Genomic DNA, 261,797 nt, shown 5'->3' on the forward strand with positions numbered 1-261,797 from the left:
GAGCTGGTGCTGGTTCACTGATTTATAATTTGCACAATTTTGACAGATACTTACACTTTAGACTGGAAAACTTACTCAAGAGCTTCAGCAGCAGTTCTGGAGGTTAACAGTTTGGCCCTTGATTGATCTCAGTCAAATCCTGAAGCTTGTTCATTCCTGTTGCTTCTAAACAGTGTAAATACTGATGCAGGCAATGCTTCCTGTCCTCCAGCAGAGGGCAGGCTGTCCACACTTATAGAAAGCTCTATGAGAAGGAAGGACCTCTTGACCCTCTGGACGGTTCAGACAAACCAGACCGAGCTTTTCCCTTCCAGTATGAAACGTTTTTAATGGGTGACTGTGTTTAAAATGGGATCCGAGTTTGGGTAGTAAGTCCTTGTTGTGGCTAACATCAAAAATGTCTTTGAAATTTAATCTTTCTTTATTACTTTCCAGTTTTCAAAATTATCCCCATAATATTAGAATACAAAGTTTCTATTCAAAAGTAAAATCAAACTTTATTACAACTCGCCGCCACATTTCAAATTGTAAATTTATTGTAAATTTATTAAAAGAACCAAACAAGGAAGAGAGGCCTTTCTGCATTGTCCAGGAGCAGCCTTGCTTAGGGAACCCATTGGAACTTGTCACCAGAGGGATTCACACTGGCCAAGTTGTGCTGTACAGATCGATTATCTTCAGCAGGACTTCCACAATTTCTGCTTCACATTATTCACCAAAATATATACTCGACAATGTCTGTTTGACACCATTCCTGACGATACACACTGTACCCTTCAATCTGAAATGTTGACATATATGTGCATGATAATATGTGAGCATATTTGTATTTATAAGAGCTGCATGTACTTATAGTAATGTATAATAATTGAAATGGGATGTATTTATGATATAGTGAACACACCAGTAGTAATGGGGAAATATTAATCAGCTAGAAAGTCCTTCCTCCTTTATTATTTTCATTTTTATTAAGTAAATACTATTTAAAAAAATCTGCAGTCTGCTTGTTGGAAAATTGATTGTTTTTCTCACAGTTTGAACATTTTAACTCTATGAATTAAAAAGAGTCTAATTCTGAATTTTTTTTGTAAATATCACACTCAGTGGTCAAACACCAGCACTCTGTGGTCTGTCAAAGGAGGAAAAGAGAATATATATCAAGTATTACTAATTTATTTTGAATTGAACCATTCAATGTTTATTTGTATTGTGCTTGAGAATTACTCCAAGTTACCCAGAATGCTTTACATCAATAAAACAAACATAAAAATGCACCATACCAAAAAACAAAAACAAAAAGATGAATGAAAATAGGATTGAAATACAACTGAAAAATGCAAGATAATACAAATATATAAAAATGAAAGGGAAAGTAACTTCAGTACCAAATTACTTGAATAGGAAAGCTGATCTAAATTGAAATTTTAAAGAGTAGTATGAATTTCCAGGCGTGATTTATTTTATTTAAACACATTTTAAATGTATAAAATATCAGCAGTTCTGATCAATTGTTTCTCAGATATACTTAAAGTGGGATAAAATTCTGTCGTTGTTTTTTTAAACCACTCAAGTAAAATAATCATATTCGTGAAACATTTAAACATATAAAGGGTTAAAAAGGGGAACCAGAGCTTTCATTGGCTGGAAGAAGAAATGAAACCATTTGGAGGAAAACGAAAGTTAGACTGACGCACTCCATGAGAGAAGCTTGCTAACACACGGTGCATCCCTGCAGTCAGTGTAAAGGTATGATAATTCTGAATACTGTCACTCTAAAACCACTGGGTTTAATCGGATTTCCAGATCTGTTCTAATCATATCGTCGCTGTTCTTATCATCACCCTTCCTCCTCTGTTCCAGTTGGAGGCATGTTCTGTGGAAAGTGTTGGCTGATGCAGTGCATCCTCGTGCTGCTGCTCACTCTATTAACTCTCTGCCAAAGTCAAAATGAAGGTAAGCCATTTCAAACAAACGTACTGTAACAGATAATTATCTTAATATTCATTGGAACTTCAGTATTTGAGTTTCACCTCTGATGGGTGCACAGCGTTTTCAAGTGTATAAAATCAGACCACTGTCTTTAGAAGCTGGACTTAAATTTGAGAAGTGCACATCAAACCATAAGTGTTATTTCTCTCTGAGAAAAAAAAAAAGTTTCAAGTATATTAATACAGGAAGAATACCAACATTTGGAAAGATTAACCTAAGCTACACACACCTTGGACAGGAATGCAGTCATGTAACTAGTCAGTGTAAACACTGAGCAAAAAGTCAATAGTTACTGGATGTGGAAACATGTTTGTTCCTTTTTTAATCGTGCGGACTGTCTTGATCAAGTGCACATAGCAGCCACATTGTAGTGTTGCAGAGAAACATTATCAGTGCTGTAGCCACTTTCAGCATTATGCTTGGAGTAGTTTTAATGAAAATTAATGTTGATTTTTAGTGTATTTCATTTCCAGCTTTTGAGTTCATACATAGACCTGCATTACTGTTCTTTTCCAAAACTTCCCATACAGTTGCACCCTGATCGATTAAACTTTTATTTATTTCCTCCACATCTCTGCAAGATCTGCGAGTGATTTTGGTGGGAAAGACTGGATCGGGAAAGAGCGCCTCTGGAAACACCATCCTGGGCCATCACGCCTTCAGAGAGGACATTTCACCTGTGTCAGTGACTGACGGCTGCTACCGGCAAGAAGTGGAAGATGACGGAAGGAAAATTGTTGTCATTGACACTCCAGGCCTGTTTGACACAAAGAAATCCCCAGAACAAGTGAAAAAAACCATTGAGAAGTGCATTAAGCTGTCGGTCCCTGGACCTCATGCTTTTCTGCTGGTGATCAGTCTGGCGTCCAGATTCACAAAAGAGGAGCAGGATTCTGTGAAGTGGATCCAGGATAATTTTGGCTTAGATGCTTCAATATATACCATAGTCCTGTTTACGCATGCCGACTCACTGAAGGAGAAATCTCTACAAGCTTATATGTCAGAGAGCAAAGATTTACAAAGACTGATAAACCAGTGTGGAGGAAGATACCATTCATTCATCAATGGACAAGGACAGAGCAAAACCCAGGTCGCAGAGCTAATCAGTATAATAAATGCAATGGTAAAAACAAACGGAGGAAGACATTACACCAGTGAGGACTACGAAGAAGCCCAGAGGAAGATGGAAGAGGAAGAACGAAGGAAGAGAAAAGAAATTGAAGAAATGTTAAGAAAGAAAAGGGAAAGGGAGGAAAAGATCGCTCTTTGTAAAAAGTTAGCTGTTGCCTCTGCAGGGCTTGTCGGTGCAGGATGGTTCTTCCCCCCTTCTGCAGTCGCAGGTGGAGCAGTTGGAGCCCTTGCAAGTATTTACTGCATATCCGATGAAGAGCAGAACCTGAATTTTTGAAGGAAAAGGGAACTTAATGTTGAAACAGACATTGTGAAATAACCTCTGGGCTGGGTCCTAGATCCTTCATGTGGGGGTCTGCAGGAAACCTCAGTGGATCGACTATCTCATTGTATCTGTTTCAATTATTGAAGAGAGATCGTGACACAAGAGAGTAGTAAAAAAATTCAAGTTAAACAAGGAGAATTCATCGTGTAACACACAATAGGGAAGGAAATGAGAAGAAATTGGATTGGGACTTGTAATGTATTATACAGGGGCGCCTTAAAGGTGCATTGAGGAGTTTGCACGTTTTATGCGAAACAGCGCCCCCTGCAGGCCTTGGGCATAATGCAGCTTAGTGAAAAAACTCGTCCCTGTGGCTCGCGTGCACGGAAGAGGGGAACTCCGTCGTCGCTCGTTTAGTAGCGCTCAAGTAAAATTTAAGTTTCTTTTACCTGGTGGAGTCTGTGCTGGAGCTGTGGCAGTGCTAGAAGCTGGTCTCTTCTTACTTTCTGGAAGCTCCTGCTCAGTTGTTGCTCACTGAAGGCCTCAGTATACTTCCCCGTCGCCGCTACGTCGTTCCTACGACGTAGACGTCGTAGCCCTACGACGGGCTACGTCGGGCTACGTCGGGGCTTGACGTGCGCCTCCCGAAAATTGTGACTTCGCGTCGTTTCGACGCGTGGTGACGTGAACGTCGAGGGCTGTGATTGGTCCGCTTTCGCGTTGTTTATAGAATAAAGTAGAACTCACCCGAAATGCTTTTCTGATCCGAACAGTGCTTCGGGAGAAATTGAGATCCAAAATTGAGCGGCGCACATCCCTGTACTGTTAGCAGTGTTAGCAGATGGGGCTACGTGTATAGCCGCTCCGAAAACGGCTTTAATCGTCCAAAAGCTCATTAGTTTCACCAATATTTCATCACGGTCTGCTCAGCCTCTCCTCCACCACAGCCCGGTGTCGCCAGATATGTCATATATGCAGATATATGTTCGGTAAATGCACGCGTGTCTAGATACGTACGTCTAGAAATCTATGTCTATAGATCTATGTCTAGGTAAAGCCGGAGCTACGGAAGCCGCATTGTTGTTGTGACTGCTAGCGGCTTGGCAGAGGAGGGCGTTCCCTTGACGCAGGAGCAAGATATGTTCAGTAGCGGCGTAGGTTTGCCGGCGTAGGAACGCCGTGGCGGCGACGGGGGAGTATACTGAGGCCTTAAGCATCTGGTGGAGTAATGGCGGACAAAGCGAAACCTAACCAGCCGGAGCGCGCATTACGTCGTTCCTTTCAAATTCTCCCCAAAAAAATGCTGGTGCCGGACCGGCACTGCAACTTTCAAGTGACAATTTAGCACTGTTAGAGGTACTTGTAATGAACATGTCAGGGCACATTGTACGCATCATTAAAAATGTGGAACATATTTATGGTGGAAAATAAGTATTTTTAAAGTTGTAAAACTCCTTAATGCACCTTTTAGTAAAGTGTCACCATTTATTCTAAGATGTTGTTCTTTTGGGTCCACTCTCTTTCTCATGAGACTTGTTTATTCTGATTTCAGTTTTTTATCATGGAAATGTGAAAATTTTTTCTAAATGTTCTAAATATTCTGAAAATTTCTAAATGTGAAATCAAATGCTGGATGTTCTTGCTCTTACAATAAAAACAAAGTGTGGAGGTCATTTTTTTTCTCAGATTTTTCTTTTTAGGCCATTTATCAATGTGAAATTGGGTAAAATAATTTTCCCTTCAATTATTCACAAGATTTACATTTGAAAATAGGGCTGGGCACGTTAACGCACTGCTAACGCTGACAAATATTTTTCATCAGGCGTTAACGCCCCCCACCCCTCCCCCCACACACGCATTGCGCTCCAGCTGAGCATCAAAAAAGCGCACCCAGCTGCAGCGCTTTCTGCAGTGAAACACGGTCCATTCTTCATTATTTTCCATAATGAACGCGGCCGAATTATCAGAAAAATCACGCGAAAAAGGCCGGTATAAGGCACAAACTGAAATGGGGAGCGCAAATACGACAAAAACGAAAGTGAAACTTAAATCGCGTCTTTTGCCGGCACACCGTTTCGGCCCGCTCGGCATTCTTCAGGCGCTGAAAACATGCAAAATAAAGTAAATTTACCTTCAACACACAATCTGGCTTAATGAGGCAGAATTCGGCATAACTGAAATTATCCTGCCTTCTATAGCTGAGGGTTAGAGATAGAATGAAGTTTGAGGAAGTGTGCGCTCATAACAAACTTCGTTTTTCATCTGCTCAGCTCTTGTGTGTGTGTGTGTGTGTGTGTGTGTGTGTGTGTGTGTGTGTGTGTGTGTGTGTGTGTGTGTGTGTGTGTGTTGGGGGGTCGGGGGTGGCAATCTTGGTAAAGACTTGGCATTTTAAGTTTTTAAGTTATTATAAATCATATTTGATGAATTGTAAAATTATTATTGTAAAATTATGCTTCTTGCTAAATTCTTGCAAAAAAAAAAACAACCAAGGTCCCTGTCCCCGGCTGTGGGCAGGATGATCATTACAGAGTACTTTTGAATTCATTATTGTATTATGCGCATAATGAGATTAATCGCGATTACAAAATTTAATCGTTGCCCAGCACTAAAATAAAGTGAAGGTGACGTCGGATAAGGTGTGGTTTTATTAGTGGACGATCCGCTCGCCATCCAAAATGAGCCACAGCCACAATCTTCATTCATCTCGCAGCTTTGGAAACAAAATCCTTTTAAAACTGAGAAACACAATCATCACAAGAGGCAAACAATGCAAAAATAGTAGAAAATATCAAAATAGTACTAACATAACTGCCTTTAGTAGCATCAACAGATTTGGAAAGATGTGATAAATTTCCACATGGACACAATAAGGTCATGACCCGGAACTGTTCGTCTGATATTGTAGCAAAACCGACACAGTTCTGTAGCAGGACTCAATGCAAATGGAAGCCAATGAGAAAAAAGATGTTTTAGTGAGTAAGAAGGAGAAAATCTTGAGAGGTTTTGTCAGGTCATGTATTGTTATTAATGAAACTTCATCAGACACTGAGGTCAAAGGTCAAAATGCAGCAGTTTCTTCTCTGTATTTAAAACAGCTTGGTTGTCATGAATGGGGATTTCAACAATAGAAGGATGCGATCGGCTCCTGAGGTTTTCTTCTCTTCTCCCCCATTTTGAAACAAACGCCTCGTTTCATATTCCCAGCGAGCTCACCTGACGCCGTCTGCTCGAGAGCTCGGAAGCTTTTCTTGTGTTGCTCTCACACTTGATAAAACACACTAAACTTGTCTGGTTCTCAAACGCCGCTCAGCAAATTCATGGAATGGACGTGGACGTCCTCTGAGGGGATTCACGTGTAAACTGAAGACAATGAGAGGAAATAGGAAGCCCCCTCTGCAGAGCCCGGGCATCCAGAAGCTTCTCACAAAACTCGTGTGAATGTTGAGCCTCCGATCTCCTCGTCTCACTACACAACTCATTTCTGGATGAACACATTTGGTCACCTGGGACCTGGAAACGGCAGATTTGAAGAAATGGCTGAAGGTAAGACAACCTCTGTGATTCAACATCAAGACCGGAAACAGATGTCAACCATGGTTTTCTGTAGTGAGACGTGCTGAGACTGAAAAGAAGAGAGGAGATAAAATAACATTTCCATCACGATGCCAGTGACTAATAGTCTGTTTTCCATTTGTGTCTCGCTGGGGTGATTACCGTGACACAGCGATACCACTGCGAGAAAAGAAGCAGAGGACTCTCCCTCGCTCTGACGGGTGTGGCCTGAATAACTTTGAAGGTACGTTTGTTTGACTGTCTCTGAAGAAACAAAGACACTAGACAGACAAACCGCCGTCTGATGGGAACTTACATGAATACGTGGCAATTTATGATCTCAGTGTTAATGATCAGTGACAAAATTTTACCTACCTGGTGTTATTTCATTGGGTTATTTTGGGCTTAAATCAACTATTAGAGGCATGATAGCTTTTCTTGAGGCACATAAACTACCTGTAATTACTATTAAATGTATTAAGTTCTTGACATAAAGTACAGGAGACGTCACAGAAACCAAACCATTTTTTTTTTTACGGTATTTCATGAAACTAGTGACTGTATTTGGTCATCCCTACATTTCTTCTTGTTTCTTCTAAACTCACACACAGACAGGAGGAAATGTGTTAAACTGTGAGGTGGAAAGTTCTGGAAGTCTCTGTGAGAGTTCAGTAATGTCTTAAAATATCTTTAAACTGCATCCTGAGATGGGAATGTCGATTATCCAAGTATCTTAAAGAGTGTCCTACAACGTGTGAGCTTAACTGCTGACAGGCATTCATATGAGAGGCAGCAGGACACACTAACAGTTTGATATTTGGAGATGAAATGAAGAAAATATTCAAAATATAACATCTGCACATGTTCAAGGCTTTATTGATGTTCTTAAATATGACACCTCCATCATTCAAAAGTTATTGAAAGAAATAAGTTACACTGTTTGAAACGCTCATCATATATATCTTCTTTGATGAGATCTGAGCTGCTGTCAGGCAGAGGAGCTGCAACTAAACAAGCAACTGTTGGATTTCTTGACAGCTTTGTGTATTCTTGTTTTTCTTAATCGATTTGTATGTTTCTAAGACCTCAACTGAAGCAGCTTTAAATGCTCTTATGTCAGAGACTGACTGTGTAGGAGAGGCCCTTCTAACAGATGCACTCTGCTGCCACAGCTCTGGATCTGTCTGGAGGACTGAGGATCGTCCTGGTGGGAAAGACCGGATCAGGAAAGAGCGCGACAGGAAACACCATCCTGGGCCGAGCGGCCTTCAGGGAGGACCCCAGCCCCGTTTCCATCACCAAGCACTGCGAGACGGAGAGCGGCGAGGTGGAGGGGACGGCGGTGCAGGTGATCGACACGCCGGGCCTGTTCGACACCGGCATCACAGAGGACGAGCTGAAGACCAGGATCGAGGAGTGCGTGAAGATGTCGGTGCCCGGGCCCCACGCCTTCCTGCTGGTGATCCGGCTCGGCGTGAGGTTCACCGAGGAGGAGCGGAACGCCGTCAAGTGGATCCAGGACAACTTTGGGGACGACGCCTCGATGTACACTATCATGCTGTTTACGTGTAAGGATCAGGCGAAAGCCGACAACGCTCTGAAGGAGTGCAAGGAGCTGCGCAGACTCTCCATCACGTTCGGCCGCCGGTACCACGCCTTCAACAACAACGACGCCGACGACCGCCTGCAGGTCGCGGAGCTGATCACCATGATCAAAGAGATGGTACAGGACAACGGAGGGAAGCACTACACCAACGAGATGTACGAGAAGGCCCAGCGGAAGCTGAGGGAGGAGGAGGAGCGAAAGAAGCAGGAGGAGGAGGAGAAGAAAGAGGAGGAGAGGAAGATGTGGGACGCGGAGAGGGAGAAGCAACTGAAGGAGGAGGAGAAGAAGAAGAAGGCCAGGCGGAAGAACATCCGAGTGGCCCTGGCGGCGGCCGTGGCCCTGGTGCTGGCCGGCGTGGTGATCGCGGTGGGGGCGGACACCACGGTGGCCCTGGCGCTCGGCGCCCCGGCGCTCGTCCTGGGAGTTCTGTGCGGCTTAGGCGGCATTTTGATATGGAAGGGCGTGAAATGCAAAGCCAAAGCGAACATCCCCGTATAACACAGAGGACACGTGCTTACTCATCTGCAATAAATCTGCATTTAACTCAGTGTCACAAACTGCCATCGCAGTATCACACACGCTGCTGCACTGCCCCCACTGGTGAACGTGTTCTGGCTCTTTACTGTATGAAGTGCAGCAAAACTACATGTGAATTTAATGCTGACAGTAAACAAACGGTATGAACTGAACGCCTGGTTTTGTCCTTGTTTCAACCCATTTATGGTTTAAGGTTGATATATGAGTATAACTTATACTTGAACTTTTACTTTCATGGCAACAGCTTTGAATCCAGAGATTTGAGGGAAAACATTAATTCTGTAAATATGTGGCTTATGAACTTATGTGATAACTTATGTGATAATTCCTAAAAAAAATAAAACATCTCTGCATGTGAAGCATCAACCCCCACGTAAGCTGTGACGTTCTGTTTTCTTCGCTTTATTATTAGTAACATTACAAGCTCATTTTCCTGGAGGAAATGGGAAACAATGGCGAGCGTGCATGACTGCCCTTATTTGACAAAACAGGGCCACACAGTGTGCCGAGCTCCCATAATGCTCAGCTGAAACACACCAGAGTGGGCTGAAGATTCAAATCAGTTACTTATTCACTAAAAAAACAAACAAACAAACAACTACAGTTTCTGGTTTGATACGGTCAAGATTTTCAGGCTTTGTTTGGCTCTTTTTCAAGTAAAAAAAAAGCATTAATCGATGCAATTTAATTCCCATTCATTAGGTTAGAAGTGAAGGGTATTTGTCAGATTAGTTTAGGTGAATAATCTTTTAAAACTGGAGAAATGTAAATTAAAAAACATTTTCACTTTTTCTACAATATTTAACTCATTCAAATGAAAAAGTGCAGTAGGCAAGATTTCATTTCAGAAATATAACACGCACATGCATGCACACACACACACACACACACACACACACACACACACACACACACACACACACACACACACACACACACACACAGTCTTACTGTATTGTTAAGCTTTGATAAGATGAAAGTAAGGCAGTTAAGGTAGCTGTAATTTAATCTAATTAGATCAATATCAATGTGACTGACACGTTTTAATTTCTTATAAGATAATAAAAAGTAACATAAAGTATAGATAAACAGCCTTTTGAAGTGAACTGGTGACTCTAAATGAACCGTGGGTGTGAATGTATTTTCTGTTTCCCTTATAAAGAGCAGCTGAGCTGCTCCAGTGTCAGCTGGAATGAGCTCCTGGTTGAACAGTGACACTGTGAAGAGTCTGCACCACCATCTAGTGGCTGAACACAGAGAAAACTCATCCTTTAACCTTCAACAAACAAGCACGTTTACTAAGCATGAGCTCTCATTATAGTTCCCCAAAAAAGCTTTTTGCATCAAAACATAAATCTGACCAGAAAATTTAATCTAAAATCAAACAACACTTTAAATGTCTTCTTCTTTTTTAAAATGTCTTATTACGTCATGCATAAACTATGTGACAAACACTGAGTACATCTTACAGTCTTCTCCTTTTTGCTTCTGCCCACTGCAGCTCAAAGTGATGACAACATGACAGCAGACAACAGTGTCCATAACAAAGTGTCCTAGTGTCCCTGTGCTGCTGCTGCTGTGTGTGTGTGTGTGTGTGTGTGTGTGTGTGTGTGTGTGTGTGTGTGTGTGTGTGTGTGTGTGTTCTTGTATTTCTATCCTTGTCGGGGCCAAATGTCCCCACAAGGATAGCAAAACGTGGAACGACGTGCCTTGTGGGGACCTTTTTCCGGTCCTAAGTAGGAGAAACAGTGTTTTCTTGACCATGTTGTTGTTACTGAAAAAAGTAAAAGTGCAAAAACATTTCTTTAGGGTTAGGCTTTGTTGTGGTGTGGGTTAGGGTTAGGGTAAGGGTCAGGGTTAGGGGCTAGACATGAATGGGAGTCAATGGACGGTCCCCACAAGGATAGAAATACAAGACTGAGCGTGTGTGTGTGTGTGTGTGTGTGTGTGTGTGTGTGTGTGTGTGTGTGTGTGTGTGTGTGTGTGTGTGTTTATTATGCAGCATCACAGTGTTTCCCTCCCACAGCAGTGTAAGGGATCCAGACAGACAAGCTGTCCAGTCACATTGGACGAAGGAGACACACGACTCACATCATATGGTTCATTTCCAAGAAACACATCAAGGGTCGTCGAGACGACTGTGGACAAACAGCTGCAGCGTGAGTTCATGAGAATTCCTGAAAACATTATCAATCAAAATCTATGTCTGTAAAGTAAACGTGCTGGTATTTTTTTTCTCCTTTCTCACAGTACATTGATGCAAAGAAAGACCAGAGGAGAAGACTCACTGGACGTCTCTTTAAATGACTGAGAACACGTGAAGACTTCTCTCCCTGTGATCTTCTCCTGAGAAAGAACGATAACGCAGCTGATCGTCGGAAGGCCAATAGGACAGTGAGTGTGTCCTCGGTGACCATGGCGTCCACGGGTCTGCAGGTGCTGGGCCTGGTCTTGGCCGTTATGGGCTGGGTGTGTGGGTCGCTGGTGTGTGCGGCGCCCCTGTGGCGCGTGTCTGCCTTCGTTGGGGGGGAGCTGGTGATCGCTCAGGTGTTATGGGAGGGACTGTGGATGAACTGCTTGTCCCAGACCACGGGTCAGATCCAGTGTAAGACCTACGACTCCACCCTGGCTCTGCCCACGTCGGCGCAGGCTGCCCGGGGCCTCACGGTCCTCTCCCTGCTCCTCTGCCTGCTGGCCCTCATACTCGGCGTTTCGGGAGCCAAGTGCACCCACTGCATGGGCGACGGCAAACAGGCCGACAAGGCCCGGCTGGCCAGGATAGCAGGGGTGCTCTTCATCGTAGCGGGCCTTGCCTACTTGATACCGATCTGCTGGACTGCCTACGCCATCATCCGGGATTTCTACGACCCAAAGGTTGCGGCTCCTTTGAAGAGGGAGCTGGGGCCGGCCCTGTACCTGGGCTGGGGGGCCAGCGTCATGCTCCTAGTGGGGGGAGTTCTGCTGCATATCGGCTCCCCTCCACCGGGGACAAGAGCCACGCCGGTGTTCGGGAGAGGTGCGAAGGACAACCCTCAGGCGGGGGCAGCGGGAGACGCCAAGCAACAGGAGAAATCTTTTGTTTGAATTCATATTGTTTGATCTGTGAGGTGAGAAGAGAACTAAACCTCCTCAGGAACACCTTTGGAACTGACACCCTTTGTTTTGTCTTATTTTATACAAAAAAAAAAAAAGGTGTTTTGTTTGGGCTGGTGAGTGAGCTGCATTCAGGGTGTAAAACGTGGAACAGCTCTGCGGCGAGTGGGAGTCGGGATGAGCTGTGGGAGGACTTCAGATGATTACATGTTTACTAATGCATGTGACTTACATTTCTTGGATTCCAGGCGCCCTCTGCTTGTGTTTGTGAGTGTGTGTGTGTGTGAATGTCTGCATTTGTGAGTGTGCGTGTGTGTGTGGGACGTGAGTGTACAGAAGGCCAGTGTACATAGTAAAAGTGTGTATGCTGATGAGAGTGAGTGTGGGCAGTGGAGGCGCTGCTCGATTAATGACTTTCTACACAAGTTTTGTTGTTGTTGTTGGTTTTGCTCAATAAGAAATATAACGTGTTGTTTTGCTTTGTCTTTATAGAAATATAGAGTTTTGCTCTTGTAAGTTAGATTATCAGTGACAAGTCAATTTTTTGTCACACATTTCCACACTTAGGTTAAACAGTTTCAGGCAGTTTAAAACATCTGGCTGTAGTAAATGGGTGCTTTGGTTCATAGATACTGAATATCTGTAATATCTGTGATTTGAGGTCTAAGCTTCAGAGAGATGTTGGTGTAACATGCAGACTGTAAAAAACCTCCAATAAACATTTTGCCGTTCCACTGCGCTTTGTGCCGCGGACATGAATGACCAGCCAACATGGAGGCTTTTCCACATAAATATTCTTGGTGTATGCAGGACAGCTGACACAACAGTATGTTCACCTCGCATGTCAGTCGTGAATTATCGTCCAGTCAGCTGCTTTAGCTTCTTCATTTTTTTTATGGTCCATTTGGTCCTTGACATTTCCACCAGAACCGTTTTTAGTCTTCTCTTTCTCACACCGTATTTGATCGACAAATTTAACATAACCCGGTTAAGATTTTGTCTTATTCACACATTTCACTTCCCCAAAGACGTGTGTGTTACCCCAGTCGGTTTCGACGTGTTTGGACAAGTGAAATAAACAGCGTTTGCAGGCTCACTTCAAATGCAGCATTCGAACTTTTCAGAGACAGTACTCCTGCTCAGTTCCTTATATTTCTGTGTGGACTTTGCATGTCATCATAATTTATTAATTTATATTTGATCTCACTGAGAAACACTGTTTTGCAACATTTTTTTACCTGTTGGCTCGTTACATTAAAATCTCATCTGTGATTTGCCCGTTTGGAATTTGTTTTTTAAGCTTTTCTGGGTGAGGCTTCAAATTGTGTGATGTAGTTTAATGTCTCCAAGTATTAAACAAGCCTGCACATGTGCATGAATGTGGCTGGGCTGCCATAATTGTGATTTTTACAATGTGTGGGAAATAAAACTGTGTGTAGCTGTCGAAGACACAGAGACGAACCATGCCCTGAGTCAGCAAGCAGTCCGCTGAAGGGCCTGAAACCGTCTCCATAAAATCTTTCAATTATTATGAAAGAAAGTTAGTGCCACTGGAAAAAAAAAAAGTTAAACTCTCACTTTAATCTCAGAATTTTGACTTTTTTCTTAGAATTCTGACTTTAAACTCAAAACTATGGGTATTTGTAGGGGACCTTTTCGGAGGGCTACTGAGGTGCAGGAACGGGTGAACAATCCATCACAGTCGGACAAAAGTGGTCAAGGAGTTCCCGAAGAAGCAATATCCTCAATGCACGAGTAGAAGCTGAGTGACAATGATCGTTTTGTACTTGGCTTTTGTAAAAATATCAAATAGCTGCAGACATAAGGATGCTAACTGCAGATGCTCAATAGCTTGTAGCATGTTTATTAGCTTAAATGAATCAGCTTCCAGACAATAATCACAAAGTCCACCAAGGTTTGTTCATTTTTTGTCACGTTGGCAGCAATGACCGAGTGAGAGATGACACCGTACCACCAGTCTACACCGGTAGTGGTCTTTAAACTGGGTAGTGGTTTTTTAAACCAGGTCGTGGTTCTTTAATCCAGGTCCAAACCGTCCGCAGCATCTGCTCTCACGTAGCTGTGCTAATGTCGCAGCAGGCCGTCCAACCTCATAAGAGCAGGTTGTTTCGCTGCTGTTGCCGCTGTCCTTTGCAGTTTATTATTTAGTTTGTTTTGCGGGGCAAGCAGCATAAGAACAACATGAACATAGCAGTCTTATCACGACACCTTACAACTGTGAGTACCATCTATCATCTCAATACAACACAAAGAATAAATCTTATTCTACTTGTAATAGACCGCTGCGAGAGACTGCATCACTACCAGAATGAAAGAAAATGAAAAGTAAACTCCAATGACAACCAGTCACCTGGCTGCTGGGATGGAAAACACACAGGACGTCGACTCTTCAGGACAGTTTGGATACTGTCCATGACTGGATATGCTGCGAGCTAACGAATGCCTGCAGGTAGCATCCTTTATGTCTGCAGCTATTTCACATTTTTACAAACGCTGAGCAGAAAACAGCGATCATTTTCACTCACCTGCTGCTCTCCCATTGAGGTTATTGCTTCTCTGGGAGCTTCTCCACTAGTAAAAACTCTGCCCAGTCCGAGATCATCGGTACACATGTGGCTGCCCCCCTGTTCCTACACCTTAGTTGTACCCATACTTCTGAGTTTAAAGTCAGAATTCTGACAAAAAAAGTCAGAATTAAAGATTTTTTTTTTCCAGTGGCCCTAATCCTCTTCTGTAGAATATGGTGGGTTGGATTTGATTCTGTTAGACATGTATCCAGCAGGCCAGATGTTTGACAAAATGAAACTTTGAGAGCATTCACTCTTCTTTAGTATTCATTGCTAAGGAGGGTTTAAAATGTGAGGAGATTTATCAGTCCTTATGATGTTTAATCTGCAGCTCAAATGTACTATTTTGTCTACATATCTAATTTTTTCTTTGTAAATTCACAGAAATGTCATTTTTTTGTTAACGGATTATTGAGTGCATATTTAAACTCGCTGGCATTTCACATAAAGCATTTTGCTTGTCTGATGTGCTCACACAGTAATTCATACATTTATGAGACTAATGCTACTTATGTTATTACATTACAAAATTGGTAAAAAAAAAAAAGATAACACTTTACTTAAAGCACTCAGTATAACACATTATAAGTACATTTATAAAGCATTATAATGCTATTATAGCACATGTAGCTATAGTTATAAACACTCAAATGATCACAATGCCAGGACCTAACCCTAACCCTATGCTGTACAGTGGGTTATAAAGCATTGTGATCATTTATGAGTGTTTATAAATACTTATAATGTGTTATACCGGGTGCTTCAAGTAAAGTGTTACCAAAAAAAATCCTGAAGTATTGTTCACAACACCATTAACATTTTTTATTTGTCTCATAAGGCTTGAAAATGTGCTATTATTTACAATTTATAGACAGAAGAAGCATTGTATCTATCAGTATTTCATTGAAGAGATTTTTAAGTTATTTTTGTACCACTGATTGCAGAGGGGAAATTAGTTCAGGTATACCCAAAGCACTTTGAACTGTTACATTCACACACCGATAATCACAAACCATTTAAGTCCACCTTGACCTTGACCTTAAAAAGCCCACAATGCATTACTTATGTACAGCATTCTTTACTTTCTCTTGGATGGAGGAATATTAAATATCATTATCTTCATATTAAATTCTAAGAAGCAGAATTTGGGTCAGGAGTTCAGAGGTTCGATTTAGTCACCACCGTGAAGCCCTCAGCATGACTCTTGACCTCCATCACCCCCTAGAAATAGGATGGAGAAATGTGGGAAAAGGAATATTCCCAAGAGGATTAATAAAATACGATCAGATTTGTTTAAAATATGTAGACATTAGTTTAGTCACTGAGAGCAGGTCAATATAACACAGTTTACATGGCTTACACACACTTTCATTGTTTTTTGGGTGCTTGGAGCCACAGATTATGTAACTTTTTGGAAAAGGCTGTGAAAGGAGGAAACACTGCTACTGCATGCACAACAAATTCAGTCATTCTTCTGCACACATGTGAGCAGATGGATGATAACTACGTTTGCATTCAGTGTCGTGGCTCAGTAGACCTTTTGCTCTTGTTTGAAGCTTTTACAACAGTGAATGATTAAAAGGTTTTTATAATGAGACTGAATTAATCAATTACTGTCATTGATATGAACTGATTCTGTCCCTCTCTAAATAAATAAATCTCCCCCGTGACTTATTTGAAAGAAACTGGGACATTTTCTGAAAACACTCACCGAATGTTGAGAGGAGTCAAAAGTTTTTAAGTTCAAATCGCCTAAAGAGGCTTTTTTTCTGGTCCGACTTGTTCGAAACCAGATCAAGTCGGCGGAAACTCAACCAACCTGGCAACGCCGCCGCCGCTCGCCTGAGAACGTGGACTGTTGTTCTCTTAAAGGGACAGGACCCCGTTCAGTCTGCGCGCCGCTGCACGCGGGCGCCTGTCTCTTTAAGACACTCATGACAATAAGCGGTGGTGGTGAAAGTGGGGTATGCACGTCTATGAGCGCGCGGGGCAGTTTTACCTTTTTTACCCCGACCTTTGGATCTCACCCCTCCTCCGAGGTGGAGGAGGCAGCTCCGCCGTCCTCTCATACAATTGGCTCTTCTCTTCTGGAAACCCGTGGCCTTCGCGCACGCGCGCACACACAGACACACACAGACACACACACTCACACATACGACGCATTCCGTTTCCACGCGTGATGCTGCGGGAGCCCAAAGTCCCCGGCCCGTGGCGCACACACTCTTCGGAATGTTTGAAGATTAACGAGGCCGCGCGCGAGCCGCTGTAGACCGACACGAGCCCTCGGACGCACAGCCGGCCAGGAAGCGGGCAGAGCAGGCGGACCCAGGCGGAGCAAGTCACCGCAGCATCGGACGACGGCCCCGGCGGCGACACGATGACCGAGAAGCGGATGTCACGGTGGTATTTCGGCGGGCTGGCCTCGTGCGGAGCCGCCTGCTGCACGCATCCTCTGGATCTCCTCAAGGTGAGGGGCCGAGGGAGGGGGGCTGCACCGCTCCCTGCAGGCACCATGTCCGGCTGCAGCAGCGGAGCACGGTGCATGGTGGGGCAGCAGGAGCCAGCTGTTTCCAGTGGCAGGGCTGAGACTCAGGCTGGAGCTCTTCTTATCATCTTATTCTGCAGGTTTTGACTTGACTGAGAGCTCACACCTCCTCCAGCAACACCGCTGAAACATCCGGCTCATGTCAGGACAAAAAACCGATCTGTGTCCCAGTAACAGCACTGCCCTGCTTCAGCAGCAGTAGGACCCGGGGGGGTCAAACACTTCGGTTCAGGGGCCACACAGCCCTGTTTCATCTTGAGTCTGCTGGACTGGTCAAATAGTGGCATAATAACCTTTTAAACTTTAAAGTTATTCTATGTAGTGTTTGTATATCTTTTTTATGAGTTTGTGATGAAACATTTACTACAAACTTGACATGAAGCAAATGTACTGGTTTCTTCTGGTGCTAAATACAGTGGAATGTCCTCGGAAATGTTTAATTGTGGATGCTTTTTTACAAACTCACCCTGACAGCATGGGTTTGAGACTAATGATAGATTGAGGTAGCCATCTTTCATGGCAGCATCACTGATATCCCAGTTCTGGTCGCAGTGTTTTGTTGTACCTGATAAGAATTTTGTAAAAAAATAAATAAATAAATAAAAAAATCACGGTTTCCTTTAGGCCGGTTTTGGTGTTCAGGCCTTATGTTTGACACCCCTGAAAGGACTGGAAGTACTCGAAACCTTTATAAGAGAAGTGAACAGATTTAAAAACTTAGTTTTTCTGTCTTTGAAATGAACAATAATGAAACAACCAGTTAAAATGGTTGTGAAGTAGGTTTTATGTAAATATGTTACTAATCTGAAAAAATCCAAATCTATTTTGTTGAGGTTTATGCTCTTCCCACACATTTTATTATCAAGTAACGGCACACGTAGTGTTAATTTGTTACTTCGAAAAGTTTTGCATGACAAAGTAACCTTCAAACACCCTTTAAAAAGTCCTTGAGGTTGAAAAGACAAGTGTGAATCTGCACACTCAGAATATTAAAGTCAGCCACAGAGGCTCCATTCAGACAGAGAAGAGACACTAAAAGATGATTATTGTGTTTTTCAAGTTAGATTTTGCACCAAACTTTATGGGAGATCCAGTGTGAAGTGAATTGCAACAGAGCATCATAGTAGGAATTTCGGAGCACGGGGACGGCGGCACGTGCCCAAGTTTTTTCAGTAAGGAGGATAAAACAATGCTCCTCTGCCAGAAGTCCTCCTCAGTCATCCGTCTCTGTTTGACTGAAAGCTGCAGCACATGACCCTGATCCCAGTAACCTGTGATTAGACTCATGTGCTGTGTAATTTTATAGAGGAGGCTGGTCATCAGCGCGCTGAATGAAGGTCGTTCTCTGGATATCGTCGTCACGTCTGCCTGAAGGAGGCTGTGGGGGTGAAAGGAACAACCGACTGTCACAAACTGAATTTCACAAACTTTGATGAAAGGGGAAATAGGCTGAGCACGGTTAGCGAAAGGGAAGTTGCTTCTTTTGTCTGAGGGAGAGGTCACGGTCACAACTGCTGATGGATTTCCCAAAAACCAGCAGCAGCTCAATAATATCCGACGGTCAGCAGAAAAACAATCAGTAGACAACACAAAAATGAAAAAAATGTTTAAACTAAAGTTTGAGCAGGACAGATTGACGGCAGCGCCTCCAGGCTGTGATCTTCTGACAGGGGGGAGCACATGTTTCATGGTTTCTGTCACTGTGCCCGACTTCGCCTCAGGAAAACTCCTTGAATGATCAGGAAGACACGTGAACACACACGGCTGAATGTCACACACAGGGCGTGCTTTGATTATTTATAGATCGATAATAGGAGTAAATTCAGCTCGCATTAATGTGTAATCTCAGACTGGCTTCTCATTGATTTTTATGACGCACGGTGCCTTAAAGTTATCATAATAATAATAGCCTAACATTTTCACGTGTTTGATGCAGGAGTGTCAAACGCATTTTAATTCAGGGCTGCTTCCATCTCCAGTGGGCCGGGCCGGTGAAATAGTGCCAAAATAACCTTCAAATTCTAACTTTCCTGTGGCGCGTAGTGTACATAATGAAAGTGTGTATAATTTCACCAAACCAAGCAGTTACTCCCTGAAGTTACTAGAATCGAGGCCTGATGATACGGAGCTGGAAACGTGGTGTTTTTGAGGTTTTTAAGCTGAACCAGAAGACACGACTGCGCACGTCTCCTGATAACACAGTGAGGCCTCTGGAGGCCGAGGGGTTGTTTGTTATCTCTCTCTGTTACATATTACTTCTTCTCTCCGTGTCAGGGTCTCATGGAAGATAATCCAGGCCATGGGTGTCAAACATAAGGCCTGTGGGCCAAAAAGGGCCCACAAGAAACTTAAACCAAACAAAGCCTCTGTTTTCCTGGTACGGCCCACTTGAGATTAAATCGGTGTGTGTGTGTGTGTGTTCCCTGAACTAAAAATGTGTTTGACACCCCTGGTCCAGACTATCCTGCCCTTTGACCTTTCACAAAGAATGAAATCCAGGACGTCCTACATTCCGTTTGCCTCAGCTTCAGAAAAATTCAGTCCCAAATGAACATTTTCTCCTCATTTGCACCTGTTTGCCTAATAAAGATTCACCATGAGTAACTCGCACGCTTTCTTAACCCTGGGCCGTCTGGCAGGTGCACCTTCAGACGCAGCAGGAGGTGAAGAAGAGGATGGTGGGGATGGCCATCCACGTGGTGAAGAACGACGGCGTGCTGGCTCTCTACAACGGCCTCTCTGCGTCTCTCTGCAGACAGGTACGTCTGGTCCCGTCCGCTCGCCGTTTCCCTGAAAGTACAGTGTTTCACAGCAGGTTCAGTTCTGCGCAGTGTGTTCACACTCCTCAGGTCGAGTCTGATTAAACCGAACCTGCTGGTCAAATCCAGTCTGACCCAGCTGACTGTGGGCGGGGGGGTCAGGAGTCCATCACGGGACAAACACGGATCGTCTCACACACTCATATTCATGCATACAGGCGGTCACTAGCCACCAAATAGAATGGAATTCAGTTTAGAGCAATGGTGACAAACATAAGGCCCGTGGACCAAAACTGATCCACAGGAAGATCCAATAAATTCAAAGAAAATATTAATTTGTTTATTCGAACAAATTCGATTTGAGTTGTCATCCATTTCACTGATTGTGAATTTTTATTTTTAGTTAAAAAAAAAAAAAAAAAAAAGCGTTTCCATCAAGTTTAAAGTTGTGTTTTACTCGTCCGGCCCACTCCATGTGGCCCTTGAATTAAAATGTGTTTAAAGGGTAACTCCGGTTTTTTGACACCTGGACCTTATTTATAGGTGTGTGCATGCTCGTATACTCACTCAGACAACCGTCGTGCAGCTTGGAGTCAGCTGACCCACCTGAAGACGGTAGACGAGCTGACTTTTATGATAACACTGGCGATGGATGAAAAAATATAGCCCAAATGAGCGATTTTGCAGAGATTATGTCCCGCGCTGAAGATCCCTTGCCGTGGCCCCCGGTAAGTGCGGCTTAATCGGTTGGATCTAAATAACTTCTGAAGGACTCCGACTCCAGGTGTCAAAAAACCGGAGTTGCCCATTAAGAGACTTTTAGAGACTGTGGGCGGAAGTCCATGCACACACAGGAAGAACATGCAAACTCCACACATGAACGCTCAACCCTGATCTCAAACCCGAGATCATTGCTGTGAGGTTAGAACACTAACCACTGCACGGCACTTTGTCCTCCAATGCAACGTACAGTCGAGTGTCATTTATTAAGAATCAAAGACGATCTATAGGTCAGGAGTTGTTTATCAGTGTGTCTTTGTGTCTTTGTGTACATTCTTTTCACGTCAGTAGTGATTTTGACAGTCTTTGGAAGAATGAAGAGGAATTCAAATAAGGTCACTTTCCCAGTAAATGATTTAAAAAAAGCTCGTCGTAACAGCTGAGAGTTTGTTTGTTTTGTTTTCTCCTCATGTAATGTGAAGCCAGGAAGGTTTGATAGCAGGAAGCTTTGGCGCAGCAGGACATGACGGCAGGAACTGACTCAACAAAACAGAAAGGCTCTCTAAGTCTCCTGCCGAAAAGAGTCGATAAGAGGAGCACAGCTCCGTCTGAACTCCTCTCTCCTCCCTCAGATGTCCTACTCCCTCACTCGATTTGCCATCTATGAGACGGTGAGGGACATGCTGGGCAGCAGCAGCCAGGGCCCCATGCCGTTCTACCAGAAGGTCCTGCTGGGGGCGTTCGGAGGTAAAACCAAACGCTTCTCTGACTCGCTCTCAGACGCTCCAATCAAGCTCCGTTTCTCTCGCGGCAGGTTTCACCGGCGGCTTCGTCGGCACGCCGGCCGACCTGGTCAACGTGAGGTACGGAGGCGACGAGCGCACAGCAAGTCATGGGTTGATGTTGGAGAAAAACTAACTCTGTGGTTTTGACCGTAGGATGCAGAATGACATGAAACTGCCACCAGAACAGAGGAGGAAGTGAGTTTTTACTTTTATCAATGACTTTCCACCTTCAGGTACAAGAAAAGTTCCTCCATCAGTTCATTCTCTGAGACTTTCATGTCTTTTAGGCCCCATTTTCAAGTGTCTTCAAGTGAAAATCATAAAACTTTCGCAGCTTTTTGTGTCCATTTCTTCAACTCTTCATTGTTTTCAGTGATTCTGCCTTTTCCGTGTAAATGTGGATAGTTTTCAAAACTTTACTGTGTAAAAATGACACTTTTCTGAAACAAAAACTTTAGAATAATGTTTTCACTTCAAACATTGCCGTGAAAATGGGGCCTTTGTATTATTCCGCATGAAACATTTGACTTTATCAAATGCAAAATAGAGCATCTCAAACTTTTTGATCAGATGTCATGTTAGATGTGATGCTTTTTTTTTCAACCAGAAGCTAAAATACATTTTTTTAAAATGCTGAATATTGTTTGTTTCCTATGTAGGAAAAAAAATGTGGTTTTAAGTTTGTTTAGCTAAATTTGTGCTTTGCCTGCAGTTACAAACACGCCATCGACGGGCTCTTCAGAGTGGCCAGAGAAGGTTCGGTGTACACACACACACACACACACACACACACACACACACACACACACACACACACACACACAGATCATTATCAGGGTCTCTCTGCAGGCTGAGCATGTCTGACAGCTGATCTCCTCTCTGAACCTTGCAGAGGGCGTGAGGAGGCTGTTCTCTGGAGCGTCCATGGCCTCCAGCAGAGGAGCTCTGGTCACGGTGGGACAGGTGAAGCACTCCAGTCTCATCTGGCATCAAGGAAACCTTTTCTTTTCTCTTCTTTTCTATTCATAATCACCATATCTTGCTTGCTTTCTGCTGTTTTCCCTTGCAGTTGGCGTGTTACGACCAGGCCAAGCAGCTGGTGCTGGGAACAGGCATTATGGGAGACAACATAATGACACACTTTGTTTCCAGCTTCATCGCCGTGAGTATCTGTGTGTGTGTTTTGTTCCAGTCGGCGTGGCGTTCGGCGGGATGTTGACTCAGCTTGTGTAAATTGCTGCTCTGCAGGGAGGCTGTGCGACGTTCCTCTGCCAGCCTCTGGATGTGCTGAAGACGCGGCTGATGAACTCGAAGGGGGAGTACGCAGTGAGTGCAGGCCTCGCTGCCGATCCTTCTCCTGTGAATCTCTGGCCGCTCCACGCTGACTTGTGTCTTTATTTTCAGGGGGTGACTCACTGCTTAAGAGAGACCGCCCGGCTGGGTCCGCTGGCTTTTTACAAGGTAACACAAACATTCACGCTCTGTCACAAATTCAACTTTTTCATTTATTTTTTTGTTTTTTGCACTTGAAAAGAATTTGTGTTTTTCGTGGCAGGGTCTCGTTCCCGCAGGGATCCGCTTGATTCCTCACACAGTGCTCACCTTCATCTTCCTGGAGCAGCTCAGGCAAAACTTCGGCGTCCGCATCCTGTCATGAGGCCGAACGAAGACCGGCCGGCTTCGGCTTGCCCCCCCCCCCCCCTCGTCACTCTGCTGCTGCTCAACAAGTGCAAGATTCAAAGGGAAGACGGCGAGACGCGTACGGCGTGCTACTGTGTGGTTTCTCCTTCTGCTCTACCTCTGAGAGCACCAGTGTCTTAAAAGGACCTGATCCTTCCTCCTACTAAAAGTAATAGATGCTCGATGTAAAGTAATGATATGTCAGTGAATAACCCGCCAGCTTCAGAGAAGACTGGGATAGATTAGTTCTAGCAGACCTCCGTTTAGCCTCCGGCTGATCGATACAGATAAAGTTAAATACTAACTTTAATCATTTCCAAACCTTTAATTGCACTTAGGCCAGTGGTGCATGTGCTAACATGCAGATTGTTGCTACGTCATGTCGTGTTTTGACACACCGTCGTCATTATCTTGAGCCAACGCGGGGTTTACTGTAGGTACTAAATGTCCTTGTAAAGCTGTAAGCAAACACACTGCAGCCTCTCCATGAGTGAATAATCTGTGGTATTTTCCTGAATATGAGGCTTAAAACATGATGGACCCAGCTGCCTGCGCCGCGACGCCTCACTCATTCCCATCAGTCTGCTAACTGGAAATCTACGAGCAGCCATTCAAAGCTGGAATTTGTTCCACGGGCGTCGCACTGCTGTCAGTTCTTCTCCAGACAGAGGACCAAGCTTGTTTGATGAATGAAAAGGCCTCAGAGTTTTCCCGGTTCTGTTGCATCTCATCTGTCTTTTCGTGGTCCCCTGCTGCTCAGTGTACATGTTCCCATCTGTGACGTTCCTGCTCGGTCAGTGTCATTAAGTGTCACACTCTGACTCAGGATGCAGCTGATTTAAAAGGCACTTTAGTTAAAAAATAGAAGAAGTAACTGGTAGCGTAGAAAGCAGCGCTGCTCGCTCTCGTTTTCAGACATGCTGGTGTTTCTGTGGCTGGGACGCAGTAAGGCGTCCTCTGCTGTGCCTGCTCTGGTAACAGGGTGCCTTACAGTCTCTGTCCTGCAGGGGGCAGCGTGGGAGCGTGTTAAATATGCTGCATTAACGCCTCTTGATCCCAGGACCTCTGTGCCTGCATGTGGATGTTCCTGAACTCAGCCATACTGTCAGTAACAGCAGCCCGACTGCAATGAAACTGGGGAAATGGTTCTGTGTTAGTGACTGTGTATTGTAGAGTATGATCTCTTAATTTTGAAATTAAAATACTAATTCAACATGTACGTGTGTTTGTTTCTGTGTTACAGACTCGGTGCTTATCAGGGATCGGAACATAACTTGGATATTTGTCCTCATTAAAGCAAGGACAGACATTAGTTGAGCTCTTGCTGCAGATTGGAGATCAGGGGTAATCTTCCAGAGGTGCAGATCAGTGCAATGATGAATGACAACGGTGTGCTCCTGTCTCTTTGCCCTGATGAGCAGGGCTGCTCCGTCCTTTATTAACACTATCCATCACCAGAGTGACTCCACCCATTCACCTCCAGCCACACAGATGTATATGTGTAAGAATACTCCTCTGAGTTCAACTTCATAGTATTCGCACCACTGTTTATGCATCTCCCTGCAGAGTGATAAGACTGCAGTTCTGAGTACTGTTCTTAGCTCAGAAATCTGCGGAGCGGCTGTGGTTCAGTGGGGAGAGCAGTCGTCTTGCAATCGGGAGGTTGTTAGTTCGATTCCTGTCTCCCCCTGTCTGCATGTTGAAGTGTCCTTGGGCAAGACACTGAACCCCGAACTGCCCCCAGGGGATGGACTGAGTGCCTTGCATGGCAGCCGCCTCCACTGGTGTGTGAATGTGTGTGTGAATGGGTGAATGTGTTAATGCAGTGTAAAGCGCTTTGGGCTCTGCCAATGCAGTGTAAAAGCGCTATATAAGTGTAGACCATTTACCAAATCTGCGTTAATGTTGTGGAAAAACTCGCATATTTTAGTTATTTTAACAAAGTATTAGTTGAAGTGAAAAACTCAACTTACACCAAAAATAGTGGTAGTAATCAAACTTTTTTAGTGTTCTTCAACTGACTGAAAGGAGAGACGTTTTCATCCACTCACACGGTGGACCAGTGGTTAGCCTGAGTTTGCATGTTCCTCCTGTGTGAGTGGTTTTCCACCATAAAATAAAAAAAAAAAAGAAGACATCCTTTGTGACCAGTGTCCTGGGGTCAGCATGTGATTTAATGCAGCAAAGTCTGATATGAGCCTCCTTGAGAGAGAAGCGATGGCTGAGACAGAAATTTTATTAACTGAAAGGTCACAGTGGAACTCGGAGCGATCGCAGAATAAATCATGTTTTTTTATTCTGCGCAGCTCGGCAACAGTCTGGGAACATACTGAGAAGAAAAAAAAGAGCAAATCTTTTTCAAAAATGAAGTTCTTTGTAATAATTGTAATTTTCATACAACATGCCGTTTCTCTCAGAACTGAAACTCAGACTCGAGGTTAAGATGCTCCGCAGAGAGAGAACACAGCAATACTCAAATAATACTGAATAAACAAACACATGCCGTTTTTTTCAGTCTATTGCTCCACAAGTGAAACAAAATCTACTCAATAACAACAAAGACCTTCACAATCAGCACTGCTCTTCCCAATCGATCCGCTTATTTAGCTGAAACACAGTGAGGTCCCTCATCAGTTCAGCGTGTCTGACTTCCCACCTCAGTCTATAAAACTCAGTTAATCTGCAGGAACGACTGAGCGAATAAAGCAGAAATCCCTGAAGAGCGCTGAATCCTCCCTCTCAGTTAAATAAAGGTGAATTTGGCTTTTTCATTTGTCACTGAAAACCAGGCGCTGGAGGTTAAACGGATCATCCGGGCTTTAATTCTCTGTTCCGTTGTGAGGTGGGTTTCATTGATTTTAAAGAAATGAGCCGTCCAGTTTTAAGCGGGAGTCAATTTAACCCTTTACCTGCTGAACTGCATCTGGCTTTTTCAATAATAAAGCAAGAACAATTTAGGTTTAAACCAGTGAGAAATATCTTCATCTGCAGCACCGCAGATAACCGCTGTAATAAGGACGCTCATGCAGGTGATTGTAGGAAAATACAAGTGTAAAGCATCTCTGACTAAATGTATTGTACACAGCATGTGAAGGTCAGAATCTTGATCAAATAATTTACATTTGTGGTTCAATGTGACAAAGTGAGGCAAAGTTAAATGTGTGTGAATAGTTTTACAAGCCACTGTTACTATTCACGCAAGGAATATATTGCTCGGAAGCTCACACACAGACACACGCACACACAGACACACGCACACACACACGTGGCTTTGCAGTTTGTAATTCTGTGAGTTGTGCAAATGAAGCACAACAGTTTCTTTCTGATTCATTTGCACATGAGCTGCAGAAGCTTTGAGTTAGGGGGAAATGTATTCTCCGGATTTAAGGTCACACCGACGCCTTTCTCCTGGAACAAGGAGCATCCCGTGCTCTGCTGAGCTCCAGTCAGGGTTGCGTAACAAAGCCACTGAACACTGAATTGTAAAACACGTTGAAGGAGGTTTCTGTGTCTTCCTAACCCTTTGAGAACGCTATATTATTTGCATGTTGATTGATTCTTAGAAAATCCACGGAGTTGTGTGCGATCTGTTCCAGAGCCGAGCTACACTGTGAGAAAATATCGGTTCACAACAGAGCCGGTGAATGAGATGAGATTTGTTGCAAACCTGAGCAGAAAGACGGGGGAATATTTGTCCAGCCATTTATTTAGTTTTTTTTAAATACTGCATTGTTAAATGAGTTTGCAGAAATTTGCAGTAAAGGTGTGTCATCAATCTCTGAGTTCGAAGAAGAGGGTAGAACACTTTATATGACAACATTTTTCTGATAGGAAACTTCGAAAAATTAACAAACTAAATAAAATTACTTCCAAGCACAAATGCATCAAATTTGATCCAAGCATTTCTTAGACCTGCTGCATCACAATGTGGTAATAACTTTACCTAAAACCTTCTCGTGTTCAGTGTGATATCTGTCTCCAGGTCCTCGGTTTAAAACTTTTTCACTACAACAATTCGGACGCGGCACACGGGACAATCCAACATGGCCTCCTTCAAACTGGATGGATCAACACAATGAAAATTGCAAATTTGAAGATTTGGAAGTGAGATTTTCTTAAAATCTTTATCTATATTTCAGCATGAGTACTTAATCTGTTGAAGTAAGTCAGAGTGACTTCATTTTTTGCACTTTACTATGCTTTAAAATCATTTAGAAAACTGTGTTGAAACTTGACGCTGAAAGTGGAACTCGGTGATAAATCCCTCAATGGTCATCTGCTTCTCTCGTTTTGTTGCAAGATGCATCATATTGACCAATGTGTTTCAAAATGTTTTGATGAATCAGTTACTGAAGTGTTATATAGAAATTTCATTTTTTTGAACGGCAGATAAGGAATAAGGAATGATGTAGAGTATGATGAAGAAAACTAATAGTAGCGATGAAGAGGGGAAAAGGAAGAAGAGGGTCAAATAAATCTGAATCTTCTGTCTGTTATTTCTGGGGTCAGGCATGACGGGGAGGAAACTTGTCAGGTAACAGACAATAGAATACATTCTAAATCTTCTAAATGAAGTTGACAGTTTCAGAATTCAGTAGCTCTTTGAGAGATTTGAGCCCGGTGTTCAGCGTGGCTCTCACTACTCCTCCCACAAGGTCTCCACTCATCCTCCACAAAGTCTCTGCAGGAAGATGATCAATGGACGACACGGCAGAGTGGCGCTGCTCCTCGCTCACTCTTTTTTTTTTTGTGATCAATTTTTTATTCATTTTTGCATATTTTTACAATGATACATTGATTTACATTGCTTGTATTTTTATCCCCGTCCCCCCCTCCCTCCTCCCCTTTTCCCAACCAGACACCCTCACACCCACCCCATGGGACATTAGGAGACTGTAAATGATGGCAAAATAATAAAAATAAAACAAGTAATAATAATAATAATAATAAAAAACAAAACTAAAGAGAAAAAAAAACTAAAAAAAATGTAGGGAAAGAAAAAAAAAGAAAAAAGAAAATTAAGAGTTATGGCAGATTATTAACAGAACATTTGAGAGAAAAGGGTAGACCCAGCCCACCCACCCCTGGCTGTCCAGGCATTGGAACAATAACAATAATGTTTTCACATACCGATACAAAAAACCTAATGCTGCTAATTTCCTCCGTCATTGACATCCACAGAAACAGCTCTTCATACATAGAATTAAGTACATCACAATAGGAAACAATAAGATATTATGGCAGTATGTAGTATGTAGCAAATTGCTTGTGGAATGCAGAGGTTACAATAGTGCCTCAACAGCAGAGTTAATTCTAGACACTACATTAGACCAGCATAAAATATTTGAGCTTTTGGCTCCATGAATCCGAGCTGCTGATAGTTCCAGTTGTGCGATTTCTTTGAATGACTGGAGCCACTGCCCCACACTCAGAGGTTGTCTTGTTTTCCAGCGGCATGCAATCATCTTTTTAGCAGCTGTAAGACTAGCTAGAAAATGATGGCGTTGATTAATGGTTAGTTTCAGATTTGTTGTGTCATTAAGTAAGAGAAGCCTCTGTGTGTGGGGTATATCGATTTCCATGATCTTTGATAAAACATTAGCAACATTTCTCCAAAGATCATAAACCTCTGGACATTGCCACACCATGTGGAGGAAAGTGCCAATGGTATTGTCCGTGCAGAAATCACAATAAGGATTGTCTTTCAACTTCATCATGTGTAATCTCCTAGGATATAAATAAGACCTGTGAATAATTTTATAGTGAATCATTTGGTGGTTTGGGTTTCTGGATGACAGAGATATATTAGACCAAATACTTGTCCAGTCCCACTCAGTTTGATCTTTTAGCTCTGATTTCCAGAGTTGCTGAATGGGCAGATGCTTATATGATTCATTAGTTATAGTTTTATATAGATCAGACACAATACCATAGCGTTTTTCTCCACTTAAAATGGTGTGGAGGGGATGGTCTTCAAGAGCACATCCCCATGGGACGCCATGGGCACGTATAGCTGCTCTGAGCTGCAAATAGAAAAAGAAGGATGTAGCAGGTAAATCATAGGCTTTCTGAATATCCTGAAATTCTCTTAATCCACTTTGATCAATTATGTTGTGTAGCGTAAAAACACCTTGGCGTTCCCATGGGGAAAAAGCTATTGGTTTCTTGTCTATTGTTAACAGTTCGTTATGAAAAATTGAAGATTGCATAAAATATTTGTCGTTTTCATAAACCGATTAACTTTGTGCCAAACCATCAAGAGATGGGCAATAATAGGGCCATATTTGCATTTTGCTGCCTTGGTGGGTATATTAGAATACAAGAAATACTGCAAATCATAGGTCTTTAGTAAGGTCTCTTCTATTGGTCTCCATGATACTGGAATAGAGGGTTTGAACCATAGAGTAAATGCACGTAATGTAAAGCACCATGAATACCATTCAAAATTAGGGAGATTGACCCCACCTGATGATTTGAAGCGATGTAATGTTGAAGCTTTAATTCTTGGCTTCTTTTTATTCCAGAGATAAATGCTGACAATAGAGTGTAGTTTCTTCCAGAATCCTTTTGGGGGAGTCAGAGGCAACATAGAGCTTAAGAAGTTTATGCGAGGTAAAATATTTATTTTTATGACTGAAAGGCGAGACTGAAAGGATGTTGGAAGGGAGCACCAACGATTAGAGTCATTTGTAATAGAGTCTAGAGTTTTGTTAAAATTATTCTTTGCCTCTGCGTCTATAGTGGGATATATGGAGATCCCAAGATATTTAAAGCTTTTGACAACTGGGATTTGTGAGGGTGGCAGATTGGCTGCGGTGTCACTCAAGGACATCAGAGCTGACTTCGTCCAATTCACTTTATATCCAGAGATTTTCCCAAATTGTTCAAAAGTTTGGAGTAGATAGGGTATTGACATATCTGGATTACTTGTATATATCAAAATGTCATCAGCATAAAGTGAGATATAGTGAGGCGTATTGTGTACCATGATTCGCGCTACTCTTCCAGATGTTCTAATAAGTTGTGCTATGGGCTCTAGTGAGAGACAAAACAAAAATGGCGAAAGGGGACAACCCTGACAGGATGAGCGTGATACAGTAAATCTGGATGAGCAAGTATTGCCAGTTAATACTACAGCTGTAGGGTTTGCATACAGTGTTTTAACCATAGATATAAAACCTTTGCTAAAGCCCATATGAAAAAGTACAGACCATAGATATTCCCATTCAAGCCGATCAAATGCCTTCTCGGCATCAAGTGAAAGGACAGTATTTGGTTTGGACGATTTGGATGACGTGTCTAGGACATAAAGTAAGCGATATATATTATCAGAAGCGTGGCGTGACTTCATGAACCCTGTCTGATCATGATGAACAAGGTGCAGCATGTGTTCCTCCAGCCTCATAGCTAAAACTTTAGCGTAAATTTTTATTTCAGTATTTAAGAGGCTAAGGGGTCTGTAGGAAGCACACTCAGTAGGTGGTTTATCTTTTTTAAGGAGTAAAGAAATAATAGCTACATTGCAGTTGTCATTAAAAGAACCTTGAGAGATAGAAAAGTTTAACATTTCCAGGAGGAGTGGACCAAGCTGCGGCCAAAATGCAATATATAATTCAGGAGGGATCCCGTCTAAGCCAGGCGATTGGCCTTTATTCATATTGTTTATTGCTTTGGTTAATTCTTCTAATGTAAATTCTTTTTCTAATGTACTTGCTGCATCAGAAGGAATTTGGGGCAAATGAAGTGATTTTAAGAAAGAGCTGCAAGTTTCTTGGTTGTGCATGACTTCTGAAGTATATAGCCGTTGATAGAATTTTTTGAAGGTATTGTTAATACAGGTGGGATCAGAAGTTATAACGCCTTCTTCTGTCCTGATTGCAGGTATACTTGCGAGTTGTTCACTGTTCCTAATTTTGAGGGCTAGAAGACGGCTTGGGCGAGCATCATTTATGTAGTGTTTCTGACATGTCCTGTATATCTGAAATTCGGTCTTCTGCCTCAGTAGTTCACTTAATTGTGATCCTCGCTCACTCTTCATGTCGCATTAGAAACGTCGCTGATGAGGAGCCTCACATGCACGCGCATGCACGTGCATGCACGCGCATGCACGGGACAATGGGTTCGCTCAACTTCAGTCACACTGACATCTTCTGCAGCCAGTTTGAGGCCATCATGGGCCATAATAAACTCCCCCTAATGAAACATGAAAATCTCCTTCCACACACTCAGGCTTCCCGTCACAGTCCAGAAACCTGGATTTGAGGTTATTCGGTGACTGTAAAACGGCCTGTAGGTGTGAAAGTGTGTGGTTGTGTGTTTACTGTGTGATGAACAGGAGACGTGGTCTGGGAGGAACCTGCTCCACGTGCCTCCAGAACAAAGATGACTTCGACTCTTTTTGAAGAAATTCAAAACCTTTGTCATTATAGGATGCAGCCGCAAAATGCAGGCGGAGGATGGAGGCGAGTTTTACAGTCTTTTACAGTCACATTGATCACAGTGCAGTCTGAAGCTGGCTGATTGTGTTGAGAAACCAGACGATTTTTTCTGTCTTCAGGCGGTTTGAAAAATATTTTCCATGCATTCTTTTCTACAAATGATCTTTGTTGTTTTGTGTTTAAAATGTTGTTTCCCATTGTGAGTATCCATTACACACAGAGAACTGTTCCACTTATAGCGGGAGCACATAGGCATGAACATCATCTCCAGCTATCAAGTAGGTTTTCAGAGATGATTTAGTGTGAAGAAAACGTGTGAAAAGATGTGAAGAGGCTGCGGTGACCTCTGAAGAGAGCAGCTGAAAGACCAAGACGAATAGAAGCTTATTAAACAACCGCAATGGAAGAACTTCAGAGCCATTTCTTTATACAATTTAGTCTATAGCTGCATCAGTATCTATGGGTGACCTGTTTCTTTTCCCTGTGCCACACATTAAAACCGCTTTCTCTGTCAGTTAATAAGGCCGATGCTTCTCACGAAGGCTTGTGAATTTTGTCCACAGTGTGAAAAAAAACAAAAACTCTCCCTCCCTGACACACACATTACTTTTCTGCTCCGGGAAACGACGATAAGTCACCGTCTGGGTGAGTGACTGCGGGGGAAACGGCGAACACGCCGACCTGCTGCTGAAGGTTTAAAACTCAGCGTGCAGGATGTGCGTTCACAAACTCAGATCTGGGAGGAATTCTTCTCTGATCAGACGCACAAAGTGACCAATGCGCTCAATGTGACCTGCCGGGTAATTCCTCTTGACCCAGGCTCAAAAAGTACATTTCTCTTCTGTCGCCACAAAAAAAAACAGCTGCCAAGGGCTTCAGACATACTGCCAGTGTGTGGTGTAATTACCTTCTCCTGGGGTGATATTTCACTTTGTGTGTGTGTGTGTGTGTGTGTGTGTGTGTGTGTGTGTGTGTGTGTATACACATCAGACGATAATAATGATCAGGAGAGAAGACAAAAAGAGCTGATTTATCTCTTCCTGAGTGTGTTTATAGTGTGTTTAAGGATGCGCCTACATGTGTGTAGTCATTTAAAGGGACGTTGGACTCTGATTTGTGTGTGTAGCCTGACCGCTCCCTGACTCAGTTGTCACCGATCTGATTTAGGCGTCCATCAACAGCTTCATGATGGCGCTTTTTTTTCTTGTTTTCCCCCTGTGTTGGCTTGCAAAAACCCAACGTTTAGGATTATATGTTTCACTAGCATCACTGTAGAAGTGGACTTGCAGATTATCTCAGTCTTGCAGCATATTCAAGCATCGTAGCACATTTCTTTAGAACAGAGGAGATTTGCAGAAGCTCTCAAAGACACAAGCAGATCATTTGCATATGTGCATATGATGCGTCTCTTAAAATGTTTTAGATTCAATTCTTCTCTTTCATATCCGGGAGCATTGTGTGGAGCCAAGATAAACTGTGCAGCGAAGGCTTGTTACACGTTTAAAAGCATAATTTGAGAACGAGGCCTCTGGTATATCAGGCGCATTTGAAGCTTTACTCAAAAATCCAGGACAGAAAGAGAATCCTGAGAAAAGCCTTGATTTCCCTGCTTGTTGAATATATATATAATCAAATGTATGCTGATAGTTTCATTGAATTTATTTAAAAAAAACGTAATTTGTTTACTTGTGCCCCAAATAATTAGAACTAAATACACTTTAACGGATCACCTCTAGAGGTAATTATAGTAAACACCCCATGGTTAAAGCAGCGGTGGACACCGGATTGGAGGAGTTTTAATTGTGTGTGACTGCAGGCTTTGGGTTTACTGCAGGTGTCGTGCAGTGTGAAGAATCATTTCCTACAAATAATAATCAGCAAACAGTTTAGGTAGAAACCTGCAAGGAGCTCTAAAGCAGAGAGCTGAATCCAGATCTTCTCTGGTTCAGATTCTTCTGTCTCTTCGTGTAAATGAAGACAGATGTCGACATCAGGCTTCTTTTCTTCATTTTCCTCGGGTTTCATGTTACAGTCCAAAAATTTCAAGTCTTTGGACTCTCTGTAAAGAGGAGAGTATGTCAAAAGGTACTCTCTGTTCTCAGTTTAGTTTTTTTTTTGTTGTTGTTGTTTATAAACTCTAGCATATCATTGATATCCTAGCAGGTGGGACTGTTTCAGGAAAATGATGAGGAAATAATGTGATCAAGGGAAAATAAAACTCATCAAAGGATTTCTACACAGAATGTGAGGTTGATTGTTTTGGGAGAATTCATAGTGATTCCCTAAACGGTGCAGGTGGTGGCAAACACTGATCACAGACCGCTGCACGTTGAGAAGCTCCATAAACTTTATAAACCACCATTCTCATAAAATGTCCTGCATGTCGTGGACATGTAAACGGTTCAGTACCAACAGTTCAGCTTAACATGCTGCGGCTTCATTCCTTTGAGTTACTGAGGCCTTGTGATCAGGCCTCAGAAGACAGTTTGCTTAAGTAAGAAAATTTAAATGTGATATCTCCGAAACGTGCTGCGCACAGTAAGAAATGACTCCCAGCTTTATCAGAAACATTGTACAAACAGTTCAAAGATGTGAAACATGGAAATAATAAGTGATCCTGGATCTTTTCATTTGGAGAGGAGGAGATGTGATAATTGAATTTTTAATAGAAAATACTGAAGAACACACAAATTACAAATGTTAGCATCACTCATGGGAAGATTTATTTTAACGACATGGTTTCATGTTAGTCATCCAGCCTTCAGCGCGAAGCCATCTTTAAAATTAAATCCGATAATGAAGCGTAACAGAGTTTCTGACACAGTTTGGAGGGTTATTACTCACAAGTGGCTACAAAAACTGCTGATATGAACATATGTGTGCGTGCATGTGTGTGTGTTGGAAGTAATCCTTTAGATGGTCTGCTTTGTGTTAAGCAGAGATGAAGCAGGGACACCTCAAGGTCAGAGGCTACACAGATATTGAATTGCATTCTCCATAAAGACCATCTGCGGTATGTGGGAGAGGCCGAATGATAATGTCTGGAAGAGCGACCATTCAGCATCCTCCTCCTCGCCCTCAGATTTCACCTGGAAATAGAGCTATACCTCACAATAATGGATCCTCATTTTCATCTCAATGTTAAAGCCACAAAAAAAAGAAAAAAAGGATGCAATGGTCTATATGATGGCATCTGAGAGCTTTTCATTATTCGTCTCCACCGCTGCTATATGCAGAAAAAAAAAAGAAAAAACCTCAGCAGCCTTTATAGGATGATTATGGTATATGCAAAACACTCACGAGGGACTAATTTAATGTTTTTCTGTCTATTTTATTTCAATCATGACCTTCAATATGCAGTTACTTAAAAATCTTCTCCAACATTGTGTTTCTGGGCGCAGAGAGGAGATTGAAATGTTACACCTTTAAATGAAACCACCAACCCAAAGCACTATGATCAGTTTATGAAGAAGAAAACAAAACCTCTGTGGGCACAAAAACTGAGGACGAGATGAAAATGCTGCAAGTGGGGATGTCAGGCCGTATTTTATTCCTTCATGTCCTCTCGCTCCACCTCTTCCATTCATATTTCCCTGCATCCTTTCACTATCGCGCCAGTTTAAAAATAACGGGGAGACCTCGCTCTGGTCAGCGTCACTGACGCCTACACACAGTCACCGCCTTCCCTTTCAGGACCAGAAGCCTCCTGCAGCATCAGAGCGACTGAGCTGCTAATTAAGACACTGTGACCTTGATATAAATCTCTCAGAGCGATTACCGTGAGCTCATCACGAAGAAACACACATTCGGAGGAGAGAAGAACGCTTGGTAATTACTACACCATGAAATAAAAATCAGCTGCCATTTAAACCATGCAAGATTAATACTGAACATACAGAGCGAAGGAGTCTTATATCAGGAGACATGTGTTAAATATTTTGTTGAATTTAATAAATAAACTGTAACACTGTATTTATTTATTTTCCCATGATAGACTTGTAAATAGATTTAACCTATAAAGCTCTTTTCAACCGCTTCAGCAGCTATAAGAGATTTACATTGTTAATCGCATTCACACACCAATGGATTCGGATGCCATGCAAGGCGATGAATCCATCCACTGGGAGCAGTTTTAGGGCTTGGTGCCTCAAGGATCAGGATCGTCAGGCCCCACTTTCACAGTCTATATTGGGAATAAAGGAATTCTGAATTCTGAAGAGTTTATTCACTGAGATGAAGATAAAGAACTTCATCAACTCAGTAATATGAATCTTGCAAACAGAAATCAAACAAGGTGAAAAGTACAAACCTGTCTGTATTGGCTCATCTATTTTCCCACCAGTCAGCTAATCTACATCTTTCACAGTCTCTAGTTAGGTCTTTTATTAATGTCCTCCAAAATATTAGGAGCCATTTAAAACCTTCCATGAAAATTAATGTCAGGCTCTTTGATGAAAGACACGATTTGAATTTCAGATGCGAACAGGATACATAGTAACTGCTCGTTATAATACTTAAAATGTAAAAACTGTTGTAATCCGGAGGGCTTGTACATTTCATCTGAGAGAAAATACAATAAAATCTGTCTCAACCACTTATAAAAATCACTAAAGGACGAATCGAATGTGAACGTGTTGCCTTGCAGCAGCAGGTATTGAGTCAGAATCCAGGGCTTTTTGATGAAAACCCACACATGAAGTGGGAAAAAAACATGCAGATGCTTCATCCTATCGTCTAAACTGCGCTTCATGTTCTTGGCTGATTTTAAACTGACTGCGGCCGTGAGCAGGCATCTGTTAGAAACTCTGCCCTTGACAGAGTGATCACTAGAGTCAGGATTAACTGAGTAAGTAGATGGATTGAAAGATGGATGAGGTCTTGTCTCAGTCGTTTATCAACCCCCACCAGCTGATGCTTTTCAGGTACTTGCTTGCGGCAGCCCACACTGGTAATTTCAGTTTATTCTTAGTCCATTCTATGTGAATGTGTTGTGTTACAGCATGAAATATCTCCTCAGAAGTAGTGTAATATTTTACTGACTGGTCAGATCACGTCATACAGTGATGCTAATCTCTCTCTCTCTCTCTCTCTCTCTCTCTCTCTCTCTCTCTCTCTCTCTCTCTCTCTCTCCCAAGTGACCATTCAACCTTTAATGTGTCTGATTCGTGCACATTAACACAAGACTTTTTCTGTGTCTTATGTGTAATTGACTTCTGAGCATCACTTTTAAAAATACCCACAGTTCATGTTTAACGGTTAAAGGTCTGTGCAGCCCTTTCACTTATTCCAGTTGTCTGTAATTTCCTATGGTGCATATGTTAACATTTGTACTCACAGAGTAGGTGGGGTTGGGGTGGGGGGATGATACATTGGTGTTTTCAAGTCACTTTATTCATGCCTCAAAGACAAAAATTAAAACATGAAGGCAGACATAGAAAACTAGCATATAAGCGGATACGGTGTATAAATAGCTCACTATAGTACAGAAAAAAATTTACTAGAAAACAATCAGTAATAAAAAAAACATCAAAACATTCAAAAAATACTTAAAGTGAAGCAAAGAGACTTGTGAGGGTGATTGAATGTGTCTAAAAATCATAACTGATGATGAAGTGGATCTGGAATCTCAGGTCTTGGGAGCTGGGCTCAGTTCACAGAGAATAGTTTTAATACAGTTTTTCACAATTGCTAAAACACATTTCTTGAAACCTCCATCCATTTTCTCAAAACCTTAAACACAAATCTAAAAATCCGCACTACATTCACAAAAACCTCAGACATTTCTGTCAAAATCGAATTATCGCCTCAAAACCAGTTCTCTTGTGATCAAAACCACACTATGCGCTCAGATCTCACACACAGCAGGTAAAAACATGTTGACCTCAGATCATTCATTAGACACTACATGAAATAACTGAGGACACAGCAAGCAGTCCACACTTTTAAACCTGCTGGGTTATTTTCCCAACCCATTTCCTGGGTAGCCCTAGATTTTGTGCAGATTGGGTCACTTTTACCCAAAATTAGATGAATTGTGTCGACCCAGCAGACTGAGTTGATGATTTGAACAAAATCACCATTTTGAACATTCCTGCAACTCCTTCTCCTTCTTGCATCTGGAGACTTCTGGCAACAAACGCAACAGAAAACTGGAGTCCTGTGTTCTCGCAGAAGATTATTGCAATGGCTAAGAAGGAAAAGACATATGACATCCCTCTCCCTATACTTGTGTGGCTGTGGCTCAGTTGGTAGAGTGGTTGTCTAGCAGTTGTGAGGTTGATAGTTCAAATCTCTTCCTCTACATGTCAATGAACTGCACTGAACCCCAGCTGGCTTCCAGTGGAGGGTTTGACAGCCTTGCATGGCAGAGGGCACATGTTTCTGAATTCTAAGGGTTTACATTTTTACTGTAAAGTAACCTTCCCAGACCCGCTGATAAATCTTGACCCAGCATCAGGGTCAACTCTTCAGCCCAAATGGCTGGGTAGAAATAACCCTGCATTGGCTCGGTCCCTTTTGGACCCAGCGCTGGGTCAGCAATTCCACTCAATGTGGGTTATTTTTACAGAAACCCAGCAGTTTTCAGAGTGTGTAGTGCACAGAAAAGTTTTATTTTACGTATTGGAAATGCATTTAGAAAAAAAAAGCATCTCAGTCGAAGTGATATCTAAATTCACTGTCATAACAAAAAATAAATACAAAACAAACAAAACCAAAGCACACTACTGCATAGTCACGGTCATGGAGATTCAGTCTCCAACATCTTGTCTTTGTGCACACTTGGTCTGATCACATCATTAGAAATATGTGTGCTCAGTTTTGAGCTGTTGTGTGTAAAACATGGCAGTTGTGTTAGAGTTGTGTTCACATTTTGCTGCCAGTGAGTACAATTTTGCAAAAATGTTGTGAAATGTGTTTAGTGACTGAGAATGTGTCTAAGGTTTTGCAAAAAAGAGCAGATGGGTTTTGCAAATTGAGCATAGGACCTGAACAGTGTTTAAGTTTTTGCCAAAAGAGTGTTTGATTCGAAAAATGAGTTTAGGCCCCTGACAATTTGGTTCAGGCAATGGGATTTAGTGTTTTAGCAATTGTGAAAAACTGTAAAGTTGTTTCAGTCTCATTCAGTGATGGAAAGTTTGTAATCTGAGCTTCCATCACATCTGCAGCTGGTGGATTTATGAGCATCTGTTTGTTCTCGGTCTTCATCTTGTCCGTCGTATTGCTTCGAACCTCCAACCAGAGCAGCAGAAAGTCTCCTCCGAGTCTGGTTCTGCAGGTTTACATGCATATGAGGCTAATCTCCAGTAGAGTTTGGGCCAATGTTAGAAGGGGTCTACAGTAAAAAAAGATGGATGGGTGGGATGCTTGAGACAGCAGAACGTGCCATGGTTCCAACCAGAGCAGCTTTAATTCATCTGTCACTGTTCAGAAAACATTACGCGCACATCCATAAAGCTGTATTAATGTCTTGTCATTTGTGTTATTCTGCATATGAAGCTTTTCATTCTCTTCCACCCACTTTAGATACTAATTTTCTGCATTTTAAAGATGTCCTAAAGAAATATCAGCATTTGGAATGTCATGCACTGAATGCTTAAAAAAAAGATTTTGGGTTCTGAGGTCAATAATTTCTGACTTGAGCCAGAGGGGAGAAAAAAATAAAGCTCATAAAGCTGCACACATGAAGACCTGCTCTAACAGGAAGCTCAAGTAAATACTTTCACAATGAAGGCGTGGATCAACTTGAAATATGGAACGTGAAGTTTGTATTTTGGGTTCAACTAAAACCATTTTGCTTTGATTCTGTTATTATTATTATTATTATTATTATTATTATTATTATTATTATTATTATTCCTCAAGGCATGTACTCTTGTTTTGATGGTCATAAGCTTCATTTCATTCAATGAATATATATCACACCATACACAGTCATGGATTTTCATGTGCATGTTCTTGAGTCCAACATTAGATCCAAAATTGCATGATCTATCGTTAGATCCTGTAATTGATCATCCTAATCTGTATATTCTTGTTGTTGCAAAAATGTACACTGCACATTTGCAGATTTTCATGCAATGGTCAAAATCTATCGATCGTGCAGGTTTATATGGTACTTTTTATTAATTTTACAAAGGCCAATATGTGAGTGAGTTAGGATGTTGGAACATTACATGTTTCAGACGCCGCCCTCCTCTGGGATGCTGTGAAGTTGATCCATTACTGGCTGGATTTCCACTGTAAAAACGCGGGCAGGAAGCAGCTCGGTTCATTCTGGTGCGCTTCCTTCATGTCGGACCTCCGCGCGTTACAGCGGCTCTTTGCGCTGCGGCACGAGCGGAATATCATCAGAGAAAAAGTGACTTACAGACCTCTGCATAGAGGAAAACATACTTTAAGAGAAAAGTAACAGTTGGGATTGGACTGCTGACTGCTGCACGGGGACAACTTTCCAGATCGGGGTCTGTCCTCCGCTGGACGCGGTATGCGCCCCGGCTGCGCGCTCCGGACCGGACCTGTGCTGAGATGAGCAGCGGCCAGTGTGGGGCTGCCAGGGGCGCACGAGGAGGTCCGGGCGCACCGGTAAGAAGTGATGTGGTGGAATATTCCCCATTCTTCATCCCTCTGCCTTCAACTCACACAACTTTGATTTAATTGGTGCTCCATGGATCAGAGAACTCATAATCAACTTCTGAAGCGCTGCGTGTCTCTTCCACTCTCTTTATCCTCTGCAGATCCCTGCTTTTGTGTTTCTGTTCAGTTTATTTTACTCTTCTGTATTTTAAGATGAAGACGTGCGCGCGAGTGGGAATCGGATGCAGAACTCGCGCCACTTTAACGCATTGACCGAGAGAGATAAAGTCATTAAATCTGGCTTTTCCACCAACAGTTATTCATACCGTGACCTGTCACGTTGTTTGAGTGCTGTGTTGTTTTTAGTAAAAGTGAATGGAAAGCTCAGGATCACTGCTTGTAATCCATGAAATGCAGCTCTGGATGAGATGAAGATGATGCGATAAGGACATATGCAATAATTCCAAAGAGCCCATTTAGACTCTTTCTTCTTTTGTTGCAGTGTGGGTGGTTTCTTGGTTTAATCACGCGTGGAAGTGGAGCAAACATTTCCCAAGTATAGTATCTCAACGAAGGAGAATCCCTCATTACGACCTTATTTTCATGCCTGTGATCACTGTTAAAAGACACACCAAGAAAACAGTCTTGTGATATTTGATTTGTTAATCTGACATTTTTAATTACAATTTTTCATTTTCAAATAAATATTGCACTGAATTTAGCCACAGGTTAGTTAGTATTGTAGTTACGATAATAGTGGTCTACATGGTCCTCTGTTTGATCATAATACAGATTTACATATTTACGAAGGAAAAACACAGAGAAGCGATCACTGTGGAAATAACCGAACCCACTCACCGATGAAATCAGACAAAGTGACGTCTGTGTTAGAAGCAAGTTAATAATAGGGCGAAATCAATGAAGTTGGAAAACCTTGTGGCAGGTTAATCTATTATTCGGTGGACCTATCGATTGATTCTTCAGTCAGCAGTGCATTGATTGAAATCTGTTTTGATCATTTCTTCAGTCCATTTATTTCCATGCTTTTGTACTCAGTGTAATTCTCATGAACCTGAGGATTTCAGCTTGAACCTGCTGATCCAGAAGAATAAGACATTTACACACCACTGGCAGCAGGTTTCTTCTATTTTTTACATCTAATATAATTCGATTGACTGAGAAAAATGGTTGAAAAGGGAAGCTTTAGCTGCTTTGTTATCTCAAGAAACAGAATCAGCTTGTATAGATTTTTTGCAGATTTGCCTGCTGGAGGAAGGGTTTATGTTTTCTCTCTGCTCTGCATTGACTGAGTTTCCAGCACAATGAGCTCAACTTGAAGTATTTTTCATTCCAAAACAGCTTGACGCTTTTTTTCAAAGGTTATATGATTGGTTTGAATGTGAGTGTTTGGCGCTTGTGATTTCCCTCACTTTCTCCCGGCTGGTGTCCGTTTGCCCCCTTCTGTGTTTTTTCTTTCACTCCGCATGAAGCGAGACGTCAGCCGTTGTGCCAGAGGGCTCGGCGCTCCACCTCAGACATCAGGCCACTCTCTTGCGATGGTATGATGGCTGGAGATTTGATTTGTCTGGTCGGGATGGACCAGCGCACATGCAGGGAACGCTTCCAAAGGACAGATATTGATTCGCTTACAGTGTCCTGCAAACATGAATCAGGGTGAAGTGAGCCAATTTGTGTTTTCCCTTTGACTTCCTCCACCTGACTCAACATTTTCAACCCGTTGAGTCTTTATGCAAACAAAGACAGAAGATTGTTTTGGAGAAACGCTCCAAGATCTACTCTGTAATCTCAAACAGGCTCCAGTTACCCTCAATAAATAACAAATGTATAAAAGATGGATGGATAAAGCTGTCATGTTTCACTGGATGTCATGGAGAGTCATGTTCAGAGGAAGTGACCTTGAGTCGACATAAATCTTCAGCTCACACACGCAGCGCCTCGTCCGAAGTGATTCTACAAACGTCTAAATAGCGTTACATCCTGCTTTACAGCTCTAGCTGTCATAGTTTTTATCTAAACAATGGCTGTGGGGGCTGAAATCTTTCACAGCAAGACAGACTATCAATCGGCCACACACACTTAGTCATACGGCCAATAAAAACCAAAGACACACAACCTGGAGGATCTGTGTGCTGCACAAAGACATTTATCGTGGCCCAAACAGAGAACCTTCTGGCATCGTGTTGTTCAAACCAACTGTTACCCTCCATCCAGCCGTCCATCGTCTCCACTGGTCCCAGCTGACTGGCTTTCCCTTGTTCCTTTGATTTAGTGTCTGAGTGATCTTCAGCGTTTCATCGGACGCGTTCTTCATCAGATTGTTCTCGGGAGTCGCGATTGGCTGCTGGTGTTCTCCCACGTCTGAGCGCCGTGGAAAGATGATGAAAACACACACTGACGCACGCCGCTGCTCACCCGGTTATTGTTCTCTCAAAACGGGAGAAAATCAAGGCTCACGGTGCTGTGTGAATCCCGAGAGGAGGTCCGGGATGAGCTCAATGACGTTCCTCCTGGAATCACACCAAAGTCTGCTCAGCATTTTAACATGCTTCTTTCTATATTTACTGAATTGTGGAGTATGTCATCTTTAATACGTTTGGCAATAGAAGATGAATTACATTTTTTCACAGAAGCACAGGCGTGGGTGACAGGGTGGTGCCGTGTTAGCGGTGTCTCCTCACAGTGGGAAGGTAATTCAATTAGATTTGATTCAAATAGGGTCTGAACCCTTCTGTGTGGAGTTTGCATGTTCTCCCTGTGTGTGTGTGTGTGTGTGTGTGTGTGTGTGTGTGTGTGTGTGTCCTGTCCAGCTCCACCCCGCCTTCACCCAACAACACCTGAACAGGATATAAGTGGTAAAGAAGATGGATGGATGGAAAAACATACTATAACTAGCACGATAACACACACATATGCAAAAGCACTAATATTAGAAGACACTACTTTACACACTAAAGGTCTTATTTTAAAGGTCTTGAGTTTCTTGCTGCAAGTTCAGAGTTTAAGCGCAGCGGCGCCGTCAGAAACACCATGTGAAAAGGCCGTCCTGCATATTTCATGCACGTTCTCTGTTGCAGACGACAACGTTTGATCTGTCAGTGATTTATTCAGCAGAGTGGGTCGAGGATCCGCTCTGACACAGGAGGCCTCGTATTAGTCCGTCTCCTCTGCACTCGTGTGCGCCCGCCGTGAATGTGCACTTAACTTCAAGCTGTATTTAAAAACTCCCTTTCGTGGTCGTCCCTTTGCAACAGGAGTGCATTAAAATTCACACTAAGTGAGGTCCTTGAATGCATCATTTTAAAACGAACTACAGTCTAATTCTATGATTTTTCTAAAAATACCTGCAGAGGAACTTTTTTTTTTTTTTTTTTTTGTCATGTCAAGTACGGGTGTGACAGCATGTTGAAAGGTGTATCGTGTCAGTGTGTGTGTGTATGTTTTATGTGTGTTGAAAGAAGAGCTGCTCTATAAACAGAGCGGTTTATTTAATCAACACTGACCCAGACTGGTTTGTGACGTAGCACAGACACACACGCACACACACACACACACACGCACTAAGAGAACATTAGCATCACACTGCATGTGCCTGTGTTCTCTGTCAGTGTTAACGTCCCATTAATCCATCTTCTCAGCCTCCAACCGACGCCACTGACATGAGAAACTCCTCCAGCCCGGTCTGGGTGTTTACACCACAACGTTTTCAGGCGAAAAGGCCAAAATGTTGCGATTTGGGAGTCGGTTTGCACAGCGGCGCTCAGAGCCACTGAAAAGGCAACATTTTGAAAATGGCTCCCATGGTGGAACTTTTGGAAAACACTCCGACTCCATCGTCACGTAAACAGGAGACTGTCTCTTCATAGGCAGCGGAAACGATGTGCGAGTTGATGGAGAACAGCGGCAATCGTGGCCTCCAGAGCGTCACGACTCCCTGTCCATGTTCTCCTGGGACTTGGTTCTCTGTCCATGTATTGATCTTTTCTAGCATATTGATCGCGGCATACCTGTATATGGCGTCATTTAAAAAAAGGAACAACTGCCCAACATGAAAACTGCATCGTTCTCAGTATTTCATCCGTCCAACAAACATGGTTCTCAAAATGTGACACAGCGAAGACTAAATGATCGCGTGAAGGACGCCTTGAACTCCTGAAAGCTTTCTCTGTTTCACAAACACTGTATGGTCCAAGGCTGTTTGAGCTCTATAACTGAAAAAAGTAGCTGTAGTCAACACAGAAGAGATCACACACACACACACACTCACACACACGAGCATTATTTACACTGAAATCTGTGTGAATGAGAAACTGAGGCAGTTCCATATATAAGTGCCATTGCTTGTCCTGTTTGTGTAATCGTACTTGAACCAGAGGAGATTTATATCTCAACAAAAATGTAAATTTAACTCAGAACAAGCACAAACTGTTGCAGCTTTATGTACAGGAGTAAGATAACAACAGCAAAGTGAACATTTGTATTCAGGGCACTGGCTTGATTTGATTCTGCAGGAACACCCAGAGAACAACATGTTAAAGCTTGTTCCACATAACAATACCAACTCCACCTCTGCTGTCCTCCATCACAAGCTTCATCTTTTCTGTCTTTTCTGCTTTTGTACCGTCTGATAACAAATGGAATTTAAAAAAAAAAGAAATCACAGGCTTTCATAAGCAGTACATGACCTAGCATAATTCAACTTTGTATCTATATGATGTCCTAAAGTTCAAATCATTTGTCCCCTTTGTAGGAGTGAAAGCAGTTCCTGCTATGAGGATAAACCCCGATAAGACCTCATCTTTTTATTAGTGCTTTAATTTTTTTAAGTGAGATTGATATATAATAATTACATTGAATTATGAATCAGTCTGCTGGAGGAAACATGCCCAAATAATCTAAACCAGATCGTCTCCGTCGCCACAGTTTGTCACGAAATACATCAAGTAGGGAAGAAGACATGTGACTATACTGGTCACATCAATGTCCGTTCTGATAAAATATATGTTTTTTAGACTTGAACAGATGAAACCAAGTGACGCCATGAACAACATGCCTTTAAACTAGGAGTCAGAATAAAGTGAAATGTCCAAAAACTTCTACAGCTGCTGCATTATGGGTGTTTTTACAAGCTCACCCTGATGGCGTGACTTTAAGGACAGCAAGGAGGGAGCTGTCTGTCATGGCGGAGTATTGTGTTGTGTCCGTTCTTCTGTTTTCTTTGGAATTTTAACAGTTTTCTTGGCGGCCGGATTGCAGCCTCCTGCGTTCCAGTTTTGGCTCACGGGCTTTATGTTTGACACTCCTGCTTCAGCCATTTATAACCAAATGATACAGTCACCTCCCTTCGCTCCATCCTGTGTGTATTTTAACATATTAAAATGTATGAGTGAGAAAGTTTTTGAGGGATAGAACTACGCAGCTTTAAACGTCCTCCCACTGGTTTCAGCCACGTGAAAACATGTTTTTAATATCAGTAGCTTCTCTTCATTTCTCTTTTTATTTTATTTAATGGAGCAGTTGAACCTGGTGTAGAAAACCGTTTAACTCTCTTCATTCTGCAAAGTGTTTTATTTATTTTTTTCTCACAGTTTCCAGTGTGTGATGTTTGCGCTCGTGTCTGCGGCGGCACGGCGGCTCCTCCCACCAATGCATATCTGGGTGATTGGGGTTTTTTTTTTTATTGTTGCTGCTCAGTCAGTTTCTCTGACTGACACTGAAATTAAAAGTCATGAATCAGAGCATCACATTTATTACATTCTTGCACCGCTCTGTGTTTCTGTCAGGCGCCTTCCTCTTATCTTCATACTTTTGTGGCATTAATCCCTCCTGGATGGGCTAAATACTCCCCCTCTGTTCTGCTGTGTGACTTTTTCCTTCCCTTTATTCAATTATCTCTTCACACTCCACCCTCTCCCACTCCTCCGGCGCTCTCTCACTTTTTCTTGAAGCGTAAAATTGAAACTCTCGCGCCTCTGCCGATCACACTCTGTATTGTACGTGCGCAGATGTAACCTGCTCGCTCTTTTGTCAGCCTTTGGCTGTTATGTGACCCGGCGTTTTCAAATTTCACACTTTGAAAGCATATGTTTAGGAATCATGCGGACAGATTCTTCTTGTTTTGTAACTTAATCTTGATCAACTAGTTCATAAAACACTGCAGGTTTGATATGTTTAATCCATATTCCTTTTGATTCAAGCTGAACACACAACAGTCTCGTGTTTCTGGTGTAATCCTGACTCAGAACAGCTGATTTAGCTGATTCTAGAGCAATAACATAACTCACTTTATGACACCTGGCCAGGACGGGATACTTTTAATTTGGAGATATTAATAGCTCAGACAGAGTGTGTTTTCATCCTTATTGGCACTAAACAGATGCTCCTGGTTTTGCATTTGCAACCTAATTGCTGCATTTAGAACTGAAAAATAAGTTTTACACAAAACAGTTTTTGGATTTTTTTGAGCATAAAATGAAGCCAGATCATGTTTTGGTTCATTAGACTTCAGTTCTGTACTCATTATCCAGTCCCTCACGTGGTCCTCTAACTCAAGATATGACCAGTGGTGAATGTAATCTGTATTCCTGAAAGTTGGCGGCAGCTAGAACGAAGAGTTACCGTCATAAACAAAATCTACCGGGAATCAAAAGACAGCAGAGAAACCAAGAAGCGAGTGAGACAGACTGAGGGCTTAAGTACTCACAGTGGGAGGCAGGATGGATGAGATGCAGGTGGAAACACTCGAGGAGTGATTACAGAGGCGAGCCTCACAACACAAGAGGTCCTAACACACACCACACAAATTAAGAGCAATTAGGGGAGGGAGTCAGAGATGTACGAAACAAGACGGGAGTGAAGGAAATGACAAACAACAACAGAGGAGAACGTGACACCAAGTGAGACGATTGAATTAAAAATATCAAGCTGCTTTTGTTTTAATCTAACGAATCCAAGCACTCTTGTCATTTAAATGGAAACTCAAAACACCATGAAAGTTGTGTGTTTTCACTTGAAAGCATCGTGTAAAAGGACCTAAATGATCTCGACCAGATTTGTAAAGCAGCTAATGATCATACATATCGTCCAAACCGCCGAAGGTTTGCCAAAGTCAATGTGCACGTGCATGTGGAAGCTGCTTTTCTAACAGGATGCACAAAGCAACACACAATAACCATCAAAAAGGTTTGCTTTCAGAAATATGTACGATCAGGCATTTTTTTCTAGGTTGTGCAGAGATCCTGGGTGGAGTTCATGCTAATAGATTAATGTAATGTAATAATTTAATGATAGCAGTGAAAATTTTTTTCTTTGAAGCGTGTCGGCTTGCCGTCGTTTCGTTTTTTTGTTCTACACAGGAATGAAAAATCACGAAACACACAAATATAATCTGTAAAGCAAATAAATAAATGTTACCAGTGTGTGATTATGTATCAACTAATCCTTTGAGGAGAATGTTATGGTTCTAAACATCTGAGCTGAATTCCCAGGAGGCTTTTTAAGGCTTCCATGTTCCACTAAATGCAGCAAATGGGCTAAAGATAGTCTTGAAGCGAGAGGATGTTGACCCAGCATCCACAGAGCGACGGTTTTAATGTGCCATGGCGAAGCCGACGAGGCGGGAGTGAGGAAGGAAAGACAGACGCCGCTTCCAGGAAAAAGGATTTCAGGCAAAAGTGCAAAACTTTTGTTGCGTTTTGTGTCTGTTTACATGACTCCCCAGGTTTGTCAGCACAGACATGTAAGGATTATATCCGCCGAGTGAAGGTCTTCCCGGCTGGGGCCTCTCGCCCGGCCGTGCATTCCTCTGCAGCTGCATGTGCTGCCATGTGGAAGCCATGCTTGTGGAGACAGTATTTAGAATGAGACAGGTGAACGTTCACCCTCCGGGATATCGCTTACTTACCCCTCCGCGTCTCTCGCTCGGCTCTAATGTTTTAGTCATGCCGCATGTCTGTTGTCATGACTGCTGTTGTTGAGACGACCGCGATCCCGGCTTTCCGCGGGACAGCTGGAGTTCATCCAGCCTGGTGCGGACTGCCCATCCATCAGCGAGCAGACGTCGCTAAACAGTGAGCGGACCGTGGAGCAGATGGACGGAAAAGTGTTCGATCAGACGTTTTGTGGTGCGTTTGGACACAGATGGAAACTCTGAATTTCACCTGTTAATATAACTGAGTCGTCTGTCTTATGATCTGCAGGAAAATAACAATAATAGCAAGGTATTCGATTACTTTTTGGGCTATTTTACTGGTTGCTTTAACGCATCTCGGAAAAGTAGATTGATGAATTGAAAGTGCATGTAGTTGTGTTTCAGTGACACATTCGACCCAAGATAAGACCAGATAGTATAAGATCTAATGTTGTATGATAAGTAAAGAACATAAAAAACCCAGATCTTCCAGATCAGAGGGAAATAAAAAACACCCAGACCTCATAAATCAATGGTTATTTGTTAGTAAGTTCAATTCAGCCGGTTTCATCCACCTACGTTAAAGACAACATTGTAGAAATCATCAAACACACAGTGGAAAAAATAATTGCACTGTGGATATTCACGCTAAAATTCCACATTTTGAGTTGTTTTTGTATTTAGAAAAACTATGTTGACTGGACTATTTGAAGAAAAACTGCAGTATTGCTGGGTTCTTTTGGAGAACATCAGTAAAGAAGTGTTAAATTATCAGAGCTCTCTGAAACCAACAGTTTCTCCAGTGTAAAGTTCAGCTTTGACAGCGTGGAGAGTGTGAACCTTTATATGTCTTAGTAGCTCAAGAATGAAACAATCGGTTTGATACAGATTTCAAGGGAATAAGCTTTTCAATGTTTGACGAAACAACTGGAGCGATCTGTCGGTCGGGGCGGGGGGGTGAGGACGTGTTCAGGCGCAATCAAACTGTCAGACAGGCTAAATAATTCCACAAACTCACGCCGTGATTGAAAAACGCGAGGATCATTTGATGCCCCCTGTTTGTGATTTATCCCGCTGACAGCTCGGCGACAACAGACTGAAATTTATGGAGGACGGCCACGGGAATCCACACAGGTGTTCAGAGATATTACAGTGTGCTACACGCTCCCGCTTCCTTCCACGTTTGACGCAGCTGAATTTCAGCTCTAGTCTATTTATATTTCCGATCAATAACACGCGCTGGACCTGTGGATAATGCAGGTTGTACACTGTTGCAGTGGAGTGCCGTGTGTGTAATGTAAGAGGCGGCGTTTGAGATTGTGCTTCATTGATTCTGAGAGTCAAACGAGTGCAGTGAAAAACATTCGGAGTCGTATTTGCTCTTTCAGGAGAGGTTGTGTCTTTCAGTGCTGTTCATTGTCATCGATTGTCAATTCCAAGCTATCTGAACATAATCTAGGTTTATCTCACCGCACTGATGGTTTCTGGGATAAATAATCTGCAGTCAAATAAGAAGTGGGAACTGGGAAAAGGAAGGGTCGATAATAGCAAGAGGAAGTGAGTTCTATTTATATTTGGGGCATCAAAAAAACAGGAATTGAGTTTGTATAATGTCTGCGGATTGCACCGGAAAAAAGAGGATGCTGCACATTTTTTACACCTTTCGGAAGTTGAAGCATCTGTCATATCTTAACGCTCTGGCGTTTCAGTGTGGAACAGATCTGAAGAGATTAGGCTCTCAATATAAAAGAGATGTTTTGAGACCTGAAGTCTTGGTCCACAGGGAATGTCCAAGGACAAGCAGCACGAGGCGGAGCGGCTATCGATCGGGAATGATCGCCACCTCCACCGCACGACGGGTCTGGACTCTTTCGAGCGGATTTGCTGATGAGGTTGCATCTTTAAGCAAAGTCTGACCTGGATCAAGTGAAGGATGGGACTCTGGGGCACCGCTGACCTTCGTCATGATCGTCGGTGTGTAGAGTGCCTGTCCGGCTCACTTCACTGTGCTTTGGATCTTAAGCTGCGGAGATTAAGACGCTGATTATGATCTCCGGGGCCCTGCTGGATGACCTGAACAGATCCAGACGCCCTGCAACCGCAGCACAAAACCTGAAAACACGCGGCAGATCTAGGCCTCAGAAATTAACTTGAATGACTGGAAACGCAAAACATTTCTTCTTATCATTCGTTTTGATAAAACCTGATGGTTAAGATTTGATCTGATAACGTTTTCAAAATAGATTGTATTTATTCAAAGCATCCATGCTGCAAGAAGCAAGTGCTGAAAGGGGCAGAGAGCCTCCTTCAAGCCTGGACCACGTGATCAGCATCAAACAATCCACAGAAAAAAAGAAAAAAAAAAACTCACCCTCTCAGCCCCTCAATCTGTAGGAAAAATCAGCAAACCTTTGATGTTTGTGCTTTCCATGGTATGGCCGTCCTTCAAATGTATTAATGCAATTCCCACAAGCCGGTGTCGTCTTTTGATATGAGAGGAGAATCTGATTGTTTGTTGTCACTGATCAGACTGAAGAACAGCTGAGGTGGCCATGATGTGCAAAAACACTGAAAAACAAGTAAAATTACAAAGAAACTTTGAACCGTTCGCTGATTATTTCAGAATTTGCTCCAGTGTTTACCAGGCAAACATAGTGGAAGCTCTCACTACGAACCATTCTACCAGGAAGGAGCGCTCACGTGACTGAGGAGTGATTATCTGGCGTTTTGCTGCTGTAATATCATCAGGTTCAACTCTTTTTCCAAATGACTCCACTTTTTTTTCTCTCTCTCTCATGTTGCATCTCTGAGCTCGCTTCAGACTCTTTCTGCCGGATTAGATGATTACAGAGGGAGACGATTTCATGCTCTGATTTGGTGGAACAATTGAAAAATTGCTTGCAAATCTAAAAAGGGCTCACAGAAAACTGAATTTTTGTCGAATTTACACAAGCGGCGGTCTGAATGTTGTCGACTGTCGTGTTCAACACAAAAGTCGACAACAGAACAAAACGTCACATGGTGTGTCCTGTTCTGACGCTCCGTGTCTTTCAGGGAATGTCTGCGGTGGAAGAGCTCCTTTGAGGTTAAGTTGTAGTGTGTTATTATGCTGACGTGTTTGTTCTGCTGCTGCAGTCATGTTAATGGTGTGAATATGAAAAGATAAACATCCTCAAAGCGTCACGGAGAGGGATTTTTTTTTTTTTATATCCACATTGGAGGAATGTGATGGGGAAACTGTTCCGTGTCACACACTCATGACTGCTGTTGACTCATGAAAGTTCAACATGAACTTTCCTTCCTTATCTACACAACTCCGCCATCTGATTTGTTGATTGATATTTATCTGTAGTGTGTTTCTTTGACTTGTGGGAAAAAAAGTAGTGAAAGACTCGATAAGACATGATGAGACATGTTAAGACAAGACATAAAAATAATAAGACAAACAGCTAAAAATGAGGAGAAAAATATGACACAGAATGAAACTCTGTGTTTGTCGTGATCACAGCATGTTTTTCATGAAGGAAGGAAATTCACAGCGTTTGACAAAGAAACAAAGGGAATACGATGAAACAAGACCCTCATCTGAAGCAATTAAAATGATCAAGAACCTTTGAAAAAAAAAAAAAGAGAGAATAAATAAAGTAAAAGCATCGTAAATGCAACAGCAAGGAAAGCCTGAGCAAATTTTCAGTCCTGATTTTGAGTGGCCGTACCAGCAGTCCTCAGGTGTTCAGGAAGCTGCTTCACCGCCCAAAGACTCTGAAACACTCAGGGGTCTCCGTGTTTCATAATCTTCTAGTTAATCTGAGATGTGCTTTAACCTGAGACCGTTCAAAGCTTCACCGAGCTGAAGTCAGGTTGTTAAGTGGATTTTTGGACAGTCACTGTTCTCACTGATGTATACGGTAAATCTGTCCATTATTCCCTCTCTCGTCCTCTCCGTGGTTAATCTGATGGAGAACAGCCAGATGGATGAACGGTCGAGGCCAGTCTGAGTCGTGACACTGACGCTTCACAGTCAGGGTGAAAACAAGCTCCTCCAACCACTGGCTTTGTTCTCTTCTTCTGTTTTCTCAAACGGTTTTCAATCAAACCTGTCGGGCCTCATTCAAAGTCAGTAACACTCTCTTTATCAGTGTCTTCCCTCAACCTTTAATTCACTCAAACAAACACCGGAACGCGTTTTCCTGGTAGGTGTCTGTTCTGTTCTTGACCCTCCGAGGTGGTGTTGACAAAGCAATTCACCTGCTGAGCCTGTCTTCACCTATCAATGCTCAGGACACACACACACACGCGCGCACACACACACAGTCCTGCTGTTTTCTCTTCAGGTGCTTGATTCTGCCCTGTGCCGGCTATTCACACACCTTTTACTCTGAGCACACACTCATGCAGACACATCCTCAGACCTGCTGAGTGTAAATATGTGTGTGTGTGTGTGTGTGTGGCGGCTGCCAGCTCTCTGCAGAGCCGTGCACGCTCGGCCACATTAATAATGGATGGTGGGTTGAAGCACGGACGGGACAGAGTGCTGGGGTGGAGGGGTGGGGGGGGGGGTGGGTGGGGGGGGGGGTGGGTTGGGGGGCGGGGGGGGGGGGGGGGGGGGGGGGAGTGGCAGAATTGAGGATACCAGCTGTGACACTCAGGTTGCATAGCCGTGGTTCTGCAGGGATGAAGACTTGCTCGCATTGGAAAGTTATTTTCTCCAAACGACTGAAGTGGAGGTTCAGAAAGAGAGCTGCTGCCGCTGGCGGGTTGCCACTTTAAGTTACTTTTGAATCTTCCAAGCTTTAAATCATGCATGGTTTATGAGTTTACATCAAATCGGTTTTGCTAGGAGCTCTCTAAATAATGCTTTGTCATTTATTTGAATAAAAAACCAGCATTCTTTATGTCCATTTCTTTCTTACTTGCTTCGGAAATACCAGATTTTCTTCGCCACTGTACATGTGGCATGCATGGCTGCATATCTGTCCGCAGCTCTCCTCAACAGGGTCTCGCTGGAAATGGTGTGAAATTGTGTGTGTGGCTTTGGTCTGCGCCGTTATTAATGTCGATTAGGAGTGAAGTGAAAAATTAGACCTGCGTGACGAAATGTGAACAGTTGAACGCTCTCTTCCTCTGACGTGGTATCATTAAACACATCACATAGCAGCCCCTATAGCCTGCGCACGCAGTAGATAAGCTTATCTGGCTCGTGTCTGGCGAGACGATGGCTTGAATTTCTAATTGAATCAGCAGATTCGGCTATTGTGTGTGATGCGATGCCAAAAGAAACACAGCTTGCAACAGTGCATTAAGATGTTTTCAGTCACATGAGCTATAGCGCTGAAAACAGAGAAGTGAAGAAACGCAGGATTTTCATGGCTACTGAGAGAAGGATGCAGCTCAGACAGACTTTAGGCATCATGTTTAAATAGAAAAGGACACTTGGTGTAATCTTCAGCAGACTGAATGGCCATGAGTTCATGAGTCAGTGGTTTGTTTTTTTATATTACTTTCTAGAGTTTTGGAAATTTTTGCATTTGTAGATCATCACTGGTTTTGTCTCACTTTGCAGCCTGGAAAGTTCACGACATCGTGGCTTTAAATTGCCTGTTTATCTTATTCTTGACGATGTGTCTGTCTGTCTGGTTTTTCATTCTTTGACTGAGGTGGGAATGTTCAGACAGGAAGTGAGAAAGAGGGGAAGAAGGAGTGTGTGAGTGTGTGTGTGTGTTAAATCCATTTATCTTCCCGTCACCCTTGTTTTAAATGTTGTCGTGTTATCAGTGTGGAGAGTAAATAACCACAGACCTAAGTTGCTGCTGCAGCTTCCTCCAGCTCTTCTGTTGCCCCCCCCCCCCCCCCCCCTCACATCAGCCCGGGCCCTTTGCTGACTTCTGGACTCTGTCCCAGCTGGACGTGTCTGCTGGTCGACCAAGAGAAGCAAAACAACTCTCTGCCATTAATGAGGAGGAGCGGTTGAGCTCCTCACTCTCTCACAGGGGCGTCAAACTCAGAATTTGATCTTTAATGGCCTGGCACAACAAAACAGGAGAATAATAATTGAGGGGGGGGAAAAAACTAAACGCCACTCTTTGCTTAACTGCAAATAAGTCCAAATACATTATATTACATACATCTTTTTGCAGCTACTGAACAAGTTGGAAAGATTTAGAAGAAAATGAACTTGAAATTAATCAATCAAATGAATTGAATTCCTATGAAGTCAGTGTTAAAGATGTTCAGTCACTCGCCTGTGGGTTTATTTCTCCATGATGTGTGGCAACGTGCACCTCACCGTCACACCATGTACCGTGACATTTCCATTCTCTCTGTGAGGTTTTCAGTGTCCTCCTGATGGAAAATACATAGCTTTGCAATTTATGCTCATTCTTGACCTTTATGCTTTCTGAGCTCATCTTCTGTTGCATAAATGTCCAGAAAGAAAAGCGTGTCTGCCGTTTGTGTTTCCTCTTGCTTCTTAGACCTTATCTCAGAGCTGTGCGGTGTGTGAAATACAGCTCGACGAACTCCACCAAGATACAATCACATGTCTATGAATTAATTTTGCATCCAGCAATCACTGACTGTAAAGTCACTGTAAAAATGTGTGAGACATGGACTGCCACTTTGGTTGTGGAGCATTTGTAGAACTCAGTATTGGACTGTCAGAGCCAGCAAGGTCTTCTCTGCTGATCTAAACACTATTAGAATCACTAAATCTCCTCATTAATATGTAATAAATTCAACCAAGTTGTCTTCATTTCGTGGCTTTTCTCCTGACAGTGCAGCTTCCAGATTCAGAGTTTCCATTTGCATCGTATGTTGATAAATTCAGGCAGGGATTTACACGGTCTCTCGTAGAATTTAAAGAAACAGTGCAGGAGTGAAGACTTCTCTCTTTCCAAGTGATTGCTTGTCAGTTTTTCAAAGAAAAGGAAAATGAATGCAACTCCTAGCTCTCTGAGTTTGGTTTGATCCAAAACCAGGAGGCTTCACTTGAAGATGAGACGCTCCAGATAAGAGCAGCCTGGTGCTGCAACGCGGCCACACATTTAAATTCCACAGGCCGAAGCTAATAATTGCATTTTACTGTGTGTTGGCGGCTCGGGGTCCCCGTTATTGTTCCTGCTACTTTACATGCATCGCTCACACCTGAGCGAATACAATTGGCTTCACCAGTCAAAGCGTCTGCTGGCCCACTCCGTCCTCATCTGACTGATAATCAGTCAGACTCACTGAAAGAACACGAGTGGCTTTTTAATTGTTTTAATCTCCGATTGTTTTGCTCGCCGACCTTGTTTCTGCCGCCGTTGCCCCTCACCCTAACTTCTGAAAGGCACGATGAGAACAAAAAGGACATTTTATTATTATCTATACGTGTTCTCCCGTGGTATCTACACATCCGCCATAGCATTACATCCACTAAAAGGCGGGGTGAATAACTCTTATTATCTCTGTGTAATGGCGCCTGTTAGTCAGGAGGTTATGTTAGGCAGCAGGCGAACATTTTGTCCCCAAAGTTAAAAGCAGGATAATGGTTAAAATGCTTGAGCGAGGGTGATGAAGCCAAATTGTGATGTCTGGACGTCTGAGTCCGTCTGCCTCCAGAGCTGCAGCTCTTTCGGGGTGTTCCTGTTTATCAGTGTCTCATCAAAGGATGTGAACTGTGACAAAGTCACACTGCGGAGGGGGGTCTGCGCTGTGTGCTGCCAAAATAAAAGACTGCTACGGCTACAGTTCATTCTGGTTCTGACAGAAAGGTGTCAAAATATGCTGATTGTTGTGTTATCATCTACACAATATTATTGTGGACCACCACTGAAAACAGCAGATATTTTGAGTAGCTCTATTTTTAAGGTAATTAATTGGGGTGGTAGAACAGCTGAGCTCTGGCCGCAGGTCGTCTTCCCATCATCGGGTTCAGGCTTCCATGTTGTCCTCTGTGTCAAAGTGTCCTCTGACAGGACACTGAATCCCCGTTCCAGATTGTATAAGCCTTTTGCAAGAATGCATGAATGTGTTGTGACGGAATGAAGTGAGAAAAATATGATTCATAAGCAATAAAGTCTTTGATTCAGTTTCATTAATTGGTAGTTGTGATGTGATATTTACGTAACAGTCTGTCAAACACCAACCATTATTATTGATTCATCTTTAATAGACAATAAACATGATTATTGTCACAGGGAACGTTCCAAGTGAAAACACATGGTTTTTACTTTTTCCTTTCGCAAAAGTTTCGCGTTTACATGACAGCATTCTGAAAACTGTGTCTATTTCCACAGAAATGACAGAAAAAATGAAAGTCATGACACTGTGGAGGCCGCCGGTCTTGTTATTGTCCGTGTGTAGAGGCAGTGTGTTATAAAAGTTGTGTTTCACCCTGTTTACACGGAAGCAGAGGCGGAGTTTTACAAAACAGTGGCTCCAAATACTGTGGTCATGTAAACAGACACTCACAACGCAAGTAAAGTTTCCCGTTTTCACTTGGAAACTTTGTCATGTCATCAGGGCCTGTTACTGTAGGGCAGCAGACACCCTGGACATGATCTGCAGCAGAATGATCACAGAGAGGCAATTAATTCTATTAACTAGAGCCCGACATAATGAACCACTTCAGAGCAAGATGGGGCAAAAACAATTGAGACATTACATGTTTGAGCTCATTTGCTTTGCAAAACCTTGCTCGTTATACAGGTTTGATTACTGTCGTCACACCATTTTATTGCAGCAAAGCAAAATATAAGTGAACATGACAGGAAGACCTTTTCTCTTCCATAATGCATCATCCCACATCGAGTCAGCGTCTAATTAAGCAGGAATATTAATGTTGCTCCCGCTCGATGTTGTTGCTGCTACACGCCAAAATGTGCACAAAACTAAAATAGTCTTAATGTTATTCTTCACTTTCTTCATTTATCAAAGAATTCCACCTCACTTAATTCTTAAATGACTATGACAATCTTTCATATCAGTAAACGACTGGAAATGCAAACCAGTATCTTTTTGTTGACTTCAGAGTTTTGTCAAAAGGGCGATAATCAAATTCAGAAATGTTTGACTCCTTTTATGAATGGTTTTAATTTAGGAGACGGCGTGAGGGAGGTTTTGTTCTTTTACTCCTGTGTAATCCTCTGAAGACAGCTTCATAAATCTGATTATGTGTAATGTGATTCAAAGGCAAGCATGCATGTGTGCGCGTACACGTCCACACACACACACTATCTGTGTGTTCCTGTATCACACACAGGGTTACACACAGAAAGATTAAACGTTATGCCTCCAGTGCATTTCAGTCTATTTAGCCGGAGCAAAGTTATCCAATTATGTTTCTTCTCTAAATCTGAAATCTATTTCATTAGGCAGAGAAAACTGAACACGAACCTCCTCTGTCCTGCTCCGTCATCTCATTTTTCATGCTTGTATGAACTCCTTGTTATAGATAGAGGACATAAGTGACAAATAAGACTCAGTAATCTTTTTAATGGATTTAAATTCAGATTCAATAAACAAAATGCACAACTGGATGAACCGCCAGTATTCAAGTGTATGAAATTAGAAGGTGATTCTGGCGTGCGTGGTCACTGTTAACGTAGCAGCATGTAGTTTGTGAGCCACGTTTGCGTCTTTCCCCCGGCTTATTGGTACCGATCGTGTCTACTGAGTGACATTGTTGGTGTCAGCTCCGGCCCGTGGCCGGTGAAGGCGAGGAGGAGGGAGGCACCATGCGGCCACTCCCTCTCCTGCGGACGACTCGAGGCTGCAGGCTGTCATGCGTGCAGTTTTAGAGCATCTTCAGCTGGAGCTGGCACAGCCCTCTCGGTCTGCTCCTGTGAGGGCCTCCCTGAGGTCCCACCATTCCTCACCAACTCCGCGTTCACATCAGTTTTATTCACATCAACGTTATTCACATGTTTACATTATTTGTTTTTTTTTTTTTACTATATCGTACTCTGTCGTCCTGACTGTAAAGAATCTCTTGTCGGAGGATCCCGTCCTTTCATATCAATTATAATGAGACGGCTGACTGCATGCCATACGGGTGATATGCAATAAAAAGACGCAGATATGATAGCGGAGGACTTTCTGCCCATTAGATAGATTCACATCCAGATGTGGTCGTTCACTGTAATGGTGCTGCAGAAATCTGGACTTTCCAGTGTTCAGAACAGACTCCACATTGCCTGATAAGACCATACAATGCAATGTGGTTTAAATAATTTAAATAACACATCTTGATGAAAGTAACAATTCTTTACTACATATTTGAGATACTGCTGCCATGATGAATATATTTAATTTATATCTCATGAATAATTTGATGTTAACAGGTCTGACTCAAATGCACATGATTGTTTCGGTCTTGCTTTTTGGTGTTTGAGTTTATTCGGCCCTTCCTTCAACATTTCTTGGATTTATTGAGTGTCGATCTGCCCAGTGACAAAGGCTCGTGTGGCTGTGAAGGGAGAGCTGTGGATTTTTGAAGGACACTGCTTAAAAAGGCATCCAGCGTTCTGTCAGTAAAGAAAAAAGGCTTTATTTTCCTTAAACTGCATCTTTGTAAAGCATCCGCCTGTTATTGCTTTTTAACGGAATTTCAGTTCGGAAAATTTGATTTCTAGATTATAGGAACTGAAGTCTTTATAGATGGTGATCATCTTTCCAGTATTTTCTGTTTCTGCCACCCACCCGTCATATTGTGTCTGTTTTCATGTTCTGTTGTGCTGATGTGGGTGCCATGAGTACATACATGCAGGCTCACACGTAAACACAGAAAAATGGACCCGTTGCCCGTCATGATGATGATGACAAATCTATAAGTGCATGCTTTGTTTCTTTGTGTTGCCGGCTCATACGGAGACCTTTTGTCCCGATAATCCTCGTTTCCTGCCGAGTGTTGGTGCCATTGTGGACCTCTGTGGAGCTTCTCGGTGTGCGGCGGGGTTTTTGCGTCCCTCATGTTTGCAGCCGTCACAGTGTGACGGTGTGTGACAGGCAAGCTGTAGGGTTAGTTTGGATTTGACACACACTAACACACTCGCTATGGGAACTATGGAACAAACCGAGCTCACCTGTCCTTTTGTCCTTTGGCGTTCCACTTTTTCAGTCTTTGATGTCAAACAGCAGCTACGCGGATCTTTTAACTATTAATGTACAAGACGAAGGGTTTTCATGAAGTTAAGGTACAAGCACACCCTCACAGAGCTGTTTGCCACTGCCCCACTGTGCCACCCTGCCTTCGCACTTTCAAATCTGTATTTTATTCAGTGTTTTCTGTCGTTTAGTTCCAAACTTCTTTGCTGTAACTAAGCTGGAAGGCTGAAAAATCTACATGGAAACAGAACAGTGAATCATTACTGCTTGCTGGGACACCTACACACAAAAATACATCGGTAGGAGAAATAAAGAGGACATGCTGTTTTACAGGTTTTGGAGCTTTATTACCATTTTCTTTAATATGTGCAAATTGAATTCAGGGCAGAGAGTCATGGGATCCCTGGTGAGGAAGCAATTTCATAGATCACCTCCGTCTCTTCCTCTGTGCAACATTTTCTGCACGTGTGTGTACTAGCTGAAGGATGTAGACAGCGGTGTGTTTCCATAGGAAAGATGATGTGCCCGAGAGGAATTTCATTCTCAAGTAGAATATATGGCAAATAGAATATGTGTAGCATTCGTGAATCAGTTTTATGGAGCAACCCAGAGAGCAGGGCTGAGGATTTAGCGTCCGGCCCATAATGTTCTCCATGGGACGCTGAGAATGGTATGTACTGGCCGGGCCTTCATCCCATGTGCTCTTCAGCTCGCACTATCTCTGTCTCTCTCTCACTCACACGGTTTTTACGATGCTCACCACTATTCATCCAAGATCCACTCCTGGATGCCTGCCTACTGGTGCAGAGGAGCCATGTTTTAATCCTGATGAGACAGAAATAGCTTCTCATTCTGAATCTTGCACAGAGTTAAAACTTACTTAGGCCTCCTGCCAGCTGCTGAAAAGCACTGAATTTTCTTTTTCTCCAGCTCAGATATCTCTTAAAAGGACGTGTGATTGAACATTTTGAACACTGTGTGCTGTTTTCTGTATGAAACGAGTAGAAACTGATATTAAAGATCTTGAGCATTTGGCTTCCTTAAAGTAGATTATTTCTGCTTTAATGGCACATTAGGTATGGCACATGGTTCGGAGGAGTTGTACCGGTTCTATCAGTCATGAGTGCATGTTGTAAGGTGGCATCAACCAGCTGGAACACACATTACTATCCTGAGGGGAGATTTGGTTGGCGGTCACATATGCCTGTCAGGAAACTGAGGTGCCCAAGGAAAAATATATGCATCCATGCACAAAGACTACCGAGGCTGATTGTCAATTTGCTGTGCCGTCATGAGGCCCATAATATTAATTCATATAGTTCATGCGCACTGTCTGTACTAACAGATAAAAAGTCATGAAGGAACAAAGAGAAAACATCATCAACCGTTGTAAAGTAACGAATAGTTAATGAAATAAACATCTGATGTGTCGTCGTGTCGTGAAACTGAAACAGTATAAACTATTTAGGAGGAGTTTTGACTTGTGCCAGCACTTTGCTGCATTCTGAAACACAAACACATCTATTTGGATCTCAGTGGGAAAATAAAATTGAGTGTCGAACTAACAGGTAGCTCTTTCCAGCATGTGGCACATGGCTGTCAGTCTTTCTGAACAGACTGTGGAAAAGGTTTTTCAATTCAGCATATGACCGTCTGTTTTGAGAAATCTTTTGTTTTTCACTTTTTGTTTATAATTTTTGGTTTGTTGTTGTTGTTGTTGAGGCTGCACCTCAGTCACTCTGTCAGCTGTCATTGGTTGTACGGTTTGATCGCTCTAACTCGCCTAGATTGATAACTCCCACCGTAAAGGGTGTGCTGACCTAATGACACAGTGTCTACTCACGCCTCGGACACTCCAAAACTGTTCTTTCACCGTATTTATTGAAGAAAAACACAGTTTATCCAGCCAGTGTGGTAGAAATCAACTCAGCGTCACCGGTCAACATCGCCGTCTGATTGAAAGTAGATCCGGCACGTACTATAAGCGCGGATGCATCACAGCGTGCCCTATTTTTCCAGTATAATTATGCAGAAACATAGGAACATAATAAAATTTCTACATAAATACAGGGAGGAAACAGCAGTAAAGATGAATATGAATTAAACAATGATAATAATATAAGAAAATCCACACACCTCCCACTTGGGCTACGTGTCATTGACTAAGTAGGCCACAACAACAACAGGATCACGGAATGAAGCACAGAACATATTAAACCTTTAGGTATTGAAATAAAACAACAGCATACACTGAAACATTCTGGTTTAAGATATTTTCAGAATTCACAGTCTTAAGTTCTGTCCAGGTACTTAGGGTGGAGTATGAAGTCCCTCTTGTTCCTCTACTGGCAGCAATACCACCAGCCTTCTTACATCCCTGTGAAGGATGGTGGAAGGACAAGGCTCCAAGTCTTTTGTTGCCTTGGATGGGCCGATGGGGTGGCTACAACAAGTCTTCACCTTGACATCTCGGACAACACCCTTATCATCAGGGTGCGCCTCCACAACACGACCCAGCCTGAATCGTCCCCGGAGGGCGTTTTGGTCCGCCACCCAGACCAGGTCACCAACAGACACATTCCTGGCTGGGGCATGCCACTTCTGTCGCACAAACAGGTGAGGTCCTGCCAGCTGGCTCCAACGTCTCCAGAATTTGTTCACTTCCACCTGGACTGCGCGCAGACGACTGAAAGGGTAGGCAGGGAATTCAAAACCGTGGTTGTCACCTCTGGGCCCTGCACGCCCCAACAGTAAGGAGTTTGGCGTTACAACATCCACAGTCTCCTCTTGAACCTGAATTCTGGCACCGATCGGCCTCTCATTGGAAAGGTTGGCAGCCAAGTAGAGGAGGGTTTGGAACTCCAAAGTCGTCAGGTTACCATCCACACCAACGCCGCCCAAGGATCTCTTCAACACACGAACAGCTGCTTCCGCTGCCCCATTTCGATGTGGCGAGTCAGCTGGACTAAACTCCCACATCCAGTCAGTTCCAGCCACGGCTGCTCTCCTTTGGACCCCTTCTTTGTCGATTTCTGTCAGGAAGCCATAGAGGTCCTCCAGTACTTGTTTGGCTCCCACGAAATTGGTCCCCTGATCAGACCAAAGCTTCTTTGGGTGACCCCTCAAGGCAGTGAAACGTTGGTACGTCTTGAGAAAACCCTCTGTCGACAAGTCTTCAACCACGTCAGCATGGACTGCTCTTGAGGCCATACAACTGTAGACCACGCCCCAGACTTTTCTCCTTGTTCGGCGCTTCACCGCATCCCTGACTGTGTATGGGCCAAACAGATCCAGTGTTGTGTACTCAAAGGGGGCTGTTGGTCTCGTGCGTACAAGGGGGAGATCACCCATTACTTGAGTGCATAGCTTGGCTCTGCATTTTCTGCAATATATGCACGAGTCTATTACTTTGCGGGCGACTCTAGGACCTTGCACTACCCAGGCTCTTTTTTCTCATCCGAAGGAGGGTGCCGGCAAGACCTTCATGGTTAGCATGGTGAGCTTCGATGGCAAGAAGGGTGCTGATCCACTCATTGCAGGGGATTAGTGGGACCCCAGGGTTTTCCTCATCCATGGACTGGACTCGACCATAGCACAATAGGAGCCCTGTTGCGTTGTCTTTGGTGGGGAAGGTTACACCAGTCTGAGCAGCGAGGCACAAGTCCTGAAATGCTTCATTGCGCTCCTGGACCGTGAGCACCGCCTCCCACTGTTCTTGCTTGCCAGCTTTACTCCTACCACTTAACCAGAAGTGTACAGCTCTGCGGACGTAGCCCACAACCCCACAAAGCCTGGATAGGGAACTGAACCGTGAGAGGTCAACTTGATGTATGAGGGCCAAACCCCAAAATCTTCTCCCATTGTAGGTGTTCAATGCTGTCGGAAGGGACCCTGTGAAGTCATCTGGCGGAGAGCCCTTAGCAGGAGAGAGTCCTGTGTTTGCACCATCTTCAACCGTGGCAACAACACCACCAGCACTGCCAGGACACGTTCCATTCTTCGCCTGGGCCCTTGTCGTAATGGCAGTGAAAGCCTTCCTCTGGAGTCTACTCACAACTTCTCTGGTCCCAGACGCCACCTCCGCAGCAGACTTCATGGGCCACTCCTCCACCGGCTTGGTCAGAAACTCGGGGCCTCTCTGCCACAGGGAGTCACTGTTGAGCTGTTCAGGGGAACAGCCTCTTGTGACCAGATCAGCCACATTGCACTGGCCAGGGATCCACCACCAGTCAGTCACAGGCCCAGTCTTCTGTATCTCTCCCACACGGTTGGCGAAGAAGGTTTGGAACCCATAACTCTCACGCTGGATGGCACCTAACACAGTCTGGCTGTCGACAAAATGGTACCACCTGTCCACTTTCAACCGCCCCTGTTTCAGAACGTACCCCTTCAAGCGGGCAGCAAAAACAGCTCCACAGATCTCTGCTTTCACCGCATCACCCTTCTGGTCAAGTGGAGTCAATTTGGCCTTTGACTCCACGAGCCGGGTAACAACACCTCCTGATGTTGCCCAACGCAGGTACAAAACTGCTCCATAAGAGTCACAGCTTCCATCTGAGAAGGTTATTCCCCAGGGTTTGCCCACCCAACCGGAGGGAGTGATGCTCCTGTGAAAAGTGATGGTGCTCAGCCGAGCATACTCTTTGAAGAGCTCGATTGCTTTTACACGAAGCTCACGAGACAATGGCCTGTCCCACGTGTCTTTGGTCAATGGTCCGGCCTCCTGAAAGGCCCTTCTGACCAGGATGACACCCTTCTGCTTCAGAGGTGTCGCAAGACCGAGAGGGTCGTACAGCCCAGCTACCTGGCTCAAAAGCATACGGCGGGTAAGGGGATCTGGCGTGTTTCTCTCTACCTCCTCCATGGAGAGGTCAAGTCCCGTGCGCATCTTTTTCTTTCTTGTGGAGAAGTTAACGGCCACCATGAGAAAGAGCTTGTCTTCCCCCACATGGTAACCAACTCCAAGCGCCTTGTTGTCCTCATCTCGTAACTGGTTGGGCAGCACGATAGTGTCTGGTTTGGTTGGATCAACGCCTTGCCTCCCACTTTGACCAGATCGCACCCAAGGCTTGAGGTAAAACCCACCAGTTGCGAGAATGGTCTCAACCCCTTCAAGAATTTCACTCAGTCTCTGGGGGTCATTGTGGGATACCAGGATGTCGTCGACATAAGCGTTGTCTACGATGACATGTCTCTCATCCACTTTGTCTGCAAATTGTGGCAGGTGCGCAGTCTCCCTCATAGCTACCTGAGCAATACAACCGGCCGGTTTATCGCCCATGTTCACCCGCACCACGGCATAGTCCTTGATGTCATCTGCTGGAGAGTCTCTCCACAAGAAGCGGTGGACATGGACCTCCTGATCTTCCAACCAGACCGAGTTGTACATTTTGGTCACATCACCAATTGCTGCATGCTCCCCCTCCCGGAAACACAGCAGCACTGCCCGTATGGGGTTCAAGACATCTGGACCCTTCAGCAGAATGCTATTCAGACTGACACCTCTGAATTCTTGGCTACTGTCCCAGACAAGCCGCACAGGCGTGGAGACTGAGTGCGGATTGGGAGCCATCAGATGATTCACCCACCACACAGCCCCGTTCCATTTATCCATCACTGCCTCAGAAAGTCTCACTGCAGCCCCTCTGGTGACCATATCACGTACCTGCCTGGCATAGGCCTCCTTCCACGCTGGATCCCTCTCAAGGCGCTTTTCAGACTTTAGGGACGTCGCTTCAACAGCTTTGCGATTGTTAGGCAGTGTAGCAGGATCCTCCTTCCAGGGATATTTTGCATCCCAGTGGGGTTTGTCACTGTGCTTGTCACTCTGCTTGAACGTCAATCCTCCCCTGATGATCTCTAGCTCCCTTTCATCGGCGATGGACATCTCTTTTCCTCCTGGGGCACATTTTCCACAACGGCACCCACCGCACACAGGGTCACACGCAGCGCCGATGCTGTCCCACTGTAGCCACTTGACGATCTCAGCATTGCTTGCAGCTGTGGTTCTGACTTCCACTTTACTTTTCAGTCCCTGACAGTGGTCGTGGAGGACCTTGACTCTCTTGGACTCCGCCCTCATGGAGCATGCAAAGTGGGTTGATGAGTGGCATGCAGTTACCTCAACATCCTCAAACAGGTCCGGGTGCACACCACTGACAGTTTTACCCAGTGGACCATCCCACAACACCAGGTCACCGCATCTCATCATCCTTTGGGGGGCGAGGCGGCCTTCCCGGGTACTGATGAGTAACTCAATCTTTTTCGGACGTATTAGTTCCCCCGGTTTGACAGAACCCGGGAAGAACTTCTCCAGGCGCTCGGAATCCACTGCTTGGTCCATTCTAGCGATCTCTTCCAGACCGTAGCAGACCATCTCATGAAGTCGCCAAGTTCCTTTCTTCGTGGCCACTTTCAGACTCACAATGTACTTCTTTGTTTCAACCTTCACCTCCATGCCACCTACGCCATAGACGACCAGTGTGATTGGGTCACCGAGTAAGCCAAGTCTCTCAGCCGCTTGGTGGGTAATATAGTTGGTGTCGGAAGCAAGATCAATGAGAGCTCCAACCCAGTCTCCCCTCCTGGTCGTGACATCCACCAACATCATGAGGACTGGATGCTCTTTAATCCCATCGTCATCCACTTGACCTTCGCCGGCACATGCTGTTGCAGATGCTTTATTTGTGCAGGCCTTACGAACAGCCTCCAGCTGTTCTGGGGTCAGACCTAGACTGGCGAACACGGCCTCTTGTTCTTCGGTCGGGCCACGGGGTTCTCTCCTCGTTTCCACTTTTGTCCCCCCTTTAGCTGTGTCCTTTTTGACTGGGGATTTAAGGCATAGGAAGAAATGATGGTCTGAAGATGCACCACCTTTCTTGCATTCATCAGCACGACACAAGAAGTTTGTATTACAAGGACCATCACTTCCATGTAGATCGAGGCATTTAGGGCAAGCCTTCATGCTTTTCACTTGAACCCTCCTCTCTGTTGGGGTGGATTTCTTGAATGTTTTACAGCGATACAGACGTCCTGTATGACCCTCTTCACCACACAAGGTGCAAGGATTTTGTTCTCCTTTAGACTCACTTGCTGTGGCCTTGGTGAAGGAACGTTTCTCTTGCTTTCGATCTCCCAGCTTCTCCCTCGGCTTGCCACGGGAGATCAGTTCACTTTCCCTGATGTAGCTTGGCCGTCGAGTGGACTGTAACTGCTCCAGTTGCACCAGAACTGTCTTCTGATCTTTCAGAAACTGCCACAGTTTGTCAAACCGGTTACGTGGGTTGACATTATTAGCTGCATCACATCGGTACAGAAGCCACCTCTCTTTCATACTCTCTGGTAGCTTGCTCTCAAGTGACCGAATCACCAGCTGATTTTTTATGGCATCTTCACAACCTAAGTCGATGAGGTCCAACAGAGCACTTTCCACAGCTTGGATCAATTGCAGAGCCTCCCTCGGTTGGTTGTTACGCACGGTTGACAATCCCTGCAACTCCAATATGATGTCGTCTGCTATTTGTGACATGTCCCCATAACAATCCTCCAAAACCCGGAAGACTTCAATAGCAGTGCGGCAGTGAGACAACCTGAGCTCGCTTTTCACTGAGTCAGATATACTGTCCAGGAGATGAAAGAGCTTGCACTCGGGGGAGCCAGTGGGTTCTGCTAAGGCTTGCAGTGTCTCCCAATTACTCTTCCAGCGCCAATACCCCCTCCTGTCTCCAGAGAATTTTGGCAGACTCAGAGGTGCAAGAGCAATCCTTGGTCCCATTGATCCCTGAGAAGCGGCAGACCCACTCCGCCCGGCTCCAAAGCTGTCTGGCAGCATGGCGTGCGCTCCTCTCTGCTGCTGCTGTGGTGTGCTGGAGAAGTCAGGTACGAAAGCTGGACTCATGTGCCACTGGGATGGTCGCCCTTGTGGTGATGGTTGGGGGGCACGTGACGGAGCACCTGAATCTTGTGCTTCACTAGGACAGTCCATGTGACCACCCAGTGCACTGTCACTTGTAACAATGGCTTGGTTAGTGGTGGAGCCAGCACCTGCACTTTGTGCACCACCACCTGGAGCAGCGTCGCCGCCACCACCAACAGTAGGCGGATCAACTGGTGTATCAGTAGTAGTTGCTCCTTCTCCATCAGCACCACCCTCATCTTCTCCACCATTTTCGTCCTCCTCATTTTCAACGCAAGGCATGTTACTTGGATTGCTGTGTGCATACCTTTTGCGCTCATGCCTATTTTCAAGTGCAACAAGAGTGATCCTTCTCTTCTCCTTAAAGTCTTTGAGGCAGGTACGCATGACATTCACCTCCTTCTCTGGAACGTAGCGGTCCCAGCACCTTACAAAGTCCTCCATTGCTTCCAGTCTGCTTTCCAGAGCAGTGTGCACTGAATCAAACTGCTCAGAAGTCATGTGACGCCCCTGGGATGTATCAGCCTGACCAATCACGTTCTCCAGATCTGCTTTTAGACTGTCAAACTGTCCTGATACACAGCGGGTCCAAGCAGTCTCTTTTAATTTTTGGTCTGTCTCTTTGTACTTTGCACGGCACTCTTGCAGTTTTTTCTTCACATCAACTATATCAGCTGCAAATCCACTTTCATCTTCTTCTTCCATAACAGCAATATAGTCAAAACTCTTGTAACAGACTTCTTCATAACAGTCTTTAAGTGCCCTCATTTCGGACCTCAGGTCATGCTCATTAAAGAGATCCACATTAAACACAGCAGCATTTAATCTCCGATTGAAGATCCCCTGTGCAGAAGATCGTGCCTTCTTCAGCTCACCACAGTCCGCCATGGTTGTCTGAGGCGCCCTCTGCTGGCCGGAGGTGTGGGGTGACGACTGCACTTCCGGTCCGTGCAGGCAAGATGGCGCCGACTTCCGGTAGCTTAGCTGCTAATGTAGCTGCTAACTTAGCAGCTAACAAACGTTTATTTGCAGCGATCGGCTTATCCTATGCTGTCGCGCTAAACAGTCACTGTCAAAGTCACTCAAAGCACAGTAGTAGACCAACCGATGTCTTGATGATGGCTTTAATTAAGCGCGAAGCGTCGTCGATCGGCCAGGAAGCTCCGCCGGGCTCCGTCTAAACGCTGGCGCGTTGCTTTCGACACTGTCCGACCTCCGCTTCTCCGTCACGGGGCAGGCTTAGTGATTTCTACTGTACGGTTTTATCGCTCTAACTCGCCTAGATTGATAACTCCCACCGTAAAGGGTGTGCTGACCTAATGACACAGTGTCTACTCACGCCTCGGACACTCCAGAACTGTTCTTTCACCCTATTTATTGAAGAAAAACACAGTTTATCCTGCCAGTGTGGTAGAAATCAACTCAGCGTCACCGGTCAACATCGCCGTCTGATTGAAAGTAGATCCGGCACGTACTATAAGCGTGGATGCATCACAGCGTGCCCTATTTTTCCAGTATAATTATGCAGAAACATAGGAACATAATAAAATTTCTACATAAATACAGGGAGGAAACAGCAGTAAAGATGAATATGAATTAAACAATGATAATAATATAAGAAAATCCACACATTGGTGGAGGAAAAAACAAAACACTAAAAAAAGGTACAAGCCAAAAATGCCCAAATAACAGCGAGCTATTTAGTGCTGCATTTCTCACATAATGGGTTATTATACTTATTTTGGTTTTTATTGAGTTGCATCTTAAAAGAAAAACACAGGAGGAGTGAAACTACAGAGCAAAGCAAACACATTGAGCGAGTATAGAAAAGACACACTGAAACCAAAATGAATGGATGGATTAGTGGATAGACAGACAGACAAGTAAGTCAGCAAATAAATGAACAAAAACAAAAATAAACTTACTGATGGACAAACAATCATAAATGTTTGAAATGGATGGACAGGTAGAAAAATAAACGTGTAAGCTTTTTATTGAATGACTGATGTTGTGAACGTGTTGTGAGGGTCTGCTGGGAACGTCTGGTGGAACCCTCTGTCAGCAGGGTTTTCAACTCCCACCTCCGGGAGAGCTTCTCTCATGTCCCGAGGGAGGCTGGGGACATTGAGTCCGGGTGGACCATGTTCTCCCCTTCCACTGTCGAAGCAGCTGCTCGGAGCTGTGGTCGTAAGGTCTCCGGTGCCTGTCGCGGTGGCAACCCCCAAACCCGGTGGTGGACATTGGAAGTAAGGGCTGCCGTCCAGCTGAAGAAGGAGTCCTATCGAGCCTTGTTGGCTCATGGGACTCCAGAAGCAGCTGACAGGTACCGGCAGGCCAAGCGAACTGCAGCCCGAGTGATTGTGGAGGCAAAAACTCGGGTCTGGGAGGAGTTCGGGGAGGCCATGGAGGAAGACTACCGGTCCGCCTCAAAGAAATTCTGGCAAACCGTCCGGCGCCTCAGGAGGGTAAAGCAGGTCTCTACTAACACTGTTTACAGTGGAGGTGGGGAGCTGCTGACCTCAACTGGGGATATCATAGGACGGTGGAAGGAATACTTCGAGGACCTCCTCAATACCATCGCCACATCTTCCGTGGAGGAAGCAGAGGCTGAGGTCTCAGAGGTGGACTCGTCCATCACCCAAGCTGAAGTCACCAAGGTGGTTGGTAAGCTCCTCGGTGGAAAGGCGAGGCGAGGCAAGGGTGGATGAAATTCGCCATGAGTATCTTAAGTCTCTGGATGTGCAGGGACTGTCTTGGTTGACACGTCTCTGCAACATTGCGTGGTGGTCGGGGACAGTGCCTCTGGATTGGCAGACCGGGGTGGTGGTCCCCCTGTTTAAAAAAGGGGACCGGAGGGTGTGCTCCAACTATAGGGGGATCACACTCCTCAGCCTCCCTGGGAAAGTCTATGCCAGGGTACTGGAGAGGAGGATTCAACCGACAGTCGAACCTCGGATTCAGGAGGAACAATGCGGTTTTCGTCCTGGTCGCAGAACAGTAGACCAGCGCTATACCCTCCATAGGGTGCTCGAGGGCTCGTGGGAGTTCGCCCAACAGTCCACATGTGTTTTGTGGACTTGGAGAAGGCATTCAACTGCGTCCCTCGTGGTTCCTTGTGGGGGGTGCTCCGGGGATATGGAGTCCGAGGCCCCTTGTTAAGGGCCGTCTGGTCTCTGTATGACCGGAGTACGAGTCTGGTCCGCATTGCCGGCAGTAAGTCGGACCTGTTCCCGGTGCTTGTTGGACTCCGGCAGGGCTGCCCTTTGTCACCGGTTCTGTTCATAATCTTTATGGACAGAATTTCTAGGTGCAGCCAGGGCCCGGAGGGGGTACGGTTTGGGAACCACAGGATTTCATCTCTGCTTTTTACAGATGATGTGGTCCTGTTGGCTTCATCGAACCCGGACCTACAGCATGCACTGGGGCGGTTCGCAGCCGAGTGTGAAGCGACAGGGATGAGGATCAGCACCTCCAAATCCGAGGCCATGGTCCTCGACCGGAACAAGGTGGCTTGCCCCCTCCAGGTTGGTGGAGAGACTCTTGCCCAAGTGGAGGAGTTTAAGTATCTTGGGGTCTTGTTCACAAGTGGGGACGGATGGAGCGTGAGATTGACAGGCGGATCGGTGCAGCGGCTGCAGTGATGCGGTCGTTGTATCGGGCCGTCGTGGTGAAGAAGGAGCTGAGCCGAAAGGACAAGATCCCGGATACAAGCGGCTGAAATGAGCTTCCTCCGTAGGGTGGCTGGGCGCTCCTTTAGAGATAGGGTGAGGAGCTCAGTCACCAGGGAAGAGCTCGGAGTAGAGCCGCTACTCCTCCACATCCAGAGGAGCCAGCTGAGGTGGCTCGGGCACCTTTTTAGGATGCCTCCTGGACGCCTCCCTGGGGAGGTGTTCCGGGCATGTCCCACCAGGAGGAGATCCCGGGGAAGACCCAGGACACGCTGGAGAGACTATGTCTCTCGGCTGGCCTGGGAACGCCTTGGGATCCTCTCGGAAGAGCTGGAGGAAGTGTCTGGGGACAGGGAAGTCTGGGCATCTCTGCTGAGACTGCTGCCCCCGCAACCCGGTTCCGGATAAGCGGTGGAAGATGGATGGATAGATGGATAGATGGATGGATGGATGGATGGATGGATGGACTGATAAATTTGTGTTTACAGTCTGACAGGTATTTAGATCATTCTTTTCACATCTAAAGTAATCTTCTGTTTCAGAACTTAAATCCACTGAAAAGTGTGGTGGTTTCCTGTTTGTGTTTTGTTATCAGCTCCATGTTTCATGTTCACACTTCCTGACACACTCCCAAAACATGGACAAGTAAAGTCGGTGACTAAATTATATTCATTGGTAACATATGATCTAACAGAGGATAAGCACTCGAGTTAAATCTGGCAAAAGGTGATGCAGAGAAGCGATATTGCTGTTTAGAAGCTGTCAGTCACTTCTGAACACAGAAACAAAGTCATTCCAGCCCTCTGCTCCGTTACTCTGCTCTGTTACCACCTACACACTCCCCATACTCTAATTGCTGCTTCTCGTCGCTCAGGGTAGACGTTATTGATTTAAACAATATAATTACGAGGTGCTCGTAGTGGGTAATGCAGTTATTCAATAATAGAAATGCACAGAGTGACCTAAACTATAATAGGAATCGGTCTGCCTTGATGACCGTGTTCCAAATCGTTTGACCATTCGGGGTTAAAGTCCTCAGTCTGTAGTGGGATTTTCACTTCGATTTTTAACCAAGCTCTCACTTGACTTCATTTAGTCTCGAGTGCTCTTTAATCTTCATGTTTCTTTTTTTTTTTTTTTCTTTCTTGGTAGAAGAATATATGCTGTGCTGCCCACCTAAATGGGAATGTGTGGGATTAGAGGAGAGAGCCGCGGTCGCACTTCTGACACACAATTACAAGCAGGTAGAAAATGAAGAGCAGCCTACATTTGGAGCTCGTGGAATGGAGGAAAAAATAAAAATGCAAGAGGCACAATGAGTTTTCCTCATCCTTTTTAGGAAAATATACTGTATATGTGTGGGCCGGGCTTCAGCTCCATGTAAGTTTGGATACAGCGGCTATCGAAGACGGATGAAAGACTGGGCAAAATAATGACCACTGATTAACGGTCGCTCCGGATAAGAACCTCTCCGAGATAACAAGTAGAACTTAGGCCCGATTTACAGCTTCTCCATAGCAACAATCCGACTTGGTTGTCTATTTATGAGGTGAAAGCGATCATAATTTGTAAAAGTGGAGATCTCACACCTTCTTTCTCCCAGGAGAGCAGAGGAAGACTGAGAGAGGGACGAATCCGCGGTGAATTAATGACTGACACTCCGCGCGTATCTCGTGGGAAATGTGACTATAATAGTGAGCACAGAGGCAAATGCATGCATAGGCTCTCAAACACGCGTAGTGTGTATGATGTCTTGTGTACTGATATGAAGACTGTTGAAGGATAATTCAAAGAAAAGGATACGGCTGTGAGTCCTGCAGGCCGATTCTGCTCATTCAGTTCAGAGAGCATGGTGGTCCAGATGTTTTAGTCTCCAGCTTTAATGTCTCAATAACAAAGATTCAAACACTTGCAGGGTTCTGAATTCATCCAATATTAGTTCAACAGTAGCTGAGCAGTCCCTGATGAATGTGTCCAGTTTGAAGGATTCATGAAATTAAGAAAAAAAAATCTTATTGCAAAAGTTCAGTCCAGAAAAGCACAACTGGAATGACTTTCACAAACGGTTTTCCATTTGTACTTTCACCAAAAAATGCAATAAAATTCCTTAATGCTCCCAGAATTACACCATCATTTATAGAAAGCACATTACACACAGCCACAATATTACAGCTGCGCTGCTTTGCTCCTGCTCTGCTTCCCGTGTTTTGTGATCTCTATCAGAACCAGCACAAAACTTTTATCTCCAGGAGCTCGTCTGATCAATCAGATCACGCAGGTAGCAGCATCGATGCAGTGATACAGTCATCTTGACGTCCTAATTTGTTTTCTTGTCAAAATCGTTCCAAAACTTGCACGCTTGTCCACATGCACTACTACTACAACTACTACGACTCAGTGTGGCACTGAGACATTATTCAAGATATGCGACTATTGCAAAGGTAGTTCTTGGACTGGAGGCTTCACAAAGGCACCTTGAGCTGTGTGTATTTTAATAAAGACAAGATGCCTCAGATGATCAGAGAGACAGTCGTGAATGTACGCTTGATATTCTGGATGCTGGCAGGACATGCAGGCTGCTCAGCAGGCTTCTTGAGCGAAGAGCCCTTCAAAGCGAGCGGGAAACGTTCAACAAGCTCAAATCAACCAACGGCGAAATCTAGCGTAAAAAAAAAAAAACAAAAAACAAAAAAAACAAGTGCAGTGCTTGTGATGTAAATCAACATCCTCATATATCCTTTGTGTTTCAAATGTATGCAACATCCATATGTTACCAGGTTATTGTTCTGGAAGAAAAACTGTCCGGTTGGTTTTGAAATTCTCGGATTCGCTCCGGCCGATGATCTTTTCAGAGGCTGGGATCTGGAGGCTGCAGGTTCGACGTGGTGTGTGTCAGTGCACGTGTGAATGCATGAATGTAATTAACAGCGTGAAGTGCTTCGGGCGGCTTTCAGGCGGTTCCCAATCGATACGGGGCCGAAGAATAATAACAGGCTAATGCTTCGGGTCGAGCATCAGAAAGTCACCTATTGTGGTCAGAGTCAGGTTGGAAACTCGGGACTATTGTTAAATTAGAGAATCATGTGTGCGTGCGTACACGCCTGCCTCTGTGTGTGTGTGTGTAATGTAAAAGCCCCCCCGAGGTCGATTAGACTATCAGTCCTGTGATGAGACGCTCCTCTTGTGGAAACGGACACCAGCACAGACGCTCGCTGGTTCTCGTCCAGTCGCTCGCTGCTCAAAGTCACAGAACATCTGTTTGTGAGTGTGTGTGAGTGGAGGTCAGAATGGGTCAAGGATGAACTGAAGTGCATTGGTTTCATTTAACAGCCATGTTTCATATGCTAATGAAGCAGTTGTTTTGTTATTCTGGTTTTAAGTGAAATCAGTCCTTTCTGTGTGACTGACAGTCGTATTTATCACAGAACAGCCTCGGCATTCATGGAACTTATTCGGTCCTCCTGACAGTAATGTCAGTGATGTGACGTTCAAGGTAACTTTACTGTAACACATAATGAAACTGTTGCATTTGCCAGTGTTACCTCAATAAATGTAAATATTGCAGCATTAAGCATAACCAAAAGTGAAATAAAGCCCAATTATATCATTATGTGCTTTTGAAATATAATCAAACCAATGACATTTTGATTATAACGTAATAAGACGGTGCAACAGTTTAAAACCATAGATGAGCTCCACAGTTTGTATCACTGTGAAAATAACAACTATGGCACTAAAGTAAGCTGCGCAAAAATCTTTTATAATCAGCAAATTTCATCATAATTTTGTATAAACAGTAAATATTGTAATTACTTATGAAAACAACTGACAAAACATACTAATTCTTCATTACATTATTGGCAATTTATTACATTTTTTACTTTATTACAGATAAAATGGGCGTAACGGTGACGTTATTGGCAGTGTATGTGTTGAAGATTGCTACAGGCCTTTACTGCACCTGGATCTGAACAAATTCGAACCCCTAAGACCTCATTCTATATATCTCCACTTCACATGTACTTCATGTAGAATGAGAGAGGAGAGGAGATCATTGCAGGTCTCCCAGCCGAAAGTGAAAATAGACGAATCAAAAAGTACCAAGAGTTTCAACTGGCTCATCCTGAACATCACTGGAAACCTGTCAGGAGATTCAGATTATGTTTCAGAACATAATGTTTCAGACTTTCTTGGACTACTTGAGCCACGCCACCCCCACAGAAGTGCCGCGGCGAAGCGATAGCTGTTCGCCGACGGACCTGAAGCAACTCGAACAAAAACAGACTGGAACAGCGTTACGTCATGCAGACATTTCAATCAGATTAGGATGGATCGGAGGAAGTGGCGTAATCCTGTTAACGATACGATCAGAGTCCAGATATGTTGCTACGAGCTCGGTGCTCATGTCACTCATGACGCTCCTCGGCACACGTGTTCGGAGACGGCGCCGAAAACTGAACATCATGAAAGACTTGAGCTGACCTAACGGAGTGGGTTGTGGGATCATCTCTGCATGAATGGCCGCTGTCTCAATGCAAAGGATTATGGGATTGACCCACTGACTGGAGTGGATAGAGTGCATGTAAACGTCGATTTGATTTTTTCCAGTTTTGGTGTTGTTCTGGGACGAATCCGGCCCCATTGGAGGCGCCTCTTTGTGTCAATTATATCACAAAATGAAAAGTCTGTGAAGAAAAGACTCATTTCTAATGTGTGTCAGCAGCAGGCAGGAGGTTTCTTTTCACTCCAGTAATAAATCAAATATAATTTGCCCAGGGGAGTCCAAACTGTTGCTTCTGAATTAATAATTCTCACTTGATGCTCTGCCACCACAGAAATAAGAACTAAGACAAACAGCGTGATGGATGGCTTACAGGATTAAAAATGCTTGTTTTACTGCCGCTGTCAACAAATCTACAAGGACAGCTAAATCAAAAAGACAGTTTGTCATTAAACAAGATCAGGATTTTACACACACCCGGTAAGTTTGCTCAGCCCAGGGATTTAAACTGAAGGTGTACAAATGTTGAAGATTTTTAAAAAGGACCAATAATTCCACAAAACAGCAGAATCGGTGTTTACTGAAGACCTAATATAAGCTGGATGGAAAACTCGTCATGCTGCTACAGATGGTTTTCACTGGAGGTTGATAAAGGAGTGGAAACTGCAGCTGCTTTTTCATTTAATAGCAAAATACATATTTCTTATCACTTGTGACAGTCTCATTGCTTTTTATGTCGTTGCTTCTGCTCCTCATATACCCACTGTTTTATCATGATATTGTATTTCACACTCTGTCTTGTGTTTTAATGTGTTATATATGTCTGTGAATCCTATATGCCTCAAATGCTGTCTAAACTTATCTCCTTTTGTTTTTTTATTAATAAACTTCAGATTTAGATTAGAAAAGATAACACTGTGTGCAATACATTAAAAACAAATTTAAAAAAAGCAGCAGAGAAGAGCTGAAAGAGTTCCCCAGGGTATGGCGCTGCTTCCATTTGGATGATTCAGGTTCATATTATTGACAGATAGCTTTTAGACCAGTTTTATCTCCACGATTACGACATGTGGTTATGAAGAAGCACATAGTTTCTAAGCCTTTGCAGTTTTGGCTCTCTGTTTCTTTGTAAAAGGTTTACCTCAGCCCCGGAAACGCAACACTTTCGTGTTTTGGGCGTTCATTTGCACAACAGCAGTGGCCACTGATTAGCCGTTTAGTGGCTAAACGGAGAATACGCATCTTTCTGGAAACGCTCGCCTCCGTTTCCATGGCGATGCCTAAAAAAATGCTGCACCGAGGCTGGAGAAGGCGTATTGTTCACTGGGTGGTTTCATTTCAAAATCAATCAACAGCACCCACTAGAGGCTCCACAGGAAAACTGCACCGTTGAGACCTAAACAACTTAAGTAGCTGCACTGTGAGAATTTTATTTTTGTGCTGGAAGTATAACAAAGATATGACCGTTTGCACTCATGAAACTCAGAGAAATGGCTGGAACCAACTTGAAATCCTGACGTCGGGTGTTCCATGAAAGGTTCTGTTGTGACAATAACTTCCTGCCATCAGTTGACTCGGAACACTGATTACAGTCTGAAACGTCCTTCATTCACATGGAGTTTTGATGAGTTTTGTCACATCAAAATATATTTATTGAATGTGTGTGTGTGTGTGTTTTTTTTTTTTTTTTTTTTGCTAAAACTTGAATTGCAAGGAGTTGTTAAATTTGGTGTTTTAATGAAATGTAGATATTTCTTAATCTTCCACACACATACACATGTATGCACACACACACACACACACACACACACACACACACACACACACACACACACACACACATCCTGAAGATGCGCTTCAGCGGAGAGATTGGAACAGAATGGAATTTGAAACGTTTTAGCCAAAAATGTTTCCATGGTCAAGGTGTTTTTTGCAGAAACGTTTCAGATTTCGTTTTGTTCTCCAACTGCGTGGGTCAAGATTGATGCTGACTGTTTTACCCGGCCACAAGATAAAACTGACTGGTAATAATGATCAAATACATACATTCGGATTTATTGATCTAAAAGGTGAATTCAGAGCCCTTCATTTAGCTCTTTGCATTCAATTAAGAGTTCTAGAATTTTTTTTTTTAATTCAAAGAATTGAGTGTCCTGTTTTTAAATATAGTTTGCTGTACTTTTAGGACTTGACCAAGTTTCTCCATACTGTGCATCTCATCAATGATCTCCAGCCAGTTCCTCTGAGTCACAGCCTCCTCTTTGTGTCATTTAGCAGTTTTAGTTCTCATTTATTATGAAGTTGTTTGTTAAAATTTCGTCCTTTTTACAGAGGATGAGTTTTTTGGTGAAACTGATCCATAGTCAGCTGCTAATCTCTGTTGCCTGCTGTCCCTGGTGACATTCAGAGATATTAAGATTCATGATGGGTGGATGGATGATGGACGGATGGATGGAGTAAAAACAACAACCTGAAAACACACAAGTCAACCTTCCTTCTCAGCGCTGTGTGTGTGTGTGTGTGTGTGTGTGTGTGTGTGTGTGTGTGTGCAGGCCACAGGGTGAGACGGGGCCTCATGAGTTGGGCCTCCTCTGTGCTCTCGTCCCCTCCGACCCCCCTCCTCCCAGCATCAGTGGGATGTCCCAGGTGTGTCTCCTCTTGGCCCTGCTCATGTTCTGCAGCTGCACAAAGGTACAGCCTCCAGCCGCTCTTCGCACTGCGACGTTTTCAGTGATGAGTCGCGATTTTAAAAGCTTTAAAACTGACCTGTTTTCCTCACAGGTCTCCTCTGCTAACTCTCTGGAGCTTGTAAAGGAGAAGTGGAGCAGCTACAAGAACCAATGCCTGGACTACCTCAATACTACACCCCCTGCTACAGGTCCGGCCGTCACCTCGCACCAGATCGACGCGCACGCATGCAAATGAACTCACAGATGTGCTCGTCTCTGCAGGGCTGGTGTGTAACAGGACCTTTGATTTATATGCCTGCTGGCCAGATGGACCTCCGGGAACTGTTGTCAATGTCTCCTGCCCGTGGTTCCTGCCTTGGTATCGTAAAGGTGCGTGCACGTGGTCGAAGCTGGCCAAAGCCATTATGAAGGCCTTTTCAACACTGTCACCATTTCTGTTTCATCATTTCAACTGTGCAGCACCTTTTCTGGGGAACAAATGCAGGATTCATCAGGGTGGGAGTGTGCACAAAAAATGGCAGGTTTTTGCACAAAGCAAAGGGCAAAACCCCAAATACGAAAACTGTATTGCATTTTCAAGCAGAAGCAGCGGCACATGTTCCCATCAATCACACTGAAAAGACAAGCAAGGCACTGTTCATATTTGTGGTGTTGCTTGTTGATCTTAAAAAAAAGGAATACTAACACCACTCTTGCTTTCCTCAGGCAGAAATTGGCTTTTAAAATTAGATGAAAAGATGCCGGGAATTCACATGCTAGGGAAAGTACGGCACACCATTTCCATCACCATGTCGGGTTACAGTGCAAACCGTAACATGATGGTACATTTTTATTTGATACTTATGACCACTAAAGATTTGAAGTTATATTGTTGGTTGTGTTTGATATTTTCCATTTTTATTTCATGGCAGCATCACTGATACCTCAGCTTGGGTCTCAGTGTTGTGTTGTGTTCTCTTAAAACCATCTAAACACAGTGCTCTCTTAGTGACTTGGTTCTAAGCTGAATCAGCTCAGCTCCAGACAGAGGCGGAGCGTGGGTCTCAGTACAGAGGGGGCGGAGCATTCTCGACGGGCCCTTGTGATAGTAATCTTATCATTCAAACAATCCCTCATGCTACCATCAAACAACACACTAATGCTCACTTTTATTGAGCCAAGCAAACCTATATGCCTCAGAAAGCAGAATAAAGTCACAAACCAGTTCACAAACTTGTTCTGAAGAACAAATACACATACGCACGCACACACAGACAAATGCAGCATGACAGCTGTCAATCTCAGAGCGTCCGCTGTCCATGGTGCTGAAAGCTCAGATAAGAAGTCACGGGCTAAATCTGTACCATCTTTGATACAGCTTAAATATAAAATGAACACAGCTGGTCTAAAATTACACAATCTATTCAGATAGATATAGACACAGCTATCTATATCTTTTGGAATTCACGTATATTAGAAAAATAAATAGACTCAGCGGTCTCTTATAGTTGAGAGCAACACAAGGCACATTCAAATAGCCAGGTGTTTAAGACCACAGCATTCTGATAAAGATAATATTTCTGAAGGTTTCACTGACTCACCAGTGGCTCCGATGTTAGGTTTTGGGTAGTACCGCTAGCGGCTAGCATAGTGTTTAGCATACTGTTTAACTTCCCTCCAAAGAGTTCAGATCAAGTGCAAAGAAAAAACTTGTTCATGCCGCACAGCCAATCAGCGCTGGCTTACAGCTCTGATGCATTCATGGACAGTCGTAATGTAAGAATTGGCAAATTGCAGCCCACACTCATATGCGTATACCTTCTCACACACACTGCACATTTTATTATAATAATTTATTTCCAATTAAATGTGAACACATCACATGAAACGGGCCCCTATGACCGCCCCCTTGCCCCCACTCTGGCTCCGCTACAGGCTCCAGAACATCTGAAACTGAAGCTTCCGTGTTATTCAGACAGATCCACACAGCAGACGGAAAACTCTAAAAGGGATTCCTTTCATTTTTTAAAAATAAATCATCATCATGATTTCACATTCACAGTAACATGCTTGAAAAACCATTACAAGAAAGTTGAGATCATTTAAACCACAGTACATTCATGTTCCATTTATTTCTCTTTTTAGAGCTCAGGAGCATGAAGAAATTTCTTAAAGTCTAGTTTTACGTGATGACATGAGTTTTTGTGTGTATCTAATGAAGTGGATCGCCATTGAATTTGTCCACTTGCGTGATCGGATTTTATCTGATTAATTGCTAATGACATGCTTGATTATCCTGCCTGGAACTGTGGAGCGCTCGTCTGACGCGGAGCTACCTGAGTGGAAACAGTGCTTTCCCACGCAGCTCGTCAGGCGTCCTCGACATTCAGTCCCACGAAGCAGCCTGAAAGCCGTTACTGAATGAAGCATTGAAAACAGTGTGGGTTCAGAAAGGAATTATTTCAGTATGAAGGCCAAATTTTTCTCTAATCTGTCATATTTATCGACCTGAGGGTGCCGAGTCGACACAGTTTGAGTGAGAGTCAGCTCTTTTCTCTGGAGAATTAGCCTTTACATCACGTTTGGGTCAGAAATATATAATTTGGACTTTGACGACAGTAGATCCAGCAGTGTGCGTCAAATTTAAGGAAATGGTCCAAATTAGCTGTGATGTTTTCACAGTGTGATCATTATGACAGAAGATTTTTCTGTGTTGTAAAATCTGAGCATGTGTACGGAAAGTTCTTTCTGCTAATGCCTGGACTTATTTTGCTTTTGTACCATTAGAAGTGTCAAAAAAAGTTATTAACAAATGTACGGGGTAGGTCATATCAATGCAGACGGAGCAGTGCAGAGTAGAAAAATAGTTTAAAAATGATCTGGAACAATAAAAATCCATTGTATTGAGGTATTAAAGGTTAAAGAAAAATATTTCTTTTTCTTTTTTTTTCCAGTTGAAAATGTTAGTTATTGATTGATTTGTTTTGTTGGTATATTTAGGTAACCCGTGGAAGCACTTGTTAAAAAAAAGCAGAATATAATGTCATGCATGTTTGTGTGTGATCAGTTAAACAGGGTTTGGTCTACAGACTCTGCAGCGAAGATGGGAAATGGGCGAAGAAGAACACCAGTGAATGTGAGGACGACCCCGGGGAGGTGGGTGTGTGCGTCCGTCAACGGTTTCTGCCTTTGATCCATCTGGTCCGCATTTTTTTTTTTTTTTTTTTGGAGTCGTTCTGAAGTTCATGTCGGCGTGTTCGAGTTCCGAAGCGTAACGTTTCCTCTCCCCCTCCCGTGCAGCAGCGGTACGGCCGCCTCCTCAGCCAGCTCCGGATCATGTACACTGTGGGCTACTCGCTCTCTCTGGGAGCGCTGCTGCTGGCCCTCGGGATTCTCATCACTTTCAGGTAAAATATGCAGAGCCGCCGTGGAGGGCGAGGAAAAGAAATGAAAGAAAGAAAGAAAAATATATCTGAAGATAATACGCACCTAAGAGGGAAAAACAAGAATAAGTGGAAAGTTATTGAATACACCCAGGAGGATTGATTCAGGAAAGAAATTGAATGAAACAGAAGAGAAATCGTCCTTTAAAAAAGATTAAAAAGAGACTGAAGAGAAGTACAATGAGTAATGTAGTTTAAAGGCAGAAGGAGAGATGAAGAATATTGTGCAGGTTAGTAAAAGCAGGAAAAATAAAGCAAGCGTGATTTATTAATCCTTTTGGCAAAATCTCTTTTTCACATTTACCCATCCTGGATGTGGTCGATCTCTCCGTTTATTGGTCTTCTTTGTCACTTTGTGCAGCTTTTATCCTTATTTAAACCAATCCGATGAGAGTCCAGTCCAGACACACACCTGTAATAGCCACAGTGGCAAGAAACTGGAGTCCGTGCAGAAAACCTTTGCACAGGGAGAACATGCAAACTCCACAACAATCACCAAGCCTGGGTTGATTGAACAAAACAAATTCCGCAGAATTTTAACAGAGAAAGCTGAAATTGTCAAAGGTGATGTTGTGGTTTAGGCCAGAAAAAGCATTAGTTGAAAAAAGTTTGAACATAGGAGTGTTGAATTTAAGTAAAAACATAAAAACAGGATTATATTTAGAGCTTGATAAAACTTAGAAATGTGATAAATAAATGGAGGGAGATGGATGAAGCACAGGTCTGGCAGGTCGAGTAATGCCAGATGGAAAGAGTGTATAATGAAACAACACAGCGCTGAAATGGATGAAAGGTTACAAAGAGATGTGGGAAATAAACTGAAATAAAGTAAAATATGGCGAATAAAGCAGTGTCGAAAACATGAAAAGCAGAGGGAGTGTAGAAAATAGGCAGCGGAAATCAGAAAGCTCAGAAGTGGAATAAAGAAAAACACGGTAATAACTTCAAATAAAGAATAAATCCTCCAACTTCAGGAAACATTTCCTTTTAATAAATGATTACCTCTGAAGTGTTTACTTTATACTAAAAACCAATTAGAAGGCAATTAAAACCTGAAACAGTGAGAGTGGACTAGCAGATGGACTGTGAGGACTGCATTACTTCTGAAAATGAATGGTTTTCAAACATAACAGGGACAAACGGACGAGGAAATGTAGAGAAATAAATCAACTGTACTGTATCAGTGATGGCCTGATGAAAACCCTCGTAAGAACAGAAAAGTACGCTTTGTGTTGCATTTTCAGCTGAGTGTCTTTTCTTCTTGTAAATATCAAAAATCTTTGATGATTAAATAAAAAAAGGTTAATTAAAGTGTATCTGGAAGGTTCTCCCTTAGATATAAACACACATGTGAAATGTGCCGTGTGTGTGTGTGTGTGTGTGTGTCTGTGTGTCTGTGTGTCTGTGTGTGTGTGTGTGTGTGTGTGTCAGGAAGCTGCACTGCATGAGGAACAACATCCACATGAACCTGTTCGCCTCCTTCATCCTGAGAGCCGTCTCCATCCTGGTGAAAGACGCCCTGCTGACCCTCACCCTGGACCCCCGGAGTGGCGGCGGCGGCGGCGAGGCCGACGCGCAGGCCTGGGTCAACATACCGGTCAGAGCGCACACTGCGCCGCACCGCCAACACCCGCAGCACGCCGCCTCTGTGGCTAATTACAGGTCAAAGGTCAAAACTACAGTCAACCCCATTACTGCTGGTGAAAGAGCGTGGGTCTTCTTATGTAATGTAAATGTCAAATAGTGAATGGGCTTCACCTGGACACACACACACACACACGCACACACTCACACGCACAATGCTACAAGCTGAATTTTCCCTTCGGTCGGTGAGAGCAGCAGCTTCTCTCCATGAAGCCACAGTTCTGCCTGCTTCAGCGTTAATTTCAACAAAATGAAGGACTTGATGACGTCTCCAGGTTGATCTGTGTGGGTCTTCCTGCCTATCGGCTGCTGTGCTCTGTTCGCTGGAGATGTAGATACTTCATCTGGTTCATGATATCGATTCAGGCAACAACATCGGGGCTTATGTTTCAGAGCTGAATCAATAAAACTGAAGGAAATAGAAAATGTTTTTCTTTTAATTCTCAGAAAAGTTAGTTTATTTAATGCACGATCCTGCACGAACTGCTCCAGGTTTAAGTCAAATGTGCCGTTCTATATGAAACAAAAACTTTTTTTTTAAGCGCTCTCCTCTGTTCAAGGAAGCGATTGTCTAAATGGAAACGTGCACGTCTGAAAGGACAGCCTGTTACTTTGTCAGTTCATCCGAGGTAATTGCGATTTCTTTTTCTCAGAATTTTTTATACTGTTTTCAGGAAGGAGGGAAAATTCACTTGTTGAGCGACTTTACGTTGGTTTCCAAGGAGAATCACATAAAGAACTGAATATGTGGCAAACTCTCTGCATCAGTCCACCTTCAGATTCGCATCTTCCAGACATCAGACGAGCTTTTCTCACCAACACTCAGACCTTGTTTGCTGCGGCGTGGAGAACACAGAGAACGCTGCGGGTTTCAAATGCAGGACCTTGTTTTTGGAGTTTGTTGTGCTTCATCGTGACTCAGAATCGCTTCAGCTGAGGAGCAAAAAGCAGATATGACTCCAGTGAAGCTGCTGCTGGAGGTCGGGTGTGAAAGCAGCGGAGACCTTGTGCTCAGTGTGTGTTTTTGTGTGCGTGTGGTTGTGTGTGTCTCGTGTGGCGGTCAGGCCGTGACGTGGTGCCGCGGCGCCATGGTGATGATGCAGTACAGCGTGATGGCCAACAACTACTGGCTGCTGGTGGAGGGCATCTACCTCCACAGCCTGCTCGTCATCACCGTGTTCAGCGAGAGGAAGTACTTCTACATTTACCTGGCCATCGGATGGGGTGAGCGCCGGGACTCTCATTCACACAGGAGTCGATTACATCTCAGTGCAGTTTGGTGTGTTTTGCAGCAGCAGAAAAGATAAAAACATAACAAGAAATACGATGGAATAAATCAGAAAATTCAATTCTTGGTATAAATTACATTTAAAACGGTTAAAAAAGGAAGTCAAAATCTTCTAATGCACAGACTGAAGGGTGTGCTTTCATTAAGGTGAAACTTTGACTCATTTGCAGTAATGACTAAACCTGAAACTGCTCACTGGCAGGTTCGCTTCATTAACATCAGAGTCTCTCTCCGATTATCAATCGATTAATTTTGTCCTGATGAAGGTGTCGCACCTGAGCCGCCGCTCCGTCGTTTCACACGTTCATACGGAGGCTTCATTCATTTATAGAGGCTTCCTCAGAGAGAAGATTGAGAGATCCAATCAAGCTTGTTATAATGATCACATCCAGTGTAATATCACACCTCACACCCCGCGGAAAAACCCTCAGATTAATGGAAAATCATTCGGCCGACTGCAGTTTTTTTCCTTCCAAAACCGCGTTTTGTGTGTGTGTGTGTGTGTGTGTGTTTCTAGCATGTTTAATAAAATAACCCGATTGTGTGAGTTTGCAGTTACGATTTATTTAGAGATTTAAATATGCTAATTCTGTGTGTTTCGTCCGGTCTGCTCGCGGCGTAACGTAGATTACGATCAGCGCACACACCCCTGGCGGAAACCCTGTGTGATGGTATTAATCTCCGACCTGTGTCCTCCTCAGGTGCGCCGCTCATATTCGTCCTGCCGTGGATCACAGTGAAATATCTCTATGAGAACGAGGAGTGAGTTTCAGTGTTTCCCTGCATTTCTTCTGCATCATGCACAGATGGAGCAGCTGCTTTTCTGTGCAGCGCAATAAGTTATAGTGAAACGTGTGTGTGTGTGTGTGTGTGTGTGTGTGTGTGTGTGTGTGTGTGTGTGTGTGTGTGTGTGTGTGTGTGTGTGTGTGTGTGCCTGCAGGTGCTGGGAGAGGAATATTAATATGGGATACTGGTGGATCATCCGTTCCCCTATACTCTTTGCTTATCTGGTAAGACTGTGTGTCATTTTCTCTTATTACCCTCGATTTTCTCAAGTTAATCAGTCAATACAGGAGTGAAATACCTGCGGTCAGCACATGGTTTGGATTTCTTATGTGCTTCATTCAGGTTTAGGTCGGGAATTAAAACGCAAACAGAGATTCTGACATCTTGAGTTTCATTAATTGAACAAAGTTTACTTGCTTTAGTTTAAATTACAATAATTGTGATTTTATCCAGGAAGTACTGTCTGTGGTGTGAAATGCTGCTGCTTTTTACCCCATGTGAAGATTCTGTGTGCTCGATCAGTCTTTTTGTAAAACTGCATATTAACCATTTATTACATAACAATTAATAAATCATTAGGTATTGTACGCCTCATGACTGTGAAATACTTTGAACACCACACTCACACACACTCACACACAGAGGAGGAATCCCCTCCTGTGTGTTTCCTGCTTCTGGTTCCCATTCAGATAAACAGCTTTATGGATGGACACACTTAACTTTACGCTGCACATAGCAACCTTTGTGACCTTGTGCGAAAAATGTGTACGTGTACATATACACACACACGCCCGCACGCATGTGCAGTGAAACGTTCAGAACTTGTCATGTCCATCCCGGATGGTGTGGGCCACTCTGCATTGTGCGCTGTGGAAATATTTTACACGTCGCTGTAATCGCTTCAGCTTTCGCCGCAGAGTTACATAATTCATAAAGAGTCATTTGTTGCTCTACAACGATCGTAACACACTCCCAGGGTGGTTCAGACATACACTCATGCAAACACTCCTGTCAACACACAATACACACTTTACCAAACTTGGAGCTCTAATAACACGAGTGCAGGAATAATTAATGTGTTCTGTCATCAAAGAGGGGCCTGCACTAGATCACAGGGCGTGTGTGTGTGAGCGTGTGTGTGTGTGAGCGTGCGCAATTATGACACTTAACTCTGTTTATCGTGTCTTATTGGGGAACATAAAGCAGACCCTCATAATTTTATTACATCCATTTGGGTCCCAGGTTAGATGTATAAAACTATGGGTCACAATAAGCCTTCAGAAACAGAGTGAAGTCATTCAGATCACCAGAACAACTCCCTCACAGTCAGCGGTTCTCTCTTTATCATGACTGTCATGCTTGCTGACATTCCTCTTTTCATATTTCAGATTAACTTCTTCATATTCATCCGAATCATCAAAATCCTGATGTCTAAACTTAGAGCTCACCAGATGAGATACACCGACTACAAGTTCAGGTGGGAAACATGTCTTTACACGTTTTGCTTCTTATTATCATACATATATGCTGACCTGCAGCTCCGACAGTGCTGGAGTCAAAAACGTTTGTCCTGTTTTCATGGTTTCTTCTGATATTTCTTCGTGTGAAGACTTGCGAAGTCCACTCTGACGCTCATCCCTCTGCTCGGGATCCATGCAATCCTCTTCACCTTTGTCATCGATGAGTCCGTCCCCAAAGGCTCCATGCTGCGCCTTATTCGACTCTTCTGTGACCTCCTCTTCAACTCCTTCCAGGTGTGAGCCCAACTCTCCATCCATCCATCCATCCATCCATCCATGATACCGAATGATTAGAAACACCAAGCAGACCAAAAGAAGGAGCAACTGGATCAACAGACTGATTCATGGCTTTCAGAACATATTAATCAGTCTTTCTTTCGTTCTGTTAAATTAGCCGCTTTCTATGAATTATGTGAAACCTTAAAGGTCTAATACACGATTTTCTCGAAAAGACGAAGCCCCAAGTCTGTTACTCACTTTTTGAACAACGCACATGCGCCAGACCATCCGCCCGGCTCTCCTGCTTCTCCCAGGAAACGCGGAAGTGTACGAGCGCGATCTCCTCTTCTCCGGCGTGCACGGCTCTGTTTACAGTTTCTGCGATCCGCCTTGCTCATAAATAAAGCTTTTTTTCCGAAACAGTTACAGTTTCATTATGTCAGACTCGCCATCGGTAAGTACGAGCTCAGAAGCTCACCGGCTACATAAACACTCTGAAGGCGCATGCGCAAAAGGGAGAAGCTGATTGGGCGCAAGCACGTAGAACCGCCTTACGAAAGCAGCTCGTCAGAATGATTAACAAACAGACCCACCGATTATTTAGGTGATCCACCCAGAAATCAAAATCGTGTATTATACCTTTAAGTAATGAATGACTAAGTTTTGATGCTGTTGTGTTTAATCCGTGTTGCTCTTCCAGGGTCTGCTGGTTGCCATCCTGTACTGCTTCGTCAACAAAGAGGTGAGACACGTCTTTATACAGCTTTATCCGTTTCTTTTGTCCCTTTACTGAGAAGAGATGATTCTGTAACGTTGTATCTCTCTGTTCGCTTTCATATCTCTAAAAGCTCCTTTTTTTTTTTAAGTTTCACTTTATCCTTTTATAGTTCCATCCATCCACGGTCTCAGTTTTTCAAAACAGTCTTTGGCCAAGAGGAGCATCTACCTGATCTGTCTGATCTGATCTTCATCACGGCTCTCTGCTCTCCGTCGTCTCTCAGGTTCAGTCGGAGATGCTGAAAAAGTGGAAGAGGTGGAAGCTGGGCAAGGACATTGACGAGGAGTACCGCCACACCCACAGCCAGACGCCGCACGTGAAGAGCGGCAGCATCGCCACCGGCAACCTGCCCGACCTTCACGACAACAACACCGGGAGCGACCCCAGCGGCGACTCGCCCCGGCCGGGCCGGGCCGCCCGGGGCCCGTCCTGCTCCGCCGCGCCCGAGGAGAACCGCAGGCTGGTGGTCTGCTACAGCAACGGGACGGGGAAAGGCCGGCCCGCCAGGAGCCGACACAACCTGCGCTTCTGTTTCCAGCCGCGCCGCGGCGCCGCCAACGCCGCGAGCGAGGAGTTGCGCCTGGAGGAGCGCGCGCCGTACCGCTCAGGCCCGGCGGAGGGGGAGGAAACGAATGTCTGACTCATATCAGCGTTGATCGTTCGCCAATAGGACGGGTCGGAGTGGGAAGAGGAAGAGGAAGTAACCCACACTGATCTGGATGTTCACTGCCGCACATCATGACAGGAAATCTGGCGTCAGCGGCTCGATGTGCAGATCTGGAAATCAGTATGTACTGCTTTCAAAAACACACTGATTGCAGACATCAGGAACGAACGAATGACAAATGCTTTCCTGAACAAAGTCAGAGCGCTCATGTTTAAATTATTCAAACTTTTAATTAGCAAAGCCACACGAGGGAATGATGATATCTCACGGGACTTACGTGAATTTGCAAATATTAAATCGTTTTTTAAGTTTTTACTCTTATTTCAGTCTGTCTTTAGACATTTTCAGGTCTGTCCGTGGAGGTGAAAGGCATATTTATGTGTATATATGTAATTAGAAATGCATTGGTGGGTTTGTCCAAGATCTGCTTTATTGATTTGCTTTCCTGCAGATTAAAAAGAAAATGACACATGATGCTCAGGCGTTTCATTGGGTGAAAGTTTGACTTGAAAAATGTGAATCTGAATGTTGTATTAAAGTTGAAGTTTCTCCAGTTCTCCACAATTGCACTGTTACAGTCACTGTTGGTGCAACAAATGATTTTTTTTAATTATGTACAGATAAGAAAAAAAATGTAAACTGTCCCATAAAACAGGAAAGTTTTGTATTGAAATAATAATAATATAATGTGTGACTTTTGTGTGGATAGACCACTCGTCTTTCTTCTCCTGAGGATCACGGCTCACGTGAAAGCAGATTGTGCCACTCTGATTTTTTATTTTTATTTTTTTTCATTTTGGAAAAAAAATTCAACCAAAACTGCAAGGATTTTCCAACAAAGTGACGCTCAGTAGATTTTCCGATCAGCAAACAAGCCCTTCTGTTTGAAGTATGCACTGTACCTTGTGAATACCAATAAAAGTGAACATAATGAAGACAGTGGCGGGCGGGTGGAGGGCGTGTTGTGCTGTACTTGTGTTTGCAAGTGCAGGTGACTCCACAATGGCATCAGGACTAACTGTTAAGTCTTTTATGTTACCGAACATGATTGTAAATATGAGATCTTGTCTTTCCACTGAAAACTTTGCGTTGCCGTTGTCGGAAAGGGCCTCAAACAAACAGTGTCAATCAAAAAAGAGGTTTTTGCATTGAAGCCAAAATACTTTGTGTCTTGTACATTTCTGTGGATTCAATTAAAATGAATTCTGTTAGCAAAATAAGTCTCTGTGCATAATTAGTGTTTAAGGTCAATTGAATTAATGGCAGTCATTTTGCAGCAAAATTCAACTAATATAGTTCAAGTCTGTAGTGTGAACTTTTTTTTTTAAGCCTGTTTTCTAGACATCTGCTCAAAAAATAATAAAAATTGCGACACTGTATTGCCTCTCCGATCCTGAAGGGTCTCTGTCCTGGATGTTTGGGTCTCTCTCAGTTGCAATCAGTAACTCATGTTTGGGCTTTTTAACCAGCTTGATGATCACACTATAATTATATTCAGGTGTGCTGAAGCAGGAAGAGTTGGAAGGCCCCAGTCACACTTTCATTTTGAAGAGAAATTGCATAATTTTTGCATTGTAGTTAGCATGCAAGGCCACGAGCTGCTGTTGTTGGGTGTTTTTGTAAAGAAACCACACACACGTGCACAGAGAACAGTACTCAGCGGTCGTTAGAAATGGAAGTACTCGTCCGTATGGACGACCGGCCATGCTGGGTTGTTAATACAGTGAATGCAACTATAAAACAAGTAACTTCCTGGAGAATATGGAGCGGGAGTCATGACGCCCTTTTGTCCAGCTACTCGTCCACAGAACTATTTACTTTGGCCACGGTCCGTTTCTAAAGCGATGGAGTCATGGCATTTTCAAAAAGGTGTGTTTTCAGTGACTCTGTGTGAAGCATGAAATATCGCATGCATATTGCAAGTTGCTCTGTTTATTATTCAGCGATATAAGAACTGAAAGATTACAAAACAGACGTTTTGTGGCTTCCTGCTGTGCGGCTGTTCCTCAGCCGGAGCTTGAATTTAAACATGAGAGAAACAGATCAATACTGCAGATGGACCGCTGTCGCCACCATAAGCATGCATATCACGGCGCAGGTCTTCATCGTCATGTGACTGCGGAAAGCAATCAGGGGACTCGTCCAGCAGGTTGCCTTTCTAGATTGCTGCAACACGGAATTAGGACTTATCTGTCTGCCGTTGTGTGGAGAGTAATAAGTTGTCAGTGGATGAATTATGTGTTGGCTACGCGCACGTGTCCAACCACGTGCGTGTTTGCATGTATGTGTGTTCTTGAGCGATCAGGAATTCTGTGTGAAAGCCCCTCCCCGGCCATGTGTTCATTTACATATAACAGGCACCATAAAGCGCTGGAGGCGGCTCGCTGCATGATAAAGTCTGCAGAGAATATTAGTTCGGGCCGGCTCGCTGTGCCTCTCGGGGCAGTCAGCTGACTCTCCAGCGTGGAAGGACGACTCCTGATTGCCGAAGATAGAGGGACGGGGGAGATTAAAGACTTGGACAGGTTTGCTAGCCGTAAACATTTTATGCCCGGTGGAAAAAAACTGGCATTTTGTGCTGCTCTATTTATCTGCGCTGTACGTTATTGTCAGTGTTAAAACACGTTTTCCAAAGTCAGAGAATGCGGTGGAAGTGATCACATGAGGCAGAGACAGGAAGACGTCGCCCTACACGCTGTCTACTTTGTTTTAAGCACTTCTGCAGTTTTTATGCAAACGGACATCGTTTTCAAATCTTTACTGTAAGCATGAAACTTTGCTGAAAAGCTGTCGTGTAAATGGGGTCTGATAAAGGTACGGATGAAATTTACATTACTGTACAGAGAAATTAAAGATTTGAATACTTTCTAGCAGCATATGATGAAAATCCAGACTTACACACACAACTGCTGCGCTTCTCCATGTTAGTGTATCACTGCCGAGCTGAGACTGCAGACTGACAGCACAGTAGTTACATCGATCACTATGTTGCTGAATTCACATTTACTCACAGAAAATAACTGTAATCTCATTAAAAATAGAAAATCCAGCCCATGTAATGTTTAAAAACAGATTAAGAAGTCCGGTCTGCTTTGACTCTGGACTCTGTCCGTGCAGAAAATGTCTATTGTAAGGATTGCCAAATGACTGGGACCAGCGGACACCCCAGAGGGATATTAGTGATTCTGAAGGTCTGTGGGGAGCATCATGGAAAATACATTACACTTGGGCGACCACTGAAAACATCCTACAGTAAATCTTCCATACATCTTCCCTGACCGTCCCCCACAGGATCTGTCTGCTATAAACATCTACGAGTGGACTGGGCTCACTTAGAATCAACTTACGGCAAAAATTTGGACTTCCTGGAGTTTTTTGGATGTTGTGATGCTTTGTAATATAGTTATCAAACCTACCAGACGGTTTAGGACACACTGAGGGAGATCGTCATAATCTGAATTCTGGTCACTTGGTGAGATCCTCACAAATGGCATAAAGCTGTGACTGAGTGGAGATGGAGTCCATCAACTGCCCCGAGAGCCACCTGCAAGGAAAAGTCCATTGTAATTACTGAATACATTATTCAATACGAAATATTCAATACTGATTGAATCAATATTTAAAAGCAGAGACCAGTTCTCTCGGAAGATATCCTGACCTTTAGTGGCTGAGATGAGCTCGGAAACGGGGAGCTTCAGAATGTGGAGGGTGGATGTGTTGAAGTTTTAATGGAGGAGGTTTCAGAGGGTTCACCGGTCAGTGTGTGTACGTGTGTTTTCACCTCGACTCATGTCCTCATGTTGTTAAACATTATCTAAGTTTTTCTTCAAAGACTGTTTTTGAACTTAGAGCGAGCAAAATCCTCGAAGGTATTAAAGAGGAAAAGTGTGCACGTGCGAGCGTGCACACTTTTTCTTTTGGGGGATGCATTCCCAGAAGAATCATTGCTCGGGTTTCAGTGATGACTTGTTTATGCTGAGTTCAGGGTTCTAAACTAGCAGGTTGAGTTTAGAGTGAATCTGAGGAAAATACTGAGTCAATGCAACATTCAAGCGCTCAATGCCATATGCCTGAAGAGACCTAAACATGATTGCACACTGATTCACGGAAATTTCCTGGAAAGTCTCCATGACTGAAACTGAAATTTGCAGAACCTGTTATATTGGTTTGCTTTCATGTAAATCTGATGAAAAGTGAATTTATTCAATTTGCTTTCCCCAAAAAGTACTGAAACATCTGTCTTCACATGTGTGTGGTTGTCTCCTTGTTGACTTAAGGTCCCCGACGTCCTGTGAGTTAAAAGTGGACAGGAAGTTGCACACACACTGCGCTGCATGCAGTCACCATGTTATTTCAGGATCAGGACAAAAACACCTTTAGGAGCTGCATGGAGCAGAAATCAATCACCGGGGACAGGTCTATTGTGGAAGGCACTTGAGTCCTAAAACCAGGAGGGACAGCGTGAGGCCGAGAGCAGAGGATGGAAAAACACGGGTCATATATGTGTGTGAACTGTGTGTGTGTGTGGTGGGCCGGGATGGGGGGCCTGTCGATATCGGAAAAAAATCGTGACACGGCTCATGAGCACAATGCAATTAGGGCCGTGATATGAATCAAATGTCGTTTCCACTTCAATTACAGCCGTCACTCTGCTCGGGCGAAGCGGTCAAACCGCCCCGTCCTTCTGAGACCAGCGGGTTCTATTCATTTCAAGAGAACCGCCGAATGAAGCTGCAGTCGGCAGACTTCTACTCTTTGTTCTGCACAGACACAAATAGGAAATGCCACAGAGAGGCGGGCAACTCACCGCCCAGATCCATGTCAGGTGAGGCGACTCTGGATGGAAGTAACTGATTACTCACATTACTTTACATAAGAATTACTTTTCTGGTGATGGTTTGAAAAGAATTTGTTTTTGTGCACAGAATATGTGCAGATTATGTGAATAAATGATTTGTGAGCCCCTCATCTTCACCAAATAAGATTGCTTTCTCATTTCACCTAAATAATTTTTAACAGTCTTTTTTTAGAGAGTGATTTCATATGTTCTGTTGCGCCGAGTTTGTTTCCTAATCCAGTTTGCTTGGACATCTCCAGGCTCCAACACACCTGATTCGAATGGCTCCGCTGCAGGGCCGGATGGAGAGCCGTCTGTCTGAGAGCAGAGAGACGTCTAAAGCATGCGGGACATGAGCTCCTACAGGATCAGGACTGTGAAACACTGCGTGGGAGGCAGTTCATCTGGATTTAACCCCAAATGGAATCTGTGGTAAATCTAGTCTGTGATTCTGATGTGACACATGAAAAAGAAAGTCAATTTGTGACCCTCCCGCCCGGCTCTGGATGCTCCTGTGCTGAAGAATCTTTCACTAGAATTTACTTCCTTAAAGGTGCCTTAAGGAGTTTGCACGTTTTATGCGAAACAGCGCCCCCTGCAGGCCTTGGGCGTAATGCAGCTAAGTGAAAAACTCGTCCCTGTGGCTCGCATGCACGGAAGAGGAGGACTCCGTCTTCACTCGTTTAGAAGCGCTCAAGTAAGATTTAAGTTTCTTTTACCTGGTGGAGTCTGTGCTGGAGCTGTGGCAGTGCTAGAAGCCAGTCTTTTCTTACTTTCTGGAAGATCCTGCTCAGTTGTTGCTCACTAAGCATTTGGCAGAGTAATGGCAGACAAAATGAAACCTAACCAGCCGGAGCGCACATTACGTCATTCCTTTCAAATTCTCCCCAAAAAAAATGCTGGTGCCGGACCGGCACTGCGACTTTCAAGTGACAATTTAGCGCTGTTAGAGGTACTTGTAATGAATATGTCAGGGCACATTGTACACATCATTAAAAATTTGTAACATATTTATGGTGGAAAAGAAGTATTTTTAAGGTTGTAAAACTCCTTAATGCACCTTTAAATTCTTCAGGAGTGGCAGAAATAACAGCAACCTTTCAAACTATCCTCAGTATCATGCAGTCAGGATGAGCTTGTAAAAACATGCTGAATACAACAAATATACATTTTTTTTGTAGTCACTGTATTTTGCACAAGGTTTCATTCAAATTGGCTTCACGTTGAGATTGCAGCCACTTTCAGTTTGAAATCTGTAGCACAGCCTGAGTGGGGACAAGGGGGCGGTCGCCCCAGGACCCACAAGGTCATAGGGCCCCGTTTCATGTGATGCCTTCACATTTAATCGGAAATAAATTATAATAATAAAATGTGCACTGTGTGCGAGAAGGTATACGTGTGGGCTCCAATTTGCCAATTCTTACATTACGACTGTCCATGAATGCATCAGAGCTGTAAGCCAGCGCTGATTGGCTGTGCGGCATGAACAAGTTTTTTCTTTTGCACTTGATCTGAACTCTTTGGAGGGAAGTTCAACAGTATGCTAAACACTATGCTAGCCGCTAGCGGTACTACCCAAAACCTAACATCGGAGCCACTGGTGAGTCAGTGAAACCTTCAAAAATATTATCTTTATCAGAATGCTGTGGTCTTAAACACCTGCCTATTTGAATGAGCCTTGTGTTGCTCTCAACTATAAGAGACCGCCGAGTCTATTTTTCTCTAATATACGTGAATTCCAAAAGATATAGATAGCTGTGTCTGTATCTATCTGAATAGATTGTGTAATTTTAGACCAGCTGTGTTCATTTTATATTTAAGCTGTATCAAAGATGGTACAGATTTAGCCAGTGACTTCTTATCTGAGCTTTCAGCACCATGGGCAGCGGACGCTCTGAGACTGACAACTGTCAGGCTGCATTGGTGTGTATGTGTGCATGTGTGTGTGCATATGTGTATTTGTTCTTCAGAACAAGTTTGTGAACTGGTTTGTGACTTTATTCTGCTTTCTGAGGCATATAGGTTTGCTTGGCTTGATAAAAGTGAGCATTAGTGTGTTGTTTGATGGTAATGAGGGATTGTTTGAATGGTAAAATTACTATCATAAGGGCTAGGGGTGGGACGAGACACAAATTCCACGAGACGAGATGTCTCGCGAGATTGAGTCCACGAGATCGAGATGACACGAGACCCGGGGGGGGGGGGCGGCGCGGTACTCACATGCAGCGTGCCCCTTTTACGGCCACGGCGCCCTCCGCTGTACACTGCGCCCTAGGCGGCCGCCCAGTTCCCCTATTCCCATTCAAACCGCGGCGCACAGACAACACCATGACTGCATTTGCACTTCAAGCCACTAGGTGTGCTGTTTGCATGTTCAACCTTATTTTACACAGACACCACAGAGGAAGAAGGGCGCCACAGCCGCTGCAGGCTCTCTCTGCATGTTGTTAGAAAAAGAGTGTGAGCCGGCAAGACGTGGTAAAATGTTCTTTGATGCAATGCACCGTTTTTTCAATAAAAGAGAAGAACTGAACGATCATTTCCGCACATTTTCTTTACATCGTATCAATTAAACTGTATCACAAGTAGTTTGTGGACTCAAAAGACCAAGATTCCTTGCGGACAGAACATGCGCAGAACAGTATTTCATGTCCCTTTCGACCGGGTTTTTAAATATGAATACGAACATATTCAGGGTTTTGCACGTGTTTATATGGCTGTATGGCCATGTAATCTATTATTCCGTCAATATTCCAGTTAATAAAGAGTTTTTGCCTTGACATAAACGTACTCAATCTCGCGGCATTCGATCTCGCGAGATCTCGCGGCGTTTTGATCTCACAGGATCTCGTGACACAAGATCTCATCCCATCCCTAATAAGGGCCCATCGAGAATGCTCTGCCCCCTCTGTACTGAGTACTGAGAAATGATTTGGTTTTGCAAAAATATAGATATTTTCATTACGTATATTCTGCGCCACAACACAGAAAAAAGTTTAAATTTCAGCGTTATCATGGCTCTACTTTACCTGTCTGAACCACTTGGGATGAATCTGATCTGTGGCTGAACTAAATGGTGTTTGACGTCTCTGGTTTACACAAAAAATGAAACAAATGTTCAAAAATGTTTAAAAAACATGTTTATACATTGAATTGCTGAACATTTCAATCTGACTCTGTTCATGTCTGTATGGAGTCATTGGCAGCCGATTCCCAGATTGGTAGGAAGATCAGACATTTCTAAGCCTGTCAACAAGTGTAGTTAAATCCATCAGAAGCCCTCACATTCTGGAGCCTTCACTGCCTGATTAGTGGTTAGAAAGTCTCTGTAAAAATTCAACATAACAATATTCTGACTTTTGAAGATCAATTTTTGAAAATTCTAATCAATGTTTTCCATTTGTGTCTTTAATATTTATTTAATCTTCACAGATTATTGCGAGAAAAAAAAGAAACCTTAGTTTTAATCTTCATTTGAAATGCTAATGGGGGACAACATGTGAACCGCATTGCATCTGAAATATGCAAAGTATGCAGCATTTGCATTGTTTACACTCTATATGTCTCTGTGTTGAAGAGGATGGAAGCTCTGCGGGGATGAAGAGAGACAAATGTGCTTTTCTCGTCTGCCTGAGTGCTTTGTGGAGGAGTTTGAACTGTGAACGTGAAGCTTGCAGGATTGTGTGTTTGTTCGGAGTTCTTGGACAGTGGCTTTGGCCACTGCGTGTGAACATTTCCCATCGTCTCTGTTCTCCTGGGTCTCCAGGTCCCTGAAGAACCATCAAACAAGAGGCTCAGCGCGCTTCAACAGCTTCAGTCCTGCGGGAAGAACGGCGGCTGCAGAATGCAGATGGCCGATGCCTCATTAGCTCTTAATATATGTAACACGCACGCTGGGCTTGGATTTTCTTAATGGCCAAAACTAGTCAGTAAAAAGTGAAGCAGTACTTCTTTGCCCGACACCACGTATTTATCTTAAAATAGCTGCAGTACCAGTCTTCACCACCTGTTTCTCTGAAAGGGGACAAACCTTGGTTGAGCACATATTCACCTGGCTATGCAGTCTGAATTTTAATTACAAAGAGGAGATTGACGCTGACGACTAGAATCACAATACAGAGCTTCTAATTAACATAAATGTTTACTCTCCAGGAACAAGAAGTAGTAACATCAAAACTTGTCGGTGCAACCTTGAGCAACCTGAATGCACCGTAACATGGAATAATCAATCCTGACTGACATTCAGGGGGTTCAGGTTGCTTCCATCTGGCCATGGATACAATCCGCCGACATGGAGGACAAAAAGACTTCAAAAACTCATTTATACTGGCTGCCATGAGCATTCTACATAACTCAGTCTGATTTCTATGCTTTATTGTCTGTTCAATACTGTTTGTCTGATGGTTGTCCTTGATACGTCGTGCAGTTCCTAGAAGTCTTGTTCACCCGGTACTGGCAAAGGCGTCGACGTTTCTCACTAATTAATTGTAAAGCATTGTCAGTCTCCGGCAGCGCTTTATTGAGAACGATATAAAAAGTACAATAAAGATGTAATATACAGCACAGGGTTCCTTCAATCTTGTTTCTAATTCCCAGCAAGTTTAATATTTTCTCTCTTCCAAAGACATCTTGTTCAAATCAATGAGCTGGTGTTAGACTTTTATAGTGCTTGATAATGACCCATTCATTTTGATGAAAGCTTGTGGAGCTTGAAAATGGCCTTACGTCAGAATTTAATAAACACTCAGGAACTGCTTCATTTCATCCTGTTCATAAAAATTAGCCAAATCTTTTGCCAAAAGCGTGGGATACAAGTTTTAAATCTGAAAACAGTTATTGGTCAGGCATGTGCAGCATGTGATTATTTCTGAAAAAAGGACTGAAGATGCAAACATAGAATCCAAAGCAGAAGGCAGTCTGTTAATTAAGATACGCAAATTAAAAAAAGAAAAAATGGTTTCTCACACAGAGCCTGAAGCAAGGTTTGAAGAATGGCGAAAGGAGGACTATAAACCAGGGGCAGAGAGAGATGAGAGGAGGAAAAAAATGAACACATGGAGATTTTCTGTAGAACTCAGAGGAGACGGGAAGAAAACATAAAACCAGACATTGTCGATACCTAAAACTAAAACCTGAAGAACATGAAACACATGAACAAGCAGAAAGAAGCGGGAAAACAGGGTTAAGGGTTTAAATAGAAAATGTAAACTCAAAAAAATCTAACCATAACAGCATGTCTTTGTTTTCACTTCATTTACTGGTTTTCCTGATGTAGGTGAGATCTATTTGTAGAGCTCTGAGCTATGAACACAGCTGACTGGAACGCTTATCGATAAGCTTTTTCCTTCAAGGCTTCTGTTACTTGATCGTTATCGGTGGTGGAAACAGAACAAAGCTGATTTTACCATCCATCAGAGAAGTCAAAGATCCAAAAAACCCAACTTCTCTGAAGAGACGTCCTCAGAAATCACAGCAGAGCTGCAGCTCGGGGAGATCAGAGACAGAACAGCCACTCCGAGGCGCAGCAACACCGAGACGGGAAACACGAGGACGGCTCCTTACCGAGGCGCCGGGCGGCGACAAGCACTCAGGTGCAGGTGAACGGCGTCGGGGACGGGGACGGTAATCAAACATGAGGAGGTGAAGACAGAGTTCACTACCACATAAAACAAGTGAGGCGAAACATGAACCCTGACAGCCTCAGAAAAATATCAGTCATGGTTCTTATCTCCACTCGCGCTGCTGATTGTATAAACAGCAGCACATTTTTGGGAGGAAAAAAAACCCAAAACAGAGCCCTATGGGACTCTGTGTTGTTTGTTTATGAGCGCATTAATGACAAACGGTATTGTCAGCTTACTTCCCTCAGCTGTTTATGTGTAGATCTTTGTGAAAATTGTAAATCTAAGACGTGGAGGGATTAGGATTCAGTTTGACGGAGGGAACAACAACGTGCGCGTTTATGTTTGCGTCATGTTTTATAATTGCGACACGATCCTCGATGTGGGGATTGAGGAAACGGCAGTGTTGGGAAGGCGAAGCCATTTTTCTAATCTGATCTGAATTTCAACGAGCTTCAAACTGAGCTGGTATTCTCAGAAAATCCTGTTAGAAGTGCAGAAAAGAAATGCCTTTAATTTCCCTTATTTCTGTTGTGGTGCACCGCAGTAGCTCAATCATTTAGTTGATCAATCAAACTTTGCATAATAACAAGCAACTACGAAACTGTCAAATCAAAGTACAACAGATTGTGTTACAGTATGCTAAAATACCCACTCACAAACACACACACACACACACACACACACACACACACTCTGTCTGCACTGTACTGTGCCTCAACATGTTTCAACTATGACAAAAAATAAACTGCCATTGTTCAAGATTAAAAACATAATCATAGACAATGATTTTATTCCTGCAGAATAAGTGAATTAAAAAAACTTTATTATCATGTTTATTTATAATTTACCTTTGATCTAATTTCATTTAGTTGATAAAATCTGGGGGCAAAAAAGAAGTGGTTCTTGCTCACATGTCTGAACTGACAGCTGAAGACAAGCAGTTCTACTCATTTCAGGGAAATTATGTACACAGATTGTGATTAACTGAGGTTCATTCTTGACACCGTCCTTTGTGTGTGTGTGTGTGTGTGTGTGTGTGTGTGTGTGTGTGTGTGTGAGAGAGAAACACCCGTACACGTTGGTTTCATGCAGCAGTGGTGGTGAAATACGCGGTACGCCATACCATGACACCACCAGAGCCTGTAGTTTTTTCGTTCCACTGTTGGTGGCTGTCTTCTGCAGCACCAATATTCTCCAGATAAATTTAGAGCACTACAATAGAGCATGAGCAAGGTGCACCCACTACAAAGCCCTGCATACCAACACTTCTCCACTAAAGACTTCGATGTCATTCTTTCTGTGCAGCTCAATATCACTGCGGTGGGTAATACACACCACACCGTACGTCCCGGGGAGAAAACAGTCAGGTGAAAAGGAAAAGGCTCTAACTTCTCCTCCTTTGAATGAGTTTCAGGGTCACAGATGGTTACACTCCTTCTACTCTGAATGCATTGTCGTGACTGTTTACCGTCCTTGAGAGGCAGAAACTATTCACGATGAACGATGAACAATGACTGTTGTACCGAGATCCTCCGCTGCTCAGAAGACTCGTGTCCATTGATGACTTCTTCCCCGTCCGAGCAGCTCTGCTCAGAGAAGTTTCCCCCGATCGATTTTGTTTTAGTTTAATTCAGTTGGTGGCCTAAGAGATCCTCTTAGGTCTGTTTACACGACAACGTTTCAAGTAGAAGCACATCTTTTTGGCATTCATTGAAGAAAAATTGTGTGTTACATGGAAAAATGTTTGGACAGACGACGAGGGTAGATTTGCCATTACTGGTTACTCTTAACGATAAAAGTAAAAACTTCGAGGAGAATACGGACTGGCGGTCAGGACACTCAGATTGCTGTTATTTCTTCACATGTGCAGAACTTTCTACTACGGCCATGGTGCACATGTGCTGCTGTAGTGGCCTTGTTTCAGCTGTATATATTTATTAAAAAAAAAAAAAAAAAAACTTTCCCAGTCTGACTTGAATCTCTCCTTAGAGCTGCTGTGAATAATAAAAAGGTAATTCAACACTGGAGTGTGAGTGCATTCCACTGTTATATTAAATGGGGAGCTCTAAATGTGCTCCGACGTTAGTTTCAGCTCCTAAAGAACGGAGCTGGCGAGCGCTCTTTAATCTCGAATAGCTGCTGTATATGGCAGAGATAAGAGGAGCGTCAGTCCTCGCCAAGTTTCGGCAAAAGAAATCCTTCCCAGAATGCTGTGCCGTTCATTAAATGTGCATATGTGTCCTTGTGTTTCATTTGGACATCTGCACTAATTCCATGGTGTTTATAGCATTTCAGCCTTGATCTTGTGCAGATGAAACGGCATGAATAACTGATGTACTCGCTGAGCACCTTCCAGATGATACATCAAGGAAAGCGTGGATTTCAAACAATAAGGAGGACGTAGTGTCTTTAAAATGCATACTGTGCATGCTGGGAACCAGAGACAGGCTGTGGAGTTTGGAGTGAACGTGAGGCTGAATTCCAAATATAGAAATGAATTAAACAGGGTTAATAAACTGAGTAAAATGATCATCTGGCTGCACTGTGACTGCCTCAAAAATAATCTTGTTACTCTTCAGTGTCCCCAAGGCTCTTGACCGTGCTTTCAGAAACGTGGAAAAAAAACATGTCAACAGTCCAACGATATGCATGATTAATTACGATCCAATATAGTCTGTGTAAATGCGTATACAAACCACAGTGGCAAAATTTAAAGATGATTTAGCTGCACTCATTGAGGCTCCAAGGTCGGTGTCGGTGCTGAAGTGTTTATGCAAAGGGAGCAGAAATCCACGGAGGATTAAAACTGCCAATGAGCCAAAGCAGTGTGAATTATTTAGAAAAATAAACAAAGATTAGTGGCATTACTCACAGCCCCTGTAGCAGAGACGTCATCTTTATTCTTCTTCATTTCGTCTCTCTTTCAGTCCTCGCTTTTGTTCTGCCTCTTTTTCTCAAAGCCTGTGTTTGAGCTCTTGTTTTGGTTGAAGATAAAAAACATAAAGGAGGACCTGGTACACCGAGTACAAGGGTTCAGGAGGGTTCATTAACCTGTGGGGGGAAATGTGGAGCACAAAAAACAAACAAAAATTATACATTAATGAAACAAGTTCATGTTAAGAGGGAAAAAAATCTGAACAGTTCTACTCTTTTCAAATCCTACTAAGGGGAAACTACAGTCATAAAAAGAAAATGACATCTTGTTGGAGTCTGTGATTTACTCCCTGTAAGTCTGGGAGGGAAATCATTTTAAATATGTTACTTTCCATGCACATATGATCACAGCTCCTCCTCTTCCTCCCGTCCCTTCAGGTCGACCAGTGAGTGCTCAATGCAAACTGATTGTTCAGTCAATCAACTAATCAAACAACCAACCAGTCAATCAACTAACTAATCAACTAATAACAAAATCACCCAATCAATCTCACACTCAAAAAATGCATGCATGCATAAATCTGCACCCACACACACACACACACACACACACACACACAGAGTTGTAAGCCTTGAACACGCCGCCACTTTTTCTGTTGACTATTGGCTTGAAATTCTCACCAGATATTTTCAACAACCCATGTAATCCACAAATGCAAAGACATCAAAGCATAGATATTCATAGATTTAAAGGGATACGTCAACATTTTGACAAATTGGCCCATTTTAGCGCAATTCCTTAGTCATTTCAAACAGCATACTTACTTTTTTTGCAAGGGCGAGCTGTTGTTTATTCAGAGGTGAGTCGGGGAAGGTTTTCGGGACGGACACAATGGAAGTGAATGGTATTTTTGTTCCCCCTCGTCAAACTCATCAAATACAAAATCCAACAACCCCAAAAACACTTTGGTGGACACGTTATAATCCGCACATTCACTACGCTGTGAAATATTAATGCAAAATTACGAGATTGAGTTGTTTATGCGATGATTGCTAAAGTGGAACTACTTACTAAACATGACGTCTGGGCGTAGTGATTTCAAAAGAAAAAGTAGTTCCCAGTATTTGCTTCAGTGTCGTAACGCTACAATATTATTTGTTGGTGTTCCACAGCGTAGTGAATGTGCGGATTATAACCTGTAAGTAAGATTATAACCCTATAAGTGTCTGTCCCGAAAACCTTCCCCGACTCGCCTCTGAATAAACAACAGCTCGCCCTCACGAAAAAGTAAGTATGCTGTTTGAAATGACTAGGGAATTGTGCTAAATGGGCCAATTTGCCAAAATGTTGAAGTATCCCTTTAATTATGAATATTAATGTGAATTGACCGAGAAAAAATATTGAATACAGTGAAATTTAATTTATTCTTTGTAATTTTTCACCTGTGTGAAGGACGGTCAGCTTTAGGACGGCTCCTGCATGGACAAACTAGTCACATGCGGTGTGACTTCGGTCCATTGTTTCATCTCCAAAATTCATCATTGGTTTACTTTCTCATTGGTTTCAGCTGCTGCCTTCACTTTGCATATTTTTTTGCACCTGTCTTTCCTTATGTGTTCAATACTGTTTCCCTGTGTCATTTCACGTTATCACGTATAACGTAATCTTTGCACATCTATGGTTTGATTCCTGTGGATTGACTGCGCTGTTACCAACATCTGGTCAACAGCACCGACAGAAATACATTTACTGAGAAAAATACATACAGACGATAAATGCATACATTCATTTACGCACACACACACCCACACACACACACGCACGCACACGCGCGCGCTTTCATTTGTTCTTTCCTTTGCAGGAGAGGGGAATTCAATATCAGTCTGTCATTGTGAGGACTCGCATCTAGTGTTTTATCTGTGAATGAAAATGGAGGGACGTGACGGTAAGTGTGGGATATTAAAGTGAGAGTGTGAAAAATCCTTCTTGTCATTTCCAGATAATTTCCCTGAAAAAAAAAAGAAAGAAACATGTCTCCTTGTAATTGAAACGTTACCTAATGTTTTATTATTAAATTGACGTTCTATTGTTTCAGTCTTTTGGCTTCGGGCATCCATCCATCCGTGTCTTTGTACAGCAGCGCTTATTAAGATGTTCGACAGAGTGAAACGGGTGATTCTTCAGCTTTAACTCAGACTTTTATTTCAGCAGTGTAAGCCTGAAATTACACAGATGCAAGAGTTTGGGTTGTCTTATCCAAATCACATCCAAGCTACACCGAAACCTTGAAAAAAGCATTTAAAAAAAACACAGAAGGAAGAAAACAATACAACAGGCCACTAAATGCCAAACGAGTAGAAAAAAGGTATAAATTACTTGTCTGTTTTGAGGACAAAATGTGAAAGGAAAAGCAAAATCAGAAACACAGTTTCATTTGTTTTGGCACAGTTTCTGCGACCTGTCATTCGAGCATATTCTGTTCTTTTAGATAGTTTTTTTGTTGGTTTGTTTTGTTTTTGTCAATGCCACAGGAGGAGACATAGATTAAACAGCCAAACTACATTTTTTTGCTACTTTTTCTTATTCAGCGCTGATCGTTAATCGGGTTGGCATTCTCCACAAGATGGGACCAAACTGTCCTCTGAGACCTGTTTATATGGCAACGTTTCATGTGACAACACGTCAGTGTCAATGTGGCCGAGCTCCATGTAGGGCGGAGAGGGAGGCGGTGAGCTGGGGTGTGGGGAGAGATAATGGAAGTCACCTGTGGGTGATTATTGATTGCCTCTCCCCTCCCTCTCCCATGACCAGCAGAGGCTTTCAGAGAGCCACTCCAGGAGGAGAGAGTGGCAGACTGCAGCGTCGGGCCTGATGTTCAATTTAGAATCACACAAATCACATCTGACAGAGTTAAATGCATTAATCTTGATTAATTAATATAAGGCTGTCAAAAGATGTACTTGCAGAATTAGGGTTAAACTGTATTTGATGTGGACACTGTATAAAGTTACTTCACATGACACTTTATTTTGAAAGAAAATCCAAAAGCTCAAAAAAAAAAAAAAAAAGTTATTCTTTGTGTTGATTAGATTCCTAATAAAGACACTCTGGTAAGAAATCAGTCCAACAGGAAGTTGTGATGCTGTAATTTCAACAATGAAATTGAAACCAATCACTCTATGCGAAGTCCGCAGAAGTCACTGAGATTGGCTGAATTGAAATTAATTGTTGAAATTCCAGCATCGCAACATCCTGGAAGGACTGGTGATTGCTTTACATTATGAGCTTAAAGCTGCCCTGACCAGCCGCCTTAAAGTGGTGGGGGAGTTTGAATGCCCAGACTAAGGGCAGGTCAAAAGCCCCAATGAAGAAGTTTAAATCAAGGACCGTGACATCGCCAGGTATGGTGCAGCCGGGGCCCCACCCTGGAGCCAGGCCTGGGTTGGGGCTCGTAAGTGAGCGCCTGGTGGCCGGGCCTTTGCCCACCGGGCCCGGCCGGCCTCAGCCCGAAGGGGTGACGTGGGCCAGCCCTCTGGTGGACCTACAACCCGCCGAGGGAACCGTAGGGGCCGGGTGCAATGCAGTGCAGACGGCAGGGTGCACGGCGACCCGATCCTCAGACACAGATACTAGCTCTAGGGACATGGAATGTCAGCTCATTGGGGGGAGAGGAGCTGAGCTTGTGAGGGAGGTTGAGAGGTACCGGGTAGATATAGTCGGACTCACCTCCACACATAACCTGGGCTCTTGAACCCAATTTCTCGAGAAGGGCTGGATTCTCCACTTCTCTGGCATTGCCCGCGGTGAGAGGTGGCGGGCTGGTGTGGGTTTGCTTACAGCCCCACAGCTCAGCCGCCATGTGTTGGAGTTGAACGAGAGGGTCGCATATCTGTGCCGGCTTGGGGACAGGTGCCTCACTGTTGTATCGGCTTACGGGCCTTCTCGGAGTCCCTGGGAGGGGTCCCTGGGAGGGGTCCTGGACAGTGCTCCATCTGGGGACTCCATTGTTCTACTGGGGGAATTCAACGCCCACGTGGGCAGCGACAGCGAGACCTGGAGGGGGGGAGATTGGGATGCACAACCTCCCTGATCTGAACCCGAGTGATGTTTTGTTATTGGACTTCTGGGCTAGTCACAGTTTGTCCATAACAAACACCACCTTCAAGCACAGGGGTGTCCATAAGTGCACTTGGCACCAGGATACCCTAGGTCGGAGGTTGATGATCGACTTTGTTGTTGTGTCATCTGACCTCCGGCCGCGTGTTTTGGACACTCGGGTGAAGAGAGGAGCAGAGCTGTCAACCGATCACCACCTGGTGGTGAGTTGGATTCACTAGCGGAGGAGGAAACCAGACACACTTGGCAGATCCAAACGTGTTGTGAGGTTCTGCTGGGAACGTCTGGTGGAACCCTCTGTCAGCAGGGTTTTCAACTCCCACCCCCGGGAGAGCTTCTCCCTGATCACGAGGGAGGCTGGGGACATTGAGTCCGAGTGGACCATGTTCTCCATCTCCATTGTCGAAGCAGCTGCCCGGAGCTGTGGTTGTAAGGTCTCCGGTGCCTGTCGTGGCGGCAACTCCCGAACCCGGTGGTGGACACCAGAAGTAAGGGCTGCTGTCAAGCTGAAGGAGTCCTACCAAGTCTTGTTCTTGCTCATGGGACTCCAGAAGCAGCTGACAGGTACCGGCAGGCCATGCGAACTGCAGCCCGAGCAGTTGTAGAGGCAAATACTCGTGTCTGGGAGGAGTTTGAGGAGGCCATGGAGGAGGACTACCGGTCGGCCTCAAAGAAATTCTGGCAAACTGTCCGGCGCCTCAGGAGGGGAAAGCAGGTTTCCACTGACACTGTTTACAGTGGAGGTGGGGAGCTGCTGACCTCAACTGGGGATATAAGAGGACAGTGGAAGGAATACTTCGAGGACTTCCTCAATCCCATCGCCACGTCTTCCGTGGAGGAAGCAGAGGCTGAGGTCCCAGAGGTGGACTCGTCCATCACCCAAGCTGAAGTCACTGAGGTGGCTGGTAAGCTCCTCGGTGGCAAGGTACCGGGGATGGATGAGATTCGCCCTGAGTACCTTAAGTCTCTGGATGTGCAGGGACTGTCTTGGTTGACACGTCTGCAAAATTGCGTGGCAGTCAGGGACGGTACCTCTCTGGATTGGCAGACTGGGATGGGGGACCGGAGGATGTGTTCAAACTATAGGGGATCACACTCCTCAGCCTCCCTGGGAAAGTCTATGCCAGGGTACTGGAGAGGAGGATTCGACCGATAGTCAAACCTCGGATTCAGGAGGAACAATGCGGTTTTCGTCCTGGTCGCAGAACAGTGGACCAGCGCTATACCCTCCATAGGGTGCTCGTGGGAGTTCGCACAGCAGTCCACATGTGTTTTGTGGACTTGGAGAAGGCGTTCAACCGTGTCCCTCGCGGTGTCTTGTCGGGGGTGCTTCGAGAGTACGGAGTCCGGGGCCCCTTGTTAAGGGCCGTCCGGTCTCTGTATGACCGGAGTAGGAGTCTGGTCCGCAATTCCCGCAGTAAGTCGGACCTGTTCCCGGTGCATGTTGTACTCCGGCAGGGCTGCCCTTTGTCATCGATTCTGTTCATAATCTTTATGGACAGAATTTCTAGGTGCAGCCAGGGGCCGGAGGGGGTCTGGTTTGGGGATCACGGTTGGCTCCATCAAACCTGGACTTGCAGCATGCATTGGGGAGGTTCGCAGCCAAGTGTGAAGCGACAGGGATGAGGATCAGCACCTCCAAATCCGAGGCCATGGTCCTCAACCGGAACAAGGTGGCTTGCCCTCTCCAGGTAAGTGGAGAGACCCTAGCCCAAGTGGAGGAGTTTAAGTATCTTGGGGTCTTGTTCACGAGTGGGGGACGGATGGAGCGTGAGATTGACAGGCGGATCGGTGCAGCGGCCGCAGTGATGCGGTCATTGTATCGGTCCGTCGTGGCGAAGAGGGAGCTGAGTCGAAAGGTGAAGCTCTCAATTTACCAGTCAATCTACGTTCCCACCTTCACCTATGGTCATGAGCTTTGGGTCATGAACGAAAGGACAAGATACCGGTAACAAGCGGCTGAAATTAACTTCCTCCGTAGGGTGGCTGGGCACTCCCTTAGAGATAGGGTGAGGAGCTCAGTCACAAGGGAGGAGCTCGGAGTACAGCCGCTACTCCTCCGCATCGAGAGGGGCCAGCTGAGGTGGCTTGAGCACTTCTTTAGGATGCCTCCTGGACGATTCCCTGGGGAGGTGTTCCGGGCATGTCCCACCAGGAGGAGACCCCGGGGAAGACCCAGGACACGCTGGAGAGACTATGTCTCTTGGCTGGCCTGGGAATGCCTTGGGATCCTCCCGGAAGAGCTGGAGGAAGTGTCCGGGGACAGGAAAGTCTGGGCATTCCTGCTGAGACTGCTGCCCCCGCGACCCGGTCCCGGATAAGCGATGGAAGATGGATGGATGGATGGATGGATGGAACTGCCCTGAACTGCAAAACAACAGAATTTGATACATGCAATTCAAAATGTGATTAATCATGATTCGCTGTTCAAATTCTGTGATTAATCACAAATAAGAGAAATTAATCTCTTGACAGCCCTGACACAAATATTGTCTGACTTGGTCCTACAGTGGTTTCTGAGCTGATGACCCCCAGCAGGAGGACGTGCCACCAGCTTTCACAAGTTGATGTTTGATTGATACATCTCAGACTACAATCATCCAATTCACCACTCAAACCCCAACAGGAGGCAAATTACAGAGAAAATGTGTTTGGAATTGACAAAGAACATCTAGCAATTTTTTCATGGATACAACAGACAGCCTCAACTCTGCTGCTCATCCCTAAACATGAGAACAGTGATATTACATCAGTGCAAGATTTAACATTTCAAAAGTGACTCATCTGAGCAATATTGTGTGTATTGTGTCAAGTTTAATAATAAGCAAGAAATTATCATCCATATCTACAATACACGTAACACTCTCTCTCTAAAGATGCTTTTCGGCATATTGTATGATTTACTTAGGGTAAAAGGGATATGTACTGATGAAGAACCAGTAAGAAACTTTACAGTCCATCATTATGCTTCCTATGATCGAAAGATCAAACTGCAAAATGTTTTCTAATTCCTTTTGAAGGCAACTGCTTTGTGGCTGGGGCGTCATTTTTATTTCTCTGACACAAAACACTGAAGAGATGAAGTCTGTTTTCAATTTAGACAGAACCATCCTGACAAAAGATAAGTTTGTGAAAATGTGACCCCCCCCCCCCCCCCCCCCCCCCCCACCACCCCCACCCCCACCCCCACCCCACCCCCCGCACTAAAAGAAGCGTTCTCTTTGAAACATGTCGCCTCTGGAAAGGTTTGTTCTGAGGGTTCTTTGTCTGGTGCAGGGTTTCTGTGAGTCGCCAGGTCTCATGCTGCAGGCTATTGATAACTCTGAATTATTAATGTACATGTCCATAAATAATAGAAAAAAAATCAATGTTGATGTGTGTGTGTGTGTGTGTGTGTGTGTATGTGTGCAGTGACTGGTTGAGGGTTGGAGCACCGGCTTACAGCCCCATTACAGTTTTACGCCTCTTCAAAAATTCTCAGAGCAGTTGTTTGACTGGTGTGTGAAGCCGTGTGACGTTTCTGTTTGTCACATTGGGAATAAAGAAACACAAACACAACCAGCTGAAAAGTAAGGAGGCGGGAAAACAATTCAGTGGCTACAGTATTTTATAGAAATTGCTCCCTGAAGACACATTTCACTATACAATTAATTCTATCTAGGAGCTTTTGGCTTGTTTATTTGGATGTTGATTTTTTTGTTGTTTCTGGATCCCTAATGGCTATAATTATGATAATGGATTAATATAAGTGGTTTTGGAGGTTTGCTGTGAATGCATATGATAGTGTGTATGTGTGTGTGTGTGTGTGTGTGTGTGTGTGTGTGTGTGTGTGTGTGTGTGTGTGTGTGTGTGTGTGTGTGTGACCATGGGCCATGTCTTAATGTGCATCCAACTGTGAGTTTCAGATTTGATTCAACTGTTTTCTTCATTTATTTTTTCCAAGCTACGCATCTATCCATCTATCCATCTATCTATCTATCTATCTATCAAGGCTTTGATTAAAGACATTTTTTTGTTTTTCTTTGTTTAGTTGCTTTAATGCTTTCTAAACCGTGGAATTTATTTTTGCCACATTATTTTACTGTCTTTATCTCACTGGCAGTTTATTCCTTCATAATCCACTCACATGTTAGTATCAATCTGTCATTTTGATGAGCTGAATATTAAGATTGCTGTCCTGTGTCTTGAATCGTAGCAGCAGGAATGAAGGGAAATCAAAGGTGGGTTTGTAACTCATTTTGCGCTCAATAAAAGTTTAAAATATTTATCAAAATCCAAACAAAACATTAAAATCAACCGTGAGTGAGACGAGAACAGTGAAAGGGAATCCTGTACTCATAAATAAAAGTCATCTTGTCTTTCTATAGAAACACCCCATCTTTTGAGGTAAAAAGTGTTGTTTCAGTCTCAGTTTTTCCAGATCTTTGTTGCTATGGTTATGGCGAGCAGCACAAGCTGAGCGACAGCCACGCAACAAGTGTGTGCTAATGGACCACTTTTATCACTCTGCAGCCTGACTGACAGTCCCGCCCTGTTTCTCACCCCCTCTGTCTGCATTGGCCCTCCTGATTGAATGGTAATGCTTGTAAGTGGTGAGAAACAGTAGAATATGAACTCAGTTGTCCACCAGTGTTCTGTCTCGACCGTATGTTGCATGACTTGAATCGACAGTCGAGAAGTTACCTTTGGTGGAGCCTGCTGCTGATGAATCTCCTCTCTCACCTCTAGCTCAGCAGGCTGTCAGCGCTGGGGTCGTTTGCACTCGTCTCAAAGCAAAAAGACTCCTTCAGACTCTGAATGCCTCTTTCTGCATTTGTCCGCTGCTGCTGCCGTTGTTGTTGTTGTCTACTCAGTGATTAAATATCCTAAAAACCATTATGAATCACCATATGGATGAAAACTATTGCAAATCCAGCACCGCCTCTGAAGGAGGTATTGATTTCTGCTGCCTCACATACACGGGTATAAAAGGGATCATCACCTTTGTGGTCATCCATGCATGGAACATCACATCATATCATTTAAAATGAATGCAGCCTTTGACTCCCAGACTGGCTTACAGGAAGGTAAACCATCAATCACAGACTCAGCAATAATACTCCAACAATTTCCCATCATCAGCCTCTTTCACAGCTTTAGTTTCAAATTGTTTTTTTCATTATTATTATTGTTATTTTTATTGTAGTTTCCCTTTGGTGGTATTTGAGAGGAAATGAGATGCTGAAATCATCAAGTGTGACTTGTGTGTGTGAGAAAACACACACACAAGTTAAATAAAAACCAGATTCAGAGTAACTTTTCTGAAGACGTCCACAGAACCACACAGCTACTCACGTATTGATGGCTAGTTTCACTGGAGTTTTGATTTTTATGATGGGGTGTGAGGAAAAAGCAAAGCAACATCACTTTACACAAAGTTAGCTCACGTGTGTGTGTGTGTGTGTGTGTGTGTGTGTGTGTGTGTGTGTGTGTGTGTGTGAGAGATAGTACATGCTGCTGTGTTTATTGATAAAGATGTTTCAGCCAGGATGAGTTGGTTTTTATGGCTTTATGGCTTTATGACCCTTAAAAATGAGAAAATCTGCATAATAAGACAAACTGCTGGTCAAGTGCTCACCACGGTGAAACATATTGAAGCAAGCCTGGAATTCATGAGCTGCGACAACGCTGAAGGAAGTCACTGAATGAATGTTTCAAACGTGACTTTGGAGGAAATGGTGGGTAAATTAGACAGATATAGAGCAGCACGTGGCGTCATGGTGGGAGATAGGCCTGACAGAGAAACACATTATCAGAGGAAAGTCACCTGGAGTTATGAATATATGACAGCATGGTTAAATTGATCAGATCTGCACACAGGACAAGGTGTGTGTGTGTGTGTGTGTGTGTGTGTGTGTGTGTGTGTGTGTGTGTGTGTGTGTGTGTGTGTGTGTGTGTGTGGGCATCAGTCTCCTCAGGCTTTCAAGACTTCTGTGTTCCGAGAAAGATTAATATTGTTATATTAAAAAATGGAGAATGAAAAAGTGATAAGTGTAACCGCAGGAAACAGTTTTTCATAAGTAAATCAGCCTGAAAGAAGCTTTTTTTTTTTTTTTTTTTTTGCCTATATCACCATAATTATATTGAGACTTTACCAGAACAGACCAGATAGGATGAACCCAGGACCAGGGGGGCCACAGTCCTGCACATTTTACTCCAACACACTTAAATGGGACGAGTGACTCGTTAGCAGGAGTTCTGCTTTTGGGTGAAGAAAGGAGAATAAAAACTACAGTACTATATACTCTGTACTGTAGCAGGGGTCCTCCACCCTGGTATTGAAGGGTCCCTGTCTTCCATGTTTGAAGTCTCTCCCTCCTTCAACACGTCTGAATCTAATGATCACAAACAAAGAGAATCCTGTATTAATCCCAGAGGGACATGCTTTAAAGCTCCGTAGCTCCAGTACTGAGCCTCATTGTCACCTAAACCATGCAGGACAGGGGTTCTCCAGAACAAGGACCAGGACCAGGACAGGGATCACTGCACTGGGACCCGTCAGGACCTCTGGGAAAAGATTTGCTGAAAAAAAGATAACTATCGCCTCTCTGTGGCTGTCAGGTGCTACTACAATGACCAATGTTGGTTTGTGAAGTGCTGAGGCCCTCGGTCTACTGCCACTTCAAAACACATGGAGGCTTCTTATCTTTTCTTTCATTTCCAGCAGAATTTCCACAAAATTTTCCATATATGTAGATATACAAGTATTAAGTATTATATATATATATATATATATATATATATATATATATATATGTATATATACATATACATATATACATATACATATATATATATATATATATATATATATATATATATATAAATAAAAGTTTGTGAGGTTAAAAAAGGAAAGATAGTGTACGTGTGCGAGAGCGAGCGTGTGCATAAAGTGTGTGTAACAAAAAGTAATAACAAAAAACAGACAGCAGAGTGACATAAACAACACACATTACGACACGAGACACAAGATAACATAAAGAAAGATTCGCAAATGAGCACGAGACAGAAAAGTCAAAAAAAAAAAAAAAAAAAAAACAGAGCCACGTGGGAGGCCAACAACAGAATGTGAATGAGCTCTGAGAGTCCCTGCATGATAACAAAGATAAACAATCAACACGTGACAAATATTAACAGCACAATGAGCACAAGAAGAAGAAATCCACCTCCTCCCCTTCTCCTCCCCCCTCACCGTTTCAGTCACGGGTCAGTCCGCTTGCAGCCGACACAGTGCATGGCTCTAAAAGTTCGCTTGCAGAGGAAAGTTTGCAGAATGCAGACGCACTCCTCGACCGGATGACACGCTGACGCAGAGGCACGCTGCCGCGCTGCATCCCGGGTAATGAAGTTCTGCGCGAGCTAAGTGCTAAATAGTTTTCTAGCTGTCTTTTGCTGTGGTGAAGAAAACTGCCTGTGTGTGGGAGTGTGATCCGATTCACCGGATTTCTATTTACGACCAAATGAGTTTCGAATATTTATGACATACCTCATTACAAAACAAAGTATTTGGATTGTTAGCTAACAGATGGATAACCAGGTTGCTGAAGTAAGTTCCATGTTCGTGATCAACTGCACTACCACTATTTGCCAGTAGGAGGAGCTTTTATACAACAAGCCATTTACTCAACAATTCTCCTTTAAAACTTAAACAAAAACCCCTAAAATTAGATTTTCATGTCAATATTGCCCTAATGGAAACCAGATATACAATATATGCATGTTTATATAATATATGTGTAGTATATAAAGTATATAATCAGGTTCTGAGTGAAAAAACATCACTGATGATGCTGAGCCATCACTTTTTTCCTTCTATCTGCCAAACTTATGTGCTTTAAAGGGGACATATTAGGCTATTTTTCAGTCACGTCATATAGGCCTCAGTGTATTTTCACTGATCTCACTGATTTGATTCGATGACAATTATCTTGTCAACAATTGGATTCTGCAATACATCACAATGCATAACTGTTACATCCCCATTTGACTTCATTAATGCACATGGCTGCTTTTTCAATTCATTCGATTCAATTCAATTCAATTCAATTCAATTCAATTCAATTCAATTCAGCTTTATTCATAAAGTGCTCATTACAACACAGTCATTTCCAGGCACATTTACAGAGAAAACCCAGCAGTTCCACATGAGCAAGCATAATGAAATAATGAATGCAAGCAGTCAGATAAAAATGAACTCCTGTTTCAATTCAGAAAATGACACACAAGACAACAAGTGTATTTATACCAATAAACTAAAATGGAATCAACACAGTCCAGTGTAGTGTAAAGAAGTGCTGAAAATCAAGTAGAAACATTACTGTGTTATGATAAATTGTTTCGTTGTTGTATCAACGCAGAATCGCCCACATCCACATCCATGCATCATAGACACGATTATATTCAACACCCCTACATAAAAGTTTATATCATGTCAGGGAAAAGTTATTCAGAAATATTCAACATGCATGCATTTTTAAAATGTTTCCTCAGAGGAGAAGGAAGTGTAGGACACTTTTGTTTGGGTTGGGATTTTTTCCCAATGGGACCTAATTCTCTTCCTTGTTTATTTGGCTTCCCACATTCTTCCCTCTGCATCAGTACGTCTTTCTTTCTTTCAATATTTTTTTATGAACATTTTTCTGGGGTGTTTGTAGAATATTCCCACCACCAGTAATAACTTTTCAGATATGGAAATGCTGCCATCTAGCGACAGACTGTCATCATTGCTTAAATCACAAACAAACCTGCAGTGTAGGTGGACTACAATGCAAAATAAAATTTTATAATATATTTTTTAAATCTAAAATAATTTCTTTGTTTTTAATTAACTTTGACACGGACGTGCTGTAACCACCTTGACTCTTAAAAGTCTATTTTAGTAATTTGACTGGCTGACCACGGCAAAAAACGAAGGAGAAACCAACTTCGGTTGCAGTGAGTAGCTTCAGCTTCAGGTCGACTGTAGCAGAAGTGTGTGTGAGTGTGTATGAGTGTGTGTGTCCTATGCTGTCCACTATCATGACCTCTCCGTACTTTGTGCGCAGCAGGTCTGTCTCCACCCGGAGAGGAAATCTGCCGTGCTCGTCTCTCGGGTCCAAACTCGGCAGAAGCCCGGTCCCGGTTCCGTCTGACGAGGTGAAGCAGGAAGAGACAGAAATCGAACTCTCAGCTCACGGTGAGAGATCAATATATACAACTGATTTATTGGAGAAGATGCTCTGGTTGACAGAAAAAGAAAAAAAAAGACAAGCATTTGTGTTTGGTCTGCAAGCAGTTTTGGTTGAATGACAGATATTATTGTGAAAAACCAGAATGGTTTTTCACAATAATATCTGTCATTCAACCAAAACTGAGTGCTGGTTTCAGGTGTGTGAAGGTGAGAGATGAGATGGCCATGCTCTATCTGAGCATCGTGCATCATGCACGCCCTCATCCTCCCGTTAGTTCATCCTACTCTGGTATTTTCCTTCAGGTCATGAGTCACTGGAGTTTTAACAGGACTAGTTTCCAGGTACATATTCCAGATTTCATGGCAGACTTTGTGTTTTTTCCTCTTTTCCAGACACTCATGGATCTTCTCAGCAGGCCACGAAACCCGAGGCCTCCCCACAGCGAGCTCAGGGCCGCAGGAGGAGGCGGCTGAAGGTGGAATACGACGACGACGCCGACGCCGTCCCATCGGCGAAGACGGAGCGCTGGCGGCCTCCGCAGTGGGAGAAACAGCTGGAATTGATCCGTGAGATGAGGAAGGGACGCGACGCCCCCGTAGATAAGATGGGAGCGGAGAAGTGCTACGACTCTGAGGCTCCTGCCCACGTACGTGCTCACGCCACACCGTTTGTAAGTCGCAGCTTCAGTTGTGGTGCAGTCGTTGGACCCTGCTTCCTGTGGCCTCAGGTGAGGCGTTTCCAGGTGCTGGTGTCTCTCATGCTGTCCAGTCAAACCAAGGATCAGGTGACGGCGGCGGCCATGCAGAAGCTCCGAGCTCATGGATGCAGCGCAGAAAACATCCTGGCCACTGATGACGAGGAGCTGGGGAAACTCATCTATCCCGTTGGCTTTTGGAGGGTAATTTTAAAAAAAAAAAATAACCGAAGCAAATGCTTGATGGAGTTGGTCTGGAATGCATCTTCTCGTCTTGCTGTAGAATAAAGTGAAGTATCTGAAGCTGACCTCAGCCGTGCTGCAGAAGGACTTCGGGGGAGACATCCCCGACAGCGTGGAGGGGCTGGTCCGCCTCCCGGGAGTCGGACCCAAGATGGCTCACCTGGCCATGGACATCGCCTGGGACCAGGTGTCCGGCATCGGTGGGTTCTTGACTCTGGAACGTCGAAAACAAAGATACGACAAGTCTAAAGGATCAACATGGATTCACAGAGTCAGACATTTATCTGCAGAGTCGCACTAACAGCAGCTATCTGCTGTTGTCAGATGAATGTCGAGAACATCCACATTCTAAAACTAAACAAAATCGCTCTCTCTCTCTTTTTTTTTTTGTTTTTTTAAATTGACACTCAGGTGTGGACACGCATGTGCATCGCATCTCCAACAGGCTGGGCTGGCTCAGAAAACCGACTAAAAACCCCGAGGAGACGCGTAAGGCCCTGGAGGAGTGGCTGCCGAGGTAATTCACCGCTGAACCAAGAGCTGTTTTCACTAAGACAATCAGAGATTTGACGTGTTTATGACAGTCTTTATTAGTACTGAGAATAATCACAGCAAAATAAGATGCATTTATCTAAAAAAGTAGGGTTATTTTTTTTAGTTTGCACCATTTTTCTGTACAAACTGCTCAAACAGAAATAAGAGAACCCCTACTTTAACTTTGCGACAGGCCACTACTGCCTGTTTTCTGTTTACAGTGTGTGAAAAGCTGAACCTTGTTGTCCGACAGGGAGCTCTGGAGCGAGATCAACTGGCTGCTGGTGGGTTTTGGACAGCAGGTCTGCCTTCCCATCAGCCCTCTCTGCTCTTTATGTCTGAACCAGCGCAGCTGTCCGTCCGCCTTCCAGAGCTCTCCTCCCAAGAGGCCCAAACCTGGATCTCCGCCTGCAGCCTCCTCCTCCTCCTCCTCCTCCTCCTCCTCCTCTCGGATAAAAACTGAACCGGGATCAGATGAAATGATCAAGAGGGAGGCGTCGACCTCACAGGCGCGAAAGATAAAAAGTAAAGTGTCCTGAACTTTACAGTTGAAGTTTTGTCACATCTGGACACGTTCATGTTTAGAGACACTAAAACAGACATTTAAGCTGAAGATGTTCGAGTATTTTCACTGGTGGCACTGATTTCAAACTGTTCAGGCAAGATATTATATTTTTCTACTTTTAGTGCTGTTTTTTATTAAATGAATAAAATATATGTGTCAGAATTGGTTGTTAGTTGGAATTCTTCCTACAAATCAAGTGGTTTTTTTCTGCTCAGAACATCCATCCATCCATCTCTATAGTGCACAGCACAAACACTGGAATTCACACCTCCAGGCAGCTTTAGAGCCACTAACTGCTGTTTTCCTGACTGTGTGAGAAAATCAGAGTCCCTGGAGTCAAACCCTCACGTGCACAGTGAGAACCTGCACACTCAGCTCAGGACGCTGCTCGTGCAGTGACGATGACTGTGAACAGTGTTTGTGGTCTGTCTGGGCTCAAACACATGAAAATACAGCAATTAATAATCATGTTTTTGTCAATCAAGCTCTGGCTGCTGATCTGACCAAATATTTCTCATTGAAACGTCTAATAAATGATTCTAAACTGATCACGTAGAAAGTGAAGGTTCATTTTTATTCGGGGACAATATTCAAAAAGCTGAAAGGATTGTTTCCTAAAATAATAGTGGCCTTCTCCAGTGACCACTGAAACAGGTTCTGCTTGCTGCAGTCCTTCCACCTCTTTGCGCCGGTAATTAAATCTCGGTAGGAATGAATGGTGACCCAATCTGCAGCCCTGTTCCTGTGCTGCGTGTGCTGCAAGGTTCAGCTATAATCTTATTAACATTAACAATCTATTTTACACTTCCAGGCTCGCCGGGCTTGCTGTTGTGAAAGCGTCCGATTGTTTTATTCATGGATGTTGTTGCGCAGCGAGCAGTTGATTTCCCACACTTCCATATTCAGGCAGAGCTGGTTTTTTGCATGTCGCGGCAGGACGTGCACGCACACGTGTAAACGCCGCTTCTCAGTGAGGCGTGGCTGCTGCTCCTCAGCATGCTGGTTCACTGACAGTTTATCATTGCTGGAGTGAACCCGGTGGCATGCAGCGGGTTCCTCAGTAGTTTGTAATCCAGCTTTGTCTGTGTTTTGGTAAAGATACTTATGAAAACAATTTGACCACGAAGTCCACCACATTAGATCAGTTCAGAATAGAAGTGAGTATTTTTAGTCAGAGCATTATAGTGAATAACCTGTATTTTAGAATTCAAGGCACAACAATGCAAAACCTGTAAAGGTTTAAAAAATATCTGAGTAGTTTTTTTGGTAGATATTTTTCTACTTCTGCATAAGTGTTTGTACTTAAAATCACATTTAGGCAGTACAGCAGTCATGATGAAAACAGTTCAGTGATGCCTGTACCTGTAAGCAGACCTGACTCAGCTGTGAATGTTCCAGCTGACTGATCACTGTTCTGAATGTGACTCTTGAAGAATGAGATAATGCTGAGAGTCGAAAACAAATGTGTGTGAATTTTGTATGTTGAGTTTGTGGCCATTTTGGAAACACCCTGAAGGTGGCAACTGTTACGGTAAAATGAAATATTATAGTGTTTTTGTGTTCTTTTTTTTTAACATGAATGTTTCCATGTGTGGCATTAAAAGATGCTCTGAATATAATTTTAGGTAAAGCAAGAGAGTATGTGGCTGATGTTTATTTATCACCACTAAAGTAGATCTATCAGTTCATGTGGGTGAAATAAAACATTTACAAATGGGAATCATTTGTCTTCACATGCTGAAACAATTCAGACAAAAATTTACATTGAAGGAAAATCTTTATTTGTACATTTCTTTTGGAAGATTGTGCAGATGCGTGTTGATTTAAACATGCATTGATATGTTTATTATATTTGTTCTATCATGAGGCATGAAGTGTCTGCATGAGAGGTGAAAACATTTTGTAACTGAAGAGGTTCTGTTTAACTGTGCAGTTAAAACCTCATTTATTCAGGTGTGAATGGAAACAGATCCACCGGCCGTTTAATGGAAAAACACACCGGTGTGAGTCACATTTAATCAAACTGGATGTTGATTTGTAAAGACAGTGTGAAGAACATTATGTGAATTTAAATAAACATGGGACAACCTTTCAAATCTCCACTTCATCATCATTGATCAGACTTCATCTGAGGGTGAGTGAACAACAACAGTCACACGGCCAAACTGATAATATTTACCTGTTGAGTGTCTCATCTTCCCTGATCTTTATCGGCGCCACACCCCCATCACAACAACAAGAAAAGGTCAGACTCCATGAGACATCAAATCCCCTTTTACGCAACTGACCTTCCACTGATCTCCAGTGAGGATGGAGCAGGAGGAAGGATAAGGAAGCTTTTCTTTCCCAGGTCACAGGCAGTCGGGTTTCAGCCACCTGCGGCGCGTTCCTGCCTCCCTGGGGCTGAAGTTCTCAGTGGACTTATCGAATCGACTGGACAAATCGCTTCTCGCTTGTGAAACTGTGACCTGGCGCACTCTTGCGTCCTCAGCATGGCCTTCAGTTTGTCTCTGCGGCGCGCGGCTGGCCGCGTCGCGTCGCCAGGCGCGCGCTCAGGAGGACGGTGGCATGTGTTGTTGACGCCTCTTCACTCTCGCCGGGACGGATCAGAGGACGCACGCCCAGCTGACGAGGAGAATTAAGCGTTCCGTGAGGAGGACAGCTTTCTAATCTCTGATCTGCGGGATTACACCTCTGATGGACGGGTCTTAGCGCGGCTCCGCGGGGTTTGGGCCATTTGGACCGCTCTTTACGCGCACGGCGCGCCGCTTTTACGCCTTCATTTTTTTTTTTTTTTTTTGCGCTTCAGGAATTTGCACAATGGATTAATTCCTCATCGGTTTTAGTCCAGTTTTGTATCATTTCTGCACCCGACACGATTGAGGATTAATAAAGGACCCGCATGATGCTTCAGGATGGTGATCTTTTGGTCAGTGGAGCGCGCAGCCGTGCGTTGGATTAGGAGCCTGCGACTTTCCACCGCACCTGGGCGAAGCGCCCGCTTGTTCCCCTGAGACTCTCGGACTTGTTTTCCGCCTGTTGACGCGCCGGGATGGAAAGCGAGCCGCGGCCCAGGCTGTGTTACCTGACCAAAGGAGAGCGCGGGTACGGGTTCCACCTGCACGGCGAGCGCAACAAAGGCGGACAGTTCATCCGCAAAGTGGACCCCGGGTCCTCGGCCGACATGGGCGGGCTGCGCGCCGGAGACCGGGTGGTGGAGGTGAACGGGGAGAACGTGGAGAACGACTCTCACCACCAGGTGAGTGACTGAACCTGAACTTTGTGAAAAGGCGCATGAGAGGCACGCAGAGGCGCGTAAACTCTCAGAGGCGCAAACAAAGCGTCTATATACCTGTTGGACCACTTTCCCTTGCCCGAGGAGGAGGAGGGGGGCACTAAATGGGTCAGTGTGTGCCTTGTGTACTGGGAATGGCTGGGTGTCTTTGTCTCAACATAAAGATATGTTATATGCAGGACAGTTCACAGTAAACAACACGCACTGATTCACAGAACACTGATTATCTGTTGTCTTGTCTGCCAGGTGGTGAACCGAATCCGCGAAGTGCCTCACCGCACCCGGCTGCTGGTGGTGGACCGGGAGACGGATGACTACCTCCGGAGCCGCGGCGTGGCCTGCACGGAGGACCTGGCCATCGAGATGGGCACCCTGTCCCCTCGCCCCTCTCCCATGCAAACCCCCTCGGTCTCTCCCATCCCCAGAGACGGCTCGCCTCTCCACAGAGCCAAGGCCAACCACACACTCTCGCTCCAGCACCCTGCAGCCGAGCCCCCCGCCGCCATGGCCGCTCGGGACAAGGTCAAGAGGTCTTCAGTGACTTCAAGCACAGCCACAGACCCAGAGGTAAGAGTGGACCTCCGGATATGAGACTCTCGTTTGTGGTTTGATGATTGAGAAGCGCCCGGCCAGACATGTGTCTGTATTATCAGAAAAGCCCAAACAGAAGGGACACGGGAGGCCAGATTCAGAGGTTTTCTTGGTTACTTGGTCGCTCCAAAGCGAACCAGTGTGCTAAGAGTGCGTGCCACAGTGTGTAGACTCTTGGCCTTGATGTCTGTGGGGCACTAATCTGGATTTGGCCACCCTTCTGTCTGGATGCGGCATTTCTAAAGAGATTGAAGTATCTTCACAAGAGGGACTGAACGAAGGAAGAGAAGACGAATCTGTTTTTAGTATTACACACTGAAACTCAAAAGCGGAGAAAAACAAGAGAGCACATGTTCAAAATGCAACAAGAAAATATTCAGATAAGACATTTGTTCACATTTAAAGAGCTGTAGGTGTTTATACTGTTGGTTAAAGTTGTCATTCTGTGTTTTAATCTTCTGGTTGACTTGAATATTGTTCACAGATGGGCAGGGTTTACAGAAATGCACTTCCTAAAGTTGTAAAGTCAGTAACATGATGCTTTGATGTTTACGCCTGGAATAAAAATCAAACAGAACATACCAGTGTGCTGTCTCATCGAGTCTCCCTGACTCCCTCCCTCCTTGTTTCCTGTCAGTCAAACATTTGCTGCTTATAAATTATTGTTACGCCAGTTTGTGAAACAGAGGATTAGAAACTTTCAAAAACAGACAAGAAGTGAAGAGTTTAGTTTGACTTGAAGTAGGTTTAATGCATTCTTTCGTTTCTTGAGAATTGATCATGAATCAGGTTCTACCTGTTACTGTTTCTGTACACAGACCTTTGTTCACGTCTACAGAGCTGGATTTGTAATCCGACAAGTTCTACAAAGTCATCCAGACAAATTTTAAAACGTTTTACAGCTCCTGCTGTCTTGATCAGTTATGTTTCACAGCAGACAAACATTACAGAAGATTTTTCCTCATTTATTTCTGCACCTAAATATTTTAAATTAACGGTGACAAAGCAGCCTTTGTGTGTTTGTTGGGATGAAACAAAGTACTGTTCACATTTTAACGGAGCAGTGCTTCCTAATGAGACTCAACAACACAAAGTCACATTTTCCTGCTGTGAGGCCTTAATACCTGTGGTCTTCCAGCCAAGTAAAGGGATCACAAAAGATTTTGGTGAGCTGTGAAAACTTTCTTGACTAAAAAAACACCTGCAAATTCATTCAGTTTTGTAAGTTTCTGAGTCTGTTCAAATGATGGAAGCTCAGCTAAATTTCCACAGACATCAGTGTGACGTCTTAATGTCGGCGAGGCAGCAGTAATAACAGGGAGCCAGCTGTCAGAGATTGAACTCAGTGTTTGGGGTTCAAACAAGGTGGATTGGTGACTCACGTCAAGCGACCTGCTGAAGACACTGTAAATAGAGGCTGTCCGGCGGACGGCCGTCACACTTCTTTCCCAGTGCAGCTCAATATAAAATAAAACGAGAAAAGCCCATGTAACACCCAGCTGCATTCCAACAGGAACAAACAGAAACATTCAAATCTTTTATTGATTATTAACATAACATTGTACCTGTCCTTCTTTAAGGAACATCTCCATTTTTAAACAGTCTTTTTTTGTACTATAAAAAGCAAAAAAATGAACAAAAACTCCACTACACACACAGACATCAAAAAGCCTGGTAATGTAAATGACGGTGGCAGTAAAAAAACATAAATAAAGACACTTTACTACTGTACCTACCCACCAACCACTGCTCTTTTAACAATATCTGATGTTATAAAGTCAGATTGAACAGTACTATTAGCATATTCTCCTTGTTTTATGTGCAGCAAAGAAGCGTAAAAAAATAAAATTTTTGACATTTTTAAAAAGTGATGGCGCCATCAACACCTGACTTTTATTAGAATATTTACAGACATTGTCTGTACCCCAAAAATTTGTGATGAGAATAATGAAATATAAAATGACAACATCGTATTCAAGAGAACTGGTGACTTGCGCAGGTGTTCCTGTCCTCCCCATAGTTAGCCGTGATTGGCTCCAGCACCACAAACAGAAGATGGATGTGTTGATTGATTTTCAAAAGGTGCTGTGTGATCTTAGTTCTGGTGAAATGATTGACCAGACTTGCATGTCGTTTCATCACCTCTGTGTTTATTGTCTTGCAACTGACATTAAAATCTTTGTTCATATAAATACAGGCAGCATTTCATTGTTGCATAAGGTTATTATGGCAGCAGATACCATTATTTAATCATCTTATTCAACCTTAGTTTTGGTTCCTTTTCACAGTTTGCAGCGGCCTGTGACAGATCTTTCCTTTTTTTTACTTTCCTGAAAGAGTTCCTCAAGTCTTTAACCATTTATGAAGCACTCTGAAGTATTTGTAAATGGAGAATTTCAACACAGGACTGGTTGAAAGATACGTCAAGAGCAAATTTTTTTTTAAATATTTCTGACTTTTTAGTGTCACTATTGCCAAATGCAGTTAAGTTAAATTTATATACAACAAAAATCTGTAGGAAGGTGTAAACCTGCTCAAAGGAATGAAATCTTTCCCAACCGAGAGCATTTTTTTTCATGGAGGCCGAGTCCATCCATCTATCTACTGTATCACTTCATCCAAGAGCTGCAGCTGGTCCTGAATATGGACAACATGGAGGCTGCACTCTGGACTGGTCGCCACGCAAACACAGAAAAACAGACACATGGAAGAACGTGCTCGAGTGGCCACTTTGGAGTCCCTAATAAGATCAATAAATGAGCAGGTTTCATGGGTTTGGATTATGGAAGGAAGCATCTGGAGGGAAAAAAACAAAACCCAAATATTGCACACAGTAAGTCTCTGAACCCAGAAACGAATCAGACTTCCCTCACTGTCAGATAAGAGGGTTAGCCACTGCACTGCATACCTTTAACAAATAAAACTCCCTCAAACACAGAAAGGAAAGCAACTTAACAGCATTGAAAACGAAAGATGAACACACCACTAGCAGAACTGTCTGTGCTGTAAGATGTTAAAAGTACGATCAATCGCAAATAACAAATTGCTCCAATAGATCAGCTCAGATATTTGAGGTCAGTCTGCTGTGTAGTGTGTGTGTGTGTGTGTGTTTGTGTGTGTGAACTTAAAAGGATCACTTAGGTGTGAATCTGGGTTTGTGGACTTCATCAAGTTTCATTGGAGCATAAGTGACAGAGAGACCAATTAGCAGATCAGCTCACCCATGGAGCTGCAGCGGTGTCACCAGGCCGTCGGGATGCAGGCACACCCTTCAGGAAAGGCACTGACACCACGACCCGGCCCAAAGCAAAGCCCAGCTGGAGTCAGAGCAGGCTGAGGAGTCGTGACTCTTGTCACTGGGCATTACGCTCAGGGTGGGTCTGTCCGCTCTATCCACTTAGCCCACCCCAAGACCCGAGGGTCAGCCCAGCAGCTTCTTTCACCTGATAGTAAACACACTTCATTGATGTTATGTAAGAGCAACAAAAAGCAGAATGCTGGGAATGTTTATTAAAGGAGCACAAAGCAGCTACAGAACATTTGGCATGACCGTGGTCATGAATTGTATGTGAACAGCATCTGTTTGTTAATCCAGGCTCATCATGATTTCACTGTGTCGTTTCTGAAAACCTGAGTTTTTGACTGATTGCATGTTACTGACATTAATCAAGAAGCTTTCGTTTCAAGTACCAAATGTGAGAAAAGCAATGTGAACGGCTTTGAGACTGTTATGATGAAAAATTTTGATTTGAATCCTACCGCACATTAGATGTATTATCTATTCTCCATATGGACTCAGATTGGACTGTTTTAACTACCTCTTGTAAACATTTTGAACTCTATTATATATCTGTCTTTTATCCTGTTATTGAACTTGAAAATAGAACCAACATCTTTGCTTGTCCTGCTGTCGCTTGCAGCTGCCGGCTGAGCCGTCGCCTGAGCCCGCCGTGGAGCGCGTGCCCCGCCTGTGCCACCTGGTGAAGGGAGAGCACGGCTTCGGCTTCAACCTGCACAGCGACAAGCAGAAGCGCGGCCAGTTCGTCCGGGTCGTGGACGCCGAATCGGCCGCTGAGGGCGCGGGCATGCGGGTCGGGGACAGACTCGTGGAGGTACGCATGAAACCGTACATGAAATGGGAGCTTTTTGAGGTACGATGGTTTGATTAAATGATGCATGGGAATAATGGAACAATATTACAGCGGCACTCTTCGTATTAATCAGGTCTGTGCAGTGGCTTGGAGTGTGATTGGATTGGGGCAGATTAGCCGGGGTGGCTCAGAGGAGATGTGAAGGGAGGGGTGCTGAAAGAGAGGACGGAATCAGAGACAACATGGTGGAGATCCAGAAGTGGGTCTTCTCCCCTCTGGGATCACACTGGCATGAAATGTGATGGAACACAAGCCAGGGACTGTCGACTTTCCATTTCTGTCCGCCTGCAGAGCGCAGTTAGTGGAACAGCGAGGAAACAGGAAGAGAACTCATGCAAATCAAATGTCAGCTCTTTATCTGCTCAGCACCTCCTCCTCCCCCCTCACCTCCTGCCTGGCTGTCCCAGGTGAACGGCGTGGCCACAGAAGGCCTGAGGCACTCAGAGGTGGTGGCCCTCATCAGGACTGGGGGAGGGGAGGTGCGCCTCCTAGTGGTCGACCCGGAGACAGACGAGCTGTTCCAGAGGCTGGGGATCACACCAACCTCCAGCCACATCAAAGGTCAGACACCGCACGTGCCCTCATACTGCGGTTTTCGTGCAATTTGCTGATTTTTTAAAATCTTATTACAGTTATTTCTGAAGTTACCAGTTGATAGAAATAAACTTCAGTTGGCTGCTTTAATAATTTCACAGTTAAATTGTTGCTGTGACACTGTTCAGGTCTAATGAGGTCTAAGCGCAGCTGAATTTAATGTCAGAACAAACCCATGATAGGTCAGAGCCACACACAGTCTAATGATGGTGAGTGAGCCAGATCAGTCAATCATAAATAACTCTGCATGTTTTCCAATTTATTTGAATTCATTGTGATCATTTAGATTTCACAAAACATGAACATTTTTTAATTTGCAAAGTCAGGTTTTGATATTTTCAATAATACTTCCTGCTTTAAAATGAAATGTAAAAAAAAAGTAGACCTCTATTTGCGGTCAGTGTTTTGTCCTTATAATCTGTGGCAAGTGGCAAAAGTCCTTTTTGGCTGTCCAAATCTGCAGAAAGAGCTAAAGTTCTCGTTGAAAAGTTAATCTTTTTAGGCTCACAGTGTCAATCTGCTGCTGGTAAAGACTTTTTTTTAAAATATTCATCTTCTCATCAAAATACAAAATAGAACCAGATTTTTTTTTGTTGTTGTTTGTTTTTTTAAATAAAGTGAAGAAAAGGTTTCATCAACACTTCTACAGTTTGTACGACCATCTGGAGGCCCGGGATGGGATCTTCTGCAGACTGATTGCTTTATATCATATTGTCAGTGTCACTGCTTTTTAGAAGAAACAATTTATTAACTAATGATAACAAAAAACCACCACCTTCCAGACGACACTGTATACTTCCTGATAAAGCGAGCCGATGTGTATTGAGAACTGTAGTATTGCGGATGCAGACTAATGTTAATGCTGTTTAAAGTCTTACATCTTGCTGTCAAAAGGAGTTCAGGATGAATTAGTTCAGGATTATCGGCCTGGTTTTGTCATTAATGAGATTTAAGTATGATTGTTCAGCTTACTCTGAGCACAGACAGCAGCTCTGCGCCTTAACAGGAAAAGTAATGGCGAACAAGCACACTGAAGACTCAGCCATGTTTGAAACTTCTCTCAGTTACAAGTGCAGTCGTGTTACAGCATCAGTCACCTCTTCGCTTCACCTTCCCACAGAGGTCTATGTGGACGACGACACAGAGGCGGAAATCTCCCAGCCGACCCCGTCCCCGCCCCCCGAGCCCCCTGAGCCCCCCGAGCCCCCCGCCACACATCCACCCGTCATAAACGTCACTCTGACAAACTCGCCCGTCTCGACCCCGTCGCCCAAACCTCGAACCAACGGAAGCTCGGCGTCGCAGTCCTCCAGGAGTTCCACCACGCAGTCAGAGATCAGCAGCTCAGACATGAGCATCCAGGTAAGTTGGTTTGTAACTTTCCCACTGACAGTCACATGATTCAGGAAATACACACACAGTAAAACAAAGGGGCCGTCTCTCTTTTTGTGTGTGCTCTCACAAGTTTTGTATTTCTTTCTGTATTTGTGTTTCCAGGTCTGACAGTTTGTGTTTGTGTGTCTTGCAGGTCCCAGATGAGGATGAGCGGCGCGTTTCAGACCCTTTCCTGGACAGCGGCCTCCGTCTGAGTCCCACCGCAGCTGAGGCCAAGCTGAAGGCCCTGGCAGGTCGCAACAAGAAGAGAGCGCCTCCTATGGACTGGAGCAAGAAACAACAGATCTTCAGCAACTTCTAGATTGGAGAAGATCAGGAAAACAGTTGAAGTCAGGCTGACATCGAGCGACAAAACACCCTTCATCCCTCTCTCAAAGGTTTGGACATGGGAAGAGTTTTAAAGGAAGTAAAAAGGAGGAAAGAGGTTGGTAGGAACATTTGTGAAATGTTCAGACTCCATTCAGTGTGAAAAAACCCATAATATATCAGATAGTATTCTCTAGACCTCCACTTATCAGTATCTTGGAGAACATGTTCTCTGGATGTGTCTCGCTGCTTTAAACAGACATTAATGACCGGTAGGGCTTTTATCAAGAGACTAAAATATGCAAACGATGACCGGAGGAGACCAAGTGTTTCTTTTCATTGAGTCATGATCATTTCAGGGCCAAGAGTCGGACTGCGAGCTCCTCCACAGCCATTCTCCTGTAGCAATGTCTGTCAGCGTCTCTTCTCAGACAGAGATATTATTTCCTGATGTAGCATTTTTAGATTTTCTCTCACTTTCCTTTGTTTTCAGTCCAAAGCATCTCAGTTCAGTCTTTGAATAGGCATCGATGTATTTATCTGATTCCCAGATTAGAAACCATGTAAATTTTAATCACATGGGGAAAATTGGGAACGATTAAATTATAAGATAAATGATGTTTGATCACCTCAGTGCTTCTTTTAGCTGTTCCAGAGTGATTTCTGAGAGGAGAAACATATTTTAAAGAGATTTTATTCACTAGAACTGAACACTCTCTCATTACCTGTTAGATTTCAGTTTTTTTTCCTCCAGTGTACTTGATTGTAATCTCTCACAATGTGAAATAAAGTTTCAAATGATAAGCAAAATATGATAACTGTGTCAGTTTTTAACACATTTTGAGATGTCATTCTTAGGTGTGTTTGCCGGGGCAGAAAACCAAACTGCAACTGTCTATATTATGAATTTCAACTAGGTAGTTTCACTCATGCTTAACTACAAATGACACTATTCGGTCTATTTTCCTACTTTTAAAAAGCTCAAAGACAGTCAGATGTGTCACAGCCTGTTGTGAGAATCATTTGGACATCCATTCCCACATTTCACCACCCATCATTAACCCACTTGATTGCTTTACATCTCATAATTGCACACAAATGATTATTGCAGATAAACAAAACCCACTCTGGTCGCTGCTGCTCGGTTCCCGTATCCTTCCTCCGCTGGAGCCCCTCTCTCCTGCTCATCGTGAATCCCTGGCCGATGCTGATTCCACTTATTAACATCGTATAAAAGCAGTTTCAGTCTTACCTTTTTGCCATCCCTGTCTTATGCAGCATCCTGAAGTGCTCCAAGCCTCCAATAAAACTCCAACCCAGATTCAAACTCGCATTTTAAAGGACACAAACATAATATGAGAAGCAATATAAAGATATGAAGGCAACGCTTGGGAAAGGGACGGTGTCCGGGGCAGAAATGCAGTTTGCTGCTGGAGGTTGATGATGCTGTGCAGAGGTTTGAGTCAGATTCGTTCTTCACACAGACACACACTCTGCATCATGTTTATTGATCAGAAATGTTTTTGACTAGTAAGTCCAACATGAATACCATGGATTGAAGCGAATTCATTGGCGAGAGGATCCCAAAAGGTTCTCTAAAAAAAGAGACAGAACCCCTCGACTGGTCGAAAGAGAAATGAAACATTTCGTGGACTGATCAAAGTAAGATTTTTCTTTTTGCGTGTCAGATCGCCGACAGATTTTCAGCTGACCTCCAAACACTGAGTCCATGAAGCCAGTGAAGCACGGCGGTGGCAGCATCATAACCTGGGCGTGCGTCTCTTGCGTCGGCATCATGTCTATTTATCACACACCAGGGGTCATGGATCAGTTTGCACACATCAAAATACTTGAGGAGTTCATGCTGTCTTATACTAAAGCTGAAATGCTCCTGGAATGTGTTCATAAAGAAAAATTCAGACTTTGTTTTGTGCTGTTATTATCCACAGGAAAGTCTACAGAAAACCTTGACACTGAAACAATCTGAGAGCACATTTATTTCTGTTGTTTTGTTTGTACTTCTGCAGATCAAAACGCACTTCGTTGGTTTTTGAAACTGCAGCTCTGTATAAGAGCTAGAGCGAGATATCCATTATTCATGGTCGCACCAAGAGTGCAGTTGACTATCAGTTGAATTATCATGAGAACAAAGCGATTTAAATTTGGATTTGAATGACTTTCAACGAATATATCATTCAGATTTAAAGTCTTTCTTGATAGAGTGTCCTTGCTTTTTATGTGTACGGTTTTCATAAAGCACTCTTCTTCCATTTCTTTTCTAAAGTCCCATGAGATGGTATCTTGTAAATAAGTGAAGGTAAAAACAATATTTAAGAAAGGAAAAAAAAAGAAAGGTTCTCAGGCTGATTTTCTTCAGAAATGTAGAAAACATCCCACCCCTTCGTTCTGACAAATACAGATACTAAGTGTAACAGCCATCCTTCAGCACGCAGGACAGGGTTTATTTTCAGTCCACAAACCAGCTGGATTTCCACCAGATGTTACAAACATAAACTATAAATCATGTCAAAGACTCAAAAGCATTTTATTTCCATTCCCACCTTTCAAAAAGAAGGGCACACGAACAGAAGGTACTAAAGTCTTTCTGCCAGACCGCAACAAGATCATGCTCTTTATTATAGAAACAATTTAGAAGGAAGGAAAGAAAAAAAAAAACACTCCATCAGCTAATCTGCTGTTTCCTCAAACTCCTGGAACTCGATCACTAAAGCAAACTACTACAGGATCATCCAATGAAATGTACACTGGCCTTCCCAATACAAAAAAAAAAAAAAAAATACTATTCATGTAACTTAAAAAACATCAGCGGAACAAATAAAAATACACCGAAATCAAACAAGCGACCGAGTACATTTTCATGTACAAGCTTCGAACTAAGAGACTGTGGAAGTAGAAGCAGACTGGAATTCCGATTGTCTTGTGTTTGAAGTGACTTAACGCTGGATTTGATTATCTCAATGGTCACAGTCGAGGTCAAATCAAGTGCCAACCTTTATTTGTATTTCAAACGCCTACATGCTGCAAAACCCGGTAAGATTATCGGTGAAAAGAAATAGATCCCTGTAGTCAATTCGTCAGGTGAAATCTAAACCGCGATTTATCATAAAAGCCCTGCTGCAACTGTATTTCCCGCATCAGCATGACGCAAAATATTGAAATAGCAGCTTATTTCTACTTATTGTGTTTTAAATTTCTGAGGCTGTTGCTCTTTGGCAGTGTCCTAGCTCTTTATTTTGTGAAGTGTTCTGTGCTCTCTTCTAGTCGTGAATTGAGGTGATGTGTTGGTGTGTAAAGGGCAATCATGTTAGTCTGGAATCTACCGACAAGCACGCACACACACACACACACACTGCATTCGCTCGTGGGTGCACACACACACACACACACACACACAGTGACTGCACAGACACGGAGCATGCACACAAAGCTACCACCTCCTCCACTGTGCACACGTCGTCTGGACGGCATCTCAACTGAACATGCTCGACAGGCCGAACGGGAACTCATGCGCTCCGACTCATGCGGGATCTCTCACTCACACACACACACGCGCACGCACGCACGCACACACACCTCTGCATTATGGCATGGTTAGTCATTGTAAAAGTGCGGATTAGTCGCAGTTTCACAAAGTTGTTTTTATTTGCCATTTAGTATTGGGGTATTTTTGCCAGTCATAGACACTTAATTTCACAGTGCAACACAGTATGACAAACACTGACATTAGGGTCAAGACATTTTATGGGTGAGGTTAAAAGAATAATAATAATAAAAAAAAAAATCCATACAAAAAAATTAAAATAAAAAGTGCAAAAAAAAAAAAAACTTAACAGTCACTGAAAAATAGCATTATTTCAATTTCTTTTTTTTTTGCGTTAAGTGTGCGAATTTAAGTCCACTATGGAAATAAAAAAAAAAAAAATCATCAGCAGCAACAAAATAAAAATAATAATATGGACCAGTTTTAAAACATCATCACAATGAAACTGCCAATCACTGTTATACTTAAGATATCGATATGGCATCAAATGGATATCGAGTGTAGACAGACACGTACGCTCACACACACACTCACTCACACACACACACACATGCCTTCATTCACACACTTGGTCACAGTTAACAGGTGCCAAGGACATTGCGGTGGGAGTCAAGTTTCAGCTCGGTACCATATCAAAAACAATACATATTTCACACACCGTTAACACAGAATGCCGAAGTAAGGATTTACAAACTGCACATGCACACGAACGCACACACTCGCATCCACAGAAACTGCAAAGAGACAACTAAAGATGTGAATTTCTTTTTTTTTTTTTTTCTCCTTTGTAAGAGTTCCTCCCCCTCTGGTGAGAAAACAAATGTGTTAGCCCTAATCCTCCCTTCCTAGAGGAATGGTTTCTGTGAAGCCACAAGGAAAGACACTTGCTTTTTTTTTTTTTTTCTTCTTTTTCTGTTTAACTTTCTCTCCTTTTCAACTGATCAGGTAGAAAATGTGATAGGAACATGTCTGACAGATGGAAAGCTCTGTGAAGCAGCACTCTGGTCAAAATGATAGGTAGGAAACATAGATGAGGATATGGAGAATATCTTTACAGTTAAGAAGAATTCTGCGACTACAGATGAAGTAATTCTTATTGAATCCTAATCCCCGGAAAAAAAACAAAAAAAAAAAACAAAAAAGAGAAAGATATCACCCAGAAAAATGAACAGAGTTTATACACCTGTCGGTCTGTCCCTAACTACACGTAGCAGGTCTGAAGAAGTCGAAAGAATAGTGCCACCCACAGTCTGTTCCGTGTGCAGCATGTGCAAGTTTGTGTGTGCGAGTCTGTGTGCGACGGTCTGTGTGTCGGTCAAGCTAGCGGTTACTCGTAAGTAGAAGAATCCTATTAAATCTCTACGGTCCCAGCTCTCCAAGTCACAGACTCCTCTGAAGCTCTTTATCCCTGCCTCGTTACCGACGTCCCTCCCCTCTCAACGCTCCGTCTGCTGGTTTTTCTCGTTGCCTGCCTCTGTACTCAACCTGTTGCTCGCTCTGTCGCTCTCTCTCTCCCTCTCCCTCCCTCTCTCTCTCGTCCTCCTCTGTCCCTCGCTATCTGTCCCTACCAGTTAGTTTTTCTGTGTCGGGTCCCTGCCTAGTTAATCTAGAGGTGTCCCCCCTGTCCCTCCCTCCCTCCCGCCCACCCTCCCTCTATGGACAAACACATAGGGCGTGGGGGCCGTCCATCAAGGGGGAGCGGCCAGTAGCGTCCCTCTCCCTCCCCCCAGATCAGGGCAGTGCAATACACAGATGGATGAGTTTCCCATTCACCCTCCTCCTGCCGGCTCACCTGCGAGAACGGGAGAGGAAGTAAAGCCCGTTACTAATGAAGGAGTCTTCAATACGTCCGTGAACCGGGCCGTATGCGGGGGTTACCTCTTGGGTGGGTGTAGAGAGTCTAAACGCCATAGCAAGCTGCCAGTCTCTCCTTCAGCAGAGGGGGGAACTGCTCGGAAAACTGCTGCCAGTTCTCCTCCCCGACCTGCTCCTTAAAGCCATGCAGGATCTTTGGAGAGGCACAAAAAAAAAAAAAAAAGAAAAAAAACCTCGGCTGAGACATTATTGAAAATCATATTAATGGAGTGTATATACTGTGTGAACGGCTAAAAAAGGAGCGAGGAGAAGGAATCGGTACAACCTAATAACTTGCACCATTTCCCCATGAATTCATACTATCAATAGCTTTGCGTAACACTTTGGGATGTGTTAGGAGATAAAATATCACAAGTTTAAATAGATTTTTCTATTCAGACATTTTCTATAATACATTTAATGCAGACAAATTAAATTGCAGGACCGTAATACGACTTATAGTGGCGTCACTCGCAAAGAATTTCTAAAGATTTCATTATCAGGGACGAAGCAAAAGGGTGGGGTGGAATATATAAAATAACTCTAACCAAGACATACAGCTCTAACCGGTATCACTATGTTACAACACTGTATTCATTTTTATTTCAATCCTTTTTCAAGGTTAAAACCTTCACTTGAATGAAAAGACTTGTTCAAACTACAGCTGCTTTACACACCGATGGTGCAGTCAGTTCTTACTGAAGAGTGAAGGTTTCTGTGCACAGAAATTAAACAAAGTGGGAATATGTACAGCTTATATACTCAACATACAGCTGCAGCGAGGCAGCACAGATGTATAACAACAATCTCAACCTTCATCCAGCCTCAGGTTGCCTGAAACTGAATATATACCTAAAAATAAACCTATCACAGTGAACGCTTCGCCGTTTTCACAGATGAGCCTGATGTTTAATGTCTACAGCTCACCGTGCATCAGGAAAACCAGATCTGACCTAAAATGTGCAGGCTTAGCATTTCCCTGTTTCCCTGAGAGCTCTTTATGAGCTGAGGCGCTGCAGCGGCTTCTGCCGGTAACAGAACACTGAGACACTCTCTGCCGAGGTCTGGACGCCTCGCAGCGACTCGCAGCGGAGCGAGAGACTCGATTTAAATCAGGCGAACCGGCAGCGTCAGCGGAAACTCACCTTGTAGAACATTTCTCTCAGGTCGTCTTTGGGGTTCACCCAGGAGGCCACGGCGTCGCAGAAGAAGATGAAGTCCTGAACAGACCAAACAGTGAACAGTCCCGTCATGCCAGCAGCTTCGGCTTCCAGCCAGCGGGGGCGGAGTCTGCGGCGTCTCACCTGCACCACGCCTCCGGGGTTCACGCCGATCATCATGCAAATCCCCCGGAAGGCCGAGTCCTTCTCCTCGTTGTCTCGGATGTTTCGCAGAGACGTACACCTGAAGGACCAGAGCAGTGGAAAATAAGCTGCAGGCCAGCCGGCACTCATCCAAGCTAACAGCGAGGACTCAAGTGGCAAACATGAGTTAGCATGTTATTCATGGACTGACTCTGCTCTGCAGCAGAGTAAACCCTCACCAGGGTCGGATGAACTGTGGCAGCATGGGAGCGACCTCCTGGGGACACACGTAGCCCAGACGGCCGATAGTGATCGCTGGAACAGACCGAGAAGAGCGACGAGCGGTTAGTGTGTGACGGACAGCACGGCTCCATATCAGCAGGTGACGTGTTCTGTTCCAGTTCTGTTCCAGGCGAAGCTGCGAGCTCAGCAGAAAGCAGGGAGCGTGAGTGGAAGTGTGTTTACAAACCGGTGTTTTCTAGCAGGGTCTTCGGGGTGTTGGGTCGATTGATGATCTCGACCAGCTGGTTCAGGACCATCGCGATGTACGGCTGCATCTCCACTCCTGTCGGATCAGAACAAGACGGTGAGAAACAAGCTCCTCGCTCGGCCGGCAGAAGCCCTTCGCTCCGTCGCGCCGCCACTGACCCATCTGCATGCAGATCTCTCCGATGGCCCAGGTGGCGTTGTTGCAGACGGAGATGAACTCTGGGTTCAGGTTTGTCCCGAGGATTGGCATGAATTCAGCTGGAGGACGAACACAAGACCAACAAAAAGGAGACGGTGACTGATCCGTGTGTGCGCGCGTGTGTGTGTGTGTGTGTGTAAACACAGGAGAGCATGAGATAATTACCAATACATGGCTTCACATGAGGAAAGCAAGCCTTGGTCAGATCGCCCAGCAAGGCGAACGAGCTCTGCCTGACTTCCGGCATTGTGTCCTGAGACAACGACAGACAAAGAAAAATTACAACACACACGCAGACAAGCTGAGGATAAGCGCCAAACACAACTCTGCTGTTTCACCGACATCATTTTAGGTGATCAAACAGCGCCGAGCGCTAATCCTTATGGAAGTGCATTTACTGGAGCTCGTCGGCACTAAAAGCCACCCTGCTGTGCGCCGACTGAGCGCTTCATAAAAGGCAGCAGCAGTAGGAATTAGCAGAATTAAATAAAGCTCTACCAGAACTGTGGGGAGACCATAAAAGACCGAGGGAGGGCTTTCAGGACACAAAACTAGGATGACAATGAAGCGCTTGCATTATTTGAGGAGAAATCCTCATAAGTGGAAAAGATATTTAAAGGGAATGAAGAATGGAGACTGTGGAGGCAGCTTGGCTCATCGCGAACCTCAGGAACGACGTCTCTGATTCGACACTGACGACAGCATCTTTCCTCCCATCTAAGCCCTGACGCTCATTAAAAACTTGGCCTCGGTTTGCTTCCCGATATCATTGAGTGCGTTTCAGCTGAAGTATGAGTCGCTGGACTGACAGAAATTCCTCCTGCTGCTGTTTTCACATTTTAGAAAACAAATAATCAATGGAGGCGACTCTACTTCACTTACACTGTTATGAGAGTTCTGGTAAATAATATAAGGAGTGGATCGATACGCTCATAAAGTGTACACAATCCCAGACACACATTCTCACCTGCATGCACTGGAACAGCAGGGTCATTATATTACTGCGAGCCACCAGCGTGTCCACGTGTCCTCCCAGTCCTTCAGCCAAGCCGCTTAAAAGGTCCAGGGCCACTATCATGAAGTCTTTATCCGGAGCCTCATACTGGTCGGGCTGCTGACTGTACATCTGAGACACACACACACACACGCGCGCGCATAAAGAGTCATTTACGTAATTCAACATGCTGCTGCAAAGTCTGCATGAGCGCGAAGGAGAGAAAATTGAGTGTGAAGAGGAGCGTTAGTCCCACCATGGCCTGAGCCAGAGTCTTCTGCACCAGCGTGACGCAGCGCTGGTAGACGGGCTCGCAGTAGGGCAGGAAGCCGCTCTGCAGGGCTGTAGCAACCGACGACAGGCACTCCAGCAGCGGGAAGAGGTCTTTGTCCTCGTCCTTCAGCTCGTTCCACTTGGCTATCAGCGGCGGCATGAGCTTCTGAATGTACTCCTGAACACACACACACACGACAGACCGTTTCCTCGGCGTTAAAACATTTCACGAGAGCGAGCTGTGTATGGCGGTGTGTGTGTGTGTGTGTGTGAGATCGATGCGCTCACAGGCTGGTTGAGATGGTGTCCCACCGAGTCGGCCAGCGTTCCTATTGCGTCGTAGAGAATCAGCAGGTTCTTGTGTTGATACTTCCCAAAGGCGAAAACCAGAGTGTCCAGGATGAAGCTCAGGTAAGGCACCAGCTCCGTGCACGCCTCCTCCTCCAGCGTGGCGAACGCGCTGCACAGAAAACACACCGCTTGTTAGGGAGCTGCAGGAGGAGGAGGAGGAGGAGGAGGAGGGGGGGCATGAGAGGCAGAGGACGCACCTGCAGGCCGCCTCCTGCACCCTTTTGTTGCCGTCCAGGATGCGTTTGAGCAGCTCGGTCATGAGCGGCTTGAGGTGGGCGTCGGGGGGCTGGCTGACCACCCAGTGGGCGTAGCGGCTGAGGGTCCAGCAGGCGATTGAGCGGACCAAGGCTTTCTTGTCGCACAGGCACTGGATGAGGTGGGGGATGAGCTCAGGCAGGTAGGGTACCATGCCCTGCATGCAGCCTGGAAGGAGGGAAGGCTTCAACTCATTTTCCACATTAACCCCCCCCCACCAAATGTCAGAGTGAACCATTTTAAATGTTGTTGTGTACAGTACGGCATTCACTGCAAGTTTTTCTCAACTTCTATTTATCCCAGCAGTCCTAAAGACTCTTAGTTTGTGATGCAAAGATAAAAAAAATGTGTCATTATTTAGTGATCCGAGCCTCACCCTCTGCTATAGCCCCCAGCACGAGGATGCCCGACTCCTTGATGACCCAGTCAGGATGAAAGAGCAGCCCTTTGAGAAGGGGCAGGAGGTGGGGCAGCAACTCCTCACGGAACACGTTGGCGAGAACGTCCAGAGCGGCCGCGGAGCACTTCCCTGAAAAGGAGGAAGACACCGTAAGATCCTCGGCAAAATGGAAATACAACAAAACTACAAAGAAAAGGCATCAATAAAACATGTTAAATTATATTAAGTAGCAGCCAGAAATCAAAACATAATAAATAATAGCCCTCCAGTGTGCGTCAGCGCCAGATTTCCTGTTTCTACTTCTTATTTCAATACAATATGTTGCTTCTTAGACTTTTCGGATCCTTATCATTTGTAAAATAAAGCCGAGTGTGTGACATACGGAGGTTCCAGTCAGACAGCGTGTCGTCATCGTCGTCCTCGTCCTCGTCGATGTCCTCCCCCTCCTCGCCCTCCCCTCCCTCGTGCTGCAGAGTGACGGTGCGGGACTTGTGGAAACGAGGCTTGATGTCCTGTTCGCTATCTGGGATCGTCTCGTCCTCTTCGACGTCGCCCTGAGCGACACAGAGCCCAAGATGAGCGTCAAACAGAAAGAGGACAGTCGCACAGTGTGTGTGTGTGTGTGTGTGTGTGTGTGTGTGTGTGTGTGTGTGTAAAGAACATTAGATTTGTCTGGAGCCAGCTAACCTTCAGGAGTATAATGTCTATCTCAGAGTATTTCATCCCGTTCACCAAGATAGGGATCAGTCTGCAAAAAGTCACAGATAAACACGTTACTGAAATACAGAAATCAACATGTCCACAGGAAGCGGCGTTCTGGTCCACATGTGAAGACTTACTGAACCAGGTGTCCAGAGAGAGCCTCTTTACAGATGGGCTGCTCAGCCAGGGTCAGCCAAAACTCGCAGGCCTCCAGAGCCACGTTCTCGTCCGGGTCCTGCGTCCGCTGCAGCATGTACTGGAGACGCACGGCGACGGCGGATCGTGAGGAGGACAGACAAGGCGGCAACCGTGTGTTTTGACGGAGATCCCGGCTCCGCCCTCACCTGGATGATGCTGTGCATGTGCGGGATGAGGCGGTCAATGCGGACTTCCAGCAGCATGACGAGAGCCCTGCACACGTTCTTCCGCACTTCGCTGTCCTCGTCGCCGGCCAGGGCGAACAAGCTCTGGACAGAAGGCAGGGCGTTAAGAGACTGAGCGCTCAAGGAGAAACGAGACGCTACTGAAGGGGGCGATAAACTGGATTTAATAACGCAAATAATTTCAGATTTACTATTTAATCTAGTGGTCAAAGGGTTTGAAAAGTCAGGTTCCCTGGACCAGTGATCAGCAAGGTTTGCACAAAACAGAGCATCTAATAAAACATGATTTAATCTCCTCTCCATGCAGACTCTGCAGCATTAAATCTGAGTCTTTACTGTCAAACTAAGCTGAGCTTGGTGTCGGGCTGACCGGGAATGAGACATGAATTCTCTATACTCTTACTACAATTCGTGACAATCTGCTGATTAATTACTGCGAAGCAAATGTACACAAACTACGGGGAGCGCCATGATTAAAAATGGAGCTTGTGTGATGGTGTGACTGCAGACTTTCCCCGAAGCTGAGTAAGACTGATGGTGTGTTCTCTACAAATGTTTTTTTTTTTCTTCCTTTTTTTTGTTTTTCATCTGAGGTCAGCTGAGGTGCTCTCCATCTCAGCCGAGGCTGGGCGCCTCCACTACGAACCGCTGAGTGCAGTCCAGTCATGCTGAATAAAATTCCCTGCTCTGGCAAGCTGCCCGCTTGCACATCGTAACATTTCCTCCTCCAGGAGTGAATCGATGCATCTTGACAGTATTATGTACGGTGTTGTCCAGGCTGGTCAGGGAGAAACGTCTTGCTCATCCAGATTCTTCCAAGCACCATAAATGACTCTTCAGTTATATGAAGGGCGTGTTTATTCTTTTTTTTTTTTTTTTAAAGAACATCAGTCTAAAAACATGCATTGAGCACTGTATTAGTAGGGAAGAAATGCTAAATACAGGGAGTGAAACACAATGCATGAATTTCTGAGACGTTTCGAGCAACACGCAGACGAAATGTTAAACTTCTCACCTCAATGAAGGTGTCAATGTTATCCATCAGAGCCTGAGCTCGGCCAATGATAAACTGGTTCACACACGCTATGGCATGAGACCTGACGACGAGGAAAACGCAAGTGAGGAGAGGAGAAACCGATCATTAAGACAATCACAGAGATGAAACTCGTGATCAGCTGACCTGATCTTGGGGCTGCAGTGTTTAAAAAACTGGAGGAATTTGGGGATCATGATGTTGAGGGGTCTGTTCAGGGCGTCACTGTCCAACAGCTCTGAGGAATCCTCGCAGATTTTCTGCAGCGCTCCAAAAGAACCCTGAAATTTAACAGATGATTCTCATTTTTGCAGTTCCACAACAAAGCGTATCGGGACGCGTGTGCTGAGGTTTAAAGCCCGACCTCGCAGGTGTTGTAGTCCTCTGAGTTGAGCAGGTTACAGAGCTGAGGCAGCAGCTCCGGCCAGGTCTGCAGCTCTCCTTTAGAGGCTATAGTCGTGATCAGAATGCCTTTGCAAAAACAAAGAGGTAAGATGTTACTAATAAGTTAGGTCTTAAAGTAACACCTCAACTCATTCCATCACTGAAACATCTTGAAAATACAGCACTCACTCCCACACAACCGCATTACCTGCAAAATATTCAGCCACCTACATCAAAGTCTGACTCATGCTGGCTAGAAAATACAGCTAACTCTTTCCTTTTCTTTCTTTTTCCGTCTTCCCTCTCTCACTCAGACACCCACCGATCGTAGCTCTGATAAGTGGCGACGGGTCTCCGATGTTGTTGAGGCATTCTCGCTTGATGAAGTCAGCCACGTTGGGAGGGAAGTTCTGGTAGTGAGCCTTGACATTGTTCTTCAGAATCAGCCCGCTCAGAGAACGAGTGGGCTCGTCTTTAGAAGGGAGGCAAGCATGAGAATCAAGCACAGAATGTTGGGGGGAAAAAAAGGAGATCTGGTACAGCGATCTTCACAGGACAAGTCGTGTTAATCTCTAATGTCACACTTTAACGTACCTTCAGATTTGAGGCTCGTGAGAACAAAGATAAGATAGTTGTTGAAATCTGGAAACTGGTTAAGTTGCTCCAGTTTCTGCAGCATCTGTTAAGGATCTCAATCATTGGCAAATACGATCACAAACCTGCACACACACACACACACACATGCACACCTTGATCCTGTATCGCGTGCAGAGTGGATTTTCTGTACTGCAGTTTAGCAGATGCAAGCTGCACATTAACACCTAATATCGCTCCCACGGGGGAGGTAACATCTCACGCCTTTCCCTGTCACCCTCGTGCACAGCCAGATGTAAGGATACTTCCTGAACGGCTCTCTGCGTTGCAGTGTCTGGGGACTGGGAGTCCTTGAGGAGCTGAAGCACTTGCTGCAGACCCTGTTCATCTGGCTGCCACTCCATCCTGCAGGATAACACACTGAGTGAGGAGCTCCACCCGTGATCTCATAACCTACCGCACCTCTAAATTATATGTTTCCCCCAAAACAGAGAAAAGACAACAACATCACACGTGACTTTGAACTTCTACTTCTAAAATAAATATTGTATTGGTGGTAATTAACTATACAATCCAAACTAACAGCGCCGTGAAGGTATATATTTTAATCGGTTTTGTTTTTTGAACGTAAATCCCTTCAGTACAGTGGTAACAGAGTAGGGTGCAGATGCATTAGCGAAGTCTCCACAAAAACAACCATCTGCGGCCGGAGAAGTGTTTTTAACGGGAGGCCCAGACGGCATCACCGCAAGCGTCTGGCTCACTCGGCTAACGAGCTAGCTCAGCGTCGCCGCTTCGACCCGTAACTTCTCCACGGGCTGCGAAACCGAACAGCACCGCGGCTGCTCTGCCTCCACGCAGAGTCTTTCAACCCGTATTTACAATCAGCGAGAACGGCGTCAATTAATAAGAACAAGGGAGCAGCCGCAGAGCAAACCCGGCTGGAGGACTAGCGGCGCTAGTTAGCATCAGATTGAAAGTGCCGCGAAAGCTTTTTACCTGCTCGCTCCGGTGCGTTTAGGTCTAAATCTCCACAGACGACAGCGCAGCCACGCTGCAGAAAATCACATTAAATAAGCGGACTGCGAACCGGTCAGCTGAATTCACGCCTCAGATCTGGGGAGATCTCTGCCGCTGCTATGCTAGCTGGTCTGTGACAGAGATTGCATGCCTTGCAATCAAGCCGGTGATCGGTTTGATCCCGATCGGCTTCCGTAGTGTGGTCGCACTGAGGACACAACGTGAGGAAAATCTAAACAAGGAGAAGCGTGACTGATCAATACTGTTAACTTTCAGTTTGTCCAATTTTTTAAAAGTTTCTGTGGCTCCAGTAGTGATGGAAGTTCACACTTTGTATAATTCTGCTAAATTCTTGAATCGTGGATTTAATTTTGATCTGGTTTCTGTGACAAAGACTAAAATCAACACAGCATTTATTTCTGTCAGTAAGTTCAGTAATGCGTTTTGGGGATAGGCGTGCATAGTTGGCTGTTTGACAATCGTTCTAACCTTAAAATAGAAAATGTTTTATTTGATATATCTGCTGAAAGGTCAGTTCATGATTTGACCTTTGACACAATGTTATTGCCTGGAAAATCAGATCTACGCTAATATAAATGTGTTAGGCTAATGGATCTAACTTCAATGTACACACAGCATGTCAGGTGGGTGACGTTTCGAAATGTTTCCAATCTTTCTCATATTTCAAGATACTAACCAAATGCGCCGGTGAATCGACAGTGAATCGATCAAACCTGCGCTATCGATAGATTGTGACCATTGCATGTTAATTTTTATTAGCAAAGTGCACAAGTGCAAAGTTTGAGGTGGAAGTTAAAACTGCCCCATGCAGATTTGTCAAACACTAACTTTCAATATATATCTTCGTAGACTTATATCGTTCCAGCTTGAAGTGGAAAATAAATGCATTTTATACAACAGAATAAAACCTACAAAAAAGAAAATGACATAAGAAAAACGTGCAGATTTCTAATTTCATGTTGAATTGTAATAATTTTATCACAAAGTATGTCTCTGTGCAGCACCCTTATCCTCGTTCCGTGTGTATAATTTCTGACCACCAGATGGCGCCAGCCGTACTGTATATTGTGTGACCGACCTGACTGGAAGCGAACATGAGGCAAAAATCCAATTGAAATGTATTAATAGAAATACTTTTTAATTTTCAGGATGAAAGTGCATTTTTGTCTCAGAAATAAATTCAATGATCAGTCATTCAAAATATTTTTTTTTCATCTGTGACTGAATTTAAATGAAAAAGAAAATGACGTTTAAGATTTAACTTTAAAAACATGCCCCAGCAAATAGGTGGAAAATTCAATTTGAAATGTCATAATTTAAAATTAAAATACATTATCTAAAATATTTTGTAATTGTAATGTTATGGCTGCATGATTTGACTCATAATTAAAATTAACCATTAAAATCAGTCCTGTTACCAAACTCAAGAAAACATAAAAAAAAAAAAAATTAACATAACAGGACATTGCATTGCCACAACTGTGTATTGCCCATCTGAATTCCAATAAACCTGGCTCAGTTGTGCTATACATAATTCCGTTTGAGATATCTGTAACATCACCCCACCTAAGTCAAAATTGAATTACAGATATCTGTAATTTTACTTTTGGCTTGTCATAATGAAGTTATAGATATCTTTACCGAAAATTTTTACTAGCCATAATATAATTCCAAATTGTCACTCTGAAGTTATTGATACCTCCAATGTTATTTCCAGATAGTCAAGTTTCGCTATGAAATTTAGCTGTAATAAACTCTTTTTCTGTTTATTTTTTGCCTTTTAAACTTTGTTTTTAATGTCAAAAACACACAATAGTATTGAATAACTGCCAACTGTCAAAAAATGAAGTCATCTTGAGAAAATTGCAAGATGTATTTATTCATTGCACATTCTTCGCTGTTCTATCATTTTAAAAGAATCTAAATATATTCCATATATTTATAATTACAGTCATTAGAGGGTTTAATCTGTCAACAAAACTATGATGATTAAATCCAATCATGGAACAATCAAAGAACTATCAATATTATGGGCCTCACAGGTAGACTGTGACAGGATGCTTACATTATTTACTTTTATTCTTGAAAGCAACTGTAATCTTCTGTAATGTAGCTGTGTGCAGTGCCACCCACCACACTATAAATTAAGAATGTGCTCAGTGGTTGTATTCCACTGTCCTCCCACTGTCCCAAAACATGTACATGAAGTTATTTGTGACCCTAAATTTCCTATGGATGTGAATTTGTGTGTGAATAGTTGTCCGTGTCTGTATTTTTTTTCAGTCACTTCAAGCTGTGTGTAGGTACAACGCCAATTTATTTATGTTCAACTAATTAGATATTAGTTTTTTCCCTTAAATTGAAGCTTGGTTTCCCTGAAAATTTAACTCAGTTTAATGGTCGAGTTTTATCTTTGTACATTTCAAGACATATATTTTTAAATTTATGGTATAATAGCAGGTTTTACATAAAGGCCGTATTTTAGGGTAGACAGGTGACAAAACAATTCATAGTAAACTGATTTATTTGTTAGAGTTCCACTTCCTTAGTTTTGCAACACTTGTAAAACTGTTTACGAAGCATTGGTTAAGAAAAGAGGAAGTGATGGTCTGAACTATCCTCTTAGCATGTTTTCAAGAATGAGAAAGATGTTTTTCCCAACAACACCAAGCTTTATTAAACAAATATATCATTCCTTAATAATCATAGTTAGAACATAGTTTTAGTAGACATTCACATGAATTCATCAGGAGTCAACACAGAGACAGTGAGCTGGATGAAGTTTAAGAATTCTTCTTGTGAAGAAATCACATGTTAAAAGTGTAGAGCTTTTTATCTGAACAAGAAGGTGTCAGTTGAAGAAATGAGATTCAGCACAGAGAGCTGATTTCACTCTTGCTACAGCCCCACTTGCAGCAAGCATTAGACAGTCCGACCACCACATCGCGTCCTTTCCTGTCTGCACTCCGGAGAGCCTCCAGCACCTCGTCTAAGACTGGCGAGCGGGCAGGGCGGCTGAATCCTGCAGAAACAGATGCCACATCCAGCGATTGGTCACTCCATGCTTGGGATTCTGCAGGATGCTGCTCACTGGTAGAGAGTTGATAGAGAGGAGCTGTGTTCCACAGATCAAAAGCTTCTTCTCCCATAGCAGCTGATGAAAAAAAACGTACATCTCTGAGCATGGACTAAATAAAAACAGAAAGAAAACTGCATCCACAGTCTCAATCACACGGTCTTACCTGAGTCTCCTATGCTTCTCCTCCATCGAGAACCACCACAGGTAAAGATCACAGCTCGTATGAACTCTCTTCCACACAGTTTCACCCCATAAAAGGAAGGCTGACCCTCATTGGACCGCGCTTTGTCTGCCAGTGCCACTAACAGACACAAGGATAAGACGGCTGCCTTCCACATGGCGGGTGCAGAAAGGTGAAGACGGTATCTCAGAAGGTGAAGAGCGATTCAAGTGTCTCTGTGGCTTGTGTTTCTTCCTGGACATCTCACCTTATATAGGCTTCAGTATCTCAAAGCCCTCACCTGCACTTTTAGTCATTCCCGGAGATAAGACTGAGACCTTTCTGGGCAACAATGCACAGAGAGAAAAAGGAAAATTACAACTCAATAACAAATTATTCCAGAGGTGATGTCAACAGATCTCTTGGCAAATTAATCACCTGTGACCTTTTTGTTGCCCTTTCCGTCCCTGACATCAGTTAGTTTGTTCTGCATGTCACAATCTCTGTCCAGGTGTCCGCTGTGCCAAACACTGGATGGAGATCACTATCCACTCTTCCAAGGATGCACTGCAATCAGCCATTGGTAAGAACAAACAATACACGGAGAAGAGAGTCTACTAAATGTAACAGTGTCAAATCAGTTTGAACTTTTGAGAGTTTGTGAAAATATGATTCACTTCTCAGGTGGGCTGACTTCTCAAAATCAAAGGTAGCCTATTTGACTCACACAGCATTGGTTGAAAAGAGACATTCAACCTTCAGTAGCTGCCTTATGCCTTATGCTTCAGTAGAAAACAATTTGCCACGATTATTCAAACACCCTAAATTTGGACAGTCAATGTCAAGTAGATGAAGGGCCCAACTTTGGAAAATGATTTGGTTTAAGAAATTGTGGGTCGACATCAATCAGTCTTTTGCAGAGAAACTGAAAAGCATGAGTGTTCTCAAGGTTTTACTGCAGGATGAAATCATACACAGATTGATGCCATAGACGAATATGAGGTGTTTGTCCTTTTTCAAGGTCTGTTTCTGTACATGGGATTTGCTTATTTTATCCAGAACTGAATATAATACAATAAAACAGAACAGAAGAGAACATGCATTTTGCTGTTGTTATTGCCCTTTTAGAATGATATAATATATGACAGGTCACACGACAATGTAAATTGACAAAAGAAAACTATCTATCTATCTATCTATCTATCTATCTATCTATCTATCTATCTATCTATCTATCTATCTATCTGTCAAAAAGTAACAAGTGATCATCTGACGTTGCACACCGGAGAAAGTGACTGACAGACGCCGCCCACCAATCAACAGTCGACTATTTCTCTGACGTCACAACCAGCTTCCTACTTATCCAATCACCGTATAGTACCGGGCGGTGCCACGGCGGGAGGGTAGCAACAGTTGCCCCGGTGAAGGCTAGGCGCCATAGTCACGGTAGTCCTGGCGACAAGAGCCAAGCAACGGGAGTCAACAACAACAACCTAAATCTAAAGAAAACAAAACTTTTAACGACTTAAAGGGACGATACAGGGATAAAAAGGTAACACGTTAAATGTATAATTCTTCCCGTGTGTTTTTTTGTAAATTACGTGCGTGCATGTGGTTATAAAATCGTGAGCGGTAACGTGAAATCGGTCGAGCGTGTCCTCGATGAAAGTGGTTGCTAGCTTCTTTCCAAACGCAGACCGTTGTTATGGCGATGTCAGATCTTTGATAAGAACACAAGATGGCGGGTGTGCTGTAGTGTCCAACAGACTTTTAAAAGCTGCCTTTCCCGAATGTCCAGTTTGTTTAGTAGAGTTTCGATCACTACTGAAACTACGCCAAGGCGTGATTGAGAGCCTGGCTGAAGATTGATTGACGATCCGAGCCGAGCAGCTAGCGACGAGCTAGCTTCCTTTTAACGTGATTTATCGACGCGAGCTGCTAGCGGAGGAAGCTATTACTTTTCCTCAACTCACTTTTCAACCAATCTGAAAGTGATAGTGAGAGTAACGCACAAGAAACTACTGCCATCGACGGGGATTATTTGAGTTTAAACGTCGAGGTTGAAGTACAGTGTGTTTTGTGGTGTTTTCGTGACTTTGAAAAAGTTTTCGTGCTGACATTGGCTGCGCACGGTGCCGGATGACTGCCTGTGTCTCGGCTTGTTGCCGTGTTGCTGTACACAGGAGTGGCTTATCGTCCGGGAGGATGGCCTGGTCCTGACTGACAGTTCCTCTAATGATTGCCATGAGGTTTTACTTTCCACATTGCGAAAGCCGTGGCTGTATGCGGCCACATGCTTTCCTATTTAAAGTCAGTGATTTGGAGTCGTAACAACAGTATTTCCATCACTTTCAGAGTAGTGAGGACTGTTGCAAAAAAGAAAAAGAAAAAAAGTGTGTTATACAAGAGAGGAATAAAAAGCTGTCGTCTGTAATCACAGGACAGGACATAGCCATTGTGCAAAAAAATGTATGCATTGTGTCCTCGTCATTTCTGTTTCATTAAAAAACAAAGGTTTCAGGGGGTTTCGTGTCTGGATTGCTATGGCTTTGTGAGAAGGTGTTGTGAATGCACGAATGCACCAGATTCAATGAATTTATGCAATTTGAAATATTATGATCCCATCCACTTAATTCCATTCTGAACTTTTATTTATTAATTTTGTATAGAATAAAAAAGAAAGTTAACTATAAGATTAAAAAGGATAAAATTAAATAAGTATTTCAAAATAATATGTGCAGGTATTACAGTGATAAGTAGAAGCATAGAAAGGATGAAACGAACAGAAAACACAGCAAACACTATTTATAGAGAGGCGTTATAGAGTCTTATGACCACAGGAAGGAAGGATCTCTTGTGGCGCTCTGTATTGTACCTGGGTGGTATTAGGTATTATGTTGTTTGTGCTGTGAGTACACTAAAGTCTGGAGACTACTAGTGTCAGATCAAAAACTTCCTTTTGAAGATTATGCCGCGCACACACACACACAGGACAAACAGAGCACATTCAGTGCAAGTATTAAAACCGTGAGCAGACAGGAGATGGTAACAGTGTGTTTTGGTATGTTTGAAGCACTTCCATGCCTAATGAAGGCTCTTTTCTTATCCACAGAAGTATTGCCTCAAAGCATTGGTTGCCATGGCAACTTCTGGCTACACGGAGGACCTTCAGCCTCAGCAGGCCAACGCAGTAACCATAGCAACATCGGCTACCGCCACACCCTCATCCACAAAGGGCGCACACTTCCTGTCAGAGATCCCTCCAACGTCTGGATCAGCCAGCCAATCGTCCGCCGCCGCTAAAACAGGACAGGACGCACTTTGTTCTCAAGCTCCCCCTACCCAAGCCCAAAGCCAGAAGGCCGTGGTTCTGACCACCCCCACACCACACTACGTCGGCCCTGACATCCAGCACTCTGTTGTCCAGAAGAGTAATGGCCAAAGCAGCTCGCCGCAGTACATCATAGTGACAGTTACAGGTGAGACACTGAGGTCGGGCAGGGGGAGGAAGACTGGCACATTCCTACATAGAGCGTACCTCACACACTTTCTAGTTCACATAGGCAGCAGAAGAACATGATATGGCTTGCAGTCTAAGCCAGTCAGATATTACAATGTCAACAGGGTCCTGGCTAGAAAATAAAGGGGGAAAAAAAGAAGAAAGAAAAGGGAAAATAAAAAAAAAAGCCGTCTCAATAGATTTTAGTTGAAGAGTTTAATTGAGGCAGCACTATTGGAAAATATTTGGCTGAAAATAGTGGCTTGGAGGACAGTTGTTCATGTTTTGTCCTAATTGTAAGATAAACTAAATCAATCACCTGACTGCGAATGGAAGATATGTTGCTAAAAAAACACTGGGGTGTTTGTGCAGTTTTTAGAAATACTAGAAAAACTAACAACTCATTCTAAATTAGCACAGAAATTTCTCCTATTTTATAGTATTTCATTCAATTTACCATTGTTAGTTTAGTATGAGTATTTGTAGGTGTGTAACTGTTTTACTATGAAAGCTTGAGAAATGAAATTGAACCTTCACTCTTCGAATGAAATCTGTCATTTTTGTTAATAGATATACCATTTTACTATAAACAATTACTTTCAGACAGAAATCCATCATAAAATGACATTTGTAATCACTTTAGTTTGTTCATGTGCTGAACTTTGCACATTGAAATGTAAACAGTGGGACTGAGAAAAGAGGCTTGTCCATCCATAGAAAATTATTCAACTGCACCGCCAGGTTACTTCTCATCACGTTTACGTTGATGTTTGGTGTTTTTTCAGTCATGATCCTCAGATTGCTGTTTACAGGTTTCCCACCATGCTGGGTTGCATGCCATCTTCAAACTGCTCCCTGATTAGAGTGATTGACTGAAGAGCAGCAGGGGGTCTGAATCTGTCGAGGATTGGAGATAAATCATTGATGGGTGGTGCATCCACCACGAGTACAAACTGCTGGTGAAGCAGGCTGCTTCGCGGCACCGTCTTAAACATCAGAGCAACAAGAGCTGATGGCTGTAGCTTCACTTCTCTGCCCGTTTTCTGCTTTTATTGCTGTAAATTGATTCCTGTTTTGAGCTGTTAGTTTGCTCAGCCGTGTCCCTCTGATATGAGATTTGATTGATTACAAATATTTTTTTTTTCAAAAAGTATTCCACGTTGTAAAGATGTTAACAAAAAAATCAGTTACTATAATGAAATCTAAATGTTAACCTCAGGGAATAGGAGGGAATTGCCCCCTACCAGCACCTTTCTGTATCTTTATTTTGGGTGCATCTATTCGTAGATCATTTTTCCTGCCAGTATCAAGTAACACTGTGCACTTTCACCCAGAGTGGAACAGGCCCGGAGCGGCTTCTCTCCTCGTCTCTGACTGCACCCGCCTGGTGTGCACTGCTTTGCCTAAAGTCTGCTGTCATCTGTGGCGCACAGAGCAAGAGCGCAGTGTTACAGGACAACTTTGTCTGGACTTCCAGTGAATCAGTAAATTAGGAACCTACGTTGTGTTCAGTTCATGTAATTCACATATTATACATTCAATGCATACAGACTGGAGTACAAGACTTTGATCTCATCCTGTCGTCCCCTCTAACAAAGCGTATTTACTGAAATGCATTTAATTGAATATAGAAATACCGAATATAAATACTTCAACTTATATGTTCAGATATTTTCAGTGTACGGCCCCGGTTGAAGTAGTAACAGTGGAGTGGAAGCAGGACATGAAAAATATTTTCTCACCTAAAGGATACATAAAGGGACTGTTCCCCTCTTCTCTGCCCTCCCACCGTTATCGGCCCACCTGTATCTTTCATTTCCTCTCTCATCTGATCTGCATGTTTACAAGATGGAGGGATTTCTCGCTCCATCTGGGGAGATTAGCTGTCCAAGGCTGTTCCTTTTGCATGCTCAATAAAAGAACGAAAGGGGCAGCCGCAACCTTCCTCATCCTCACTATTAGTCAAGTACGAGAGAAACATATCCGCAGGATGTTCTGCGGTGGCTGTTATTACGATTTGGGAGCAGTGTGTCGTGAGTACCAAACCGGCAGTGATGGCCGCTGGTTCATGAGACTTTCTTTGATACTCAGATGAGTCCTCTCCCGTGTGTCATCCACAGAGGGCTCGGTTCACTCCAACGACAGTCTGTCAGACTCCAGCCCGCCTGCCCCCGGCATCCCCACCCAGGTGGTCCAACCCGTGCAAAACACCACTCAGGTAAGACGCACGCAAGTACAGAAACTTCCCAAACCGAGCCATCCACGCCGGCTGGAGCGCTGATCAGCCGCGCTGTGGCTCCTTCACCAGCAGAGGTCCGTGTTGCAGGCAGCCAAGAGGATTCAGACCAGCCACATCAACAACCTGCCATCTGTTCATATTGACCAGGAGGTAAACAAAACACATTTTGTTTTGTTTTCGTATGACATGAAGTAAAATGCAAAAATTTCCAAATTGCTTAAAAAAAGGGAAAAAAATTACATATCCTCTTTCTTTCTTTTTTTCTGAAATGCAGGTGGAGCACGTGTACAGCGGGCAGGTTCAGTATGTGGACGGAGCCACAGACACCACTTTCACCAGCTCCTCCATGTAAGAGAGGAGGGGATTTGTCTGGCATGTTGTGTGTTCTGTCAATCCGATCACACACAGTCACACCTGAACTTCAAATCTCTTTTCCTTGTCCAGTCGATCGAGCAGCTACCCCTTCTCCGACTCGCCGCTCTACTCCCAGACCCCCCCCGCCTCCTCCTCCACCTTCTACGAGGCCACGGCCAGCTCCAGCGAGTCGGACATCACCGGATCTGTCACCTCGCTGCCCGTCGCAGTGGCAACGGCCGGAGCCAACAGCGGGGCGGGAGCCGCCGCTGGAGGAGGCTACGTCATCCCGGGGGGGTATGTCCTAGGAGGAGGGGCAGGAGGGGCAGGGCAGAGTTACTCCAGCCCAAACTCGCGAGCGCCACCTGCAACTGTGAGTAAACACGCCGAAATGCGAGTACCAGTGTAAAGATGACGGAAGAGGTCATTCTGGAACGGTCCCCTCTCGCAGGTGCAGTGGCTTTGTGATAACTATGAGGGGGCCGAGGGGGTGAGTTTACCGCGCTGCACCCTCTACTACCACTACCTGCTGCACTGCCAGGAGCAGAAACTGGAGCCCGTCAACGCCGCGTCCTTTGGAAAACTCATCAGATCCGTCTTCATGGGACTTCGCACACGCAGATTAGGAACCAGGTACATAACACGCACAAACACAAAAACACACACACACATCGTGTATCTACACAGTATTTTAAGATCTTTTCTTGTTTGTGTTTCAGAGGAAACTCTAAGTACCATTACTACGGCCTGAGGATCAAGTCCGGCTCTCCTCTGCTCAGACTGATGGACGAGCAGCAGCACATGGCCATGAGGCAGCAGCCGTTCTCACAGAAAAACAGGTATCAGCGTGAGAATATGTCACTCCAGCAGTTATCCTCTCCAAATATAACCCGATTTAAACTGTTATAATATTTCATCCAAAAATGCTCAATTTATTCACTGGAATGCGTCTTCAGTTCTGTTCCATTTGGCTTCTCAGCCACGACTAAAATACGATACAGAGCAGGGCGTCACACGCTTTGGCTTCTGATTTGGACCAGACCAGTGAAGAGAGAGGCCAATGAAGCCAAATGCCAACAAATCTTCATTTCCTCCCGGCTGCTTTTGGCCTGAAAGCTGCATGTTGGACCCCCGCATTTGCAGCTCTCACCTTGAACTGTGTTCACCGTGAACCTGAACGATGCACGCTGTCCCCGCCAGGATAAAGCCGGTCCAGAAGTCGCCGGCCATCACCAACGGGACGTCCGGCGGGGCGGGTCAGCAGCAGTCGGGAGCGCTCTGTGACATTTCCGCCCAGGTGCAACAGTACCAGCAGTTCCTGGGTGAGGAAAACCTGCAGTCTGCGTAACGTCTCAGTGGAAAGTCCACAGCTTTTAGCTCTCAGCAAAAAAAAAACTACATCAGCAAACAGGAAATAATCTGTTTTACTGTGTCCAGATTAATATATTTCAATTCAGTCAGACATCTGCAGCTGATCTGTGTGTCTCTTCTCTTTGTTCTTTGGCGTATTGTGTTCTGTGCAGAGGCATCAAGGCCACTGCCAGAGTTTGTGGACATTGATCTGCAAGATCGACCACTCCCTGAAGGGATTGCTTTGGAACATCTCAAGGCCTTCCAGATGCTTTACAGAGAACACTGTGAGGTGGGCCGCTGGAAAACAGCTATTTCCACTTTATTTTGTCACCTACCAAGTTAGTTTTTGCTTTTCTTTCTCAGCCAAAAGTTATGTGTTGTTTGAGGAGAGGCACCGTCTAATGACTTACAGAACCTACAGTTAAAAAAAAACTATTTTTTTAGCCATCTTGAAAACAAACGGGTAAGATGCCATGAAAAGTAAACTCACTCACACCATGTCACATCTGGTCCTCGCAGGCCATTCTGGACGTGATGGTCAACCTCCAGTTCACTCTTGTGGAGACATTATGGAAGTCCTTCTGGAGGTTCAGCCAGAACAACGACTCAGAGTCACTCAATCTGTAAGTATCACAACGGCGTGATCCAGTCTGGTCCACTGCTGTAGCTGAAGGCGAATGCTCGGTCACCGCCGCCTCTCCTGCGGTCTCCTCAGGCACAACGAGTCCGAAAAGCGTCTGCCCAAATCGTGCCTGGTGTTGCTGTGTAAGTTCGATCCGGTGCTCCGCTGGACGAGAGAGTGCGACAACCTGCTGTACCAGACCCTGGTGGAGAGCCTCATCCCTGATGTTCTGAGACCCATCCCCAGTAAGTCCGGGAGACCTCAGCGGAGGCAGCCCCCTTCATTTGATTGATTGCATTCTTTATGTCAGAAGTGTGTATTGCCATTCAAGTTGTAAAAGTGCTCCAGCGTAGAGGCTTTCATGAAAACCAGTGAATCAAAGTCAGTGACTAAAACAGGCATTTCATTTAGAAATTTAAATATAGAGAATTGAGGAAACGCATCTTGAACTTTGTGGGTTGTGAATCTTTGAAGCATGTGCTCGTCCTCCTCCTCTCCGGCATCAGGTGCCTTAACTCAGGCCATCCGCAACTTCGCCAAGAGTCTGGAGAGCTGGCTGACCGGCGCCATGATGAACATCCCAGAGGAGATGGTTCGCATCAAGGTATCTACTGATCGACCAGCCTCTGTCTGTCATCACCTTTTCATTTCTGAATACATGCAACCTTTTTCTGTCTGGTTAGTGCAGCAATGACACTGAATGTGGAAAAACCAGAAAATCGCAGCATCCAGAGGGAGTTCTGCACACCGAATGTACCAGACTGTCACTGGTGTTTCAGTGCTGTCCTCCTCCTCTGATTAGAGTCTGAAATATGAAGCGGCTCGCTCACAAAGCCTCATCCTGTGCTTCTGCCTGTGCGCTCCGTCCAGGTGGTGTGCATTTGCTCCTTCTCCCAGACGCTGCGCCGCTACACCAGCCTGAACCATCTGGCCCAGGCCGCCCGCGCCGTCCTGCAGAACTCGGCTCAGATCAATCAGATGCTCTCTGACCTCAATCGCGTTGATTTCACCAACGTGCAGGTCTGACACCGCCGTTCTGTATGTCGTCGCTGCTGCTTTAGGTGAAATAAAGGAAAAACGAGCGCGTTTCCCCTACAGGAGCAGGCATCCTGGGTGTGTCAGTGTGACGACCGCATGGTGCAGAGGCTGGAGCAGGACTTCAAGACCACCCTGCAGCAGCAGAACTCTCTGGAGCAGTGGGCTACCTGGCTGGACAGCGTGGTCTCCCAGGTCCTGAAGCCCTACGAGCAAAACCCCGTGGCTCTTCCCAAGGCCGCCAAGGTCTTCCTGCTCAACTGGTCCTTCTACAGGTGAGCAAGAAGCACAAACACAGTCTCGTGTTGAAGGTGCATTTTAAATCTTCCCTTCGCCCCGTGTTCAGCTCCATGGTGATCCGGGACCTGACCCTGCGCAGCGCTGCCAGTTTCGGCTCCTTCCACCTGATCCGCCTGCTGTACGATGAGTACATGTACTACCTGATAGAGCACAGGGTGGCCCAGGCCAAGGGAGAGACGCCCATCGCCGTCATGGGAGAGGTTGGTGACACACACACACACACACACACACACACACACACACACACACACACACACACACACACACAGGACCAGTTTCCATTTGATTCATCACTGGAACAAAACTGCTCCAAGTTAATCAACATATAGACATTTTACACAGTCATGTTAGTTTATTTGGTTTAATTTTTCTCTATAAAATCAACAGTTGAGGTTCAAACGCACACATTGAGCAGTGAGGTGATGACAAGGACTTTGATTGTTGCACCATAATTTGCACACTGCTGTTTGTTAATACTTTTTTTTTTCGTAGGCTCTAATTTTTTCTGTAATCAAAATCACTACATTAACAGTGTTGGCATTTGATCATTTCAGTTTCTGATGCTCCCTCTTCTCTCTGTGTTGCAGTTTGCGAGCACGGTCAAGAGCAGAAACTCTCCAGATCTGGACAAAGGTCAGTTCAGCTCTCCTTCCAGCGTTTGTCCCGTTTACATTTCATTGTCACTCGATCAGTCAATCACACGACTTCTCATCGCCGCTTCATCAGAAGAAGAGGAGGACGACGACGACGAGGACAGCGAGGACGACGGCGGCGGCGGCGGCGACCTGGTGGTGCAGTCCAGCTCCCTGAGCGCAGTGGACGAGAAGGACGTGCTGGAGCCGCCCGCCAAGCAGCCCCGGACCAGTCTGAACCTGCACCCCCTGAGCGAGACCCACAGCACGCCGCCGTAGCCCGTCGGCGCGCCTCCGATCTCATTTCAGCGCCACATCGCCGCCGTTCACGGCCATTCTTTCATCCTCTGTATACTTTTGAACCATGTGTCGTCAACTGTTGGTGAAGTAACGTTAACTTTGTGTTGCCATTGACCCCTCCCTGTCTGCCTTCAGTTGATCAGTTACCCCCCCCCCTCGTCCTCTGTGCCTTCCCCGTCCTCTCAGTGGCCGCTCCTGAATTATGTATACTGTATAACCTTGATTCTCTCCTTCCCCGCCTTAATCACTGACCTGAGTGCTGTGGAGAGACGATCGCGTTCTTCATTTCCATCAAAGATCATTGCTTTAAATTCAAAGACTATGCAGGGGAGCTGGACTTCAGTGAAAATCTCTAATTCGTGTTGAGTAGCATCTAGAAAAACGCTGCACCATGATTTCTGATGGGACTGATGAATGATTGACAGCTATTTGCGGATGCCATATTTGACTTTTTTTTTTTTGTATTTTCTTATTGATTTGGCCAATCTACTTGATACTATGTGCCTTTGAGAGATTTCCAGCCTGAATGAAGCTTCTGTTCTATATATTCTGTATCGTTGGATCAATAAATGAAGGTCCTGTGAAGTAGTCTTGGTGTTGGTCATGAACTATATTTCTTCATCGCCACCACTCTTCTCGCCCACGTAAAATCACACAGATGGGGTGAAACGCCGGTGGAGCGCAGCTCAAGGCCAAGCCCTGCTCATCAGCCACACATACTGTGCTGTTTCCATGGCAACCTCCGCACTAACTCTGTGCCAGCTCAGAGTTTTTAAGAGATGTTTATATTTTCCCCAGTATTAAGTTGAACACACTAAAGTTGAACTACATCATGTCACTTATTTGAGCCCACGCTCACCACAGGAAACTACAGCGTGTTTACGTTCAATCGATGCAAAAGAGAAATCCACCGTTTCCCGTGCGTTCAGAGAACTCATGACTTGTGCTGCAGATTAATTTTCTAATTCAGGTCTGGTCAGTGTGACCTCTGTACCTGAACCTGTGATTTACATTTGTAGCTCAACTGTGAACTAAAGAGATGATTGCTCTTTCTGTGCCACGTCTGTGTTTATTTTCTGTAAGAAATGTTTCTAAAGCCACGAAGAAAAAAAACCTCCAGTTCAACACAACAGATCCGAACAGGTTCTGAACGTTTTATTCTCACAAAATATCCCAGCCCATATTTCCAGGCCAATGACTACACAAGTATGACGACAACCAGGGAACTCCTCATAAGCGGATGTAAAAAAAAAACAAAAAACAGAGAAAACAGAAGAGATGCAAGTGAAGTTCACTCCATCTGGTCTCAAATACTGCAGCACCAGGGATCCTCACAGCTCCGGTGAGCTGATCCAGGAAAAAAAAAAAACTAAACGAGTCGTCCAAAAGCAGCGGTCACATTCAACAAACACACACACTCAATCATAAATACACAAAGAAAATTCACCTTGTGAGCATGACACAGGTAAAGATATTGCATACGTTCAGGTTGGACGCAACACAAGTACAAATTCATGTATAAAAACAGAAAGTAATTAAAAAAAAAATTAAATCTTTCAGTCTGTCTTTTTGGTTTTTCCAATAACACAGAATACAATTAAAAAAATGAAACTATAAAACTTCGTCTTAACAGTATGCCATCTGTAGAACTATCTGAAGTGACCAACATGTTAACAAAAACTCTGCCTGTGAACGAGAGCAGATTTTACTTCATACTGAAGATGAGGCTGTGTGTGTGTGTGTTTGTGTGAGACACTTTGACAAATGTGGAAATTTCCTCTCTTCATAATACGATCCAGGTGCAGCGGTCGCTGTCTGCCAACACTTGCAGCGAGGAGCCTGCGGGTGACAAGAAGCTGCGTTTTGGTCCTACATTCAGAAATGTAAGATGTGACTTTGACTCTGCAGTGGTTTTAAACGAAGCTTTCCTTCACAAAGCAGCGGGACATGCTCGTTTCTGTCCCTTCGGATGTTGCGGACTCACCTTTGTGCAGAGCCTCGTTGTTCATGCGGGTGATGTAGCGGGAGCTGCTCTCGGGAATCAGCCACTTCATCACCGTGTTGACGCAGGACTTCCTGTAGGAGCTCCACACGCTCCCACTAACAGAGACATCGCCACAACACTGTCGGCAAGCAGCAACGAGAAAAATGGACACAGACGGAGAGGCGTGCGAGACGACTGGAGAAAGCTCACCTGGTCTGACCCTTCACCTCTGTCAGGTCCCCGACGCCCACGGTGCGACACACGCCTGTATTGAGGTCCCAGCTGACCTGCAGGTTGGAATGGTACGTGTTGGGCCTGAAAGGCAAAGCAAACAGCCGCTGAGTCAATCATTCTTCATCGGCCGGAGATCCGGGGCTGAACAGGAGGACAAAGACCTGCAGTGCTCCTCGTCTGAGGTGGAGAAGGCCAGCAGGAGCAGGCCGATGTTAATCATCACAGTGTTGGTCTCTGGACACACCTGACAAACAAACACACACACACACACACGGTTTCCTCAATGAGCTCAAAAAATACCAAATCTGACACTCTCATCTCCACGGTTTTGCAGGTGACGACATGAACACATTTGATCGTGGTTTACAGTTTATGGCTGTACTGACCTCCAGTATCACAACGTCATAGTCGCTGAAGGAGCAGAACTGTGGAGCCCAGGCTGCGTCGCTCCTGATCACCTCATTGATAAGATACTCAAAGTCCAGAGTCAACTGCTCCACACACACACTCTGCAAGAGGAATATCAAACACACGCAACATTCATTCATGAAAACGTTATTATATTAGTAGATCTCCCTCAAATGTGAGCTAAGATCACATGGTGCAGAACAGGATAAAGAGATGCTGCAGGTCCAGTTTTCCCAGATTAAAAACAAAATGCAAACGAACTCCGAGTGGAATGTCTGTGAAAACACAAATTACTTATGATGCAAATCAAACCGAGCTGAGACGAGCTGCGGCAGTCTGAGACACACACACAGCTCAACAGCAAATGTCATATTGTATATCTTAATAACCACCTGAACATCCCTTCAAAGATGAACTTTTACAGAAAGCCACAGAAACACGCACCTGTCCGCTGTGAGTGCCGGTGACCAGCTGCAGGTTTCGTCCTTTCAAATCAGTGACAGTGAAAGGCAGCTGCACCTTATCGTCTTCATAACCTGAAGAAAGAGAAGACGGGGAAACAGCTGCTCAGCAGCTTCAGGCTTGATCTGGTGACATTTCCTCTTCTTTATTTACTCTAGTGGTGCTGTTTTCTGAGGCGTTTAAGGAAAGCAGGAAAGTTTGCTTTGCTGAAATTACTCTGATATGTGACTAGTGAAATTAAAGTTATCAACAATTACTTTCTTTTTTAAAGCAAAATGCACTCATGATCTGGCTTTATGTTCATCATGTGAGCGCTCACAATCACTTATGCTTTTAAAAGATCTTCTGCTATAAAAAAAAGGAACTTGCAGTGGATTGCACATCACATGTCTGGGATCTGGTCTGACTGGATGTCTGATCTCGCTCTGCTTGTTCGGTGCGCTCCATGATCCAGTGCTACCAGACCTGAATATTATTGATTCGTCTCTCACCTCCTGTACTCTGCTCTGCCGCCCCTGGCTGTTGTAAACAGTAGTGCAGCCGTGAATAGTTGACGTATCCTGGCTCGCCGGGGCTCACTTCATGGGACGAGGACGACTGGGACGATGAAGATGACGCAGGAGACATCACTTGTTCAGAGCAGTGTGGATGAGAGTGACTCACACCTGATGTAGACGCCTGAAGCAAACTAGTCCGCCTCCCCTCTGCTCGCCACTCTTTACAGTCTTCCTCCTCTTCTCTCGGAGTCTCTGCATTCGGTCCTCTGACTCCTGGGATGTGCGCAGCTTCTTCAGCTGGCCTCTTCTCTCCCTGGCCCTCATTTTCTTTACCGACTCCGGCTCCTCCTCCCTGGGCTCGCCTGAACAGATCAGCAGCAAACTCCCGAGCTCGCATGGCGGCTTGGGAGTGGCTCGGAGATGAAGGGACTGCACCGGACCTGTTCGGCGGTGGACGGGTTTCGGGAGATCCTTGAGGTAGTGAGTAAGGAGAGGCTGAGGCGGTGGGGGAAGGAGACGCCGAGGCTTGGCCTGACAGGGCTGCTCTCTTCGTGTAAAGGATCTGAGATGACTGGCCCTGTTTACCTGCAGGAGACCAAGAATCAGAACTGAAACAGCAAACAAAAAACTCAGCATCTTCAACAAGGCAAGGCTTTCAGGCCTTTGTGTGTCCATAAGCTGATGAGGACAACATCTTCATGCTATCAGCTTCAGGAGGTTTGTCGTACCGGGGCAGAGCGAGATGCCGCAGGCCACCAAAGAGTAGCTGGTGTTCAGCAGGATGACCTGATCCTTCTTCAGCTGGAACGCCGGCTGGAAAGTCGGGAACGGATAGACCACCTGGTACCTGCTGTTCAGCACAAATCCGTGTTGGAGACACTCGCCACCTGGTGGAGGAACACGAAGAAGTTCAGCGAGGGACCGAGACGCTGCAGGAGCAGCAAACATACGGCTCTGCGTGTCTGTTTACCGGTGCGTGTCGTAGAGGCTGAGGGAACTGGACGGCACTGAGAACACGGTCTGGCAGGTGGCATGGACGCAACAGTGATGTAGATGTCTCTGTTGTTCTCATCGCTCATCATCAAATTCAGGACCGAGCTTGACGTGCGAGTACTGATCAGGAAGAACGACACATATTTAATATTACACTAACTGTGAGCATCTTCACATGGCTGGTATTTATTATTTCTTACTTGAAGCCAAAGATGACAATCTTGGAGTGGTCGTTAGGCCACTCGCACACAGTCAGGTACAGATCACTGTAAATTTCCTCTCCTGCAAACAGCCGTACATGTTGGACCTGAGGAGAAAAATCAATGAGCCAACAAACAAAAGCTTCTGAAAAACTACTAGAACTAGAATGAATGAAAGGTTTTATTAGGGATTATCCATAAACCTGCTTGAGTCGACTGTGCAGGTTGAACTCCCACCAGTACAGATGATACGTATAAAAGGAGAAATCATAATCTTCTCCCCAGTCGCTGGTGTAGGACAGAATGTAGCGGCCACATTTGGTGAAGCCAAGAAATATATGTCTGAAACCAGAAGTGGAGAAGCCCTGCTGTGACACCCGCCTCAACACTACCAGCTCGGCTTCTCAGGGAGCAGCACAGTGAACTTATGACTGGAGGTCAACGAATGTGACGCAGCAAACGAACCCTGCGCGCAGGAACTCCTCGCTGACGATGTTCTTTAATGGGACACACACCCGGGGCGGCAGCTTTCTGAAGAGACGCTGAGAAAACTGTCCTGACAGCTGCAGAAGAGAACAGACAGCAAACACAGTTACTGCTTTATAACCGACGACGAACATAACAACACTCTGAACATTATAACGATGGCTCATCTGAACATATAATGCTTCACAACTTACATGTTTAACTGGTCCCATAGAAGTGCATTGTGATCATTCAGATTGATAGATCAATAGATATTCTATTCATCTCCATGGGGAAGTTCACACTATTTTGAAAGACACTCATAGTAAATCTTGACGGTGTATGTATGATCTACTGACAGTGTGAGCTCTGCATTTAACAACGCAATGACTTTTTTTTCTTCTCAAGAATGTTTTTCTATATTTAAAACCATTTTTTCCCACTTTTATAAACTTTCTGGATAAATTCTGATTTCCTCCAAGAATTTTACATTTTTCCTGTCAATTAAAGCACGGACTGTCAAATAATCTTGATGCATACCGTTTTGAATGTTTTCTGTCCATCAGTCAGAGAGAGGAAATGTACTGCAAGCAGCAAAAACTATCATTTCATCATGATGTAAATTAATATTTGGCCTGAATTGGCTAATGTGCTTCAGGGGCTCTGGAGTTGTATGCGGCGCTTCAGATTATCTACATTTCATATCACTAAAGTTGCTTGTATTTTAATTTCGTTGTACTACGGACATTTGTGAGTAAACTGTTTTTAATCCAATATGGAAAGACTAGTAAAAGTAATTCTGTCTTTCTCATTTCTCTTCGTTTTATTTGTTTTCTAAGCGTGTAAAACATCTAAAGCAGGATAGGACGCTACTACTGTGACGGGTTTAGTTGAATGAGGGATTTATCTTTATTCTGAAACTGTGAACATTATGCATGTACAGGTTTTAATTTTCAGCTTGAGACAAATCATGAAAGGTGGCACGGGGTGGAATAAATTGCTCTTTTAGTTGTGAAAAGCAGAGACATTGATCAACGTTGACAGCAGCTACTGCTAGCAAAGGGCTAACGCTGAGTCCTGCCAACATTAAAGCTGTCTGAAATGGATTTACCACAGTCTGCAACGACTGGCACGTTCAGCCTCACATAAAATTAACTATCGAGGCATTACAGTCGCTGGAAAATGCAGAGAAACGTTGCCACAATCCCTTAAAATCCCCCCAGTTTCCACAGTTTTCAATAATTAGCCGCCAGCAGTCTTCGGGTTTTCTGTAGCTAGCCGTCGAGCTAGTTAGCCGCTAGCTCGAGACGCTGCTGCACGCAGCGGCGCCCGTTAAAACTCATCATTTCGCGTCTCGTGAGGCGGATTCATGCCTACCTTCCCGCGCACGAGCAACTTGACGACATGGTCTCTGTGTCTCCTGGGTGTTTTCTGCTTGTTGTCGTCCTTTTCAGATTTGGAGTTGGGCGCCATCTCCATCTGAACCGTCCCCCCGCCGCGCGCAGGCGTCTCCAGACCGGCCCGCGGGTTGCACGGGGGCGCCCCCCCCTCTCCCTCTCCAGAGGCACGTGCACCAAAACAAAAACAAAAATGTAATTTTTTTTCCCTTCTTTTAAAGGAGAACTTAATGTGTTTGTTTCAGCAGAGTGGGAAAGAGGGAACTTTCAGGGTCACAGAGATTCAGAGACAAAATACAACCCTCTAAAATGTACATGAAGACCACAAGTAGGCAGAAAATAACAGGAAAAAAATCCCTACATCCAAAGCTACCACAAAAGAATGAAAAATTATTCATAAGAGAAACTCAAAACAACAGAATCGACACACATTCCCAGTGACAAAGTGATCACAAAAATGCAGAGTGGCCACCAAAAGACAACAAAAGTATCCAACACAATGAAATGCAAGACCAGTTATGCAAGTAGACCACAAAGAGTAAACTATTCCGGTTTGTTTTTTTTTTTTTGTTTTTTTTAAATACCACTCTAACCAGAGCAGATGCCACAAAGTTATACTGACCACAAAATAAAGAATGCGCAGACAAAAAATAACCTGAAAGTAAATAAAGAAAAAGTCTGGTATAATGAAGTAAATGAAAAACATCAGTGATCCAGGCTGACCTCAAAAACAGAACCAACCACATCCTCAGACATGTGTAGAGTTACTTCAAAAGAACGCAAAAACAAAGTACATGACCACAAAACACTGCGCAAATTCCAACAGACACAAAACTATAAACCACCAAAGATGAATGAATCGTACAACCTGAGGTACAAAAAGACCAGATATAACAAGGTCCGAATGATAACAAGAAAAAACTAGACAAAGATTAAATGATTACATGAATAAAACACAGAGAGAACTAACTAAAACATGAAAAGAAACAGACACTTTAGCACAAACTCAAAACAGTCTGTCAGGCTCGTAACAGCCAGAAAAAAACATGACTTGAAATGACCCGATGCTACAAAGTGACGGCGTCTCTCTGCTGCGACGTATTTCCAGCATAAAGAAATGTAATCAGATAAGAGTTTGAGTCAGATCTCATAAAATACTCACGATCACACAAAGCTGCGGCAGTTTCAACATTTTTATTTAAGTCTTTAAAAACAAGCTGTAAAAAATAACATAAAAAAAAAAATCAGCATACCTTAACAGAATCTATTGATATTAAAAAAAAAAAAAAAAAAAAAAAATCATTTAACATTGAAGATGTAAAAATTAAACAAAGGAGCAGTCAAGCACACAACCATACGGACAGACGGCCAACCTGCGTGGAGCAGGACTGACGGCCCTAACAAAGATAACTCATACCGTCTTCTGTTCAGTAGCATTCTCCGTATCCACACACACACAACCCTCACGGAATTTACCCAGACAAAATAAAATAAAAAAAATATGGACTCATGACAGAACGGGGAGACGCTCCTGCAACTCAAAACACTGAGAATGAAGTTACAAAAGTACCAAAAAAACAAGGAAAAGGGAGGAAAAAAAAAAAAAGGAGAGAGAGTCAACATTTCCTTTGATACAAACATTTCTGAAGATATTCAAAATACTGCAGGACAGTTTTTACCCTTCAACGAAAGGGGAAAAACTATGAATGAGAATCAGTGATGAGATGCTTTTGTGCTAGCTTGCAATCAAAGATGCTTATTACTTCACATTTTTAAAAGAAATCCGTCCGAACGATCGATATTAAAAAGGTATGTGTGAGGTGGTGGAGAAAAGAAGGGGATAACAACAGAGGTTGTTATTTAGTGCTTTGGGGCAAAAACATGTTCCCTTTTCTCTTTCTTTCACAAAAACGGACTTGAACATTTATTGTGTGAAATGTCTGGCTGAGTGAGAGAACCACCGTCTTGCTTCGTTTAAGATCCAGTGTGTAAGATTTAGAGGGAACACGTGAAATGCGATGCAAGTCTTCTGAAACACACACTTTCATGAGTGTTGGACCATCTGTACGGACGCCGCGGCGGCGTCCGTCATATCTACACGCTTCTTAAGACGGGTCCGGAGAGGAGACGCTGTCCGGGAGTTTCTCAGTCACTGCTGGAAATGCTCGGGAGGGATCGGTGAGGAGGGCAGCAGTGCTCACTGCTACACGCCGCTAAATCCTACACACTGCACCTTTTAAGCCCCGAAAAAGTAGATATCGAACAAGTCCGATGATTCCTCAAGAAAAAAAACAAACAAAAAAAAAAGACGAAGAGACACGGTTACTGCGCCTGAAAGAGAAAACACAAGGAAAAAAAATTAAATTTATAACCAATATAAATGTAATATACTATATAAACAATAAATATAAACAATTTGTAATTTAAATCACCTGGTTAAATAAAAGTTAAAAAACAATATGAAGGAATTTGAAACTGCTTTATTTGATGTGTTTTGTTCAGTCAGCATTCAACATCATGAGTAGGAGGTAAAAATAAATGATTTAGCTGCAAAAAAGAAGCGGCTCTTCAACCACAGACGTCAAAGATCCTTCTGTGATTTACTGAAGTTGGTGTTTGATGATAAAAGGTAACTAACCATGTGTCCACACTGCTCAAATGAAAGTGAATTAAACTCTTTAAATTCAGGTTTCCTGGGTTAGGTTCAAAATTGTGAACCATGATCTGAATACTTCATCAAAGCAAATAAAATACATTAATCAAGTATTCTGACAAGTCAGATTGTTTAAAATGGCAATATAATCTGTATTTCTGCAAAATTCAAATAATCAGACCCAACATTCCCTTTCATGGTAACTTTATTTGGCATTTGAACACTCAGACATGAGTCAAAGTGCTCTTAAAAATTTTAGGAATACATCATAATATCACTCGTTTAAAAGAAAATGCTTCAGACTGAAAACCATTACCATCCAAAGGCTGTTTTTTTCTTTTTCTAATGAAACTGTGTATTCCAGATGTGATGCAGCGTGCTTGTATTGGCTTTGAGCAGATTGTTGTTCTGGAAGCGGGTGTTCCCGGCTCACCTGTTGTCCCTGCTGTGGAGCCGCCGCCTGTCCCGGAGCCTGTCCTCCTTGTCCGTAGTAGGCGGCCTGCTGTCTGTAGTACTCGGCCCAGGCCGCGCTGTAGTCCTGCTGGCCGCCGGCTGCAGCTCCGCCCGCCGCCGGCGCTGCGGCGGCGCCGGCGCCCGGAGCAGCTGCTGCTCCGCCGCCTGGCTGGGCTGGAAGCACACGTTTCACCGTCAACCACCTGAATTTATCATTCAAAGCTCAAACTTGAATCGATTCTTAGCTCCGACTTACTCATGCCGATCTTCTTATAATACTCCTCCCAAGCTTTAGTGTAGTCGGGCTGACCCCCGGCGGTCTGTGCCTGTGGACCCTGGTCCCCGGCTGCTGCGGGCCCAGGAGCCTGCCCCCCCATGGCGCCCCCCGGCTGCTGGCCATAGTATTGCGCATAATAGGCAGCCCATGCTGCGTTTGGGTCTCCAGCGCCTTTATCTGTCGGGAGGAGGTGGAGAAACGGTAGAGGAGGAATAAATTATCCACGGAGAGCACGACGTGCTGAAATGTGAAGCGTCTGATGGCGTGGGGAACTCACTGGGGTCATGTGGACTCGGGGCCTGCCACTGCTGGTAGCTGCTTCCCCAGCCCTGAGGGCAGTACTGAGGACCACCGGGTCCGCCTTGACTGCAAAGACACACAGGACCGTTTATGATCGAAGCTGGTTCAGGGTCTGACGTTCACGTCTCCTCAGCAGGCTGTACTTACTGGGGAGCTCCACCAGGAGGCCCTGGGTTATAAGGGTTGGGATTATACGGACCCATCGGACCGCCTGGTGCTCCTGGACCAGGACCTCCACCCACAGGACACAGAGGGCCCTAAAAACCACAGGAGGACAAAGACAAATGAAACACTCTGATGTGTTTCAACTACAATTTTTGGGCTGATATTGTTCACTGGAGCTAATCAAGACAAAACTCGTATTTTATTTACTCATCAGGGCTGGTTTAAACAGCGTCAGTGCAGTTCACATGTGAACACACACACAAACAAGCACAACAGCTGTTTACCAACCACAAACCAGCAGTGCTGTGTTCAAACACAGGAACCGACAGAGCAAGAGGAAAAAAACACTGAAATCAATTCACCATCAGAACCGCAGATTACCTTTCACTCCTTCATATTTACGACTGTTTCATAAAGTATTAGCCACAAAAAAAAAACACAACAACGGTTCTCAGACTATTATAAACCCAGCATAAAGGAGACATGTCCTGTCAAGCAAAACTTTAAATCTCTGGGTTTCACGCTAAAAATGTGAGCTGATTTTTCCTTCTCCAACACTAAATGACCAGACTGCTGCAGATCTTTATCACAACCTGCTCATCTGAGTCAGCGACCCCGTTCACATTACCATAGGAAAACAATTAATCTGATTACTGGGACTAATCAAATGTAATGAAAGGATCCAAGGCTTTCACATTTACTTTAGAAAAGCAATAATCTTTTCTTTGCTCATTAATATATATATATATATATATATATATATATATATATATATATATATATATATATATATATTAGGGGTGTAACGGTACACAAAAGCCACGGTACGGTACGTACCTCGGTGTAAGGGTCACGGTTTGGTACGTTTTTCGGTACAGTGGGGAAAAAGTAAAAAAAGCTCACAAATGTACCAGAACATTTTTCCTAAGCTTTCCCATGCGACACATTATTGGCCCAGTTTACATGGTGTTTTTTCAATCCGATTGTAAACAATAGTATTAAACGCGAGTGTATTCATGTACAGCATACTAAGCATCCACGATGAATCCTCGTTTACAAGGACCCTGTGACATGCGCACAAAGTCTCACGAGGAACTTGCAGGTCTTCCTCTCTGCAGCAGCAGTCCTCAGCGCCGAGCAGAGACTTTTTATCTGCTGATATCTGCTCAAATAATGTCCCAAAATCTCCATGATATGCTGCTGAAGGAGCGGCTGCTCCCCTGACCGCAGCACCGCCGTGCGGAGCAGCACGTCTCGGTGTGAGCTCTGCGCCGCAGGCCGATGTTTCGAATTAACTGGTGCCCGTGTTAACTTGTGACCAATAATGACTGAAACATTTAGTCGTTCTAGCGAACCTCGGCTATCGACAGTTACAGTGAGTGTATACGTTTAAAGTCTTTTGTGAGTCTTACTTTAACAACTGCTGTAATCAGCATGTGTTTACACAGACCTCCGCTGTCATTCGTTAACACGGGAACCAGTTAATCCATAACACCAGCGGTGATGGCTCGTATTCTGCTATAGAGCTCTTTATACAACTCACTGTTGCGCGATTTGGTTCCATCTCGCCTCTCCAATGTTTTTTATGTCGGGGTTTTGTATTAAAAAAGTGTTTTTCCACCACCGTGGCGTTCTCTGCTGGTTTTTTGACTGTGCTGCTTCCCGTTTACTGGCACGTCACACATCACTCCGTATGAGGGAACGCACGAGGAACAAATACTCTCCCGTTTAATCCGCTCCGCCACACGCTGCAGCTCTCATTCCGCTTGTACTTTCTTCTTTGATTGTTCATGTTTGGACCTGCTTGTTCTACTTCTTCTTCTTCTTCTGTGATAATGGTGGTTGCCGGCAGCTTTTAGGCTCATTACCGCCATCTAAGGTTGGAATTTTTTTTTTTTTTTTACTCACTGGTGTATTCGTCGTGTGATTGTGTGTGCCGAACCGTGACCCCTGTACCGTGACGGTACGGGACGAATACAAATACCGTTACACTCCTAATATATATATATATATATATATATATATATATATATATACATACATATACATATATACATATATATATATATATATATATATACACATATATACATATATATATACATACACACACATATATACATATATATATTTTTTTTTTCATTATATATATATATATATATATATATATATTTTTTTTTTTTTTTTTTGGTTTTGGCTTAGAGGGGATATGTGCCGGGGGTGGAGGGGTGGGTTGTGGGTTGTTTGTTGTACTCTTTGAATTACATCACTAACATAGTATTGTTTTATGACTGTCATTGCTGCTTTTATATGTGAAAATCCAATAAAGAGATTTGACAAAAAAAAAGTGAACCTGAAATGCTAATACTCCTTTAAAAAAAAAAAAAAAAAAAAGCAATAATCTACTATTTAACCTTCACAAATGTATTAAGAGGGAATAAGAGTTCTACATGCACAAAAACAAAGTATGAGAGAAAATCTCTGCATGTTAGTCAGATTTACTAGAATCAGATCACCTCATATCTTCCCAGGACCAGTTCTGGAAGAATAATGTATCCCTACTTGAACGAACCTCAATCTTCTCCTCTATGAGCTGCTTGGCGTGGTCAATCTGCTGCGGGGACCCTCGGATGGTGAACAGCTTGAAGTTGGGGTCGCCGTTTGGCGGCGGCTGGCGGGAGATCTCCACAAACGCTCCGGTCTGCTGGTTGATGGCCTTGACGTTCTCGCCCCCTCGGCCGATGACCAGCCCGCATTTGTGAGCCGGGATGGAGAAGGTCACCTCATCCCCCGGAGGACCCCAGCTGCCCTGACCTCTGCCCCGCCCCCGGCCGCCGGGAGGCATGCCTCCTCCAGGAGGGCCCTGCGGGTCAAACCCAGCGCACAAGTGGGTGAACATCGCGCACATTCACCAAAACACATTTCCTTATCGGCATCGAGGCCGGCCTCCGTACTGACCCCCTGCCCGCCCTCCTCTCGTGCACGGATGCTCTGCAACAGGTCGGTGATGATGGAGGCAGCGTGCTGACACTGGTCTGGCGGCCCCATAATGTGGGCTATCTTCTCAGGGCCGGTGCCGTCGTCTGGAGAGCCACAGGTCAAAAACAAGTTTATTAAAACAATTACCAGTATACAGTTTGTGAGAGCATGCTCACGAAAGACAGCCACGGTCAGAGATCATTAACTGCGTTACTTTGACGATTCCTTCAAAATGCAGTTTGATCATTCAGGAATAAGTGAAGAGCTCACCTGGCTTGAACTGAATCTTCACTCCGGCATCATTCTGGATTTTCTTGATCATCTCCCCGTTGCGACCAATCACAACGCCCACAGAGTGTCGAGGCACGGCAATCTGAAGAGTTTCAAAACAATAAATATGACAGATTTAGACCAATGCATTCTGATCAGAACCTCTCTTCAAGAGCTTTAAAGCAAATCAGTAGGAACAAGGCAAATAGAGAGAAGAGCTGGGAGGTCAATAAAGAGCTGAAGAAGAGCGTACGGTACATACAAGGTGGATTTGGTGGAGACAAGTGTCAGAGAGGATCGTCACCCATGAGGTTTCAGAGTTTTAAGTTGGGGTTTCTTCTCTAAAACCTCCTGAGATGACAGTGTTGTATTTGCTGCCATATAAAGTGGAATTGATGCGTGACAGACGGAAAGCAGCAAGAATGAAAGGGAAGGTTTTAGGGATGGGACGAGATCTCGTGTCACGGGGTCTCGCAAGATCGAATGCCGCGAGATTGAGTACGTTTATATAAAGGCAATAACTCTTCATTAACTGGAATATTGACGGAATAATACATTACATGGCGCACAGCCATATAAACACGTGCAAAACCCTGAATGTGCTCATATTCATATTTAAAAACCCGGTCGAAAGGGACATGAAATACTGTTCTGCGCTTGTTCTATCCGCAAGGAATCTTGGTCTTTTGAGTACACAAACTACTTGTGATACAGTTTAATTGATACGACGTAAAGAAAATGTGCGGAAACGATCGTTCAGTTCTTCTCTTTTATTGAAAAAACGGTGCATCGCATCAACGAACATTTTACCACGTCTTGCCGGCTCACACTCTTTTTCTAACAACATGCAGAGAGAGCCTGCAGCGGCCGCGGCGCCCTTCTTCCTCTGTGGTGTCTGTGTAAAATAAGGTTGAACATGCAGTGAGACCTGCAATGAAAGCAGTACTGTCTCCATGTCTGAGCACAACGGAGCAGAGATGGAGATTCTTGAGATTGTCAGTGGGAGTGACAGGACCACAAATAGAAAGATCCGAGGAAAAACTAAGGCGGAGCTCAGTGGTTATAAAGGAGAAACTAGGTTTGAGATCCAGCTGCCAGGAATCGGAAGAGGAAGAGCTCAGAGTAGATTCAACATGGAGGCAGTTGATGCAACAACTGGGGTGAATAAAGCAGCCATCTATCCATCCATCAGTACAGGAGGGACAAGGTGAGATGGATAGTAATACACATCCTTTAGTAACTGTGCCGCGTGCAATTAAAGGCATAGACTTTATTCTTACCTCAATGCCGCCGCCACCGCCGCCGCCGCCTCCTCCCATCCTTGAGCCGTATTCGTTTCTGTCTCCAAAGCCAGCATGATCCCGTTCTCGTAGAATCTCATTGACCATCTCTTTTGCTTGCTACAAAATCAGAAAAAAACAAAAGAAGTAAGCCAGGACAACAGACCTGGCAGCTAACAGAAAGTTTCTCCAGTGTGTTTAAACAGTACCTGCACTTTGTAGGGGTCTCCAATGATGCGCAGGGGTTTATCTACGTTGGGAGGCTGAGAGCCATCCTGAATGAGAATCATTTTAACTCCAGCTCGCTCCTGGAAATTCAGACGAAATTAAAACTCTCAGCATATCACAGCATTCCCCGTATTTTCTGTGCCTCTGGATCAGAAATAGTCTCTCTGTGACAGTGCAGTCACACCTTCGCCGGGTAGCTCATTAGAGCTCTGAAAATGTGGCGTGAATCTCACCTGTAGCTGTTTGATCGTCTCTCCTCCTTTACCGATAATCAGCCCAGCCTTTCCTGCAGGGATGATCATCTCTTGCATGGAACCTGACTGACCGTTTGGGGAGTCGTGACCCCTGGACACAATGTCGTCTATGAGAGCCTTAGCTCTCCTGGAAGCAAAATCACATGAAAGGATAATTAATTCGGAGGCCAACATAAAGCCATTGCTATACTTGTAATAACTCTTTAATAAGAACAGAAAATAGACAACTAATACCCAGAATACATAGAAGAAGAAGAACGTACTGTATGGCATCTGGTGATCCCGTCAGAGAAACACTTCTTTCTGGAAGACCGGCACTGTCTGCGAGTTCACAAGAAATAGAGGGATCAGTACAAAATCAAGCAAGAACTGCTCATGCTGTTGATGTAATAAAGCTGAGGCTACCATGTGCGATTTGAACCTTGCAGCCAGAGTCCTGCTGGATTTTGTTAATCTGTTCACCTCCTCGGCCGATAACTGCAGGGGCAACATAACGATGCTTTGAATACCGTCTGGAAACGTTGAAGACGTGCTTCACACGTTTGTACTGCAGAAGAAACTTGGGAGTACTCACTGAGGCCAACCATGGCATCCGGCACCCGACACTCTTCTGTCATTGTTGAGGGCCGCACACTGCAGAGACACACAGAGTAATGAAATACACAGAAATATCCAACCGAACACCAGGCGTTTAAAATACAGAACAAAACAAATAGATACCTTTGTTGGGACAGAGCTGCCAGCTGCGCTTCAATAGCTGCGAGTGAGGACAAACAAGATGAGCTGATCAGAAAATGAATAAATGGCAATCAGAAAAAGATTAGAAGTATTGCACATACACGATGCAGTTTCTCTTTCACTCTGTGATGCTAACTTTTTGGCATCCGGTTCATCTGTAAGCAAAAGAAAAAGTTAGCGTTACAATTTAGAGATACGAAGATAAAGTGAGCGTTTGGCGGGACTCCTCTAACCTGCTTCCTCCAGGGATCGTTTCTGTGCTGTGAATGGATAACTCTCAGCTCCTCCATTGTTGTTCATTGAGGGAACACCATCCCCACCTATCTTAGCTGCAATCTAAAAAAAAAAAAAAAAAAGAAACAAGAAACAAGATTAAAAAAAAAGGTAAGGCAGTTAACGAAAACTTCTACGCACATATTCCGATGTCGAAACAAATTTCTTCGAGAAGGTGATCTTTGTTACGTAATCACTAAATTCAAATGACAATCACACTTTATCAGCCGTCCTCTGATGTATTAAAATCAGTTTGATCTTAAAGAGCGCAAATACAAAAGAGGCACAGAGGGGGGCTTCAGCAGAGGGGACATTGAAAGAAACTGTAACTTGCAGGACAATGATTACTGAACTGAAGAACCAACTTCTGGTCTATACACAGCAAATTCACACATTTGTGTGAATTTGAGCAAATTTCAATCAGAGTTATGGAAACTGGGGATGCAGACCTGGCAAATTGTGCTCACTGTGAAGAGTGTATAAGCAGATAAATGGGTAGCAAACACAGATATTGATACATTCATCTTTTGTCTTCGCCTAATTCACACGGGGCAAAAGACATCAAAAACAGCAGAGCGATCCCTGTCCTTCCCACTATTTCCCTCTAGCTTCTCTTCAAGGACTCTGAAGCATTTAAAAGCCAACTGAGAGATATGATCTCCACCAGCAGGTCCTTGACTGACTTTATGATAGTCTGGTACACTACAAATGTAAAAGGTCACTATCCAGGATAAGAGGAACTGGAAGTGGATCCACTGCTTCCACACAGTCAGTAAGTTGGTTTGGATGCTTCTCGGTTGCCTCTAATCCTGGAGTCGGCTTGCAAAACATGCTGGAGAGGACAGCTGCCGGTCAGCCTGGGAAAGCATTGGGATCTCCTGAGATGACCTCCGAGGAGCTACTCAAACACAAATACCTGCAGTTTTTCATCTCCATATGGCCATAAGGAGCCAATAAAGTTGGTCAACACAGTTCTGATTCTGGGAGATGTGGAAATATCTGAAGATGTGTTAAAGTATCAAATGAAAAAAGCAACAATGTTGTGAATAAATAACAGTATGAGTAATGTCACCGCACCTCATCAAACCAATCAAAATCTTAATGATAGCTTCACTGCTTATCGTCACCCGACAAAGTAACAAAAGATCAAAACCCGTCCGAAACACAATCAGACAAATACCATAAAGCTTATAATAAACCAGCTTAAGTCAGGTGTATTGTTTGCATCGTTCCCTCCAAATGTGACAAAGGCTAAATGGGCATAAAATCAGTAGTTTATAAACTGGTTTCTACGGAGCTGTTAATGTTTAATGCAAAGAACGTCTTTAGATTCTGAACAGATTACTCATTATATGTCACCATAATAGAGTTTACCCCGGTGGCCTCTTAACTTGGTTCAGCTCCACATAATTATGGCCTCGGCGAGGTTGGATTATTATAAGTACGTGGGAAAACTTTCTAGCTCTCTGATTTTGGTAGTATTTTTGATCTAGACGATGTCGAAGCTCGGCGGCGTGAGACAAATGAATGGTAGAGCTAGCGGCTAGCGGCTAGCTTAGCTTGGTAGCCGCTTAGCTTAGTGGCTGCTTAGCATTGTAGCAGCAGCTAACGGGATCCCCAGCAGCCGCTAACCGGCCGCCTCCTCCGGCGCGGGGCCGCCTCGGTTACCTGTCTGGCCCGCTGTACAGCATCCGCAAAAGCGTCTTTTTTCATCCCAGCGCCGACTCCATTCGAGGGAAGAGCGCCGTAATCAGACATGCTGCTCTGGGCGAGTGGACACACAGGAAGGGGGGAGCAGGCTGGATGGCCGCGGCCGGGTCGAGCTGCGCAGAAGCGGGAAGGTTAACGGGAGCGCACGGAGGGGGGACACCGAGGAGATCCGCTACCACGCCGGCAAACTTCCCTCCTCAAAAGAGCCAATCAGCGCGCCCTCTGCCCCGGGCTGGGTTCTCCGCCTCCCCGCTGATTCCGGAGGTTCGCTGCTCTGATGCTGGAGCGCAGGAACAGCGCCCCCTGCAGGTGGGAGTGCGCAACACGCCCCAGCTTGTTTTGGCTCAGCTGGCTTTTTTCAAAGCACTTTACCAGAACTGGATTAAAAGATAAACTCAGCTCCAAAACTGCACCAGGCCCAGAAAATCCATATGATCTGACAGTGTTTTCATTTCCGGGAAGTGGAACAACATCTAACATCTGTCAAGTTGGAACTGTCCATGAGGGAAGTTTCCTCTTCGATTCTTCAGAGCTCACACTCACAGCTCACATTCAGCCACCATGTGCGTTTACACTCTGGAAAACAAAGATAATGATGCTATTTAATAATCAAAAACTTTTACTCAACAACCATTTTGGATTTGCCTCAAGTGTCTATGTAATGTCAAAATGTCCAGCAATACCCATTCCTCTTCTTCTTTGGGTAATATAGATTAATTGAAATGCATGTTTTTGGACTGTGGGATGAAAGCAAAGTACCAGAGGAAAACACAAACATGTATAAGAACATGCATGCTATGTACTAATAGGCCTGGACTAGAACCATGATTTTCTTTGCTGTGAGGCCACTTGGCTGTTAGGTAACTCTACTGTGAGGCTCCACAAGTGAAGAACGATATGATAATATTTCTATTAAAAAGACTTAATAGCTCTGAAGTTCAAATATTTAAAGTCAAGGACAACGTGAACCTCAAACCTGAGACTTTCCAAGTTGGAGGATGAAAACAAAATCCTATAACAATATCAAATGTGATATTGTCTTGTTGTGCTTGAGACAATATGCTTATCTTTGAGGCTGTGGTTTTGTGTTAATAGTGTTGCCACCAATATTAGAAACATAACCCACTGGTCTCCAGCACTCAGAGGCGGAGCGTGGGTCTCAGTGCAGAGGGGGCGGAGCATTCTCGATGGGCCCTTATGATAGTAATTTTACCATTCAAACAATCCCTCATGCTACCATCAAACAACACAGTAATGCTCACTTTTATTGAGCCAAGCAAACCTATATGCCTCAGAAAGCAGAATAAAGTCACAAACCAGTTCACAAACTTGTTCTGAAGAATAAATACACATACGCACACACACACACACACACACACACACAGACACACACACACACACACACACACACACACACACACACACACACACACACACACACACACACACACACACACGCACACAAATGCAGCCTCACAGGTGTCAATCTCAGAGCTTCCGCTGTCCATGGTGCTGAAAACTCAGATAAAAACTCATTGGCTAAATCTGTATCTATTCAGATAGCTATAGTCACAGCTATCTATATCTTTTGGAATTCACATATATTAGAAAAAAATAGACTCGGCGGTCTCTTATAGTTGAGAGCAACACAAGGCACATTCAAATATCCAGGTGTTTAAGACCACAGCATTCTGATAAAGATAATATTTTTGAAGGTTTCACTGACTCACCAGTGGCTCCGATGTTAGGTTTTGGGTAGTACCGCTAGCGGCTAGCATAGTGTTTAGCATACTGTTGAACTTCCCTCCAAAGAGTTCAGATCAAGTGCAAAGAAAAAACTCATTATTACCGCACAGCCAATCAGTGCTGGCTTACAGCTCTGATGCATTCATGGACAGTTGTAATGTAAGAATCGGCAAATTGGAGCCCACAATCATATGCGTATACCTTCTCACACACACTGCACATTTTATTATAATAATTTTTTTTCTGATTAAATGTGAACACACCACATGAAACAAGGTCCTATGACCTTGTGGGTCCTGGGGCCACCGCCCCCTTGCCCCCACTCTGGCTCCGCCACAGCTAGCACTACATCTCGAAAGACTATAGCGTCAAAAACAAATAAAGAAAAATCAGGACAATGTGTTACTGTTACTGCACTGCTCTCATTTGTAAGCTGTATTTATTGAAATCTTGTGTAACACGGATCTGTAACACTCATACATGAGAAAAAGCTGAACAGAATAACTTTTAGGAATGAAACACAATGCATGCATTGATTTGAACATAAATATTGATACATCAGAAATGCTCAATGCAATAAAATAAATATCAATTTATTTTTTTCTCAATACAAAGCATACTGTAGTGTTTATAGTAATACTTAGTGGTTCTGGAACATCAAACATTTCAGTTAAGAAATGTCTTCTTTGTATAGGAGCACAAACGGCACACAGATAAACAACGGCTTTTATTCATCCTTTGTGCTTATTGATGTCTGCTGTAAAAATGTGATAAAAAAATAAAAACTTTATATTTGCTTTATTCAGTAGTACTTGTTCCAGGATCCAGGAGAGTCTTTCCTTTTGTTTCAGTATTGTCCCCGAGGTCAGTCAGAAAGTTTCTGCTGTTGTAACATTTGTTGAGAAAGCGTCATAGTCCTCTCTTAGAAAACACAGCATTAGATCAGCCCTCCATCTTCTCTATAGCAGATCACCTGGGAGAGAGAATAATGCTGAGGGAATGTAACATGGCTTCAAAGATGAGTAACACTTGTCTCTGCTCTCTGGCAAGTTCATGCAAATCTTCAAGGGAGCAGCAAAATGCTTTCACACACAGTGCTGGCATGCTCTCACTGTAACGCATCACACCCCAATCGCTGCCAATCAACCCAATGTTAAGCTGCTTCAGAAGATTATATATTAACATAACTTATTTGTTTCTTCCCATTCATCCATCCTGAAGGGATTCGTGGTTTCGGGACAATCCTCAGTCAAGGCCCGTTTCCTCATGCGCCGCCGACGGATCCGTGCACGTCGACGAAAACCACCTCAAACAGTCCATCCTGCTAGCTTTTTCCTTTCCCTCCTCTCCTACCCTCAATGTCCACCCCCAGCATCATCCGGGTGTACTCGTAGACCACGTAGGACACGCTCACGGCGGGAATGACTTTCAGGAGGTTGGGGGAAATTCCCCGATAGAGTCCGGTGACGCCCTCCTGGGACACGATGTTGCGAATCAGAGCCAACATGGAGAGTTTCGGGGCTCCTTTCAGTGAGGCTGAAAGGATGAAAACAAGAAACGTCAGTGTGTTCAGATTAAGAAGCTAAAAGTTTGACTTGTGGTCAACCGGCATCTTAAAGAAGACCGCCCACGTTGTCATGAAGGCCCCAAATCTCTACTTATGCCTGAGATATTTATAAACCCTGTTATCCTGACCTTGGGCCTGCATCCGGGTGCGGATTAGTGCCAGTGGGTAACTTGCCAGCTGGCCGCAGGTGCTGGACACGGCACCACACCCAACCAGCACCATCACCCCCGGGTCCGCCAGGCCGATGTTCCTGTTCAGCCAGGCGAACTTCAGAGTCTGCAAGACACCACACGGTGAGAAGGAGGTGAAGACTGAGCGGCGGGAGCGGCGTGCATCTTCCTGCTCCTCTCACCTCGTAGACGGCCAGGTCAATGCCGGCGTAAGGCACGATGCTGAGCAGGTTGGGTAAATAGCCCTTATAGAAGGCCCGGACGCCTTCTTTCTGCAGCATCTGTTTGGCACAGTCTGCGATCCCTGTGTACTGACCTGTTTTTCTCAGAGTGAGACGGGTTTTTAGCACCTAAAATAAACAAGGAGGAGAGTTCTGTTCATAAGAATCATGAACCCTGCTCACATCTGGATAAATGCCGTTGCCTGTGTATTACCGTGACATTACCTCCATGGGATAGATGGCCGTCTGAGCTGTTGCTCCAGCTAAAGAGCCGGCAACAAACCTCTCATGAACCCTCAGAGTTCTCGTCTCGTTACCTCCACGGATCACATTCTTGATCTGTAAAACATTAAAAAAACAAGAAACTAAAATTTACACACACATATATATGCTGTCAAGTTATGGACTTCGATGGGATAACCGTATGTATGAACGTGACTGTGAGCTTAACTCTAACATATATGATGGCTGTTAGCAGAGGTTTTGAGACATTATGATCAAACTAAAAACGCCGGATGCTTCTCACCTGCTCATAAGCTGTGAATTTGATCGCAGTCTCTGGAGCGATTTTTAGAACATTAATCCCATTTCCCCTCCACAACGACCACGGCCCTCCTTCCTTCCACATGACCTGAAAACTCGTCAAAACGCTCCCGGTGAAATCAGAGGAGCCGTGCACCTTGGAGAGGAGAACAGGGACACGATTGATTGATTGAGCCTCCACAATAATGTCGACACATTACTAATAACAAATGAAAGATCATTTTGTGGACCTCGATCGGAGCGCTGAGATCCAAACCCACCTGACGGAAGACTTTGATGCGGTCTAACGGGGCGGTTCCAGTCCGGGACACGGACCCAGCCATGGCTCCGGCCATCAGCTGCCGCCACACATAGCCCGACTTCTTCTCCTCCTCTGAAAAGTCATCTGGAACGGTCAGCTGCTCTCCGATGTCTAACATCTACTGAAGCCACAAGGAATGGGAAATGATCTTCCAGATGAGTAAAAGCCAGAATAAATATTTCAAATGTTCTTTATTGAATAGGTTATATGGATTCTGACGCTAGCAGGTTTTCCTTCATTTATTAATTTTTTTAAACAGGAGGAACCACTTTACAGATAGTATTGTTATTCAGAAAGACACAACGCTGTGTGCTTGGCCTCACCATTGAGCGTTTCCAGTAGCGCGCAACCTCCTCCATGTTGGTCAGAGGGTTAAAAAGGAAATAATCCCGCCACTCATTCCAGTCGATGGTCATGGTGCCGTCCTTATCCATGCTGAGAAAAACAGAAAAAAAAAATTATAAAAAGAATTTCATGGGAAGTCAATTCAAAATGCTGGTGATGAGTTCAAAGTTAATATAATTTAATATTTTTTTAATTCATGTTTTCATTTTATCATTTGGACAGTCAACAGTATATTAAAAAAATGACTATTTCTAACAAGCTTCACGCAAAGCTCCAAAACAGCAGGTGGTAATCACTATGGAGCTGAATATACACAGGAACTGGTTTGACAATTGGGTTCAAACTGATTCATAGATAGTCTTTGGACGAGGCTTAACCGGATTCCAGACTGGATTGGTACTGATTTTACCTTGGTTGAGATCTTTTCGTTCTGTTTTAACCATGTCTAGATTGTTACTATATTAAAGTATTTTAACAATTTGGCACTTGTTGTCACCAGACTGATTTAGTTAGTTAGTTAGGTGTCTAACTAGTTCCAGAACTGAATGTTGAGAGGCTGTCGGACGTCATTCAGAATGGTTTATGACAGAAACTTTGTTTAAGTTGTTCTTTGGATGAGTTTAAAGCTAGGGTAGACGATGTTGTCCAAAAGCACTTTTTGTCATACTGAGTGAAATGCTCCTTGCCCCCTGGGAGAAGTCAATTCATTATGTGGACGGAAAAAGGTGCAGAAAAAGTTTGACAATTGTAGCGGCCACAGGACAGTAAAAACTCCGACCAATCGTAAGGCGCGGACCGCTCTTCAGGAACCAATCAAATCCCTTTGCCGTTCTACCAGCCCCCTGCGTGTACATTTCAATGGCGTGCACTGGCCCTGGTTCAGAGCGCGCACGCGCTGCCAAGGCGCTCTCGGCGCTCGCGGCTCGCGTGAAAAATCGAACGAAGCGGAGCGGGCGAGCTGCGCTACTATGCGCATTGTGTTCGGGCAGTCAGAAAGGTTAATGACATTGGAGGCGATCACAAATTCTGTGCGAGTGGCGCCTCCGCGCACACGCGGCACTTCCGCGTCCAGTGCTTCGCTCCCAACAGGAGCTCCTCCAATGGGGTGGGAGCTGGGCGGAGCCTTGGGGAGACGCTACATTCGTGCTACATGCTACTTTTCCAAGATCGTCGACCCTAGCTTTAAACTGGCTTTTCATTGGTTTTTGTTGTTCCCAATTAGACTGGAACTTCAGACTCTTTAAGAAGTTTGTGAAGTTTTATCATTAAAAAAATTAGCAAAATCCATCTTTAAATTTTCGGCGAGTGTTCTTCATTCAATTCCTAATGTAACGTAAAATTAACTGACCTCAACAAAATCCTGGTTGCATCATTCATGCTAATGTTCACGCCCATGGAGCGCAGGCAGTCTCGGATCTCTGCCACATCGATCTCACCTTTCAGGGAGAAATGATAACGTGAAAAATCTAATTAAAAAAAAAAAAAGATTGTGGCGTAAATTACGGTCAATCAAGACAAAGTTGTTCCAGACCATCATTGTTCTTGTCCAGCTTGTGAAACATGAGTTTCAGCTGCTTCTCGTGTGCTCTGAGGTACTGGGTGAACTCCTCAAAGTCCAGCACTCCGTCCTGGTTGGTGTCCCCGGCCTCCACCATCTGACGGCACGCACAGGACAGGAGAGGCGATAAAACATGACGGTGGTTCAAGGACCAAAAAACATTTGTCAGTCAGAGGTGAGATTTAAAGGGGGAGCTCGGCTGTGCCATGCACAGCAGCACAGGCAGCGTTTCTTCTGGGTATCAGGACCAAAAACATCCACAGCAGTCAACATGAAGAACATGAACCGTCCTTCACCTTCATGGTAACAGATATTGTGTAAAAATATATGAAAGGTGAATTCTAGCTTAGGATTGCAGAAATAACAACAGGGAGGGTTTTATTTCTCATGTCATAAGTGGGTCGGGGTAAAAACAAAAACAGTCACATCCAGACGGGTCGCATGATGAGACTCGTAACATGTGAAAAGAGGTCAAGTGTAGAACTGAGAGAAAGGTTAGCACTCTCAGCTTACAGGGTCTTACTCCTTCTACTAAAATAGGAAACAGGCTGCCCTGCAGACGTCAAGGCACACACACACACACTCACGCGCACACACCAACACTGATATGTATGGGATGTGGAATAAACCAGGACCACGACTTGAAACATCACAAGCTTAGTAAAGGTTGTTTTTAAGCCGAGGATGAGCGTAACAAAATAAAATTAATCGTGGAAAGTGAAACAAAAAATACACAAGATACAAACTGTAAAACATAATTGGCATGAATGAATCAAAAGCACCATGTTTCTCCTCAAAACACTTTCAACTTTTTAATCAATACAAACAGAGACACCGAGGACACGGATGCAGACTCTGTGTATTCACAACACACACTCATGCTGGTGATGTTTTGGGTTGTTAACACACTCTGTGAGGCTGAGGATCAGGCTGGTCTATAAAAGGGAAATGTGATGCTGGAATAGCAACTGAGGAATTATTAGGAAATAGCTCAAAACAAAATCTGTATTTAATTAGAATTTTGGAGTTGGTCCCGGGTCGTACAGCACTGTCTTTGTGTTTTGAATGATGTGTTTTTGTATTGCAAACACTCACCATGGTGATTAATCTAACACACATTGATTCAAATGTACAACAAGAAACAAACAGCAAAGAGGAGTGAAAATCCAGTGCAGGATTTCTTTTCTGTCAAAACGCAGTTTTGCAGAGACAGAGGACATTTTTAAATGAGATTTTGTAGATTAAAGATGATTTATTAGATGTTTGACCAATGAGTTTCAAGTCTTTACACCAAGAGAATCTGACTCCAAGAAGAGTTTCCTATCATGTCTTAAACAGTTTTTCCAGTGCAAACAATATAAACTCTGCATCCATCGCCCCAATGACACCTGAGAATATCAGTGCGTCTACATTTTTTAATGGCTTCAAACTATCATATTGATTTTAATGTTTGAAAAGCAACATTAGAGTGAGAGGCCTCCCAAAGCCCACCCCTCCTGCCCCGCGCCTCACCTTCTCCAGAGACTTCCTGGAGAAGCCGCGGCTCGCCAGGCCCGCCCGCAGCTCCACGATGTCGATGTGTCCATCCTTGTTGAGGTCGAGCTGGTCGAACAGCTCGGCCCAGCGCTTCTCCCTCTCTCTGTCCGGACCCGGAGGCTCGCCGCTCTGACACTGGGCCCGGGAAAACCAGGTCCACTGTGGTCCCATCGCAGCCGACGTCAGCTGAGGGGACAGAGTGTTGGTTCAGGCATGGATAAATGGATGCAGTTTTCAAAACAGTCATTACAAATGAACTTGTGCAATAAGGTTGAACAGTACAAGAAGGAGTAAAACCAACCCAACATTCCTAGTCAGGGTTAGTCTACACTACCCACAATGCCTCTCCGGCTCCATGTGGAAGACATGTTCTGCTTAAACATTGGTCCAACTGGGCTTTTTTTGTGGTTTATATCTGAAAATGTCCAAAGATTGAAGTTAATGTACTTCACTTTACTCAAACATTGTTTTCTTTATATGACATGTTCTTCAAGTAGTATATACTGGGATTTCTTTCTTTTTTTTTAGGAGAAATAAATAAATAAAAAACTATAAATAAACTGTAAGAAAACTCATTTCTCTTCAGGAGCTCAAGAGAACATGGTCGTATTGTGGGTCACCAGCAAGCGTGGCTTTAGTTCTGGGGTTATTTTGGTTAAAAAGTCAAAAAATAGTTGGATGCAGCTGGATCATAGTGTGTAGAACAAACACGTGCGCCTACATGTAGTTTTTATTTCTGTAATCGACCTGTGAAATGCCAGTTTCTAACTTTCCAAACCTTGCTGCAACAAGCTGCTTCAATAAATCGTTTTGCGCCAGATGACAGGTCGTTCGTCTTAAAGAGCTCCGTGTCCTCCTCACTAATCCTAATCCTCTGCGATTAAACTATGAATCCAGAACAGTGCAACTATTAAGCAGACAGTGAGACCATTAAGCAGAAACGGGATTTTCCTGCGATCTGTCGCGTTTTTAGGGGGGATTTCTCCAAAAATCCAGATGATCGGTCGGAGCCAAAAGGCGTCGGGTCATCTGGAAAAAGGGAGTTCAGCTTCCACACGGGGAAAACCAGGCTGTTATGTGGTTCTGTGGTGGCCTCATAACAAAATATGGTCTAATAATAAAGCCTACGGTTCGGTTTCGTGGCCCACTCACGGTGTTTCTCTGCGGACCGACCCGCCGCCCATCGCCGGACGCACGAGATCCGGGCGCAGCTCCCGGATCCGGACAGCAGTCGGTCCGGGAAGGTTCGGACGTTTGGTACCGGCCCGGTTCCGGGAGGTGTCGGCGCTCCGTCGGTGGCTCCGTCTCGGTAAAATCCTCGCCTCGCTCTCGCGGAGGAAGCAGGAAGCGAGAGAAACGCGCAGCCGCTGCGAGACGCGCCGGAGCTGGAATTTAGAGATGTGCTTCATTTTCTCTCTCTCACAAGTAAGATCTTATCACCACAGTCATAGGAAATCCGCAGTGTTTATTCATTTATTGTGGGGGGATATCATAAAAATAGGGACCAATATTGTGTGTGATGATTATTGCTTATTGTTTTGACACATTGACGGTATTAAAGCGGTCCGGGCATTGCGACTGGACTTTTCTACCATGACTGAAGCGGCGAGAGCCTCAGAAACATGTTTTCACCCGATATGACCTGGAGCTCAAACTAGTTTCAACGTTTAAAGTAAAACAAATACATTTAAAAAATGTATAATGCAGTGATATCAATAATTGTTTCCTGCAATAACGCAAAAAGTAACTTAATTCTTTGCTCAGCTGAAGATCATACAGCATATGATTTCATACATTGGTTTAAAAAAACACTTTGGTATTCATCAATACCTCATATTATGGCAATCCCAAGATTTAACTTGTACTTAGTAATGAAAGTTTCCATTTTCACAGTCATCCTGCAGGCCAGAGTGGATCCGGTTCTCATTGGTTTTGGTCCACAGGCCGCATGTTTGACACCCCTGCTGAAGGAGATGCAGAATGGTGGCAGAACAGAAGCTGATGAGAAAGAGGGAGACACACAACTTTGAAATGGTTTGTTCATAGGAGAGGTGGAAGCCATGTAAAAACATAAGGATGGAACTGTAGCCATGAAGAGGATGAGACATGAAGAGGATGAGACACGTCCGTGAGGAGGCTGATGGATGCGGTGAGGGAGAACAAGAAGGAGAACTCAGGAGACTGAGACGGGAAGAAGACGATCATCACCTCAGCAGAAAAAAGAAGAAGATAGGGTTTTCACACGTCGAGCTGTTTAACAGTTTCAAAATCTGGATGAGGTAAACTTAAATTCATGGTTTTTCATCAAAATAACTCTTCTCATTCCACATACATCCCCTGGATCATGTCATTTGTGTTGATATGTGTTGAGGGCAGAGAGCAGGATCTTATGAAACACTATAAACAATCAGCGGCACACAAGGGAGCAGAGAAAAAGTAAAAAAGGTGAGCGATATCATGGTGTAATCTGATTACTGGTAAAGTAGTGCTTTTAATAATCTTATCAAATGTATGACTTTGCTCTGTGTGATGAGTGAAGCTGAATCCCACCTGCTCCTCTGTCATCGCTTTATTCCCCTGTGATAACACTGCTGAGGCCAGGCTCTGTTTATGACACATTATTAATGTCCCCTAACCACACAAACACACACACACACACACAAACACACACACACACACTCAAGGTCTTTTGGCTTTGATTGACCCATTATCCGCTCAGACTGTGTGTGTGTCCTGTTGACAGATCTGCATGGCGGCCGAGCACGTACGCCTCTCAATCAGACGCTCCTGTCTGCGTTCGATCACACGGACACACCTGCTGGTCTGAGGTCTGCTGATTGACAGATGAGAAAACATACAAGTCACCCAGCGTATAAAAGAGCAGCACACTGCGGTCCGGGACGCTGACTGAAAGAAGAGAAACTCTTCACAGATCATAAAACACAATTTATATTATTCAGAGTTTGAGAAATCAAAGGCCTCAATGTGCAAAGGTCTTTCCTCGCTGCCTTCATCATGTCTGGAGAAGTGAGTATTTAGAGGTTTCATGATTAAATGACGTTTTCTGAGATTGTGTTTTCTCCATGTGCGATTTTTCTACGTCCGTCTTCCTTTCAGGGCAAAAGGAATGAGGGTGAAGTTAACTCACATGGCTGAGACGCACCACAAGAACAGGTACATTTACTGACGAGACTGAAATAAAGATAAAGATGGATCCAACAGAGCTGAAGCTTCATGTTTTATTTTGTCCCTGTTTCTCTTTTCAGGATTCAGGATGCAAAAATCATCCAGGACTTGGAAACTCTGTTAAGCAGCAAAAGTAAGTTTGTTTTAGATGACTTCATCCTGCTGACTGTCAAACCTCAATGAATCAATGCAGAACACAGATGTTTTGAAATTCATTTTTATTCATTCGAGTATAAACAGTCTTGTAGTGAAATAATACAGCGATTGTCTGTTTTCCTCAACTTTACAAACAAATTCTTTACAGGTTTGTGGAAAATATTCACAATATTAGTATGAAAATAACACATTTTAAGAAATTGAAAGAATTTTTGCTAAAATAAACTCTTGAAGTTTAGACTGAGTGAAATTAATCAACTTTTCATTATCTGAGTTTACTTATGTCCCAGTCAGAGGTTTCACAAAACATTTTGCATTAATGTAACCTGTGTGCTCACAGAGCAAATACATACATATTTCAGGATTATAGGATAAAAAAACAAGTAAATCACAAAATAACAATGATGGCAGAAAAATAGACTCTCTTCAAGGTATCAGAAAATGGTCACAGTTTAATAATTTTCAGTTTTAACCAAACTTAACAAGCAAAGCTCAGATACGAAACTGTTTAAAATAAAGGTTTGAGGTTTTGATATTCTGTAATTACATGGAAGAATCAGCCTGTTTTCCAATATTATGGGGTTAAGTTGGACAAATAGACTTCTGTTTTGTCTTCTGCACATTTTTCTGAATATTAACCTTAAAAAATCTTGAATAGAAGGAACATATCATTACAAATTACATTCTTTGAATAGCATGGAAATGAAGAAAATGTTTCCTTTTTTTTAACTCTACAAATGGGTATTTATGATGGAAGTATTATATATGTGTCAAACTGCATTGCTGAGTGAGTTGCATTTTAGTATAAATGTACATTAAAGTCATAGTCATACACACTCCCTGTGTAAGACTTTGCACTCAAATTGAAAATAGAGTTGCACCGTGGTGCAGCGATGATCCAGGCAGCAGAAGAGTTATCAAGAGTACATACTATGATCTACATGGAAATGTATGTTTACTTAGAATAGTTCAGTATTTATTAAATAAGTGTTGTTGTGCTGTGGTGTCCTGAACCTGTTTGAAAGCCTGATCGTTATATTGAGTGTGTTGTCTCGGTCGGCCTCCCTCTCAGGCGCTGTGCAGGCCTTTCGCTGCTTCCTGTGCTCGGAGTTCAGCGAGGAGAACCTGGCCTTCTGGCTGGCCTGTGAGGACTACAGAGTCTCTCCATCAGCTCTGCACAAGGCCAAGGCCAGCAGCATCTACAGCCAGTTCATCGTGCCCGAGGCGCCGCAGGAGGTCAGCAAACGCCACCTCGATGCAGGACGTCTCTCAAACCGGGAACAAATCAAAGGAAGCAGGGTGGACGAAAGCGCCTCTTCAGTAATCTGCTTCTGTCCTCCAGGTGAACCTGGATGCTGAGACGCGCGACGCCCTGCTGAGCGGGATGGACTCTCCGTCCGGGGACACGTTCAACGAGGCCCAGCAGAGGATCTACACCCTGATGGCCAAGGACTCCTTCCCCCGCTTCCTGCGCTCCCACCACTGCGCGCAGGTCGCCAAAGCTTGCTGAAGCACAGAATAACCAACCCGTACCGCATGATACGACAAATGTACTCCCATCAGTTCAGTGTGGCAGTCTGTTTTCTCAGTTTTGTGTTAATCAGGCAGCACTCTCCTTGTGCGTTGTACACTGTGTGTTGTGGTGAACTTCATTGTCGATGTAACTGACTCTGAAGCACAAATAAACTGCAAGCGTTGTTTTGAAGCACACCTCAGGAAGGGGGATTGACTGATGTTGTATTCACGCAGTCATTTTTACACAAATTGCCACTGAAGCACAGTTTGTGGCTCCAATCTGTTGACATTAATCAAGCAGCTGAGTTGGAATTGCTCATGCGACGCACGACTGTTTACAGTCCTCGGAAACTGGTTTGAGAAAAAGTGCTTTGGTGCCTGTTTACACTCGTCCTCAGTTCTCACCACACGTAAACTCAACACCCGGAACGCGCGTTAATGTCAGGTGGAAACGGGCTGATGCAGAGAACAGCATCACAGCAGTAATACTTTCAAACTGATGAATAAAAAAGAAATGGAGATTGATCTCACATGAGTGTTGAGTATGACTCCAAGATTTCCATCACAGAGCCTCAGAATGGACTGCGGTGGGTATCAGTGGTTGACTGTTCTCCAAAAACATGTATTTGAGTCTAAAGCGACTGGATGGGTGTGTGGTTGTGTTTTCCTGTGCACTTCCTTCAGCTGGGACCGACTCCAGCTCTCATCCGCCCTGACCTGGATCGAACAAGAAGGTAAAAACAGATGTGGCTTCAGGATTAAGAAGCTACACCTCGGCTAAATCTTTTAAGAGACTTGTTGGAGCTCCTGTTTCCTGCAGAAGAAGCTGCAGTATTGTTCTGGCGTGAAACATGAAGCCTCCGTAAGATTTTAAAAACCCACCTTTTTACATTTGTGCCGAACAGCCAGGCCTCAGCGAAACGGCTTCATCCTGGATGTTTGACTCAAAATAGCAGACTTATTTTGAGGCTGGTTGCAAAAGTGCATCACCATGGTAACACTCCAGGGGAAAATACGCCGAATGGGAATGTTGTGCAGGACATTTTGAGACTGCAGATGGAGTTCGACTAATAACTGTTATAAATAAAAAAATGATACAAATAACCTGTGAGTACAGAAAAGCTATCATCATAATTTGCTTTTCCAACATTTGTGTTTCTCCTTTGATACCTAAATAAGACTAAGGGGAACACAAAAGTCTCATCCACGTCTGAACTCTTCCTAATGTTCCTAGTATTAAAATATACGACTCTCTGCCAGTCAAAACATCCTAATATAGTCATATAGCCTAACTACTAGTGCTCCCTACTGGACACATGCAAGATCCGAACAACAGTAAACATATTATGGAAAAGACCTTAAGAGCAGACAAACCCCAGCTGCAAGAAATGACTGCAAATTTGACCTTAGTGTCCAATCAGAAAAATCTGCACTCACGTGCAGACAAGATAAATGTAAATGAGTTTTCTAAGGTGCTCTGGTTAACATTCTAATGGCAGACTTCCACTTTAGGACATATTAACTACTGTCTGTTGCTCTGTGCTTCATGCTGCAAAGTAATCAAGCCACACCAGCAGATCTGCTTTTCAAATGACCTCACAGCAAAGTTTGAATTCTAACTCCAAAAAACACAGTAGTTTGTTTTAACCGGACCAATTGGAGCACACCACTGAGGTCTTAAAGGAGGAGTACAGGACTCAGAACAGGCAGCAAAATTAACTAATTATAAATTACTTGCCCAAAACTGGCCACTGCTGTAAAGCTGGGAAATCAAAAATATTTTCTGTAATCACTGGTCTAAAGAAATACTCCAAATGATCATGAACCTTTCTCACAGAAATTTCTTAAAAATTGCTTGAATCAAAAAAACAAGAGAGATGCAGAGTGACAGACTGTCGACTACAGCCTGCACCTAAAATACTTTCCAAAGGGGGATCAATATAGTAGGAAACAATGTTATAATTCACACATAGCAATTCACTTTGCTTCAATACACACACACACAAAACAGACAACACTGGATTTGTTAGGATGATCTATATTTCATGAAGACTGATTCAAGAATGATCAGCAGGCGAACTTTACAATCTGAAGGTGTTGAACGTCTGGGAAGGTTTGATGTTTGTATTATGACAATAAAATCTGAACTTCACATTCACAGAATAACTCAGGTCCTGTGGAGCCCCCAGAGGAAGGATCCAGGGACACTCACCCTCCATGATCGCTTCACTTTCTCAGATAAACATTTTTACAAAAAGAAAGCCTTCGCTGGGTTTCTGCAGTCATCCTCCAGGAGGTTAAAGACACGAACCAAAGAAGGAATGCCCAATGCAGTTCATTTGCCGTATTATCACATTCAGCAGCTTGTTCATTTGGAGCTGGATCCAGGACTGGGTGCAGCAGGTTTTCCTTTACTCTCAGGTGCTTTCAGAACACTCAGCCGTTTGTGCAGCGACGAGCTGGCCTTCTGGGTCACCTCCTGCTCGATCTTGTTCCTGATGGCCACCTCCAGACCCTTCAGTGAAAGAACAGACGAGGAAAAGCTCAAGCCGCTGCATCCAGTGTCAGTTTCTTCATGTAAATCTGCTGGGACACATTATAAAGTGCGTCTCACCTTCTTCAGCTTCTGCTGCTGAACCACCTGGGCTTTCTTTGGAGCAATGATCCTTCCTTTACAAGGGGAAAAACAAGAATTACACAAACGTAAATATGTAAAGCGGTTTTGGGTAATTTTGGCCAAAAATAATGGCAATGTAAAAAGTTCTATATCTAAATAGTTTTAATTATATCTAACCCCAACCAAGAATCCAGAACAGAAAAAAAGGAATAGAAGAGAAATATGGTATTAATCCCAGAGGGAAATTCTATCATGGTTAAAACACATCAGAAAGGTTCATAAAGGAACCAGAGGATGTTGAAATACGCAAAAGAACAAATTGGTACCGAGTCTGAATAAAAAAAGAGGAAAATAAAATAAAACACATTCTAAGAGTTTTATCCGTGAAAACTTTCCTACAGTGAAGATCTGATGAAAGAAACTCGCTTGTACTGAACTAAAAGCCACATATTACTACGTTTGTAAAGATTAATTGGATGATTAATTATTAAACGGGCATATTTACACAGAATTAAATTCAACGTGTTCAGCTGTTTACAGCAGATCACGTGTCTCGGTTAATCGACCTAAACACCCGCACGTCTGTCTGCAAACATCTTATTGTTTGATATATGATAAAAGACGATAGTCTCACCTCCTTTCTTCGGTCCTTTCTGTTTTTGTGTTTGTTTTTTAGCTGCTGGACGCTGAGATTTAAACTTCTTACTACCCTGAGCCATCTTTCCTGAACCGGAAGCAAACGAATCATTTCTTCTTCGTTGGTTTAAAAGGTTTCATGTCAGCATTGAGCGCCACAGCGCCCGCCGCTGGTTCCTTTTTAATGTTTACTCCCACCCTCAGAAATTCATCAGTTTATTAAACCTAAATTTATATTCAGCCTGCATATATACATTTTTTCATTAGTATCTGAAGTATTCACGCCACCATAAAGGTTTTTTTGATGCTTTCCCCTCTTTTTGTCAGCAGCTGTTGAGCAGGTATTAAAAACATCTGCACATCTTTTCATTTGAATTTATTGGTGGCCATCAACCTGAGGTCCCAATCGCTTTGGAAGGGCAACAGGAATCATGGGAGTCTGCAGACAAGCAAAACGTTAGCGTTCATTGGGTTTATCAATAGTGTCGTGAGAAACGGTTTCAGACAGATACACAGACAGGTCATTTCACTGTGGTTTTATTCTTTTTACTGTATTGAGGTGAAAGAGAAATCTCTTAAATCATGACTGCACTTTACAGCATTATATTCATATACGTATATATAAAAAAATGCAATTTTGAACTATTTCCACATGTTACAAAATTAAACCCATATCAGGTGATTATCAAGAACAACAATAACATACTTGCACCTAAAGAGGCCATCTGAACAACACTCCTTCCATGGTCACATTATTATTTTTCTTTTCTTTTTTTTTTTTAATGACACAAGCACCTGCTTCGATTCATCAAATCAACGTGAAAACTAACGCAGCTAAAGCAGTGCTAACTTTTGGCACCTGATTGTGAGCCGTGTGTTGAATTTTCCCAAGGAAACGGGTGATTGATTATCTCTGTTGAACACAGTGCTGCTTCGCCGCTGCCTCGAAACCACGGGTGTAAAAACATGGCATAATGCACAAATCATTTGGCTGCAACCCAAAAACAACACGCTCGCCTGAATCTTTGGCAAAAAAAAAAAAAAAAAAAATCAAACGCACAAATTATCGGTCGCTTTGGGTTCGAGATACAAACGTTAGTGAGCGATGTGGAGAATTTCAGTCCAGATTCCTGCTCTGCTGCAGCCGCCTGGCACACCGAGTGCTCGTGCTCGTGCGCTTCAGTGTTGGGAGTCCGTGCAGGCAGACGGAGAGGTAGTGTGTATGGTTGAGGAGGCCTCCCCAGCGTGGTGTACAAATGGCCTAGTCACTAGGAATCACAATGTCATGGAACAAAACGACGAACCACAAGCCAAACAGTTAGAATCATGATGCACAGACAAACGAGGGGAAGGGAAAAAAAAAAAATCTCGTACCTCTTATTAAAAGATTAAAAAAAAAAAGAAGAAATTTATAATATGCGGCGAGTCTAACGGCCGCAAAAATTGCTACATATGTCTGGAACGCCACCTAAAATCGGCCCGGAGGAACGTGATGTGTTCGACTGTACAAAAGAAGAACGATTCAAATACACAGAGTGTCTCTTTACGCTCGCGAGCGACCTACCAGCATTTCTGTGAGTTGAGGTTTCATGAGTGAACGAGGTGAGGATGAGGATGTGCAAAGGAGAGGAAGAGAGCTTACATTACAGCATTTTAGAGATAGAGATGATATGAACACTGTGGATGAATTAGTGCTTTTTGACACAGAAGCTCTTTTTCTTTAGGGTGTTTTCTGCGGACTTCAGCGAAGGAAAAACAGCAAACCTGTCGCCAGTTTGAGTGAAGGAAGTCGATCAGGAGGCAGCAGGCTGAGCGGTTCACCGAGCGGCGTCTTCGTCGATTTACACTCACAGTAACATCCTGATCAGGGATTGTTTGTGTAGAAATCCTGCAACATGCTGGTTTGAGCTTATCGAAAAACTCAACAGCATCATGTAAGAATCACGGATTCAACAGTTTTTGTTTCTTTTTAAATTAGTGCATCTTTGCTCAACACTGTGAAAGTACTTTGATCATTTTGATTCTTAAAACATTTGTTTGTCATACACCAGAGTTCAGATTGAAGCATTTAAATAAATGAATCACATTTAAAAGTCGAGTCATCTGTTTTCATTTAAATGTGACACACTTTGACAATTTGCCAATAATGAGCGCTATAGCACCTCATTTAATAAAATTAAGCTTAATCATTAAGAATGTATGTATTTGACATGCTTCACTGAGAAAAACTTCTAGACAGACTGTGTTTAGAGGTGAATTACATCTGATTCGCATGTATGGTTTTACAGCAGCAGGATTTAGTACATTTTCATCACTTTCTCTCTCAATCCTACACATCCATCCATCCATCTTTATCCAGTCACGGCGGCTGGTGCAGAGCCAAGCCGCGGGAAACACTGAATAAATGCATGTGTTTAAACTGTGGAGATATCAGGACGACAGCAAAACTCTTCAAAGAAAAGTCTCCAAGCAGGGACGGCACCATCCGCAGCGCTACACCAACTGTCAAACTTCTGTGCATGTAAATCGGTAAGACACACACACACACACGCGCGCGCAGACAGCGTGATGGTGTCAAACACACTCAGATCCACCGCCTCCTGATTACGCCTTGCACACATGTGTTTGATCTCTGGCCACGTGACACAAACCGGGTTGAGAGGAGGACGGTCGGCTCTGCTGGCGCCGCACCTGTAAGGCGGCGAGCAGCGTGACCCCCCCCCCCCCCCCCCCCCCCGTGACATTCAGTACAGCGACCCACACCGCTGCCGTGGAACCAGCGAGACGTGGATTCACCGTCCAGGCAACCAAACTGAAGGAATTCAGGACGTCTGAATCACGAACGAACCCTCTGAGAAGCTTGTTTTTAAACTCCTCTTCAGCCGGATGCTCGTGATCCAACATGAGGTCACTGTAGGTCATGAGAGCAAAGACAAACTGCTCATTAATCAATTACAGTTAAAATCTAAAAATGAGAAAATCAGCTGATCTCAGGCTTGTTTTGGGATTTTCCTGAGAAAATTAACTTCTATAGCTCATTGTCAAATTGATACTTTAATTTTTTTTTTTTTTTAATAGTTACATTTTTAATCCATTTTTCTATTAAATATGAAGTAAGTGACAATCTGGATGTGTGCCTGCGTTCAATCGCCCTGGATTCACAGCAGCTTCATGGTCTGGAGTCAAACAGGCTTTTTGTTTTACGAAGAGTCCAAACACCCCGACTGCAAACCAGGACGGGTTCATCTGGGTGAGAAGTTACATTCTGATCGTGAGCGGCGCCACTGGAGGCGCGGCGGCGCCCTCCGCAGGCAGACGCCGCAGCGTGGCGAGCGTCCCGGCCGCCGTGGAGGAGCAGTTTACCCCAAAACAAAGAAAAATCAAACCAGCGCTCACCTCCTCAGACTCTGGACAAATTGAAAACCAGATTTCTGTGCAACCATGGTGACAATTAATCAGTTTAAAGACTTTTATTGCTTTTGAAAACTGAAATCGCTGAATTGTTTAACGATTTTCAAACTTCATTTTTTGCGGATTGAGTCACGTAAATCCAGAAGTGAGAAATTCAGCTGTAAACTGTTGTGTCTGCGGGGATTTCTGCAGCTGAACACTTCCACAGCTACTGATGGGAAAACTAATTCAACCTCTTCGCATTTTCCTGAATTGTAAAATAGATTTTTAACAAACTCCTGAGGTATTTCAAAAGTGCACAAATATTAAATCTCCACTTTGGGGTAAACTATTCCTTCATCAGTGATGCCTTTTTATGTTTTTTTTGTTTTTTTAAATAGAAATACAGACTTCAGTTCACAGCTAAAGCTGTTACACAGATAAAATGACACTATTATGAATATTTTTTTTGTGTTTAATGTTTCATCCTTACAGAGCAGGGCGACCTGTAAGGATGCACGTGTATGTGTATATTTATATCTACACATATGTCCATATATATAGATATGTTATGAGAGTACAGGTGTGGTTATGATGCAGAAGAACTGGGGATAACGGGAGCAAACTAGGAGTGAGGTATAAATACAGTGTCGATAAAAGCTTCAGCTGAATAATGACTCCACTTGTTGAAATCGTTGCTACACTGGTTACAAAGTGAGCGCAAAATACTAGTCTTTCTGTCAATAAGAATGTCAGTTTGTTAAAGTTTATGAGCTAGAAATTTAGATTATTCCTCTACAAAAGTCAACAAAACAAATTAAAATGTTAATATAACATTTTCGATGACAAATTTAAACCTATTTGGTTAAAATAGCAGTACCTTTGACTAGCATGGGTTAGCTTTCTACATATGTACACACTACAAGCGAGGATTTTTATATATAATATATATATATTTACAAGTGGATAGCAGCATTTTAGAAAGCACGACTACTTAAAAATCGAACAATCAGTCGCGTCATTTATACTTTTGGGATTTTTTTATTTTATTTTTTTTTTTATTTTTCTGGTCTTATTGAGGATGTTCATAAAAATCACCTTGGTAAATGTCTCAAAAATTTGTCTTCCAATAAATTGTTGTGGGTTTTAATCCAGCTGAGCTCTACGTGTTGCTACATTAAAAAAAAAAAAAAAAAGGAGGGTAAAAGAGGAAAGAGACTGAAAGGTTGGGTGGAAAGCAGAGTGACATGAAGGACCACAGTAAGATCGAACAGAACGGACAGAGTGCACATGTGTGTGTGTGTGTGTGTGTCTGCTTGACTCCCTGCAGTGTGTGTGGTGTGTGTGTGTGTGTGTGTGTGAAAGAGAGAAAGTGAAGGTGTCTTTTCTTCTTCTGTGTGCACCACTGACCATGTAACAGTAACTGCCGCCAGACCGACGCGACCCCCGACCCCAGCAGTGTCCGTGCGTTGTGGTGTGGCGACATGCCGACGTGCGAGCGAGCGGCGCGCGCACGGACCGGCGGCGGGGGGGCGGGGGGCGCTCTAGAGGGCCGTGAGGCGGCCGGTGAGCGCCGCCTGGAGCTCGGAGGGGAGGAAGACTCCCAGCTCTGTGATGATGCCGCCTGTGATGAGCTGGTGGGGGGTCACGTCGAACGCCGGGTTCCACACCTCGATACCTGAGGAGGCGGGAAGAAGTGACGGTTAGATGGATAAAGACGGAATACAGCAGGTGAGCAGATTCCTCTGCTTTGCATGAAGCAGTAAAGTGCAGTATTGTCAAACAGCACGAAGGATTGTGGTTCAAAGCCACAAAACCTCCCGTTACACAACAATTTCAACACTGTTCCTCTCAGTCTGTAGCCTAAATTAAGCTTCTTATTTAACATTTTTAAAACTCCTCACTGCAGACTGATCCTATATCATAAAGCTGAGCTCCAGTCGTTCTTCTTCTACCACTTGATCTGAGTCAGAGTAGCAGGAGGCTGAAACTGATCCCAGAGGACAAACAGAGACCGACACACTCCCACCTGGAAGAACAAAGTTAATTTTCTTGATGTGATTCTTCCTCTTCCTTACTCTTACTCTTCCTTCAAGAAAATACTACAAAGAAAATCAGGAAATATTACATTTACAGGTAATGTTTCCAGCTTACGCATGTTTCATGAGTGTAATGGACATTTCACCCAGCTTCCTCCTTCACAGACGAACAGCAGTCAGCTCGTAAACCAACCTAATGATTGTTAGTTTTAGACTCTTAATAAGATTTACCGTCTGTAAAGAAATGAAGAGTAATTAGGTGTGAAAAGAAACAAGGTAAAGATGTAAAGAAAAATATAAAGTACAAGCAGACGACGCGCTCTCCGAGGGCCGCTGTGCTCATTAACTGATCTTAATTACTGCGATGTGTCTGAGCACCCCTCTGCTGCGGCGACATAATTACTGGGCTCGTCTCTCAGATCCTCTCCTCAGCAGTAACAGACTCAGACCGCGACTCTTCAGCCCGTCAAGGGTCAACACTGTCACTCCGCAAAACCTCACGGCTTAATGGACTCTTTCCAACTCTCTGCACAGACTTAGGAATAAAACAACAGCATGGTGCTACAGTGTTCAATGCTGAGCATTAATTTTTTCCCCCATATGTTTCCAAAGACGAGACAACGTATATAGATGCTTCCTAAAAAAAAAAAAAAAAAAAAAAAAAAAAAAAAAAAAAAAAGCAAAGCTACGTGGAGACATCTTCCAAGTTCACAAGATTTAAATTTTGAGGGATAATATAGCGTTCAAACTGCTAAAATCACAAAGCTCTGACACTCCACTGCAAGGAATGCATGTGATCCTGACTTCTGTCCAATTCCACCCAAAGTCACAATAAATGTCCAGCAAAAACAAAGAACAATGCATTGACATGCATGGTAACAGTCTCTGGGCAGTAAACTTCACATTGTGCAGGTTTCTCCTTGATCTCCAACACTCTTTCACACACTTTTTCTCATCCTTTAAATCTAACGCTCTCATTTGATGGTGTTCAAAACGACTTCCGTCCATTTCTTGAATGCCAGAGGTCTCGTATCCTGCTCCTCCAGACGTCTGAACCTCCTTCCAAACTCACTCAACCTGCTGCAACTACATCAAACGAACTCAAACTCTAAAGCTCTAAAATACATCCTGAAACGTCCAGGACTGGACCCGTCATGCGCCGTAGAAATGCTCGTTGCTTACCAGGAGCGGCGATGGAGACCCCGTTTATACTGGTGAGCTCCTCCGGGGGGCGCACCTCGATGATGATGTCCCTGCCGCTCTCCAGGCTCAGGTCGCAGGACGTGCTGGGCGCCGCCACGTAGAAGGGGATCCCGTGGTGCTTGGCGGCGATGGCCAGCTGGTACGTGCCCACCTTGTTGGCCGTGTCGCCGTTGGCGACCACCCGGTCTGCGCCCACCACCACGGCTGAGGAGGAGAGACCGGACGCTCCGGTGAGCTTTGAGGAAGAGGAGAGACCCGAGTCCTTGTGTGCGCGCGCACACACACACCTGTGATGTCCATCTCCCTCATGGTGAGCGCCGCCATGCTGTCCGTGATGAGCGTGGCGGGGATTCCCTCTGCGACCGCCTCGTACGCGGTCAGCCGGGAGCCCTGGTTGTACGGCCTCGTCTCCGTGCAGTACATGCGCTTCAGCCGGCCCAGACCGTGGAGGCTCCTCACCACGCCTACACACACACACACGCGCACACACACAGACATACTGTCATTACAACAGTTTCAGCTCCATAAACGTTCCACTAATGGCCCCCCGCCCGGGCTCACCCAGCGCCGTCCCGTATCCAGCTGTGGCCAGCGAGCCGGTGTTGCAGTGTGTGAGGATGGTCACCGAGTCCCTCGGGACGCCCGACAGGATGTGCTGGGCTCCATAGTTACCGATCTTCTTGTTGTCATTGACGTCACGCTCCAGCATGTCTTCAATCCAGGCAATTACGCTGCAGGAGGAGAGGGAGGGGGGGGGGGAATGAGAGGCAGGCGCCGTCTGTCACTGCGGACGCCGCGGCGCGGCCGCTCTGCTCAACGCCACTTCGTCGCTTCCTGCCGTCAGTCTACATCCCGCCTGAGCCTCCATTGAAGCGGGAACACTTCTCCTCATCTCCCTCACTTATTTTTTAAGCACTGATAAAATAATCATCTTACGGTTTTTGGGTTCAAAAAGTGAAAACAGTGTGAAAGTGACGACCCGGCTGCTCCTACATCTCCACTTCCTGTGGGTGACGCTCCTGCTGCCACACCATCAAGCGGGGAAAAGAAAGAGAGATAGTAACCGAACCCCGAAGAAGTGCTTAGAATCGATATGGATCAAGATATTAAAATTCTTTCTGCAGCGGTGACGACATGTAGCACCAGCTGTAATTTAACACCAGCCTCATCAAAGCTGCACGGAGAGACAGTGACTGAAACATGACGTTTACCTCCAGTATGAACAATACGGCAATGCTACAGAATACAACCCCCCCCCCACGACCCTCCGAAGGCCATGAAAACTCATCAACTGTGAAAGTGAAAGTGAACCGATTTGTCACCTGCACCACGTTTACAGGAGGAAGAACAGTTCTTAATATTCCCAATCATTCAACAGATGTGAAACGTGTTTTAAAAATGTATATTCTGATAAGGTTTGAACAGACAACACAGAGTTATATTTCTCTGTTACACCAGGAGACAATGTGATAAGTGTGGAAACAACCGTCTGCTGTGTGACTTTGTCATGTAACGATTTAAAAAGTTAAAAAAATCGAGCTAAAAATACTGTTTAGAGACAGATGCTACAAGAAACAAAACTGTGTGTCATTTCAGTGACAGAGGTGCTGAAATTACTGCTGTTTTTGGTGCAGCAGAAATTAAAATTAAAATTAAACTGAACTTCGCCAAAGACACTTTAACATTTACTTTTAGGAAACGTGTCAACAGCAGAAGAATAGATAAATGTTAAATTTCTATGTAACAGTGGTGCCGCCACTAATCTGGAGAGAGATTTTTATTCAAGGAAAAAGGTTTTCTCGCACAATGTTTGTTCCTGCATGTCTGCTGCAAAGCTTTTCTAAACATGTAACAAGCACACAGACATTCTTATGGACAGACGACCTGTGCTGGGTTGTCATTCTGGGTGACTAAACTCTAAAACTACCAAGTTCCAGGAGAATCTGCACTGGGAGAAATGACACTAGAGGTAAACGTTGTTATTGTCCATCTGCTCACACATGAGAAGAATAAATATTTACCACGGCCCTGGTGGTAAACAGCTGCATGTGCAGTCGCTGCATTTTGGAAAAGTTGCATTTTTCTCAGATTACACGGAGTATCCTCAAAAAGTTCCACCTTGGAAACCATTTTTAGTGGCTTCATGCACCGAGGTCATCAGAAACAGACACCCGAAACGCAAGGAGGGTTTCAAATGAGGGACGAGACACCACCGCATTCAGTCACACAGCAAAAGTTACACAAAACCGGGGAATCGAACCACCCACACTGGAAATGGAACTGCACTTTACCAAAGGAGCCCTGATCAGTGTGGGAAATGATCTCTTCCAGTCAGTAGTCTCATCCTGACATTCTATCAAACATCAACATGAAACAAACTTCCACAGCACAAAAACCTGACTAAAACTAGTCTGAACCAGAGTTCCTCTGAGCAGGAGGAACGTCGGCACCGACAACCAGCCGGCCAATTTTCACCTTACAGGAGATCACTTCCTCAGACAGACACCTGCAGCTGCTGCCGAATGAGAACACGAGAAAGAAACGTGCAACTTTTCCAGGAAACATCCAGAAGAACACAGTTAATTAACAGCTCAACTGTCACAATGTGAGAAAACGTTTACATTTCCTTTGTGCATCCTTCTGCCAACGCAAAGCTGTAGTTCAGTTTGAAGTGAGAAGCTTGCACTGTTTTCTGGCAGGGGTGTGTGTGTTCTCACCAGTGTGCACGTGACTTCAGTGGCTGGAATGAATCGGTAGATAAAGAGTTACAGGTCCGACCCCTCGTCGCTCTGACGGAGGGACTCACCTTTCCCTGAGCTGCTCGGAGTTCTTCTCCATGCTCTCGTTCTCGGCGAACTCCATCAGCTCGCGGGCGGCGCGGCCCATGTTGACGGCGGTGGGCCGGGCCGACGTCAGGTGGCACAGCGACTCCCTGATGAAGGTCACCGGGTCGTCGCCCCCGGCGCCCGCCCGCAGCTCCACGGCCAGGCTGAGGCAGCCGACGATGGCGATGGCCGGAGCCCCGCGGACCTGGAGGAGCGAGGAAGGCACAACAGGTTCTCAAGCTTTTTTTCACAACATGTTTTCATTTTATCAGTCGAAAACAGTCATCCTGTCTATTGCTTTGATCCATAAGAGAGTGAAAGAAGATATACTAGGATGGAAATGATGGAGAGAAGTATAGAAACACTATTGCATTATTAGTTTTCCCAATTAAAATCACACATCTGTCATTGAATTGAGGTTGAAAATGAGTTTAAACATTTCACATAAGATGAGAATGAGTAGTCTGTGTTGTATCGGCATCAGTGAGTCCTTGATTATTAGTTTAGAATGAAAGTGGAAGTTTCTAAATATGGCCTGAAAAAAAAAATTGCTTTAACACAACTGAAATGACTGTAATGAAGAACGGACTAGAAATCAGAAATCTGAAGAGAGAACTGCCTCATGAACTTCTCTTCTGGCTGCTTTAACAGAACCTTGATCCTTCTCCTGAGCTGAAAACTTCAAGTACGACTTTTCACACAAGGAGTTAATTGAACTCAAAACGTTTTCCATACAGGAAGAAAACTAAAAACTCCCAATTTATTCATGATTTCACCAAAGTGTGTAATGTAACAGGAGACCCAGACTGAGCAGAAGTTTAGCTGCAGACTTGTAGGAAGGATCTGCTGCAGGGTTAACACGTGGACGACCGCTTCTAGAGCGACTGTAAACCAAACAAACAACAGCTTGTTTGGAGGAGCTGAAGTACAGAGACAAGCATGCAAACTCCTCACATACCGCATCTAATTAGAGACACCCTGTCAGGTGACAGAAATGAGCCAAAACACGCCAGATTATCTACATATACTGTAAACCGGCCTGCCATGTGCGCTCCTCGTTTTACACTTCAACCACCAGACTTTTCATGGTCTGGTCCGTCTGGGGTTCTATTCTGTGTTCGTTGGCTATCTACATAATCTGTGCATTTTATCTCTTGTGCTACGATTTCTTGACCTCTTGGAGAAAAACGGCCTGGTGGTCTGCAGGCGTTCACACTGCTGGTATGAACGCTTCTGTAAATATGCTAAACATGCAACTGTGCTCTTAATGGGGCATCGCTTCTTCAGCTTTTCGTCATGTTAATAACAGGACGAATGCGTGCAAATATGTGGGAACAGCTCATGTTTTAATAGGTGAAAGTGTGTCTCATGAGGTGCACAGATTTACTGCACGGAGTGTATTTCTTTGGCAGAGACCAGGGCACACTCTTGAATGCTTCACTTTAAAAAACGAACAGATTACATGAGGCGAGACTTATTTTAAAGCAGTGACCGCCGCACCGGCGTTTGGTTCACTCACCAGTCCCCATTATCATAACATCACCCCTCTGCTTATGGCACATTCCTTCACTGTCACACACAGCCAGGATCAAACAAGTAGCTGAGGGTGTGTGTGTGTGTGTGTGTGTGTGTGTGTGTGTGTGTGTAGCTGCAAAGACAAAAGAGTGAAGCCCTGCTCCATTCGAACAAACATCTGGAGATGCTTCCCAGATGTTCCACAACTTGGACCACCATGCATTCCTAAAGAGTGCGTGTGAGAGTGTGTGTTGGGGGGGGGGGGGCTCAGGTGAGCACAGGTCCAGGAGCTGGGGGTGTCACAGAGTGCAGCTCATGACCGAAACGCGAACAAAAAGCCTGGCAAAGGTCATTAATAATTCATCAATAATCTCTCCCAAAGAAAGAGGAGCAGCAGCAGCAGGAGGAGAGGGGGGGGGGGGCAGGGGGAGGAGGGGTATTTAATGGGCGGGTGGATCCCCCAGTTTAACGGGGTTACGCAGAAATAGACGAAAAGTAGAGATAAAGGGTGCTTTCAGTGGCGGGGGGTCGGTGATGTTGGGGGGGGGGGGGGGGGGGGGGCGGGGTGCAGGTGCGTCCACAACCAAAATACAGGCCGGCGGCGGCGGCGGGAGCACAAAAGACCCCCCGACAAAACCCACAAGCATGACGGGAATGAATGCACATGCAGCGGGCGTGGAGGGGGGGGAGGAAGCCCCCACACCCCAGCCGGGCCGTACCTTCATGGACTTGATGGCCTCGAAAGCGTCCTGCACCGAGCGGATGTCGTCGTAGACCGTCTGGTGCGGCAGCAGCAGCTGGTTGAGGACCTGCAGGGACCCGGTCCGGTAGCGGATCGCTTCCAGCGTCATGACCGACACGGCGAGGCGGGATAGCGGGGAGAAAGAGAGAGGAGGAGGAGGAGGAGAGGAGGAGAGGAGGAGGAGAGGAGGGGGCGAGGCGAGAGACCGGCCGCGGGCGGGTGCGCGCACACGCACTCACTCACACACACGCATACACCGCACACACACTTTCACACACGCTCAAGTGTCCGCACGCTGGAGCGGCCGCGGCCTGGCTGTCGGCGTTACCGGGAACCGAGGCGGAGTGGAGCGAGGAAGAGGAGGAGGAGGAAGAAGAGGAGGAGGAGGAGGAGGACGGAGGAAGAGGAGGAGGAGGAGGAGAGCTGCTGCCGTGCGGCAGGAGAAAAGGAGGCAGAGGAGTGAGAGGAGGAGAGCTGGGAACCTTCACACGCTGACAGACGAGCAGGAAGGCAGACGCGGAACCACGTGTCCAGCCGAGCAGGAAGCCCTGCTCCTGCGAGGCCACGCCCACCACGCTGTCACCCCCCCCCCCTTCTGGACCGTCAACCCTTCTCCTCCCTCCCCCCTGAAACACATCCCCCCCTCCACCTTTTGTCTGGGGACGTTTCACACTCACAAACCTTATTAGCATAAGACCAAAGACCCTGAGCTGCTCCCCCTCAACAACAAGCCAACAAATCTATTTCTGTCCCACATTCTTTTGTCTCAGCTCTTCTTTTTCACCTCCCACTCACCTGATCACTGCAAAACCTGCCGGTTCTCTCTTAAACACGTTAATAGAAGTTGATTTATCACAGAAAGTATGATGGTATCAGATCCCCAGAGCGGGGGATTAGTCGGGGGTCTGGGTTTAGGACCCACCATCACTGCTTTAATGAGAGAAAATCAGCCCCCCAGCTGACTCCCCCACCAGCCAGCAGCCCATAACTTATTCACTTGACCTCATTTGTGCACATGTTGTTAGTGTATACATGTATAACTCACTTTTGATTTTCTGTTTACTTTGTATTTTTTGCACCACGCACCAAAACAATGTTCTGTAAAAAAACGTTTTTCTCTTATGTTACCTGACAATAAGTTGTTTCTGATTTTGATCAAGTACAAACACTATCTGTTTTATATTCATTTATTAAGTTTGAATCAGGATAGCTCAATAGATTCCTATTTACAGAGAGTTTTGGTGTTGTAGCTCCGGTTTGCGGCAGTGAGTCATGTATCTATCTTCTTTTGATCAGTGTGTGGGTGAATGAGCCCCCTCACAGAGCCTGGACCAAACCGTGCACCCACCCCTCAAATCCCCACAGACCAGTCATGTTTATTTAAATGTTGGTCGTCTTGATGTTTTCCTGCATAATAAAATAATATTGTTCATATCTGTTGGCAAAACGTCGTCTGCATGCTGTCTTTTAATCACAGATATCTGTTAAGTTTTGGGCTTCTGGTGCATCATACTGAGAAAATCCCTGATTTAAGTTTGTGGAGTTTATACATTGTCACTTAGTGTTTTTTTTTCTCCAGGTATTCTGTCTTCCTTTCACAACCGTATCCATTACCCAATAAAGTAGGTTAATTAGTGACTTTAGAGTGATCTAGGTGTGGATGCCAAGTGTGTCTCTCTGCCCAGATAGACTGTTAGCCTGTCCAGTGACAGACCCAGTTATTATCCAGTGCACATGTATAATTAGATATTTACTCACAATCAAAGCAGTCGTTAATGCCCGAATCTATGAGGGCTTTCTTATTTTTTTAAAGCAATCATATTGAAATGGTCTATTTTGCTGTTCCCTTTTCCACGAGGCAGGGGTGCTTCTAGACCCCCTAGGGGCCCTAAGAAAGAAGGACTATGGGGCCTCTCAGGCCCAGAATTATGAATGAAGTCCAGGATGAAGGATCAGCGAAGAAATACTTGAATTAATAACGGTGAAAATTTGGTCATAATCCGTGCCATAGTTTGGAAGTTATGTTGTCAACAGACAGACAGACAAACATACAGAGAGTGCAATCATCCATCATCATCCATTCAGCTCTGTGAAACGCCTGTGTAAATTTTTTGTGTTTCTCACATTTTTCTATTATATTGTCCATATGTGTCTGTCTTAACTGTATATTTGAATTATATTTAATTTATATCTGTTACTTATATCTGTTATTTATTTAATTATATCTGTCTTAGATGTATATGTAAATTATTAATTTATATCTGTTAGTTTATATCTGTTATTTAATTCTATCTGTCTTAAATTTCAATTTAAATTATATTTAATTATGTCAGTTAGCTTGCATCTGTTATTTAATTATATCTATCCTAAATTTATATTTGAATTATATTAAATTTTTTTATTTATGGTTGAGCTTTGTAAATTTTACATTTCACATTTGTATTCCATTTATATTTCTTTTCTCTGTGCTGCTGGAACACTGCATTTTTCCCCCTGTGGGACAAAAAACGGACTTTCAATCAATATAAATCAATCTAAACTATTCAAATGTCGCTGTGTGATGACATAAGGCATCAATGAAATCTGATTTGTAACTGTAGATAGTATTTCTACATTTGCAAAGAATAATAAAACACAATAGATGTATGACAATAGATATCTGTACTTCCATTTAAAAGCTACCTTTGAATGATCAGGAGTCAGGACTCTATGGCTGGAGCTCTGTCACTTCACGTGACTCACTTTGCACCAATATGGTTCCTTCTTTCTGTATGAAAATGTCATTTAGAACCTTCCTGACTGAGGAGTTTGCAACAATGTATCGTTTTGAATGACGTCATCATCTAATTTGACCTAGATATGCAAATGAGCCTCTATACAAATTACAAGATGACGTCATTCAGAACGTTACTAAGCGAGGAGTTGGTAACAGTGTGTCCGTTTTAAAGGTCTTTTGTTTGTTGCAAAACAAAATAAATATTTTATTATATATTTTATTATATATTTAATGTAAATTTTAACATTTCACAATATGCACTTTCATTTAAATCATTTTGACATTGTAATATGTATAACACAACTCACCATTCAGTTAAATTCAGCACCAATAAGGTTCATTCTTTCTTTGCACAAACTTCACGTCATCTCAGGTGGACTTCACAGGACGAAAAACCAGGCTGAAAGCAGTGAATGACAGTTCCATAGCAGCGGCGCACCAGACAAATTTACTGGTATTTCTTTTTCAGAGTGAGAAATACAATGTGTGGCGTGAGTGGGTGGCAAAAGACCAAAATGTGTGACTGTCACGCTCAGTGCGTGAGACTTAAGGCATGGGGGCGACTAGTCTATGTGCCGACGGTCCACGGACCCCCGACTAGCTTGGGGCCAAGTTGGAATCTCGATGCAAGCCGGGTAGTAGTGGGGCCCCATTAGGTAGGTTCCCGACAGGGGGGGGGTTCAAGTTGTGTCGCTGATATCCGCGGTCTGTCGGGGCCCCCCATAACCGGTGATTACTCGGAAAAGGGCCCCATTCGGGGGATTTTGGACATGCTGTTGTTGCAGCGTCAAGTGCCTTTAATTTTTCATTGACATTGACTGATGTCAGCCGTCCCTCGGGGCCCCCTTAAAGCGATGCTTCAACATTTTGGCAAATTGGCCCATTTAGCGCAATTCCTTAGTCATTTCGAAAAGCATACTTACTTTTTTTGTGAGGGCGAGCTGTTGTTTATTCAGAGGTGAGTTGGGGAAGGTTTTCGGGACGGACACAATGGAAGTGAATGGTATTTTTGTTCCCCCTCGTCAAACTCATCAAATACACAATCCAACAACCCAAAACACTTTGGTGGACTCGTTATAATCCGCACATTCACTACGGTGTGGAACACCAACAAATAATATTGTAGCGTTACGACACTGAAGCAAATACTGGGAACTACTTTTTCTTTTGAAATCACTACGCCCAGACGCCATGTTTAGTAAGTAGTTCCGTCTTAGCAATCTTCACATAAACAACTCATTCTGGTAATTTTGCATTAATATTTCACAGCATAGTGAATGTGCGGATTAAAACGTGTCCACCAAATTGGTTGTTGGGTTGTGTATTTGATGAGTTTGACGAGGGGGAACAAAAATACCATCCACTTCCATTGTGTCCATCCTGAAAACCTTCCCCGACTCACCTCTGAATAAACAACAGCTCGTCCTCACAAAAAAAGTAAGTATGCTGTTCGAAATGACTAAGGAATTGCGCTAAATGGGCCAATTTGCCAAAATGTTTAAGTATCGCTTTAAGCCCGGGACCCTAGGAAAATGCCTGTGTTGCCTACCCCGTAGCGACGCCTCTGCCATGAGGTCGACAGCATCAAGTCATTGCAACTTGCATCGTAGACTTGGATAATTTTTACAACAGATGCCCGTCCACCCGCTTCACTTCTCCTCTAAGGTCAAGTATCTTTTTCTCGCACCAGAGTAATTCGTATTTACTGTGCTTCAGTGGTGCTCCATCACGTTGCTGCCATGTTACTGGTGGCTGAAGTGTCACGAGCACCCACATTCAGTCCTACTTTTTCTGCTACATATTTGCATAAATGTCACAAGAAATTACATGAAACTAACATCTTACAAAAACCTGATGACTGTTTTTAAAAATCATCTAGTATTTTGTTACATTAGCCGTCGTTGCCAAACCTTTTTATTCACTGTCTATAAAAACAAAGTGTAGAAGTAAAACGCGCTGTCAGAACAAAGAGGCCGGCTGTTGTCAGATGGTATTGTTTCACTCCTTATCTTACTGCAACACTCCCACCTACATATCTCACAGATGTATGTGCGGCTTGAATTGCAAAAGCAAAGATGGGACAAAAGAGTTTTGTTTTTCTTAATTTGACCAAATAGGACAGAACTACTTTACTTGTTTCCTGCCATTCGTACTGTTGCTGGAAGAGAAGATAGATGGACAGAACTCAACAAGCTGATGGATTAATGTATGAGGAACACTGTGAAGCAATCAGACTGTTACGGAAAATGTAGAACACGATATTTTAATTGTAATTTTCTTGCAGTCTAATGTGATTTCACTCCAGCTTCTCTGGGGTTATTTCTGTCTCTACAGGTTTGACTCGAATGACCTGAGACATCAGGAAGACTCACAGCTTCTTCAGTTCAAGAGAGGCGCAGCTGGACAGGGGGTTAGGATCTCCGGCTTCCCCCAGCAGTCAGGTGGTGTGTTTTAGGTTGACGGACTTCAAACTGGCTGAAGGTGACGGTCTCTGGGTGTTAATCCTGCGACGGACAGGTGAGCTGTTCAGCCTCCAGCTCTCTGGAGCCTCACACAGAACGGAGCAGGTGAAGGATGTGAGGGAACGCCGGGGCATTGATCTGAGCAGGAGAAGCTGGGTGAGAGAAAGCAGTCTAAAAAGTAGTCATTAAATGAAACATTGCTAAAATCATGGTTTACACTGGAGACCTTATATGGTATTATTTAAAGCATGTCAGTAACTGTGTTTTATTATTCCTCACCTGCCACTCACACTCCTATTGAATCATGTTTACAATGCAAACACTGTATTGTGTTGATCCATTTTTCAAAATAATCTACTTTAGTCTTTTGACAATGACAATAAAAGATCATTGAATTGTTGAGTACACATGAACAAATGTGTTCATTTTCTTTGGAATGAACTGATGTGGATCCAAAAGGAGCAATATAAAAATGTTCCCACAAGTCCATTATATTCTAATGTAAATTATGAAAGAAAAGCCTTTCAAGCACGTTGAACCCCTCCCCTGAATAAAACCAAAACCCAAAAACTTTCTGCTGTTTCACCTTTTTATTAATATTTCCACCAGCCTCACACATGAGATAATACAGCCTGAACAATCAGGCCTTGATACATTCCCACACGGAGCCGCACCGATCATCAGCACACTGAAAAATAGAGACCAAGCATAGTATGCTGAATATTTACCATACATACATTAACAATACATTTATGCTGATTGCCCTTCAATCACTTAAAAGATTGAAAATAAAACGACAAATGTTGAACAATAGATGAGTACATTTAGTCCAGCTGATCGGGAAACGAGAGTCAAGAAATGATAAACAATAAACCGAAGGTTTCAAAAGGAGCTTAAACCAAACCAGAAGACAAAACAGGAGACAAGGACCCGGACAAATGAGTAAATAACTGGGAAGGAGTGTGAGTCACCAGCAGGACAAACTTTAACAATATGTCTCTCTGCCGGGACCTGACCGTCCACACGCCACGCTGAATGCTGATGAGCTGGTTGCCACGACAACAGGACAGCCTCTGAGGCCATGAGGTTATTGGAGGAGCGGGGCGATGTGGCAGGAGTGTGTTTGTGTGTTAAAGCTTTGAGTTAAACAAAAATATATATTTCTATATCAGAAGGTGGGAGCCGGAGCGCTTTTTTGTGATGCAGCTGCTACAGAGTTTCATCGGAGCTTCAGCGTCTCGTCCAGGTTTGATCAAGGAGAAATGCTCTCCCCAACCGAAGCTATGAGGTTTTACATTTTAAATCAACTTGCCAGTTACTTCTTAGTGTCCATTTGTAAACTGTCAGTTAGCTTTGTCAGCCGTCACCATTCTCACTTCACACTTCTATTAACAACATCAACTGTATTCAATTAACTTATTTGAACAAAACATTTCCGCTGTTTCAAAGAAGCTGTGATCCCAGACAATTAACTAAATAGTGTGTGATTATATTCAAAGACCGTGTATGTAGATCAAGAAATAATAAATAACATCAAACATATGAAAAAAAAAGCTTCCTGAGGTTTATTTTGTGAATCGAATGATGTATTGGATATTTCTTCTGTTTGGGAGAGAATCTAAAGAATCTGAAGAGCTTGTTTGGGCTTCAGTAAACAATTCAACCAGAAAACAACTGGAGGATTACTCAGTAATGAAAATCCTAGTATTGAATCAATTACTTGGGTTCTATTCATTAACGATGTAAACTGTTAGCAGACCGCTGAAAATCACAGGAGTTGTGTAATCCACCGAGTCACCACACTTTGAGATTACATTTCTAAACTCTGTCATAACGCAGAGCTTTCCAAATGAAACTGAATTTAAACTGCACCGCGGAGAAACATTCAGGAGACTTGTCTTGTTGTCTGCACATTAAGTTTGGCGCCGCCTGGATGAGCAGCACAAATCCGTGAAATATCAAGTCTAGACAAAACGAGCTGTGTAGATTGTAAAGATAGTGATGCTGTTATGAGGAGAGGCTTATTCAAATTTCCCTGCTCTGAAACCACCAGGTGAGCTGAAGCACGTTTACAGACTCCGAGGATAGTTTGTCTGGGTTAAAAAAAAAAAGCAAGTGTGTGGGTGTGTGTGTGTCCAACTTTAACCAGGATTACTTGCTAATGGAGGGTGGCAGTGGTGGATTATTGCAAATGCATGCTTATCTGACGAATCATGTGAGCAAAAAAAAAAAAAAAAAAAAAAAAATCATGGACATCCTCAAAACTGAGACGTGAGACAAACATGAAGAGAGACACGGTTCAAGCAGTCTGCTTCATCCTGGCTGGATACACTCGCCATGGAGCACCGTCGCAGGTCATCCAATGTGATAAGAAAAAGGATGTTATGAATTAACCCTTTACAGAGCGCCGATTTAAATATACTCATGCCTGAAGTTCAGATATATTGTGATGAACTCAGTGTATAAAAAAACTCCTCGAACCTCGACCCAGTAAAGGGTTAACTGGAGCTCAAAGTTCACGGCCGCCCAGGCGACGCACGTCAGGCTTCGAAACTGAGCGAGAAGTGCTCTTGTGGTGGATTATTCATTTGCAGAGTGTTTATAACAACATGTTCACAGATTAGTCTGGATTGAATTTGTGAAAGGACTCCAATGTCTGTGGGGGAACTGAAATAGAAGTGAGCAATCACCCGGCCGCACGGACACACACTGGCATGTCACACTGCGGACGGACGTTTTAGAGTCTGCTGTGCTCAGAGGGGCCGAGGCAGACTGCGCAAACTACATCCCACAAAATCTGTGACGAGGCCGCCGACTGACGGGAGAGGATCTCCTCTGTGTTCAGATACTCTTCCAGAGTTGTGAGTTTTCCAGGTGGTGGGAGTTTACAGTGAGAGAATAATCTGCGTTAACGAAAATAATCGAGGGGGGAAATAAGATGAGAACGACAACAAAGAAGAAACAGCTGATGAAGGAGGGGAGCAGCGATCCTCCAGCAAAGCTGAGCTTAGAGCACATTCATGCTCCGCTGTTAACACCTCCTCCTCCCTGCCCCCCCAAAGGCGACTCCACGGCTCATCCACTCGTCTCCTTGGTGACATAAACACTAATCCCTCATTATGGGATGTAGGCAGCAGCACCCCGAAGCCATGTTTTTTTTTTTTTTTTTTTTTTTTTATTCCCATATCACAGCACTCCAAACGGAGCAGATTACTGTAATCTGGGAACACTGGAGCAGACAGATTAGATTAAGCTCATTACACGCATAAAATATGGGGGGAAAGGGTTAAAAACACCTCGGCTCATTGGTTAAACACAGCTCAGAGCGCGCGCGCGCGCACACACACACACACACACACAGGGGTCAAATGTAGAACATCAACTCTGCTTACAGCTGATTCTAAAAGAATAATTGTGATTAGAAAAAAAAATACAAATCATTTAATGCAACTGAAGTCTGCAAAGATTCAGTTTAGTTTTTCTGTAGTGTTCGTCTGCTTTAAGTGCAAATAAGTCTCCCTCCCCTCTCTCCAGAGTTCACTGCTTTCCCTTTGTACGTACAGGAATGGTATTGATTTTGCGTGGCTGAGCGTGACGCGGGTTACGGGAGCGACTGACTGGTTCATGCAGATGTTTTTTGGACATGAGCAGCGATGGATCATGCTAACGGTGCTAACTGTAGCCACTGTAGTGTTTGCATATGGGTTGTGTGTATGAGAGCGCACGAGAGATAACAGTACTCCAGCCAGGTCTCCGCCTCCTTCGCTCCTCCTCCTCCTCCTCCTCCTCATCCCGTGCGTTTCCTTCTCAGCGCCTCCAGCTGAAACACAGACGGGACGCAGGTTCTGTAGTCTGGATCCGCACGCGTAAAGATGACAAACGAGCCGCGACGCAGCCGCCCTCACCTCGTTCTCCACCATCTTCATCCTGCCGAGCGCATCTTTGGCAGCGTCCTGCGCGAAAGGATGGAAAGGGTTTTATGAGGAAACACACACACACAGGAACGCACACACACACACTTTATGTGAACCGGTGAACCTGCTGTCTGCACCCACCCTGTTGCCTTGGCTTGAGTATTTCTTCACAGACTCAGACAGTCCTTGGACGAAGCGGCGCAGCACATTTTCATACTCTGTGGCAGGAAACAGTTCATAAAGGACTGCGGATGGTGGTGTAAAAAGTCCTTCTACTAATAATACTGAAGAAAAAACAGAGGGAGGTTTTTTTTTTAGAGGTTTTAGTATCACCTGACAGCAGAGCAGGAGAGGCTCTCTCCAGCTGGGATTTCTGCCAGTGCAGTCGGTGTGTGACCTCTTTGTGTTGATGTGTGAGGTCAGGCGGGGGATCCCGCCGGTTCTTCCGGTACTCTGCCATCTGAGACACAAGCGTAATGAGAAGCGCCGCGTCTTCGGAGCGTCGCTTTGCGCAGGTGAAACCTGTTTACCTTCCTCTCCAGTCGGTCCTTGTCGTAGTTGAGGAGGCTGAAGCTGTGGAGCTTGTACTGAGGAGGGGAGGTGTTGGGATGACTGCTTCTGCTTGCTGCTTCATGTCGGGGTTTAGACCGCGGAGATGGAGCCTGTGACCCCCAACACACACCCCAACACACACACACACACACACACACACACGACGTTAGATCTTTTCATTCTTCTGACAGATTAATCCAGCTGTGTACTCAGTTATTTAGTTAAGAGTTAACTGAATGACGGTTTTGAGCTTCACTAATTTCACAATGAGCTTGAAAAACCACAACATGTTGTCAGCATCTCGTGCAGACGCCTGAGTCACGAAACTATTCTACTACCCAAACACTTCTGAAGAGAAAAATGTTGAAAAGCCAGAGATGAACATCAGATATATATTATATTTTCCATCTGAGTTTGGTTAACAATAAAAAAAAAAGACAAGAATAATAATGGTAAAAATGACAAATAGTCTACAGACAAAAATCAAGCAGTGTGCCACCATTAAGGAGAAATGGTGGAAATCAAACCTTTCCACTCGATGCAGAAATTCCTACAAGTGTTGGATGAGCTACTTGACATGAATGAAGAAAACAAATTAAAATAAATTGATAAGAAAGCTGCAAACTATTTACATCTTGATCAGAACCAAATAAACAAAACTAATAGTGTGGGGGAATGTATTTTCTTTCTGTTTCATGGTAAATGTTGTTGATAATAACATGTCAGATTAATGATGGATTAATTGAAGTTCATGTGAATCTTCATTGAGGAGATGAATCCATGTTCCTACTCAAAGGTCACACGGTTGACGTTCAGATGGATCGGTCACTGGACTCACCCGCTCCCTTTGCCTCTCTGGAGGAGAAAGCGGCGAGACCGGATCGAGAACCACCCACTTCTCCGTCATGGGCTGCAGGTCGACCCCTGAGAGCGGCTCTCTGATCTTCACCCGCACCTCCAGCTTCCCACCGGTGGCTTTACGTCCGTCCATCACCTGCAAAGCACCAGGCGCGCCGCCGCGCGGTTCAGCAGGTCCGCTGCGCGCCTGCGGGGACGCGCTCGGGGTTGAAGCGCTCACCTCGATGATCTCTCTGATCTCACAGTGGTTCTCCAGAGCCTCCAGCTTCAGATGGGCCGTGCCCACGACTTTATCCGTCTTAAACAGGCCTCTGGAAAACACACGCAGCGGGGAGAACGCCTGGTGAGCGTTCAGCAGAGAGCAAACTCACAGCATCGCAGTGCAGAATGAATGGTTACCCCTTGTGGATGACTTCAAACTTGATGCCTTTGGACTGAACGACGCGCTTGAAGCCTCTGTGCGTTCGGCTGATGTTGAGCTTGAACTGCTCTTTGAACTCGGGACTGTTGGTGTTCTTCACCGTATTAGTTTTGTCCCTCTGAGCTTCCTCCTACACACACACACACACATTTATTTTATCAAAACACATTTCTATGCACACACACTGCTCACCCTGGGTGAAATCTTCTCACCGAGCTGGGAAATGGAAACTCGAACTTGACGCTTGCATCCAGATCATTAGCCGAGACGCCTGTGGGCGGAGGGGAGAGCGGAGGTGAGCGCGCACGGATCGACAGGGCCAATTAAAACAATGCGGACGCCTTCAGGACCTGACGGGGCCGGCAGGTTGACGCCTCGGATGACGTACAGCACCAGGTCGTTGGGCGTCAGGTTGGGGTAGCTCCTGCGAGAGAAGCATGAGAGGCATCGTCAGCGGTGAGAGACGGTGACCGCTCCACATCCCCGCCGGTCAGACCGCCGCTGAATGATTCAGACTCCGAGCTGGGAATAAAACTGAGTCATAACGTGACTCATACTCAAAGACAGCGATCCTCCTCATGTCGAAAAACTGTAAACAACCGATGCAACTGTAGATCAGTAAATAGAAAACCTGATCAAACATTTTCAGATTGTATGTTGGCACCAGATGACGGCTTCAATACAAGGAACTCTCCGAATAATAAACTCATTCCATCATCTGGGATGAAACAATCAGACCAATAAGCCTTCAAACAAACCAGATTTTTATCTGATATTAAAAACTGCAACGTCTAAACAGCTTATTTACTGGATAAACATCCTGAATATGGATACAACGAGTATCCTTAGTGCCTCACAACAAGAGGACCTGGGTAAAAATCAGAGAAGATTCCTCTGTGTGGATATTATATTTTCCTCTCCGGGTTTGCAAACAGTCAAAATATATCTTTGTTGACTTGGTTATATGTGTTTTTATATGAACCAATGTATCCAGGCTGTGTATACCTTTAACCCAACAGAAATGTCACCCTAAAAAAATGGATCAAACATGAGGTCAAAGTGATTTTTCCTACCAATCAAATCAATGAGAGTGAACATCAAATATCTTTTGAAAACAAGTGACGATTTGAAATGTGAATCGGTTTTGCTGCTGACTTGACGGAGTTGAGGGTCCTCTCCTCCGTGCGGCACTTGGGGACCGGGTGACCTTTGGCGTAGCAGTCCTTCAGCAGCTCGATGTCTTTCATGCATTCCCCGGACAGTTTCTCAAACCTGCAAACAGACAAGAGACTTCAAAGTTTCCACACAAACCTCGACTGTCCCACAGGACAGACTCCTCAGACTCCACACACCAGATCGGGGATATTTACACACAGTTCCGACGCTTTTTGAAATTGGAAAATTCAGCGGCACGATCTACCCTGCTGTGTATTCACGGTAAAATCAGCACTAATGATGGCAGCGAAGGAATGCAGAAAAACACTCCCATGCAGAACATGTGACGGGGAAATGTATGTACAGTTATGTGAAAAACCTGTCGAGAAAAATGTGCAAAATATGCAGCGTGACATGAACGCGGCACCTCATGTTTGAAATGTGGAAAAACTGTAAAAATGAATGCCTCAGCATTCACACAATGAAGATAAATCAGTCTGTTAGAGTTACCAAGTGCACTAAAATTATGAAGAAATGCATATTGGATGAATGAAAATGTATTAGATGAAGAAAAACTCAGATTAAATCAGCTATAAGAGAACATGTCATAACTGAACTAGAAGCAGCATTAACCTGTAACAAACGCCTCTCAGACGTCATCATACATCCTCCCAAACATCACACAAGGGAAAAAAAAAACCCAAATGTGCAAATGGAGGATATCTAACTTACTTTAAAGCCTCGGACACGCTTCCCATTGATGTGAACTGATGAGACAAGTGCAGACATTTCTGCAAACGGAGGAGGATGTGGATCAGAAAAACAGAGATCAGCCTAAAACTACTGAATACACAGCAACTGATTTCTTGATAGTCAGACTCGAAAAATATAATAAGACTATTAGAGCGATGTAATGAGGAGGCGGGGTTTAACCTCATACTGCTTTCGCAGAAGATCCAGGAGGCCATGGTACTTCTCACTGGAGCGAGGGGAGACGGGAGAGGTGCGGGAACGAGCCAGGACAAAGTCCTCCTCATTGACCGGAGCATTGGGAATCTGTTCGGAAGAAATATAAAAGTATAAAGAATAAGATTACAAATTACAGCTCTCAGCTAAACTGGTTATATATATATTTTTTCCTGAATCTAAGCGACCTCACGTCAGACCTGCAGCGAAATCTAATCAGTTTCCTGTCTCATGTCTGTCTAGCCCCTGGAAATCAAGACCTCTCACTAAGCTGGTGTGATACAAAAACACAAACTAACAGAGGCACAAGCATCATGTTCTGGGTAATTACACTGCGCTTCTGAGTCAGACACGGATATTAGAAATATCAGGCAAAGTTAAATAAAAGAAAGACAAAATGAGGGAAAATCCAACGGGACATGAATATTAAAATGCTGCTGAAAATATATATCCACACACACACAGCAAAACACACACATAAAGGTGAAGAGCAGCTGATTTGACTCCATGCATCCTTCTGCCTTCTATTCAGGCAGCGATACGTCTGCCGTTAACACGCTTCACACATTCAGCTGCTGCTGTGGCGACATGTTCAACACACACGTTATCGACCGCGCAAACAAATATCAGTCTGTCTGCGTTGTCCTCGTGTGTTCTTTGTAATGTGACCTTTGTGATATCAACAGGCAGGCCGGACTTGGCCGCTTCGACCATGGGGTCCAGGCCCTTGGCGTGTCGGAGGTGCTGCGCTGCGCCGGTCATGTCCTGCAAACAGGCGGCGGATGCACCGATTGAAACACACGAGCAGGGACAGGACGGGCAGCAGAAACACCAAAAACATGACGATTGGAGGGATTTCATGGAGGAAGGGGGCATACCTTCATCTGCTTGGAGCGCAATGCTGCGCGCAAAAACGCCTGTCGCCGTAGCAACAAGAAATCCACTTGCTGCTGGGCTGCGGGGACAAATCAGAGGAGGAAGAAGTGAAACTTTGCCTCGTGTAATGTTTTGTTTCGTGTGTGCAATCCGACATGAAACAACAAAATGAACAGACCCTTCTGGCCCAGTTTGGGAGCGGAGGAGCCTCCAGGGGTTTGAGGTGCAGGAGACTTTGCTTTCTGGGCAGATGGACGCACTGCAGGCTGCAGACGCACCCCACAAAAATGACACGAACACATTTCAAGATGCTATATTTAGAAGATCACTTCTTAAATCATGGATTTCAACACATTACTGTACATGTTTGCACAGGACCACAAATAACAGTTTGGCCATTTGGTTCTAGCCTTTATTGTTTTTCATTTACCTTGGCAGCCTCCCTTTGTCCACCCTCGTCTTCATCTTCTGCGTCTTCGTCCTGATTTGCTATTTTCATCGCCGTTTCAAGCGCTCCTATGAAGCTCTGCTGCTGACCCCCCTCTGAGCCCTGGAGTGGCGGACAGCCTGGAAGAGCAGCACACACACACACACACACACAGCAATCCCTTTACACTTCTGCCCACAAGCCAAATCTGGACACACGGCCTGGTTTTATGGGCTACCTGGCGGCACGGGCAGATCGGCCAGGCTGACAGGACGGCCGGCTTTGTGAGCTCTGATGGCGTCTTGGTATTGCTGTTAAAAACAAGAACAGCAAATTATAAGGAATTGCTTTAAAGTTTACTTTATACATCAAGTCAATTACAACAATGATTGCATACAGCCAAAACAAACACATGGAAAGACAAAAAAAACCAAACAAACTCCCACATAGACATCAGTGTCAGCTGTGTGGCTCCAGCCGGATCAAAAGCAGAATATTTAGCTCCTGCTGCCGTTTCCTCTCCTGCTGCCAAATACATTTAACTTGAAGGTTTTCCCGTCCCTTCTCTTAATGATGTTCCACAACAGAACCTACTGTGGGATATTTTGGTGAGTCAACTGAGCAATCAAAGCAGTTAACAGTCTTAAAAAGGATTTGACAGTAACACCGCATTAGTTAGAAGCAGCAAATCGCACACACACACACACATCTCTGATCTTGAACGGCCAGATCCAACACTCATGAAGTGAGTTAAAATGACTCTTTTTGGGATCACTCTGTGTGCATGGCAGGCCATAACACTCGTACATAAAATACAACTGCAAAGACAAGCTAAAAAATGTACATGGCATGACATAATTTTTTGAGAAACAGCTGAAATTTAGAATGAAGCTTTACATTACAACAGCATTTCAAGAAACCAACATTAATTTGAACAGTGGCTTGAATCCAGAATGGAAAACAGTTTGATATAATCTGATTTCTTCTTTGATTCCGTGGTTTCCTTGGCGTCTACCTTCACAATGCGCTGGTGCATGCGAGCCTTGCGATCGTCTCCTTTGCTCTTGGCTCCCTCTGCTGCCGACTTGTAGATGTCCATCCTCTGCTGCAGGGCTTCACCCACACTGCTGGGAGTGGGCAGGTCTTGACAAGGGAATTAAAAAAAAACAACAACAACAGTCACTTTATGGACATAAAACATGCATTGGTCGTTATCTTAGAGGTGAAGAGTGGCTGCTGGAGGCTTACCAGAGGTGGCCACCTGGGCAGGAGCTGCCGGGGCAGCAGGGGCAGCTGGGGCAGCAGGTCTGGATGAAGACTGAGGTGGAGGCGCTCTGTGCTCTGCTACCACGTCTCCTGCACACAACCAGAGAGCAGGAACTAAGAACATTCTTCAGTGTGAATTTTCATCCAATAAAACCGACTTTAACTCGTTCATCTCTCAATATTCAAAGTCGTAAAGCACTCAAAATCAGTGAAGGTAACTGGAAGGGCAGGAAAAAGAAGGTTAAGAGTCTCCTTCAGGAGGTTGAACCTACCGGGAGGAGGAGGCAGTGAGCTCGGGTTCACAGGTTCATCTCGGTCCACCGCCTCCAGCAGGGCGTCCAGTTTCTACACACATCAAGGAGGATATGATTCAGACCGTCATCACAGAAGCCTAATTCCATCGATGCACAGGCGATAAAGCCGATGGTACCTTGGCAGTGAGGTAGTACTGTTTGGCCTGGTCGATCGCACCATTCTGTTTGGCGTGTATGGCAGCTAACTTGTATTCCCTCTGTCTCGCCAAAACTGCCTGTTTCAGTTCTGAACATGGATAAGGAAGAAGAAAATAGAAAACAACAAAACTAAACATTTCACCTGTAAGACAAATATTTAGCTCATAGAAGTAAATCAAATATTTAGATAATTTATTGAAACATGTGTTGATATGACCTGACTCCTTAAACTGTAAGTATATACGTATATTATTTGCCGCCATTTTAACCGAGTACAAAACTCACCTGTCAAAGGCACGTGATCATAACTATACCAATACATTATTCCATTATGGGTGAACAGATTCCCTAATAAAACTGTGATATTTAGTCTGATTAGAAATGAAAAGATTCACTGATTGAAGTAAAAAATGCCTCAGACTGAAAGACTGATCCATGCAGAAGGACACTACAGAGAAAACAAACACACCTGTAAAGATGCAGTGTGTTTACCTGAGTGCTGTGTGTCGGGCTGGCTGGGGGTGAGGGGAGAGATAGCAGGCGTTTCTGGAGTGATGGCAGCAGCAGCAGGATGTTGGGGAGGGCTCAGATGGACTGGCTTGGTATTTGTAGCAGGTGGTGGAGCTTCTCTCTGGGGTCTCTGGTTGACCGGAGGGGAGGGGACTGGAGCAGGTGCCGGGGGTTCTGGTGCCTCAAACGGCGCAGGCTGGCCTGCTGCTTTAGACGGTGCACCGAGAGCAACAGGAGGAGGCATCTCCTCTTCGTTCACTGGCTTTCCTTTCTTAGCGGATGTTAACATGGACTGTAATGTCTGGAGTAGAAAACAACATAAACGATGATCATACAATATGTTTTAGGGTCCAAGTCGAAGTATTTCCATGAAAACAAAGTATAGACATCCACATTTTTTCATCCATTTCACCTTCAGTCCACGATCATATCGTCGCACTTTGCTCGTCTCTCCTGCGGCTTTGGCATTAGAAATGGCCGTCGTATACATTTCAATACGCTCCATCAGACGGGACTCCAATCCAGATGCCCCACTGGCAGCAGGAGAAGCAGGAGAAGCAGGCTGGGGCGTTCTGTTCACTTTTGGAGCGGTTGGAGTGACAGCGGGAGGCAAGCCAGGGGGAGACGAGTCCATATCATCCTCCAGGACTTCATTTAATTCAGCCTACACAGAGAAACAGGGAAGCCTGCTGACACACTGCAACACCCTGGTTTTGAGCTGATTTCCTCTGAGAAGTGGAACAGTTGTATTTCAAATTACACCAGCAAATTCAAGGACAGTTTGCTCTTCATCACCACATTAAACTCAAATACGGGTAATCGGTCACAGTGAACATGAATAACAACATGTGTGTGTCATTTACCAGGAGATCTTCATCATCATCCAAATCTTCGTCTCCCATATCTTCGTCATCCAGGTCTCTCATACAAAGAGCCGCCATTTTCTCAATTTCAGCCATGGCAACAGGAGCTGGACAGAAAAAGACAAGCAGAGTATCAAATATCTAAGAATAGAAATATTTTTACTTCAACAGACACAGCAGAGAGAAATAAATGTGCTTCAGTTGTGCCAAAATGTTAAATAGCTGGTCAAAACAAATCAAGCTGAAAAGAAAAACATCTGCCTTGACGAGTCCAGAAAAAAAAGCTTTCTGATGAGGTGTACATATCAATCAGCCGCCCCAGTTGCATGCACCCCTGACATTTTAGCCTGTGGTTTATGGATGAGAACGACAGAGAGACGATGCTGTCAGAATATTGGTGGCTCCTGTCCTCCTCACCTTTCCCTTCACCTTTCCTCCCCTGTGGTCTCCCTCCTCCTCCGCCTCCTCCCACCAGACTGAGCAGCTCTGCCTCCAGGTCCTCATCATTCCCATCATCCTCCATCCCTCCGTCTGGCGTCAGGTCAAGGAGCAGTCCCATCTGAGAGGCACAGCGAGGCAGACAGAGAGGAGAAGAGCTGCTGAATCACAGGAACCTCCACACATCATGCACAGGTTTCCTGATGGGGGCGTGACACCTTCTACCTGTTTGGCACGAGCTGCCCCTTGACCCCGGGGCGCGGGGTTCCGACTGCGACTCATGGACTGTCAATACCTGCTGGATTGTTTGGGGAAGACAGAAACATGTAAGAACAACATGGTGTGGGGTTGGATAAATGAGTGCTTGTGAGTCAGCACAGACTCAAACGTGAGACTCCGCGTAGTTTGGGGCAAATCAAATAGTTAAAACTGCGTATCTTAGATTAGCTTTAGTTAACTGAAGGCTATGACACATTTAATTATATTCCTCCGCTGCTTTAATGCTTACCTTGTCAGCTCTTGTCGGCGAGGTGTTCAGCGTTTCAGCTGATCAGATCGATTCCTGCCCAAAGACGACCGAGAAGAGGCAGACAGGGCAGATAGACAGCCGGGAATACGTGCTACTTCAGTCCAAGCTATCAAAACAACAAGAAGAAGGTGCAGACGGGGTGAATAAGTAGCCGGAAATGTGCTACTTTGATCCAAATGCTACCAAAACAAGGGCTGAAATTTACTTCCTATACTGCGTCTCCCATGGCAACGTGCTTTACGGCTGAAGGCCACGCCCATCACTGACGTAAAACTTCGGCGCTACAATGTGGTGCATTCCAGAGCACCTCGGACAGATCCAAATTCCCCGATGTGAACGACTCTGTGTAATAATAATAGACATTTCAGCCACATTCAAGCGATAAGATACATGCCTTATAGCAATAAAATTGATGTTGAAACCACTGATGTAGTCTTACATCACAAACAGTTTGAATTCTTTGTCCTGTCACGAGTTAACAGACAGGCTTTCTTCGAGTTCTTACTTTTCAAATTATGTCGATGGTATTTTAATGTGCCATGATAAATCGTGGGAAAATGCAATTTTGCTGACTTGTTCTACCTCGCAGTAAATACAGGTACATTTTACAAGCATATATTCATTTTTTTTTTAAACAAAAAAATCAATTTAAATTAAATTAATTTTCGTATGTGGAGGAAATGGGAATTTGTGAAATAGGTTATGTTTTGAGGAAAATGTGTGATGTAGTTAGCTATCAGCTAACTATAAATTAGCTATTTCAAATGGAGTTTGTCACGTCTTTGAATGATTATATAAACTGATAATTCTGTTTTCTTTTTCAGTAAGAAGAGATGGTCAAAGTCAAGTCAAAGATCAACTGCTTTGGTAAAGAAAAAAAGATGTACTAGCTCAAGTGGATGATTATTAAAAGCCTCATTTAAAAAGTTGCATCTTCTTAATGTCACACGTTAGGAGACTTGTATTAAACCGAATTTGTGTGTTTTCTCTAGAGGATGGAGCTCCAGCTAGGTCTCTCAGGTCCAGAAAGAGGAACTGTACAGACCATGGAACTTCTCAAACTGCTGAAGCTTCAGAAGATCTGCAGGTAATATCTGTGACTGGAATAGAACTGTAGTGGTAAAGATCTCAGACGTTTAAACTGAACTGCTGCACACAATTCTGAGCCTCTGTTCCAGATGTTCCAGAGAATATCAAAAGTGACTGTGTCTGATATTAGTCAATTTGTGTAAACTGTTGTCTAAATTATTTGGTCCTGAATCAAGGTTTGATGTGTGTGTTCAGTGACAGTCATTGGCATACCTACTCTGTTTTCCATCTGTGATGCTCAGGTTGAACTTCAAAAGGTTCTCTCCGCAGCCTCTATTCACCTTTGTTTGTGGTCATGTGATTGGCTGTGTAGATATTTGGCTTTAAGAGCTAGAAAACAGATAAATGAATAGACGTGTTATACAGTTTATTTTAATACTTTACCACAAGTAATTTAGACTTTTTTATATTTCAGGACTATGAAGAAAAAGACGGTGCGGTCGCCATAGTGCCACAGTTCCCTCTGCCGGCATGTGTTGTGGTTATAGATCAACCGGATCAGGTGGCTGAGCAGTTCTGCCTGACAAAACAAGATCTCTCAGCCAAAGAAAAGCACACAGAAACAACAAATGAAGCAACAGATATCCACTTAACAACTGAGGCAGTCCCACAGCAAAAAGAGACGACTGTCACTAATCCCAACGGTGATTTTCAGCTCAAAGCCCCAGAAGATCCTGCTGCTGGTGAGGAACTGAAGAATGGAAAAGATATGGAAGAAATAGCCGTGGATGAAAATCCAGTATGCGCTGATCATCTCCAGATTGTGCAGCCAAATGTTGAAGAAGTCAATGGATCCCGTGAAGCTGCTTTGGAGAAACCACTGAGTGCAACAGTGAACGATCAGAGCCTCTCTGAGGAGAATGAAGAGGGCAGTCCAAACCAATCCAGTGACTCCTGCATGAGTGAGAGCAAAGAAACAACCAAGGAGCCCAGAGTGGGGGTCCCTCCAAAAAAGAAGAGACGGATGGGCATGTGTGGGCTGACGGAGAAGGAGAGGAGCCACTTTCTGTTGGCACAGCAGCGTGACAGCGGACTGAACGGGACGGTGAGGGCTGAGAAGCAGATGAGTGAGAACACCGCAGAGAAACCTGCAGAGGAGAGTTCACCGCCACCTTGTTTTCCTGCCTTGCCTCCTTCCGTCCCGCAAGAGCCTCAGTCCAGCCACGGTGGAGATTTGGCCAGGTCAGAACAATATTCATGGTTTATGTTTAGGTTTTCAGATTTTTACATTGATGAAATGTAACACTGAGAGAAGAGATCTGTAGATCTTAACAGCATCCATCTTTATCTAACGCCACCTGAGTTCATCACGAGGCAAACACACACAGACAGACCACCACACACATGATCACAGCTGCTGGCAAGCTAGAAGCACCAACCAACTCATTTTAGGCCCTGAACTAAAACTAAATCTAACTGTGCCAGCGGCCCTGACCTTAATTTTCACTCTATGGTAGTGTTCCAGCTCACAGATACAAAACATAATTTTAGAAATATGACAATATGTAAGACTTTAAAGATGGTAATGGAGAATTCAGTTCAAGTGGTTTAACGTTCTCAACATAAGTTACATCATAAAGGTGTTTATACAAGTCCAACTTGACTTTTATAGGTTCATTTTATCCTGATATGCTGGATGCTTTCAGATTGTTCCACTGCTTGAGTGAAAGAAATCAAACCACGTTAAAAGAGCAACATTTACTTTAAAATCAGCGACATTGCTGTGAAGCAGGACTGAATCTAACCTGCTGCTTTCTGTTTATCACAGCTCAAAGATTGACGTCCACGCCACTGCCACTCCCTCAGACGGGACGGACACGGTGTGTGATCCAGAGGTAAACATCTGTGAGGCTGAACCAGCTGCTGTAGTTTCTCCTGAAGAAATCCAGCAGCCAAAGCCAGATCAGCCGATAGAAGAAGAAGAGGATGGACATCTGGAGATTCAGCAACAAAGCAAGCAAAGTCTGGCTGCGAGTGAAATACCTGAGAAAATAAAGGAAGGATGCTGTGACTTGGATGTCACCGATCACACAAGTTCAAGAGAGGAGAGCGGCAGTCAGGGTGCAGTGGAGGCTGCTGTCCCATTGGTGAACGATACGACCGAGACAGGAGAGGAAGAGGAGAAGGAAGAGCTGCGTGCAGAAACAGTTAGTGCTTCATCTGCCGACACTCCGGCAGGACAGATCAGCGGTGAGTCTGAGGAGATTTCCAGAGCTGCAGCGGCACCCGGCGTCTCAGAGAGGACAGACCAGGTGAGCTGGAGCCTCTATAACCACCGTCCTCCATGGGGAGGGAACAGGCTGATTTAAACCAGCTGAAAACCTTAAACGACAAGCTGCAGCTGAGTTATTCTTATCATCTCTGTGCAGTCACATTCACAAAGTAAAATGAGCGCAAAACAGTTAATCGTCACTATAACCCCTGAAGAAAACTGCTGAATATTCACTCATAATTAGGATTCTCATATTAACGGTAGTTTGTTGTTTTCACAACATTGCTTTTCTTTGAACTTGGGATACATTTTTATTTATTGACATTAAGATAGTCAAGCACACACTTCTATAATTTAAATCTTTAAAAATATGAACAAAAGCCTAATAATAGCCAAACTCTTTGTCTTGATCCCAGATAAAGGTCATCTTAATGAAGGACGAGGTTACCTTTTTGCAGAACTTGTTTTCATGTCTGTTACAGACTGATCCTGATCTGAAACCAGCCGCTGGTCCTGCTGCCGTGGAAGCTGAGCACACACACACCTCGGAGACCTCGGACCCTTTTGGATCCACGTGCTCAGATTACGTGTCGGACTCGCAGCTGAACACCATCGATCTGATGTGAGGAAGCAAGACGGACTCAAGTCCAGCTTCTCATTGTTTTCTTTTAACTTACGACTGACTTCAAATTCAGATTAAACAGTTACCTGTCTTCTACACCACTTTATCTCAGCTTACTATCAACAAAACAGAGTTCAGTGGATACCTGGCCAGTCACACACACTCTCTCACACCCACACACACTCACAGTAACACCCGTGGTAACCATTACACCTTCATGCAGCCATTGAAACCCAGTAGAGACAAATATAAGACCTCTGTCAACACAATGACAATCTTAATGTGTCATAGTTATGATCTTTGACCTCTGGTGCTGTTTGTAGTTGGATTTCACTTGCTGGTTGTTACTGCAGTGGTACGGTGGTCCAGTGGGAAGCACTGTCAGCGACAGCAAGAGGTTAATGACTCTTTGAACAGACTGTCGGCGTGAATGTGTGTTGATGTGTAAAGCTTCACATTTTAATTAACATGTCTTGAATACACATTATTCTTCCTTTTTTATTTCCTCCCCATGTAGAGTGGAGAAGGAGAAAGAATCTCCCGGTCTTCATGAGGACGGAACAAACCTGATCTGTGGTCTCGTCAGAGAGCTGTCCTCCCTGAAGTGAGTGAACACTCAAGGTTTCCTTCGTTTTGTGTCTCTCAGTCTTGTTTTTTAGCGTTTTGCCAGCTCACGCTCCTGACCAGATGTGGCTCTTTTGTTCACACACCAGTCATTTCTCAACATGACTTTATTTATTCAGCCATCAACTGATCAAGTTCTCCCACTTCAAACGATGCCAGAGGTCTGTTGCTTTCATCAAAGCTACACTTCAACTGTGAGACAGAATGAGGAAAAAATCCAGGAATTGACATATTTGTAAAGAATGTATTAGTTCATCATGGTGGAAAATAAGTATTCAACTCAATACTTTGTAATATCACCTTTGTTGGCATTGTCAGAGGTCAAAGGTTGACTCTAGGTCTTCTCCAGGTTTCACACTGCAGCTGGTGTTTTGGTTCATTCCTCCAGCAGGTCTCCTCTAGAGCAGGGATTTTTTTGGGGCTACATGGACTTTTATCTCCCTCCACAGATTTTCTGTGGGGTTGAGGTCTGGAGACTGGAGAGGCCTCTCCAGGACTTTGAAATGCTTCTCATGGAGACTCTCCTCCACTGCCCGGCGGTGTGTTTGAGATCACCGTCATGCTGGAAGACCAGCCATGTTTCATCTTCAGTGCTCTCACTGATGGAAGGATTTGGTTCAAAACCTCATCGTACATGGCTCCATTCATTCTCTCCTCAACACGGATCAGTTGTCCTTCCCTCTTTGCAGAAAAACAGCCCCAAAGCATGATGGTTCCACCCCCATGCTTCTTATGGTGCGTTCACACCGGACGCGTCGCAAGCGTCGTGAGCGGCGCTTTTCTATGCAAAGTCTATGGTGGATGAGCGTCGTGGAGCGGCAGGCGGCGGGGCGGCGCGTCAGGAGCGTCATGAGCGTCGCTTTTCGAGCGTTTCGAGCGTCGACGCCCACGACGCGCATCCCCGGCGACAGGAGCGCCGTGAGCGTCGCTTTTTGAGAGTTGGGAAAACTGAACTTTCGACGCGCTGCCGCTGGGCGTCAACCAATCAGAGACGATCCCTCCGCTGCTACGTCACTACGAGTGATCCGAGCACCGATGCGGGCCGGCCAGTGTTGCTAACTTGACGACTTTCTCGCTAAATCTGGCGACTTTCCAAAGCCTCTTGGCGACGTTTTTTTGTCAAAAGCAACTAGCGACAAATCTAGCGACCTTCTCCGGTGTACTGGAGACGTGACAGGACGTCTCGTTGCTGTCGTCAATGAGCAGCGGGTGCTGCCGTGAGCCCCTCCCCCGTCCCAAAGCACTCACAAGCGGTCAGTCTCACGCAGCGCTCCCCGCTGCAGTCAGAGCAGAGAGGAGCAGACCAGCCAATAGCCACTTTTCCGACGACGACGCGGTCTAGCTTTATTTAACAAATAAAGCCGAGCCACTCTCCTGATGCGATCCGCCATAGCTGGAAACAGAAATCAGGCTCCCGCGCGTCAAGAGCGTCGTGAGCTTTGTGACCACCTGGTGTCAAGCGTCGTGCTTGAAGCGTCACAAGCGTCAGCTTCGAGGCGTCCCAAGCGTCGACGACGCCCGCGACGCGTCCGGTGTGAACGCACCATTAGTCAGCATTCTTGGGATGCAGCTCAGCATTCTTCTCCCTCCAAACACGAGTTCATACCAAAAAGTTGTATTTTGGTTTCATCCGACCTCATGACATTCTCCAGTCCTCTTCTGGATCATCCAGACGCTCTGCGGCAAACTCCAGACGGGCCTGGACTCGTCTGGCACTGCAGGGTTTGATTCCCTGCTGGTGTGGTGTGTTACTGATGGTGATCTTTGTTACTTTGGTCCCAGCGCTCTGCAGGTCATTCACCAGGTCCCCCCGTGTGCTTCTGGGAGTTTTCTCACTGTTCTTATGATCACTTTGATGAGATCTTGCGTGGAGCCCCGGATGGAGGGAGATTATCAGTGTTCTTGTATGTCGTCTATTTTCTAGTAATTGCTCCCAAAGTTGATTTCTTCACACCAAGCTGGTTGTCTATAGTAGATTCACTCCTTCCAGCCTGGTGCAGGTCTATAATCCGGTTCCTGGTTCCCTCGGACAGCTCTCTGGTCTTGGTCATGGTGGAGACTGGAGGCTGTGGACAGGTGTGTTTAATACAGGTAACCAGTTCAAACAGGTGCCATTAATGCAGGTAACGAGTGGAGGACAGAGGAGCTTCTGAAAGAAAAGGTTACAGCTCTGTGAGAGAGAGATCCTGCTTGTTCGGAGGTGACCAAATACTTATTTTAGACCGTACTGTTCAAATAAATTCTTTACAAATCTGACAATTACCAGATTTTTTTTCCACATTCTGCCTCTCACAGTTGAAGTGTAGCTGTGATGAAAACGACAGACCTCTGGCATCAATTGAAGTGGGAGAACTTGATCAGTCGGTGGCTGAATAAATACTGTTTTGCTCCACTGTATGTCTTGGATAAAAAGGGCTTTAATGCAACAGAATAACTCAATGGTAACCATAGGTAAAACTACAAGAAATAGGTAGAAATGCTGAAATAACTAGAATCAAAACAAAGCATAACTGTTTAAAAAAAGAGATAGAATGGCTTCTAAGGCTGTTTACAGCTTCATATTTAAAATTATGTATTTTTTACCCCGCCTTATTTGACGTTCAACTTTTTATTTCCATGTGAAACAATGATTAAAGGAATTTCCCTCCAGGATTAATGAATTATTTCTATTCTAAAATGATACAAATTGTTCAAAAATGCTGGAAAAGAAGGATAAAGCTGCTAAAACCAGGTACTGAAACAGCTGGAAATGTAATGAATTATTCACCCCCCAAAACTAACTGAAACCACATAAATGCAACGTAAGAGTTTTTGTACACGTTTTTGTACACGTTCCAAAGCTACTGTATAAACTAAACTTTAGAAGCAGCGTTGGTCTTATTTTAGAGGTTTAAACATGCTTTGCGGCTTCAGTTAGATTTAGTTTGGTGGAAAATGGCTCTTTCGGTCGTACAGGTTGCAGAGCCCTCTGCCTGACCTTTGACCCCTTTACACCTCTCAGAGCTGCAGGATCCTGTCGGGTCAAAAGATTTCCACGCTTCAGTGTGCTGAGAGAAAACTGAACATCCGCTCAAGTTGATGCAATGTGAGATTAGTGGCAGGCGGATCTGTGAGAATGAAACATTAACTCGTGTAAACTTCCAAAAGGTTCAAATTTAAAAGACGCACAACCCCACTTTCATCTTTGACCCAACATCTTAAGTTTAGTAACCCTCTCCTGAAACTCAATTTCCCTTTTTCCCCCCCATTTCAGTCGAAAAGTCATGGCCGCTCATCGAGAGCTGGAAGTTTTCCACCGCAGAGGAAAAAGTTCAAGAAGCTTCCTGCGTTGAAGTTCCGTCTTTCTGTCGCCCCCAAGGAATAACTGAAGGAGGGGAACTTTTAGAAATGTTCTAACACGCTTTCCTTACCGCCAGGTGAAATGTTCAGTTTTATGACTTTATCTCAATTCTATAAAAAAATAAAGCTGGATGTTGTTTTTTCAGTCCACAGTTGGAATTTGAAGCATTTTCTTTCATTCCTGATTCAATTTTGTTAAAAAAAAAAAAAAAAAAAAAAAAGAGAATTAAAGGTGAAGACAAACGACACAAAGTCAGATTTGATGTAAATTAGAGCTTTTAAAATTATTCAAAATAAAATAGCATGCATTAACATATCAGGCTTCACACAACGGAACAATTCACACATTAAAAAAACGTTAAATATCAACAAGGTCACGATGTTGACGTGTTATAAAGTTAGTGATAACTATTTCTGTAGTAAAGGTTTGATGGTGTCTCGACCTTCAATGCATAGACAGGAGATGTGTTGCTGGACATCAGTCGGCCATGTTTTAAAAACATGCAGAAAACCAAACATTATTACTTTTCTTTTTTTTCCTAAACAGTTTCTCGTCTTTCCTCCCAAACAGCAGCTGGCAGTCGTTTCTAAAGCAACTCTGAAAACAAACCCGGGAGACGCTTTTTCAAACAGGTTCAATCATCCAAGTCGTCCTAAAGAACACAGCAAAGCAAACCCACACACGGACTAACTACATCACACAGCAGGGGTAAAGAAAATAAAGAAAAGGAGGATGTGTTGGATTCGGGCCTGTCGGTTCAGCGTCGGGTCTTTGCGTACACGGAGCTGTACGCACGGTCCACTTTGGGGCAGAAGCGCTTGGTGTGCGCTCTCTCCCCCGTGGCTCCACACAGCGGGCAGACGTACTGCTGCAGGTAGGGGCAGAGCACCTGTCCCGTCTGGCTCTTGAGCCAGTGGGACCCGAACACCAGCTCGGACTCGCCGTTGTGCTTGCAGAAGCTGCAGAACATGCGCTCCGGGGAGGCGGGCGGCGCTCTGCCCTTCCTGCGCTCCTTGGGTTTCCGCGGACCGGCGGCCGGCTTCGGCCGCGCTGCTTTTGGCGCGTCTGCGTCGAGCGACTCGCGAGGACCGGAGAGGCCAGGTGAGCGCAGGGGAGTCAGGGAGTCGCGCGGGGTCAGGCGGTCATCGGGGTGAGGCGCGTCTTCGTGCGCGATGTGCAGAGACATCAGGGGCCCGCACAGTCCTCCGGGATCACCGTGCGCGGGCCTGCGCTCCCGCGGGGGGGTCTCTGCGGGACTCCTCCGGGTCTGGATCGCCTTGATGGTGTCGCACAGGCCCATGTAGTCCCTCCACGGCTGGAATGTTTTGCTCTCGGACTCCATGAAGCGCGGCAGGTGGTGGAAAAGTTCCCAGACGAGTCCGTTCATTCTCGGTTCCTCTGATTCCGCGTTTCCTCGCTGCGCCTTCTCCCTCGGGCAGATGTTTGGATGTCCCGTCCAGAGCTTCACCGGTCGCTGGCACTCACCTTGAAGTTGTAGATTGATAATTGATCTCAAGTGGTCATTGTCTGAACGCGCGCAGCAGCCAATCACGTGAGCTCATGCACAACGCGTGCAGGTTTTCAGGCCTCACCAATCAGTACTCGTTGATGGAGCCTCCTGTTTCACTTAACTAAATCTCAACAGTTCCAGGATTTAAAACAAGTGAGACAAGAGACAAAAGGTTACAGGTGACAATATTTTCTAGTGTGACTTCAAAAGCAGTAGAAACTGGGTCAGTAATGAGACCCAAAGGCCAAATTCAAACAATTAGAAACTATTTGAATCAATTGAAACATACTAGAGGTTACAAGAGTGGAAATATTCATTTCTTGCTTAAAGAAGCTGTCAGAAACATTTTGAAGAAAAAAAAATCCACAGAAATGGCCTCACTCAAGATTTTAAAGACTGCAGCACAGAGCTCCATCATCCCAATGATGCAAAACAAAACGTTCTCATGTCAGATCACCTTCATCCTTTGATCATGTTAAAGTTCTGAGTATGAAATATCTGCTCAGCACACCCTGGACATGAGCGATCTCCTTCCACTGGTCTCATCAGCTTTAACCCCCATCATGCACTTTCACAGTAGCATTACCCATCAACCATCACGCCTTTTCACGGTTTAATGTTGTAGATTTAGAGTCAGGCAAGAAAACAGCATTCAGAGGAAAATAAATCTTTATTAGTCATTAATAAATTAAAAAAGATACGCATTCATAAAGTGGCACTGTCTTCATCCCATTGTTTCTGTCCACCTCTGGGTGGAGAGAGACGTCTCCGGATCTGAAAGGAGATCGTCGGAGACAGCAGTGAACAGCAGTTACAGCAAAATGAGAGGAACGTTTGATGCTGGCGATGTGAACAATGACACTAGAGGGAGCACAGAATACCAGCGAGTCCAATGTGCCGTTCAAGACTCCTGACAAACCAGTTTAATAGAAAAACCACCCTGAAAACTACATTTCATATTTACCAATACAAAAAGACACTTCAGTGGAACTGAATGCAACAAACCCCTGCTGTGACTCCACTCACCTGCATCAGCAACGCAGACCCAGAGCCGAGAAGAGCTCTAGAGTGCTCGGTGTCTGAACTCTGACTCCAGGCCTAACTGATCCAGGACTAGTAGCGCTGAAGGCCGATGTCGAAGACGGTGGGGTCGCGGGGAGACAGCCAGACATGCTATCGGTTCCCAAATCTGAGAAATGTGGAGGTGAACCTTCAGTTCAGCACACCAAGTGAAAGAAGCAGCAGCAGCAGCAGCGCCTCACTCACCTGAAGCGGAGCTCTCCCTCAGGTACAGCTGCTTCAGCAGAGAGGCCTTCTGTTCTTCCACATCTCGTCTCTGTGAGCACAAAACTCACTGTATTATTATTTTAGGTCAGACTGTTGCAAATTAGAGGTAAACCCATCAGATGGCTAAAAGTTTGAAACTTCAGCCTAATAAAAATGGTTTTGTCTCACATGATTTAAGTAAAATTCTTGTTAGAGCAAACATTTCAGACAATGGAAACAGTTCAGAGCACTGTGCATTATTTCAGCTGTCTAATCTGTGCCAGTAAATGCATCCTACCAGACCTGATCACCAGAAAACTGACCAACCAGCTCAGTAACTCCTCAAGCCTTATTTTCACCTCTCTGCCCAGTCGAATGGCAGCCTCGGTGAACCTTTGCCGCTCCTTTTCAAAATTAGTCTTCTGATGCTTGAACTCCGCATGGCGCATTTGAAGACGTTCCCACTCTTCTAAAAAATAGGAGTCAGCGAGTTCAGAGGGAACAGGAGACACGAGGCTGTCCTGCAAGAAGAAAATCACACAGGTCACCATTTATTTCTATTTCCAGGGAGAATTTGTGTAAGAAAATCACAGATTTGCACCTGAAGCAGCTGCTGCTGAAATCTGACCAGCTGTTGACTCTCTTTCAGGTCAGCTGCTAGTTGAGCCAAGAGCTTCTCCTGATCAGTACGTCCACTTTGACCTGCACTCGGACAACAGCATATGGAGCTTTTAACATCTCCCCATGACGTACACATGAATCTGACAAGTTCAGCCTGAGATGCTAATCATTCCCTTCGGAATAGAGAAACTAAAACATGCAAGACCATGTCAGTCCAGGAATATTACAGATTCTTTTATACAAGTCACAAGATATTTAACTGCCTAAACGCTGCCCGGTTTGACGTTTGAGAGACATTTAAGAAAATAAATAAACTGAATACATTGGAAGAAAACTCTCGCTATTGCCTCTTAAAGGAATACTCCGAAGATTTTGGACCCACGCCCTATCCCGATCATTTACAAGTGAGATAAGCTCATAAATACCTTTTTTTGTGTCCGTTCATCCAGTGCCTGGCTAACAGCTGTTAGCATCGTAGTTAGCTTAGCTCAACTACGGCAGGTGAAGAGGAGACAGAGCCAGACTGAGAAAGTGGACAAAATACTCCTTCCAGTGGTCCAGGGGACGGCGTATTAGCACGTGAAGTAAATCCGAATGGTTATAAAGCATTTTAAAAGACGTGTTTTCTTTTCAATCCGTTAAAATAATGTTTTGATCCACACAGACCTGCGCATGCGCAGCGCTCCGCGGAAGGATATGCTGGAGCACAGCAGTAGAAGCACAGACTCAGCCGCTGTGCGCCTGGTATATCCTTCCGTGGAAAACTATGCTTGTGCAGATCTGTGTGTCAAAACGCTATTTTATAACCATTCGGATTTACTTCGCGTGCTAATACGCCATCCCCTGGACCACTGGAAGGAGTATTTTGTCCACTTTCTCAGTCTGGCTCTGTCTCCTCTTCACCTGCCGTAGTTGAGCTAAGCTAACTACGATGCTAACAGCTGTTAGCCAGGCACTGGACGAACTGACACAAAAAAGGTATTTATGAGCTTATCTCACTTTGTAAATGATAGGGATAGGGCGTGGCTCCAAAATCTTCGGAGTATTCTTTTAAAGTCCATCTCTTCTAATGATGCCTTTTGCAGGAGAGCTGAAGAGTCTAAAGCTGAAGCCTTGGTCACAGCACAAGCAAAAAGTCATCGTATTTCAGTCTTCCTGAGCAGTCCTCCATCTCACTGGATTGTGTTGTTTAAAAGTTGAGCTTTACCATCAGACGAAACCTGTTGGAGCTTCTTCTGTGCCTGCCTCCAGCTCTGGACCACCCCTCCTGTCACATGTTCCCCGAGGGCCACTTCCGCTTGATCCATTGACTTCCCTCCATCTTCAGGAAGCTCCACAGAGTTCAGCACGGTCTTAAAACAAATGTTTTACCGGGGAAAAAAGTATCAACAGCTCCATTTTGGTTCACACATCCGAACACACGGTCCATTTAACTGGTGGAGCTTTTGACCATTGAAGTCGGTCTTGCACAGGAAGTGGAGTTTTGTCAGTTTCTGTTCATACAAATGTTCTTGTTGATGGTATGATTGTTTTATCTGTCCCTGCATGTTGTAAACCAGATCTGTCAGTTATAGATCTATAGCTGCGGACCATAACGTCAATGCAAGTGTCCAGTTAAGAGTTTATACAGACTTGATTTAGCACATATGACACAACAGTATGTGCATTTTGTAAAATGAACAATTAAAAAAAAAAACATGCACTAGACAAGGGATTATTTAATCCCTCTGAGTTTGGAAACAAGCGGGTGACTCCTGACCTGCTCCATGTCGACCCGGAGCGAGTGCAGTAGTGAGGTGAGGCTGTGGCGCAGCTTCATGGCCTCCCTCAGCTCCGCCTCTCTGCGCTCCAGCATCACTCTCAGAGCTTCGTCTTCATGTCTGCGTCACGTCAGAAAAAGCAAGTCCAGATGAAGAGGGGAGGCCGAGGTGACGGGAGCACCTGAAAGTAGCAGGACCCATACTTCACGGCGGCCTTGACAGGCCGGACCACTTGCTCTCGTTTGCTTTTCGGTTTGTGCGGAACGTTCAGCACCTCTATGGCTGCACAGGAAGGTGACGAGTGATTCAGAATGTCAGAATTTTGAGTAAACACGTGGATGGATCATGGCGTTGGCTGGACAGAGCCGGTCTCACTTGGTCCCCGGCCTCTGGGTCTGTCCGTCAGCTGTGACAGACGCTCCTTCAGCCGGTTCGTTTGCAGCTCCCGCTGCCGCAGCTCTGCCTGCTGCTGCCGACACTGCATCTGCAGACGGGCACTCTGGCACCAGGGAGACGGTTATCAGCAGGAGCCGATGGGTTCAGTCAGTCATCGGTGTCGTGCTCGCGCCTTACTTTGGCCCGCTCACTTCTCAACAAGTCCTGCAACCGTGCAGCATGCTCATCCGTCTCCCTCAGGTGCTCCTGCAAAAAATAAGAGCTTCATTGATCAGAGGTTTGTCTCACACCACTGTGTTTGGATTTTCACCCACTCTCAGAGAATCTTCTTGGTCACTGTGCCCCCACCAGGAGGCGCTGTTGGTCAGCTCATTCTCACAGTTCTGGCCTGGATCCATGTGCGTGGGGGAGTCTGCTCAGTGCACCAGACAGAGGGGGGGAAAGGAAGTTAATGGCAGATTAATGATGGTGTGTGGGCAGAAGAAACGATAAAACATGGCTGTTTTTCACGTGTTGTCAAGGCGTTTCAGAGCTCAGCTGTCAAAGACCAGACAAATAACTTAACAAATAAATCCCAACACGTTCACAAAATACAAGTATACTTTAAAATATAACTTTTCAACAACAATAGCTGCTTTTACTGTCAGATTACAGATTAAATCTTTATCGTTTTCACACTGATTTAATTTTCCACAGTTGATCCCAGAGCAGACTGAACCATTTCTCACCCGAGTCCTCCTTCTGTCCTCCAGCTGTCCTCAGTCCAAACCCAGAAGACATCTGAGGGGTGGAAAAGTGTCAGGTTCAGATTCAGAGTGTTCTCATGTAGTTCAGAGGCCAGTGCAGCTGCTGTTGGTACATATCCTCACTTCCTCATTCAGCTGCCTCCTCCTCAGGCACCAGGTGTTTGCACTTCTGCTAATCATCTCTCACAAAGACCAGGAGGTCTCCAGTCAGCCAATGAAGAGCCTCCCTTCTAAAAAAGTGCTTAAAAGAAAAAAAAAAAAAAAGAAAAAGAAAAAAACACACGTCAGTGTTACACTTCATTTCAATGGGCTATATGCACAGCTCTATTACTTCCTGAATTTCAGACAGCACCTTTATTTCCTGTCTTTCATGATAGGGTTAACTGATTAATCCAGGTGTGTCTGGCCATTTACTGAGGTCAGACACACCTGGATTAATCAGTTGATCCTATCGTAAAACACAGGAAATAAAGGTGCTGTCTGAACTTCAGGAAGCAATGGAGCTGTGCATATAGCCCATTAATAAGAAGAGAATCTTGTGTTTCAAACATTCCCATCCTGGACCGGACCACGTCTTGACAGAGATAGTCTTTAATCTGTAGCCAGAGGCGTCGCTACGGGGTAGGCAGCACAGGTATTTGCCTAGCGCCCCGAGCTGAAGGGGGCCCCGAGGGACGGACATCAGTCAATTTCAATGACAAATTAAAGGCGCTGCACTTGACACTGCAACGACAGCGTGTCGAAAACCCCCCGCATCAGGCCCTTTTCCGAGTACTCACCGGTTAGTTGCTAGTAGTGGGCCCCGACAGACGGTGGATATCAGCAACACAACTTGACAATGGCATGTCGGGAACCGACCTAATGGGGCCCCAATACTACCCGGCTTGCATCGTACAGTCAAGTCGGCCCTAACCAACTCAGCCCTAAGTCGGCCCCATGCCTCAAGTCTCATGCATTTCGGTCTTTTGCCATGCACTCACGCCACACGTTGTATTTCTCACGCTGAAAAAAAAATAAAAAAAAATAAATACCAGTAAATTTGTCTGGTGCGCTGCTGCTATGGAACTGTCATTCACTGCTTTCAGCCTAGTTTTTCCTCCTGGAAGTCCACCTGAGACGACATGAAGTTTGTGCAAAGAAAGAAGGAACCTTGTTGATTCTGAACTGAACTGAATGGTGAGTTGTGCTATACATATTACAATGTCAAAATGGTTTAAATGAAAGTGCATATTGTGAAATGTTAATATTTACATTAAACGATTTAATTAAATATGATGCACTTTATTTTGTTTTGAAAAAAAACAAAAGACCTTTAAAAGACACATTGTTACCAACTCCTCACTTAGTAACATTCTGAACGATGTCATCTTGTAATTTGTATAGAGGCTCATTTGCATATCTAGGTAAAATTAAATGGTGACGTCATTCAAAATGATACATTGTTGCAAACTCCTCAGTCAGGAAGGTTCTAAATGACATTTTCATACAGAAAGAAGGAACCATATTGGTGCAAAGTGAGTCACGTGAAGTGACAGAGCTCCAGCCATAGAGTCCTGATCATTCAAAGGCAGCTTTTAAATGGAAGTACAGATATCTATTGTCATACATCTATTGTGTTTTATTATTCTTTTGCAAATGTAGAAATACTATCTACAGTTACAAATCAAATTTGATTGGTGCCTTGTCTCATGTTATCACACAGCAACATTTGAATAATTTAGATTGATTTGTATTAATTGAAAGTCCTTTTTTTGTCCCACAGGGGGGAAATGCAGTGTTCCAGCAGCACAGAGAAAAGAAATATAAATGGAATACAAATGTGAAATGTGAAATTTACAAAGTTCAACAATAAATAAAAAAAATTAATATAATTCAAATATAAATTTTGGATAGATATAATTAAATAACAGATATAAACTAACAGATATAAATTAATAATTTGCATATACATCTAAGACAGATATAATTAAATAAGTAACAGATATAAGTAACAGATATAAATTAAATATTATTCAAATATACTTTTAAAACAGGTACATATGTAGACTATAATAATAATAACAGATATAAATTAAATATAATTTAAATATACAGTTAAGACAGACACATGTCAAAGATGCCTAGCGTCCGTCGGAACTCTGTTTCACATGTTATGGGGTTGTGTCTGCTTGAAATCATACTGGACTCATATCATCACTGTGACCTCTCGAGTTTGTGGACAGACCATAATTGCTGACCCAAAGATTTGGCTGCTCGGGGACATTGTTCAATTGAAACAGAACTCAAATAAGAAACATTTCATACTGTTAGCAGCAACAGCTGCAAAGAAGTGTATTCTGAAGAAGTGGAAGAGCACAGAACCTCCTTGCCAGAAACATTGGTCCAATGAACTCTTGTCATACTGCACTCCTGAGAAAATCTTGTACTTGATAAAAGGAAAACTAAATGTCTTTGAACTGATTTGGACTCCATTTTTGAATGTTTTGAGCCAACTTGATATGACCACTGATTAGTTGTATCTGCTTGCTGTTGTTATTCTATGTATAATTTTATATTGTTGTTTTGTGGAGAGAGATTTATTTATTTATTTATTTTTTTTTGGTGTGTATATACTGTTTGTATTGTTCTTTTTTATTTTGTAGTTTTTCTAAAAGTGAAAATTATAAATAAAATGTTTAAAAAAAAGACAGACACATATGTACAATATAATAGAAAAATGTGAGAAACACAAAAAAATACACACAGGAGTTTCACAGAGCTGAATGGATGATGGATGATGATAATGAATGACTGCACCCCCCCACCCCCCCCCCCCCCCCACCCCTCCTTTTTTGATTGACAGGTAAGTGAGAGGCTTGCAGACTGTTTGAGTCCTCCCAGTTCCATAGCAGCGGTGCACCAGACAAATTTACCAGTATTTTTTTTTCACCGTGAGAAATACAATGTGTGGCGTGAGTGCATGACAAAAGACCGAAATGCGTGACTGCCAGGCTCAGTGCGTGAGACTTGAGAGCCCTGCCAGTTTGCATGGGGCTTGGGGCCGACATGACTGTAAGCCGTTGCATCAACGTGCAGTCAGTGATGTCAAACACACACAATGAAGCGGACATATCCCTCAGGGCACGCTAAGAGAAGAAAAATCAAGAAGAGGATGAAAACAAAAAAACCTGATAGTGTTCAGTGAGAATGTGTAAGCTATGTGTGTTACTTTATAAAAACGTTAGTGCCAGTTAGTCCAAGGGACTTTGTCCCAGTCATCCACCACCAAGCACCAGAAAAGTAAACTGAGTCCGTGCAAAGTGATTTCATCCATTTTCTTCAAAACATATTAATAAAGTCTGTATATAATCATTCGCATTATTTGACAGCGTAGTTAACAACACACTTCTGTGGTATGACGAACTTAGAGCACACATTTACCTCTGCCAGCAGAGGTAATGTAATCGTCATGGTTTGTTTGTCTGTCCTTCTGTCTGTCTGTTGACAACATAACTTCCAAACTATAGCACGGATTATGGCCAAATTTTCAACGCTATTAATTAAAGTATTTCTTTGCTGATCCTTCGTCCTGGACTTTATTCATCATGATTCTGGGCCCGAGGAGCCCCACAGTCCCTCTTGCCTAGGGCCCCCAGGGGGTCTAGAAACACCCCTGTCTGTAGCTCTGCAGCAGCAAACCGTCATCTCACTCAGCAGACAACTCATTAACAGTGTCTTTGCCTTTTTAATTAATTGCACTTTTTTTTAATTTACTTTTAACTACTACTGATCTCACTACTGATGAAGCCATAGCAAAAACAATGCTTTAAATCTAATTTCTGAGAAAGAAAACTCAGACAGAGAAGCAAGTTTTTTGAATATATCATTGTTGAGTAATTTTAGGAACTTTTTTTTCAGTTTGCTGTTCTCCTTGTATTCACTTGCTCTTCTTATGAACCACTATACCAGGGGTCTGAACCTGTGGCTCTTTAGTCCCTCTAGTGGCTCCACAAGCTTTCACAACATGAAACATGTTACACACACATTTAGTCAGACACCACAGTGCTATTCAAAATGAGTCATGTAATGAAGTGCCTATAGTTTCTTAAAGAAGTGAAAACGTAAACTTGTTGAAACAGCTACAGTTTCAAAAATTATCAGCAAAAATGCTTCAAGAGGAACAAAAATGTTAAAATAAGATACAAAAATAAGTTGAATGTATTAAAATGTTCACAATCCTGAACTGTATACTTTAAACTTCTTAAATGCATCATAAGATGTGCATCAAAACTATATATAAAACTTCACGAGCTCCATGAGCCTCATTTTAAAGGTTAAATGTGTTTTGTGGCTCCAGACCAACTTGACTTGGTGGAAAGTCGCAACAATGGCTCTTTGGTCATAACGGTTGCAGAGTCCTGCACTACACCAGGAGAAATTCTTCCAAGGTGAAATTTGCTGATGTTTGATTTGTGATCCATGATAAAATCACTGTTTTTTTTAATCACGTCTCATCAGCATTAAAAGAGAAAATCCCATTTGTGTCCATGTAAAGTCAAAACAACAAAAAGTATTCATCTGTAACACTGAACATTTAATTAATAAACTTTATATTGCACAATGTGTAAAAACAGAGGTTCATATAAAGTCAGACTTGCAAGAAAGAAAACTTATTCATTTATACCAAATGCTGATGGTAGATCTTTAAAACTCGTTGCTTTCTGAAGATTTTGTGGCAGTAAGCGTCAACCAGCCACAATATTATGACCATTAAAAGTAGACTACTCTATTTAGTCTTTTGTGAGGCACAATGTCTCCAAACCTACAGATTTTGTGGAGTGTGCACAGCAGCTTGAAGAAATCTTCCTGTGGAGTTCAGCGTCTGTCAGGACGCCGTTTTATTCTGTGCTCAAAAAAATGAATGAGGGAAATCAAACCGGTAATCTCAACATCTTTATTTTCCAAGTAGTTACAAATATCAATAGATTGGTCTTGATTTAAGGTTCACACACCGATACTGCACATTTCTGACATGTAATTATATTACTTTGCAAATACATTTGCTTATAATTTGTGCTTTTAGTCATGTTGCACTTATTCAACATCAGAACCAAAGAGGCTCTGACTGTAACATCTCCTGTGACCTTTTCTTTTTTTCAAGTTGCAACATCCTACTGAAGGCGTAAAGTGATGACAAGACAGCAACAATGAAAAATGTTACTCAAGAACATTTCTCTTCGGCTCTTCGCACAGAGGACTGATTTTAAAAAAATTACATCCAGCATCAATGTTCAAAAAGTTATTACATTTTTTTTTTAAAGTTGCCCTCAGCAGTAAAGCTGAAAAAGATACACACTAACAAAGTGAAAGGTAGTTCAGCACGACTTGAGAGGAAAATGTTTTTTAAACCCCGCAATTCTAAGGGATACATGAACGTCTGTGTATTGAAAGTGACAAATATTTTCTCATCTAAGAAATGTGCATGAAAGTGTTTTTAATTTAAGATAGGAGCATGTATAGGTTAATAAAGGCAACCTGAACAGGTTTCAGATATGTACAGAGAAGGGTGAACATGTTATTACAGAATAACATGCATTTCAATGGAAAAAAAAGGATGTACCATGTTACTGTACCTCATTACCAACACACGAGCGGTTTAAGACACCAATCGGTTCAGTGAAACACAGTTTAATCTGCGTTCCGTTTGTAGTGTTTCATAAAAAACAGTACAACATGTAGTGTATGAGTAGAATCACATGTTCCTCTTCCTGAACAGAATCTAGTTGCAATTATTATGTGATTGTTCTTCCACCTAATGTTGACGTGAATGGAACTGACTGAGAAGGAACACTGGCGTCGGTAGAGCAGACCAGACCTGTAGTGTGAAGAATACACCTGGAACGGATTAATCATTAGTCAGGTTAGTGTTGAGAACAACTTCTCCATTTCTTTTTTCTCCAGCATGTAGAGTTTGGCCCTGCTTTCAACACGATAGATGGGACAGAGAGATGTATGATAACATTATTTTTGGCAAAGAAGTGGAACGGTGACCCTCCCAACCCCCCCACCCCAAAAACCCCTGGGGATTCCTCCCCTGCTGGTGGATCGACAGCGACATCAATTAGACGTGAAGAAAAGCCTTCAGCGGGAAAGTTCAGACGTCCTCCATGTTTGCTTCTTCTGCTGTTGACAGAAAAACAAAAGGAGAGCTGGTCAGCGGTTGAGATGAAAATCAATATTTACAAGTCATGACGATGCAGTGGAGAAAAAGTGTCTTTAGGACAATATGTATTAATGAGAATCAGTTCTGTGGTGCGGACGCTTCTGTAACAAGTGGGGAAACTTAGACTAAAGCAAAATAAATCACAGATATCACAGTTATTGTTGATGAATGAGCTGAAAAAAAATTAAAGTACAGCAGAGCATTCATAGCATACACAAATATTTTGGTTTTGCCATTATTGTCCTGTTAAGTTGACTTTTAAAAAATACTTGAAAACTACATTTTTACACAAACACTGCTTGATTCCAGGAGATACTGAGGAGATAAGATTCCAGTTTATGCGTTTGTCACTTTAAATAGGTTATAATGGATCAAATATCAAGAGGCTACAATGTTACACTGTGTTGTATTTGGATGTAATTCTTCTTCAGAAGGCCTCCAGACAGGTGATTTCAATGTTCTGGGATCTGGAGCGTTATGTGTTTCTTTAATAACTTGGCTCCTCAACCAGTTTGAGAGGCTACAGTAACATGGAGGGTTTTTATTCTTATTAGTTTTTAGTCTGCGATCAGCCACAACTAACTCCAACAAATAATATGAATGAGAAGAAAAACTATTCTAGGAGGTTTAAAGGGGTTATGGCTATAACTTCAACTTTATTATTTGTCTCTTACTGGGTGATTTGTTGTGCATCAGTAACAAGAATGTAACTAAAACAATAGAAAATGCAGTAAAACAATAAAACAGTAAAAAGAGGTTACAGACAGTCTTGATTATGACATAACTGGACTTTTTGGTTCCATTTCGGTCGACATCATTTGGTCATGAACTGGCTTGATTAGCAGATTCTTTGGATTTTGGCGTTTTGGGGAGAACACTCTCAGCTCTAACCCTCCAGGTGGCTCTCAGCTGTAACAGGCTGGGCCTGGTTTTGACCCAACGCTGAGGGGGCGTTAATTTGTTCTGTGTAATTAACAGCGCAGCTTAACTCCCCCGTCTTAAGCCTCAGAGGGGCGACGGGCGGGCCCACCTCAGAACAGGGAGCAGGACTTCGGGGGTCTGAAGGGATTATCACTGGAGGGCACTCCCATCAGAAGAGGGTCCTTGGAGGCATTTTGCAAGCAGAAGTTCCTCAGATCGGCAGCAGCCTGGGACACCTGCAGAGATACGGCCAGCTGTGTGAAGGAGCGCAAAAGGCAGAAAAATCCCACGTACAACGAGAATGAAGCCATCAGCAGAGACATTTCATGTTTTCAGTCTCAAGAGTCAATTTATTTGTATTTTCATTTCATATTGATTAAAAATATCATCGTGAAAGGGAATAAACATGCAGGCATGGTAAAGCTAAGAGCAATAGTCAAATTTAAAGCGCTCCTTTCAAATGAAAACCGCCCCGTGGCGTTTGCTCAGAGATAAACCGGAACGTGGCTCAGGTGGTTGAGTGGTCCGACGAGTTGTAATTCAATCCCTCGATCGGGGGACGCGATCCCCCGCCTTCAAGCTTTCTACCCAGGGTAAAAGAGTCCGCACTAAATCCTACGTTGCTGTCCAGTGGCACTCGTCTGGCAGATGTTACTGCGTGAATGTGAGACGGCAACAAATGAAAATACGGAAGAAAGGCTGCCGACGTGCTCCGTGCACGGTGAGCGTGGTATGCTCAGTGTCAACAAGGCGGCTGATGTCCGGGTCTCTAAGTAGACGTGGAGGTAAATCTGTTAAAGTACAATCAGAGGATAATTTACATGATGCACGAAACCTTTTTTTTTTTTATTTTATTAAATTGAGGTTTAAATTGAGAAAAAACAAAAACATAATTCAACTAATGATTTATGCACATAGGTGACTTACATGAATATATGACTGGATGAAAAACACTTTTCTTCTTCATTTAATTCAATGTTTTTAATCCAGCACTTAAATTCTTTTTTTTTCTTCATTTACTTATTTTAATTTGATAAAAAACAATTAGGATTCCCAAATATTTCACGTTACTCAAACAGAAAAACAGAAAGGAGCAATTGAGACAGCAGATTATGTTTAAATACGTTAACTCAATATATTCTAGACTTGGAATCATGATAAAATAAATGATATACATCAGTATCAGTAGAGCTTCAGTCACTGCTTGATATGACAAAGGATCTGCTTGTCTCAGGATTTATTATCATTAATGTCACATTTTTAGGAAACTTTCTGTGTGGATTGGTTCTGAAATCAGAGCAATGAGGCTGAATAAAGCAGGACAGAAGGTGGATGAATGAATGGAAGATGGCAAACTTTAACAGTAACTGAGGTACTTTTCAAAGAATGAGTGTCAGTTATAAACAAGAATGTAAAACTCTTCTGTCGCAGTTTGAAATTGTCCAAGCCGCCTGATGCAGGCGTTCACATGACCCCGTTCTTATTTACATACACAGACTGACCGGCTACTTTGTTTTTGCATGACATTTGCAGGCAGCAGTGCGATATAACGGAGGGAATGCTTCCAGTTTGACTCTATGCAGATCTCTTGACCCATTTCTTTAGGTTTAATGTCAGTGTTTTCTCCTGTAGTGAAAAAGGATATGAATGTGAGTGACTGCTCTCAAGTTTTCCTATTGAGTAATGAGAAGCAGTTAAATCGAGTCATTAATCTTTTCATCCTATAATTTATTTTAAATTGACATTAAATTGCCAAAATACACCTGTGCTGTAATGATCAAAATCACAATGAGAAAAACAAGCTGGGACACTTACAAAAAGTTGGATTTATGTTTAAAGGACCTAATTCATGTGTAGAATGAAATGTGCACAAACTATTTTCAGATTTCATGCACGGAATATTTGGATCGAGGTCAAAGAAAGATGCATGACTTCTCCTTTCCTGTTGCCTTTCAATAAAATGATTCCTCATTATATTCTCTTGAGCTCATTTATTTCATTCATCTTCTTTTCCTTTATTTTTATTTGGACAGTTTTAGCTGCTTTACATTTCAGCAGCAAAGCGATTCAAAGTTAAAGAGGAGAAGTGCAGAATATTGAGGGGATGCAGAGTGGTGCAGTGGAGCAGTGGTTAGAGCTCCTGACTCACAGCAGGGCGGTCACGGGTGAGTGGAGTTTGCATGTTCTCCCCTAGTGTGGGGTTTATCCTCCCACAGTCTGAAAACATGTAATATGCTAGGTTGATTGCTGACCCTAAATTGACCGTGTGTGTGAATATGAGTGTATGCAGCTGATCCTGTGATGGACTGTGATCTCTGCAGGTTTCATCCGCCCTGCTTCAGATAAAGGTGTAGATAATAGATCACACAGCGGAGACACTGAACTCAACAAATCATGGGTCCCAAAACTTACTTTTACAAAACGTACTACTTTTTTTTTGATCAAATGACACACATTTCCTGACTTTGATGACTGAAGTGTTGTTGTTTGCCTGCACTGAGCCTTTTGGGTCAAACTCTGTCAAGTTAAAGTTGGAACTGATCAGACACTTGAGAGGCGACAGTTCGAAAATGACAATGTTGCGTTTCTGAGTCCCGTGTGTCACTTTTTGGGTCCAGCGTGTCACTTTGTGAGTCCCGTGTGCCCGTTTTTGAGTGCCGTGTGTCACTTCGTGTAACTTTGTGTCACTTTACGTCTCCGCCATTCAATAAACGGGCTTCCGTGTTTGTGTGTCGCCGTCTCCCTACCTTGATCCTCCGGATACTGGCCTCCAGCCGCAGCTGCTTCACGGCCCTCTGAGCGATGATCAGGTTGTTGCTGGCGTTGTTGTTGGACATGACGGCGGCTGTCGACGGAGAAGCGCTGAGCTGGGGGCAGTTTTATGGAAAACGACCGCGACCGAGCGGAAATTAACCCCAAACTTCCCCACCGCAGAGCGAGAAACATCAGTCACCCGGAGGCCCCGCCCCCTCCCAGCCACCACGCCGACACGATTGGACGTTCTACCTGTCAATCAAAAGCACAGCCCTTGAGGCCACGCCCCCGGGCATATTGTCCAGTATTGAGAGTTTCCTCGAGAGCGAAGCCAGAGGGTAAAGAAAACGACCTTCAGCCTCTGCACGGCCTGACTTCAGGCTGCTTTCTGCACCGATCTGCAGGATACTCCTGTAGCAAATCATTCAGTGAATAGAAACAGCCTGCTTTATTATCATACGACCAACCTTTAGCAAAAGTCTTAACCAAAAAGTGTCATTTACCTGAATGTTGTTTTGTGTTTTCGAATTTTTATTTTTGGAGGAATCATTTATTTTGTAGTTGTTTCGGGCTGCAAAGGTTGAAAAGACTGGCTAAACTATGACAAATAATGTTTTCCATGTGTACGAGGATTCATATTCAAGCTTTGAAAATTCAAAATGCCATGATTTTAAATATAAAGGAAAGTGTATTTGCAGAAGGTTTGTTTCCTTGTAGGAGTTAAATATCACTGCGTGTTTCTTGGTTGTTTCATGTGTTATTGTGTCTCATTTGGTAGCACTATAGTGGTTGCTCTTTGGAATGGAACGTCCATCATGTGCTGTGTTTCTTCATAGCTGCATATGACTGTTCGGAGTCTTAAGAGGCTCAATTTACTATGCAATTGTACTGCTTTTGTTGAGGCTTGAAAATAATTTTGTTAAAAGTTGTAAGTAATTTTGTTAAAAGATGAACTGAAAACAGGTAACTACCCCATAAATTTTTTTTTAAAATTTTATTTTATGTACTCTGGTTCAAAATCAAGATCTTTTGAGCAAAGTGTAATCCCTATGCTGCCCAGTAGATGGCACATGTCTGGTAGGGATTCCAGCTGTATTTAGCTTGCACGCTTCTGACATTGATAGGCGTTTCCTCGGGAGGAGCAGTAGAGCCAGGCAGATGGTCTGGCGCATGCGCGTTGTTCAAAAAGCGAGTAACAGACGTTTGGCTTTGACTTCTGAGAAAATCGTCCACTATACCTTTAAGTTCACAAATGTACAGGGTTGTACCATGTGCAGGATAATATTGTGTTCAGTAAAGAGGGTGAAACAAAGCTGTATAAGCGTTTTGAGTGAAATGTGAACCATATTTGAAGCTAATCTGCTAAACTATCCGTGGTCAAGTGTGAGGGATGTACAATATGGTGAAAAGTGAATCCAGATCAGTATTAGTCCAAAGAACCATTTGAGAACATTATTTAAGGGAAAAGTTCGGTTTAAACAGTTTTCACGTTGTTTATAGAACGAAGTAGAACAATATGCTCGCCCAGAAGGGTTTTCTGATCCGATAAGTGGTGCGGGAGAAATTTAGGCCCAATCCCATTTCTCTTTCTAGCCCGCCCCCTTGGCCCTACCCCTTAGCCCTACCCCTATGAAACGGAGTGCTAAGGGGTAGGGCAGAAAGTAAACCCCTCCAAATTGGGACACCCCTCCGACAATCGTGTACGTCATCAGTAGTTGCCGCTGCCGATGACGTAGCAGATGCGACAATTGTTTGCTGAAGAAGAATGTTTTTCTTACATTTTATAACTTTATTGACAAAATACTGACATTTATGAACTTCTTTCGTTGCGGACGTCGCCATCTTGCCGATCTCTGAGAAATCTTGCCAAGTTCTGAGAAATCTGTCATCCAGTGGCGGCGGTGGCGAGGGGCGCTTGTTTTGGTCGCCTGGACTGTCACTGGCAGGCGGGGTCAGTTCACTTCCGCATTGGTGGTGGCGCTCGTTTCCCACCCGCACATTACAGGCGGGCCGTGTTGAAGAAACCAGTTTATTGAAAATAATCGTCTATCTGTTGTGTTTGGAATGCGCCTGGAATGCGCGGGTGTGGAAACGAGCGCCCCCGCCAATGCGGAAGTGAATTAACCCCGCCCGCCAGTCATGGTCTACGCTGACAGAACAGGCGCCCCTCGCCATCGGCCGATACCCCTCTGTTTGGAGTGTGCCTCTCGAGAATTTCCTTTTGGAGGGGTGACTGGCCCTCCTTCTTGGCCCTACCCCTATGTCATAATGACAATTGGGACACTCCTACCCCAAAACATGAACGCGCAAAATGAGGGGAAGGGCCAAGGGGAAAGGCTAAGGGGTGGAATGGGATTCAGCCTTAGATTCAAAGTTGAGGTGCAGACATCCATATACTGTTAGCCAATGGGGCATGTGTGGCGCCGGCTCCCAAAACGGCTTAAATCATCCAAAAACTCATTAGTTTCACCAATATTTCCTCATGGCCCGCTCACGCCACTCCTCCACGACAGCCCAGTGTCGCAAAATACATGCGGTTGCGGTTTTACAGATCTCTGAAGTGAATACAGTGATTAGGATGTAAATTGGACGTTCACCAAGACACACAGTAGGTGGCGCTGTGCACTTAAGTTGTTGGTCGCCACCCGCTCCAAAGAAGAAGAAGAAGAAGAAGAAGAAGAAGAAGAAGAAGAAGATCTCTGAACTGCAAACATCTATCTTCTTCTTCTTTGGAGAAGTTTTATTTTCACCCATTGAGGGCCCAGCGGGAGGCTTATTCCAGGACATCGGAACCCCCGCACCACCCGTTGTCACTCAGGCCCAACCGTCCACATGCACACCCTCTTCCTCTTACTCTCTCTCACATCCACACACACACACACACACACACACACACACACACACACACACACACACACACACACCCTCCCTCTCTCTCTCTCTCTCCCTCTCTCTCTCTCATATACACTGTGTCCAGTCATTTTTTGACCCAGCTACACACATAAATCCGCAGTTTACAGATGTGCAGTTGGAGCCGGAGAGCTCACACACACCTTACCCACACGCTGAACAAACACTCATCCTGCTCCCCCTAGTGGTCAAATTAGAGAAATGATAAATCGCTCCTACACTGCAATTTGTGATGTCTGACATGAACACTGAATTACACAGTAAATAAATTAGGAACAGCATTAACGTTAAGAGAAAAAAACCCAGTAAAATTTTAAAAAATACATATTGGGATTACAGTCTCCCATGAAGGAAACAAGGAGATGGGAATAATACATTTTATTTTATTGATTTTAAAATTAGATTTTTTTAATCATTGCACAGATTTGGAAATGAAAGGAAATGTAAAGACTCGAAAGATTTCAGTATACACAGTGAAAACATTCATTTTGTTATCATGTGTAACAAAACAATATCACAAAGGCCACAGTGGGGTTTGCTGTTGTTTTTCATTGAGCTCACGCCACTTAATCAGCCCCTGCAGATAAAAAAGAAGAAAAAAAGTGTTATTAATTCAAACATTGATCTTGAAGTGAAGCTGATAGTCAGACTTACAAGTGATTGGCCCAACAGAGATGGGAGTGACTGAAACAGAGCTGAAAACAGAACGACTTGTTCTCCTTCTGCAAGACTACAAGGAACAGAGGGGTGAGGGGAGGAGGAGAGAGAGAGAATGATTATTATGGATGAGAATAAGGGCCACTTGAAAAAAAAAAGAAGCTCATGTATTTGTCGATCAGACGGATGGACAGATTCTGATGCTGATGAAGTGAAATTTGTGACTCACAGTGAAGCAGCTGTACTTCCTCCTGTCACAGAGGGTGAGGTTGCAGTGAAGATACACGTCTTCGTGTTTTCCATTTGGGAGGAAAAACAGAGCAGAGAAACGAGCCCGAGTTGATCTGCCGTTCTCAATCACCTGCACCTGCCGAGGGTCAACGGGACACCTTGCAGAAAAGATGGAGGAGATCATCAGGGTCATTACATGTTACTGGATCCCACAAGGTTTCTGCTGAGGCTGAGGAGGTGCACGTACCTGTTCTGGATTAAAGGGTATTTCACAGGAGATTGAGGGCTTCGAGAGTGACTTGCGAAGCAGTCCTCCAGAATAACAGCAAAGTCTGGACCCCTGTCCTCCACAGAGACCCCCACATACAATGGGGAGCCCACTGGGATGATGACTAACCCTGGTGGGTAAGTGTCACTGAAGGCGGAGCTACGGTACAGAGACATGGCGACACTCGCTCGGCTGCCCAAACCAGAAAAGCCACCATTCTCCCTGTCAAAGGAAATAAGATGTTTTAACAAACGTAAAAGGAAAATAATGCAGTTAAAGTGATTCATTATTGTTATATCAATATTCCAAAGGAAAAGAAGACAGAATGAATTCAGACAACCAAGTCATCACATCCTGAAGGTCACCAAAGTTTGTCTCTTTTGTTTTCCAGGTTTAAAGCTCTTATTTAAACCATAAATCTCATGTAAACTTGAGATTCTACTGAACAGTAACAGTAATAGTAATGATGATTTGCTGAATAAATATATACCCAGCCAAATAAGGATGATCAAGAAGAAGAAAACAGAATATTGTACAAAAAAAAAAAAAGAATAAAACCCACTGTCACAGGAGCAAAAATATCTTAACAGTTTCAGATGTTACTGACAAATAGTAAATAATGTCAGTGAAGGCTCAATAAAGGTTTTCTTACTCCAGGACTGGCCTGACAGCCACATCAAGGGTGCTGTCTGTGTCCAGAGGATACGTGCAGGAGATGGGAACTCGATGTGGAACACTGAAGGATGAGTTTTGTGCTGAGTAGATGAATATATTGTTGACGTATGTCACATGTGTGAGGTTGGTCTGAAAGACAGATGATTAAGTGATCAATAAGGTGAATGGTTACATCACATAAGAAAGACACAGCAACATAAACATATTTGGACATCTTTGGTCAATGCCCTCATGAAGATATGTTCAAAAAATATCAAATTCAAGAGATTACAGTCTTAAGTCTGAAAATACGTACTGGACTATAACAACATGGAAATATGAAAATGATACTGATTTTGTGCCCAAACAGCAGTGGTGATTTTCTCCTTGTGAGATGATGTAGAGATCAGACAAGACTTCTCATTGTATTGAGAGTCCCACCTAAATTCCTTGAACAGCATCTCCAATTAAAAAAGGAATCATCACTCATAATGTGGTTTCAAACCAATTAGGAGGCACTGTAACAAGGCAAACATGTAAGCCTCTCAAACAAATAAAAATTGAGAGAAAAAAAAAGAATACCTTCATTAAATTTCCACAGGCTTCTGGTTGAGTATCAACTTCATACCAAATCCAGCCATCGTTCGCTCTGACCCAGGTGCAGTTGTGATCAGCCAAGTGTCCAGAGAATGGATCGAACCCAGAGGCTACCAGGCGGCTTGCCTGCACTTGTATTTGGATTTTGCTCTCTTGACAATGAAGATAAAAAGCATCTAATGATGGGGGTGAAGCTAAAGGAAAAGAAAATAGAAAGAAAGAAAAGAGTGCGATCAAATAATTTATGTGGGGATTTTTGAAAATTAAAAATTTAATGATTAGGAATACTTCTTAAAGCATGAAAATGCGCTTACATTCGCATACAACACTGGCATCTTCAACATGAGCACAGTTATGGACTCCAAACCCTGAATGTCTGCAGTCTGATATAGATGGCTCATTTCCAGAACAATAGACGTCGTCCAACCAGATGGGTCCACTGCCAGCTCCAAAAGCTGCATTAGATAAAGCTGATTGGGCCCTTCCACAGTCCAGCTGTCTGCACACCACATTGGCATTGTCCAGGTCCCAGTGATCATCACACACTGTCCCCCACTGTCCAGCATGGAAGATCTCCACTCTGCCTGAGCAGCGGTTTCCAGAGTTGGCAAGTCTCACTGGTGAAGCAGCTTACAGGAAGAGAAAGGAAGACAGAGGAGTCAATGATCTCTGTCTCTGTGGTGTCACAAACTGCACAAATCTGTACTTACCTTCACAGACGACACCAGCATCTTCCTGGTGGCCACAGTCATGAGATCCAATCCCTTGGTGCCGACATTCGGACAGCTTTGTTTCATTGCCCGTGCACATGACATCATCATACCAGATGGGTCCGCTGCCTTGTCCAAAGCGTGCCTGTGTTGGTGCTGAGAGGACTCTGCCACAGCCCAGCTGTCTACACACCACCTCAGCATCGAGCAGGTCCCAGGAATCATCACACACTGTCCCCCACTGTCCAGAGTGGAAGATCTCCACTCTGCCAGAGCAGGAGCTGCTTCCTCCATTGGCCAGGCGCACTTCTCCCTCAACTCCTGTGTCGTTACCAGGTGGTGTGGTTGTAAGAACTGGTGAAGTGTAGTGCGTTCCTGAGTTTGTGGAGACAACTGGTGGTGGTGTTGAATACTCTGTTTCATCCACCTCTGTTGGTAAAAAAAAAAATACCCAAAATAAAGTGAAAACATTGAATTTAAAATTTTTACCTGTACGTACTTGAGTGAGAATGATTTAATAGGAGTATTACCTGAACAATATGCAAAATGACAAAGTTTTTTTATTTTTACTGCAAGTTTGTAGACATAGTAGCCTCCATAGCAGCGTTTTACTTCGATGTCGTGACTTCCGAAAAAGCAGCAATTTTTGTCCCAGGAATAGCACACAGTGCGATTGACAATCACGCCTGACTGTGTGGGATGAGAGTCATATAACCAAACTGTGGTGTGTGTTCCACAACTATATGGTTTTGTACACCTCTCTGGGATACGAGCACTGGTTTGCCCCAGGAACATGCGATACCAGCCTTGCCAGTTGATATCTAGATCACAATGGAGTTCACCACCGGTAAAATTTGTTGAACGCCATTCATCATTCAGTACAGTGTAGTCATCACAGGGGTCAGCACATCGGGAAGTGCCATTGTGAAGGATGCAGTCCATGCCTGTAGGACAAACTGTTCCCCCACACACAGCCTGGAAAGACATGGAGGAAGGCCCTGACGAGAGTTTTGACACAGACTCCAGACATTCAAACGAGCCTGGTGTGTTTTTACAAATCTGACGGGAGTTGCAGGGAGGGTCTGGGAGGGAGCACTCGTCGACGTCCACACACCCCCTTTCAGGTGACCAGTGGTAACCTGGGCTGCAGCAGGAGGAGTCACTGCACAGCTTTGCATCATAGCAGGTCAGACCATCGCCTATAAAGCCATCCTTACAAACACAAGTGTGAGGATGGGTGTGGCCCAAGAAAGAGTCGCCTCGTTCTTTCTGATCCAGGCAGAAGGCCTCAGCGTGACATGAATCACAGCTTGTGGTCTGGGTTCCTGTGGAAAGGCAAAGGAATGGTCTCATGAATGCATTCAGTGTAATTACATTTACTAAACTAAATTAACAATAAACTAAATCTTCTCAGCACATATTGTGTTGTGTATTTGTGTGCATGCCAGATCATACTTCTCAAAAAAAGATTGAAAATTAATTGAGTTCATGTCACATATTTAAAGGCATTTTTTTAATGGTTATTGGATATCTCACTATTCCAACTGTACTTTTTGTATGAGCGTACAATTGATCTGTCATGTCTGTGGCATACCATGTTGGTCAATGCTGCAAGGTCCAAAATAAGGAAATTCTTAGATTGATTAATATTAAGCTGCATACAATCATATTGTGGTTCCAGAACCCCACAACCCTGAACAGGAAAAGCTGCTGAGAAGATGATTGAATCATATTGTTCTGACTGTATTCTCTATTGTTTGCACACAGTTTGTACAATACGTTATGTTATGTTACGATATGTTATTCTGTCGTATCTGACAGAGGCGTGGCCAATATTTTATCTCGTTATGACAAGTTAGTTGTACTATACTTATTGTCTAGCTTCTCAGTAACTCCAAAACACCCAACAGTGAAAGCTGGGATATCTTAGCATAGATTTTGCCTTTTGATGGAGCATCATCTGAAACAAAAATTTTGTTGCTGTCAATCTGTGTGTGTTTACACAGGCTACCATTGGAAACAGCTGTAGAACTGCATTGTGAATCTCATTTTATTCTGTCAGGACAATATATGTTGAAGCATTTGATTCAAGCATATCCAGAAATAAAGAGAGATGAGCAGGTTAGGAAGTCAGGAAGTCGATGCATTATTCGGAATAGCATATTTTGGAGCTGCCAAGATTTGCATCCCCTGGTTTTTTCAAGCAAACTGGCATGCCTGCAGATCTCGCCATACAGGCATAATGTAGCAGAACACTGGCCGTGCAGCTTTCGCACAAGGACCACCTGCAAATTGCAAAACCGCCTCAACAGCGACGACAGATGCTATGAAAAAATTTCAAGATTTTAATGACTCTCGTAATAAAAACCAGTCCATTACAGTAAAAAAATGAGTGAACGCATCTGAGATCAAATTTCAATGGCTATTTATCTCGTCTTAGATGATTACAAAAAACAAAACTAAACCGGATGGTTTACCTGAAGAGCCTCCTGTGAAAATATAGAGAAGAACCAGCAAAAGCAGCCCTCCAGACACCTCCATCGCTCAACAGCAACACTGTACCCAGGTATGAAACAGGTGCAGTGTCACCACGGAGCACAGCCCTGACAATTTATAGAGCTGCCCCTGTGTCAAAAGATAATAAAAAATGATGACTGGTGAAATACATAAATGAGGCAATTTCAGCATCAATTCAGATGATGTCAGTTGAGTTACTTATTAAACAGTGAAACAAACAGAACTGCCACTCAAAAAAGTGTGAGGCAATATATTTCATGATACTTCAATGTGGTCTCTATTGAGACTTCAAGGAAGCCTCACATGTGCGCACAGCCCCACAGTAAAACAACATAAAACCTTTGTGGCTGTGAGCATTTTTCTGGGAATTAGAAAAGGTATTTCAGTAAAGCGTCTCTGGTTTGTTTGCTGCCTTTACATGTTCATGTCACGAAGCAATGACTGAAAATGACTGTGCTTGCTTTGATTGATAGATGTGTTGAATAAAGATGTGAACTGTACTCAACTCAACGTTTTTATATAGCACTTTAAAAACAACAGCAGCTGGCACAAAGTGCTGTACAAAGCCACAAAATATATAAGTGCAAGTGCAAGAATAAACAAAACAGTAAGAACAAAGAAAAAAAAAACAAGCAACAACAAAAAAGAGACATTTAAATAAACCAGTGCTGGGCAACGATTAAATTTCTTAATCGTGATTAATCGCAGAAAAATTATGCGATTAACGCCTGATAAAAATATTTATTGGCATTAAGGAAGCAGTGCGTTAATGCGTTAATAACGCATTAACGTGTCCAGCCCTAAAATAAACATAACAAAAAACCAAGGGCAGAGTCTCAGGCTGAGTTAAAAGCCAGTGAATAAAAATGTGTTTTAAAGGTGCTGTAGGCAGGATTTTGCTAGTCAATGCTAATTTTTCTGTGTTTTCTTTGGATTAAATGTTAGAGTATCCATTGATAATCCTTTAGGAGTGTAGTATAATTGCACTACCGCGAGGGCGCAGCGTTTCCATCTGTCTCTGTTCTGAGCTGAAAAGGAATCTCGACTGCTCCCAGTATCTTTGACCAATCAGAAGAGCCCCTGAGGCTCTAATGCTACGTTCACACCGAAAGCGTCGCGGGCGTCGTGAGCGTCGCTTTTCTATGCAAAGTCGATGGTGGACGAGCGTCGTGGAGCGGCGGGCGGCGGGGCGGCGCATCAGGACCGTCATGAGCGTCGCTTTTCCAGCGTTTCGAGCGTCGACGCCCACGACGCTCATCCCCGGCGTCAGGAGCGTCGTGAGCGTCGCTTTTTGAGAGTTGGGAAAACTGAACTTTCGACGCGCTGCCGCTGAGCGTCAACCAATCAGAGACGATCCCTCCGGTACTACGTCACTACGAGTGGTCCGAGCACCGATGCGGGCCGGCCAGTGTTGCTAACTTGATGACTTTCTCGCTAAATCTGGCGACTTTCCAAAGCCTCTTGGCGACGTTTTTTGTCAAAAGCAACTAGCGACAAATCTAGCAACTTTCTCCGGTGCTCTGGAGACGTGACAGGACGTCTCGTTGCTGTCGTCCATGAGCAGCGGGTGCTGCGTGAGCCCCTCCCCCGTCCCAAAGCGCTCACAAGCGGTCAGTCTCAGCAGCGCTCCCCGCTGCAGTCAGAGCAGAGAGGAGCAGAGCAGCCAATAGCGACTTTTCCGACAACGACGCGGCCTAGCTTTATTTAACAAATAAAGCCGAGCCGCTCTCCTGATGCGATCCGCCATAGCTGGAAACAGATATCAGCCTCCAGCGCGCCAATTAACTGACGTGCATCAAGAGCGTCGCGAGCGTCGCGAGCTTTGTGACCACCCGGTGTCAAGCGTCGTGTTTAAAGCGTCACAAGCGTCAGCTTCGAGGCGTCGCAAGCGTCGACGACGCCCGCGACGCTTTCGGTGTGAACGTAGCATAACCGTGATTAGTTGAGGGGCGTTCGCCGCACGTTCTTGTGGGAGGGGCTTAACTTGCGTAAGGGCGTGATGTCAGAGAAAACAGGGCAGGATTGGCTGTGTTGGGTTTCAAATCACCATCTTAGATGGGTCAAATCGCCATCTTGGCGGAGATGCCGAATCCTGCCTACAGCACCTTAAGATCTTTCTTAAAAATGGACAGTGAGGTGTCTGATGCACAGTGGTAGCTCATTCCACGGCTTGGGGGCCAAAAGTTCTATCCCCTCTGAGCTTACGCTTGGACCTCGGCACCTCCAGGAGCAGCTGATCATCTGATCTGAGGCACTGAGCAGGAGTGTCGAGGTGAAGCAGCTCAGAGAGGTAAGCCAGGGCGAGACAATTCAGGGATTTAAAAACAAATAAAAGAGCCTTAAAATGGACTCTAAAGTGCACAGGTAGCCAGTGGAGGGAGGCCAGGATGGGAGTGATGTGGTCCCTCTTACATCCTCCAGTTTGTAGCCGCACTGCAGTGTTTTGGACCAACTGAAGAGTGCAAGGGAAGACTGGCTGACTCCAACATAACGTGCATTACAGTAATCCAGCCAAGATGTAATAAAAGCATGGAAAAACAAAGCAGAGAATCGAGCCCGAGTTGATCTGCCGTTCTCAATCACGTCTACCTGCCGGGAGTCAACGGGACACCTTGAAGAAAAGCTGGAGGAGATCATCAGGGTCATTACATGTTGCTGCATCCCACAAGGTTTCTGCTGAGGCTGAAGAGGTGCACGTACCTGTTCTGGATTAAAGCATATTTCACAGGAGATTGAGGGCTTGGAGAGTGACTTGCAAAACAGTCCTCCAGAACAACAGCAAAGTCTGGACCCCTGTTCTCCATAGAGACCCCCACATACAATGGGGAGCCCACTGGGAGGGTCACTGACCCTGGTGGGTAAGTGTGGGGAATGAGGGAGTTTATTAAACTCAAACAAGTATTAAATAGGTCAAAATATTTAAAATCTGTGAAATGCATTTATACAAGAATCTCACTTGACTGCAACAGACATACAAAATTTAACTAAAAGTTGGCCAGGACAGATGCATCATGCTCTTTTCACAAGTCACGCTACGGGAGTACTTACCTTGATACACAAATCAATCCCTTTCCAAAAGTCAAAACTCATAATAGATCTAGGTGGGAGGTACATCATTGCTTAGGGAAGTATTGTCACAAAAAAGTAACTTATAAAATATCTATGATCCAAATGAAGATTCATCATCATTTTTTGATAAGCTATTTTTGATCCTGTCTAATTTAGAGAGCTTGTATATTATAGGAGGTGACTTCAACTGTACCTTGGATCCAGATCTAGATAGATCCTCTGGAAAAGATAACACACATAGCATAGCCAGAAAATTTCTGACTGAACACATTCAAGACTTTAGGCTACAGGATATTTGGAGGATTTATAATCCGAACAACAGGCAATATTCATGTTTCTCAAGCATCTATAAAACCCATTTTCGTATTTTCGTATTTTCTCTTTTTAATCTCTACAGAATTTCTAGCATATGTAGACACGTGTTGGTACAATGGCATTGTCTTAAGTGATCATCACCTACCTCTTTGAAAATACAATTGGGAAGAATGGAAAGCTGTCCAAAACGACGGAGAGTACAAACTGATTCATTAAAAGACCCATCTTTCATTGACTTTCTGGAGAAGTGTATAGATAAATATTTTGACTCTAACAAGGAGTAAACTTAGGCCAGTATTCGATGAGAAGTTTTTTAAGCTTACATTAGAGGAGAAATTATCAGCTACACAAGTACTATAAACAAAAACAGAATCAAGACATTATGATGTTGGAAAAACAAATTACGATACTAGAAAATGTAATTTGTCACAGCAATAATAATAATTCAGAAAAAATACAGAAATTAACAATTATGAGAACCAAAAAATGACAAACCGACAACAGATAAGATAGCTAAAAGCTTAATGTGGATAAAGCAAGCATTCTATGACCAAAAACAAAAAGTCGGTAAATTACTGGCCTGGAGAATTAAAAAACGGCAAGCTGAAAGAACAGTCCTTAGTATAAAAACACTGGCAGATAAATAAATGAAACCTTTTGTTTTTTTAATCAAATTTTATATGAATCAGAATATGATCCAAATAAAGAGGCCCAAAACAGGGTTCCTAAACACGTTACAATTCCCAAATCTTTTAGAAGAAGATAGAACAATACGGCGCAGATGGACTACATATAGAATTTTATAAAATGTTTACAAATAAATTAATACAACCACTTCTTAACATGTTCAGAGAATCTTTTAATTTGGGTATTCTCCCTGACTCATTAAGATTAGCCACTATTATGGTAATTTTAAAACCAATTGAAACACCCAAGGACTGTACCTCACATAGAGGAATCACTCTCATGTAATGTGACATGAAAATACTATGCAAACTTACTCTCCACAAGATTAGAGAAATACATGCCAAAATTGATAAATGAAGATCAACAAGGGTTTATTCAAAAGAGACAAGGTTACCATAATATTAGACGAGTTATAAACTTAATAAATAAAAAAAAGAGGAGACAAAGGACTGTATATGTTTGTCAAGCTTTTGACAGGATAGAATGGAGCTATCTTATGAGACTGCTCACACGGTATGGTTTGGGAGAAACATTCACTCAGTGGATTAATCTGTTATATACAAGTCCAACAGCTCAAATTTTAGCCAATAATAATATTTCAAAACCCTTTAACCTACAGTGGTCAACTAGACAGGGGTGTCCTCTCTCCCCATTACTTTTTAAATCAGCATTGGAACCATTGGTTTTGGCTGTGAGAATGCATCAAAGAATGCGTCGGTACGGGGGGTGCATGTGATACCCAGAGCATGTAGTAGCTGGGGTATGCGGGGGCCGTGCCTTCTGCCCGCAACACACATCAACACACATCAACACACATCACTGACTGGCCGCTCAGCCGAGACACACGCTAGCGGCCGCATGCTATCACCGAGGCCACCGCAGTGGCAGCGGGAACGGCGGGCCCCGCCTGCCTGCTAGCAGCAGCGTCACCTGCCTCAGCAGCTGATATGCAACAATCAGAAAGAATGCAGCGGCCGGTGGAAGAGGAGGCTGATCCGCCGACACACAACACACCTCACTGACTAGCTGCCTAGCCGAGCAAGCGCCGTGCTCCGCGGCGGCGGGGGCACCCCGCACGCTGCAGCGCCGCGCTCATCGGCGCACTCAGAAGCCGAGCCAGCGGCCTCGGTGAGCCCCGCACAGTGGGGGGGCTCAATGCGGCTCCACAACAGTCAGAAGCACAGCATCACAACAGCCAAATCGCTTCCTGAAGCCAGACGGGGAACGCGAGCAGCATCCCTGCGCCCCAAGTTACCACCGACCACGCGTCACGGCCGCGGTCGTCATGTAAACAAGCCACCATGAGTAACAGTAGATTCAGACCTTACTGTATGCCGGAGGTATGAATGAATCTCTCACCACAGGAGATGTGCAGCGCTGCAGAATCAGATGAACGGGACCGCAACACGTCACAGCCTTTGGAGGGCATAAAGCAGCTCCGACCTCGAAGGTCACAAGGTTCCCAGCGATGGTGCATCACGACGCCGTACAGGCTCGTCCCGTCAGGTGTACACAAACTGAACGCGAGAAGAAAATAGGAGCCGATACCGGGTCAGGGAACCGGTATTTATACGGTTCTTGGGTTACCCGGGGAGTCACGAGTGACGTTTGTTGGTATACAACATGCGCGAAGGGAACATTCCAGTGCTTTAAGCACCATCATGTTCCCATTACTTTTGTAAAAACTCTCCCCCAGCCTGGGTCAATATCGAACAACTATCTTTTCAAGAACTACCAATATATAGTTATATATATTCTGCAGATATAAAAACACTAAAGAAACAAACAAGAAACCTTTTTTAGAGAAAAAGTATTGACATCTGGCACACAGTACACAAACATATAGAGGAATCCTTGACTCTTTCCCAAATGACACCTCTGTGGAATAAAAATCAATTTGCTTCTGGCAAAAATGATGGACGATTTAAAATATGGAAACTGAAAGGCATTGATATGATTAAAGATCTATATATGAAGAGGGAGTGTTTCTTACTTTTCAAGATCTGTGTAACAAATATCAACTCCCCTCAAAATATTTCTTTAAATATTTACAACTAAAGAATTTGATGTTGTCAGACAAGTGATATGATGCGTATTCCTAAATTATCAGCAATTGAAGAGATCTTTTTCAAATACAGAGAAAGGTATGTTGTCCAAATACAATAATTTAATAAAGTTCCATTCAAAAGACTGCGAAAGACAGACTAAATGCATGGAGGAAGAACATAAATGAAGATATAGACAAAACTGAATGGAATGAGAAATGTTTAAAATCCCATGAACAAACGATAAACACGCGACTCAAATTTCTCCAATATAAATTGTTCACAAAGGTCTATACGACCCCTGAAAAACTAAATCATATGTTAAACAATATTCCAGATGTTTGCACCAAATGTTGAGATGATAAAAAAAACTTAAATTCACTTTTGATGGGAATGCCCTAAAATACAGAAGTTTTGGAATGATATTAAAAACTGGTTGTCAGAAATGTTGAAAGTTAAAGCAACACTAAGGAACTTTCAGTTTTCGTTGATTTTGGCGGCGCCAGTGAAGAAAAGCGGTAGTGTTTTGCCTGAAGGAATACTACAGTTCCCATGAGGACTACCGCGTGGCCTCGTAAAATGCTGCTCCCGGTGGCATGCTGTCGGACTGAACTCACCTTCATTTGTTTCCAGTGGCTGTGTGAGGGACGGATAGTAACGAGGTAATGAATCTAATGGTGGCTAAACAATGTTATATCATGATGTGATGCATGCCGTAAAGCAGTCCACAAATTTGGAGTTTTTTAGTGTGCAGGGTTCCTACCACCCTCCTCACAGTTGCTTAGTCCAAGTGAAAACAATACTGACACCCTCAGCCTGTGACAGAGGGGTCATTCAACTAGTTGTAAGTCGATGTATCATCACAAAAGATATTAAAATGTTTTATGACGGCTGAAAAGTTCGTTAGTGTCGCTTTAAAGTACCTTTATGTGCCAAACTCTGTATTCTGGGAATATATCCTGCTGGTTTCTCACAAAACAAGAATCGCACAAAAATATTGAACTTTGGACCGTTACTCACCAGGAGAGCTATTGCTCTGAACTGTAGGAGTAGGGACGCACCTTCTACAAAGATATGGAAAAAGGAACTGTCATAGTGCCTTGGACTGGAAAGACGAACATACATTGCCAAAGGTAAAATTAAGGAATTTACACAACTGTGGGAGCCATATAATAGGGTAATATAGTACTTTTTAATTATACTTTCTTTTCCTTTTTTACTGTTCTTATCTGCGCTCCTATTTACAATTTGGAAGCAAAAATACAGTATATGTCTATATGGGAATGTACGTATTGTGGCGTTCGAGCGGCGACTTGCGGGCAAGAAGACGAGGCGAGGTCTGCTCTATTGCTAAACCAAAGCTTTATTGTGAAAACAACCAAGCAAGGGAACATGACACACCAACACCGAGACAAAAACATGGCGGCCCGTAGGCCCCAGGTCACCCCCCAAGTAACCCCCTAGACCCACGGTCCGACACATGTGTAAAATAAAAGGACACAAACAGCACACAACAATGCAAAACACAACCATAATGAAAGGAAATGCAATTTAACACAGAACCCCCACATATGGACCCAAAAGTCCCGAACTGGGCGCTCCCATCATGCCCCGGGGCCTCCCCAGTACAGCAGTTTTGGGGCAGTGGCTCTCTAGCGCCCCTAGCGCCCCCCGCGGTTGCTACACAGCCCCCACCCAAGGGGTTTAACATCCCCGAAACCCCGTTAGTCCCAGGGACAAAAGTTCTCAAAAGAGTCCAACAGTCCAGGCCGCCTCCGGCGGCGCAAAACGCAACGCGGACCCTCCGGTGCCAGTCCCGGCTGGGGGTCACGGGGCAACAGTCCCAGGTCTTTCGTTGCCGGCTTCTCCCCCCCCCGGACGGCTCCAAATGCCGGTACAGGGAGAGCCGGTTAAAAGGCCACCATGCGCCTGCGCTTGCGCCTCCTGACCCGCCCTGGTCTCACTCCGGCGGACCAAGGACAGGAGACACAGCGGTGAACATGATGCTGTGGCACCTCGCAGCGTCCGGCCCCCTCCGAACCCTGGGCCACGTGCAGGACCCGGGACACACGCCGATAGTCTTTGCCACGGGCCGCAAAGATGTCTCGATGCCGTCCCTGTTCGTTGACCGCTTTGACGGTCCCAGCTGAGAGGCTGCACGGCGGCAGCGGCGAGGCCTCTGACGTGGGGCGGCCACCAGGGGGGGGTGGCCTCGGCGAGGCGCTGTCTCTCGTCAGCGGACGTAGTTGGAGACAGCTTTTTGAAGGGGGCGGGGCCCTGCTCTCGCTCAGTGGTTGGTGCCCGCTCTGCAGAAGCGGAGTCAACCTCTCGCTCAGCAGACGTAATTGACGACTGCTTCTCGGAGTGAGCGGAGTCGTCAGTCTGCTTTCTTTTGCAGCGTCTCTTTCGGCTCGGCCGACGCTTGCAATCCTGGGTCCCCAGGATGACGCTTCTCTCTGCGGCGTCGATGCAGCAGGACCAGTGCAGCTCCTCGGCATGACCGCAGCTCTCCACCAGCGTGTACCGGCCCCGGCGGGGGTCGGTGGTCGGCTTCCTCATAGCGCCACCCCGCTTCTCGATCGCCGGAGCTTGCCTTCTCGGAGCCGTCGCCGGAGAGTTTCTCGCGATGTGGCCTGGTTCACCACCCCGATAGCAGCCGTCACTTTCATGGCACTCCCAGCGAGTTGTTTGGGGCGATGTGGAGCGCTGTGCCTGGCGGACTGCTTCGGTGTCTTCCTTGGCGGTGTCAGCCAGTCGAACCCGGGGCGGTGATGTGGCGCCGCCCCGCGGCGTGGAGAGGATAGTCTCAGCTCGCTCTGCTTCCCGGAGGGCCTCCTCCAGGGTCTGCGGAGCGGCGAGTTGCACATGTTGCCGCAACCGCTCGGGTGTGAGTCCTTGCAGGAACGTGTGGAGGGCCAGTTCCCCCCGCACGTTCACGGGAAAGGTGGGGTAGCCCCGCCGCGTGAACAGCTGCACATCAGCGGTGAAGGAGCCCAGGTTCTCTCCCTCTCGGCGGCAGCGGTTATTCAGTTTCTCTCTCTCAGCGGCCTCTGTTGTGCGCCGCCCGAAGGGTCGCTAGAGTGCGGTGATTATTGTGGGCAGCACCCGCTCTTCTCCAGGCACCAAGTCGAGGAGGACCCGCTGTGCCTCACTCTCCAGAGCCAGGGCGAGGTGCGCGGTGGTGTCTTGGTCACTCCAGCCGTTGTGCGCTGCAGCAACCCGCGTCTGCTTCATGTAGACTTCCAGCGGGCTGGTGCCGTCATATTTGGGCAGCTTTACAGGTCTACAGTCAGGTCGGCACCACTCCAAGTCGGCCCCGGCCAACTCGGCACCGCCCCGGGATACAGTCAACTCGGCATCAAGCCAAGTCGGCATCAAGCCAAGTCGGCATCTCGCCAAGTCGGCCTCGCGGGCGGGGGGGGCTCTCGAGTGGCCGAGTTTGTCGGTGCCGACTTGACTGTAAGCTGCTTACCAACTCGGCCAAAAGCGTCTTTCTTTTTTTTTTTTTTTTTTTTTTTTTTTCCCTTGTCCTGTTTGGTAGCTGGGGCGTGCAATATTGTATGATTGTAGCCTTTTACTATCCGAACAGATTTTAATATTAGCAGCAGGACGAGACTGAGTCTCCTCCTGCTGCTGCCTTTATTTAAAGCTGGCATCCGGCATGGCTACCGGACAGGACCGGGACGGAAATGCTCAGAGAGCAGGGACAGAAAGAGAGAAAGATAAAGAGAGGGAGAACGGAAGGGAGGGGGGGGGGGGGGGGGGGGGGGGGGGGGGGGGGGGGGG

At 44.2% G+C, this 261,797-nt stretch overlaps 19 protein-coding genes across 24 annotated transcripts; 9 read left to right on the forward strand and 10 right to left on the reverse strand.

Annotated features, from left to right (window-relative positions):
* The first annotated feature begins 1,618 nt into the window (after window positions 1–1,618).
* On the forward strand, window positions 1,619–3,784 carry LOC115390892 (GTPase IMAP family member 7-like). Its single transcript, XM_030094935.1, has 3 exons — window positions 1,619–1,746; window positions 1,861–1,953; window positions 2,571–3,784. The coding sequence occupies exons 2-3, from the start codon at window positions 1,869–1,871 to the stop codon at window positions 3,395–3,397; spliced, it is 912 nt and encodes a 303-aa protein (XP_029950795.1). The 5' UTR covers window positions 1,619–1,746; window positions 1,861–1,868; the 3' UTR covers window positions 3,398–3,784.
* Window positions 3,785–6,766: 2,982 nt separating this feature from the next.
* On the forward strand, window positions 6,767–9,473 carry LOC115390886 (GTPase IMAP family member 4-like). Its single transcript, XM_030094928.1, has 3 exons — window positions 6,767–6,928; window positions 7,110–7,181; window positions 8,110–9,473. The coding sequence occupies exons 1-3, from the start codon at window positions 6,871–6,873 to the stop codon at window positions 9,039–9,041; spliced, it is 1,062 nt and encodes a 353-aa protein (XP_029950788.1). The 5' UTR covers window positions 6,767–6,870; the 3' UTR covers window positions 9,042–9,473.
* Window positions 9,474–11,117: 1,644 nt separating this feature from the next.
* LOC115390900 (claudin-9-like) lies at window positions 11,118–13,346 on the forward strand. Its single transcript, XM_030094944.1, has 2 exons — window positions 11,118–11,239; window positions 11,331–13,346. The coding sequence occupies exon 2, from the start codon at window positions 11,496–11,498 to the stop codon at window positions 12,162–12,164; it is 669 nt and encodes a 222-aa protein (XP_029950804.1). The 5' UTR covers window positions 11,118–11,239; window positions 11,331–11,495; the 3' UTR covers window positions 12,165–13,346.
* A 3,378-nt stretch (window positions 13,347–16,724) lies between these two features.
* Window positions 16,725–24,104, forward strand: LOC115390895 (mitochondrial dicarboxylate carrier-like). The gene is made up of 11 exons (XM_030094939.1): window positions 16,725–17,228; window positions 19,946–20,065; window positions 21,418–21,532; window positions 21,600–21,648; window positions 21,724–21,765; window positions 22,283–22,326; window positions 22,463–22,533; window positions 22,640–22,732; window positions 22,819–22,896; window positions 22,975–23,031; window positions 23,126–24,104. The coding sequence occupies exons 1-11, from the start codon at window positions 17,139–17,141 to the stop codon at window positions 23,225–23,227; spliced, it is 861 nt and encodes a 286-aa protein (XP_029950799.1). The 5' UTR covers window positions 16,725–17,138; the 3' UTR covers window positions 23,228–24,104.
* A 15,892-nt stretch (window positions 24,105–39,996) lies between these two features.
* LOC115390855 (glucagon receptor-like) lies at window positions 39,997–89,508 on the forward strand. Its single transcript, XM_030094882.1, has 14 exons — window positions 39,997–40,271; window positions 77,911–78,049; window positions 78,140–78,236; window positions 78,310–78,417; window positions 81,095–81,183; window positions 81,328–81,434; window positions 82,902–83,067; window positions 84,179–84,338; window positions 85,104–85,164; window positions 85,343–85,412; window positions 86,577–86,665; window positions 86,798–86,942; window positions 87,628–87,669; window positions 87,929–89,508. Exons 2-14 carry the CDS (start codon window positions 77,996–77,998, stop codon window positions 88,343–88,345), a joined length of 1,605 nt encoding a protein of 534 aa, XP_029950742.1. The 5' UTR covers window positions 39,997–40,271; window positions 77,911–77,995; the 3' UTR covers window positions 88,346–89,508.
* Window positions 89,509–114,833: 25,325 nt separating this feature from the next.
* LOC115390883 (endonuclease III-like protein 1) lies at window positions 114,834–117,225 on the forward strand. The gene is made up of 6 exons (XM_030094924.1): window positions 114,834–115,038; window positions 115,426–115,679; window positions 115,761–115,931; window positions 116,011–116,170; window positions 116,382–116,487; window positions 116,758–117,225. The coding sequence occupies exons 1-6, from the start codon at window positions 114,867–114,869 to the stop codon at window positions 117,041–117,043; spliced, it is 1,149 nt and encodes a 382-aa protein (XP_029950784.1). The 5' UTR covers window positions 114,834–114,866; the 3' UTR covers window positions 117,044–117,225.
* Window positions 117,226–119,362: 2,137 nt separating this feature from the next.
* LOC115390870 (Na(+)/H(+) exchange regulatory cofactor NHE-RF2-like) lies at window positions 119,363–128,207 on the forward strand. Its single transcript, XM_030094902.1, has 6 exons — window positions 119,363–120,328; window positions 120,611–120,931; window positions 124,876–125,067; window positions 125,514–125,667; window positions 126,821–127,062; window positions 127,229–128,207. The coding sequence occupies exons 1-6, from the start codon at window positions 120,122–120,124 to the stop codon at window positions 127,394–127,396; spliced, it is 1,284 nt and encodes a 427-aa protein (XP_029950762.1). The 5' UTR covers window positions 119,363–120,121; the 3' UTR covers window positions 127,397–128,207.
* A 4,409-nt stretch (window positions 128,208–132,616) lies between these two features.
* Window positions 132,617–141,366, reverse strand: LOC115390841 (transportin-2). The gene is made up of 24 exons (XM_030094863.1): window positions 141,178–141,366; window positions 140,484–140,583; window positions 140,179–140,254; window positions 139,907–140,056; window positions 139,565–139,671; window positions 139,348–139,481; window positions 139,183–139,264; window positions 138,129–138,251; window positions 137,922–138,040; window positions 137,770–137,830; window positions 137,465–137,636; window positions 137,059–137,211; window positions 136,625–136,850; window positions 136,365–136,536; window positions 136,060–136,254; window positions 135,777–135,935; window positions 134,975–135,062; window positions 134,770–134,868; window positions 134,591–134,686; window positions 134,361–134,436; window positions 134,122–134,221; window positions 133,963–134,037; window positions 132,842–132,971; window positions 132,617–132,755 (listed from the first exon to the last, which is right to left on the reverse strand). Exons 2-23 carry the CDS (start codon window positions 140,580–140,582, stop codon window positions 132,864–132,866), a joined length of 2,670 nt encoding a protein of 889 aa, XP_029950723.1. The 5' UTR covers window position 140,583; window positions 141,178–141,366; the 3' UTR covers window positions 132,617–132,755; window positions 132,842–132,863.
* A 2,523-nt stretch (window positions 141,367–143,889) lies between these two features.
* LOC115390912 (relaxin-3-like) lies at window positions 143,890–144,646 on the reverse strand. The gene is made up of 2 exons (XM_030094958.1): window positions 144,462–144,646; window positions 143,890–144,373 (listed from the first exon to the last, which is right to left on the reverse strand). Exons 1-2 carry the CDS (start codon window positions 144,634–144,636, stop codon window positions 144,090–144,092), a joined length of 459 nt encoding a protein of 152 aa, XP_029950818.1. The 5' UTR covers window positions 144,637–144,646; the 3' UTR covers window positions 143,890–144,089.
* Window positions 144,647–145,881: 1,235 nt separating this feature from the next.
* Window positions 145,882–155,396, forward strand: LOC115390842 (MHC class II regulatory factor RFX1-like). 2 transcript variants are annotated; one of them, XM_030094865.1, is made up of 18 exons: window positions 145,882–146,010; window positions 147,571–147,937; window positions 150,078–150,175; window positions 150,266–150,346; window positions 150,471–150,544; window positions 150,641–150,923; window positions 151,002–151,183; window positions 151,270–151,389; window positions 151,751–151,872; window positions 152,074–152,192; window positions 152,423–152,526; window positions 152,619–152,770; window positions 153,032–153,129; window positions 153,396–153,545; window positions 153,624–153,835; window positions 153,907–154,060; window positions 154,448–154,493; window positions 154,587–155,396. In XM_030094865.1, the coding sequence occupies exons 2-18, from the start codon at window positions 147,598–147,600 to the stop codon at window positions 154,769–154,771; spliced, it is 2,520 nt and encodes an 839-aa protein (XP_029950725.1). In that variant the 5' UTR covers window positions 145,882–146,010; window positions 147,571–147,597; the 3' UTR covers window positions 154,772–155,396. The 2 variants fall into 2 exon arrangements, with proteins under 2 accessions (XP_029950725.1, XP_029950726.1); XM_030094866.1 differs by having other exon boundaries at window positions 150,269–150,346.
* Window positions 155,397–155,985: 589 nt separating this feature from the next.
* On the reverse strand, window positions 155,986–161,555 carry LOC115390846 (DDB1- and CUL4-associated factor 15-like). The gene is made up of 13 exons (XM_030094873.1): window positions 161,413–161,555; window positions 160,036–160,133; window positions 159,774–159,912; window positions 159,571–159,677; window positions 159,348–159,490; window positions 159,106–159,264; window positions 158,372–158,962; window positions 157,863–157,954; window positions 157,397–157,519; window positions 157,172–157,254; window positions 156,987–157,091; window positions 156,777–156,892; window positions 155,986–156,631 (listed from the first exon to the last, which is right to left on the reverse strand). The coding sequence occupies exons 1-13, from the start codon at window positions 161,512–161,514 to the stop codon at window positions 156,576–156,578; spliced, it is 1,914 nt and encodes a 637-aa protein (XP_029950733.1). The 5' UTR covers window positions 161,515–161,555; the 3' UTR covers window positions 155,986–156,575.
* A 2,174-nt stretch (window positions 161,556–163,729) lies between these two features.
* Window positions 163,730–173,219, reverse strand: LOC115390844 (far upstream element-binding protein 2-like). The gene is made up of 18 exons (XM_030094871.1): window positions 172,971–173,219; window positions 171,263–171,365; window positions 171,131–171,184; window positions 171,012–171,048; window positions 170,866–170,924; window positions 170,697–170,768; window positions 170,555–170,612; window positions 170,271–170,418; window positions 170,019–170,117; window positions 169,810–169,929; window positions 168,530–168,632; window positions 168,239–168,363; window positions 167,853–168,143; window positions 165,263–165,372; window positions 165,093–165,181; window positions 164,795–164,992; window positions 164,519–164,712; window positions 163,730–163,763 (listed from the first exon to the last, which is right to left on the reverse strand). Exons 1-18 carry the CDS (start codon window positions 173,058–173,060, stop codon window positions 163,755–163,757), a joined length of 1,959 nt encoding a protein of 652 aa, XP_029950731.1. The 5' UTR covers window positions 173,061–173,219; the 3' UTR covers window positions 163,730–163,754.
* A 1,967-nt stretch (window positions 173,220–175,186) lies between these two features.
* Window positions 175,187–182,344, reverse strand: LOC115390856 (calcium-binding mitochondrial carrier protein SCaMC-3-like). Of its 2 annotated transcripts, XM_030094883.1 has the most exons (11): window positions 182,152–182,344; window positions 180,976–181,185; window positions 179,437–179,560; window positions 179,254–179,341; window positions 177,884–177,995; window positions 177,520–177,678; window positions 177,243–177,395; window positions 176,942–177,055; window positions 176,678–176,845; window positions 176,454–176,601; window positions 175,187–176,294 (listed from the first exon to the last, which is right to left on the reverse strand). In XM_030094883.1, exons 2-11 carry the CDS (start codon window positions 181,168–181,170, stop codon window positions 176,083–176,085), a joined length of 1,473 nt encoding a protein of 490 aa, XP_029950743.1. In that variant the 5' UTR covers window positions 181,171–181,185; window positions 182,152–182,344; the 3' UTR covers window positions 175,187–176,082. The 2 variants fall into 2 exon arrangements, with proteins under 2 accessions (XP_029950743.1, XP_029950744.1); XM_030094884.1 differs by lacking the exons at window positions 179,254–179,341; window positions 179,437–179,560; window positions 180,976–181,185; window positions 182,152–182,344 and having other exon boundaries at window positions 177,520–177,681; window positions 177,884–177,983.
* Window positions 182,345–183,834: 1,490 nt separating this feature from the next.
* Window positions 183,835–186,056, forward strand: LOC115390906 (regulator of G-protein signaling 5-like). Its single transcript, XM_030094953.1, has 5 exons — window positions 183,835–184,026; window positions 184,117–184,173; window positions 184,266–184,318; window positions 185,414–185,577; window positions 185,684–186,056. Exons 1-5 carry the CDS (start codon window positions 183,983–183,985, stop codon window positions 185,849–185,851), a joined length of 486 nt encoding a protein of 161 aa, XP_029950813.1. The 5' UTR covers window positions 183,835–183,982; the 3' UTR covers window positions 185,852–186,056.
* A 1,818-nt stretch (window positions 186,057–187,874) lies between these two features.
* Window positions 187,875–189,220, reverse strand: LOC115390919 (UPF0390 protein zgc136864-like). The gene is made up of 3 exons (XM_030094967.1): window positions 189,108–189,220; window positions 188,471–188,526; window positions 187,875–188,371 (listed from the first exon to the last, which is right to left on the reverse strand). Exons 1-3 carry the CDS (start codon window positions 189,190–189,192, stop codon window positions 188,225–188,227), a joined length of 288 nt encoding a protein of 95 aa, XP_029950827.1. The 5' UTR covers window positions 189,193–189,220; the 3' UTR covers window positions 187,875–188,224.
* A 4,662-nt stretch (window positions 189,221–193,882) lies between these two features.
* Window positions 193,883–201,351, reverse strand: LOC115390885 (methylthioribose-1-phosphate isomerase). Its single transcript, XM_030094927.1, has 6 exons — window positions 200,801–201,351; window positions 198,548–198,771; window positions 196,303–196,472; window positions 196,029–196,205; window positions 195,721–195,945; window positions 193,883–194,177 (listed from the first exon to the last, which is right to left on the reverse strand). The coding sequence occupies exons 1-6, from the start codon at window positions 200,930–200,932 to the stop codon at window positions 194,044–194,046; spliced, it is 1,062 nt and encodes a 353-aa protein (XP_029950787.1). The 5' UTR covers window positions 200,933–201,351; the 3' UTR covers window positions 193,883–194,043.
* Window positions 201,352–209,213: 7,862 nt separating this feature from the next.
* LOC115390834 (coiled-coil and C2 domain-containing protein 1A-like) lies at window positions 209,214–219,526 on the reverse strand. 3 transcript variants are annotated; one of them, XM_030094852.1, is made up of 29 exons: window positions 219,494–219,513; window positions 219,268–219,394; window positions 218,985–219,057; window positions 218,739–218,880; window positions 218,322–218,428; window positions 217,871–218,122; window positions 217,441–217,759; window positions 216,927–217,036; window positions 216,769–216,841; window positions 216,479–216,586; window positions 216,246–216,373; window positions 215,469–215,541; window positions 215,234–215,370; window positions 214,982–215,069; window positions 214,806–214,882; window positions 214,597–214,692; window positions 213,895–214,017; window positions 213,694–213,752; window positions 212,962–213,078; window positions 212,157–212,230; window positions 212,019–212,077; window positions 211,785–211,936; window positions 211,606–211,696; window positions 211,366–211,521; window positions 210,506–210,637; window positions 210,309–210,435; window positions 210,117–210,193; window positions 209,967–210,014; window positions 209,214–209,881 (listed from the first exon to the last, which is right to left on the reverse strand). In XM_030094852.1, the coding sequence occupies exons 3-29, from the start codon at window positions 219,039–219,041 to the stop codon at window positions 209,849–209,851; spliced, it is 3,015 nt and encodes a 1,004-aa protein (XP_029950712.1). In that variant the 5' UTR covers window positions 219,042–219,057; window positions 219,268–219,394; window positions 219,494–219,513; the 3' UTR covers window positions 209,214–209,848. The 3 variants fall into 3 exon arrangements, with proteins under 3 accessions (XP_029950712.1, XP_029950713.1, XP_029950710.1); XM_030094853.1 differs by having other exon boundaries at window positions 218,985–219,054; window positions 219,268–219,526; XM_030094850.1 differs by having other exon boundaries at window positions 219,268–219,526.
* Window positions 219,527–227,932: 8,406 nt separating this feature from the next.
* On the reverse strand, window positions 227,933–228,562 carry LOC115389834 (nanos homolog 3-like). Its single transcript, XM_030093403.1, has one exon. The coding sequence runs from the start codon at window positions 228,560–228,562 to the stop codon at window positions 227,933–227,935; it is 630 nt and encodes a 209-aa protein (XP_029949263.1).
* A 9,831-nt stretch (window positions 228,563–238,393) lies between these two features.
* On the reverse strand, window positions 238,394–243,556 carry LOC115390922 (guanine nucleotide-binding protein G(I)/G(S)/G(O) subunit gamma-5-like). Of its 2 annotated transcripts, none has more exons than XM_030094970.1 (3): window positions 243,345–243,556; window positions 240,707–240,833; window positions 238,394–239,633 (listed from the first exon to the last, which is right to left on the reverse strand). In XM_030094970.1, the coding sequence occupies exons 1-2, from the start codon at window positions 243,432–243,434 to the stop codon at window positions 240,708–240,710; spliced, it is 216 nt and encodes a 71-aa protein (XP_029950830.1). In that variant the 5' UTR covers window positions 243,435–243,556; the 3' UTR covers window positions 238,394–239,633; window position 240,707. The 2 variants fall into 2 exon arrangements, with proteins under 2 accessions (XP_029950830.1, XP_029950829.1); XM_030094969.1 differs by having other exon boundaries at window positions 238,394–239,636; window positions 243,345–243,553.
* Window positions 243,557–261,797: the final 18,241 nt, after the last annotated feature.

This window comes from Salarias fasciatus, chromosome 6, assembly GCF_902148845.1.
Source record: "Salarias fasciatus chromosome 6, fSalaFa1.1, whole genome shotgun sequence".
Lineage (NCBI taxonomy): Eukaryota > Metazoa > Chordata > Actinopteri > Blenniiformes > Blenniidae > Salarias > Salarias fasciatus.

Excerpts from the sequence above, each read along its gene's own strand:
- LOC115390892 (XM_030094935.1), top strand. The coding sequence starts at position 1,869 with ATGTTCTGTGGAAAGTGTTGGCTGATGCAGTGCATCCTCGTGCTGCTG. Across the intron at positions 1,954-2,570 it reads CTGCCAAAGTCAAAATGAAG|ATCTGCGAGTGATTTTGGTG; the intron begins GTAAGCCATTTC and ends CATCTCTGCAAG.
- LOC115390886 (XM_030094928.1), top strand. The coding sequence starts at position 6,871 with ATGAACACATTTGGTCACCTGGGACCTGGAAACGGCAGATTTGAAGAA. Across the intron at positions 6,929-7,109 it reads ATTTGAAGAAATGGCTGAAG|CGATACCACTGCGAGAAAAG; the intron begins GTAAGACAACCT and ends ACCGTGACACAG. Across the intron at positions 7,182-8,109 it reads TGGCCTGAATAACTTTGAAG|CTCTGGATCTGTCTGGAGGA; the intron begins GTACGTTTGTTT and ends CTGCTGCCACAG.
- LOC115390900 (XM_030094944.1), top strand. The coding sequence starts at position 11,496 with ATGGCGTCCACGGGTCTGCAGGTGCTGGGCCTGGTCTTGGCCGTTATG.
- LOC115390895 (XM_030094939.1), top strand. The coding sequence starts at position 17,139 with ATGACCGAGAAGCGGATGTCACGGTGGTATTTCGGCGGGCTGGCCTCG. Across the intron at positions 22,733-22,818 it reads TTGTTTCCAGCTTCATCGCC|GGAGGCTGTGCGACGTTCCT; the intron begins GTGAGTATCTGT and ends GCTGCTCTGCAG. Across the intron at positions 22,897-22,974 it reads ACTCGAAGGGGGAGTACGCA|GGGGTGACTCACTGCTTAAG; the intron begins GTGAGTGCAGGC and ends CTTTATTTTCAG.
- LOC115390855 (XM_030094882.1), top strand. The coding sequence starts at position 77,996 with ATGTCCCAGGTGTGTCTCCTCTTGGCCCTGCTCATGTTCTGCAGCTGC. Across the intron at positions 83,068-84,178 it reads AGGCCTGGGTCAACATACCG|GCCGTGACGTGGTGCCGCGG; the intron begins GTCAGAGCGCAC and ends TGTGGCGGTCAG. Across the intron at positions 84,339-85,103 it reads TTACCTGGCCATCGGATGGG|GTGCGCCGCTCATATTCGTC; the intron begins GTGAGCGCCGGG and ends TGTCCTCCTCAG.
- LOC115390883 (XM_030094924.1), top strand. The coding sequence starts at position 114,867 with ATGCTGTCCACTATCATGACCTCTCCGTACTTTGTGCGCAGCAGGTCT. Across the intron at positions 116,171-116,381 it reads GGACCAGGTGTCCGGCATCG|GTGTGGACACGCATGTGCAT; the intron begins GTGGGTTCTTGA and ends ATTGACACTCAG. Across the intron at positions 116,488-116,757 it reads CTGGAGGAGTGGCTGCCGAG|GGAGCTCTGGAGCGAGATCA; the intron begins GTAATTCACCGC and ends GTTGTCCGACAG.
- LOC115390870 (XM_030094902.1), top strand. The coding sequence starts at position 120,122 with ATGGAAAGCGAGCCGCGGCCCAGGCTGTGTTACCTGACCAAAGGAGAG. Across the intron at positions 120,329-120,610 it reads AGAACGACTCTCACCACCAG|GTGGTGAACCGAATCCGCGA; the intron begins GTGAGTGACTGA and ends CTTGTCTGCCAG. Across the intron at positions 125,668-126,820 it reads AACCTCCAGCCACATCAAAG|AGGTCTATGTGGACGACGAC; the intron begins GTCAGACACCGC and ends ACCTTCCCACAG.
- LOC115390841 (XM_030094863.1), bottom strand. The coding sequence starts at position 140,582 with ATGGAGTGGCAGCCAGATGAACAGGGTCTGCAGCAAGTGCTTCAGCTC. Across the intron at positions 137,831-137,921 it reads CTCTCTGGACACCTGGTTCA|ACTGATCCCTATCTTGGTGA; the intron begins GTAAGTCTTCAC and ends GACTTTTTGCAG. Across the intron at positions 134,869-134,974 it reads TCATGTGAAGCCATGTATTG|CTGAATTCATGCCAATCCTC; the intron begins GTAATTATCTCA and ends TTCGTCCTCCAG.
- LOC115390912 (XM_030094958.1), bottom strand. The coding sequence starts at position 144,636 with ATGTGGAAGGCAGCCGTCTTATCCTTGTGTCTGTTAGTGGCACTGGCA. Across the intron at positions 144,374-144,461 it reads GAGAAGCATAGGAGACTCAG|CTGCTATGGGAGAAGAAGCT; the intron begins GTAAGACCGTGT and ends TTTTTTCATCAG.
- LOC115390842 (XM_030094865.1), top strand. The coding sequence starts at position 147,598 with ATGGCAACTTCTGGCTACACGGAGGACCTTCAGCCTCAGCAGGCCAAC. Across the intron at positions 150,545-150,640 it reads ACTTTCACCAGCTCCTCCAT|TCGATCGAGCAGCTACCCCT; the intron begins GTAAGAGAGGAG and ends TTCCTTGTCCAG. Across the intron at positions 151,184-151,269 it reads ACACGCAGATTAGGAACCAG|AGGAAACTCTAAGTACCATT; the intron begins GTACATAACACG and ends TTTGTGTTTCAG.
- LOC115390846 (XM_030094873.1), bottom strand. The coding sequence starts at position 161,514 with ATGGAGATGGCGCCCAACTCCAAATCTGAAAAGGACGACAACAAGCAG. Across the intron at positions 159,678-159,773 it reads TGCACAGTCGACTCAAGCAG|GTCCAACATGTACGGCTGTT; the intron begins GTTTATGGATAA and ends TTTTCTCCTCAG. Across the intron at positions 159,491-159,570 it reads ATTGTCATCTTTGGCTTCAA|TACTCGCACGTCAAGCTCGG; the intron begins GTAAGAAATAAT and ends CTTCCTGATCAG.
- LOC115390844 (XM_030094871.1), bottom strand. The coding sequence starts at position 173,060 with ATGTCTGATTACGGCGCTCTTCCCTCGAATGGAGTCGGCGCTGGGATG. Across the intron at positions 170,613-170,696 it reads CAAGGTTCAAATCGCACATG|ACAGTGCCGGTCTTCCAGAA; the intron begins GTAGCCTCAGCT and ends GTGAACTCGCAG. Across the intron at positions 168,144-168,238 it reads GAGAGGAGGGCGGGCAGGGG|GGCCCTCCTGGAGGAGGCAT; the intron begins GTCAGTACGGAG and ends TTTGACCCGCAG.
- LOC115390856 (XM_030094883.1), bottom strand. The coding sequence starts at position 181,170 with ATGGGACCACAGTGGACCTGGTTTTCCCGGGCCCAGTGTCAGAGCGGC. Across the intron at positions 179,342-179,436 it reads GCTGGACAAGAACAATGATG|GTGAGATCGATGTGGCAGAG; the intron begins GTCTGGAACAAC and ends TCTCCCTGAAAG. Across the intron at positions 177,396-177,519 it reads GCATCAAAGTCTTCCGTCAG|GTGCACGGCTCCTCTGATTT; the intron begins GTGGGTTTGGAT and ends CTCCTCTCCAAG.
- LOC115390906 (XM_030094953.1), top strand. The coding sequence starts at position 183,983 with ATGTGCAAAGGTCTTTCCTCGCTGCCTTCATCATGTCTGGAGAA. Across the intron at positions 184,027-184,116 it reads CCTTCATCATGTCTGGAGAA|GGCAAAAGGAATGAGGGTGA; the intron begins GTGAGTATTTAG and ends TCTTCCTTTCAG. Across the intron at positions 185,578-185,683 it reads TGCCCGAGGCGCCGCAGGAG|GTGAACCTGGATGCTGAGAC; the intron begins GTCAGCAAACGC and ends TCTGTCCTCCAG.
- LOC115390919 (XM_030094967.1), bottom strand. The coding sequence starts at position 189,192 with ATGGCTCAGGGTAGTAAGAAGTTTAAATCTCAGCGTCCAGCAGCTAAA. Across the intron at positions 188,527-189,107 it reads GAAAGGACCGAAGAAAGGAG|GAAGGATCATTGCTCCAAAG; the intron begins GTGAGACTATCG and ends CCCCTTGTAAAG. Across the intron at positions 188,372-188,470 it reads AGCAGCAGAAGCTGAAGAAG|GGTCTGGAGGTGGCCATCAG; the intron begins GTGAGACGCACT and ends CTTTCACTGAAG.
- LOC115390885 (XM_030094927.1), bottom strand. The coding sequence starts at position 200,932 with ATGACGCTGGAAGCGATCCGCTACCGGACCGGGTCCCTGCAGGTCCTC. Across the intron at positions 196,206-196,302 it reads TGGATACGGGACGGCGCTGG|GCGTGGTGAGGAGCCTCCAC; the intron begins GTGAGCCCGGGC and ends GTGTGTGTGTAG. Across the intron at positions 194,178-195,720 it reads GGTCTCCATCGCCGCTCCTG|GTATCGAGGTGTGGAACCCG; the intron begins GTAAGCAACGAG and ends CCGCCTCCTCAG.
- LOC115390834 (XM_030094853.1), bottom strand. The coding sequence starts at position 219,041 with ATGAGTCGCAGTCGGAACCCCGCGCCCCGGGGTCAAGGGGCAGCTCGT. Across the intron at positions 218,881-218,984 it reads GGGCAGCTCGTGCCAAACAG|ATGGGACTGCTCCTTGACCT; the intron begins GTAGAAGGTGTC and ends TGTGCCTCTCAG. Across the intron at positions 218,429-218,738 it reads GAGGAAAGGTGAAGGGAAAG|CTCCTGTTGCCATGGCTGAA; the intron begins GTGAGGAGGACA and ends TTTTCTGTCCAG.
- LOC115389834 (XM_030093403.1), bottom strand. The coding sequence starts at position 228,562 with ATGAACGGACTCGTCTGGGAACTTTTCCACCACCTGCCGCGCTTCATG.
- LOC115390922 (XM_030094970.1), bottom strand. The coding sequence starts at position 243,434 with ATGTCCAACAACAACGCCAGCAACAACCTGATCATCGCTCAGAGGGCC. Across the intron at positions 240,834-243,344 it reads CCAGTATCCGGAGGATCAAG|GTGTCCCAGGCTGCTGCCGA; the intron begins GTAGGGAGACGG and ends GTATCTCTGCAG.